This window comes from Muntiacus reevesi, chromosome 6 (genome assembly GCF_963930625.1).
Source record: "Muntiacus reevesi chromosome 6, mMunRee1.1, whole genome shotgun sequence".
In the NCBI taxonomy this organism is placed as follows: Eukaryota; Metazoa; Chordata; class Mammalia; order Artiodactyla; family Cervidae; genus Muntiacus; species Muntiacus reevesi.
In genome coordinates, this window is record NC_089254.1 from 111,545,914 (window position 1) to 111,834,271 (window position 288,358).

The window sequence follows — 288,358 nt, forward strand, 5'->3', positions numbered from 1 at the left end:
AACTTGAAAGTATACAAATAAACATCTATTTATTCAATGACTTACTGACATATGAAAGTAAAAAACAATCAGGGAAGAGTTTAGAAATGTATATATACCAAATAAATAGTAGGTACAAGAGGACTAAGGGAGTAAGTAAAAATATTCAGAGATCATATAAAGTAAAAGGTTAAAAAACTAAAAGAACAGATAATGAGGGAGGGAGAAAGAAAAAATTACCCAATGAAAGGGAATGAAAGAAAGTAATCCAAGAAGAAGACAGTTATGGGGGGAAAAAAACAAAACATCTAGATTCACAATGCTGACTTTTACTTTGACATGTAAATAGCTTGCAGACATCACTCCCATACTCACAAGGAAAGAACTGAAAAAAATCAACAACGTTTCTCAGGATGACCAGAAGATTAAGATCAGAGAGCAAACCATCACTCAAAAACCAGAGCAGGCTTGCTAATCACTGGAGTGTGGACTGGCTTAAGAGGTAAAAACCACTGGGGGGCCAGGTCTTGAGTTTTACCTCCAGGAGTTTCACCAGGTTCTCATGGTGAATCTTGCAGGAAGACTCTCCTCCCCTGGTGTCCATGGCAGTGGGAGGGAACACGCAAGGGAGGAGGCATTTTGAAATACACACGGAGCTCTCTCTTCTTTGCTCAGAGACCTGCCCTCATGGGAAACTTTCCTGTTGGAGCCAGTGACCTGGGGCGAGGACAGGTGGGTGAATCGAGCCCCTGCTATTCTTCCTGTCTCATACAAGGGAGGGGAAGAAGGCTGATGGACTCTTGTAAAGCTCACAGCCCGTGGACACTGGCCCACTAAAAAGTGAAGATTTATCCTAAGATTATAGAATGCTTCTCCTCCCCAAAACCCCGCCACCACATCAGCAGAGCTCCAGGATAATCAGGGTGGATTATGACTAAGCGAGATGAGACGGAGCATCTATCTAAGAGTTCCAAGGGGAATCCAACGGCAGTAGAGGAAAGAAGAACAAAGACCACAGCGGCAATGGAAGTGTTGATACCTCCAGCTACAGCAAGGATTAAACACAGCACAGCTCCTCACCAGATAAACAGAAAACATCACACCAAGGGTCTATTTACCTCACTTCCTATCACCCAAAACACATGCCTGGCTCCCACCAAAAATAGTAAGACGTACAAAAGGCATTTCAAAAACTGCTGTCTGGAACATCCCTGGTGGTGCAGTAGATGGGAATCTGCCCGCCAAGGCAGGGGACACAGGTTCGATCCCTGGTCCGGGAAGATCCCACATAGCACAGACACCACAGCTACTGAAGCCCACACAGCCTAGAGCCTGTGCTCCACAAGAGGAGCCACTGCAAGAAGAAGGCCATGCACCAAAACCAAGAGTAGCCCCTGCTTGCCACAACCAGAAAAAGCCCCCACACAGCAACCAGGACCCAGGAAGCCAAAAACTAAAGAAATGTACTGTTTTTAAAAAAACCTGATGTCTGAAAAGACAAAGCAAGCATGTGAACCGGACTCCAATATGGCAGAGATTTTGAAATTATCAAATGGGTCTTTTTTAAAACACTGATAAATATGATGACGGCTCTAGTGGAAAAAAATGAACAACATGCAAGAACAGGTCATTTAAGCAGAGATGGAAATTCTAAGAGTCAAAAAGAAACCCTAAAAATCAAAACTACTATAAAGAACTGAGTGCCTTTGATGGTTCATCAAAGTACAAAGAGAACAAAGAATGAAAAAGAAAGAGAATATCCAATAACTGTGGGACAATTCCCAAAGATTTAACATTTGTATATTAGGCTATTGGAAGGAGAAGGAAAGGGGTGGGGGGAATATTTGAAATAATAATAGATAAGAATTTCCAAAATTAATGGTAGACACCAAACCACAGATCCAGGAAGTTCAGCAACATCAAGCAAGATAAATACCAAAAATTGTATACCTGGCATATCACATACAAATTACAGAAAACCAAAGAAAAAGAGGAAATCTTGAAAGTCAGAGGGAAAAACTCACCTTACCTATAGAGGAATAAGGATATTTACATCAGAAATCATGCAAGCAAGAAAAAAGTGGAGTAAAATATTTAAAGCATCAGAAAAAAATAAAAACAAACCCACTAACCTAGAATTCTGTACCTAGTGAAATTATCCTTCCAAAGTGAAGGAGACACTAACACTGAACAATCTGAAAAGGAAATAAAACAATTCAATTTTCAACTGCATCAAAAAGAATAACATATTTAGGAATAAATTTATGTAAGGAGGTGTAAGGCTTTTACACTGCAAACTACAAAATCTTGCTGCAAGAAATTAAAGAAGACCTTCATAGGTGGGAAGACATCTTGTTTTCTTGGATGGGAAGGCTTAACACTGTTAAAATGGCAGTACTACCAAATGTGGTACAGAGACTAATTGCAGTGAATCCCCTATCAAAATCCCAATGGTGCTTTTGCAGAAATGGAAAAATAAGTTCTAAAATTTATATGGAAGTTCAAGGGACCCAAAATAGCTAAAACAATTCTTGAAACAGAAGAGTAAAATTGTAGTCTCCTATGGCTCAATTTCAAAACTTACTGCAGAATACAACTGGCACCAGCATAAGCACAGACACAGACCAATGGAAGAGAATTGAGATTCCAGGTATAAACATGTAGGTTAATTGGTTTTTAACAAAGATGCCAAGACCATTCAATGGGGAAAGGGTGGTGTCTTCCCAAAAAATGGCGCTGAGAAAAACAGATATCCACATGCAAAAGAATGAATTGCACCTTTGCCTTACACCATATACAAACATTAACTCAAACTAGATTAAAGAACTAAGTGTAAAAGCTAAAACTACAAAACTCTCTGAAGAAAACACGAGGGAAAATCTTCATGACAGTGGATTTAGTGACAATTTCTTGGATATGACACCAAGAGCGCAATCACCAAAAGAAAACACAGACAAATGGGACTATTAAACTATCAAACGTCTGCGTATAAAAGGAGATGTACGAAGGAAGTGAAAAGACATACCACAAAATGGGAGAAAGTATTTGCAAATCACATATATGATAAAAGTTTCATTTCCAGAATATATAAAGATCTCCTAAAATTCAAAAACAAGCATACAGGCCAATTTGAAAATGAGCAAGTGACTTGAATAAACATTTCTTCAAAGACAATATATAAATGGTCACCAAGAACATGAAAAGCTGCTCAGTGTCATCAATTATTAGGGAAATGCAAATTAAAATCACAGTGAGATACCACCTCACAACTATTAGGATGGCTATAAGATTTTTAAGTTCAAAATAGCAAGTGTTGAAGATAATGCGGAGAAATTGAACTTGTACATTACTGATAATGTAAAATGGTGCAGCTGCTATGTAAAGCAGTGTGGTGGTCACATACCACATGACTCAGCAATTTCACTCCTGGTATGTACACGAAAGAATTGAAAATAGATATTGAACAAATGCAAGTACATGTGTGTTCACAGTAGTGCTACTGACATTAGCCAAAACATGGGAACAGCCCAAGCGTCTAAGAACGATGAATGGATACACAAATTGTGTCATATACATACAGTAGACTATTACTCAGCCATAAAAAAATGAAGCACAGACACATACTACAACATGTATGAACCTCAAAAACATTATAACTTAAAAGGATCAGACACAAAAAGTCATATAGTGTGTGATTTTATGTATATGAAATATCCAGAATAGATAAATCCATAGAGTTAGAATGCAGACTGGTGGTTGTCAGGGGCTGGGGAGGAGAGAATGGTATGGGATTTTATTTCCACCATGGAGTTATCAGAATGTTTTGGAACGAAATGGAGGTGGCAGTTGTACATTTTGAAGATGTTAAATGCCACTGAATTGTTCACTGTAAAATGGTTAACTCTATGCTATGTGAATTTCACCTAAATAAATTGCTTTTAAAATAATGAAGAAATATAGCCCTTTTCAGACAAAAAACAAAAAAAAACTGAAGGAATTTGCTCCCAGGAGAATTGTCTTGCAAGAAATGCATAAAGTTCTTCAGAAGGAAGGAAAATTACATGGGTCAGAAATTCAAATATACTTTTAAAAATGTATATTTAAATAACAAAGATGGTTAGAGAAGGAACAGATGAAGGTAAAACAAATTTTTTTCATTTTTTCATGCTCTTCATTGATCTAATAGATCTATTGTTTGTTCAATATAATCAACAAAGAGCAATATATTGGATGATTTATAGCCTACAGATAATTGAAGTAGATGACAGCAATGTTACAAGGGATGGGAGAGAGTGGAGGGCCTACTCCTATCCATGAAGCAACATAATGTTATTTGAAATCAGATTTAGATTAGTTGCAAATGTATACAGTAAACTTAGAGCAACCACTAAAATAATTTTTAAAGGAGTATAATTGATACACTAAGAAAGGAGGGAAAATGAAACAATATAAAATGTTCAAGTAAAACCACAAAGGCAGAAAAAGAAGGAAAGATCAAAAAGAAACAAAGAACAAATGCAGAAAAAATAGAAAACATATATAGCAATAAATATTAATCCAACTATATAAGGATCACTTTATAAGTGAATGGTCTAAATACATTAAAACACAGAGACTGACAAAGTGGATTAAAATACAACAGTTAACTACATGTTATTTAAAAGAAACCCACTTTATATAAAGACAATGCTAGATTAACAGTAAAGGGATAGAGAGAGATATACCATGCTAGCACTAATCTAAAGAAAGCTGGAGAAGTTGTACTGATTTCAAACAAAGTCAACCTAAGGAGAGGATAATTGTCAAAGATAACGACAGGCATTTCATAATGATAAATGGGTCAATTCTACATGAAGACAAAACTATTTTTAATGCATATGTACCTAACAACAGGTCAAAATATGTGAAGCACAAACTTACAGATCTGAAAGAAGAAATAGATAAATCCACTATTGTAAGTGGAAACTTCAACAGCCTCCCATCAGTAACTGACACATCCAGCCTGTAGAAAATCATTAAGGACATAGTTGAGTTGACCAGCACTATCAATCAACCAAATTTAAATGACATTTAAAGAAGAGTTCATTCAACAACAGCACAGTGTACATTCTTCCCAAGTTCATATGGAATATTCATCAAGATAAACCACATTCTGAAACTAAACTGCTGCTGCTGCTAAGTCGCTTCAGTTGTGTCTGACCCTGTGCGAACCCATAGACGGCAGCCCACCAGGCTCCCCCATCCCTGGGATTCTCCAGGCAAGAACACTGGAGTGGGTTGCCATTTCCTTATCCAATGCATGAAAGTGAAAAGTGAAAGTGAAGTCACTCAGTTGTGTCCGACTCTTCGTGACCCCATGGACTGCAGCCTGCCATGCTCCATCACCCATGGGATTTTCCAGGCAAGAGAACTGGGGTGAGTTGCCATTGCCTTCTCTGGAAACTAAACTACTAATTATCAATAACTGAAACAGTTTGAAAATGCTGAAATATTTGGGGAATCAATTATACATCTCTACATAAGGCATGAATCAAAGAAAAAAGTCTTGAGATTCTTTAAAATACTTTAAATAAATATGAAAATGTAATTTATTGAAGTTTGTAGGATGCAGAAAAAGCAGTGCTTAAAGAAAAAGTTATAGTATTGAATGAATGTTAGAAAATAAGAAAACTCTAAAATCAAGAATCTTGGCTTCTGCATTAGGAATCTAGAGCAAGAAGAGCAATATAAACCAAAAGCAAACAGAAGTAAGTACATATTAAAAATTAGTGCAGGAACCAATGAAATTGAAAACAGGAAAACAACAGAGAAAAATCAACAAAATCAAAGCTGGTACTCTAGAAAGATCAATAAAATGCATAAACCTCTAATCAAGAAAAAAAGAGAAGACAGAAATTGCTAGTCAGAAATTCAAATGGGATTATCAATGGATTACTACTGACCTATTGGACATATAAAAACAGTAAAGGGATATTCTGAACAATTTTCACGCTCACAAATTTGATAACTTAAATTACATAGACCAATTTCTTAAAAGATACAATCTAACAGAACTTTTAAAAAGAAAAAGAGATAATCAGAACAGCCTATATTTAATAATAATATAGGTGCTAAAAAAACTAAGCAGCAGGTCAAGAGTGTTTCACTACTAGACTTTTAAGAAAGAAATCACACAAATTTTCTACAATCTCACCCAGAAAAACAGAAGCAGTACCCTGATATCTGCACCAAATAAAGGTATTATAAGAAAGAAAGACTACAAACCAATATCCCTGATGAAAATAGATACCAGTTTCTCAACAAATTATTAGCAAATAGAACCCAACAATGCATGAAAAGAACTACATACCATGACCAAGTGAAATTTAATCCAGTAATGCAAAGCTGGTTCAACATTCAAAAATCAATTAGTCCATCACATCAACAGGCTAAAGAAGAAAAATCATATAATCCTATCAATAGATGCAGATAAAGCACATGACAAAATTCAACACCCATTCATGACAAAAAATTCTTAGTGAACTAGGGATAGAGGGGAACTTCCTTAACTTGATAAAGAACATCTGTGAAAAACCTAACAACTAACATCAGACTTTACTGTGAGAAGATAAGTGCTTTATCCCTCTCATGGGGAAAAAAAGCAAGAATGTTTCTTCATTCCATACCTATTCAACATCATACTGAAAGTCCTAGATAATGCAATAAGACAAGAAAAGTAAACAGTAAGAATATACATATTGGGAATCTTTGTTCTCAGAAGATATGATTCTCTACAAAGAAAATCCCAAAGAACTAGCAAAAAAGACAAAAAAAAAAAAAAAAGTCCTGGAACTAATAAGCAATTATAACAAGCCTGCAGGATATAAGGTTAATACAAAAAAGTCAATCACTTTTCTGTATACCAGGAATGAACAAGTGGAATTTGAAATTAAAAACAGAGCACCATTTACATTAACTCCAATAAAATGAAATACTTAGGTCACGACTGAGCAACTTCACTTAGGTATAGATCTAATAAAATATGTGTAAGATCTACATATGGAAAATTACAAAACTCTGAAAGAAAGCAAAGATCTAAATAAATGGAGAGCTATTCCATGTCCAGGGAAAGGAAGACAATGTATTTAAAATATCAGTTCTTCCCCAATTTCATCTATGGCTACAACACAACCAAAATCCCAGTGAATTATTTTGTGGAAATCAACAAACTGATTCTACAGTTCATTTGAAAAGGCACAAGACGCAAAATGTTGTTGTTGTCCAGTGCTAAGTCATGTCTGACTCTTTGAGACCTCATGAACTGCAGCATGCCAGGCTTCCCTGTCCTTCACTATCTCCCGGAATTTGCTCAAAGTCATGTCCATCAAAGTCAATGATGCCATCCAACCATCTCATCCTCTGTTGCCCCGCCCCCTCTCCTCCTGCCAGCAAACTATTCCAGAATCAGGGTCGTTTTCAATGAATCAGCTCTTTATATCAGGTGGCCAAAATATTAGAGCTTCAGTTTCAGTGTCAGTTCTTCCAATGAATATTCAGGGCTGATTCCCACGATTGACTGGTTTGATCTCTTTGCTATCCAAGGTATTTCAAGAGTATTTCAGCGCCACAGTTCAAAAGTATCAATTCTTTAGCTCTCAGCCTTCATTATGGTCCAACTCTCACATCCATACATGACTACTAGAAAAACCATAGCTTTGACTAGACAGACCTTTGTCGACAATGTCACGTCTTGGCTTTTTATTAAGCTGTCTAGGTTTGTCACAGCTTTTCTTCCAAGAAGTAAGCATCTTTTAATTTCAAAGCTGCGGTCATTTGAAAAGCCACAAAACCCAGAATAGCCAACACAATACTAAAGAAGAACAAAGTTCAAGCACTAACCCTCCCAACTTAAAGTCTACATTATAAAGCTATAGTAATCAAGGCAATGTGGCATTGGTGAAAGAGTGGACAGATAAATGGAAGAGAATAAAGAGCCCAGGGGAAAAAGAGTGATCTAGACACAGACCTTGTATCTTTCACAAAAACTAACTCCAAATAGATAATACACCTAAATGTAAAATGTAAAACTATAAAATTTATAGAAGATAAACTGTGAGAACATCTAGATTACCTTGGCTTTGGAAATGACTTTCTACTACAATACCAAAAGCACAACCCATGAAAGAAAACAAATTTTAAAGATAGACCTCATTAAAATTTCAAATTCTGTTTTGCTAAAAACATTGTTGTTGTTCAGTTGCTCAGTTGTGTCCAACTCTTTGCAACCCCATGGAATGCAGCACGCCAGGCTTCCCTGTCCTTCACTATCTCCTGGAGTTTGCTCAAACTCATGTCCATTGAGTCGATGACGCCATCCAACCACCTCATCCTCTGTTACTCCCTTCTCCTCCTGCCTTCCATCTTTCCCAGCATCAGGGTCTTTTCCAGATGAAAAGATAAGACAGACTGAGAGGAAATCTTTGCAAAATTCATATCCAATCATGGACTTATATTCAAAATATACAAAGAAATTTGACCACTCAACATAAGAAGGTATCTTAATTTTTTTAAGTGGGCAAAAAATCTGAATGGACACCTCACCAAAGTAAATACATAGACAGCAAATCAAGATATTAAAGATGTTCAATATCATGTCATAAGGAAAGTACAAATATAAAACAAAAAATGAGATGCTATCACACACTTATTAAAATCACTAAAACTCAAATAACTTACCATTTCAAGTACTGATAAGGATGTGGAGCTAGTAAGGATTCAAAAAGTACACTTTGGAAGATTGGCAATTTCTTACACAGCTAAACATGGTCTTCATATAATCCAGCAACCCAAATGAGTTGAAAACTTATGTCTACACAAAAACTTGCACTCAAATGTTTACAACAACTTTATTCATAATCACTGAAACTACCACAGAGTCCTTCAGTAGATGAGTAAACAAACTGTGGTCCACCAGACAATGGCATATTACTCAGCTATAAAAAGAAATGAGGTGTCAAACATAAAAAGACATGAAGGAAACTTAAATGCATGTTGCTAAGTTAAAGAAGCCAATCTGAAAAGGCTACACACTGTATGAGTCCAACTCTATTCTTGAAAAGGCAAAATGACAGATAGTACAAAGAAGGGAGGGAGAGATTTTTACAGTAATGAAATTCTCTGAGTGATACTGTAGTCGTGGACACATGATGTGATGCAGTTGTCAAAACCTTTACAATTATACAAAAAGAGATGTGAATTCTTAAAACTATCAACTTTAGCTAATCAGAATGTATCAACACTGGTTGGTCTTTTGGGACAAATGCAGCATACAAATGCAAGATATTAAGAATGGGAAACTGTAAAGAAATGCTTTGTATTATATGCTTAATTTGTCTATAAATTTCATTAAATAAATAAAATGTTATTAATTTTTTTAAAATCTGGATTTGATCAGGATTGAGTCCGCACTGAATATATAAAAGCGTCAGCTGATCCAACTTTCAGAGGAACTGTACTGTCGATGCAGTCGTTAGAAACCAGCGTGCGTTTCCCGTCCAGGCTACTGTGGAGTTTACACAAGAAACCTGGAGCTTGTAACGCTTTTAATGGGCTTCCCTGGGGGCTCAGCTGGTAAAGAATCCATCTGCAATGCGGGTGACCTGGGTTCGATTCCTGAGTTGGGAAGATCCCCTGGAGAAGGGAAAGGCTACCCACTCCAGTATTCTGGCCTGGAGAATTCCATGGACTGTATGGTCCATGGGGTTCACAAAGAGTTGGACACAACTGAGCGACTATCACTTCACTTAATTAGGGCAGAAAAATCACAAAGAGCTGAGCAGAGCCAGTACTTGCAAACTCCAGTGAGTACGCATAATTGTCCTTGGAAAGGTTTTTAAAGTGTCTGGTGCAGGAGAATCACAGAGCAGTGGGCATGAATATCTTTATCATGTCAGTCATTCCATCGTAACAGGACACTCCTCTTCTCCAAAGTGATAAATCGATTCTAAATATATAGGATTCACCAACAAAGAATGAACTTGCTCCATTTTCTGTTCAGAAAACAAGTTTTTAAAGGAGCTCTTTGGCTATGCCCGTGACTTTAAATTACAGGCAAGGCACTGAAACACCGCGATCCCTCTCCCACCCCCACCCTGCCCCGGTGTAGGAGATGTTGTCATTAGTGTCTCTCTATCGATATTTTAACATTAACAGGAATGATGCAGTCATTGTACTCTTGTCGCAGATATAAAAATACAGATATGCCTTTGGCCAGAAGGGATGAAATAACTCCATCTAAGCTCTTTTTCATTTCTTTATTACAAACAAAACAAAACCCCTATATAATCTCTAGGAAAAAGAATATTTTAGAAAGTCCCCCCACTGGTGTAACAGCCTTTACAAGATGGCTGCCGCAGGACTCAGAGAGATAGTAAATTTCCCAACAATTGCTGGACCTCACATATTGCAAAATACAGGAACAGACTAGTTATTTGGAAAAAGGACTTGGGTGGAAGTAAGATAAGAATTACTGATGAATCTAGAAATATTAGTAGAAAGTCAAAGGCGATTCTAAAGATTCAGTGAAATATATTAAAGGAAAGGCATTTTCGGTGACGGGTAAAATTGAAAGCTATCCATAAATTAAAGGTGGATTCTGCGCCACTGTTCTTCATGCGGCAGGTTTATTTTCAGCATTAAGGACAGTGCTAAGAGAGGCTAGAGTGGAATATGCATTGAGTGGGACTAAGAATATTCTGCAGGCAACAAAGGAGAAACGTGAGAGCACTAACATTTAATACGTGAGGGTGAGGAGGAGGTTAAACTAGGAAGAACCACTCTAATCCTGCCTAGTGTCCATCAGCACAGAGTCCACAGTCTTGGCAGATGGGCAAACTTCATCTGTGTGGACCAAACGTATTGAGAACCCAGACTCTCCCACCACTAGAGTGCAAGAGCTGGTCTCTGCAGTAACAGTGAGAAACCTCATTCTCAGCCAGGAGACAAAGTCCAAATGCCACCTGTCATAGCTGGATATTTTCCTGTGCGGTAGAGAAGAACACGCCGGACTCCACACCGACTCTCACCTCTGTGCTCTGTGCTTAATCATGCTGGCTGCGCACGTCTGTAAAAGGACATTGACTCTAGCCTGAAACATACACAGCAGCCCTTTCTCAATGCTCTGCCTCCCAGGAGATAAAAATGTGCAGAACAGAAAATACCAATTATCTTGCTGGAGAGTCAAAGGAACACTGCGAACAAAGGATTCTGACACCAAGAAGTATGCAACAAGTCCCTCCTCTTTGGGTTAAAAAAAGAAGCCTCAGTGCTGATTTGGGTAAAATGGTTTTCTGGGACACTAGTCCGCCATCTTCTCTGTCTGTTGGCTTCCCAAATAAAGTCACTACCCCCTTGACCCAACAACTGCTCTGTGGATTTATTTGACTGTCAGGCTGCGAGCAGCACACGCTTGGACTCAGGAATACCTGCACTGCTCCTACACAGACAAAAGAGTATATGATTCCCCCATCATAGAAATGCTTCCCATCAAAGAGCCAGCCCTTCCGCCCTTGGCTGCCCCTCCTTCAAGGTGTGTGGGCACCATCACCCTTCTCTTCAGTGTTTGTGCCCGGGTCTCTGCACTACAGCCCCACACAGGAGGCGTCCTTCTTCAGTGCGTGGGGAAGAGCGCACCGCGCACTCGCTGCAGGCACAGCCGTGTCTCCTCTCCGCATCTAAGAGGAGCAGCCAGCCTCGGCCCGTCCTCTCCACCCACATCGCATCTCCTCCCCAGTGTTTTCTCCTCAGGCCATTCCCAGGACATCCAGTTCATGCTTCTGAGATTCTCAGATATTAATAACGCAAGTGTAAGCAGAGAGGTTAGGGGGTCCTCAGAGAAAGGGAACCAGACACGGCTTTCTAGACATAAGAGAAGCCATTTTCGGTCTCGGCCATTGTGAGATCTAAGCCTGGCCACAGTGCTGGCCCTTGACCAGGTCTCAGTCATTAATGATATTAAAGGAAATGCAGAACCAAAGACGACGCAATCAAGAAACAACAATTCACCGACAGAACAGAGTCCAAGCTCCCCCTAAAGGGTGCAGGTGACAGTCTGATACGACCAGTCGTCGTTCAGGCGCTCAGTCACGTCTCACTCTGCAGCCCCACGGACTGCAGCCCCCTGGCTCCTCTGTCCATGGGATTCTCCAGGCAAGAATACTGGAGTCAGTTGCCATTTACAACCACTGAGTTCTGCAGGAATTAAGGATCCCCCCCCACCACAAGGAACAGGATAGAATGATGATGTTGACCCTTAAAGACCAAGGCTTTGATAAACTAAAACTTGGACTCTGTTGACCTTCACCCCAATGCAATGCTGAATTCTCCTCTGCTCAGGCCCCTTCACGAATGTGCATGTGAAGTGAAAGTTGCTCAGTCGTGTCCGATTCCTTGCAAGCCTGTGGACTACACAGTCCATGGAATTCTCCAGGCCAGAATACTGGAGTGGGTACCCTTTCCCTTCTCCAGGGGATCTTCCCAACCCAGTGATTGAACCCAGGTTTCCCACATTGCAGGAGGATTCTTTACCAGCTGAGCCACCAGGGAAGCCGAATTCATGAATGTGCATGTACCTTAGCTTAAAACTTCCCCAACTTGACTGTTCTGGGAGGCACTGCCTTGGGAAAGATTCCCAGGGTTCTCCTCACTTGCTCCAAGTAACCATTCCTTCCTTCTCCCTCTCTTTGGCTTGGTTGTGTCTTTTGGCTCAACATCCACCAAAAAGGGAACCTGGTTTTCAGGTGACATGAGTGCTTATATAAAGGGCATTGGGCAATACTGCAGAGAACGTATTCAGGGGGGTTTCAGAGGATGCAAACACAGTCTACATAAGGCATTTTTAAGCCCATCTTTAAACAAACAAACAAAGACACTAGAAGCATAACAAACTATAAACCACTGATAAAAGGTTTCTTGGAGTGAGGTAGGTGGGTCATACATGTTATTGAACCTTTCTCATCCACGAATGTCACATTTTGAAGATGAATATAAGACTCCATCTGAAGGACAGGTGAGCTATGTGGTCCTCATAATGTCTTCAAATATCAACCACATCAGCTATGCTTTCTGTCAAGAATTACAAAGTAACAATTGCAAGACTAAATTTTTAAGCAAATGCCTGCAGAAAAGTATTCTATGTCACTAAGAAGAAAGACCCATTTCCTTAGGATAGAAAACATGCAGACAGTAAAACAGTCTTGAAAGTTGAAACACTTGGATGGAGGGAAGGAATTTTTTTTAATGGGAATTTTTCTTAGATGTTGAAAGTTTAAAAAGAACAAATACCTTAAAGTTGATATAAAGATTAGCAGGCACTGTACTAAGCAGTTCACATACATATGCTGTTTTAGCCTTATCCATACAAGCATGGGATGCTCCAGGCAAGAATACTGGAGTGGGTTGTCACGCCCTCCTCCAGAGGATCTTCATGACCCAGGGATCGAACCCACATCTCCTGCATTGGAAGGCAGGTTCTTCACCACTCATGCCACCTGGGAAGCCCTGTTTTAACCTCACCAGAGCCCTAAAGTGGTAATAGTATACCTATTTATCATCTGAATTCTTCCTGTTACAAGTAACAGAAAATCAGACCTCTCAACTGCCTGAAGCTTAAAGGGAAGTTATTCACTCAGGTTAACTGGAAAGACGCAGAGTTGGGTTAAAGCCCCTTCAGGACTTAAACTACCTCACCAGGGGTAAGCCCCTTCAGGACTTAAACTACCTCACCAGGGCTTGGACTCTGTCCAAATCTCTGCCACTTCCTGTTGAATCCCCTTCTGAGCTTCAGGACAGCCCCCAGCAGCTTCCTGCTCTCACCCTGTGAGGAGCACAGCTGCAGCTTCACGTCTTCCCTTGTTCCTGCACTCAGCAGGAAGAATAAAGGAATGTTCCCGTAGCTCCCACAAGTAGACAGAGTCCATCCGATCAGACTCGCTCAGGCCCACGTGCTTGCCAGTTGTAAGTCACTGTGGCCAGGACACCGAGACTTTCTGCTGCGCTGAGGCTGGTCGTGTGCTCCATCCCAGGACGCCTGATGGCGCAGGGCTCACGGACGCTGACGGGAGGAATGAGAAATGCCCCCTTTATGTATGTATATGCCCCCAAAAGTAAGACCTATCTGACTGATCCCAAAGCTCTGGCTCTCTGCTCTGTGCTGGAGGGACACTCCCAGCCACAGAACAAAAGGTTCTCTGACCAGTGACCCCACCTTGTCTCCTAGCCCCATCACCATCAGAACATCAATCAAGGCTACAGTGTTTGTTGGAAAAGCTTCCAAGAGTATGTGAAGATTAATAACTTAAAATTCACTTCATTATGAATTTAATTTGGCTTTACCAAAAAATCTTAGCTTAATTTTAGTCAGTTTCTACCAACTTTCAAACAAGAGTGGCCACCTTAGAAAATCTAATTCCACTAGGAAAAAAACCTTCAGTGAAGCTTCTAATTGTCTTGTTTCATCAATATAATACCATTCATTCCCATGTTACATCACTAATGTGGCCTTGAACAATCAACGATCTATTTCCAACCAACTTGGTAAGTTCTTTAGACCTCTCTTTCAGAGGAGTGGAGAAAAAGGAACTATTTGCATTTTGTATTTTGTGTCTGTACTTTCAGCTGAACTTCATTTCAATAAAAGTTGAAATACACACTGAGTCAGTGTCTCAACAAGCTTCTGTTGGTCTCCGGGTTGGGCCAGAGTGAGGCGTTAAGTACAGCATCCAAGCTTACCTCTAACAACTAAAAAGCCAAAGAAATGTGCGAAACAGTGGATTTCGGACGCTGGACAACGGATAGTGCGTGATGTGATGGTTAGAGAAGGAAAACCAAGTGGGCCCAGGCGAGTCCAAGCCATAACCGAGGCAGGGCGGCGGCCCGGCGGCCCGGGGCAGGCGAGTTCAGGAACCGCGCGGGGAGCGTGGGGAGAGAGCCGCGGGTAGAGCGCCCCGGCCGGGCCGCACGGCAGCCTGCTCTGCCCGCCTGCGCGCGCAGCGCGCCCCCGAACGAGGGCCGGGCGAGCGGGCACGCGCGGCGCGGCCGTGTGCGGCGCGCGGCCGACGAGCGTGCGCGGTAAGAAAGCCCCGCCCAGGCCTACCGGGCGCGCGGCAGGGCCGGCGAGCATGCGTGATGAGGCTGCAAGCGGGTCGGGACCGGCGAGCATGCGCAGTGTGGCAGAGCCGCGGCGGACCTCCGGAATGCGGTTCCCGGCCGGGGGCGACTCGGGGCTGATGAGCATGCGCGCTGGTGCTAGCCTGGCGCGGCGACGGTTGCTAGGCAACGACGAGCCGCGCCGGCGGAGGGCTCCGGCCGCGGTGGGCGTGCGGCGGGCGGGGTCGATTGCGCGGCAGGTGTGGTCTCCGGTGGGGTGCGCGGGAGGGGAGGTGGAGGGGGCGCCCTGCAGGCGAAAGGGGTGGGCGCTGTCCTGCCCACCTGCCCCGCGGGCATCCCTTGGAGGGCCTGAAGGGTCACCGCTTGAGAACCGTAACCTGTCCGTTACTGAAACGCTTCACGTGTACAGTTGACCCTTGAACTCAGTGTGAACCGCTGAGTCCTCCCGTGTGCTGTGCGCGGATGCTCTTCAATAAATACCGTGCCACAGCGCCTCACCCGCCCCGGCGCAGGACAGGAGGGCGCCTGGGGCTCGAGCGTCCTGGGGTCTTGGTCAAACCACTGGTACCCAGGGACCGGAGGATTTCAATTACATCTGTCTCTGTGCTTCGGGCCAACCTAGGTGCAGTCTCATCAAAAAACGTAGAAGGAGGGATTCCTGAGTTATAAACCGTAATAAGACAGTGTCCAATTGTCTCTTAAAAATTGCGTTTCTCTTGTATGCCTGTATGTTTAACTAGGGTGTTTATGAATTAGCTTAAAGTCACTTAGACAAATTGGCAACTAATTACTTTGGCACCACAGTAGTGTTTTTATGTTACCAAGTCCTACATCTTTTAACTAATTGTTAACAATGGAATTTACAAAGAAAGAATATTCCTATTAATTTTAGCTCTAAATACTGGCTAAGGATTAACTTTCTAACCCTACCATTGCCACAGACTAATTATATAATTTTGGAGGAGTCAGTAATCTCTGGATGTTTTCTCATTTTAAAATGAAGTTAGCATGTGTGTGTGCGCGCGCGCACGTGCGAGCTCAGTTGTGTCCACCTGTTTGCGACCAAAAGTGAAGTTGGACTATACCTCAAAAAAATGAAGTTGAACTAAATACTTGAAAATAGTTTCTAATGCTGAAATTTAATGACACTATAGTACTTACGAGGAGCACCGTTTTTAAAAGCTCTTATCCTGATGTTAATCACAATGGCTTCCACGAGATAAAACTGTCAACTGCAGATGGTTAGCTGTGATTATTAAACAATTTTTAGGATGATGTAAACTATAATCTGCCAGGTTGTGGGCGTTTTTAAAGTAGAAGATTCTGGTAGTGATCTTTCAGCATTTTAAATGTCTTCTGCCATTTCTTCAGCCTAGACTGTTGTGATGAAACATTGGATGGAAACTTCCTTCATGCCTCTCTTGATGCCAGAATTGAAGGGGAATGAGGTTGCCGTGGAAACGGTCACCTCACTTCTAGAGGATCTTGGCAGCAGCTAAGCCCTGACTTTTCTCATTCTACATTTCTCATTCGACACTTTCTCCTTAGGAAGTTCATTCTGTGGGACTAACTGGATGTAGGTGTCCATCCTGAAACTCACATTAGGGATTACTTCCTTTCTTGTCTTACAATCAGGCCCTCAGTACTGCTCCCTAGATGACTTCAACAGGGTACTGTCTCTCCCCACCCCAATGTATTTTGGTCTCTTGTCTTCTCAGATGGTAAAGAATCATAAGATATACCCTTGTCTAAAAACTGACGGGTCAATTCCAAATTCTTCCTCCAGCTTTGAAGGGAATTGGGCTGTGTCATTTAATCCTGACAGTAGTCCTGCATGGGGAGTGCTGTGTGTGTGTGTGTGTGTGTGTGTCTTAAGCTGGGAAAGCAGACTCAGATGTGCTACATATTTTGCAAACAGAGCAAGCCCGGAACCTGGCTCATGGTCTGTAGTCTGTGCTCTTGGCAGGGGGAAGTCACAGGTGTTCCTCCTCCGTCCCAGGGCATCCACTGTTCCCTTCTCCTCTGAAACGTAAACCTCTGCTGACTTCTGGAGTGCCTTTGCTTTTCTCATACTGTGGGGCAGCATGTTCATCATCCGCTCTCTGTCCTTCAATTTCCAGGTTTAGTATTATCTCTTTAAGAGGCTTCCCCGATGGCTCAGATGGTAAAGATTCTGCCTGCAATGCAGGAGACCCAGGTTCGATCCCTGGATCAGGAATATCCCCTGGAGAAGGAAATGGCAACCCACTTGAGTATTCTAGCCTGGGAAATCCCATGATCAGAGGAGCCTGACAGGCTGCAGTCCATGAGGTTGCAAAAAGTCGCAGGAACTAACACTTTGACTTTTCAAGTATTTCACGTACATTCTCTGATCTTTTAGTCTGAAATTTTGTTGTATTCACACAAGATATCATTACATTTAGCAATGGATTGTTCTCGTTCACATTAATACATTTCCCCCAACTCACTGGAGAACTGCTTGAGGACAGGGCTTGATCAAGATGCAACTGGCTTGAATTCCTCCAAGACTAGATCACGGAGCATGGGCGTGGTGGTAGGCAGTCCTGTCACTTCACCATCAGTTAGACCCTCAATTTTATCTCTTCCCCATAAACTTCATCAGACGTTTTATGCACACTCTAACTTAGACTTTCTGTTGACTTTTTTACAGGAGAAGAATTAAAGGACTGGGATATGACATGATGATATAATTTGATATAGCCAAGCAACAGCTTCTCCCGAATCAGCATGCTAAGAAATAAGGTACACAATCCTGTTTAAAACACAGACGTTGTTTTACTCATGCATATGTTTAAACTCAGCTATACGATGGTATAAAAAGAGCTTGCAAACTTTGCATCAGTGAGGCACTGTCAATGTAGTGCTTGGTGCAAGCATTTCTTAGCTGCAGAGCAGTTTTATTTTGTATAAGTTTTCACCAAAGAAACATGCATTTAAATGCAAGGTTCTCTGTAGTATAACAGAAACAAGCTTTGCCTAATTATAGTGAAACAATGTGCTCGGGCACGCACAGCTTTTATAGGTCAGAATGTATTTATTCTTATTATAATTAAGGCCTTAGTAATTAAGTGAAAAGATGTTACTGTGTCATTAACATAAATGAGACTGGGCTTTGGTCCTGAGACTGGGCTTTGGTCCCCGGACTTGGGTAGCCGATAGATGCAGCGTTCTTTACTACTGGATCTGGTCTGGTATGTCATCAAGGTTGAGTATTAAAGTGTAAGCTTTCTTGTAAATGAGTCATTAGATAATGTAACTATAAGGCTTTTCCCCCTACTTTTTAGGGTCATTCCTCCAAACAGGATAACTTAACAGTCACTGCAGTGGCTTTACAAGATCACATTGTACATGATCTTCAACTTCAAAATCTTTCAATAGCAGACTCTTCTAAGACAAAGGTACAAAAGACAGAGAACAGATCCAAATCTCTAAAAAGAAATACAAAGGCCCTAATAGATACTGGACTTAAGAAAACCACACAAGGAGGCCCTAAAGTGGAAGATCCAGAAAATGAATATGTTCTTGATCCAAAACCACCACCATTAACTTTAGGTAAGCTGATCTCATCACTCTTATTTTGACTTACTAGAGCTAAAGAATCTAGTTGAGATGAATAGTACCATTTTCTCTGGTACAGAAGTTATTTTAATTTACAATCTTACAGAAAGATATGTGTGTACTAAAGTTTAAAAACAGTGGTGGGGACAGTTTGAGCAAAAATTAAAGACAGTAATGATAAATGAAAGTTGCTTAGTTGTGTCCGACTCTTTTGCAACCCCATGGACTGAACAGTCCATGGAATTCTCCTGGCCAGAATACTGGAGTGGGTAGCCTTTCCCTTCTCCAGGGGATCTTCCCAACCCAGGGATTGAACCCAGATCTCCCGCATTGCGAGCGGATTCTTTACTGGCTGAGCCACAAGGGAATCCCAGTAATGATAAGTAGAGCAAGAATAAGAGGAGAATAAAGTAAATATCTGTTAATCTACAATGATAGAAATAAATCATTTAATAAATAATAGGAAAAGCTCTTTCTTACAGTCGATTAACAGCTATTAAATATAGTAGATAGGGGCTAGAAATAGGAAATCAGCATCTGGCCAAGACCATAGTGATAAAAAGCAGCCATATCACTTTGCTGACAAAGGTCTGTATAGTCAAAGCTATGGTTTTTCCAGCAGTCATGTATAGATGTGAGAGTTGGACCATAATGAAGGCGGCAGCCAAAGAATCGGTGCTTTCAAACTGTTTTTCTGGAGAAGACTCCTGAGAGTCCTTTGGACTTCAAGGAGATCAAACCAGTCAGTCCTAAGGGAAATCAACCCTGAATACTCATTGGAAGGACTAACATGAAGCTCCAATACTTTGGCCACCTGATGCAAAGAGTCAACTCATTAGAAAAGACCCCGATGCTGGGAAAGATGGAGGACAAGAAGAGAAGGTGATGACAGAGGACGAGTTGGTTGGATGGCATCACTGACTCGATGGACATGGGTTTGAGCGAACTCTGGGAGAAAGTGAAGGACGGGGAATCCTGGCGTGCTGCAGTCCATGGGGTCACAAAGAGTTGGACATGACTTAGTGACCGAACAACAACCACAGTGATGACAGTGGTACCCGGATGCTGGAAGTAGCGGGGAGTGGCGCTGAGACTCGGATCTGGGCGCAGCCTCAGAGCGTCGCCCCAGGGACGTACTCACTGCACAGAGAAAGTGGTGGCACCTTGACCAGGTGAAGAAGTCGGGCCAGGCTCTCAGAAGGGCGCAGGCCCCTCCTAGACATTCCCACCAGAGAAGCATCTCTCAGTCTGCTCGGAGGACACATCAGCTGACCCAGAGGGAGGTTCCTGGCCAGGGCTCCGCAGAAGCATCAAGAGAAGCAAATAAAGACCAAGGTGCCAGGCCAGGTCCTGAGAGGCCAAGGGGGCAGGCTAGCTGAGCACATGTGGAATCGGGGTCAGAGCAGAAGGGCATCAGTGAGACTAGAAGGACGCCCAGCGGGGTGGACAGATGAATCGAGAGCACTGGATCAACAGGCCGAGCTGAATGGGACCATGGCACTCAGGTCCCGAGACATGTTAGCATCTTGAGAGGCTGAGTGCAAGGCACGTGAGGCTCCTTTACACGGTTTTACAGCGTTTACAAGTCCAAATTATTGTAAGCTGCAAGCTTGGGAATAGAAAAGGTTTATTTCTTATTTTTATTTGTTGCGAGGGAGGTCAGATCCAGCCATGCACCCAGGAGGCTGGCGAACATCAGCTAGCTTCTGCCATAGATTCACGGGGTTAAGCGGTTTTGTCCCTGCAAAGAACAGAGGAAGAATGTTCTTGACGGAGACAAAGGCACGTGCAGGGCTCTAAAGCAAGACAGCTTGGGTGTCTGAGCTGCTGAAATGAGAATGAGCTGGGGCCTGGTGAGCGAGGGTAGGGCAGATGGAGAGACTGGGGCGAAACCGGCAGGGGCCGATTAGGAGAGGGGCTTGTGGTGTAACACTGTTGTTGTGATGAAATTCACATAACATATCAAGTTTACCACCTCAGCATTTTTAAGTGTGTAGCTCAGTGGCTGTGAGTGCACTCCCACTGCCCAGCAATCATCGCCGCTGTCCGTCCCCAGAACGTCTTCATCCTCCCAGACTCTGCTCACTTAAACACGCCCAGCCCCTCTCCCCACCTCGGCAACCGCGGGTTTCGTCTCTGTCTCTGAGAATCTGAGCACTTTGGATCAGTCATTTGGTATCTGTCCTTTTGTGTCTGGCTTGTTGCTCTCGGCGTAACGTCTTCAGGGCTCGAGCTGCCAGTCGCAGCACTGTCAGAACCTCGTCGTTTAGGCCGGAACACCGTCTGCTTGCCGGCATACAGCAGGTCTGCCCATTCCGTCGGGGGATGCTTGCGTTGTCTCCTCTTTCAGTTACCGTGATTGCTGCTGCCAGGAAGCTGTTTGTACAAATACCTGTTTGAGTCTCCGCCTTCCATTCTCTGGGGCATGTGCCGAGAATTGCTGGACCGTGTGGTAATTCTATATTTAATTTTTTGAGGAACCGCCATAAAATTTTTTAAATGATGCTGGGCCTAGAGAGAGGTTTGCTGGGGCCCTGGTGGAGAAGGAGCCGGAGGCCTGCGGGCGGGAGCAGACCTGTGAAGGGGAGCCCGGGGCGCCCACAGTGCCAGACGGAAGCTCCGGCCTTCCCCCCGGAACTGCTCACGGCGCTAGTCCCGTCCCAGACGCGGTGTCAGACAGGAAGTGCGCGGCTTGGAGCGCGAGGCAGTGCTTAGTGACGGCCTTCCGTCTGCACGAACAGTTTACAGAAACCGTCAGGAGCCTCGGCACCGTCGCCTGAGGCTGTAAATTACACCAGCGTCCCGATTTGGCGTAAGGGAGTCATTCTTTCAGCACCTCTGAATGAAAAACACATCTTAGCATTATGTATGTTAGCTACTAGTGAGGTGGGCCTATTAGGGGAAGCACGCTGACTGAAACCGCCCACCCTGCCCAGGCACCACGGTAACCACTTGCATGAGTTGTTTTATGACAGGAGGTCCTGGAACGGAACACGGAACTAATAAGCCACCCCCCACCGGAAGAGCGCGGGAAAGGTCAAAAGGAGACACCACGTGGCCGACACCTCCCAGAATCCTCCTCTGTGGCCTCCATCTTGGCTGACAGGGCTGCACCACCAGGAAGGACTCTGAGTCAGAAGGATTGGCTAAGACACCCCGGAAACTACCCATCACCATAAACCCAAGACGGCAAGCCAAGTGGCAGAGCAGTTCTCCCGGGTTCCCTGACCCTCCCGCTCTCCGCCCAGGCGCCCCTTCCCAATAAAATCTCTGGCTTTGTCAGACATGTGTCTCCTCGGGCAATTCATTTCCAAGTGTTAGACAAGAGACCAGTTTCAGACTCTGGAAGGGGTACCACACACTCTTAACTGTTGCCCAAACCTAATACCGCTCTTGGGTTCCCATCTTTTCTTGCTGACATGCTGGAGTTCTCAACATCCTCGTTGTCTGAACCCCATGTTGACTTCGCCACAGAGACTATCCTCTCCAGGTCTGTGTCTGATCGTATATTTGAACACTCTTCACTCCAACTACTGTTTTGTCTACCAGTTTTTCCTCTTTATTCTTTATGATTCGGGGGATTTCCATCCTTACCCATCCTTGAAATCACAAAGATGTCCCCGTCTTTTCTTCACTACCTTTGAAGTTTTGCATTTCACTTAGATCTCAGCCCAGTTTATTTTGCAAATGATTTGCTGAACATTATTTCATATAATGATTAAAGTTAGAGTCTTCCCTCAAATCATGAGCCATGCTTTCTTAGCTGGCTTGTGGCACCACGTTGTGCAGGCAGTGAGTTTTCTGTGTTTATTGGAGAGACGGAGAGGGAGAGTGTGCATGATTTGGGGCTTCTGTTTCTATGTCACTATCTCACTGTTTTCATTCATAAAATTTTGTAATGTGCTGTAATAACTCATAGGAAAAGTGCCAAAATCTGTCCCCCAGAATGTCTTCCAAAAATATACTCTCTCAGTACATTAAAATACAGTAGGTGACCTTTCATTTTATCTTCATGGAGACATTCCTTCTAGAACCTTCCACCATTCCTCTCACATCTGGACAGTTGCTCTGCGGGCCTGGTGCGGGGCTGTGGGCCCTGGGCCTCTGCTCAGCACCCTCCTGTGGACTGTGGCCCTAAGGCTCTCCTGCCTCTTTCTGCACCCTGCAGTGCCGTTGTAGCAGGAACTTCTGGGGAAAAGTGCGTGAGAGGCCACATCCAAGCGTGCAGACAGGAGACACCTGTGTTCTGCTCCGACGTGGACTGTCGCTGATAAGAGATTCTCACATGGAAAGCTTTGTCTCACAATTCTGGAAGGGCTGCTTCCCGCCGTCTGTGTTGCTGTGGATGCATCTGATGTGCCTCTGGCTCCTGGTCCTTGGGGATCTTTTTCTGCCTCTGCAGCTTCGCAGCGACCGAACTTGTGTGAGTCTTTCGTTCGGTCCTTGCTGGGTCCTCTCTGACTAAAAACAGATGTCCTCTTCTGGGAGACGTTTGGGCTATTTTAAGTTGTTTACTCTCCGGTTTCTTTTTGTTCTGGAACACCTGTCTTTCAGATGTCAGACTTATCCTTGAGTTTCCTTATTTTCTGTCTCCTCCTTTACCATATTTTTCTACTTTGCGATATCTTAACTTCCTCCTCCAGTCTTTTGGTTGACTCTCATATTTCTATTGGACCCTAAAACATTTCCATCTTTGAGAGCTCTTTCTTGTACTCTGAGTGGGCCTGTCGAGGCCTCCCATTCTTGTTCCGTAGACCTGGCACTTCACTCTCTGTCCCTGAAGGCGGCCCTGTGGGCCTCAGTTGCCTGGGGGCGGGGTGGGGAGAGCCGAAGCCGTGCTCACGCCCCCACCCCGGCTCTCCCGAGCTCCTCGAAGTTCCTTCTCCAGAGTGCTTCCGCTGGAACAGATGCTCTGGGCCTGCTCTAGGGTAGACATGCAGCAGATCCTCAAACGTGACTGAGGCAAGGACTGATCCTAACAGTAACTGTACCTCATAAGTTTTTAGCAAGGGAAGAACTGGGTTGATACTCATGTTACAAAGGTCACTGGCAGCAGAAACAAGCAAAATTGGAGGAAGGCAATGCTGAAGGCTGAGAGAGAAGTTAGCTGAGAAATGAGGAGACCTTTGGCCAACACCTGTGAAAAATTTGTAAAATAGGATATCAGCCCGGCCTGCTTTATAGAATCATTGTGAAAATGAAATAGATGTGTGGAATTCTTTGTAAATAAAAACAACATAAATGTAAGATATCATTCACCTTGAGAGTCCTTGGACAGCAAGGAGATCAAACCAGTCAATCCTAAAGGAAATCAACCCTGAATATTCACTGGAAGGATTGATGCCGAAGCTGAAGTTCCAATACTTTGACCACTTGATGCAAAGGACTGACTCATTGGAAAAGTCCCTGATGCTGGGAAGGATTGAGGGCAGGAGGAGAAGGGGACAACAGAGGATGAAATGGTTGGATGGCATCACGGACTCAATGGACATGAGTTTGAGCAAGCTCCAGGAGTTGGTGATGGACAGGGAGGCCTGGCATTCTGCAGTCCGTGGGGCTGCAAAGAGTCGGACATGACTGAGCGACTGAAGAACACCAGATTATTCTCCTTGACTTCTGTGCACCTGTATAGAAGCAGCATTCTAAGTACGGTGGAATGAAGTAAGTACAGTGAGCGTTTTGCCTTAATACTTGCAAAATAATGTCATTAAAATGATGCATGAGTTACCACCCTGTAAAACGCACTGGACTCACATTCCCTGTTGTTTGAACTTCAGCACAGAAGTTGGGCCTCTTTGACCCTCCCCCGTTGCCACTGTCGGCGGATGAATGGGACAGAGTGAAGCAGAGGTCCGTGGAGCAGGGGGACTCCATGCAGCCGTGCCCGATATGCAAAGAGGAGTTTGGACTTCACCCGCAGGTGTTTAATGTGAGCCTTAGATAAGCAAGCCTACGGGGCGTTCTCCAGTGACTGGACTCTGAACTGGGGATTAAGAGGGTCCGCACTTCTTTCTTCCAGTCTCTTCCTCCTATTTGACCCTCAAAGACTCAACATTTTCTTTTCCATTAGTTAAGTTTGTATATGAGAAAGAGCTAAACACCCTCACTGAACACTCTTATTTACTGAGTACAGAGTGTGTACAGGACTGTTCCCACTCCACTGGCCATGCGCAGCAGGGGTGGGGGAACCCAGCTGGTAAGTTACACAGAGCAGAAGAGTGAGGATCGTTCAAGTTGTTTCAAGAATTGAAATCCTAAAGGGAAAACCGAGCTTGAATATCTCCAAAGAATCTGTGGGAGGATCTTTAAGTAAAATCTTATAACAATCTTTATTATGAAAGTTTACCATAGTAAGACTGATGATAATATAGATAATATACTATCAGTCTATGTCATAGTTTGGTTTTTTTTTTCCTGCACATACTTTGTCTAACTAAACTTCAATCTCCTGGAAGTTAAGGGGCTCTGCTATTTCTAGAATCTTTTGGTTTTTTTTTTTTTTTAGCTAATGACCACCCTGAGTAATTTCTCTCATAGGTAGCATTATGCTTTCTACACAGAGGCACTTGGAACTTTGCTTTAAAAAAAAGAAAATACAGCAAATATATTTAAAAGCAGGCTTAGAATTCACAGCCTAGGAATCCCAGGCTTCATCTACCAACCTGGCACATAAACTCTCAAACTTCATTTGTTTCAATGAGTTTTTATGGTTAATGAGTTAGTTCACAATCATAAACTTTTGTTCTTTACTAATTTGAACTCACACATTATTTTAAACATACTTATTATGTTCTAGTTCTCTATCAAGACCTAATATCTTATGTACATGGAAGTTGGGTATTTCAGAAAGATTGTGGTCCTTAAAGCTTGGAAATAGCTCTGGGACGATTTACCATTTAGTTAATGAGCTAATAAAGCCAGGAGGAGTCTTTCTGGCCCCAACAACCTCTTCATTAATTGTGCTACAGACACTTGGTCCAATGGTGATGTGAAGAAGGAAATCTTGAAGCTGAGTATCTGAAGTGGGACTGGAATGTCACACACCCAGCATTTCTCCCATTCTGCTGTTTATAAATGTCTCATTGTAATATTTTTGGTTACAGATATAGACACGGGTGTCTTTTGCATTTCAAGTTTTAGTTGTTAGGTTTAGCTTTTTCCTTTGTTGTTGTTCAGTTGCTAAATCATGTCTGACTCTTTGCAACCCCACAGACTATAGCCCATCAGGCACCTCTGTCCATGGGATTCTCTAGGCAAGAATACTGGCGTGGGTTGCCATTTCCTTCTCCAGGGGATCTTCCTCACCCAGGGATTGTATCCCAGTCTCTTGCATTGGCAGGCACATTCTTTACCACTGAGTCAACTGGGAAGCCCTGTTTTTCCTTAGTCAGCATTTTCCCGAAATTTGATCAGTTCAGCTCACGTATCTCTGAGGTGGGCGTTATATCCCTTACAGATGAGGAAATAACAATTCCCATGATTCATGGCAGGTTGCTCAGGACATGTACTGAGCAGGACTCGGGTCCAACCCTGACTTCTAGGACACTTTCAGTGTGTTTACCACCACTGAGTCATTCAGTTTTCTTCTCAGAGAATGTTTGCCAACAACAACTATTTATGAACATTTAATAGTATATTTTAAATATACAGAGTTCAGTTCAGTTGCTCAGTTGTGTCTGACTCTTTGTGACCCCATGGACTACAGCAAGCCAGGCCTCCCTGTCCTTCACCAACTCCCAGAGTCCACCCAAACTCATGTCCATCGAGTCAATGATGCCATCCAACGATCTCATCCTCTGTCGTCCCCTTCTCCTCCTCCTGCCTTCAATCTTTTCCCAGCATCAGGGTCTTTTCAAATGAGTCAGTTCTTCCCATCAGGTGGCCAAAGTACTGGAGTTTCAGCTTCAGCATCAGTTCTTCAAATGAATATTCAGGGTTGACTTCTTTTAGGATTGACTGGTTGGATCTCCTTGCAGTCCAAGGGACTCTCAAGAGTCTTCTCCAACATCACAGCTCAAAAGCATCAACTCTTCGACGCTCAGCTTTCTTTATAGTCCAGCTCTCACCTCCATACATGACTACTGGAAAAACCATAGCTTTTACTAGATGGACCTTTGTTGGCAAAGTAATGTCTCTGCTTTTTAATATGCTGTGTAAGTTAGTCATAGTTTTTCTTTTAATCTTTAATTAGCTTTTTAATCTTTAAGGAACAAGCATCTTTTAATTTCATGGCTTCACTCACCGTCTGCAGTGATTTTGGAGCCCTCCAAAATTAAATCTCTCACTGTTTCCATTGTTTCCCCACCTATTTGCCATGAAGTGGTGGGACCAGATGCCATAATCTTAGTTTTGTGAATGTTGAGTTTTAAGCCAACTTTTTCACTCTCCTCTTTCACTGTCATCAAGAGGCTTTTTAGTTCTTCTTCACTTTCTGCCATAAGGGTGGTGTCATCTACATATCTGAGGTTATTGATATTTCTCCCGGCAATCTTAATTCCAGCTTGTGCTTCATCCAGCCTGGCATTTCTCATGATGTACTCTGCATATAAGTTAAATAATATGTCGCAGGGCGACAATATACAGCCTTGATGTACTGCTTTCACAATTTGGAACCAGTCTGTTGTTCCATGTCTGGTTCTAACTTGCTTCTTGACCTGAATACAGATTTCTCAGGAGGCAGGTCAGGTGGTCTGGTATTCTCATCTCTTTAAGAATTTTCCACAGTTTGTTGTGATCCACACAGTCAAATGTTTTGGCATAGTCAGTAAAGCAGAAGTGGATGTTTTTTCTGGAACTCTCTTGTTTTTTGTGTGATCCAACGGATATTGGCAATTTGATCTCTGGTTCCTCTGCCTTTTCTAAATCCAGCTTGAACATCTGGAAGTTCTCGGTTTACATACTCTTGAAGCCTCATTTGGAGAATTTAGAGCTAGACTAGACGGACCTTTGTTGGCAAAATAATGTCTCTGCTTTTTAATATGCTATCTGGGTTTGTCATAGCTTTTCTTCCAAGAAGCAAGCTTAAATGGTAATAATTTAAAAGGACCCACATTAATGAGTTTTTGCAATTTAGGCTTCTTGGTGGCAGTAAGTTTCAAGAATTGGTTTTAGAACTTTCTGAGTTGTGTTTATTCTGGTATTTCTTCCATTCTTCCCATTAACAAGGAAAGTATAGACTGAATAAAGGCATGATGGTGGGGCGAGGGGATGATTACTTTAAAACTGGGAGGTTTCCCCCAGACCAAGTGGCCCAGGGAAGGCATGGGCCTTCCATGCCTTGGAACATTCACTCCTGGGGAAGTTTATCTGCTGCGACCCCCTCCAGCCCAGCGCCGTCAGAGAGAATTCAGAAACGTGGAGCAGGGGAGTGGACTGCATGCTGGCTGGCCTGGTCTCACCCTTCCCTGCTCCTTCCTTCCAGAAGAACCAACCTCCTTTCTCTTCATTCAGTCTAAGCTCCGTTGTCCCAGCCCAGAGTATCTTTAGGCAGTCTGGATATAACATCTCAACCCAGAATATCATAGCATCACCGACTCAATGGACATGAGTCTGAGCAAACTCCAGGAGACAGTGAGGGACAGGGGAGCCTGGCGTGCTGCAGTTCTTAGGGTCACAAAGAGTTGGGCACGACTGAGGACTGAACAACAATGGAATACCATTATTCAGTGGGAATTTGGGCCACAGAAAGGTGGAATTTTCTGGCAACCACCCTTGCCCTGCATTTAAAGGAGAAAAGGTAATTCATGTGTCTCTGGGATTTGCTGCTCATTAGAGAGTGCAGTTGAGTTGAACAGAGTCCTAAGAAAAGGTGTTTGCTTTCTGTCCTCTGCACCCCACCCCCAGCCTGGGTCCCTGCCAGCTGTGCTCAGAATAGGATCTGCCCAGAAATATTTCTCTTTTATAATCGTCTCATTTTTAAATATACACTTGTTCTGTAGCAAACTTCACGTGTTTGTTTGATGTTTCAGATTGTTGTTAAGTTTCTCTGGTTGAGATTATATACCCGTGCCATGCTAAACTTTAACTCCAAATATTGTAAATATCAAGGTTGTTAAATCTGCTTCTTAACGTTTTCAAAGAAGCAACACAGCTTACTTTTAAAGAGTCAGAACTTTTCTTTTAATTAATGTATTTATGCTGCTTCTCCTTTAAGCTAATTTAAACTTCAAACCTTTGTCTTCTCTGAACAGGTGCTGCTCTCCTGCTCCCATGTGTTCCACAGGGTGAGGCGACCCCGCCCGGCGCCCCCAGGGGCACACGGCACCCCTCCAACTCAGGGTTGGGGCCGGCTCGCACTTTGCTGCTTAGTCCCTCAGTCGTGTACAACTCTTTTCGACCCCGTGGACTGTGGCCCACCAGACTCCTCTGTCCATGGGATCTTCCAGACACGGATACTGGAGTGGGTTGCCATTTCCTCCTCCAGGGGATCTTCCCCACCTAGGGATCGAACCTGCGTTGGCAGGCAGATTCTTTACCACTGAGCCACCAGGGAAGCCCTCTCTCACTTTCCGGCTCCCGAAAAGAGCCATTTATTTTATCCCTAGTCACCACTGACGGCTAGAAATATGATGTTAGACTAGAGTAGGACTCATCCTGTTTTGAGAATTGTGAATTCTCCATCGCGTTAGAGCCGCAAATGTCCCTACAGAGAGTGTGGTTAGTGAGGACCGCCGGCGTGGGCGAGCACCCGCTCCCGCCGAGTTCACTGCCCGGTCGCCTGAACGCAGGGACCATCCACCTTCACACAGGGGTGCTCAGAAATGTTTGATGTGCCTGCATGTCCATTCTTGTAAAATATCATTTTTCATGAGGAAGGTGTTAACATCTGATGAAACTTCTTCCCCTCATAAACTAAATTGGACTAAGTCTCATAATTATGTGAGAAAAAGAACACTGTAATTACATGAGAAGTAAAACGTGTTGTTTCTACGTAATTACTCGTGAAATTTCAAGTGAAATGTTTTCCTTCAGGCTTGCCTTCAGGCTTTTGAAAAGTTCACAAATAAAAAAACGTGTCCTCTCTGTAGAAAGAACCAGTACCAAACCCGGGTGATCCGTGATGGGGCCCGACTCTTCAAAATCAAGTGTGCGACCAGGTGAGCGGCCGAGCCCGGGACGCGTCCGCGGGCGCGGTGGGGTCTTCCTGTGGCCCGGGGCTGACGGCGCCCTGTGCCCCAGGATCCAGGCGTCCTGGCGCGGACACGTGGTCAGGAGGTGGTACCGGGACCTGAGGAGGACGGTGCCGCCCACAGATGCCAAGCTGAGGAGGAAGTTCTTTGAAGCCAAGGTGGGTGTGACCCCGACGCCCCGGCGGCTCCCCTGCCCGCGGCTCGCGGCGCCTGCGGGGCCCGTGACACCGCGAGCCGGGCTTCAGCTTCGGGCTCTTTTGACGGTGGGATGCCGGCCCCGTAAACTGGCTCGCTGACCCGGATGGTAAATGCTTTCAGATTTCCTTTTCTAGTCGCCACATAAAAGAAAGAGAAGTCGCTCAGTCGCGTCCGACTCTGCGACCCCAGGGACTGCAGCCCACCAGGCTCCTCCGTCCACGGGATTCTCCAGGCAAGGGTGCTGGAGTGGGGTGCCATTTCCTTCTCCATCATAAAACTTGTAAAATTGGATAAGGTGAAATTCGGAGCAAGCTTTTGTGTGTCCACCTTATGCCAACGATTTAGATAAACTCATCTCCTCAGAGAAAAGAAAGGAAACGGGCTCAAGGTTTCACACCTCCTCCTGGCGTCACCAAAATGCGAGAGAGAGTCTTAGAAATAAATAGCTGCGGTTTCTGCCTGTTCCTTTAACCAGATTTTACCTGTTTGGGGTTTTTTTTTTTTTTTTTTTTTTTGGTCTGTTTAACAGCTTTCCGTAGGCGCCGCATACAGAAAGGCCAGGCGCAGAGGAGGGGCCAGCCCCGACCCGCCTCCCAGCCCTGCGGCCTGGGGCCCGTCCGTGCAGGAAGGAGGGCGGAGCACACAGCGCCCCGGACCGCGTTTGCTGTAAACATTGCTGTATCGCTCGGGTCTGTCTGTGTGCGGCCTTAGATTAGTGCGATTCCGTAATCTGTAGACGCGCCCTGTGTGAGAGGGTGGCGTTGTGACGGTGTCGCCCGGAATCGCTGGGGCAAACCCGCAGTTATCTGTTATCCGTGGAAGCTCCTCTCCCGTTTATTTCCATCCTTTCTAAAGGCATCTGTCTTCTAGCCTGCACTCCCACGTGGGCTGATGAGTGATAGGAAGTTACCCTTCGCCATGCAAGGGTGCCCTCTCTCCTGCCGTGTGATTCCTTGTGTCGAGAGCCTAAGGACTGAGCCCCGTCCGCTGGGGAGGGGGTCGCCGTGGGCCATCGTCCAACCTCCTGCCCGACCTCAGGCTGCGGGGCTGGTGTCCGTTCGTCTCAGGACCCCACCATCCTTCTGCATGCCTGGATTTGGGGGGGGGGGGGGGGGGTGTCTTCTTCAGTGTCCCTGAAAGTAGATGGACTTAGCTTGACCACAAAGCAGCGATCATAACAGATTTTTCTAATGCCCTTCCTGGTTGCCAGGTAATGGTTCCAAGCAAGGTAGCTGTCAGTATGTGCAAAAGAAAATCAGAATCATGGCTCATGTGAAGTCACACGCCTCAGACTTAATCGAGAAAGCGCACTTGATTTGCGCGCAGCAGTAGGACACCAGTAAAGGCAGTGTGTGAACAAGCGACCTTAAAATACTCAGTCTCTTGATGACTCCGAGGTTGACACAGGTGGAGTGACTCCCTTCTGTTGTCCAGCACAGCCGGCTGGAGCTGCCCCGGAGCCGCCCCCTTTCCCGGCTGGCGGGATGGCCGCTGCAGGGGGGCAGAAACAGGGAGGAGGAGGCCGTGGATGGGGAATCTGGGGTCCCCCCCCCACCTCGGGACAGGCGCGGAGGACGTCTGGGGCAGGGGCAGGGCCTGGGCGGCTGCAGGTGCCCCCGTGAAAACCCCCGAGTTCCGTGCCGCCTGGGCCTTTCTCAAACGTCCCCATTTTACAGAAGAAACAGCAGATTAGCTAAAACTTCGGATAACGGACGCGATAGAAAGAACACGTGCCACCGTCACTGTTTCCTGGACAGTGAGCCTCTCCCCCGAACGGCTCGGGGAGCACCATGCTCACCTCCTTAGTAGGTCTCAGCTCCACCGAGCCTACCGTCCTCTCTAGAGGGCCTTGTCCCTTCCCCTCACGGAGTCCCTGGGCTCACCACCCCCACCCGCCACCCCGAGCCTGGATGGGGCCGCCACCACTTCCTCCACGGCCTCTGTCTCACCTCCCGCCTGTTGTGGTTCGCTCTGAGCCAGTAAGCGACTGTCTCCCATGCTGGTTTTTCTTCTTCCTCTTATATTCCTTCCATGCTTTTCTGTATTCTTAGCCTGACAGTAATGCTTATTCTCTGTGTTCCTCTTAATAATTTATAATATATAATAATAATTATTATTATATATAACTATTATATATATGTGTGGGCTCTCAAATCAGAAATTATCATTTCCACTTGGAAAAATTTAATTACAGACTCAATAATTGTTTTACCTTCTGTGTATATTTTATTTTCATGCATCAGTTTAAGATAACTTTTGAACGCATAGACTACCCTTTGTGTTCACATGGAGCAGAGTCAAGCAGCTCAGCCGGCTGTACGCACACATGCCACATACTTCAGATCACTCTTCCCCAGAAGCATTTTAACTTAGTGAAGTTATACTCCTACTTTCTTGCACAAATAGGCATTTTATCATTGCCTCTTTCAATTTATGAAATCTAGAATCCCCGGCTCTCTCTGCTAGTTTCCTAAATCTTCTCCACAATTTTTTCACAGCTCACCCCAGCCCACTTATCCCATTTGGCCATGAACAATCAACATCTGTAAACCCAAACCTCATTTTCAATAAATGAAGACTGCATTTACGTCAGGTAGTAGATTGGCAGAAGTATACACTCCTGTCCCTGCTCCTGGTGGCTGATAATGGTAGAGGCCTTGTATACTTAAATGCCTACCTAGGAAGAGCCCAGAGACTATCGTTTATTATATAGACCACTTCTTATCATTTATTGAATGACTCTTGTGATTTGATGACTTTTCCTTCCTCTTCCAACATGATGGACTCACTTGCTGAGCTATAAGTATGATCTTGTTGTTCAGTCGCTCAGTCATGTGCAACTCTTTGTGACCCCATGGACTGCAGCACGCCAGGCCTCCCTGTCCATCACCATCTCCCAGAGCTTGCTCAAATTCATGTCCATTGAGTCGGTGATGCCATCCAACCATCGCATCCTCTGTTGTCCCCTTCTCCTCCCATCTTCAATCTTTCCCAGCATTAGGGACTTTCCTAATGAAGAGTCAGCTCTTCCTAGGGATGATCTAGGAAATGTTAATCTACAACTTTAAATGCCAGCGTGCTTGTGTGGAATCTGAGAGGTGATTAAACTAGGTCTCTGAGTTTCACATCACCCAGGAGTCTATAGATACACCCAGAGATGTACACAGATGACAGTTTGAGAACCATATCAGTAAGTTACTGTGAGCTACTGGGTGAAAGATTGTCGGGGAACTGCATTTTTCACACAGTCTCAAAGAATCACCCCACAGATGAGTCAGAATCTATCAACAGGAGAAGTGCATACACCGGAAAAGTCCAGTAATGCTCTTCTCAGCCCAGGGGCCACAAAGCCGGCCACTGGGCAGAGTGACCCCTGAGCCTGTGCACACGGAACACTGGGGCAGAGCTGCACCTTTGCACTTTGACACCAAAGATGCTTCACCTGGACCCAGCCACGAGGACACCTGTGAGCAGGTGGGTCCAAAATGAGAAATATTCTGTAAAACAGCTGACATCAACAGAACAGTGTCATAAAGAAAAAAAGAGGAATGTTCTGGAACAAAGTTACTTGAGAGATATAGCATTTAAATGTAATGAAAAATCTCTGGCCGGATCCTAGGTCAACACTAAACATGAAAGGAACATGAAAACCAAGCAATTGTGACAGTGCCAAAGGAGCACATTAATCTTCCCAATAACTGACTCCAAAGACATGGAGATCTGTGATTTACATGGGAAAGAACTCAAATGTCTTGAGGAAGCTCAGTGAGCTACCATAAAACACAGAAAAACCATTCAACAATCTGAGGAAGACAACATAGAAACAAAATGAGAAATTTAACAGAGTGATAGAAAAATTAAAAAGAACCAAGCAAATTCTGGAGCTGAAGTATACAATGAATGAAATGAAAGGAAAAAAAAAAAACCTTTAATAGAAGGCATAAACATTTAGAATGGTTCAAACAGAAGAGTGTGAGTTAGAAGACAAAACTTCTGAAATTATTCAGTAAGAGGAGAACAAAGAAAAAAAAGTGACGAAGGTATGTGTGATCCTTGGAATACATTAGAAGAAACAATTTGTAAATTATTAGAGTCCCAGAAGAAGAGAGGAAGAAGGAGGCAGATAGTATATAAAGAAACAATGGCTGAGAACTTCCCAGATGGGGCAGAGATTTAGACATGCAAGTTGGTAAACCTCATAGGTCACCAAACAAACTCAATTTAAAGAGATGTTCTCTAAGACACATTATAATAACTGTCAAAAATCAAAGACAGCATCTTAAAAGCAGCAAGAGAAAATAAGCTTATAACTATCTTAACAAGAAAATGCCCACAGGCTATCAGTGGGTCTCAGCAGACTCACAGGCCAGAAGGCGATATATTCAAGGTGCTAAAACAAAAAAAACTGCCGAGCAAGAATACTTTACTAGCAAAGATATCCTTCAGAAATGAAGGAGAGATAACAAAGCCTGCCCCAAACAAATGAAAGCTGAGGGACTTCATCTCTAGACCTGCCTCCCAAGAAATGTTGAGTTTTTCAGGGTGAATGCTAATTTCAGGAAGGATGCTAATTAGTAACACATGCATGAGTGTGCTCAATCATGTCTGACTCTGTGGCCTGGGGACTATAGCCACCAGGCTCCTCTGTCCATGTCCATGGGCTTGCCCAGGCCAGAATACTGCAGCAGGCTGCCCTTTCCTCCTCCAGGCAATCTTCCTGACTCAGAGAGCGAACCCTTGCCTCTTGTGTCTCCTGCATTGGCAGGTGTATTCTTTACTACTGCACCACCTGGGAAGTCCAGTTAGTAACATGGGAACGCAGAAAAGAAAGCACATTGTCAAATTCAGAATACTCCTAATACTGTAATACTGTGCTATGTTACTCCCTTATAAAGGTTAAAGAACAAAGTATTAAAAATAACTGTAGCTACAGTAATTGGTCGGTGACTATATTTGTCAGTACTATACAAAGATGAACATTATATAGTATTTGTCAATACTATAAAAAGATGTCAATTGTGACATCAAAAATGTAAAAGGGGGAAGTAAAAGGGTGGAGTGTATGCAGTCAAAGTTATCAGTGTAAAACAGACTTGTATCTGTACAGTGTTTTATGTAAGCCTCATGGTAACCACACAACAAAACCCTACCGTAGATACACTGAGTTAAGGAGAAGGGAAGATAGCCTTCCACTCTGCAAGACCGTCAGTCCACAAAGGACCAGCAAGGGAGGAAGAGAGGAAGACAGGAGCGAGGGACAGACTGGCAGCAGTAGGGGGCGTCCGGAAGTCCTTACCTAGCAGTGATGACACTCAATATGAGTGAATTAATTTGTCCAATCGATAGGCATAGAATGAGCAGATGGATTAAAAAGCAAAACTGCCTACAGAGAGACTTGCTGCACCATTAAGGGCACAAATAGGCTCAAACTGAAGGGACAGAGAAAGCTGTTCCACGCAGGTAGAAACCGAGAGAGAGCAGAGGTGGCTGTGCTCGTGTCAGATAGAAGAGATGTCAAAGCTGTGGCAGACAGCGAGGAGCACTGGATAGAGACGGGGCAGCGAATCCGTCCAGAGGATGCGGCCAGAACTCACCCAAAACGGATTAAAGACTAAAGCCTGAAACCACAAAACTCCTAAAAAAAAGCACAGGGGGAATCTTGGCACTGATCTTGGCAATGATGTTTTTGGATACAACACCAAAAGCACAGGCAACAAAAGCAGAAATAAATGGTCCACCTGAAACTATCACAACACTGTTATATCGGCTATACTCCAACACAAAATAAAAAGTTTAATTAAAAACATAATCAGCTAGAGGGGAAAGGAGGGAAGAGAGAAGAGAAGCTAGGAATGGAAGCCAGATTTCTCCGAGAGTGTTCAGTTGGTGTTTTTATTTATTAAATGTTCTTAATAACTAAAAATTAATAAATAAACTACATCAAAATAAATAGCTTCTGCACATCACTGGAAACAGTCTATAAAATGAAAAGAGACAGCCTAAAGAATGGGAGAAAATATTTGCAAATCATAAATCTCATAAGGGGGTTGTATTCAAAATATATAAAGAACTCATACAACTCAACAGCCAAAAAACCCAGCCATCTGATTTTTTTTTAATGAGCAGAGGCGTTGACTAGACACTCCTCTGAAGAAGACATAGACACAGCCAACAGGTGCATGAAAAAGGTGTTCAGCCTCAATAATCATCAGGGAAATGCAAGTCAGCACCACGGTGATACCACCTCCCGTCTGTTAGAATGACTGTAATGAAAAGGCGAGAAAGAAAGAGTGTTGGTGAGGATGTGGAGGAAAGGGAAGTTCTGGGCGCTGTTGGTGGGAATATAAATAGGTACAGCCTCGATGGAGATACTAAAGCTTGAGCAAAAGTGGGACTACCAAAGACTGCCATACCACCCAGCCGTTCCATTCCTGGGCCTCCGACCGTCTAAAGGCGAAATCAAGAGCTCAGAGAAACTTCTGCACACCCACGTTCATGGCAGCATTGTGCACGATGGCCTCGACCCAGAAGCAGCCTGAGTGTCGGTCAACAGATGAATGGACGAGGAAGACGTAGCCCACACACAGCGGAATTCAGCCATGAGAAAGCAAGCAAGCCTACCATTTGCACCAACACACGTGAACCTTGAGCACGGTATGCTAAGGGACATAAACCAGACAGAGATAGGATGTGATTCCACTTGTGTGTGAGACCCGCGGAAGTGGAACTGACAGAAACAGAGTAGAATGGCGGCGGCCAGGGCCACGGGCAGAGGGGCGGGCAAGGGGAGACGCCAGGCCGAGGGCAGCGTGCGGTGCTCAGCCTGGCGATGGCAGTCAGCAACACTGTACCAGATGCTTGAACGCTGCTTGAACGGAACGTAGATTGGGCATGTCCTCACCACAGACAGGAAACGGTGTTAACTCACCCTTCTGTTCCTAAGAGACTCAGGTTCGAGCCCTGGGGTGAGACGATCCCCCGGAGGAGGGCCTGGCAGCACGGTCTGTGGGCTGTGGTCCACGGGGTCCCGGAGAGTCGGCTTAGCACGCACGCAGCCTCCTGTGGTGATCGCTTCCCGATATGTAAGTGCATCGAGTCATCACATTGTAACCTGGAAACTTACACCACATTATACATCCGTTCTGTCCCAATATACATAAAACTTGGGGGACTGAGATTCTTGTGAAACGACAGATGGACGGGTGATAAACCAGTAGAAAGTCACCCACCTCAGTGTCCAGAGATTCTAAGTCTACAATAAGGACTTCGACTTCTTCACAGCAGATCAATGAAGAAAAAGACTTATTGAAAAGAACAGTTAATGTCGGCATTTACATGAAGGAGAAAAACAGACATTACTTCATACCTTATCCTCAGAAGAGTTCCATGTTAATTACGTAAATACTTGCCAAGCAAATATATAAAATTACTAGAATGCATCAGATGACGCACCGGGCCCTGAGCTCTGCCCCACCCGGGGCCCAGGACAGTGTGGTGACCGTGTGCGCTGGGAGCTTAGGAAGGCCTCCTGACGTTGCCGCTGGAGCCGGGGGTCAGCGGCCCCCACCGTGCCAAGCTGCTCAGCAGAAGAGCGCCAAGGACCCACTGACGGTCAACAAGGCGAAATGATCGTCTTTACTTGAGTTTCTAGTAACAACGGAGCATTGACTTATATTAGTACAGAGACTGAAATACACATGGTATTCAGGGGTTTTGGCTATTTTCATGTGCTTTTTAAAAGATGTGATCCTGTGAATAGAATAAGTATTTCTCAGTACAATACAGTAACAGCCTAATAAGAGAGATATTGGACATGAAACAACTGTGAACTCTCGGTTAGTAAAGAAAGAGGTCATTGTCCAGAGGTGCCTTTACAAAAGACTTTCATCTCAGTTCAAAAGGGTACCCTATTTTATTAAAGATAATTCAGTGGCAATTTTCTAATGGTAGAGACTCTTCAGAGTCCCTTGGACTGCAAGGAGAGCCAACCAGTCAATCCTCAAGGATTTCAACCCTGAATATTCATTGGAAGGACTGATGCTGAAGCTGAAGCTCCAATACTTTGGCCACCTGATGCGAAGAGCCGACTCACTGGAAAAGACCCTGATGCTGGGAAAGACTGAAGGCAAGAGGAGAAGGGGGCAACAGAGGGTGAGATGGTTAGATGGCATCACTGACTCAATGGACATGCGTTTGAGCAAACTCCAGGAGATGGTGAAGGACAGGGAAGCCTGGCGTGCTGCAGTCCGTGGGGTCACAAAGAGTTGGACACGACTGAGCGGCTTAACAGCAATGATGGAAACAGAATTTTATTATTTTCATCAAGAAACAAACGTGCATTTCAGTTTTTTTAAGAAGTTTGAACTGTTCTCCTTTAAATGCCTATAAAAATACTTTAACTTGAGCTTGTCAGTATAATGAGCCTTTCAAATCTAGAAATCACAGATTAAGAGATTTAAAATAAAAGTGTAACTCTTGGTCCTAGATTCTCACTGTCTTCATCTTGACAGTTTTTCAGACCCAGGCGTGTGTCCCAAAGCCCAGCTTTGGAGGCATTGGGGTCTGCAGGTTCCCTAGTGATAGATCCACTAAAAGATAAAGCCCAAAGCCTCGGCAAGCAAGGGGTTCATCAAGGCCCCAGTGGGCGGGAGACCAGCCCTGTGACAGGGACATTCCAGGAGCGCCAGGCTCCTGCACGGGCCTGCCTTTGGCTCTGCCTTCTGACACCCACGTGTTCACCCCGTCACCCTCCTCACACAGAACTGTAGATCAGTGAGCCGTGAGGGACCCGGTGTCTGAATTTCAGAAATCGGACAGTTTACAGAGCAAAATGTGCAGTAGCTACAGTATCGAACATGGTACGTTTATCATTCTCTGTGGAACCAGGGGTCCTTTAAACTGGGGGTGACTTGTGCAACCAGAAGCCGCATTTCTATCTCCATACTGACCATGGGTGAGAGTCAGTGTAAAGTCATCTTATGTTTAGTCTAAAAAACTGAAATTGCAAATGACTAGGAGGAAATTGCATGACCCACTTCACCGCCCAAGGCTGATGGACGGGTGCGTGTCGGCCCCGCCGCCTCTGTGGGCCCATGAAGTTGGGGCACTGCAGCGGGGTCCCCTCTCCTCGCAGCCCCTGCAGCTCCGTACCCCAGGGGTCTCCTGCCATCCAGAGTCTGCTGGTGATCAAAGAGAAACCCGGCCTCCGGCAGACTCATTACCAACTTTGAAAAACTGTCCATTTGGCCAAGTAAGAGCTAAACCCAAGCATCACATGGAGGCCCTCAGAATCATCTCCTAAGATTGAAGGGCTGTTTCAACAGCAGGAAAGCTGGCAGTATCTGACCACACACTACAGGATATTCCTGGACACTGAAATGTCCAGCTCTAGAAGTTTCACTCCACTGAATTCCCTTTTTTTCTTTTTTTCCTTGTCTGGCAGATAGGTGAAAACTTCTTGCCACAGCTGGGGACCACTGGCCTGGTTCCCTTTGGGGAAAAGAAGGCTAATCCACAGAAAAGAAAGGCAGAGCAGGGGTGAGACTGTGATATTTTTAGGCACCACACATGAGGAAGTGCTTGGCTCCTTTAAAGTTTCAAGACCTCACCAAGATGGATATGTCTTTAATACTGGAGATTAGATTAGCTCCGGCCGTTCTATTTTTATAAATCAATCCGTCTTTCTCGTAAAAGAACCGTGGCCTTGCGAGTGCGCGCCCTCTGTCTCAGGGCGATTAGCAAGGCGGATGAATGAGGTCTTCTCCCGCCGCCGTTGTCCTGCGTCTGCGGGTGTCAGCAGCCTAGCAGAACGCAGGGGTCATCTCTCCGCAGACAGTCGCGCTCCCCAGGCCCAGGCTTCGTCTCGGCAGCGCCGCCTTGCCTGGAACACCCCGGCACATTCCTGACAAGACCGAACAGGGCAGAGTGAGGCCGCGTCTCACCCGTGGCTCTCGGACTCCAGGCGGGCCGCGCTAAGGGCGGGCGGGGTCCCCTGCTGGCCCGGGCCCCGGGGCAGCGTGCGGAGTGGCCCCGCAGGCCGGCCGCGCTCCCGCGCCGGCGCTGAACCCAGATCAAAGCCGCCGGGAGGTCACGAGAGCCGCCGCGCTCACGCCTGTCACAGTGTGTACAGAACGCCCGAGTGTCGCCCAGAATGCAGCGCTCGGTCCTTGAGTGCCTTTGATCCTTATCTGGGAGTTCTGCTAGCATATGTCATATAATTGAGGTATGGCCTTTTATTGCGGCAATTAAAACTTTTCAAATGCATTATATTATCTCCACCCGAGCCAAAAGTCCGGGCCATTGTTTAGAAAGCGAGGTGAGGGGTCTGTCAGATGCTGCGGTTGACTTTGGGGACAGCCGCTCCCAGCCCCGCCCCCGGGAGGGTGCTCTGACTTTTTTTTTTTTCATTCCATCTCACCAAACAGCATAATGGTCTTCACGTTTGCTCAGCCCTTTTGACTTCCTTTATCACATAGAGATGGCAAACATTCTGTTGCTAACTTGAAGTGGCTCCAAGCAGCAAGACGGGAGGACATTAAACCAGTAAAAGCTTATCAACGGATTCATTGATACGCTGTAAATTCCAGGCGTTTCACTTTGCTTTTGAGGGCGGCCTGTAAGTCAAACACATTAGTAAGCAATTGCTGACATCAAGATGGATGCTCAGAGGGGCCCCTGGGCAGGCCGAGTTCACCTGGGCACTTCTGTGAGCCCGTCTTCTTTACTCTTTAGCCGGGATGTACTTGTAAATGACCAGTGATTGCTCTCCGTATCAGTTACCTGAATCCGTAACTGTTTAATTTATCAAATATATGAAATGTGAGGCTTAGAAAGAGAAATAGAAGGAGATACTCATTTTTAATGGAAAATTTTATGTATTTTGTATGCTTCTGTAGAATTAATATTAACCACTAGTTTGAAAACTAGAAGCCGATGGTCATGTGTGTGTGTTCTTGCCTTTCCAACCACTAAAGGCCTCTGACCCACGTGACAGTGAGGGACTTAAGAGGAGCAGAAGGCTGCTGCTCAGGCAGGAATCTGACATGAAAGAAATACTTAATAATAGCTACACTTCGGATATGGCCCTGACCCGGCCCCAGGATAGTCAGTACCCATTTGCTAATTTAACTTTTTTTAGGATATTATTCTTGCTAACTTTTCAATACTCGAAGCACAAGAATGAAGCCAGTCACGCCAGCTCACTTTTAGAACTGTGCCATAAGTGCATACTGAAGGATTTTTGGTATGTGTATCAACAAGCTAAAGCCAAATACTGAGGCTTTATTGAATCTCGGCACTGGAAGTTTCTTCAGAATCCTCGCTGGGACAGCGTCCTCTTTTCAACCCCCACGAGGAGACCGCCCTGCACTCCGGCAGAAGGTGTACCCTGGGGGCGTGTGGGCCTTCATTCCTCACTTGTTGCAGATTTCAAGGCGACAGTTTTGTTGAATGCCAAGGGCCTCACCAAGATGAAGCGGAGCAGCCGAGAGATAAGAAATACACACAGGAAGAAGGAAGGAGCCCTGGCCGGTGACAAGTGTCATCGGAAGGAGCCAAGAGAGCCCTCTGGGCGGCCAGGCCGAGCGCTAGCGCGCGGCGGGCAGCGAGCGGAGGGAGCGGGGCTGGCCGGGGCAGGGGCCGAGCAGGAAGGCAGGTGGCGAGGAGACGCTGCCAAGAGGCCGGAGGAGGAGAGCCAGGGTCAGAGGCGGAGTGCGCGGCGGGCCGCCCCTCCCGCCGTCCTGCTGAGCCCGGCGCCCAGCTGGTCAAGGATCAGTGTGGCCCCTCTGCCCGCTGGGCCAGGACCGGCTCCTCCGGGGCCCTCTGGGCTTTCCCCTTCAGCTGCAGAAGCTATCCGGCAGGGCGAGGGCACAGTGCTTTAGCCTAGATTAAATAACCTGCATTTTTTCAATTTTTAAAGTATTTATTTTTTATTGAAGGATAATTGCCTCACAGAATTTTGCTGTTTTCTGTCACACCTCAACGTGAATCAGCGATAGGTATACATATATCCCCTCCCTTTTGAACCTCCCTCCCACCTCCCTCCCCATCCCACCCCTCTAGGTTGATACCTAGCCCCTGTTTGAGTTTCCTGGGCCATAGAGCATATCCCCGTTGGCTATCTATTTTACATATGGTAATATATGTTTCCATGTTATTCTCTTCATACCTCTCACCCTCTCCTCCCCTCTCCCCATGTCCATAAGTCTATTCTCTATGTCTGTTTCTCCATTGTTGCCCTGGAAATAAATTCTTCAGTACCATTTTTCTAGATTCCATATATATGCATTAGAATATAGGATTTATCTTTCTCTTTCTGACTCACTTCACTCTGCAGAATAGGTTCTAGGTCATCCACCTCATTAGAACTGACTCAAATGCGTTCCTTTTTATGACTGAGTAATATTCCATTGTATACATGTACCACTACTTTATCCATTCATCTGTTGATGGGCATCTAGGTTACTTCCATGTTCTAGCTATTGTAAATAGTGCTGCAGTGAACAATGGGATCCATGTGTCTCTTTCAATTTTGGTTTCCTCAGGGTATATGCCTAGGAGTGGGATTGCTGAGTCATATGGTGGTTTTATTTCTACTTTTTTAAGGAATCTCCATACCGTCTTCCATAGTGGCTGTATCAGTTTACATTCCCACTAACAGTGCAAGAGTGTTCCCTTTTCTCCACACCCTCTCCAGAATTTATTGTTTGTAGACTTTTTGATGATGGCCATTCTGACCGGTGTGAGGTGATATCTTACTATCTTACTAGTTTTGATTTGCATTTCTCTAATGAGTAATGTTGAGCATCTTTTCATGTGTTTGTTAGCCATCTGCATGTCTTCTTTGGAGAAATGTCTGTTTAGGTCTTTTTCCCACTTTTTGATTGGGTTGTTTTTCTGGTATTAAGTTGTATGAGCTGTTTGTATATTTTGGAAATTAATCCTTTGTCAGTTGTTTCATTTGCTGTTATTTTCTCCCATGCTGAGTGTTGTCTTTTCACCTTGCTTATAGTTTCCTTTCCTATGCAAAACTTTTAAGTTTAATCAGGTCCCACTTGTCTACTTTTGTTTTTATTTCCATTACTCTAGGAGGTGGGTCATAGAGGATCTTGCTTTTATTTATGTCATCAAGTGTTCTGCCTCTGTTTTCCTCTCAGAGTTTTATAGTTTCTGGTCTGAAAGAGATGGGAATACCAGACCACCTGACCTGCCTCTTGAGAAACCTATATACAGGTCAGGAAGCAACAGTTAGAACTGGACATGGAACAACAGACTGGTTCCAAATAGGAAAAAGAGTACGTTAAGGCTGTATATTGTCACCCTGCTTATTTAACTTATATGCAAAGTACATCATGAGAAACGCTGGGCTGGAGGAAGCACAAGCTGGAATCAAGATTGCCAGAAGAAATATCAATAACCTCAGATATGCAGATGACACCATCCTTATGGCATAAAGTGAAGAAGAACTAAAGAGCCTCTTGATGAAGGTGAAAGAGGAGAGTGAAAAAGTTGGCTTAAAGCTCAACATTCATAAAACTAAGATCATGGCAATTGGTCCCATCACTTCATGGCAAATAGATGGGGAAACAGTGGAAACAGTGGCTGACTTTATTTTTCTGGGCTCCAGAATCACTGCAGATGGTGATTGCAGTCATGAAATTAAAAGACACTTACTCCTTGGAAGGAAAGTTATGACCAACCTAGACAGTATATTGAAAAGCAAAGACATTACTTTGTCAAAAAAGTCCGTCTAGTCAAGGCTATGGTTTTTCTAGTGGTCATGTATGGATGTGAGAGTTGGACTATAAAGAAAACTGAGGGCCAGAGAATTGATGCTTTTGAACTGTGGTGTTGGAGAAGACTCTTGAGAGTCCCTTGTACTGCAAGGAGATCCAACCAGTCCATCCTAAAGGAGATAAGTCCTGGGTGTTCATTGGAAGGACTGATGCTGAAGCTGAAACTCCAACACTTTGGCCACCTGATGTGAAGAGGTGACTCATTGGAAGAGACCCTGATGCTGGGAAAGATTGAGGGCAGAAGGAGAAGTGGGCAACAGAGGATGAGATGGTTGGATGGCATCACCGACTCAATGGACATGAGTTTGAGTAAACTCCAGGAGTTTGTGATGGACAGAGAGGCCTGGCGTCCTGCGGTTCATGGGGTCGCAAAGAGTCAGACACGACTGAGTGACTGAACTGGAACTGGTCTTGCATTTAGGTCTTTAATCCATTTTGAGTTTATCTTTGTGTATGGTGTTAAGAGGTGTTCTAATTTCATTCTTTTACATGTAGCTGTCCAGTTTTCCCAGCACCATTTATTGAAGAGACTGTCTTTGCCCCACTGTATATTCTTGCTTCCTTTGTCAAAAATAAGGTGCCCATAGGTGCATGGATTTATCTCTGGGCTTTCTATCTTGTTCCATTGCTCTATATTTCTGTCTTTGTGCCAGGACCACACTGTCTTGATGACTGCAGCTTTGCAGTATAATCTGAAGTCAGGAAGGTTGATTCCTCCAGCTCCATTCTTCTTTCTCAAGACTGCTTTGGCTATTCGGGGTCTTTTGTGTTTCCATATGAATTGTGAAACTTTTTGTTCTAGTTCTGTGAAAAATGCCACTGGTAATTTGATAGGGATCACAACGAATCTGTGGATCGAGCTTGGTAGTATAGTCATTTTCACAATATTGATTCTTCCTACCCAGGAACATGGAATATCTCTCCATCTGTTTATGTTTCTTTGATTTCTTTCATTAGTGTCTTACAATTTTCTGTGTATAGTTCTTTTGTCTCCTTAGGTAAGTTTATTCCTAGATATTTAATTCTTTTTGTTTCAGTGGTGAATGGGATTGATTTCTTAATTTCTCTTTCTGATTTTTCATTGTTAGTATATAGAAATGCAAGGGATTTTTGTGTATTGATTTTGTATCCTGCACCTTTGCTAAATTCACTGATTAGTTCTAGTCAAATTTATTTTTTAACTAGAGGAAAACTGCTTTACAATGTGGTGTTGGTTTCTGCCATCCAATGACGCCAACCAGCCGCAATTACACAGAGACACTGTCCCTCATGAGCCCCTCTCCCCTCCGGGTGTCACAGAGCCAGGCGGGGCTCCCTGTGCTAGATGGCAGCCTCTCACCAGGTCTCTGTGTTCATTTGCATTTTAAGTCTCCGCCGACCCCTGCAGATAAAGGGATGGCTATTTTTCTCATTTGTGAAATGCTTCCTGTTCAGGCTGAAGAAGGAATTGTGCCCATTAACAAGTGTGAGAGCGATGTCAAGTGAGCCATGCACCCACGTCCACACTGACCCTGCCCTCCGCGCCCAGAACTGGGTTCCAGCTGGGGGGCTGTGCCACAGACCCTGCGTCACCGGAAGCGCCCCCTGGCCAGGTGCCTCCCCCCAGGCCCATGGCTACCTCTGGACGCGTCCCGCCTTCCTGGAGGGGAGACGCAATACTTCATATTTTGTTGGAAACATCACCAATTTCCACCAGTTGTGTCCTGGAGAAAAGCCTGGAGAGGTGAAGGGGTGGGAGTGACTTTGGCCATCCCAGAGCTCCTGGCTGCATCCGCAAAGCCGCCACGGCCATTTCTTCAGCAAGTGCTTCTCCGGCTCCTCGGGGCCAGCGTGCAGAGCGGCTCGCAGACAGACACACAGACGGGGGCACACGGGGGGACAGCCCCGAGCCGGCAAAGAGGATGAAGGCGGCGCCACCGCAGTGCTGGAGGCAGGCGGGGGGCACTGAGGACGTCCTCACAGGCCCCTGGGACCAGCATGCACAGCTGTTCCGGACACACCGGCTCTGTTTGCATCTCAAGCCATGAGAGCTCACACAACACGAGGACAGGTGTGGGTTCTTGCCGTCCCCCGGACATGTGTGTAGGAAGCGTGACACAGATGTCTTGGCACACAGGCGTGATAATATACACACACATGTAAGAAAATAGAAATGCCCGTGGCCTCCACACTCTGCCACTCCCTGAAGTGACCCTTGAGAGCTCAGGAAGGCACTGCACACTTGAAGCTGGGTGGTCACGTCTCAGGGAAGGGAAGGGAAGTCAAAGTCGCTCAGTCGTGTCCGACTCTTTGCGACCCCGTGGACTATACTGTCCATGGAATTCTCCAAGCCAGAATACTGGAGTGCATAGCCATTCCCTTCCCCAGGGGATCTTCCCAACCCAGGGATCAAACCCAGGTCTCCAGCATTGCAGGTGGATTCTTTACCAGCTGAGCCACAAGGGAAGCCCAAGAATATTGGAGTGGGTAGCCTACCCCTTCTCCAGGAGATCTTCTTGACCCAGGAATTGAACTGGGGTCTCCTGCATTGCAGGTGGATTCTTTACCAGCTGAGCTACGAGGGAAGCCCCACTCCTCAGGGAGTGATGAGTAAATCGGTGTTAAACAACTTTGAATCCTAAATCTTAATCGGACAGCTTCTACGAGAGCAGTTTCCATCTCCAGTGAGCCTCAGTCCCCTTGCCCCGGGGGCTGTTAGAATGCAGACGGCTGCCTCCAGCGGCAGTGCTGACCCCGGAGGGCTGGGGCGGCGGGAGTCGGCGCTGCTAGCAGCTCTCTGGCAAGGTGGATGCCGCTGGTGGCACGGCCTCCCCTGGAAGAAGGCTGCGGTGCCCCCGCCCCAGCGGTGGGACACGCGGCACTGCTGTCCCTGCAGGCTGCACTTCTGAGAACTAATGTGAGAGCGAACCTCGGGATCCCAGAGACTGTGTGAGGTCTGCACTGGCGGGGCCTAATTCTGGGGGAAGACGTGATCTCACCTTTCAGGTCTATTCGGGGAATCTCTCACACTGCACGAAAAGGCAACTTAGAGAAAACCTGACCTATAAAACATTCACTGGAAGGCAGCAGTATATGTATTTCCAAGGAATCCTTCCTTTTATAAAGTATAGGGACCTCTTCTACTTTTAGTAATAGAGATTATCAGGCATTTGAAAGGCTCAGGAACAGAGAAAATGAAGCCTTGCCAGTTAGAGCCCATGAGCTTGGATCCAGCTGCCAGCTGGATAATTAGTCGGCAAGAAATGGAACTGGACTCCAAAATGGAAAAGCATCTTTGTCCAGGCCTTGGAGGCGGCTGAGAAACCAGTGCCTACTAGACCCCAAGACACAGGCGCCTGGATTCAAACCCCGCGGGCCACCGGCCACTTCACAGGCGGCCTTACCTGGAGATCCGGGGCCCGCCCTGTAAGCCCCGGTGACCAAGGCCTGGGAGGGCACTCCCCACGGCCCTGCCCCCATCCTGCCCTGGCTCGAGGCTTCTTGCAGAATGGACGGGAGGTGGAAGGGGCCCCCGGGCCCACGAAGGCACCTTCTGATGGAGGTGACGGACACAGACACTGCGTAAAAACGCACGCACGGACACGCTGCACGCACGCGGTGTCCCGTAGACCGGAATACTTGATGCTGGGTCGTCCTCTGGGCCCGAGGAGAATGCGTTCCGCACGTCACACACCTAAAGACCACGGGCCGAACTGAGTCTCAAGGACGGAGGACACAGCTCGTGCTGCTCTGCAGTCAGCCAGCGTTAGCCCTCAGTGCCGCCAAAAGGGGCAGACAAGGGGACTGCATGCCTGAGTCCACGCGCCTCCCACGTAACCTCGGCCCGTAGCATTTTACAAACCGCTTATACCAAATGCGCCCTGCAATTGCGCACGCTCAGAGCTGTCGCCCTCAGCAGACGACAGCATTCCAGGTCGCAGCCCACCACGATTCCCATTACCTCCTTTGCCCTGAGAGCAGAGCGCTTTTCTAGATCTCTTTTCTAGATCTCTTTGTACCAAATGCAGACCTTCATAAAGAGGACCGAGCCTGGGAGAATGTTCAGTCAGTTCAGTGCAGTTCAGTCGCTCAGTCGTGTCTGACTCTTTGTGACCCCATGAATCGCAGCACGCCAGGCCTCCCTGTCCATCACCAACTCCCAGAGCTTGCTCAGACTCATGCCCATCGAGTCGGTGATGCCATCCAACCATCTTATCCTCTGTCGTCCCCTTCTCCTCCTGCCCCGAATCCCTCCCAGCATCAGGGTCTTTTCCAATGAGTCAACTCTTCACATGAGGTGGCCAAAGTACTGGAGTTTCAGCTTCAGCATCAGTCTCTCCAATGAACACCCAGGACTGATCTCCTTTAGGATGGACTGGTTGGATCTCCTTGCAGTCCAAGGGACTCTCAAGAGTCTTCTCTAATACCACAGTTCAAAAGCATTAATTTTTCAGTGCTCAGCTTTCTTCACAGTCCAACTCTCACATCCATACATGACCGCTGGAAAAACCATAGCCTTGACCAGACGGACCTTTGTTGGCAAAGTAATGTCTCTGCTTTTTAATATGCTGTCTAGATTGGTCATAACTTTCCTTCCAAGGAGTAAGCGTCTTTTAATTTCATGGCTGCAGTCACCATCTGCAGTGATTTTGGAGTCCAGAAAAATAAAGTCAGCCACTGCTTCCACTGTTTCCCCATCTATTTCCCTTGAAGTGATGGAATGTTAGAGACTGTATCTGAGGACAGTGCCTTCAAAGCAAAACAAAAGTTTGTGATAAACTGTGATAAGCCGCCTCCATATTTAGGCTAGCGGTGAAACTGGGATTGTTAGGTAAGTCCTAAAAATGCGTTCTGCAGCATGGAGACACGCGATCGCCCATAAAGTGATTGCCTCAGCTTATTTTTTTTTTAGCTCTTTAGGCAGCAGGGGTGGGTTCAAAATGAGGATTTTAGAGCTCAGTGAGAAAGGTAGGATGAGTAACCAACTCAAAAGGGAGGAGAGGGTCTTTCTCTTAGATTCCCTTTATGGAAATTTTCAGGCTGAAAGGTTCCTGACCTGCAGCCGCAGGGGATGCTGCTGCGGAGCCTGGGGATGTGCTGTGCTGGGCGTCCCTCGTGATGGCCTGGCATGGGCCGGGGGGCGGCACTGCCCAGGGCCGGGCCTGTGAGGCTCTGGGGGCGCTGCCAGCGCAGGATGACCGTCTGACCCACTGTACCCGGCTCTGGTCCCTCCTCCTCTCAACTCCTCACCAGCGCGCTCCCTGCCACCAAGCAAGGCTTGCCAGCAGGTGCCCCCTCCTGAAATCTCCGCCTAGGCCCTCTGGGCTGGCGAGTGTACGGGCAGCTGGGGGAGGCGGTGGGGACCCAGGGGCGCTGCCCAGCGCGGCTCACAGCGGGCGCGGGTGCTCAGTTCACAGAGATCAGCCAGCGCCTGCTCTGCTCCTACCACACCGACATCGACGCGCTCTTCTGCGAGGTGGACCACTGCCTGGCCATCAACCGCAGCATCCTGCAGCAGCTGGAGGAGCGGTGTGGCCGTGAGCTCTCAGAAGAGGAGTGGGGCGAGATCCAGACTCAGGTAGGCGCGGCCAGCCTGCCAGGGCGGAGGGCCGGGCACCGTGGAGAGGCCGGGACCCCCAGGGGGCCCCGGGGCCCTCCTCACCCACTCTGGGGTGAGGCCAAGGGCCCTGGGTGTGAAATTCTGCTTTGATGACGGCGTCTAGGGATCAGTGAAAGCGCCGAGGGCCGAGGCCTCCCCACGTGCCCCCCTCCCGCCCCCACCTGCGCTTCCTGCTGTTCTCAGCCTGCCTGCCCCTTCCATCTGAGGACAGAGACTCCAAACCCAACAGAGGAAACACTTACTTAGAAATTACAAAAATGGTAAAACGCATAAAGAAGTTTAGCGGCTACATAGTGTCAGAAACTGCTTAGTTAAAAGAAAGTCTGTCACTAAGATTCAGCCTTTTATAAACTGCTTGTGTTTCGAAGTGGGTTATCCCATGTGGGTTGCAGTCCCTTCCATTTCTCGCAGGAACAGCAGAGTACATACATAATTAGCATTGTTTTAACCCAGGATGAAGCGTCTCCATGTTTAGAAGACCCACGTCTGTGGGTGCCCGGTTCTCACTTGAACTGGGGACAGCGCCGGCCGCGGCGTGACCAGCACGTGTGACAGCCTGCCCCGCTGTGTTGCAGGCCCTGCACCGGGAGGCCCCCGACTGCCCCATCTGCCTCACCGCGCTGGCCGCCGGCGGCCCCACGCCCACGCTGCGGGAGACGGTCCTGTTGTCTTGCTCACACATGTTCCACCACGCATGTCTGCGCGCCCTGGAGGAGTTCTCCCTGGGGGAGAGCACGCCTTTCCACGCGTGTCCTCTCTGCCGCTCCTGCTATCAGAAGAGAGTTCTTCAATGTTGAGTTCACAGGAAAAAAATTGTATAATTCGGGGGGGTGAAAGTGTTAACCTTATTGTTGGTAGCTGTACGTTAGGAAAGCTGACAATATTTTGAAAGCTGACAAACTCATCCAATTCTAGTCTTTATAAAGAGAAAACTTCAAATTCATGAGCTGAGTCAGCTGAAGTGAGAAACGGATTAAAAACTTCTATCTCAGAGGCTCTACAAGTTCACTGATTAGCTCGGCCCCTGGTTGGTTGGCTGGGCTGTCCTGAGAGTGGAGAGACCCTCCCCACCATCCCCGGCGGCGCTGACGGCCCCTGAGAGTAGAGAGACCCTCCCCACCATCCCCGGCGGCGCTGACGGCCCCTGAGAGTAGAGAGACCCTCCCCACCATCCCCGGCGGTGCTGACGGCCCCTGAGAGTAGAGGGACCCTCCCCACCACCCCCGGCGGCGCTGACGGCCCCTGAGAGTGGAGAGACCCTCCCCACCATCCCCGGCGGCGCTGACGGCCCCTGAGAGTAGAGAGACCCTCCCCACCATCCCCGGCGGTGCTGACGGCCCCTGAGAGTAGAGGGACCCCCTCCCTACCACTCCCCCGGCGGTGCTGACGGCCCCTGAGAGTAGAGTGACCCCCTCCCTACCACTCCCCCGGCGGTGCTGACGGCACCGGCGGGCCTGCCGGGGACGGACAGCACACCGTCTCCCCAGGCCTGCCCTACAGCTGCAGCTCGTGGCCGACCGCAGACGGAACCCAAACCTCTTAGAGCGTCCAAAGGGCCTCTGCCGCTCTAATGCTTGCTTTGTACTCGTTGCTTTATCTCTATAAGTTACTGTTGACTCCAGCACTTTGAATACATAAACCCAACATATAAAAATAAGATATTCAGTGGTTTCAACATCAGTTCAATCATTCAGTCGTGTCTGACTCTTTGCGACCCCCTGGACTGCACCACACCAGGCTTCCCTATCCTTCACCTTCTCCCGGAGCTTGCTCAAACTCATGTCCTTTGAGTAGGTGATGCCATCCAACCATCTCATCCTCTGTCGTCCCCTTCTCCTCCTGTCTTCAATCTTTCCCAGCATCAGGGTCTTTTCCAGTGAGTCTGTTCTTCTCATCAGATGGCCAAAGTATTGGAAGCTTCAGCTGCAGCTCAGTCCTTCCAATGAACATTCAGGACTGATTTCCTTTAGGATTGACTGGTATGATCTCCTTGCTCTTCAAGGGACTCTCAAGAGTCTTCTCCAACACCACAGTTCAAAAGCATCAATTCTTTGTTGCTCAGCTTTCTTCACAGTCCAACTCTCCCATCCATACATGACTACTGGAAAAACCATAGCCTTGACTAGATGGACCTTTGTTGGCAAAGAAATGTCTCTGCTTTTTAATATGCTGTCTAGGTTGCTCAGGGCTTTTCTGATGTTTCAACATCAGAAAACAGCACATCAACTGTTAATAACTCAGAGCTACATGTTCATGGCTCACACATAAAGAAATTCACGGAATCTTCCTGGGAGCCTGGTCATTCACAAGCACTGACCACGGGGTCCTGGCGAGGTGCCCCAGCTGCTGCGACAGAAGAGGCCTCAGATGTTAGGAGCGGACAAAGCGGCCTGTTCCTCAGAACTTGCCCGCCCATCAGCAGTGGGTGAGGGGCTGAGGAGCTGCCCTCAGTGGCTCCCGGATCTCAGCCCCTCTGCCTGGAGTCTCCAGTGAACCCTCCTCACCTGTGCTAAGGAAGGGCAGGTAGACTTTTAATTTAAAAAAATTTCTTTACTTCTTTATTTGGGTCTTAGTTGTGGCTTGCAGGATCTTCATTGTGGTGCCAGGGCCCCACTGCGTGTGGGATCTTGGTTCCCAGACCAGGGGTCGAACCTGCATCCCCTGCATTGGAAGGCGGGTTCCTACCCCCTGGGCCATAGGGACGTCCTGCAGGCAGGCTTTGCGGCCACCCTGGGGCCCCTGGCAGGTCAGTGCGGCCACAACTAACAGCAGGCAAGGGGCCAGCGAGCCAGGCCAGGAGGCGGGGACAGACAGGCGGCCGAGGCCAGCTGCACGCCTGTCAAGGTGCACAACAGTCCCAGTTTCACCTGGGAAGGAACCCCACCATGCCTGTTCCTGTTCATTTCTCATCCCGTCTGGGGTGTTTTCTTAACATTAAGCCCATGCACATACGTCCCTTAATGAGCACATCCACATATCCTGGGGTACGTTCACTTTGCAGCAGTGGAGAGTCCCACGAAAGAATCTGGAGCCTGACTTGGAGATGATTTAAATGGTGAGCAGACATTCATTGGACCATTAAGAAGGCTGCGCACCAAAGAATTGATGCTTTTGAACTGTGGTGTTAGAGAAGACTCTCGAGAGTCCTTTGGACAGCAAGGAGATCCAACCAGTCCATCCTAAAGGAGATCAGTCCTGAATATTCATTGGAAGGACTGATGCTGAAGCTGAAGCTCCATTACTTTGGCCACCTGATGTGAAGAGCTGACTCATTGGAAAAGACCCTGATGCTGGGAAAGACTGAAGGCGGGAGGAGAAGCGGACGACAGAGGATGAGATGGTTGGATGTCATCACTAACTCAATAGACATGGGTTTGCGCAAGCTCTGGGACACGGTGAAGGACAGGAAAGCCTGGAGTGCTGCGGTCCATGGGGTCGCAAAGAGTCAGCCACGGCTGAGCGACTGACAGCAACAACAAACATGGTCATGAGACAGCTGAGGAAGGCTGGCTCCCAGACACAGCCCACCCCCAACCACTTTCTGCCAGTGGCCCCTCCAGCAGAGCTCAGCCTGCTGAGGAGGAAGGCCTGGCCCGTCTGATGCCCAGACCCACGCCCAGAGCCTGCAGGGGGCACTCGGCGAGCACGGGAGGCCACTCGGGGCCGGCGTGACCACATCCTGGGCATGATGGCGGAGCGCTGCTGCCCACACCCGGCGACCCTGCCCGCTTCCGGAGCCCGCCTCTCACACTGGCCCTCTGACTCCGTGAGTTGTGCAGATCCTTCCAGGAAGCTCTTCCTGCCTATCGCTCTCTGTAGCCCCGCGATCTGCTGACACAGACAGCAGATCCGCAGGACGGTCAGCGGCGCCAGAAGCCTGGGCTGGGCCGCCCTTGGAGGTAGCACAGTGAAAACCCCATGAGAGCCTCGGGGCGTGTCTCACTCGGCCGCGACAGTTGACGGCAGATCAGGAGACTTTTTTACTGAAAAGCCCCAGGAACATCATGCCCAGCAAAGGCTCCGGAGGCCACGCTTACAGGACAGGAAGACGTGTATCACAGTGGGGTGGCCGCTTCTCTGGGAAGACAACACATTCTCAGGTCAAGCCACAGACACCACGCAGACGTTTATATGATGGTGTTGCAGTCTCTCTGGGTCTCCTTTGAAAACTGCTCACTGATCAATAAAGAGCGGTGGCCCAAAGAAGCGTGAGTTTGGTCAAGGACTCACTTGTGATGCTGCCTAAATCCATAGATAACCCCTAAGTTTTGTTTTACCTGTCCAGGGTGCTGGGTATTTGGTTTCTTCTCATTTTAGTAGTAAATTCCAGTTTTCTTTCATTTGATATATATATATATATATATATATATATATATATATATATGTCATTTTGAAATAATCTAGACTTACAAAGAGTTGTAACAGTTCCCATGGAGCCTTTGCCCAGCTTCCCCTCATGTTAACACGCCTTAGTAAAATTGTCAAAACCAGAAAACTAGCATTGAAACAATAGTGTTAACTGACCTAAAGATTTGATCCAGCATCTCTGGGATGTCTTGTGAACAAGAATATTCTTTGCCAACAAGAATGCTAATGTCTAAAACAATGCATCCTCCACGCTCTAAGCCAGGCATATGTAGTGACATCACCATGCCATGGTGACGAGAATTCAGAGGAGAATGAGTCACTGACCAGGGCCTGAGAAGTGAGGAGGACGTCTGAGTATCCATAACTCAAAACACAAGGTTGGTGTTCAGTCCATGAAAAGAGGTGCGTATCCTTCAAAACGGTGTGAGAAATACTAATTAGAGCTTTAGGTTACAGAGTTCAGACCTCAGCCCGATTCTTAAGGACACCGGCTTATGGAGAAGGCTCTGAGATCACAGACTGTTCCCCGTACGATTTGCCATAGCCCACGCAGTCTCATGGGGAAACAAAGCTGATGGGCAGGAGCCGCATTCAGGGCTCAGAGCAGGCTGACAGGGGTGGCCCGAGTACCCGAGGGGCGGCCCTCTCCTCGGGAGCCCCCGGAGGGTGGGCAGGCAGGTGTGCCCCCAACAGGCGCCCAGGTCCTGCAACTGTCCCTCTTGAGGGTAAGTTCACTCTTGGAAGTGGCTTGGAGTCCCAGGGGTAACTCCCTATCACGTCCACGGTGCTTCTCCTGGTGGACCCGCTTCTTTGCAGTCATCTTCTCAGGGCCCCCCACACCACGCGGTTTTTTGTTTGCCCCTGAACTGCACGGGGCCAGGGACATGGCCGCCTTGTGGGAAGCCACACTCGTGTTGCTCGGCACGTAGGAGAGCGGGTGTGTGGCAAGTGACAGCCTCGGTATAACCACGATCACATTCCTTTCCTCAAAAGAAATGCGGGAAAAGGATGACTGATTCCCACAAACGAAGCCTTCAAAGTGGTTATGTTTGGGCTTCCCTGGTTGTGCAGTCGCTAAGAATCCACCTGCCAACGCAGGGGACACAGGTTCGGTCCCTGGGCCAGGAAGATCCCACATGCGTTGGGGCAGCTAAGCCCGTGCTCATCAGTGACTGAGCCTGGGCCCTAGAGTCCGGGAGCAGCAACCTCTGAAGCCCGTGCTCCACAACGAGAGACGCCTGCACACGGCAGAGAAGAGTAGTCCCCGCCCGCCGCAGCCAGAGAAAAGCCCGTGCAGGCAAAAATCAACAAAATTTTCAAAAACGTAGGTCGGTTTGAGGAAATAAGTGTTCTGGGATTGATTTACATGGTGGTGTGTGTAGAACCCTGAGAATATACTCAACATTAAAGAGAAAAACCACAGGCCCTAAGCGGTCACTAGTATCACTGGTCCTAAAGCCCATGCTCCCTGGCCTACCTGCAGTCTGGGCCACCACCAGAAATGTAACCTCGACCCACTGGTCTGGAGTCTCCCAGTCCTCACCAGGTGGTCTGCCGTGTGGGCCCCCGCTACCCACCAGAGAGGAAGAGGCAGTCTACACAATGGCATCCTTGCCGTTGCCTTCCCAATAGATGCCTTGGCTTAACAATGCTCCTTCCTCTTCTTTGGCTAAATCCCCCTTGTCCTGCCCCCTCCCTATAAACGAACACCTTCCACCTTGTACAACCCCTGCATGCTCCCTCTAGCCGCAGGACGAGATGCTGCCCGAATCATAAACCACCTAATCAAGCCTTCAGATCCCTGGATTTACTTGAATTTTGGTTTTGAACACTAACCACCAATGGACTGCACACCATGAGAGTGAGTTTTATGGTGTGTGGTCAGGCCCCACCCCCCAAGATGGCCATTCTCTTGCTCTCGGTCCATCCCCTGCTGGACCGGTCCTTGCCTCGCCTGCAGTCTACTCACCTACACCCCTTCCCTCTTCCTCACAGAGGCTGACCAGTAACTGCCCGCACGCCTGCCCGCCAGCCACAGCTACTGAGCATCCTAAGCTTCTGATCAGAGGGGCTCCTTCGTGTTCCTGTTTTCCTGATCCCAGCCAACCTGATGTCCCCCGTAACTGACGTCCACCCCCCGTCACTGATACTGCCCCCTGCCCCGGGGCCAAGCTGTAACTGACCCACATCCCCTGTAACTGACACACACCCCCACCCTCCACCCCGCGGCCTGAAGAGTCACTCCAGGACCTTGCTTCAGAGGTAAGATCTCTGGTCCAAAAAACCACTGAGGTCTCTGTTGCCACCGCCAGCCTCTTTCTTTAGTCCTGTGATGGGGCAGTTTACAGGGCTTGCAGGACTGTGGGGTGCAGCCTGACATGTGGTATGCAAGGTACATCTCAATGAAAGGAGTTGGGGCAAAATTCAGTAAATATTTTAAAAACTCTTAAGAGTAGGGAAGTCCTAAGTATGATAGCAAAAAATTTATGGGAAATTGTAAAGTTTAACTACTTCAAAATTTTAGATTTCCATATAGCAGAAAACAATGTGAACAAGATAAAAAAAAAACAGGAAAAATATTTATGACAACAAAAAGATTTACTACTGTAATAGATTTTATAAAAGAATAAGGATAAGAGATAGTAAAAGTGGGCTAAGTATTTTTAATAACCCATATAAGCAGAAATATAAATAGTGGACTGGTGTTGAAGCCAAACCTCCAATACTCTGGCCAACTGATGTGAAGAACTGACTCATTGGAAAACACCCTGATGCTGGCAGGAGAAGGGGACGACAGAGGGTGAGATGGTTGGAAGGCATCACTGGCCTGATGGACGTGAGTTTGAGCCAGCTCCGGGAGTTGGTGATGGACAGGGAGGCCTGGCGTGCTGCAGTCCATGGGGTCGCAGAGTCGGACACGACTGAACAACTCAACTGAACTGAAAAATTATTTTTAAAGTTCCCCCATTGGTTACTAAAAATGCAAGAAAAAACACACTTTGCCCATCAGGTTGTCACTGACTTAAAGGAAGACTGGCAAAATCCAGGGTTAGCTAAATGCACACGTCCCAGACATGCTGCTGATACGGTCTTTCTGGAAGTAGTTTGCCGTGTGCATCGTCTTTGAACCACTTTCATTTTAGGAATATGTGACATTGTGTCTTACAATAAGAATACACATATGGTCTTCCTCCATTTCTGGCACAGAGCTCTAAAGACCCTTGGGATTTCCTAAGTGATAAGAGGATAAGAGTGTCTTTTGATATTCATAACAAGTCCCTTTCAACCACACCTGGGCTTATGTGAATGAAGTGACTTTTTTATTTAATTCAAGTAAAGCTGATTCACAAAATTGTGTTTGTTACACGTGTGTAGCACAGTGATTTTGTTATTCATACGTGTGTGTGTGTGTGTGTGTGTATGCATCTACATTGTTTTCTTCCAGTTCTTTCCCATTGTATCAGTAGCTTGTCAAAAGATATTGCATATACTTCCCTGTGATATATGGTAAATCCTTGCTGTTTATCTATTCTACATACAGTAGAATGCATCTGTTAATCCCACACTCCTAATTTATCCCCACCCTTCCCTTTTGGTGACCGCCAGTCTCTTGTCTATGTCTGAACTTGCTTGTTTCATAAATAAGTTAATGTGTCCTACTCTTTGGCATCCACGTGTAAGTAGTGTCATATTTGTCTCTCTGACTGACCTCACTCAGCATGGTAGTCTCTAGGTCCATCCATGCTGCTGCAAACGGCATTATTTCATTCTTTAGGGGCTTCCCTGGTGGCTCAGATGATAAAGAATCTGCCTGCCGTGCAGGAGATCCGGGTTTGGTCCCTGGGTTGGGAAGATCCCCTGGAGGAGGGCATGGTAACCCACCCCGGTGTTCTTGCCTGGAGAACCGCAGGACAGAGGAGCCTGGGGGGCTACAGTCCGTGGGGTCGCAGAGTTGGCGATGACTGACAGTCACTTCAGCACCCCACTGTGTGTAGCACCACATCTTCTTTATCACTCCTCTGCTGATGCACACATAGGCTATCTCCATGATTGGCTATTGTAAATAGCACTGCCATGAATACTGTGATGCATGTAACTTTTCCCACTAGTTTTCTCCAACCAGCCCAGGAGTGGGATTGTTGGGCCCTACGGCAGCTCCAGCTTTTATGTCTGTTCATGGTGGCTGCCAATTCACATTCCCACCGACAGTGCAGGAGGGCTGGGGTGACTTTTGCAGACTCCCCAAGGATCGCCAGGGGAACCAACCTTGGGATTACAGCCCCACCCTCGTGACCTCTGGGGAGGGGACAGGGGCTGGAGCTGAGCTCATCACCAGCAGTCTTAATCCATCAGGCCTGTAGGGCGGAGCCCCCTCCACAGAAACCGCCGCCTGAAGGCATCCTGAGAGCTTCTGTGACCACCGGAGGCTCTGGGAGGGTCCTTTCCTTTATGGGAGGCAGGTCATCCAGTGAATGAACTGCTGCCCAGCGTCCTGCAAGCAGCTCTGGAAGGGGCTGGACTGGAGGAGGGGTCTTGGGCTCTGTTGTGGAGCGGGCTGGGCAGAACGAGACGGCTTCCGGGCTCAGGATGTGCATCTGAAGTGGGGGTGGGCAGGCAGGCAGTGAGACAGCCCCTCGCGTGTGGGGCTGCACTGAACTGTAGGACAGCCAAGCAGTTATCCAACAGAGAGAGAGCTGAAGAAATGCTGGTGAGCAAAAAACCCACACCGGCGGCCAGAAGTGAGATAGAGGGCAGAGGAAGAGATTTTCATTACCGCCTCCTAAAGGGAGCAGAGCAGTGCACTAAGGCATGTGTAGGAAGCTATTCATTAGATTTTATGGCAGTTAGAAACTGGAAATACGCTGGACACGCATCCATATGGAGCTGATTAAGATATGGTCCCCACACATCAAGAGGACTATATAGATATCCCAGGGAATGATGTAAACCTACGTGTTGGTAGGAAAAGAAGTTCATGAGCAAAGGATGTTCCATATACACATGACAGTCCGTGGTGGCACCTGGCGTGGAATCACTGCGGCAGGCACACTTACTGCAAGGTAAGCGCGCGATCAGGCAAATCAGCGGGAACATGTCAACGATCCGACGTCAGCGCCATCTTTTTGCCAGCTGAGCTGCGTGCCTTGCCGCATCGCAGTTCCCCACCCGGGGACTGAACCCAGGCAGAGAAAGTGCCACGTCCTAACCACTGGACGCCAGGGAACTCTGCACTGCCTTTTGTAGACAAAGATCTCACGTCTGTTTCAAGGACAAAGCCTCGTAAGAAAACTGTAATTAATTTAACACATCTCGACTTTTAACTTTAACCAGAAGAACATAACGAGGATTTACAGACTCAAAAATGTTTTCTTGATTAAAGTTTTTAACATAGCCTACATTGTTCCAAAGTCCTCATCACAATTTTAAGACACTACGCCTTTAAGCAACCCCAGTAGCTAAGACACTTCCGTAAGGATCAGCGAGGATGCATTTAGAAAAGCCCAGGTGGACCAGATAAACGCTGAGTGGCTTTCATGGGGGTGGTCTCAGCTGTTCCGACACAGTGACCACAGCTAACAATTTAAGGTTCACCTTAGTTCCTTATAGGCTCTGCTACAACTAACTGTGACATCATCCTACAAATGTCAAGCCATCATGAGAGAACATTTAGTAAATTATTAAAAATAACAGTTAGTACTTAAGAGCACCTAATGTCTTGGGCCCTGCGCTTCGGCAGTGGCCTGCTCAGAGGCCCGTGCACAAGGGACATGCATGCAGGAGAGAAGCCGCCCGGGTTCCGCTACACCGCGTATGCGTTCCGCGTACCGGGTTCCGCGTAGGTGGGGTGCCCACTTTCTGACTGGTGTAGCAGGTAACCATGGCTGCCGCTGCCTAACCATTTTCACAACCACGGGTCCTGCCAGTCTCACGCGTGGGGAAGCAATGCAGAATCGTGAGGAAACCGCAGCTCTGCTCAGCTCACAGTGGGGGCTCCGAGCCCAGGTCCGGGCCTGTGCTTGCCCAGAACCAGTGGCTCTGCCAAAACCCCCACAAAGGTGGAGCTCGCTGGGCCGCGGGAAACCCGCAGGGCTGAGAGCTGCGATGGGCACAGCAGAACCAACATTTTTAAGAAATTTTCCCAAACTGTTCTCTTCCTTCCAAGGTGATCAAGTCACATTCTTAAAGCCCTGACGTCTCACTCATGGTTCCTATCTGGTTCACTGTCCTCACTAAGCGCCATACAAACAGGTAACAATTTTAAACAAGTCCCTCTGTCTCAGAGGCTCTGATCTTACAAGGCTCTGTCACCTAGGACAGGGGCCCCCCTGTGGAAACAGGGGCCTTCCATCCATCGGCTGTAATCGGTCAGTAAAGGCTATCTGTGAAGCAATGTTTACAAACTGGGGAAGCGTAAGGACTCAGGAGCTCACTGGCCCAGGGTTCAAATCCTGTCTTCTGTGGGTCCTCGGGTGGGTTACTTAACGTCTCTGTGCTTTAGCTTCCTCATCAGCAAAGTGGGAATACTAACAGTACCTCGTTCCCAGGACTGTCATAAGGATTAAATGAGCTGCTGTTGTGACTCCATGGACGGCAGGCTTCCCTGTCCCTCACTGACTCCAGGAGCTTGCTCAAGCTCATGCCCACTGAGCCAGTGACGCCATCCAACCACCTCTTCCCCTGCCGCCCCTTCTCCTCCTGCCCTCAATCTTTCCTGACATCAGGGTCTTTTGCAATGAGTAGGCTGTTTGTATTAGGTGGTCAAATGTTTAAATAAACACATATAAAATGCTTAGAACAATACCTGCCGCAGGGAAGCACTACTCAAGTGCCTACTGCTATTACTGCTGCTGTTATTACGGATTTAAAGCAGTAAGTCTCTGCAAGCTATATACAATAAAATTGGTCTCATCTTAAAATCACATCTTAGATACCTACTTTCACTATCTGCATAACCTAGACAGAACTAAGTTGGCTTGAGTGTCTAAGGCCATGCCGCACTTCCGCACCTGAGACAAGAAGGCAGACAGTGTTCAAACGCTGGACTCAACACACCGGTGTTGGAAAATTCTGAACCACCCGACTGGAGTCACTAGGAGATCAACAGCCTTGGAGCAGGCAGAGGAGAGGCAGCAGCGGTACGGACCTGCGCTCACAGCCAGGGCTACACCTCGCGGGCTGTGTCCCCGGCACACGCACTCACCCTCCCGTGCCTGGGCCCGCGCTCTGAGGCGGAGGTGAGCACCTCCCCACCGCCCAGGTCTCGGGCTGCTGACAGCAAGGACGTTACGCCGACCTCCTGACGTCACCTCCCTTACTTGGAGGCCTCATGAGATGCCACGGTGAGGACTAGAAAGAGCAAAGAAGTGGATGGCTGCTGAGATGCGGTAAAGGCAGGAGGGGAGAGTGCAGGTGAGGCCAGGGAGGGACAGGCCCGGCGCTGGTGGTTAACCCCTGTCACCTCACCCTCACGCCCACTGCTGAGCCGACACAGGAGAAGTGCAGGTGTCAGGAGGCGTGAGTCAGCACGCTGGCTCCAGGGGCCCCCCAGTCCTGACAGTCCCAGTCTGTAGGCAGGCCGTTCTTTTAGAAACTGATACAGCTTTCTCCCTCAGATTCACAACCGACGAGTGGACGTCAGCCTCCCCGCATTCAGAATCCGTGGCCCTTTGGTGTCTCTGGTCCTCAGAGAAGACGCACAGCGACTGTCTCTGCCCAGCTCCCAAGACCCTGCTCGTGAGAACCAGGCTTCTTTACGCACCGGGAACAGCACACACCAAAGTCACACCCACAGTGACTGGGTCGTCTGAAGTGCCTACCTGATGACACTTGAACTTGAAAAAAACTTTCCTAATTGAGTTACACAGAACTGGAAGTTAAGTAAATTCTCTCGAAAATGAGCTCCCAGCACTACTCCTTCAACACATAAGGATCACTTCGTTTTGAAATTTATAATTCACGTTTTAGAGCCAGCAATTTCTACTGACTTTAATTACATTCATTGCAGTGCAACAAGTAATTTTCATACTCAATCTTTTTGCTTCAGTGGTATCTGAGATAATGGATTTTACCTGAACAATATTCAAAAGCCAAAACAATTCTTTGTATTCATCATTCTTTCAGCCAGGAAACGACTTAGTGGTTTGCATCTAATTAAACAAAAAACAAAAAAACCCCCAAAACAAAACGGGACAGAAAATGACAGCATGCATCACACACAGTAAAAGCAGGTACTGTTTTCTTAGATTTTTGTTTGTATGTATAGAAGTGTGTGTGCGTGTGTGTGTGTGTTACACTGTAAACTGGATTTCTTACTGTGGTCAGAAGTCTGAAAGTCACTGCTGGAGAGGCTTCTGTCAGTGAGTGAACCAGATGCGAAGGGCATTTGCCTTCCAAAGACTTTGGATTAAGCTGCCCAGACCACAGTCAGGAATGTGGCTCGGTCCTTCAGTGGAAGAAATTAGAGAAATCGTATCTAAGTAAGTCAAATAAATAACATAACGTACATGATTTCAATCATTTTAAGTTGCAAGAAACTGACCTACCAAAAACTCCCCAACAAGAAGGACAGGAAACACCCACTTCCTCCTCAGCTCACCATTCCATCAGAACAATCACTGCCCTTTGTAAGGCTGGAGTGAACGTAACCTGTACGCTTAAGTTTCAGCCATGAGGGTGTTTAAGATTAAAAAAACAAAAACACATTTGAGTACTTGTAAACCAAAATATAAAATCACTTTTTGTAAAACTTTAATTTCTGAGACATTTAGAGTCACACTAAAAGTAATCTCATAGAAACAAACAAGACTGACAATTTGTAAACAAAACACTCTGTAAACAAAAATCATTTGCCAGTGCATCCAAACACTATTTTCAAAGTAACATCATACCAGTTTTTAAAAGTGTAAATAGTACTGCATGTACCCTCATCACGAGCACTGCCTTTATACGCTAAGTACTGAACTGTGCCGACAACACAGAGAGCCACCACGGAGCACGACGTAAGCCCGTGCCGTCGGCAGACACGGCGACGCTGGGGCCACAGGGGGTCACCTGTGCCCCAGCAAAGCCGGGCAGGAGCCACCGCCCCAGGTCAGGGGTGTCTGCATCTCGGACGCACACAAGTGACAACCACCAGTGAGGTCTCGTTCTCCTCTGCGGCCCACCCCTCTGCGTGGCAGAGAAGGTGCTAAAGTGTGTGCGCACAGTCTTCACATCAAGTCTCACATTTAAAGCAGTTTCATTTTCATAGAGAATGTACACAAAGCTAAATAAATCTTAAATCTAAGAAATACCTTGGAAAATCAGTAAAGATCATTACAAATGTTGCACGTGTAAAATGTGTAACCAACATATTCAAACACCACAGAACCAATGAACGAAAGAACAGCAGTGCCCACTGCCCCTTTACATTGGTTCCCAGAAGTGAGAAAACATGAGAGGAGCGTTGAGTGAGCTAGTCAGCGACGTACCCCGCCCGCTCAGGAGCAGGGCAGTCCGGGTGTCTGACTGCGGCGCGGGGCCCTCCGGCCTGAGGCCTCGTGGGCACCCCTCCCACGGCGCTCCTGGCTGTGGGCCCGGGATCCACGTGCTGCCCCCCACCCAACCCCACCACAGGGCCACACACCAGCCTCCAGCGTGTGTCTGACAGAAGCACCTGCGATTAGAGTGAGCGCCTCACTCAGGATCGAGGTTGTCGATGTGACCGGGAATACACGGGGTATCTGTAGTCTCAACTGGTTGTCATTACGTGCAGACCAAGGATGTAACAACCTGTATTTGCTCACACAGAACACGTCTGAGACCCAAGGTTTAAAACCATCCATCTATTCCACACAGCAATGACGAAGCATCCAATGAGAGCTTAAAAAATCCATTATACATTTCACTCCTTACTGATCCAAACCTGGCCTAAGTCCTCTGATGGAAAGAAATTTTCAGATGAGCAAAGGGTTGATACAGACGTTGAAAAGTTTAATACTTTACTCAAAAATTTTCAGACATCTTACAAATACCCAGAAGCTCTTCTGGATGTGTGCCCTGAAACTGGTGTAAGTTAAAAGTGATATTCTTTTATTTAAAGGAACTTTTTTCTCTTCTCCCCTTGACCTGGTCTGCTCAAAGCAAGCAAGTTTCAGTAAAAATCAAAACCTCCAACTAATGCTTAAATAGGTATAATTACCAGTAAAATTGAAGAGCAGCCATTTTTAATAAATTTTCTCAGTATGTGGATCTTATGCTGAGAAATTCACCCATACTAGACTGCTTATATTTACTGAGGGTCATTTAGAATCACAAAATGTTCTTTTGTTTTAAACCTAAGCTGCATTTGAACAAGAGAAACTCAGAAGGAAATGCAGAGGTATAAATAAAGAAGTATACACATAGAGCTGAGATTACTTTTTCTTATAATTTTGGTTCTTAATGGAAATGTTTTATGTCAAATATATACAGCCTATTTTTCATAAATTTCTGTCCCCGAAACCTTTAAATTCAACAGTTTGAGGAAACTATTCTTTTACTTTTGTCTGAACACAGACACTACTGCCATACACACAGTGCATGTGGATACACGTATTTAGAGGCCTCACAATATGAACTGTGTGTGATGGACCCACCTCCTACTTCTGCATGCACAATTTCTGATGCTCTAACCTAGCAGAGGGTGACACAGAGTATCATGGTATAGTTTTTACTCAGAGGACTTGAAGTCAAGAACCTGTCCCCATAGTTATTTACAATTTAATAACTGAGTGAGCGTGAGGTCATGATACACTGCAAAACTGTCCCGACACCATGAATGCTGGCTGACACTGTGTGTTCTGGTGTTAAATGATCACTTTTGTAAGTCTGAGGTTTAACTTGGCATGTGCAGAAGTGACCGAAGGTGAAAGAAGGGGTTTCTACCACAGAGGATTTACGGTTCCATGATGGACACAGAAGCACAGGGAATTACGGGATTTCTGAAAAAATGTGTTAAAAAACCAAGCGCACATACAGCCTGTAAGGCAGAGGCTAAGTTACAAGTGTGTTCAACACTGGCAACCATGTTGTGAGAGGTAATGTTGAGTTATTTACACATAAACTGTCAGAAAATATGATGACGTGACACATCCCACCATAGCTTATCACACTGGACAGTAGACAGATTCCTGTGGCATTCTACCAAGGCTCAGGTTTAGAAGAGTGTTCTATTTTTCCCTTAACTCAAATTCCAGTCAATATTCGGTAACATAAGTCAGAACTATGCTTTTGTTTTTTCTTGAAGGAAGTAGAAAATGTCATTTGCAACCATCACAGTTTCAATGCAGGCACTGAAGTAACACCTATACACTTCTATTTTTTTGCAGAAACTGCCCATCTGAGGACCAAGGAAGGATGCCTTTCATGTAGGTGTCTACACTTTGAATGGACTGTATACTGAGATTTAAATGAATCCTTAGAAGCCCCGAAGTGGCCTTTTCTCACGTCCTCACAGCTGCACAGCTAACGCAAGCCAGCATGGCCCCCAGAAGATGCACCGCCCAGAGGGGCCTGCGCTTGGCTGGGAACGACAAGGTCCACACAAAGGCAAACAGAAAGGAGACGACCTGCGCCAGCCAAGCCCTCAAACTATGAAGACGGGGACACACACAGGCCCAGGCCTGACACATGGACCACGGTCAGCGGGACAGCCCCGACTGGCGGGAATGTCACGAGTGTGGGGTGCTCGGCTCTTGACTGCAGCGTGGTGCTGGGGTCTCACAGTGCTTTCTGATGCCCATTTGCAGAAGGCTTTGCTGTGTCTGAATCCCTTGGCGTATCTGATAAGTGCAGTTTATGAAGCCCTGCAGAAAGATGAAGAAAACGTGAGAACTAAGGCACTGCTGAGAGGCTGGGCACCACGCGCAGTGCTCCTGAGGAGACTGCCGCGTAGCACCCTCCCTGCAGCACGAAAGGGCTCCGTGCCCCGCCGGCAGCGCCCAGGGCCTCCGCTGAAGACAGCTGCCCAGCGGAAGCCAGGCCTCCCCTCATGCAGGAGCCGCCCCTCACCCAGCCTCCCGCAGGGCCAGCTCAGCTTCCTCCGCTGAGGGCAGAGCCCCTGCCGTCCACACAGCTCCCGCCCCGCCCCACCCTGCCCTCCACCCCGGCCCCAGCAGCAACTTCTAATGAACCTGCTCCTGCAAGCTTATCCCCATCCTCAAGTGCCCTTCTTGGGGAATAACCTGAAACAAGCATGATCCCATTTTTGTTTTAAAATACACTCATACATATACACTCAGGAAAATGCAGGGAAAAACACACTAAGACATTAAGCATGCAAGTAAAGCAACGGAAAATATTACCAAGCAGAAGGAAAGGACAAAAGAACAAATGGAACACAAACAGCACTTCACTGCAGAGTAAGAGACGACCGCTGCCTTCTAAGTCGTGCTCCTCTCCGTCTGTATCACACGGGGATTATTCACCAGTGTACCTGGTACACTGGGCACTACTGCGCCTTCACGGGCAGAAGAGTTACTAGAAATGTTTAAGGGTTTAGCTGGTATTAAAGCTCTGAGCACTTTAACAAAACGAAGCACAAAGATATTCAAGAACACATAAGCAGCACATCCATGGAAAAGATTTTCAGAGAATAACTTTTATGAGGCTCAGATATTTGTAAAAATATGCTTGGATAAGATGATTTTTCGCCCTAAAATTTCAGGTAGTTTTCTAGCTAACTTGATATGCAATTTTATACCCCTCACAAACCAACACAACATTCCAAATTTTAAAATTCCTATCACATGCATATCTTAATGGAAAAAAAGTGAAATTGAGCCTGTCTATGATGGATGAATGGGAAGGAAAAAGTAAGTCAATCAAAAACGCACACACACACACAGAGTTCTGGTTTCAGGAGTGGCCGAGCCACTCTGTGACAAAAGGCACCTACAGCTCCGGCTGGAGACAGACATGAGGAAGCGCGCTGACACAGGCCGGCTGCAGGAGGAAGTGGGCACAGCGCCCAGCCAGCAGGTGATCAACACCCTTGTGGAAACTAAGCCCCTTCCGGGTCCATTATTCTGATGAGTTACTTCTAAACCCTGGTGGAGCACAGGTTATCTATTCAGAAAAACTACAGTGTCTCTCTTCTGTAGAAATAATCACCGCCTCCAGCATCACGGCAGCTGAATTCCCAGTGGCTGCCATGTGCCAGATGCTCTATGAGAAAGACTGTGATTCTCAACCCACAGCAGCAGAGGGAGAAAGCCCTCCTGCGCCACCCGCAACACACAAAAGAAGAAAAAGAAAGGAGAGGGTTAAATTTTATGTTTTCTGATCACATTATAATTCTCAGTGAAATCACATTCACACATTACATACACTTAGTGAGGCTCTTCTTCTAGGCATCAAGCGTTGCCTCCTTAGAGCACTCCAAAGAGTAGCAGAGAACATCAGGAAAACTGCTTATTAGATGTTCTACACAAGTAACTCTTGATAACACCACTGCCTCTTATGGTCAAAGAGCCAATACAATATACACAAGCTTTACCTTAGGTTAAATTATATCTTACTACTTCAATAAAGACTTCTTTAGCAAGATGATATCCAAAACACCCAACTCAAATGCTAAATTTACTACTATTTATTCACCACCATCTCATTTTAGTGAATGATAAGTAGGAATTTATCTCAGATTATGGGTAACTAACATTGCTGATGCTACAACAGGCTAAAATATGAAATTATAACTCTAAACATCTGGCTAAGAGGACTGTTTGATTCCCACTTCATCTTTAGATTTTAATCTGACCAGCATTACAGAACCTGGGCATTAAAATCCCCAAAGTGTCTGGGGCTTCAGCTGAAATGAGACGTAACTCTCCCCTTTCTGCCCAGTATTTCAGCTGTCTGTGAAGATAAATTCACAGTAAAACAGACATGAGTAGATAATCTGAAGTCCTTTTTCCTTCCCAATGGTCATCCTTTCAACCGTCAGGACTGGACAGCGTGGTGGTGTGTAAAGCTTTACTGTGGTCTGCTAGCAGATACCGCTGTACATGCGAGCAGGACCCTGAGGACCCACCGTTACGCTGCATTCTGCAATAGCTAAGCGCCATAAAGGGACACGGAGCATGAACATCCACATGGCGTCAATTCAGGTAAATGAGCTAATGTCAGGACTTTCTAACAATAAATCACTGCCTTTTCCCTCTTTTATAAAATTGCACACCCTAAACCCAAGAAGGTTTCAAAGTAAGACAGTTTATATTGTCCTGGTATTCCCAAAATACAAAGCCTGAAATATGGTTATTACTAATGTTGAAGCAAGTGTGAAAAATATGATCATAGGTGACATCTGTACCTTTTATAGCTTAGCCAAATCTATGAGTTTTTAATACCATCTCAATGCATATGTCTCAATGCATATGACTCATGGAATACATAATAAATGCCCTCTCTCTTATTAATGCCAAACACTTAATATTTTTATTCCAAACTATTATCTGACTTATGAAGAGAACTGTAATTGTGGGTCAGCCTGAAACTTACAAAATCCAATTCTCAAAAAAAATCGTAAACTAAACAGTAGTAGGAGGCATCATGACTAGAATATAAGCCATGCACCCCAACCTCCGTCCACCGCAACCGCCCTGGTCATCACGATAGACGAGCTGCTGCTCGCTGAGCTCCCACAGTGCGTGAGGACTGCCCTGAGACCCTGACGGGGACCATGTTAGTTAGTGTTCACAACAGTTCTGAAGATGGTATTGTCACTGTTCTACAGACGAGAAAGGTGAGGCTTAATGAAGTCATCTTATACAAGAACATAACCAATAAGCAGTGGGTCAGGAATGTGACCTCGAAGGATTCACACATTTGGAAAATGAATAGGTAAAGATTTAAAATTAGCTGAAAAGTTAAAATTATTAAAAAGTAGAAGGAGAGAAAAAGCACCCATAAACCTCAGGATTACCTAGGGCCTTGAAGAGTTCTTCTCGCACAGCAGAGGTGAATTTTCTGACCAGACACAATGTGGTCACAATAGCAAAAAGCAAATTGTAGGATAACACAATATAGAAATTTCCCAGCCAATTAAACCTTCCAAAGTCTCCAAGTAGATCAAATCTAGTGATTCCTGTTAAAATAAATAAAAAAGCCCTTAATAAATCAGGTACAATATATTTATACAAATATATATTTACAAGATAAAGTATAAATCAGATCAAATTCCATGGCCTTCCTCATTTCTGTTAGTGGGAATCCTAGGTTAACACACAGTCATGATCCTGCGGCCAACCCCAGTCAGCCTAAGCAACTGTCCATGTGTCAGTCTCTGGCAGTGGTGAGCAACGAAGCTGAAACGGGTCATTCACTCAGCATTTCCCTGCATCCACAAGAAACCTGCTGTGCTGCTCCTGTGTGGAAGCTGGGTGCGGCACGCTCCCCGAAATACGAAATGAGGGTGGTGATGGAAGAGACACCTGACAAACTCTCTCCAGCCCCAACCCTGGCCCCATCTCCCTGCAGGGCCCTGCTCACACGTCACCTCCTCCAAGTGGCCACCTGTCTCCCCTACCCTGAACAGCTGACCTGACAAGGTCCTCCACCCTGTTTCTTTAAGGCACACAAGACCTGAAATGTTTCTCTTTCTTTGTGGTTCATCTAGTGCCTACTCTCCCCAGAATATAAGAACAGGGACTCTGTGGTTTTTAGCCCTATGATCCCAGAACCCAGAGCAATGCCTTGCACATACTTAAAACTTACTATATAAGAAACAAACAGAGTGGTTCCTTTCCAAGGGGAAGAAAACACACATTACATATGTGAATTGGATGCTACAGTCTTGCGGAGTAAACGGTCAAGGCTGGAATGCAGTGTAACTGCATTGTAGATGTTGGAAATGCAGTGCAGTTGCATTATATATACATCACCACTTAAATTCACCTGTCACAGGTAAAATAACAAGTCTTATTAAAAAAAAAAAAGTCTGAATAGTCATTCTGTTCAACGAGTACGTGCCCTAGGCTCAATACTTCTTGGATCAGAGTATGCATGTGGAAGGATTTTTCTGACTATTGACAAGTAAATAAATAAGTAAAACAGCATTCAAATAGTCAGTCAAGTGAGAGATGACGGGACTACTGATATTCTTTAAGGAAGAAACTAGAGAGCTATCATGGCCATATACAATTTTAACCACTAAGGACTTGTATACCCAAAATCACGCACCTTTCATTTTAAGGGTGGCCTAAGAATTTCAAGAACAACTTTTACTAAGCTCTAAGTCACCTCATCAGCTAACTTTCAAACTTAACTCTCATCCCCACTCAATACAATGCCATCACCTCCTATCTGGACAGACTCTATGAAAGCAGCTCGTGGAGACGACAGAAAAATAGCAGGTGCCAAAAAGCAGGTCTTGTGTAACCACATGTATCCAGGGCCAAAGTATCTGAATTTGAGAGACAATAATCTACAAAAGTAGTTTAAGGAAATACAAGATTAACGGAAATGTACAATAACATGCTTTTTCAATGACGGTAGAAGGGACCCAGACCCTAGCAGTATGTACAGCAGAGGTCACACCACAAGGTCATGGCAGCAACCCAGCAGCACACTTACTGAGACTCTGTCAGAAGGAACACGTGTCTAACTACAAACACTATTTTTCAAGTGAAGTGCTACTTAATTTAACCTAGGAAGTTATCGGTAAACAAGATGCAGTCCTCCCAAACACACTTCAGTGATTTCATGGCCCGGGGAACCCAGATAAGCATCTTTGATCTTTAAAGCCCAGGACTCCTGAGCACTGGGTGAGGGACACACACGTGCACATGCACGCACACACACAACTGTGCGTATCATGAAGCTCATTTATAGAGGAAGTGACAGATCACAGGATAAAAACCCTTGCCCAGATGCTCTATAGAAGTCTGATCTGGTCTCACAAATTTTTGATCATACACTACCATTAGCAAAAATAAAATTAGAGTACATATAGCCATTACATGTATATTTTATTTGTAAACTATATATGTACTACTCACTGACCTATATATTATTTTATACACAAAAGAAAGACTTTAAAAATTATAGCAATAAAAATAAATACAAGTTCTGATAGCTTCTCCACACAGGAATGACTTACTTTGTGAATTTATGCAGAAACCAACTCCACTTTGGAAACCTCTGCTACATGCTAACTAGTAATCCGGCATCACCCAGAACTTGGTATGTGTCATGCACCCCAAGAGAGGGAAGCCAGGGGCAGGAGTAGAATTCACACCATGAGACTGGAAGGTACGTTATGAACAATGGAAAGGAGCTTTCACTAGAACTTCTCAGTGGGCTCACCCTGGTATCTGGAGAGTCGGGGTCAAGACCCAGTGGGTAACACCAGGCGAAGAGCAACCCCTCTTATTAGAGGCTCTGGCCACAGACACCTCAGGTTGGCCTCAGACAGAAACCCAGAAGCCTGGTGCTGCTATGGATGCACTGAGGCTTCAGACAAAACATCAGAGATTATAGGAGCGAGTTCTAAAAGACCTTGTTGTTCAGAATTTAATGTTTTAGAAATCTAATATCAGCTAAGTACCACAAAGCTCTTCAATTCTGAAAATCTTCTAATAGACAAAAAGAAGTCTTAAATAAACACTTTTCTAAAATGAGAGGATTTTGTCACAGTAATAATTGTAAGATGTACTTTTAATTTCTTTTCCAGTTTTATTGAAATATAATTTACATATCATTGCATGTACAGCATGTTTTAACTCACATACACCATGAAATGATTATTAAGATAAGATCAGAGAACATTCATCACCTCAAACAGATACAAACTTTTAAAAGTTTCAAATTTTTTTTCCATGTAATGAAAACTCTTAGGATTTACTCCCTTAACTTTCCTATATAACACACAGCAAATAAATTTGTCATGTTGCACATTACGTCCCTAGGATTCATCTCATAACTGGACATTTGTACCTGTTGATGACCTTCATCCAATTCCCCCTCCTCTACCTCCTGCCTCTGGTAACCACAAATCTGATCTTTTTTCCTAAGAGTTTGTTTTTGAAGTATAATCAACCTAAAACACTATGTAAGTTCCTATGATGTGACACTGTGATTTGCTACTTACTTCTATACATTTCAAAATGATCACCATTTAGTTCCTGATTATATTCTCCACACTGTACATTTGAGATTCTGTGAATTTTGCAAATCTCATCTCCTGCACCTATTTCTTTCTTCCACTCTCCACCTAGCCCCGGAAACCACCTGTCTGCTCTCTGTATCTGTAACTCTAATTCTGTTTTGCTGTTTGTTCATTTGTTTTCTAGAGTTCACATGTAAGTGAAATCACACAGTATTTGTTATTCTCTGTCTGACTTATTCTATCAAGCATAACACCCTCTAGGTCTACCCATGTTGTCACAAATGGCAATATGTTAATCTTTTATGCCTGAGTAATATTCCTGTGTGTGTGTGTGCATGTGTGTATACACACGAACCACATCTCTATCCATTCATCTATTCATGGGCACTTAGGCTGCTTCCGTATCTTGGCTACTGTAAATAATGCAATCAACATAGGGGTACATAGTTATTTTCTAATTAGGGATTTCATTTTCTTCAGAAAACTACTCAGGAGTAAGACTGTTGGATCATATGGTAGATCTATTCTTAGTTTTTTAGGGAACTTCCATACTGTTCTCCACAATGGCTGCACCAATCAACATTCCCATCAACAGAGCAGGAGGGTTCCTTTCTCTCCACACTCTCCCCAGCATTTATATTTAGACTGTTTGATGATGGCCATTCTGGCCAGTATGAGGTGATGCCTCAATGCAATTCTGATGTGCATTTCTCTAATAATTAATGATGCTGAGCATCTTTTTATGTGTCTTTTGGCCATCTGTGTGTCTTCTTTGGAGAAATGTCTATTTAAATCTGCCCATTTTTGGACTGGGATGTTTGGTTTCTTGGCATTGACCCTTTGTATATTTTGAATATTAACTGCTTATCGGTTATATCATTTGCAAACATCTTTCCCATTCAGTAGGCAGCCTTTTCATCTTGTTGAGCTTCCTTCATTGTGCAAAAGCTTATTAGTTTGATGTAGTCCCATGTGCTTATTTTTGCCTCTGTTCCCCTTGCCTGAGGAAACATATCTCCCATAAATACTGCTAAGACAAATGTTAGAGAGCATACTGCCCATGTTTTCCTCTAGAAGTTTTATGACTTCAGGTCTAACATTACATCTTTAGACTGTGTTGCGTTTACTTCTGTGCATGATGTGAGAACGTGGTTCAGTCTCTTCTGCATGTAGCTGTCTAGTTTTTTACAACACCATTTTTCCTCATTGTATATTCTTGCCTCCTCTGTCATAGATTAATTGACCATAGGTGGATGAATTCATTTCTGGGCTTTCTATTCTGTTCCATTGATATATATGTCTGTTTTTGTGCCAGTACCATGCTGCTTCAATGGATGTAGTATTGTGATATAGTTTAAAATCAGGGCACACTGACCTCCAGTTTTAATCTTCTTTCTCAAAACTGTTTTGTACTTCAGTATCTTTTGTATAGTTCCACATGAAGTTTAGAATTATTTGTTCTAGTTCTGTGAAAAATGTCATTGGTATTTTGATTGTACTGAATCTGTAGATTGTCTTAGGTGGTATGGTCATTTTAACAGTGTTAATTCTTCCAATCCATGAACACTGTATTTCCCTTCATCTGTTTCTGTTGCTTTCAATTTCTTTCATCAACGTCATAGTTTTCTGAGCATGGATCTTTAATCTCCTTATTTAGATATACTCTTAGGTATTTTGCTCTTTTTGATACAATGGTAAATGGGATTATTTTTTTAATTAATTTTTCTGATAGTTTGTTTTTAGTGTAGAGATATGCAACAGATTTCTGTCTACTGATTTCTATATATTAATATTACATCCTGGAACTTTATGGAGTTCATTGATAAGCTCTAGTGGTTTTTTGGCAGTGTCTGTAGGATTCTATTAGTATATGTCACCTGAAAACAGTGCTGGTTTTACTTTTTCTCTAATTTAGGTTCCTTTTAGTTATTTTTTCTTGTCTCACTGCTGTGGCTAGGTTTTCACATAGCATGCTGAATAAAAGTGGCAGGAGTGGGCATCCTTATCTTGTTTCTAATCTTTAATGAAATGCTTTCAACTTTTCAACACTGAATATGATGTCAGTTGTGGGTTTATCATATATTGCCTTTATTATGTTGAGGTATGTTCCCTCTACCCAATTTGTGCAGACTTTTTTATCATAAATGGATGCTGAATTTTGTCAAAAGATTTTTCTGTATCTACTGAGATAATCATATGATTTGCATACTTCAAGTTGCTTAATTTGATATATCACATTGATTTGCAGATATTTAACCATCCTTGCTTGCATCCCTGGAATAAATCCCACTTGATCATAGTGTGTGATCCTTTTAATGTACTGTTGAATGTACTTTGCTAAGATTTTGTTGAGGATTTTTGAACATGCTGATTCAAGTGATATTGGACAATAATTTTTGTGTGTGATATCTTTGTCTGATTTTAATACCAGGGATACCAGGGTGGTAGTGTGCCTTCCTAAGCAATTGTTTGGAATGTTTGAAAAGGACAGGTGTTAACTCTTCTTCAAATGTTTGTTAGAATTCACCTGTGAAGCCGTCTGCTCCCGGACTTGTGTTTGTTGGGAGTTTTCATTTCTGATTCTATTTCATTACTAGTAACTACATGTTCATATTTTCTATTTCTTCCTGGTTCAGTCTTGGGAGATTACACTCCTAGGAATTTGTCCGCTTCTTCTAGGTTGTCCATCTTATTGGGGCGTACAGTTCTTCTTAGTAATCTCTTATGATCCTTTATAGTTCTGTGGTGTGGGCTGTCATGTCTTCTTTATAATTTCTGATATTTGGGCCCTCATATTTTTTCCTTAATCAGTCTGAGTAAAGGTTTATCAGTTTTGTTTATCTTTTCAAAACACCAGCTCTCAATTTCATTGATTTCTATTTTCTTTTAAGTTTCGTTTTATTCATGTTTGTTCTCATTTTTCATGACTCTTTCCTTCTACTAATTTTGTGTTCTGTTTACTCTCCTTTCTCTATAAGAGTCTTTATTTGAAAATTTTCTTGTTTCCTGAGGTAGGCCTGTATCACTATAGATGTCCCTCTTAGAACTGCTTTTCCTGAATGCCATCAATTTTGGCTCACTTTTCATTTGTCTATAGGTATTTTAAAAATTCTCCTTTGATTTCATCAGTGACCCATTGGTTGCTTAGGAACATGTGGTTTAGCCTCCATATGTTTGTGCTCTGGGAAGTTTTTTGTTTTTTTTAATACATTTTTATTTTCTCTGCAAAGGTGATTCAGAGACTTTATCTTTTGGCTACACCACACAGCGTGTGGGATCTCAAGCAGGGATCAAAACTATGCCCCCTGCAGTGGAAGCATGGATTCTTAGCCATTGGACAAACCAGGGAAGTCCCGGAGTTTTTTAAAAATTGTAGTTGCTTTCTAGTTTCAAAGCATTGCTGTTAGAAAAGATGCTTAACATGATTTCAATTTTCATAAACTTACCAAGACTTGTTTTGAGGCTTAGCATGTGATCTATTCTGGAGATTGTTCCTTGGGCCTTGAAAAGAATGTGTATTCTGCTTTTGGATGGAATAGCCTATATAAGTATATATAAATACATACACACACACACACACACAAATATATATACAGGAGGGAGGCCTGGCATGCTACAGTTCATGGGGTCACAAAGAGATGGACACAACTGGGTGACTGAATTATAAAGTCCATTTGGACTAGTGTACCTTTTTATTGATAATACCAACACTTAAGAAAAAACAGCAACACTTAAAAGTTTTAACTTAACAACTTATTGACCAGAGATGTATTAATATGTCTTTTGTTACCCAAACATTGATCAAAGTATTTCACTATTCATTTACATAACAAATAGTCAGCCACAGGCACAAATTTCTGCAAAAATAACATGTGAATAAGATGAATAACATGTTAATAAGATTTGTACAAATGTAAAACACTTCAAAATTTCTATTTCTGAGTAAAGACATAAAAGGGTACTAAGGCAGCAAATTTTAAAATACTGCTAACCATAAGATAATTTTAATTATTTAATGTTATTTAACTGTCCTTGACATGGAACAACAGACTGGTTCAAAATTGGGAAAGGAGTATGTCAAGGATATATATTGTTGCCTTGCTTATTTAACTTGTATGCAGAGTACATCATGTGAAATGCCAGGCTGGATGAAGCACAAGCTGGAATCAAGACTGCCAGGAGAAATATCAATAGCCAGATATGCAGATGACACCACCCTTATGGCAGAAAGCAAAGAGGAACTAAAGAGCCTCTTGATGAAAGTGAAAGAGGAGAGTGAAAAAGTTGGCTTAAAACTCAACATTCAAAAAATGAAGATCATGGCATCTGGTCCCATCACTTCATGGCAAGTAGATGGGGAAACAATGGAAACAGTGACAGACTTTGTTTTCGTGGGCTCTAAAATCACTGCAGATGGTGACTGCAGCCATAAAATTAAAAGATGCTTCCTCCTTGGAAGCATATTAGAGCAGAGACATTACTTTGCCAACAAAGATCTGTCTATTCAAAGCTATGGTTTTTCCAGTAGTCATGTACGGATATGAGAGTAGGACTATAAAGAAGGCTGAGCACCAAAGAATTGATGGTTTTGAATTGTGGTGCTGGAGAAGACTCTTGAGAGTCCCCTGGACTACAAGGAGTCAATCCTAAAGGAAATCAACGCTGAATATTCATCAGAAGGACTGTTGCTGAAGCTGAAACTCCAATACTTCGGCTACCTGATGCGAAGAGTTGACTCATTGGAAAAGACCCTGTTGCTGGGAAAACTGAGGGCAGGAGAAGAAGGGGACGACAGAGGATCAGATGGTGGGATAGCATCACCAACTCAATGGACATGAGTTTGAGCAAGCTACGGTAGATGGTGAATGACAGGGATGCCTGGCGTGCTGAAGTCCAAGGGGTTGCAGAGTCAGACACAACTGAGCAACTGAACAACTACAACTCTCCTAGTCAAATACTGAAAAGTTTATTTCCATTCAGAAGTTCATTTCTTTAAAAGATATACCAGGTAAGAAGCTCAGTTAGGTAAGCAGCAGCTAAGCATACAGTCACATTATCTGAATTATCTGTCAATAAAATACTCTTCACAATAAACCACGAAATCAGCTCCCTGCACTAGGATTAAACTGAAAATGTCTTATGCATAGTTCCTTGAAAAAAGATCTTTTTTTTTATCCATACCTATAAAAGAACTAAGGTACAAATCCTCACTTCAAGAAAGAGCTGATTACTCCACCTGCAATATGAGTCAAGAGAATTTACGTTTGTTAGCCCACCTGAGTCAACTTTGACTTTTAGCAAGCATATTCATGTTCCTTAACTAGCAAGAAGTTGTGAGAGAATATATAAAGCTTGACACACCAAAAGGACCATTAAAGTACCTTTCTCAATAAATCATGTTTGCTGGCATATCATACAAATGGCTGCCATGGATATCCATGGCTTTAATGAAAGACTGCCAAAAAGAGCACATACACTTTGCTATAGAAAGCAAATTTATAAATTCAATGTTCTCTGACAAAATATTGGGATTAACACATTTTCCCCTCTCTGGATTCCCATAATAGTTAGTATAAATTATTATCCTGACTAGATTTTTAAATCCCCTTCTCTAAAACCAGGCTTTTGATAAAAAATTTACCTATACAGTGTCAAAAATTAAATGTGACTTAAAGAACATAAAATAATAAAATCCATAATTAATCATGAACATCATTAATTTCAGGACTAATGTAAATAAGCTCACTATAAATTGTTTTATTTATTCACACACACAAAAAATTCTAAAACTAACAAGAGATCCCACTTTTTAGGAGTAATGGAAGACAATGTTGTTAAAGGAAAGACTTTAAATCTGACCAGTCTTACTCTGCAAACAAGTTTTCATTATAGTACATCAATTAGAAATATGTTCATGGACTTCAGAGTCCAGCCAAAGCTAAATAAAGGAGACAGTCTCTCACACTTTCATTAATCAAAAAACTGGACAAAATATATAAAATTGTGGTATTCAAGACCCTGGACATCTAGCAATGAAGGTAAATGATGCTAAAAGATGAGAAACAAGCAAAGTGGTCCTCTGTCTGCCGTAGCTCCTACCTAAGGAGGGCCTCCTGAATGCAGAGTGGAGAGGAACAGGGACAGAACCTAGCCACCTCACTGAGTTAGAGGTGCAGCAGGAGCGTGGGACAGCACGGTGGGTAGGCAGTCGCACAGAGTGGGAACCTGGGAGGCAGACAGAGGACCTCTGGAGTATTCAGCTGGGAACAGATGAACACACTGGCTTATGGAAAAACAACCAACCCAGAAATAACACAGGTGACAAAATGACTAACAAGGACATTAAAACAATTCTGTTTCTTACATTTCAGAAGTTAGAAGGTTGAGCCTGTTAAATAGAGACATAAAAGATATAAAACAGACCCAAATTAACCTTCCGCAGAGAAAAATTACAATGTTAAGGTATGACTAATACACTAGATGGAATTAATGACAGATTAGACACCGCAAAAGAAAAGATTAGTAGACTTCAAGACATTATTAACAGACACTATTCAAAATGAAACAGAAAGGAAAACAAAATGAAACAAATATATGAACATGGCACCAATGACTAAAAAAGAAAATGATTATTTCAATAGAGGAAGAAAAAGCATTTAACAAAATCCAACATCCAATCCTGATAAAAACTCCAGCTAAGCAGGACAAGAAGGGAACTTCCTCAACCTGTAAAAGGCATCTTCCAAAAAACAAAGTAACAAAAACTACAGCTAATAACAGTTAGTGGTAAAAACCAAAATGCTTTCCCACTACAGTGAGGAACAAGTCAAAAATATCTGCCCTCACCACTTCTATTCAACACTGTACTGGAGGCTCTACACAATGCAATAAACAAGAAAAGCAAGTAAAAGCATCTATATTGGAAAGGAAGAAGTAAAACGGTCTTTATTCACAGAATCATAAACATCAAAGTAAAAAATTCAATGAAACCTATAAAACAGATTTAATAGAACTAATAAGTGAACTGACCAATGCTGAAAAAGATCAATATAAAGAAATCAATTGCATTTCTATGTACTACAAATAAACTATTGGAAACTAAATTTTAAAAAAACACCATTCACAAAAACATCAAATGTGCAAAGATATAAACAAAAAGCTACAAAGGCTGGTGAGACAAATGAAGGAACTAAATAAGTACAGAGTGTTCAGGGACTGAAAGACTCAATATTGTAGAGATGTTAATCCTCTCCAACTTGTTCTATAGACTAAATACAATCCAAATCAAAATCCTAACATATTTATTTGAAAAATGACAGGCTATTTTTAAAAGTCATATAGGAATGCAAAAGGCCTTTGAATAACTAAAACCACTCTGAAAAAAAGAACAAAGCTGAAGGTCTCACAGTACCTGGTTTCAAGTCTCATCATCATTTCCACTTCAGTCACTCAGTTGTGTCCGACTCTTTGTGACCCCATAGACTGCAGAATGTAAGTGGTAAGTGGTCTGGTATTCCCATCTCTTTTAAGAATTTTCCACAGTGTTGTGATCCACACAGTCAAAGGCTTTGGAGTAGTCAATAAAGCAGAAGTAAATGTTTTTCTAGAACTCTCTTGCTTTTTCAATGATCCAGTGGATGTTGGCAATCTGATCTCTGGTTCCTCTGCCTTTTCTAAATCCAGCTTGAACATCTGGAAGTTCACAGTTCACGTACTGTTGAAGCCTGGCTTGGAGAATTTTGAGTATTACTTTACTAGTGTGTGACATAAGTACAACTGTCCGGTAGTTTGAGCATTCTTTGGCATTCCCTTTCTTTGGGATTGGAATGAAAACTGACCTTTTCCAGTCCTGTGGCCACTGCTGAGTTTTCCAAATTTGCTGGCATATTGAGTGCAGCACTTGAACAGCATCATCTTTTAGGATTTGAAATGGCTCAACTGGAATTCCATCACCTCCACTAGCTTTGTTCGCAGTGATGCTTCCTAAGACCCTCTTGACTTTGGACTCCAGGATGTCTGGTTCTAGGTGAGTGATCACACCATCACAGTTATCTGGGTCATGAAGATCTTTTTTGTACAGTTCTTCTGTGTATTTTTGCCACCTCTTCTTAATATCTTCTGTTTCTGTTAGGTCCATACCATTTCTGTCCTTTATGCAGCTCATCTTTGCATGAAATGTTCCCTTGGCATGTCTAATTTTCTTAAAGAGATCTCTAGTCTTTCCCATTCAATTGTTTTCCTCTAGTTCTTTGCACTGATCACTGAGGAAGGCTTTCTTGTCTCTCCTTGCTATTCTTTGGAACTCTGTATTCAAATGGATTTTCTCCTTTGCCTTTCGCTTTTCTTCTTTTCTCAGCTATTTGTAAGGTTTCCTCAGACAACCATTTTGCCTTTTGCATTTCTTTTTCTTGGGGATGGTCTTGATCACTGCCTCCTGTACGATGTCATGAACCTCCGTCCACAGTTCTTCAGGCACTCTATCAGATCTAATCCCTTCAATCTATTTCTCACTTCCACTGTATAATCATAAGGGATGTGATTTAGGTCATACCTGAGTGGGCTAGTGGTTTTCCCCACTTTCTTCAATTTAAATCTGAATTTTGCAACAAGGAGTTCATGATCTGAGCCACAGTCAGCTCCCGGTCTTGTTCTTGCTGACTGTATAGAGCTCCTCCATCTTCGGCTGCAAAGAATATAATCAGTCCGGTTTCAGTGTTGGCCGTCTGGTGCTGCCCATGTGCAGAGCCCTCTCTTGTGCTGCTGGGAGAGGGTGTTTACTAGACCAGTGCACTCTCTTGGCAAAACCCTGTTAGCCTTTGCCCTGCTTCATTCCGTACTCCAAGGCCAAATCTGCCTGTTACTCCAGCTATCTCTTGACTTGCTACTTTTGCATTCCAGTCCCCTGTAATGAAAAGGACATCTTTTTTTGGTGTTAGTTCTAGAAGGTCTTGTAGGTCTTCATAGAAACATTCAACTTCAGCTTCTTCACATTACTGGTTGGGGCATAGGCTTAGATTACTGTGATATTGAATGGTTTGCCTTGGAAATGAACAGAGATCATTCTGTCATTTTTGAGACTGCACCCAAGAACTGTATTTCGGACTCTTGTTGACTATGAGGGCTATTCCATTTCTTCTAAGGGATTCTTGCCCATAGTAGTAGATATAATGGTCATCTGAGTTATATTCGCCCATTCCAGTCCATTTTAGTTCACTGATTCCTAAAATAACGATGTTCACTGTTGCCATCTCCTGTTTGACCACTTCCAATTTACCTTGATTCGTGGACCTAATATTCCAGGTTCCTAAGCAATACTGTTCTTTACAGCAATGGATTTTACTTCCATCACCAATCCCATGCACAACTGGGCGTTGTTTTTGCTTTGTCTCTGCCTCTTCATTCTTTCTGGAGTTATTTCTCCACTCTTCTCCAATAGCGTACTGGGGACCTACTGACGCGGGCAGTTCATCTTTCAGTGTCATATCTTTTTGTCTCATCATCAACCACATTAACCTAGATGGTGTAGTATTGGTATAAAGACAAGGACATCAATAGAACACAACCGAGTTAAGAAACAGACCCACACTCACACATAGATGGACAACTGGTTTCCAACAAAGTTTCAAAAGCAATTGAGTGGAAGAGAATTCTCAAGCAGTGGTGTTGCAATAACTGGTTACTAAATGCCAAGAAATAAACTTTAATTCATACCTCATACTATATATAGAAATTAATTCAAAACAGGTCATAGACCTAAGTATAAAGCTTCTAGAAGAAAACACAAAAGATCATCTTTGTGACCCTGGTAAGAGGAAGACTTAGTATATATGACACCAAAAGCACAATCCATAAAAGAAAATTTGGTAAATCTGATTTCATCAAATTAAGAAAGTCTATACTTTCTAAAATATTGGTAAAAGAATAAAAAGACAAGCCACTGAATGGGGGAAATATTTTCAAATCACATATCTTGATAAAGAACCTTTATCCAGAATATGTAAATAGCATGAAAAACTCAACAATACAAAAATCACTCTAATTTTTAAGATGAGCTAAAGATTTGAATAAATATTTCATCAAAGAAAGTATACAGATGACAAATGAGCACATTAGTCATCTGGGAAATTCAAGTTAAGTTCACTATACACCTATTAGAAAGGCTGACTGTAAACTGACTGACTATACCCAGTACTGGTAAAGAAGGAGAGGAGCCAGATTTTTCACACACTCGTGATGGAGACATAAAAAGGCATGAGCACTTTGAACAGTTAGCCATTCCTTTAAAACTGAAGTATACACCCAGGCATTCCATTTCTATTAATAGTTACTACCCAAGAGAAATGAATACAGAGACTTAGATGTGAATGTGCACGGCAGCTTCCTTTATAATAGTAGCTAGAAGCTGTAAACAACTCAAATGTCCTTCAGTGGGTGAATAGAAAAACAAACTGTGATATATACAAACAATGCAATAATAGAAAATAAACTATTGACACATACAACACGGACTAATCTTAAATACAATGAGTTAAAGAAACAAAAATATTTCATAGTAAGTGATTTTACTTACAAAAAATTCTAGGAAATGTCAACTACTTTTATCGTTACAGAAAGGTCAGTGGCTGCCTGGGGATATTGGGGGAGGGGGAGGGGGGAAGGTATGAGGGAGGAAATACACAGGGCCAGAAGGAAACATCTGAGGGTGACAGACTTGCTCACTGACTTGATTGCAGTAACAGATTCACAGTTATACACGTTAAGTCAAAACTTACCAAATTACACACTTTAAATGAGTACAGTTTACGATATATCATTTTCATTTATTTCAATAAAGCTGTTAAAATGTATTTAACAGGCTTCACACTATATACTCCATACCATGCGTGGATACATTAGTGCATGCTATGCCAAATAGATTTAATTAGAAATTCTTTATTTCTGTACTTGCTGCTGTGGTGTGAGTTATATTTTACAGTATTTTTGAGTTCCTATCATATTCCTAACCCTACACAGTACTGTAAGAGTTACAAGTATATATGTATGACATTTATTCCCTTCATGGATGAAATACTTTCAGCAGAACTAAAAGTCTCTATACAGTTAAGTAAAATGGAAAATTGAAAAGCATATGAGTTCCTCATTGCACACACATGTCCTAAATGCTGCATGCAGACACTGGATACACTTGACCACTACTTTCTTTAAAGAGACCACAGTTTTGTGGAGCAAAAAGAGAGCACTTAGAATACAATGGATAAGTGACATGGCAGATATACAGAGGACTAAGAAAAATATTATGGGAGCATGCAGGAGGGAGCTCAAAGGGGGAGAAATTCAAGGAAAACTTTATCTGTGGAGTTAATGGCTGAGATGACTCTCGAATGACATGTTAGATTATGCCAGGGAATAGGTGGTGATGAAATTATTCACCACAGACAAAGTAACATGTTCAAAGACATAATGGACAGAGCTGTATTTGATTCCTATCCCAACACATCTGAAGAGCACCCCTGAACCAGGGGTGCAAGCGATGAAGTGGGACATACAGGTGGAGCTAGGTATAAACGTCGTTCTATGCCACCTTACCGAGACTGGAGATTAATCTAATGGCAGAAGTCTTTGAAGCACTGGGAGTAGGAACACATTTTCATTGCAGGATAAAGAGGGGTGCTGAACTACCCATTAGAGCATGAGTAAACTCTGGTGGGGGAAGAGGGGTGGAGGATGTGCTCCCAAATAAGAGGACACCAAAGAGACCCAAACCAAGTCACATTATTATTAAAATATCAAACATTAAAGAAAGACTCTTAAAAGCAGCAAGAGAAAGACAACGAATTACATTCAAGGGAACCGCCACAGTTCAGTTGGGCTTTTCAGTACGACCTTACAGGCCAGAAGAGACTGGTATAATATATTTAAAGTACTGAAGGGAAAAGACTTAAAATCAGAAATACTCTAACCAGCAAGATTATTAGAATTGAAGGAGAAATAATTTCCCAGATAAGCAAAAGCTAAGAAAGTTAGTTCATCACCACTAAACTGGCTTAACAAGGGACTTCATTAAAGGGAAAAGAAAAAGCCATAACTAGAAACAAGAAAATTATGAAAGAAAAAAAATCTCACTGGTAAAGGCAAACATAAAGGTAGAAGCTCAGGGCCCTATAAAGCCAGTCGGTGTATACTCAGTCATCTCTGACTCTTTGTGACCCCACGGACTGCAGCCCACCAGACTCCTCTATGTACGGAATCTTCCAGGCAAGGATACTAGAGTGTGTCACCACTTCCTCCTCCAGGAGATCTTCCCAGACCAGGGATCGAACCCACATTTCCTGCATTTCCTGCATTGGCAAGCAGATTCGTTACCACTGAGCCACCTGGGAAGCCCCAATAAAGCTAGTATAAAGGTTAAAAGAGTAGTAAAAATCATCTGTCTCTAAAACAAATAGTCAAGTGATACACAAAATAAAAAGATGTAAAATGTGATGTCAAAACATAAAGTGTGAGGAAGAGGAGGGTGAGATGTAGTACTTTTACAAACTGCTCAAATTGATGCAACCATCAACTTAAAATGGACTGCTCTACACAGAGAAGATTGTTATGCATGAATATCATAGTACCCTCAAGCATAAAAACAGTAAAAAATACACAAAAGCTAAACAAAAGGAAATACAAACATAACATTAAATAAAGTCATCAAATCACAAGGGAGGAGAAGAAAAGAAACAAAGAACTACCCAAAAACCTGAAAAACAATTAACAAACTGGTAATAAATAAGTACCCATAAATATTTTAAAACATATAAATGAACTAAATGCTCTACTCAAAAGACATATGGTGGCTAAAAGAAGAAAAAATACAAGACCCATATATATGCTACTTACAAGAGACTTACTTCAGATCTAAAGGCACACACAGACTGAAAGAAAAGAGATGGAAAACAATATTTCATGGAAACAGAAATGAAAGGAAGGATAGAGTAGCAAAATACTAATGCAAAATATATATGCACCTTGATGTTCACTGCAGCATTATTTGCAACACCCAAGGCACAGAAGTAAACTAAGTGTCCACTGACAAGATGAATGGATAAACAACATGTACTACATACAATATATATATATATATATATATATAGTTATATGCCTACAATGCAATAGTAGTCAGCCATAAAAAACCCTGAAACCTTGCCATTTGCAACACATGGATGGATCGAGAGGTATCATGAAACAAGCCAGACAGAGAAACACAAACACCATATGATCTTACTTATATGTGAAAATTTTAAAAAAATCAAAATGAAAACAGACTCATAGATACAGAGGACAAACAGGTTGAGGGGAGGCAAGTGGGAGGGTGGGTGAAAAAGGTAAAGGGGATTAAGAGGTACAAACCTCCAGTTATTAAATAAATAAGCCACAGGGACTTAATATACAGCATAGAGAATACGGTGAGTAACACTGTAATAACTTTGTATGATAGATGCTCACACTAAGCTTATCGTGAGGATCAATGCATAATATACATAAGCATCAAATCACTGTGCTGCACATCTGAAACTAATATTGTATGTCAACTATGCTAAAAAAAATCAACAAATAAAAATTTAAGAAAAAAATTTACCCTTGGGATTAGATTACAAGTCAAGCCAGTGGTAAAGAGAACAGTATTAGCCACCATCTCGATCTAACTGCAAAACATTTCTATCACTACCCCAGCCCTCCCCACTGCCCCCGTCACCTCTGGCCACCACTAATCCACTTTCCGTCTCTATGGGTTTTCCTATTCTGGATACTCCATGTAAGTAGAGTCACAGACTTACGTGGCCTTTTGTGCCTGGCTTATTTCACTCTGCACAATGTTTTCAAGGTTCAAACACAGTAGAGCATGTGTCCAATGCTTCATTCCTTTTTCTCTTTTTAATTTTGGTAAAACAAGTGTAACACAAGGCTGAAACAAGAATCCAATACACCTTTCACATGTGACAGAGGATCTGGCCTGTCTTTACAGAATGAGAAAGCTTGGAGAGGTAGAGCAAAGCTGGAGAGAGGGTAGTGGGAACAGTGTGAGCCAGTGTGGGCTTGGAGATGGGAAAGTGTGTTTGCAAGTATCAAATCAATTTTAGTCATGACTGTTTATATGCTACAAATACATTTTGTCCTAATGTGAAGGCAATTTAACTTAGTAGTCCAAATGAACTAATGGATGCAAATTTTAATACAAACTAAAGTTAAATGAAAGGGAACTATAATCACAGTGCAAGAACAAACCTGAAGTGCTACTTTTAAAACAAGTGAAAGTTTAAGATCTCCAGGAGATGGTAACTGTCCACTCTCTTCCTAGAGAAAACCTCCCGGGACGGGGCCTCCAGAGCAGCTCTCAATGCCACGCCCTCATCTGAAAAGTTAAACACTTCCCTGGTGCTTTCAGGGCTTCCCAGGTGGCTCAGTTGTAAGGAATCTGCTTGCAATGCAGGAGATATGGGTTTAATCCCTGGGCTGGAGAAGGAAATAGCAACCCACTGCAGTATTCTTGCCTGGAGAACCCATGGGCAGAGGAGCCCAATCAGCTACAGTCCATGGGGGTCACAAAGAGTCGGACACAATTGAGTGACTGACACTGAGGCTTTTGCTTTCGTTTCACTTCTTACTCCACCCTCCTCAAAAAAAAGAACACGTGTTTAGAACCCAGCTCGTGAACAATCCTTCACAATGAAATACTAAAATAAAATCATACACTCAACTCTTGCTTTGATTACTTGATAAACAAGTCTGATTCTTTTTACTTTTCTTTTAATAAAGGCAGTGGAAAGGCAGAGTGAATGTGAGAAAGTTTTTTTTCTGGTTGTGCTGTGTGACACGTGGGCTCTTAGTTCCCTGACCAGGGATCAAACCCATGCCCCCTGAATGGAAGGGCAGAGTCTTAACCACTGGACCACCAGGGAAGCCCCGATGTGAGGGATTAGCAAGATGAAAGCAGGTAGTGCCGCAGGTGTTGGTACAAGACGGCAGAGTGTCTAACGTAACTCCCAACTCCCTGGCTTGGTGTACTGTACAGAGAGTGCCTGAGGACCGACAGGGAAGGACAAGGGAGGGGAGAGAGAGCAGGAGGGAGTGCGGGCAGGAGGGCGGGGGGGCGGGGGAGGTCAGACACACACATGCACGCATGGGTCTTGCTGTGGGGACACCCGTGGAGGGCAGAGCTGGGGTCACCTGCCCCTAGCTCAGGGATGGGCGGTGGGTTAGAGGAGTGGATCTGAGGACAAGTGTGTGGGTGAAGCTGACGAGCAATAAGAGACACAGTCAAAGAATGGCCGAAGAAGGAGAAGGAGAAAAGGAGAGTGGTGCCCCGAGGTGGAGAAAGAGAGATCTGAGAAGAGGGGTTACAAACAGCAAGTGCCACAGAACAATTAAGACAACAGCAAAACCCACACAACTGGGCAACTCGGAGGTCACAGGTGATCTGAGCAGGAAGAGGTAAGGATTCTGGTTTGAAATTCATCTTCAGCTGTCTGAATTCTGGTGGAAGAAACGAGTTTGAAACCTTTTCCTCCTCTAACTCCTACTGGGTGAACACTGAAGTTAGGAGTCACACAAAGCAACACCCAGGTGAGAGTTTTAAATTTTCTACAGAGTGCTGTGCCTGCGTGTGTGTACCCAGAAAAAGATTTTAAATAACTATATACATTAAACTGGTTCTTGGAAACTCTGAAGAGGGGACTGGGATTAAAAGTGGTGGTCACAAGGAATTCAAGCCTGAGCTCTAATTTTTAATATCCTTTATAAGTGGAATTTAGTCATGTACATACTTATTTAAAAAATTAAAATAGAACTTCCTATAAAAAAGGAGATAATCTGTTCCCTGGTCTCAGAGTTGGCCATGTACAGGTGTGGTCTTACGTATTCTCAGCCAGGTTGGGAGGGTCTTGGTTCTTAGTGCAAATTATAACCTTACTGTGGTTTACATTTAAAAAATTACATCTTACATCTTCCAACTGAACAATCCTAACTGAAATTATCTTCATATGAAAAATATTTTATATCAAATTAAAATATAAGGGATTTGAATGTATGTCAACAGCTGGCTAGATTCTTTATAATATGTGGTCAATACAACCTTCTCTCAGGCAGGAGGAACTCTGAAATAAGAACAGCATCAGAAGGACGCAACAAGTGGACAATGGGAACGAGAATGCTGAGGGAGTGAGCAGTAGTGACTCTCTGAATTCTTTCAGACATCTGGCATAGAAAGCTTTCTCTTTACTATTAAAAATCCTAACTAGATATACAAATTTATTGTTCAGTTATAAGACCATTAGTAATCAATCAAAAGTTAGTCATACCACTCATTTATTACTCTCTTCAATATAACAGAATGTAATTAAGTCATATACAATTTTTTGCTAAGAAATTTTCAATACAGAGCTTAGAGTTATTTTTACATGAAAGTCATAATTAGGAATATATACTATGATTTATACTTTTGAGTTCTCATTTGTCATGTCTAAGGAGCCTTTCTTTCTGATTCATACTGGAGAGGGAAAGCTTGGGGTAAAGATTAGAGTATATTCACAAAACCCAAATGAAGACCTCTCCCGTGAAGGACCAGAGTCTAAACATGCTCCATCCATCAAGGAACAAAAGAGAATAATCCACTTCATCTCCTGCGAGATGATGGGCTAGAGGGGACCCAGATGAGAAAGACATGGAAATACCAAAATCAGATTCCAGCTGACTTGGAAGAATAAGTCGGGTTTTTTAGTTTTAATAGAGTAAGCATCCATATAAATTTAAAATATATATATATACACATATCTGTGCTTGGGCCTTGAATAACTTACAATTTACAGAAAGAATTTTGAGATGAAACCATAACTATAAAAATAATTTCATAATAGAAATTAGTAACAGTATTTCAAAGTCTATTGATTGTATCTGAGAAAACTTTTCCTGTTAAGAGATTTCAAATAAAGAATAAGGTAAAAACTGTCAATCCCTCAGTTGCTTCTTGATTAAGAATAACAAAGAACATGTCCACAATCTCACAAAATTTATTCTCAAATTCACTGCTGCCTTTAAAATATTTTATTATAGAAAAGTCTGGCCATCTATAGGTAATTTATTAGATTGACCCTCTTCTATTTTCCCTTGTTAGTCAACCATCTCCTCTAATCATCTTGAGAGTTTATTATATCAAAGAGTAAACCGATTACTAAAAATATATGGACATCACAGCCTCAAAAACGTTGGATTCTTCAAAAACTGTGCACTATATATAGGCAGCAAAACAACACTTTAGAAATCATATCCCCTGGCATGGCATTACTTTTAAAAGGTTATAAAGAGTTCGAATAAAAAATCTCAAGCACAGATTCTTCATGTTTCCCATGGACAAAATACGACTCTAATAATTTCATTTGGCTAAGAATACATGGCCAAAATGCTCCTCACAACCCAATGCTTTGTGGTTAAGTGATATGCTTCTAAAATCTACTCAGTGGCAATTTTTAAAATTAGTACAAAATCTTCTCTATTTAAACATAAGAAGCTATTTCAGAAGAATTCTGTAATAAGTCTGTCATATCACACCAGGCATTCAACTCTAAAGCTATTATTTTACACTTATGATGCAGCAATAGCAATTGGCAAATTATACTTTTTAAAAAATATTTTCATTTTTGAAGCAAAAATATCATCAAATGATTAATATAGGATTCAAAATATTTCTAATTTACAATTAAAGTTATCATGACTAAAACTGATTAAAAAAGAAAAAAACTGCACATATACAGGTAAGTGATAATTGCCCTTGTTCCTTGGTTTCTTACTTAACTGAGAATGCTGGTTGAATTCACAGAAGCAGATGAGAGCACCCTAAGGTCAGGACTCCCTTGTGAGAGGCAATGAGAAAGAGCGAAAACTTTCACAGCTTGGAATTCGGTTGTTAAATACATCCTCTATTCTAGTCTTATAAGCTTTTCAGCTAGTAAATCAAAATCCCGTTATACACTAGGATAATATTCATGACAATTCTCTATATTTTATCTTCTTAAAATCAAAGACTCAATTCTAAAGAGTTAATAGAGGAATGACAAAGTAACTCTCTAGTTTGCATTTCCCATAATACTAAAATAAAGCTTTTTCTTTTAGTCTAGAAATGTGCTTTTTTAATACTGTGAAAAGCCTCTATGAATCTGTTTAACGTATTTATTTCTTTTCATCTATTCAGTGCCACTGGGCATAACATGTAATGCAGTGTGTGTTGATATTTTGCAAAGCACCACATGACTCACTGTACCCTAATACACTCCATTAATCCTGTTTGGACAGCTGGGGCCAGGCGTTTGTTAGCTGCATTTTAATTGTCCCATCTTTCTTTTTCTTCTTTTTATTTATCTCTATGGCAAACTACTCAGGAATTTAATGTGTTGATCTTCAAAAAGCACATTTTGCCATTAATTTGTTTTCTTTGTATTAAAATGGTACTCAGCACGTAATTTTCTTCCCTAAAATCAGTATATGTTACTATCAGCAATTACTCTTAAATAACAGTGCACAGTGAATTTCATACATGATAAAATGGTAGGTTGGCTATATCACAGAAATTGTTGGACTGCCATAACACAAATGACAACAGCTACAAATCAAGTTATAAAAATGTATTTGTTGGCAGTTTCAAGATTAGCACACCATAAGCAGAAGTCAAAACAATAACAAGTCCTATAACGCAAACAGAAAGAAAATAAGACCTCTTAAGTAAATGAGCTCTGTGTTAGTCTGTGGAAAGGCGGTCCCTTTTACATTTACACTTAGATTTCACTTTTTACTAAAATATGGAATTCTCTGTAAGAATTATGAAGATCAGTATGAAGCTTACACTTTCCTGGCACAGCCTGCATCCCTGAGAGCTATGAGTCTTGAATAAATAATGGAGGCAACACAAGAGCTAAAACAAAAGCAATTCAAAGTTACTTGCAATTTTTGTCATAAGCTAGTTGTTAAGGTTGAATAATGGGATTTTTAAAAATAATTTGTGAACACTCAAGTCAAAATCTAAGACTAGAAAATGGAACAGAACTGCCTAGTGGAAACTTTTGTCTGAAATAATATTTAGCCAATAACTGAGAATACAGTCTACTACAGTGTTTCACAAAAGATAAGAACGTCAAATGAAGATTTATTCAACAGTTTCAACGACAAAGTGGAAATGTTTTACTTTTGAAAGATGACCAAAATATTCTTGTACATCGAAAAATTAAGAAAACTATATGAATGCCAGGCAAGTAAAAAACTAAGGAGCTAAAGTACACCCTTTAAGTCAGTGTGGGTATGTGAATGCTCTCAAAGATCTCACTGCTTTCAAGTCTATGCCCTGGACATAAAAGCAGCTTAAGGTACATTTTACAGATTATCAATTTTTTAAACCACATACTAAATTATACGTTTTTAAAAATATTTCATGTAGGAAAATATTAGTTTAATATTTTCTAGACATTAAACATTGTTTTATTTAAAAAAAAAAAAAAAAAAAAACAGTTTCCTCAATATAAGACTCAAAAGCTTAACCAGTCAGTGAAAAAAAATAAAGACTACTGTTTGGAAAGGAATATTTCTAAGCATTTGAAAAAATCAATGGTGTTTATTTGATGAAAGTGCTTGTTTTGGTACAGCCCTATATACAAATAAATTACAGAAGTAAATGCATAAAATAATGTCGGAGGAAATAATATATTTCATAGAGAGATCTTTTGGAAAAAGTTTAGAAGTTTAGGAAGTTTAGAAAAGACACTTTAAGAGGTACAGACTTTACGTGAAAAGTTCTCATTTAAACTTACCCAGTGTTCTTGACATCACAGGCAGCGCGGAGCTCAAAACCAAGATTGACACACAATTCCCAATGATCTGTTACGAGAAATCGGGAAGAATATTGGGCAGCTACACAGCATACACATAAGTAAAATCCACTCACATACTGGCAAGTTACTGTACATCCTAGTTACCTATGGTACTTTGCTAACTTCTTAATGATACTATTCAATACAGAAAATAAACAGAACCAGAAAGTTTTTCTACAAACATTTAAAGTTCTATTGGTAAGTTCTAGAAGGTATTTACAGTACCTGACACAAAGAGAAAATTGCATTTTACATTACTGACAGAGGTTGCTAATTTCAAAAAGATTCGCCTAACAGGTAAAAAAGAATTAAGACTTTAATACTTATGATTCTGTTTTTTAAAACCAAGACTACTGCTCAAGATATATAATATCTACTTCTAATGTAAAGTAAGCTTTAAAGCCAAAAAACTAGAAATCTAAAACACCTAAATTCTAGCAATTCTATTTCAATATATCCTATGCTTATTCTTTCATATAAATAAAAGAGGCCAAAAGCACAGATTAGTACTTATGTTTACTTATGCTAAATATCTCAAGAAGCTGTAACATTTAAATAGACAGATAAAGATATGTAAAAGTAATATCTCCCCTTTAGAATATGCTGAAAATATGGAAAATCTGATAAAAAGAAAAGAAGCCAGCCGCTCCTGTGATTCTTCATTGTCAGCCTGTGGGAATATTTTACAAATGCAGTCTCTATATAAGATAACAGCCTTTGTTACTCAGAAGCCAATGACATATTGTAGAAAGTCAAATTAGCCTCAGACTACAAAATGCTTCTGAATAGAACTCTTCCGTCTTGCTTTAATTATTCAAATTTGAAATACTTTGTCTCTACTACTTGTAGCAACTAAGTTCTTCAGATTTCAAACAAGCTCCCTGAAGTACAGTCAGCACAATCAAAGTTACTCATTAGCAATACGTTTTCTTTGCAGGAAAAAAGGGTCCTTTCAGGAGCCTTCTATAGCTGGTTAACAAGCTCTGCGGTTCTCCGCATTTACAAGTGAATGGACACCATCCAAATTAAACAGAGCACATCCTTTTCCCACTCATTCAGCATTTTGAAAATCTTCCAGTGTGTGTTTACGCAACTTACAAACAAATACCTAGAACCACAAATGAACCATTCGGGGAGATCACTAAATAAAACAGTCCGTTTGTCTTGGAAGGCAAAAGAGGGGCACAGTCACCTAAGACTTAAAAGTACCTTACCTTTGTCATAGTTGTGTCATCCTTCTTGGGAATAAAATTTCCAAAAAATCGGAGGCTGTAGAAACCGACGACAGAGGACACCATAAGATAGCTGTGAGAATCAAGGAAAAAACTCTCCAAAGAATGTTTCCTTGAGTTCTCAATAGGCCCAAAGGAAAACAAAACAAAATGCCACTTGGAGTGCTTGAGGAAGACTGACTTGTTTTTTCTTCCAGGAAAGTGTCTTAGTAAATTACCACTACCCCAGAAAACTAGACAGAAAACTTGTTAGCAGACAGAACTTCAGTTAAAGAAAGGATACAAAATCAAAATGATTTCAAGTGCAGCTCCCACAAAACCAAAAGCAGAAAGAGAAGCATTTCCTATTCCAGGCCCCTGGGGAGGAAAAAAAAACACTTTTCAGAATTCAGTGACACTATTATATTTGGTTTCCCTAAAATCGCTGTTTCATAAATATAGGACAGTTGAAATCAGAAATGTTTAATACCCTGGAATAACGTCTAGACTTTCAAAGGAAAATAAAACATGGCATGAGACTGAATTCACCAACTAAACCAACCACATGTTAACACTTTTTAACAAAGCTCAACATCTCTGTTTCATCTCAAATATAATTTAAGTCACTTATGAAAATGACGATTATGTGTGTGTGCGCGTGTGCATGTGTGTGTGCGCGTGTGCATGTGTGTGTGCACGCACATTTAGTTGGGTCCAACTCGTTGTGACCCCATGGAATTTCCTAGATGAGAATACTGAAGTGGACTGCCATTTCCTCCTCCAGGGGATCCTGCTGAACCAGGGATTCAACCCACGTCTCCTGAGTCTCCTGCATTGGCAGGTAGATTCTTTATCTGGGTTTATTGTTAAATCCTAAATGCTCTCGGGAAAATAATCTTTAAATATAATAGTACAGTAAGAATAGAACCTGTAACTGTCTGAACCCTGAGGCAACATATAAAAAGTATACAATTAAAGTATGTCAGAAGTAAGCTAAACAAAGGAAGATGGTGAATGTACGTATCCTGTTACTGCTCTTGAAAGTTTCATTTCCCTAAGGAATTCAGGGATTTAATTAACACAGATTTTTCAAATGCAATGCTGCACATTTTTTCCTAAACATTATATCTATTCTCAAAACCTCCCTTTATCTAGAACTTAACAGAACAAGCAAGAAAAGCAGTATTTATTAATCAGGCCAGAAAGGCAAAAAATCATTTCTTACTGAAGTAGGAACAATTTTTTCGAAGCTTACTAATTAAAGCAACTCTGAATATGAACTACTATTCTGGTATCAGCTTCAATGACATGTAACAGATATACCAGGATAATTAGGAATATAGTCAGCCTAATGAAAAAAACAAAAAATAAATAACATAATACATATTATTTATACTATCTAATTTAGGCATACAGAAGTTAGAATACACATTGAAATTTCATATTTAAATAAGGTAAGGAACGAAGAACTTGTCAACTTTTGTCAATCTTTTGAAGAAAAATAAATAACGCTAATAGAAATCTTATTAACTCGGATGGAAAACACCTTGGAAACACTCTGTGTCTCAAGAGAAGGCCTAGAGGCAGGATTAAGAAGCTCTGACTTTATTACACAATCATAAACAGAGCCTGCCACGTGTACGTGTCCCTGTCTACCATGCACGAAGGGGATGGCACAAAAGTGTATCGTGGAGTTTGGGCCTTACCCAGCATGCACTACATGAAACTGGGTTAAAAAGCGGACAGAGGTCACCACGGTAGGGGACTCCCTGCTAGATCAGCGGACCTGTGTCTAAACAGCGACGAGGACAAGGCTGCCGGTGGAAGAGGGCTGCTCCCTGTTGCTGCTGGTTAGCAGGCTGAGGAACCTGGAGCAAGCCGCGAGGCTCCAGCAGTGAGAGGTGACCAGGCGCTGAAGGGGCTGGGGGCAGGGGGTTAAACTGAAAACACTGCCCGAAGAATTCGCTTCTCAAAGAACAGGGTTCTTTATCTTGGACCGAAGGAAAGGAATTAAGATAAATACCGGCTTTCTTCTATGAGACAAAAAGTGGATCATGTGGTGCAGAGAGAAGTGGCGTGTAGGGAAGCAAAGTCTGCTACCCCAAAAGACATCTCTCTGGCATGAGGGTCATTTCAGGCTGACTGTTTTTAAGAAACAGAAGACAGTCAGCCTTCCATTTTAGCCCGCGTCCACTTCACCCCTTAACTGCCTGAAAGAATGTGGACAGAGGCCCTGGCCCACGAGAAGCACCGTCACCAGACCCTCCAGGGCCAGGGCTGAGCGTGGCCCAGGAACCTGGCAGGACCTGGAGACCAAAGTCTGTTCTGGGTCCCAACTGTTTACCAAACAGCTGCTTTTCCATCTCCAGGAGAACTGCCTTCATTCCCCTCAAAGTCCCAAGCCCCTACCCTCTTCTTCTCTAAGATGGAATATAAGCCTCAGTTGCCCAACTTGTCCTGGGGTCTCATTATTCTTACAGTGCTCCCTTATACACATAATTTAATAGTTTTCTTCTGTTAATCTATCTCATTTCAATTCAGTTCTTAGACCAGACAGAAGATCCTAGAAAGGGTGAAGGAAATTTTTTTTCCCCCCAAAGAATGAAAATTCTGGAAAAGTTTTGAAGCCATTTTTATGGGGAAATGGCAAAGGTGCTAACTTCAAAAAGGGTAATAAAAGGTCAAAACTTAAAGGCTACTTTAAGTATCTAAAGGTTTATAAAGACACCTAGAAAAAGAAAGGCTTACATGAGTATTTAGTGGAAACTATCTTCCATATGGAAAATATATATAAATACACTAACTGCTGGAATTTAATAAAATCATTAATTTTTTTTAAAAGAGAAAAAATTAAGTTAATTTGTGAAAAGATGTACATCTGACTCCCTCCAGCAATTGAACATTTTGAATCAAGTTCACACAATGTCTAACTCTGCTGAAGCATGAGTCCTTACAACCATATTTGGATCTTTTGCAAACTCAATGAATTCACCTAATAAACTCTTACAGTTCAGTTCAGTCGCTCAGTCGTGTCCAACTCTTTGCAACCCCATGGACTATAGCACACCAGGCTTCCCTGTCTATCACCAACTCCTGGAGCTTACTAAACTCTTGTCCATAAAGTTGGTGATGCCATCCAATCATCTCAATATAAACTCTTTATATTTCACTATTTCACAGAATATACATTTTCTTAAAGGATCACAAATATGAATTTCAATAAAACAAAGATAAACTCTAATACAAAGTATAAAAGGAAACTCTGATACTTGATACAAGGCCCAGACAATCTAAAATAAGAAATCAGAAACAAAAAACATAGTTTATAAACACTGTTTATGAAAGCTCTTGCATAAAGAAGTTCATACAGCTTGAAGTATATATATACATAAAGGTGAATGCTTTCATCTACTTATTTGAAACACTCAGGGTAGACATAGAATACTTTTGCAAAAGAAAGACATTAAGTGTTTTACTTTACCCTTGTTCCCTTTGGCATTGCTGTTTCATCAACCAACAGGCAAAGAATATTACAAGCCACCAAGAGGACAGAAATGGACTACAACAAAAAAAGTAAGCCATCAGTTCTGAATTTCAAAGATATTTTGCCAATATACATATGTTAAAACCTCAGTAACCAACCAAATGTATGCTTCAGAATAGAGGAAAAGCAGTAAAGACCAAAATTTTACATATAAACCTGAAATAATGAGACTATAAAAATTTCAGAATAAATTCTCAAAAATTCTGCAAAGTATTGTAATCTCAAAGCTTAAGACAAAAGCTAGTAACAAAGGTCCATTTATTAACCAATTTCACCAACTAGAAACCCAACTGCACATATTTGACAAATGGTTAAAATGTTACCAGAACTAATGTAATAATTTTCATACCCTATCACAGAGTTTGAGCAGGGTATCAGCAACACCATGTCTCTTCTTAATTTTCAATTGAAACAAAAGAATGAATTTCCCACTTTTATGAGGAAACAGATAATCTTGAGAACTTTTTAAAAATTCCCCTTAATTTTAATTCTTGCTCTATTGAGTTTTTACCAAAAAAAAAAAAAAAAAAACACATGGATTTTAAGCCTGTTGACAAAAAACCAGTTTACCTGAAAGCATTTAGCTGAGGGAATTGTCATACATAAATGCTAAAGTAAACAGAAAATAATATGCTTTATTTAACAGCAAATAAATCCTTACTGTCTCAATGAGGAGAAGAACCATAACAGCAGGATACACCAAGTTTCTTTCCCATGCTGAAGCCTTTTTGCGCCTCTCTATTAGAAGGAAAAACAAAATATAATGCAAGTTTCAGCAATTTCTAAAAGTTCTCTCCAGATTCACATTTTCATTCCATACTACTACAACCAGTATGTACTATTTTTACATAAATATTTTCCTAAAGCCATAAATTGTTTTTAATTTTCCTCCACAAACTAATTTTAAAATCAGTTTGCTACATTAAACAGCTCAATCCTATGATGCTCAAATCTTAACACTGCCAAGTGAAGTGAAAGTTGCTCAGTAATGTCTGACTCTTTACAACCCCATGGACTGTAGCCCACCAGGCTCCTCTGTCCATGGAATTCTCCAGGCCAGAATAATGGAGTGGGTTACCACTCCCTTCTCTAGAGGAATCTTTGCAACTCGGGGATCGAACCCAGGTCTCCCGCACAGCAGGCAGATTCTTTACCATCTGAGCCACCAGGGAATGCTGCAAACACGTTTCAATTGTTAATGAAGTATGTTGTGGATATACAGCTTACTCCCGAAGATAGAGTTATCTCTGTCTTTTTTCAAATTTACATGTTTACATACTGAGAGTCTGACACACTGGCAGAGACCTGGAGTACCAGGTAACATGGGTAAGAATCCCCTCTGATCCCACACCTAAAGATAAACACTCCCCGTTTTCTAAAGGCTGGAAGCAAAATTCTACTTCTAGTGACAAAGTCTACCTAGTATCACCCCAATCCTTATGCCACAACTGGAAAAGATGGATCACATTTAATTTTTTAAAAAGCAATGTGTGTGAAGATATCAGAGAGTCACCATGATGATGGAAACTGAGGGCCATTCTGTCAGATGAACTGACGGGAGCCTCAATATGCACCATGCTGCCTTGCACAGTACTCTCCAAACAGACCCACAAGGCTGGGAAATAACACAGAAGTTGGGGGTAAAAGAAAACGATGCTGAAGCAAAGCTTTCAGCACACTCAACAGAGCCAGAGACACAAGTAGGGCTTGGAGCTACCAAGGCAGCCAGAATTTGAGAGGCTGTGGTCACAGGGAAAGGAAAGAGCAAAAACACTCAGCTACTTTCCCCTTCAAGGCATCAGTGGCTCAAAGGCTGAGAAGAGGAACCAAAAGGGGCAGAAGGAGGCAGAGAAGCTGAGCAAAGCTTCTGTCAGGCTTACACCGCATGAAGAAGATAGGGTCAGAGTCGACAACAAAACAAGCAGGCTTTTAGCTAGGACCAAGGAAAAGCTGCACCTAAGGAGGAAGGCCAAACCGGAAACAGACAAGCCCTCACAAAGAGCAAAACCCAGTTTCAAACGACTTTAAGCCCAGAGAGACGGCTAGACTGACCTGTCCCTGTGCTAACTCTAACCAGAAGTGAGAGTAAATCCTCTCAGTGAGAACGAAGCATCATGTAGAGTCTCTACGGTTTTGTATGAGGAATGCTACCAGGAGGAAGGACAGAGAAAAAGACGACAACAGAAGCGGACTTTCAGCAGATCCTGATACTGGACATGAAAGAAAACAACGCTAAAGCAACTATTAATAACTGATATGTTCAATATAAGCAACAAAATGGAAAATGTCACAATTTGAATCAAGAAAAATAACCAAATGGAAATTCTAGAACTGAAAACACTGTAACTGAACTTCAGAGTCCAACAGAGAGTTCTGACAACAGTTGGAACATGGCTGAAAAGAGTGAAACGGAAGACAGATCAGTAGAAAATATCAGACCAAAGCACATCAATTAAAAATGAGAGAAAACAAAAAGTTTAAGAGGGAAAAGGTCCTGCATATTGTAACTGAAGTCTGAGGATATGCAAGAAAAGGAACGGCCGCAGTATCTGATGAGACAACGACCAACAAGTAGGTGCCCAAGTAGATGAGAGACACTAAGCCACGTACTCGTGATGTGCCACAGACCTAAGGAAGGATAAATACAAAGAAAAAAAGGCACTGAAAGGTAAGAATAACAGAGGATCACTTATCAGAAATAATACAAGTGAAAAAGATAGTGGAGTGATATATTTGAGCATCATCATCTATGAAAACTCATTTTGTACACATACAAAACAGCAACTAAAAAAAGTGAATAAATCCATGTTCATCCTCCCTCCAAACTAAAAGACACTCTTTATTAATGGTTTTGGGCAGACTGAAAGCTTGTAACACAGAGAGTTCATAATTCTTAAAAGTATTACAGACTACAGTAGTCTTTAATAAGAAACAAAGTCCAATATATAAGTTGAGGGAAAAAGGGAAAAAAATGTACAATACCTAATTTTTTCTTCAGAATCTTTACATTTTCAAGTTCTTGTTCCAACTCTGTTATGTTATATTCCACTGATGAAGACAGTCCTAGTGAAAGCAAGCATGTTTTAGAAGTGAAACAGCAGAGCTCAGAACAGGCAGCCCTCATAGTTAATGAAAACACAAAAAACACATCGCCAATCCTGATTACTGATAATGAAAACAAAGGCTGCTGTGATTCACAGAGACGTGCATCCACTTCCGTACCCGGAACAGCTTCCAAGTTCTTGCTGATTAAACACTGCATGATTCCTAGAAAAAGTCTTTCTCTGGTAAAATTCTTATTTGATCTATTATTAATTTTTAATTAATTACAGAAGTATCACATGCTTATAATAAAAAGTGAAAGAAGATCAAAATCGCCTCATCATCCCACCTCCCGAATGGGACAATTTGACAGCAGCTTGGGTGATGCTTTCTTCCTCTGCAAGTACATACGCACTGATACGTATTTCATCATATTCACAGTCTTCACTATATATTTTATAAGAATAGGGAAAATCAGACATTATTTCACCACCTGCTTTCCTAGTTAATGATATGTCCATGCTGACAAACAGCCCCAACTTAACAGCCGAATAAATATCTGAGTATGGACATACGTCAATTTTATCCAGAATTATTCTGCTTATGAATATTCAGGTACTCTTCCATTTTTTTGCCACTATGAACATTCTTCTAGACACATACAGCACCTTCTGGTTTTATACTGCAAAGTCAGACAGTGTGAGCATTAATGTTTTTAAAGGTATTTAAAGGTTACTTCCCCTCAAATGCTGTGACTATAATAAACTATTGCAGTGACTTACACCTCCAGCAGCACTTCGCTGTAACGTGTGTCTGGCATCAGACGGCTGGCCCAGCCCCAGGCTAATGTCAGCGCTACAGTCTCAGTGCTCCGAGCACCCACTTTAGGCAGACCAGGTTAAACTGTGCTTGGCAGGCTAGGTGTTCTCAAGTCGCAACGGTTTATCAGGAGGCAACCCATCATAAGCCAAGATCTGTGTTTTCCAGTCTTCCCAGCAGTGGATGTTGTAACTCCTGAAGTTGTGCCAATATGAAGGGCAAATGATGTTTTCCCGTTGTTACTTTAACATGCAGGCCCTATTCATATTTTCTGCTGTTTCTCCAATGCTTTGTATAGTTCCATGCGTGTGTGCTCAGTCGCTTAGGCGTGTCCAACTCTTTGCAACCTTATGGACTGCAGTCCTCCAGGCTTCTCTGTCCATGGGATTATCCCTGTAAGAATACTGGAGTGGGTTGCCATTTCCTTCTCCAGGGGATCTTCCCGACCCAGGTATTACACCCACATCTCCTGCATTGACAGGCAGATTCTTTATCAGAAACACTCAGGAAGCTCACTTCTATTTTATTTACTAAATTCTGAAATGAGCAAACTAACAACCCCCCACTACAACTGTACTTTGATAGATTAGCTTTTTCTCAATTTTTAAGATTTTTTCTTCATTATGTGTTTGTATTTGCTAATAAGATTTGGGGGCTCCTATAAAACTGTAGCATGTCCCTCACAAATCCCACCTTTTATCATTACATCATGACCCCCACTGTCTTTAATGCCTTTCTTTATATTCATCTCCGCCTTTCAGACATATTGATAATTTTGATTAGACCAATATTCAATCTCTACATTATTATAATACAAATTGTATCCATTGCTTACCTATGTAATATACTACCATTAGCTTTCCTTTCTTCCATTTTTCCTTTTTACTCCCAGAATTAATCTTTTTTTCCATTTGCTTAGCTTTTTATGCACTTACCACTAATTAAAAGCTAAACTTTCCTCACAAATGTCTTTATTTCCTCCAGTAGCAAGCAAAGAAAAGATGAATGGGAGGTAATTTTTTTGAAACTATCCAAGTTTATTTTTCTGGGCTCCAAAATCACTGCAGATAGTGATTGTAGCCATGAAATCAAAAGACGCTTATTCCTTGGAAGGAAAGTTATGACCAACCTAGTGAAGTGAAGGGAAGTGAAGTCGCTCAGTTGTGTCCGACTCTTTGCGACCCCATGGAATGTAGTCTAACAGGATCCTCCGTCCATGGGATTCACCAGGCAAGAGTACTGGAGTGGGTTGCCATTTCCTTCTCCAGGGGATCTTCCCAACCCAGGGATTGAACTGGGGTCTCCTGCATTGTAGGCAGACACTTTACCATCTGAGCTACCAGGGAAGTCCTTGGAGTCAAGGACCAACCTAGACAGCACATTAAAAAGCAGAGACGTTACTTTGCCAACAAAGGTCTGTCTAGTCAAGGCTGTGGTTTTTCCAGTGGTTATGTATGGATGTGAGAGTTGGACTGTGAAGAAAGCTGAGCACTGAAGAATTGATGCTTTTGAACTGTGGTGTTGGAGAAGACTCTTGAGAGTCCCTTGGACTGCAAGGAGATCCAACCAGTCCATCCTAAAGGAGATCAGTCCTGGGTGTTGATTGGAGGGACTGATGTGGAAGCAGAAACTACAATACTTTGGCCACCTGAGTGGCCAAATGAGCTGACTCATTTGAAAAAACCCTGATGCTGGGAAAGACTGAGGGCCAGAGAAGGGGATGACAGAGGATGAGATGGTTGGATGGCATCACCAACACAATGGACAGGGGTTTGGGTGAACTCCGGGAGTTGGTGACAGACAGGGAGGCCTGGCGTGCTGTGGTTCATGGGGTCGCAAAGAGGCGAACACAACTGAGCGACTGAACTGAAGTCAATATTAAAATTTGGTTAAACATAAATTACTTCTTTATTTAAAAAATATGAGGAATGACAAGGCATGTGACTTACAGAGACTTAAATTCTCATCTTCTGTAGTCGTCAAGTAATAGTTAATGCAGGAAAATCAAGAAATCACAAGGGAACCTTTCCCTTTAGTGTTTACAGATTTATTACTATTTATTAGTCAGGATAAAACTACTTATCTGTCAGAACTGTGATGCCATTGCTCCGTCTGCCAGCTCCCAGTGCTGGCTCTGAGTGGTGTGAAGCTCTTCCTGCTAGGCCTGAGTGCAAACTGCTTCTCATTACCCCTAAAGAACAGGTAGGCCCTTGTCCAGGTGTCGGGAGTCACTCCTGTGCTCCAGGGTGGGCCCTGGGTGAGCACTTTCAATCCCTGAGTTCCTGTCCTTTAGGACTGGGACATCTGCTTGATTTTGTCATCTCCTCCATCTCATTTTCTCTGCTCTCCCCACTTGGAATTCCTATTAGTTGGATGTTAAGATATCCTGAACTGATTCTCTAATATTGTAACTCCACCTGATTTTTGCCCATTTTGACCTACCTACTTTATCTTCCAATCCTTTAGACATATTAGCATTTCTAAATTTCATGGTGCCCTTTCTTTCACCAGTTATTCCATCCTTACGGAATCCTGGCCTTTCTCATGGATGCAGTCCCAGTTTCTCACAGAATACCAACGATAGATTTACTTGCATGCGTTCTTATCCTGTGCTTGCTCTGTCTCCCCCAGCATCCTTTACTGTGTGTTTGTTTTGGTTCCTACTTTCCTGGGAGAAGTCTTCCTCTTAAGTCTGGTGAGTCTGAGTTGTTGGTTCACACTTAAGAAGGAAGCACTAAAATGACAATTTGATTTGAAACTCTACAACTGCAATAAGACTTCCTGTTGGGTGCCCCAGCGGGTTCTTCACAGGCACCCAACTGCTAGGAGCCTGGGAGGCCCTCCTGGACAGACGGAATCCCCAGAGAAGACTCCTCTGATCTCCTTCTTGGGGTTTTAGAGCTCTGCTGTCCCAGCGAAGAGAGCGGGGGGCCCAGGCATTTGGTCTGTAAGCACTCATCCATCTGCCACTCCCTCAACCCATGCCCAGGCCACAGCTTTCCTTTCTCTGGAAAGTAACCCTGGATGGGGGGAGAGATGGGAGTCAAACTCTTTGACGAGCAGGCTGCTCAGTCAGCCCCCTTGCCTTAATCCATCCCATTCAGCCCCACTTTGGCAGGGGTCCGCTGCTGCCGCTTCGGGGACTTTCAGGGGCTCGGGTATGAATCAAGGACAGACGGTGCAGGATTCAACTTCCGTGGGTCTGCTGAATTAGTCGCTTCTAAAATTCTCTCAGGTCTGATAAATTTCAAAACATCTGTGTGGCCTTCTCCACTCAAGTTCTCCTCCTTTTAGGTCTGTGCTTGTGTGAAAACTCACCTCAAAAATAAGAAGACAGTTTCATGTAACCAGAAGTTTTCACACAGAGCGGGCTGCGAGGCGGGTGTTCCAGCGGCGCATCAGTGATACCCAGGCCCTGAGCCCCGCTGCCCACAAGCTGGCTTGTGGCCGAGACTGATGCCCTCCCTCCTTTCCCGTGATTTTGCGACTCCTGTTTACTTTAGTTTGTTTACCATTTCTTCTTTTCCCAGCAAGTGCAGTTTCTGTTTATTCTTTTCCCTCATGTAAAGTCGACACTTCAGTGGTTACTTTCTCATCCTGAGCACACTGACTTAAGACTTGCATTTGTTTCCACATAAAACCCCGCAGGGAAACCTTACTAGGCAACTGATCCCCCACCAAGGCGAAATTTCATAATGCTTTTCAGAAACCATTCTCTCACTGCTTTCCACCCACTCCTCCTAAACCATGGTTTGTGCTGAGGTGGTTTTAAAAATACTTAGTTTGAGATTATTACTACATTCTTCCATTGGTATGGAGCTACCATGTCCTTAATGACTACAACAGCACCTAGTCACTAAACATACTACTCTAAAATGAATAAATAAATGAATGCCTTTTTCTGTCTTAATAGGTACATGACATTTTTAGAAATGCATGAATTTTTAACTGCCATCTTCCCTGCACCCTTGAGACTCCAGATACTCAATAATCCTTAACAGGTGATAAATGGGAAGTTTAATTCTTCTCTCTCTCCTTTGTAAGTGACTCTTCTATGTGAAAGCCAGTAAACCTGTTTTTATCATTATCATTATTCTTAGAATTCACGAATCCAATAGAATAACTGGATCTTTTCAATTTCTTGCTAATAATCTTACCTAGGACTCTGTTACCTTTTTAATGTACATGCAACTCTTTCCTCAGTTCACTGACTGTTTCTTCTATTATTTATTTACTTTTTTCCTAGTTGTTCTTTTTTCTCCCTCTAGATATTACTTAGACGAGGTATATGAACTCTGTAGTCCAGGTCTATTATTTCATTTCTGATTTCCTTCTCTCTCTACTTTCGTTTCTCTCACTTGATTCTACCAGATGACTGATGCAGTTTTCAGAAGAACTGTATCATTTTTCCACTGCTGCTGTAACAAACTACCATAAATTCAGTGACTTAAAGCAGCGCGGACGTCTTGCCTTCTGTTCTGGAGGTCAGGAGTCTAACCCAAAGGCGGGGCAGGACTGCGCCCTCCGCAGACCCCAGGGAGAACCGGCTTCTGGAGACGGCCAGCCCTCCTGGGCTCAGAGGCCTTTCCTCGGGTCACTCCACCCTCCGCTTCTGCGCCACGTCCCCCTCTGTGACCGCCTGCCTCATTGCCCACTCCTCGCGCTGCTGTGGTGACAGGCGCCCGCCCACCAGAGCACCCAGGATAATGCCAAGCCCCTCACTGAAGCACAGTGCACAGCCCCCGTCCCCATGCCAGGGGACACATGTGCAGGCTCTGGAGGTGAGGACTCGGACGCTTCCGCGAGACCCTATTCTGTCTATCACAACGACCACCTCATCTCTTAACTACTAAATTTTAAAACTTATCCCCACATCCTAGGCAGTCTTTTTTCTGCTCCAGTGACATCTCTTTGATAACCTGTACTACTTTGGGGGCTGAGTACGAATCCTCCTTTGTCTTTCCCAACAGCTGACTTCAACCGGAAGCACAGTCTCTAGATGCTCACCTCGGCCCTCACCTCAGCCCTGAGCAAACACCACGTCCAGATCTGCTGCTCTTGCTCCCTCATCCCTCTCCAGGCAGACCAGCCCTCAAACAGTGACAGACATCTGCAGGGCCAGTAACTGGTGTTCTTGGGGACTAGGGATGAACCGGCCAGAAATACCGCCTCGGGAGGAAGAAGACTCAGTGCTCTGGCGTCTCTCAGGGTGCAAACAGCACTCCTTTCTTAAAGGGAGAGAGCCTGCAGAGAGGGCTCAGCCAACAGCCAAGGCAGCTCGGAGCACTAAGCCCTCCTGCGCAATCAGAAAGCTCCAGTCTTACCTAGGTCTCTAGGGAAGGGAAGGACTGCGCCCTCTGCACTCCCATCCTCACTACCCGCCGTCACCAAAGAGGCAGAAACCCAATACTCTCCCCTCCTCCCCTCTGGAGAACCTGAGGTCTCGAAAGCACTGCAACGTTACACACTATTTCCAAAACTCCTGAGTTTTTTTGCTTCCCAATATACAGTTGATTACAGAACGGAGGTAAAGAGAGTTTAGAAGTATTCACACAGTGTGCCCCAAAACTACTACACTTCTACTACAAATTCAGAGTTTCTGGCAGCCAAAGCAAGACACTTAAATTACAGAATTAATGGACACTTCTGTATCACAAAGAGATTTACAGTAAGATGGCAAAGCATTATAAGATTCTCAAGTATCTTTGAATTTAATAGTCTTAGAGGTAAGAATATTTTACTTTTCAATTCCATTTCTTTATAAATTATATGTATGTATATGTAGCTAATGCTCATTTAACTTCTACACCTAATAAATTACAAATACAATCCCAAACTATGTTTCATCCCCTATGCTTGTAAAGAAAAGCATAATTCCAGTAACCAGTTCACTGCTAGAAATAATAATCTGATGACTATTCAGAATTTTGAAGGGGAATCAGAGTAGATAAAGTATTCCTGCTGTTAACGTAAAATTAAAAGACATAAATGCCTACTTTGTGGGTGTGATATCTAAAAAGCTCAGTATGGATATCCAGGCCAATCAAAGTTTTCAAAGTAAAAGAACTAAAGTGATGTTTCTGTAACACTGTTTTTATTTTTTTTTGATGACACAATGCTAGGCACACAATAGGTAGTTAATAAACAGAGTGACCTGCACACTAAAATCAAGAATACATTCTTATTGTCCTTAAAAGAAATTATGGTTTTTACTAAATGACTAGATTTTCATCTGGAATAACACAATTTTCAAAGACATCACCACCTTTTACTGTATATCTCATTATCTACATGAGAAAAGTAAGCTTGTTTGGGCAGAATATTCCAGTATAAAAGGAAATGATGGCTCTTGTAAGGAATCATGACACACCTCAAACAAATATTGGAATGTTATACAAATTTAAGTTATAACAACAAAATCATCAAAATATCCTAAAGAACTGTATTATCATTACCTTATTTCAAAATGAATCTAAAATGTTCAATGTCAGCATTGTCTAGTCAATAAGTCAAATTGGTAGACAAAACCTGTTTGGACTAGTCATGAAAAATAAAAAGGGATTCTCCAAGAAAACCACAAAGCAGCTCATTTAAGGTCAATTTAACGGTATTATTCTGTTTTCCTTCCAGCCTCAACATAAGATTTCACTACCTCAAAGGAAATTGTAAGAGTATCTATTTGCATTCCCCCTAGGTGATTGGCAGTTCACCACCAATTAGTTCAAAATTACACTGTTACTAGCATGCAATAAAAACAACACCTTTCATCTTTCTTACACAGGTAAGACCTTCAGAGCCAATAACTTTGATCAAATGAGTATTTTTGATCCTGCCCCACCCGTCTCTTTGGATTCAGGAAAACTAATAGCTGACGGCAACTTTTCCCAGCTTTATTCTTAAGCTGAAAAACTAGTGTGGCATTGAAAATATTTTGTTCCCAAGATAACAGAATTTCCCAAAGTCTAGCACTTCAGCAATTAAGCTGTCCTCACACCTTTTCTTAATATGTAAGAGAGCCTTAACTGACATGTATTCATATATTAAAGGACAGATGCTATTTACTGTACAATATATAATGCTGCATTTCTAAAAACCAATATAAATCTCCAAATGATTATGTAAATAATTCAAAGAATATGAAGCAATAAAACAATCTCCCTAAACAAATCAACACCCTAAACAATCCAGGGTCCTAAACTTTGTCTCTAATGATTACTACTTGAAAATAGATCCCGCTGGTATATACATTATTGTTTCATTTAACTTTTAAATTTAGTGTATAGACAAAAGAAAGCTAGTTATAAAATCTATTACCTAAGCAATTCTTTAAAATTTTGATTATATTTAGTACTTTGAACTGACCAAAGTTATCTCTGTCACCAAGAATGTGAGGTCACTCAAATACTTTTCATTATTCCTAGTCACTTAGACAAACGAGTTTGTTGTTAAAACCCAAGACTCCTAATAATTCATAGAATGAACACTCTCCATCCCCTACGCAAACACCAATTACTATACACCATAAAGCCACTGGTGATTAGACAGACCCCACAAAGCTTTTGAAAACTGAAGCCTGGACATGCAATCTCTAAAACATCTACCTGGGCATGAACAAACACTACTACCATCTACAGAGGAGACAGCCAAGTCATACACTCAAAAACTCTACTTCCATTTCTATTCCCTTTGCAATGCTAACATTTGTTAAAATAGTTTCTGTTTACTTCTGACATATGCACAAAAATATGGCTAGTTACTGAACCAAGTAATATGAGATTTTTTTATATCCAACACAATTTTGAAAATGCAAAATACTTTCATTATAAAATGATCACAGGCAATATGCAGAATATTAAACAACTTTAGGAACATTACATGAAACTGTGTACAGTGAAAGGTCTGGCCCTTTTTTTTCCTACTTCAGCTACAAGGCAGTGGTGTACCTTAAGCCAGATAAGGTGTTAAGATTACTTTACACATTACTCTTGGGAACACCATCATCATCTGGGTGTGGTTACACAAGCAGTTCATGTGCATTAAACTCCTCTTCTGCTAACAAATCTGGATCGCCTACACAGAGCAATCTCTCTCAGTTTCAAAGAATACATGATACTTGACTCTCAAATTATTCCAAAGTATTCTTCATCTACAGGTACTGTATCTCTTCAGTCACCTCATTTCATCCCTTCTTCATCTCACTATTTGGGTCATATTTTATTGTCATGGAGTGATTATATAGCCCCAAAAAATGAATACATTGTAACAAGATGTCTCCTACAGTTTCAGACCCTTGGACCGAAATGTTGGGGTCTTACTAAAAAGAAACCATTTAATTAGTATTACCAGTGGAATTAATATTCTTTTTGTTAGTTCATAAAGTCAAGATATTACTAAATCTTTTCTTCTATCACAGTATTGCCCCCAAAGGGGTCATTCAGTGTCAACAATCTTTGCTATGTATGTTCCTGATGAAAGTCAGTATCTGGTCAACTTCAGACTATCTACTATTCCCAGGGTCTGGTAAATCTGAGAAACTCTTACATCAGTGGTATAACCATTGCAAGACTATAAAAGAACGCCGAGGGGAAGTTAAGATGAGAGTAATGCAGAGGACATGAGATGAAATCCAGTGCGCCCTTACACTATTGAGGGTGGTATGTGAAAGACATCAGACAGCCAACCACCATTCCAGTGACGATGGGAAAGCCTCTGGCAGGACGCCGCCACTCTGAGCAAGCCCAGACTGCCTGGTAAACTCGGCTGAGGGTAAACAACAAGATTCTAGGACTACAGCTTACTGAGTTCCACAAAAAATGAGGATGTGTGGGGGCTTTTTTCAATCTTTTACTTTTCATAATACTAAGATACAACAAAAATGAAATCAGTACATCTTCTGTGCTCTTAAGAATAAAGAATTAGTACAAACCTCAATGGAAAAAGGTTTTAAAAAGATTAGAATGAAGCAGGAAAGTAATTGCCACCAAAGGTGATATACTAACTTTTTATCATGAAGATGAAACTAGTACATAAAAAATGGAATTGAATCATTAAGTTCAAAGGCTATAATATTTTTAAATAAATCACATTAAAAGAACTGTGAAGGTTTTGAACTTAAACAACAAAAAATAATTCCTGTTCATTAGGTACTTCTAAAGTTACCCAGTACACCCATAGGCTATACACACAAAAGCTAATTATTTCAATTAATGCTGCCGCATGACTTAAACATTTAAACAAGCTAATGTATATATATCTTAATCCTGAGAAGGAATTACAAAAGATTTTCTACCAAGATTAATGTAATGGGACTTTCTGTTGGGCTACTCTTCAGGGGTCCTAGAGTAGAAATGGGTTGTGACTGCTCCAATTTCATGGCTTAACAATAGAGGGAAAATCGCTTTATTTCTTTTCCTTCACTAACACCAAACACACGGTCTCCAGCTCCTCGTCTTGGCTTGTCTCCAGAGGTCTCTACAATGGGCTTTTCTAAACACTGTTCCATGCAGTGGTTTTTTATCCTATCACCAAATTTCACTTCTTCATTCTTCACATCTATGGTAAAATGACGAAATCACTGTGTGTGCTTTTCATCCGTCCACTTACTCCCAACCCGCCACGTGCCTGGTGGCATCAGAGGATCAGGAAGAAAACCAGCACACACCCTCGCCTGCCGAGTCCCTGCTCCAGGCACGGAGAAGGGCAGGATGAGAGAGGGGCAGGACATCAGTGACCGGAAGGCGCCGTGGAAACAAGGAAGGGGAAGGGGAGAGAAGTGCCGGGGGAGGCAGGCCTGGCAGCACGGGCCGCGGGGCTTACCGTGGGAAGGCCCATGGGGCAGGGGCCCGGCGGGACAGGCCCTGTGCGGCAGGGGCAGCAAGGCGCCCACAGGAGCTGGGGGCAGCCGGGAGCCCACGAGTGAGGGAGGGCTGGCCCTCAGCGCTCTCCCGCCTCGCAGGCCGAGGATGGGCGCGGGGAGCCGACGGGGATCTGCACCGGCTCAGCCAGCAGGGACTGGCCGTCGCTCAGACCAGGGAGGCAGCGGGGCGAGGGGTAAAGCATGGTCAGATGCTGGAGAGGCTTTGAAGCCAGCGAAGGAATCCACACGGGAATGAAGAGCCGCCAAGGAATTCACCTGGGCACCTGGAAGAACGGGTCTGCCACCTGCAGGGGCGGGCCCATGTGAACAGAGGCCTGTGGAGCTGACTCTGGACAAGAGGTGCTCAAGGCGCCCACTGGACAGCCCAGTGGGGTGAGCACTGGACACCCGGCTTGCAGAGCTGGGGTCAGCAGCCTCGGGGCCGGGGCGGGCAGGCAAACAAAGCGGAGCACCAGGACCGAGGCAGGGAGGGGCGGGGAAACCCAGCAACGCAGGCTGAAGAGCAGCCGCCCGTCACCTGGGAGGACGAGGAACGTGCAGGGGACAGAAAGCCGAGTGGAGTAACAGCGTTTCCAGGAGAAAGGAGAGCTAAGATGAGGACTACGAGTCACAGCCAACATGGCACCAGCACTCTGGTAGTCGCGGAGGCGGGAGTGAGCTCAAAGCCTCACCTTTGAGCAAGGCTGTATAGATAAACTGGTCATAACATGTCATTAACGTACCGCCCTGGATCAAAAACTCACACAACTGTGCTTTGACCTCTAACGGGAGGGAAGGAGCTTTCTGAGAGAGTTCCCAAGTTATAATCCTCAATCAGGCTCGATGAAAATTTTCCACTTCTTTCTTGGATCAACTGATTGGTTTTTTGTGGACACTTCCTTTCCTTACTCTTTTACTTGTTCTTTCATTCAGTTGAGAAAAATCAGAGTACTTTCCTATGCTGATGGCAGTGAGCCAGCTGATTCTGTGAGAGAGGTGGCAACCCAGCCGGAGCTCTGTCCTGCAGCCAGGGAGAAGGGATGCGGGCCGCTGCACCGGCGAGGTCCAACCGTAGCCTCGGTCCAGCAGCGGGACGGCCAGGCACAGCGTACACAGCAGAAGAGGCAGCGCAACGCAGCCAAACCCAGGCGAGGGGCCAGAGTTCTGACACAAGAGCTTCTGTTTTCTTGACAAAACAGGAAGCAAAGTATCAGCTGAGAGTGACCGTGAAGAAGGTCTGAGAGAAGAGAAGACATAGCAGTCGTCTGGAGACTGTCTGGTCAGACAGGAAGAGAGAGGTCAGGCGGCCACAGTCAGCGGGGAACGGCCATGAGGGCAGAGAACATGCAGAGTAGGCTGGACCGAGGCGCGGAGAGTGTGAAGGGGCCTGGGCGCGCACAGGGGCACCGGCTCTGATGACAGCCTGGCACTAGCACGACTATGATGAGGCCTGGGGACGACTGGAACGCGGGGGCAAGCGGCGGTGCTGAGAAGTCACGAGGGTAAACACACGGCACGTGTGAAAAGTGTCAATGCTGGGTAACTGTGGGGAGTGAGCCGGAGAAGCCAGCAGGGCTCACGACGAGGCCTGGGCACCAAGCCGCTGAGCGGACGGTTAGGAGCCAGCGCTCAGGGGCTTCCCAGAGGCGGGGCTCCGAAACCACCGAGGACCACAGGCGCGTGGAGAGGAGACTCGTCAAAGAGCAGACGGCGCCGTGTACCCCCGCAGGGAGCAGGCCTCGCCTGGGAGGGGAGGGTGACTGGGGAGAGAGAAGCGGCCAGTCAGGTCAGGGCCTACAGACGGACTCAGCGCCTGACACAGAGCAAGGGCAGCCCAGGCAGGCTCCAGGAGCAGTGCCGGCAGGTGAGCGGCAAGCAGGACCCCACTGGGAGCTGCTGGGGAGCCGAGAGTCCTCAGGACAGAGAGAAGGCCGAGCGCTGCGGTCCCGCTGCCGGGTCCACGCTCCACCCCAGTGCTGGCGCAGGGTGTCCTGGCGGAGGGGACAGTGGGAACCGGGGGCAGAAACGGGCCCAAGCAGACAAGCGGACCAGAGTCTGCGATCACAGGACAGCCCCTGCTCCTCGGCCGGACCAGAAAGAGGCCAAGGGCAAAAGGCACGCTCGCTCCTGCCCTCTCCAGTGCCAGGACTGCATGGGCTCCCCCCGCCTTCCTCCACTTCCTGTCAGGTCCTTCAGCACTGGACGCAGCCTTCAGGCAGTCTCACCATGTCTCTCCCTCTCCTCAGTTAACCAGCCCACAGTCTCAAGACTCGGGTTCTAAATTCACGGGCACGCTGTCTGGGGCTTAGAGAAAGCAGCATGGTGAAGGGAGGAGAGAATGGGGCAGGCTGGTAGCAGGACGGCTTCTCTGTAATAGTGCACAGTTAGCTTTACTTTGTTACTGTCTGTTAAGAAATAACAACACTATTAACAAGCACAAAACCTCTGGCACCGAGTATCAACGTGGAGCAGTGGAGAAGTCACGGCAGGCAGTGCATCACAGAGCTGTGCTGATAACCCAAACACCAGCATGGAGGCCGAGCTCAGGCATGTAGTGACTACCACAAGTCATCTTATCTTCCAGAACAAAACAGTGTTATTCCCACACTTAAGTCCCTTTTGATATCAAGTATCATGTTTTACCAGGCAGCCGTAAAGCTGGGATCAGAGCAAACCACGCAGATGTCCCCAAGCTACACGCGATGCCCGTCACAGCCCACAAGCACCGAGAAAGTACAGCTAGCAAGCGCTCAGAAAACACCACCACAAGTGCTGGGGTGGGTCACTGCCGTAAGCTGTAGTTTTTAAAATCTTCTACTCTATCCTGAAATTCTTTTTAATAGCCCAGAGTAAAAACTTAAACTTCACTTTGTAAAAATAACTTAAAATACATGATAATTCTTACAACAAAATATATGTGACAGAGTAGTACATTAAATATATTCCATGGGGTGACTGCCGTTACTAACCTCCTAGTAGTACACGTGTGCTCAGTCACATCTGACTCTGCAACCCTTTGGACTGTCACCCACAGGCTCCTCTGTCCACGGGATTCTCCAGGCAAGAACACTGTAATGGGTTGCCATTTCCTCCTCCAGGGGATCTTCCCAACCCAAGGATCAAACCCACACCTCCTGTGTCTCCTACATTGCAGGCAGGTTCTTTACCCACTGAGCCACTGGGAAATCCCTACTAACCTCCTATGATTTACATTTTCTTAAATAGCAAATTACAAAATAGGGTTTTCTTCCATCTTGGCTTTTCCTCCTTCTGCACAACTGACAAATATACTTACTGAAGTTCATAACTCTTAATCTGTATTAATCAAAATGTCCATTTTGCTTCAGAACCCTCTACAGTCCACCTTCAGCAGTCCACAGTGCTAACCAGCAACAAAGAGCAAAGCCACAGCTTTATCCCAACGTATCCCAACGCACAGGCTCCCTGGAAAGATTCTTAATGACCACCGACACTCAGAAGTAGTGCATGGCCTCCCGAAATGGCAGAAAATAAAAGTACACTTAGCATTGGCAATCCTATCATCTTTTTTTAAGTCTTTACTGAATTTGTTACAATATTGCTTGTTTTACCTTTTGGGTTTCTGCCTGCAAGGCATAGGGGATCTTAGTTCCCCGACCAGGGATCAAACTGCGTCCCCTGCACTGGAAGGCAAAGGACTGCCAGGAAGTCGCAGATCATATCACTCTCAATCCCCTGCAAGCTACACCATTACTGAGTTAGCCGGATGTCCTGTTTACTTTGGCTTTGCCTCACTGTATACTACCTTAAACTCCTGGCAAGTGTTTCCTCTTCCATTTCCTTAGCTGTAATGGAGCCACTTTTTATTTGAGGAGCTAAGGATCTAGAGACGTTCTGGAGAGACTTTTTCCCCTCCACTGTTGAAGGACAAAGTGAGAAAAGCCTACATTTTGGGGTTTCTTTTGATTAGCCTTAATTCAAATTCTTTAATTCACAGAGCAATGTATTTTACCCTTCCTAGATCTGAGCCTCCTGATCTGTAAGACAGAAATGATATTGTATATAAGCTGAGACATAACCCCACACTGCAGGGGGCAGGTAGACATGGATTCTGAATGATCCAGGCAGATTTAGTATACAATGGTGATTATCTAAATAAGACAAGTTCATTACAATATTAACTACTTTAATGAAATATTATAAAGCTGACAGTATTGATTAAAGTTATAATTCTTAAGTTAAATAGGTTTAAATGTTAAAACAGCTTTAATAAAGTTAGAAGAACAAAAGATACATGTAGTTTCAGTCTAAAAGCTATCAGTATCAAAGTATATAATTATTACTGAGAAGAATTCTCTAGAATAGATACAATCCAAAATTTTTGATCTGAGAATAATGTCTAATATCAACATGTTGGGGTTGATGATTTAAATTCACTATCTGTAACTGAAGAAAGTAGGTATCTTTCTTCCCATTTCTCGATACTGTGCAGTTAAAGTAACCTTCCATTTTATACCTTTTCCTGAATTATGATTGTAAAATATAGTTAGCTATTAATAATCTGATCTTGGTAGGAGGTTTTCAACATTTAAAAGAAAACTCCGTAGGAGAAAAGAGTGCAGGGTGAAAATCATTTGAGTAAAATAAAACATTTTACTATGTCATTTCTCTGTTAAACTGTCATTACTCTTTTCTTTACTGGTTCATCATTTGAAGCCAAAAATGATCTGTAATGAAAATTTAAATTTTAAAGTCTTTGACAGGCTTATGTGGTTATCAGTTGGTAATGAACAGTATCCCAGAATGAAGACAGAGTTCCTCAGTACAGCAATATAATCTGGCCCCTTCTCACAGAAGAAACACCGCTTTCTACCAACAGGAGAGACAAGAAAGGGACGTTACAACCACTCAGACAGCCCTGCAGCACGCCAGTAACTCGGAGTCCTGGCACCCGTCATGCGTGAGGATCTGGTGGAGGACAGACAGCCTCAGTGTCTGGGCGCTGAACTGACCCTGCCAGATCACAGCAACTTTCACTGAGGGGGGACCTGAGCCAGCTCCTCAGCTGCTCCTCAGCTGCTCCTCAGCTGCTCCTCAGCTGCTCCTCGGCTGCTCCTCGGCTGCTCCTCGGCACACCTGCCCTCACCTGGGAAGTTCATGTGCTCCTCTTACGTCTCAGCCTCGGGCAACAGCACAAGGCACTGAGGGGCTTGTCTTTCTCCCCTCAATTATCCATCTTTTTAGAATTAACTTATGTTTTATTCTGGTCTAAATATGTAATAAATATAACAAATACATACCACTGAGTCGCCTCTGGAGTGCTTCTTCCTCAAGGGTAATGATATAAATCTGCTCATCCAGGTCTTCAAGAATCTAAATGTAAAGACCACACTATTGAATAATACATTACAAAAGCAGTGTTTATGAGAATATTTAGGCTACTTGGCCTATAATTTAGACAACCATTCAAAATTAATAGGAATCTAAAATAAAAATGCTCAAACTATTCTATTTTCAAATTAAGTAAAAAGTCTTAGTACAGAACTAAGCAAATTGAAAGCTGATTCTCATAAAATCTACATACATCTAAATTGGGGTTGTTTCAGTTTAAAGAATGAAAGAACTCTGCAACTCTCTCAAAGGCACACAAATGCAAGCATTCTAAACATCCAAAAAACTGAAAGAAGTAATCTCTTCGTGCCCAAGTCAATTCTCTGGAGCTGGAAGGAGCAAATCACCCAGTCCAATAATGGTTTCTCATCTATTAATACATTAACCTGCACAATGTGTAGAACAAGAAATCCATAAATGAAATCGCTACCGTTCATACTTTCCATTTACATCATCTTCATATACTAAAAGATGTCCACAAATATTAAACACTGGGATTATGAACATCACCCCGCAGACTGACCCCTGGAGACCGAGTGCTGAGCACACACACTCACCACCAGAGCATACAGCACTGGTAAAACCCACTCACCAACGGCCAGTTTATGTGAGATCTTCTCTGCACTGCCTTCACTGCTGATAAAGCCTAAAAGCTTTATTATCACAGGTGGGAAATTTATTATCAGTTTAGTCACCTGATGAAAAAAACTGACTCCTTAGAAAAGACCCTGATGCTGGGAAAGATTGGAGGCGGGAGGAGAAGGGGACGACAGAGGATGAGATGCTTGGACGGCATCACCGAATCACTGGACATGAGTTTGCGTAGACTCCGGGAGTTGGTGATGGACAGGGAGGCCTGGCATGCTGCAGTCCATGGGGTCGCATGGAGTCGGACACAACTGAGCAACTGAACTGAACTCATCACAGCTGGCCTCCCTGAGCCAATCCTAAGTATCTTCCTAGCTCTGGAAAAACTCTGAAAGAAACCCAGAGCTGTTATTAATGTTGTGTCCTTCAACCCCAAACTGCTTATTTCTCAGCAAAACAATAAACTGTGAGTTGATGGACAAAACAAAAGGATGGAAATCCTATATATTAACACATATATCCTTTCAGAACCCTGATGAGGCATTTTCAGAAAAAGGAGTTTCAATCATGCAATCCCTATCAAGTATCAAGCAATCCAATAATTCCCAGTATTTGAACAAATATTGATGGCCAAGAGCTGAAAACAAAATAAAATAATAAAATAAGAATATATAGTAAGAAACAAGTAATTGTAAGAGATGGCCATCTTGTGAACCCGGGAGGAACGGGAAGAAGTGGGGGTCCTCCTGCAGCAGTCGAGGCCCCGACACTCCTGTCTCTGGAGGAAGAACGGGTCCATGGAAGCCCCAGAGGGAGGCCGTGAACGGGGCCAGTGAGGGTTTTGCTGAGGACACGACACACTCGTGTGTCCATGCGAAGACCCAGGTGGGGGCCGTGAAAGGGGCTGAGTCATCCAAGGCAGACTTCGCGTGTGGGGAGAGCATGGGCCACACGTCTGTGGGCCACGATACGAAGTTCCTTTTCCACCAACGTTCTCACCACTTTCTACTGTTTGGACCACAATAGACACTTTTTACTGTTCTCAAGGTATAAAACATACAAAGGGGCCTTCCCTGGTGGCTCAGCCAAAAAGAATCTGCTTGCCAAACAGAAGACCTGGGTTAAAGCCCTGGGTTGGGAAGATCCCTTGGAGAAGGAAACGGCAACCCACTCCAGTAATCTTACCAGGAAAATCCTATGGACAGAGGAGCCTGGTGGGCTACAGTCCGTGGGATCACAAATGAGTTAGAAATGATTGAGCAACTAAAGAACAACACCACACACGAAGGATTTCTTCCTGCTGCGCAGTTGCCCACTGACGGCTCACCACCACAGGGACGTGTTGGTGTGAGTGAGTGACAATGAGAAGCACAGGTGTCTCCATGAGGGCTGGCGTGCTTCATCCCATCATTCCACAGCAACCCTGTGAAAAACAGGCTGCTCTCACCCCACCCTGTAACATGCCACCAAACAAGGGTCCAGCAAAGGAAAGTTATCTGCCTTCAAACCCTGTGCTCTTAGCTAGTCTGGGCTGATGGGGACCTAAACATGGATCGGACTTAAGTCCTTGACTTCAAACAGCTTATATTCTATGTTCAGGAAAGACATGAAAAAAAAATTATAGAACTGAAATCAAAGTCATAAATGAAGCTAAAATAAAATGTTACAGAAGTTCAGAGGAAGAAAGATTCCCAGCTTCTGTTTGGGAAGAAAAAAGTCTTCACAAATGTTTTTGATGGTAGTAGCATAGTACCTGGTAGCTTCATTTACCAAAAGGAGAAAAGGCATTCGGATCAGAGCAAACGACAAGCAGAACACCTGGGCAGGGAGGTACAAGGTTCCTTCAGCAACACAAGGGCGCGAACTCTTGTTCTTATTGTAGAACAAGCAGTGGCCCAGAGTCCCGGCTCCGAGAAGAGCCTCTGGGTTCAAGCCCTGCCCCATCCTCTCAGATCTGTGATCTTGTGCAAGCTAACTGATCTCCCTGAACTGCAGATAATTCAAGCATAAAATAAGAACACCATCATCCAACTTATGGGCTTATCATCAGGATTAAATGAAATTTTGAAAAATGAAATTAAATGAAGAACTCAGTGCACACACACAGCAAATACTTAATTACTAAATACATAACCATTATTATGAGATGTTACGAATAAGAAAAGTCTGAAGATGTTATTAACAACAGACAAGTTTGGGAGAAAATAGTTTTGGGGAGGGGAGATAAATAAGTAGTTTGATTCTTTATCTGTTGTGTTTTCAACTCCATGGGTTATTCAATTATAGCATTCAAAATATACTGTAGTTTGTATTCATTATCTTTTTCTCACTAGAATTAGACATTTAGAAGTGAGGTGGAAGTGGCAGAATGCTCGGGAAAACAGAGCAGAGCTCATTAGCCCAAGGATAGAACTTGAAACATTTGCCTAGTTTAGGGGGCAGAAAGTAGAAACGGAGAGAGAGATAAAAAAAAAAAACACAAAATATCCAGAGAATTAGTAAGAAACTAAATGAATGCCATGTCACAAAACCTCTTTAAGAGGGAAGCATATTTCAAGATTTAATAGCATGTGTATTATATATGAGTGTGTGCACATTTACATAGCAGGCAAAAAAACCTGTTTTTATTTTTTAAAAATATGAAGATTGCCATTAAAAAAAAACGTTCGAAATTAAGCAAATATTTCCTAAAAGAATGTCTACTATGATATTCTCTGCTTCTTTCCCTTGATGAATCACCCTGACAGGAAAGAAAACATGTAACCATGATAATTTAATAAGTACAACTAGTGAAACACAGACAAAGGGGAATATGGAAATGCAAAGCGAGAAGCTTCACTATTGTAGCTGAGAGAAGTGAGGCAGGGCTCAAGGCTGGTGTCAGAGCCAGGGCTTCAGATGCTGCCAGGTGGCCGAGGCAGGCAGGAGGCGGTGGCGAGAGCACGGCCCTCGCCAGGCCTAGGAAAGGGGGAGAATCCAGCATACTCGGGCACAGCACGTCAGCTGGGAGACTGACCGGAATCACAGACACCAGGGAGGCCACGGCAGGAGGGGTGGCTACGGGTAAACTCAGGGTGGACAGGGGCGAAAGGCCTTCTTACATGTGCATAGTTTACACTGGAGTATGTAGGCAATGATGATCTAGGAAAATAATGGACGTGACAAACTCTCTAGATACAGGTAAGAATTATTTTCATGTTGTTAAATACTTGACAAAATAGCTAGAAGTCAAAGTGTGTGTGTGTGTACAGTCGCTTCAGTCATACCCAACTCTTTGTGACCCCAGGGACTGTAGCTCACCAGGCTCCTCTGTCCATGGGATTTTACTGACAAAAATACTGGAGTGGGTTGCCATTCCCTTCTCCAGGGGACCTTCCCAACCCAGGGATCGAACTTGCATCTCCTGTGTCTCCTGCAATGTAGGCAGATTCTTCATCACTGAGCCACTGAGGAAGCCCAGAAGCCAAAGCAACTTAGGAAAAAAATCATCAAAACTACTATCAACTGAAAATTATTTTAAAATGAATATACAGTATTTCTGATATTAAAGGGAAAGGTATAATTCAATTAATCAAGATATAATATGCAGACAAATTTTCAGGAAATAACTGCTTTATAATTCAAAGAATATATAGTAAAGTTTGAAACATCAAAGAGTCACTATTTGATGTAAGATCAGTTCAGTTCAGTTGCTCAGTCATGTCCAACTCTTTGCGACCCCATGAAATATAAGATAATGGACACTTAAAATACCTCTAAATATCTGTACATTTTGTCTTCAAATCTGTTAGAAGCATTTTTACCTGTATGCCTATACTTTGCATTTGAAGAGCAAAAACAAATTTGGTTGTCAAAGATGAGAAAGATGAAAACAATACAATAGCAATTTGGGGCATCAACATATAAAAATATTCTGTCTCTGAATGCTAGTCTAGAACCTGAGAGATGTTCAAATGTGAAAGTGTGTATTTAACAGACAAGGCGCTTTGCGACGACATACTCACTGTTGGCTTCACCAGCAGCTGCCCCATGACAGTGAACATGCGGGAGAGGCCGACTGGAGTGCACACTGCAGGAGAGAGAGACTCCTTCAGAGTTAGGAGAGAAACCGCGGGTCCAAAGCTGGCCAAACTCAAAGCCTCCTGCCCTGAGAAAATGCCTGTTTGAAGCCTGTCACAGGGCTCCTCAGTGTCACCACTAAAGAAGCTCTAGGGGCTGGCACATGGAGGGTGGGCATTCTTGCACTTAAGGGAGACTTGTGAAGACCAAGGAGGGGCGGGAGATGCCAGACTCCAGCAGCTGAATAATAACAAGGGCTCTCACTTCAAAGAAATCAAAGAAAACCAACCAGAAAACAGGCTGCATTTCAAGTGTCAATACTAACTGAACTGGGTACCAGACAAGACTACCTGAAAGTGATGACGATAAACTGACATCGTTTTACCTACATCATCTGCTTATAGTATTTCCGAGATGTGATGTGATGCTTTAAGTAAAACAAAACATATTGTGAAGAAAAAAAAAAAGACCACAAATTCATCAAACAGGATTTGACAATTACCATTTAAAGGCAGAAGGTAGTGCTGTGGCCAGGGCGGGGGTAGGGGCAGCAGGGAGAGTTGGGGAGCATGTCTGACTCTGTCTCTCCCTCCCTTTCTCTCTCCAACTCCATGAAAGAGGCTTTCTTTAGTTTCAAGGCTTCAGTTTATCAAAATTTATCTTGAACATACAAAAAAAGTTAAGGGCCAACTTCTTAAAAAATCTCCAAGTTGTTAAAAGAATCTCATCAGGAAACTTGCCCATAATTTTCTAGAACACAGAACAACTCTGCTTTACCATCAATATTATGTCAGAAAAATACTTACAGAGAAGTAACAAGCATCCCATCAATGATATACAGGAATATAAATAAGGTAGGTAGAACTCCCAGAGATCTGTTTAAAAATGTAAATATTTTAGTACATCCAAAATACTGTGCATTAAGACATAGACTGACTATAGATTAATGTATAGTAAACATCATAATTGCCTATTTCGTCTACTAAACCATGTAATTTCTAAATTGTACAATAAAAAGATCTAAAACAGAAGAACAGGAAATAACTCTTTTGCAAAACCTGTTTAGAGGGAGAAAATAAGCCTCCATGGAATTTTAAGAACAGAAACCAATTAACCAAAGGGGGGAAAAAAAAGTCTGAAAAGCTGCTTGCTCATTCTACATACAAGAAACACATAAACATTCATTTCTTTCCTTAAACATGTCAAAAGACTTTTTAATTCCATAAATTAACAATATGGATTAACTATACAAGGATTATTGCATAACAATATAAAAAGAATTATTAAAATGTTTTAAAAAGTGAACGTGTAATTATATTCCAAACTGTAGTCTTCCTTAGAGAAACTGGTTTAAACAAGTCACTCCGCACCATATAAAGACTCCATGCTGGCGGCGTCATTGTCGATGAGTGCTGAGGCTACCCACACGATCCCAAGAATTAGCAAGGCCAGAAGGATGAGCATGACCAGAGTTTCTAAAATCCGGGCTCGGATTCCCTGAAAAATACAACAAAGATTTAACTTTTCTATTTTATCACATGAACAATTAGTCTTCTGTCAATGTGAAAACAAAAATTCTTTGAAGGGGGAGGAAATTTATATTTCTCAGCAAGACAAAAAACACTAACTGCTTATTGTTTGTAATATTCAGACTGACTTTTCTTTTGAAAATTATGTAAAACACCATTAAGCTTTGAAGAAAGTACCCAAAAAATTCTTTAAAAAAACATTTTGCAGCGCCATTTTAAACAATTACTTTCCTAACACTTTCCACCACGAGAGTAGATTAACGAATTTTTATTTGTGATTCTAATCAAGGGATTATAAGGCTAATTAAGGCATGCTGCCAAGCAGTTCTGTGAACACCCAACTTGGTGAGAGCACAGAGCCCCATCTACTGGAGAAGGCGGGAATCCTGCGGGCTCCCCACAGCCTCCAGCGCCCTCTAGTGGCCGGATGAAGGCCTCTTCACGGTGACCCAGCCTCAGAAACCATGCGGACAGACAGTATTTGTATCAGTTAAACATCATTCCTTTGTCCACATTAGATTGAATTTTTCACTAAATCCACTAGGATGGAACATAATAAATAATTATTGTCTACAATTTTAAATGTATAAAACAAATTCTGACCTCAGGGCCAAACAAGAGGCCAACTTAAATTTGAAACCTAGGGGACTAGGCAAAAAAAAAAAAGAAAAACTTCCTCATATTCTTAGAAAGTCATCAAATGACTGAATCTGTACTTAAATGTAAATATTCATATTGTTGTTTTATACTGTACTACACTATTTTACATCTAACATAACATTTAGTATATCCATGTTTCTCAAATCACATAATATTTCCTTCCATATTAAAAACAGTCTAAAGATATGAGCTATATATAAAATCTAAAATATAGACTTATTTCAATTTTGCTCTAAATGTTACTTTCTAATTTCTGATTTACAGAAACAGGTTGCAGTTAAATCACAGCTCCTCAAATTCAAAAGAAAGGAAACATCATAAAGCCACGGCCAAGCAATCCCAGCCTAAAGTGATGACTCAGACTTAACCTTACCACAGGGTGGCCCCTCACAGGTTAAAACGTATCTGGTAAAGAATCCGCCTGCAATGTGGGAGACCTGGGTTCAATCTCTGGGTTGGGAAGATTCCCTGAAGAAGGGAAAGGCTACCCACTCCAGTATTCTGGCCTGGAGAATTCCATGGACTGTATAGTCCATGGGGTTGCAAAGAGTCAGACAAGACTGAGCGACTTTCACTTCACTTCTTCAGAGTTAAGAGTCAGTGCCCCTTATGTGCTCAGAGCAAGGGAGGCTGGTGAACCAGAGTGATGGCAACCTGCATCTGACTTTACACATTAGCTCTCACAGTAACTATGACTCAAGTGAGAGGAAACAAGAACAGTAACAAAACAAACTATTAAAAAATACACTTCTACTTTTCGTAAGAACTCTCTGAGCCTACACTTCATAACTTTCAAACCACTTAGGATACCAAAACATGACCACTACCTTTTAGCACTGATTTCTTTTCCCCCTCTTCCTCTTTCTAAGCAAGAATCTTTTAATTACACCTTAAATATGATCTGGAAAGTCTATAAATAAAACAGATAAAACGAGTAGGCTCTGGAGTGAATTACAATCTCAGCTTCATCTCTTCCTGTCTCTGACTGCAGCCCAAATCCTGCTAGCCTCCAACTAGCCCACAGGAACATCTGAGCTCACAAAACACATAACACGTGTCAGAAGTGTCAAGACACATGAGCTAAACAATAGTGTTACTCAGAACTATGAGATTTGATGTCCAAAAACAGGGCATTTTACTACAATAATATGCTACAATTATAGCCAGCAATTATAATAACGTAACAATAAGTTACAGTAAGTGCTGTAATGATAATAAATTTGGGGAATCAGTCACCAGTAAAACTTACATACTTCCTCTGACATTTTGGTAAGAACTGGTGGTGATTTAGTCGCTAAGTCGTGTCTAACTCTTGTGACCCCATGGACTGTAGCCCACTAGGTTCCTCTGTCCATGGGATTTCCCAGCCAAGAATACTGGAGTGGGTTGCCATTTCCTTTTCTAGGAGATCTTCCCGACTCAGGGATCAAACCAGAGTCTCTTGAATCTCCTGCATCTGGCAGATGGATTCTTTTACCAACTGAGCCACCAGGGAAGCCCCTGGTAAGAACTGTTTCTTAGCAATTCAATTTGTTTTTCATCAAATCTGTTTCTCTGTGTTGGAAGGCAATGCTCCACGGTTCTCTCCCACGTCTGAGCATCTATCTCACCAGCAGAGGTGGGCAGTTCTCATTCTAGACTGCCTTTTCAAGGATATCTACACAGCGAATGGCCTGGGAAGACAGAGACGGTGTCTCTGAAGCTGAAGCAGGTCTGCCTCCTTTATAGCATGAAAGAGGAGATCCCCCTACAGAGCAGAAGCCAGGCAGGATTGCTGCATGGTCCCCTTGGTGCAGGGCTCCGCAGCTGTGACAAAAGCCTACTTGCAGGGACAGCTTCCACTGGGCCATGTCGCCCCCATGGGGCCCAGGGCCTGGGGAGCTGGCAGGAGCAGCGGGCCGCTGCACTTGCAGGCTGAGGAGTGAAGTCCCCTGTGTCGGGCCAGGAGTCTGCGTCTACAGCCAGTGTCTGTGAAGCTGGCCAACTAACCTGTCATCTTGCAAGTACCGTAATGTCAGATCCCAGACATCTGAAATGTCTCAGTTTCAGACAGCTTTGGGCAGCTTTCTGGGAAGAACAGACAAGGGCCCACACGGTTGGGTTCAGGGCCAGGATCAAGCCGTGAACCCTCTCACCCAGGCCTCAGACAGGCAGAAGTAAGCCCCCCGCACCCCCGCCCCAACAGCTAGCGCACGAGGGGCTGACCCCTGGCCTGGTGCAGCTCCCTCTCCCCTGAGTGGAGCAGGAAGGGGCCTTCTCGTGACCATGTAAGAGCAAGCCCTGCAAGGCCAGCTGACAGGAACCGTCCTACACATACCATGGCGACAGGGAACTATTCTTATACGCTTGGTGCCCTGTCATATTTTCCAAAATTTTTAGAGTAGATGTGTATGACTTAAGATACAGGCGAACAGACTAATGTTGTCTTTAATTTTCAATATTTTCTTAAAATAATAAATGTCCAAGAGTCTGGAACCCAAAAGAATAACTTTTTTAAAAAAATATCCAAGTTTGGTTTATGAGACAGACAGTAGAACAGGCTTATTAAGAGCCCCAACTAGAGTAGAAGACCACGGGAACAAATCCTGTCTCCATCCCTGACCCACTGTGTGACCTTGGCCAAGCGCCTAAACCCCACTGTGCCTCAGTTTCCTCCCTTGTAGAATGAGTTTATTAAAGACACCCCTACCTCATGGGTGGTTATCAGGACTATATGAGTGAACGTGTGTGACATGCTGAGTCCTAAGTCTGGTGTCATGACTCAAACTGTTGCCTCTGTGTTTGGAATCTCCAAGACTTGGGAACTCACCTATCACTCATGTTTCTCAATTAAATGGAGACCACCTTTCACTGCCAGCATGTTCCTCTTTTCCCATCTACCATGTAGAACCTAGAAGAAACAAGCCTGACTTCCTTGCTATGTGAGCACCCAGTTCACCAGAGCTTCTTACTACATCCCCGGCCACCGGAGGACCCGAGAAGCTCACACCAAACCCTGTCTCCCCTCTGCAGCTGCCCACGCATCTAACTGAACCCCTCATCTCTCGGGCCCACTTCTGAGACCTCACCCGGGGTAGTGGCCCCCTCAAGTCCAGGACCTCCTCGTCTCCTGCAATCTCTCCACCCTCTAACCTAGCTCTGGGTCCTCCTGCTCATCCTCTCCCCTCTTCTGAGCCTCCCAAGCCTTCCAACCAGTCTTGCGTTCACTGGTCTAAACCGCATAATGAACTAGCACATTTTAGTGATAATTCAGTATCAATAATGTTCTAGTATTCCTGGCCCCTTTAACTTCCACTAGATCAGTTTAATTCCACCTGGAAGCTACAGCATTGATCAAGAAATTTATAGAATCAAGAGAAATTTTTGATACTACCCTTCAAAGTGGGACCTCAATGTCATCCGGCAATCCCCATGCTGATCTGTGGCTAATAATTCCCTCAGAGACATGTAAATGTCCTCCTTGGCCTTGGTCCTAACCTCACACCCTGTGTCCTTCCGTGACAGCTGGCCTTACCTCTCCCTTAGTGAGACACAGCTGGCGACTGGCACAGCCCCTCAGCTCCCTTCCCCTCGTCCTTCGTTTCTGTCCCCATTCCTATGTCTTTCATTCTGCAAAGGAAAGTATCTCAGATTCCTTTTCTCTGATGGCACAATCTTCAGTGTTCAGCCTTTCACAAGCTGTATCAGGGCTTCTCAAATACTAACATGCGCAGATTTATTGAGGGGTTTGTCAATCCCTGCGTACCAGCCCCTGTGGCTCCTCGGTGCATTCTTGTGAAGGTGGTCCCCCAGACAGAATGCTCCCTTCTCTCCTGGATGATCTTGCCTCTTCACGTGGCCAACAACCCTCAAGTTTATACCTTTAGTCCAAATCACACCACAGAGGCCAAGGTCCATAATCTTAATCATCACCTCACCTTAGATACCTCACAGCAACTTTCAACTGAACCCTAAACTCAAACTCATCATTTTATCCCCTAAACCTGCTCCTACTCAATGTCACATACCTCAATAAATGGCACCATTATCCACTTTGTTGTTTTTGCCAGACACTATGGAAACATCCGTGTCACCTCCTTCCTGCTGCTCCCCACCCCATCCCTCCCCAACACACACACACACACAAACACCTAGACCCAGGTGCAGTCCAGCACAAAGTCCTTTCGATTCTCCCATGTCACCTCCTTCCTTCCACACCCTACCCCACCCCAACACATACACACACACATAGCACACACGTGCGCGCATGCGCACACATACATTCGATTCTCCCGTGTCACTTCCTTCCTCCTGCACCTCACCCCCTGCAACACACACACACACACACACACACACACATCTTGACCCCGGTCCAGTCCAGCACCAAGTCCTTTTGATTCTTCTGTGTAGTTACGACTCAAATTCATCCACCTCTTTCCACTGCCACAGCATCTGTCTGGATGACACCCCAGCCTCCGAGCTACACCCTGGTCCAGCATCTACACTCCTGTCTCTCCCTGACCTGCCGCCTATCTCGCATGGGAGTGCGTATCATCTCAAAATGCAAATCTGATCACTCCACACGTACTCACCACTTGCTAACCCGGGAAGCAGATGCACTAATGTGACAACAAACACTAAAGATCCAGTCTCATCAGTGCCGCTCCCCCCTGAGGTCCTGCACAGGTGTATCCCTAAAGCTGGGCCTTGCTCTTCCTCCTGCTGCTTAAATAGCATGCAAAATAATGAGCGATACAAACAAACTATTTACGGTTAAATAGCATAGAACAGCACTGTCCAGCAGCTGTTTCTGCGATCATGGAGACGCACTATTCCATGCTGTCCAATAGCACAGCTGGTAACTGTATGTTACACTGAGCACCAGAGTAACAGAACGCAGCTCTTGTGATGGAAGAACTGATTTTTAATTTCACTGAGTTTCAGTTATCTTAGACTCATATGGCCGCACATGGCTACTGGTTCGCACACAGGTCAGAGCGACTGCTAATAATCTGCTTCTGACAAAATCTCATGCTCAGTACTCTCTGTACTCTCAACTACTTTCTGGCCATTTTCCTAAATTTAACCTTGATATAAAATTCTCTGAACAAATCTCTCTGTGATTAACAATTATATGTGAAAGTTTTTCTTAAAAGAAACAAGCTGTATCATTCCAAGAGGATGCTGTTTCTATTACACATATATGAATAAAATCAAGAAGAAACATCTGAAATGTACACTCACACGCTTAAGCAGCCAAATAAGAAGCATTTAACCAGATAAACCTCTGCAGTCAAAGCACATGCACTCTTCAAAAACTGATTTCAAATTGATCACCATTTCTTTTCAAAGTAACAACTCATTAAAAGAAATTTTCTCATTTTCAGTTAATCTAAATTTTTTAAAAAGAGTAACTCAGGAATTACAGAAAAGGCTGCCACAGAGCAAGTCACTGAAATTACAGAGTATGATTATACTTGTTTATGAAATATTGAAGATGATTGATGTCATCAGAAAAAAACTGTCATACTGACTTGATCCACTATGAGGCTAGGATAACTGTTTTCCTTTTGTTAATTTTATTCCCTTTTTATGATTAAATGGGATAAAATCAGCCAATCTGAAATCAATTAAGTTTCACACTTATGAACTTTAGCAAAACCAACAGAAAAACATAACAAATCTATTCATTAAATGCAATTTGGCACATTCTCCACCATCAACAAAATCAGAATAGAAAGAGAAAGGGTGAAGGGGCTATAAATAATCAGACTTCATTTGTTCATTTAGCATCGACTGGCTCATGTCTCAAAAATACACAAACTGTTATCATTACCTTTCTTTAGAACACTAAAGTAGTGCAAAGCCTAAAGAGTACAGGCTTTGTGGCATGTAGTGTGGAGTTTTTTAAACTTTTGTGTGTGGTTCTGTTTGCAAAGAAATGAAAAGCATTGTGAGAGCTTTTATCACTACCATTAATCACCAGCAGGACAGCATATAAGCAAAAAACTATGCCTACTGCTCATTTTTCCATTAGGAGTCAGAATCAGGGGCTAGGACGCCCCCAGGGGAAGGTCCCTATCAACTTCATTCTTGCATACGCTGAGCTAAAAGATGTGCCAGATGTCAGCAAAACGGACTGAAACATCCTGCAATCAACAAAGCGGCAAACATTGTCAGAGTGGAAGCAGGTTCCCACTGTTCATCTTATAAAGTAAGAAATGTCTCCAGAATATGAGATCACCAAACTACACATCATCAACAGTAACACTTGCTCACAGAATTCTGAATGTTGTACTATGCCATACAGTACTAGGATTTCATGAACTTCGTAATATTTTTATAAATACTTGTCTAACCCATGCCCCCAAAAAACATAAATCTCAGTTACCTTAATGAAACACCATCCCTTTTATTGAAATCATAGTATAATAAGCACTCAGTGTATTAGTAAAAAAATAAAATAAAACTTCAAAACAAACTACTTTCTTTCCGCCAAGGAAACATTGTTTTTAAGAAAAGTAAGCTATATACTTAATTACTTTAGTTTCATACCAGTATTACTCTGGAAATTACAACTATCTCAACATTTAACTGTTTAAATTAGATTAAATAGGCTAGTAAAGGCTAAACACCAAATTTTGGTGCTGGTCAATTAGACATTAAATGCTCTGTACTGAACATCAATGAAGTGAAAATCACAATATATTTACAAAAGCTCTAATAGTAAACTGATATGTTTCTATGGTGATGAACATTTAAACAAGGTTTTGCATGGACATCTTGACCTCTTGGAAGGTATGTAAACACCACTTTACATACTATGTCTCCCCCCATCAGGAAAGCCTGGGAAAATTTTCTACATTCACAGAACATTTAAAATAAATATCAAGCCATTGTTTCCATTTAACAAAAAGGGTCTCTTAGTAACATTAAGATAAGGTTTGCTCAGCATGACATCAAGACAGCACCAAGCATACAGGCAGTAGTCTGGGTAAGATCGATAGAAGTACTAATAAAGAACAGAAAATAAAGGCAGGTATTAATTATTTTCAACCATGAAAAAACTACAAACAAGCATCCCTAGAGAGTCAAACATTTCCCTCTTTGCTCCCAAAGTAATCATTAAAAGGAGAGACAAAAAGAGTTTTGGTCCCAAGTCAAAGAAAATAGCTTTATGGAAAGCATTGTTAAAACTCTAGAATGAAATGCTTTTTAATGTTAATATTTTCTGCAGTTTATTATATATATACATATTTATTTAATATAGTCATAGAGTAGGAAAATTGAAAATGCTAAAACTCAAGGTATTGAGACCTGACTAAAAGGAAGCATTTTAGGGTAAGTTAAAATAATAACACCAACATTGCTAGTTCATTGAACTAAGATGTTCACTAGATTTAAATTAATGGGCAGAAATTCTCAGAATTTTAAACAAACAAAATCCTCCAGATTGCAAGTAAAATAAACAAATAGATACAGTGAATTTCCAACATGTAAATGAAAGAACTGAACTGTAAAAAGACTGCAGGGACTTTCCATCAAAACGTTTAAATATAACTCTAAATTGGGGAAAAAAACATTTCTCCGTACACTTTATCATATCAAAATAAACTAATGGTTGGCCAGAAAGGACCTTTTCTAATTCTAACTCTGTTCCAATATTTCTTTAGTAAAACCTGACGGAAAGGAGAGAAGGGGACTATCTGCAAAGCTCCTACTATGTAGTTGGGTTTACATGTAATCACTGAATATCCAAAATAAAGGCAAATTTATTATAAACGAGAAAGGTCACACCCAAAAAACGAAATAATCAGCCTACGGTCACTCTGCTCAAGGCCTGTCAGGACTCTTTAATTCAGGTCTGTCAGCTTTTGAAGCCTGTGCTTTCTACCTTAACACAAGACAGAAATAAGACCTAAAAGACAAACTGATGGAAAGATAAGGTAGGGGGAGAAGGCTTAAAACACACTAACAGTTTTAGGCAACCTATAATTTTAGTAAAGAAACTAAAGCAAAATACACAAAAGCTTCTTTTACCAGAACACCAATTTTTCAATTCCATTTCATGCTGAGCAAATGCTCAGTCCTTTAATACAGCATTGTAGCCATTACCTCACTAGTCCTTTCATAAAACACCCAGGCACAAGTTCCATACAAACAAACTGAAAGGAGGATTATTAGGTTTATTATTATATTACACTAGTGCAGTAAAATGTATAAGACACTACAGGACACACTGTAACATAAAGCAATCCCACACGATAATTTAGGTAGTAGTGTCATACTGCTTTTGTGGCGAAAAGCATGCTTACACAAAAAGCACTAGAATCCCAGATACCACAGAAGAGCCACCCTTGTGACGCTGAGCTAGCACTCACAAACCAGAGAGCTTCAAGGCACAGGCCGACTCTCTTCATAGCGGCTAATGCCAGTGATGACCAAGTTGAAGGCAGTGCTCATTGACCATCTGAAAATCCTAGGGCCCTTAAGAATGACGCTAAATCTGCTCTGCCTGTGCTCTGTAAATGGAACAAAGCCTGGATGACAGCACATCTGTTGACAACATGCTTTACCAAACATTTTAAGCCCATTGTTGAGACCTACTGCTCAGATTACAGTGAAAGTGAAAGTGAAGTCACTCAGTCATGTCCAACTCTTTGCAACCACCAGGCTCCTCCGTCCATGGGATTCTCCAGGCAAGAATACTAGAGTGGGTTGCCATTTCCTTCTCCAGGGGATCTTCCCGACTCAGGGATCGAACCTGGGTCTCCCGCATTGCAGGCAGACGCTTTACCCTCTGAGCCACCAGGGAGGATTCCTTTAAAAAATTACTGCTCATTGACAATGTGCTTGGTCACCTAAGAGCTCCAATCGACATGTACAAAGAGATTTAAGTTGTCTTCATACCTGCGAACACAACATCCATTCTGTAGCCCATTGATCAAGGAGTAATTTTTACTTTCAAGCCTTGTTATTTAAGAAATACACTTTGTAAAGCTTCGGCTGCCACAGATAATGATTCCTCTGATGATCTGGGCAAAGTTATTTGAAAACCCTCTGGAAAGGACTCACCATTCTCAATGCCGTTAAGAACATTCATGATATGGGAAGAGGTCAAAACACCAATATTAACAGGAGACTGGGAGAGGTCGGTTTTGACCTTCACAGATGACTCTGAGGGGTTCAAGACTTTAGTGAGGAAGTAACAGCAGATGTGGTGGAGAGAGCAGAAGAGCTAGAATTAAAAGTGGGGCCTCAGTATGTGACTGAATTAGTGCAGCCTCATGATTAATTTTCACAGAAAAGCACTGCCTCTTAGGTATGAGCAGATAAAATGGTTTCTTGAGATGGAATCTATTCCTGGTGAAGATGCTGTGAGGACTGCTGAAATGACAACAAATGATTCAGAACATTACATAAACTTAGTTAAGGAGGCAGCAGCAAGGTATAAGAGGACTGAGTTCAATTTTGAAATAAGTTCTACTATGAGTCAAATGGTATCAAACAGCACTGCATGCTGCAGAGAAAGAAGAGTCAATTAAGGTGGCAGCCATGGCCCTCTTATTTTAAGAAACTGCCACAGCCACCCTCCTTCAGCAACCTCCCCCCTGATCAGCAGCCAACATCAAGGCAAGACCCTCCAGCAGCAAAAAGATACTGACTCACTAAAGACTCAGACGATGATTAGCATCTTTTTAACAAAGAGGTGTTTTTAAATTACATACAGTTTTTCAGACACAATGCTATTGCACATTTAATAGACTACAGTATAATATAACCATAACTTTCATATGTCCTGGGAAGCCAAAAACTCACGTGACTCGCTTTACTGCAATATTTACTCTATTGTGGTGGTCTGGAAACAAAGCCACAGTGTCTCCGAGGCTGTCAGTCTGTACACGGTGTAGTTGTGTCTATTAAATGCCTTCAGATGTCCACCCAACTTACAGGAACATCACCACAACCACTGTGCACCCACGTAGCCCTCTGAACCTTGCACACCTGCAGCACCAACCTGCACCAACTTGACTGCTATGCTCATCATTCACTTTTTTTGAAAAGGCAGAGAAACCAGAGATCACAGTGCCAACATCCACTGGATCACAGGAAAAGCAAGAGAATTCCAGAAAAGTATTACTTCTGCTTCACAGACTACACCAAAGCCTTTGACTGGGTGGATCACAACAAACTGTGGAAAATTCTTAAAGAGATGTGAATACCAGACCACTGTACCTGCCTCCTGAGAAATCTGTATGCAGGTCAAGAAGCAACAGTTAGAACCAGACATGGAACAATGGACTTGTTCAAAATTGGAAAAGGAGTACGTCAAGGCTGCTTATTTATATAACTGATATGAATAGCACATCATGCGAAATGCCAGGCTGGATAAAGCACAAGCTGGAATCAAGAATGCCAGGAGAAATATCAAGAACCTCAGATATGCAGATGACACCACCCTTACGGCAGAAAGCGAAGAGGAACTAAGGAGCCTCTTGATGAAAGTGAAAGAGGAGAGTCAAAAAGTTGGCTTAAAGCTCAACATTCAAAAAATAAAGATCATGGCTTCCGGTTCCATCACTTCATAGCAAATGGATGGGGAAACAATGGAAACAGTGGCAGACTTTATTTTCTTGGGCTCCAAAATCACTGCAGATGGTTGACTACAGCCATGAAACTGAAAGACGCTTGCTCCTTGGAAGAGAAGCTATGACCAACCTAGACGGCATACTAAAAAGCAGAGGCATTACACTGCCGACGAAGTCCTTCTAGCCAAAGCTGTGGTTTTTCCAGTAGTCATGTATGGATGTGAGAGTTGGACTATAAAGAAAGCTGAGCACTGAAGAACTGATGCTTTTGAACTGTGGTGTTGGAGAAGACTCTTGAGAGTCCCTTGGACTGCAAGGAGATCCAGCCAGTCAATCCTAAAGGAAATCAGTCCTGAATATTCATTGGAGAGACTGATGCTGAGGCTGAAGCTCCAATATCTTGGCCACCTGATGCGAGGAACTGACTCACTTGAAAAGATCCTGATACTAGGTAGATTGAGGGCAGAAGGAGAAGGGGACGACAGAGGATGAGATGGTTGGATGGCATCACAGACTCAATGGACACGAGTGTGAGTAAGCTCTGGGAGATGGTGAAGGACAGGGAAGCCTGGCGTGCTGCAGTCCATGGGGCTGCAAAGAGTTGGACACAACTGAGCAACTGAACAACAATGTGTAACATAAAATTTTAACCATTTTTCAGTGTATAGTTCTGTGACATTAAGCACATTCAGAGTCATGCAACCATCACCACCATCCATCTCCAGAGCTTCTTGTATGCTCCAACGCTCCACTCATTAAACACTCACTCTCCATCTGACCCCAGCCCCAGCCCACCCACCATCTACTTTATGTCTCTATGAATCTGACTACACTAGGATGCTCATATAAGTGAAATCATTAACAGTATTTGTCTTGTTGTGTCTGACTTTATTTCACTCAGCATAACGCTCTCAAGGTTTATCTGTGTTGTAGCATGTCAGAATCTCCTTCCTTGTTAAAGCTAATGATATTCCACTGCATGAACAAGCCACAATTTATCTATTAATCCACTGATGGATATTGGGGCTGTTTCCAACTTTGGTTATCTATTATAAATAATCCTTCCATGAAAATGGGTGTATATATATATCTATGGAGTCCTTGCTTTCAATTCTTTTGTGTACATACCCAGAACTGGAATATCTGGATCATATGATAATCATACTTTTAATTTTTTAAACAACCACCATACTATTTTCCACAGTGACTGTATCATTTTAGTCTGACTGACAGTGTACAAGAGTTTCAGTTCCTCAATATCCTCACCAATACTTGTTATGTCCTGCTTTTTTTCCCTAGTAGCCAAATGGGTGTGGAGAAGTATCTTGTGGTTTTGATTTGCATTTCCCTAACACCCAGGGATATCAGGGTCTTCTCATGTGTTTACTGGCCACTTGCACAGCTTCTTCAAAGCAGTGTCTATTTAAGTCTATTGTTCCTTTTTAAGGATTTGATAGAGTAAGTTCCATCACCACGTTCTTCAAAATTGTTTTGGCTATTCTTGGTTCTCTGCTTTCCATAGAATTGTACTATCTCCTTGTCACGTGCTATAAGATAACCTTAAAATTTTTATTAGAGTTGTATTGACTCTAAAAAAAAAAACCTGGAAACTGGTATTGTTATCATATAAAGAAATTCATAAACATAAAAAAACTACCCATTTAACCAGGTCTCTTTAACATCTTTCAATATGATTTTTTCTTTCCATATATTATTTCAGTAAGTTTTTAAAAATCATTTGTTGGGTTTATTTCAACATACCTTAGTCGTTCTTGCTATATAAAAGATATCTGTAATCAGATTTTCTGTTTGTTGCTTTTATTGATTTTTCTGTATTAATCCTATATCCAGCTTGCTAAGTTTTCTTATTTGAATTATAATTTATCTTTAGATTCTACAGGATTTTTCAAAAGACAACGTCATCTGTTAATCAAGACTATTCTGTTCGTTCCTTTCAATTCTTCTTTTTCTGGCCTAACTGTGGCTGGTAAAGAACTCTACTACAGTGCTGTTACCAGAGATAAAAGTACTCAAGACGGTTCTAACTATAAAGTAAATGCTTTTAACACTTTACTACTAAGAAGTGCCAGTTGCAGGATTAGGGTAGACACCCACTATCAGGTTAGTGATACTGTTCCCTCAGCTCTTGGTCTGCTTTTTAACCGCGATGGTCATCCATTTCATGGATGTGTTCTGTGTCTCTTCTGAGGTGCTCACTTGATTCTTTGTCTCATTTACTCTCCTAATAGGAATTACAGTCACAAACTTTCCAGTGTTAAACCTACCTTGACAGCTGAAATAATTTTTTTGAATGATGACCTTTTGTGTACATAGTTGGATTCAGCTTAATATCTCCTAATTCATAAGAATTCATGAATAAGAATGGCTATAATGTTCCTTTCTCATACTAACCGTGTCTGCTTTCAGCATCAAGATTATACTAGTTCCATAAAATACAACTGTGCATGTTCCATCTTCAGATCCCCGGACAAATTTGATGCAATAGTAGTTATCCATTTTTTAAAGTCTGCAGAAACATCCTGGAAACTGTCTCGACTTTTTTTTTTTATCAGAATGACTTAACAGATCTTTAATTTCTGGCAATACTGAGAACAAGGTATCCTTAATTCCCTCTGCCAAGACAAGCCTAAACTGCTACATCAAATATTTTCAAATCTCTCTGAAATCTTCTTTTTGTCTATTAACTCTGAGCAGTACATCAAATTTGGTACCTCTCACAATGCTGACTTTTCCCAGTTATCTGGTCACCTTCTGCGTCCCTGCTCATCTTGAATATACAACTTTTTGTCCTGCTGCTCCTTCCTTTACCACCTCCTGCCTCTGGAGACGCTGGGTCTGACAGTGACCGGGTGAGGCCCCTCGGGAGCCTGTGCCCTGGTGGGCCTGTAAGCGTTTATCGGATGCTCAGCCCCCAGGACCACAGGCTTTGTGTACATGTTCCTGGAGCTCGCTGGCGGCAGCTCCTCTCTGAGCACCCAGTCCTTCCTGTTCTTCACATCCTTTAGCACATGGTTTTAATTTCTGTTAAAACCAGGTTCAAGAAGAATTTGAGGATCACACATACTTGGATATCCAGAAATATTAAAATCAACCTGCTAACAGATACAAAACTGGATAACATCCTGTGGGACAATAAAATGGAACGCTGGGTGCTATCTTTTGCACAGGGAAGACACCACTTACAGTCTCCATCAGACAAATTAATTTGCATCGGGCCCAGTTTCCTCCAGCTTCACTCTAACCCTAAGGAGAGGAAACACAGCCAGGTCAACAGAACACCAGCCAGGGGCACACGCCTGCAGGATCACACAGTACCCAGCACCCACCGGCAACACCCAGGGTCTCCTCCGTCCATTCCCAAGTCCTGGACAATTTCCCCTGGCACTAGAAAATTTACGTACACAAAATAATTTATTAAAATAAGGACATAAGCCTGGGTAGCTCAGCTGGTAGAGCATCAGACTTTTAATCTGAGGGTCCAGGGTTCAAGTCCCTGTCCAGGCACCAAAAAATAAATAAATAAAATAAGGACATAAAATATATGTACACACTAATTATGATTACACAATAATCCAAGTACAAATGTTGAAAGATAATTTGGAATGATATAAAATACAACATGGGGTTAATTGGCTTTTTCTAAACTTGTTTAAATTATAATTAAAATATTAATGAAAAACCGATAGAAGTCAAGATATACAGGAGAATCAGCCAAATTCATCAACCTTGTGAATATGCTTCATGCAACCAAATAAGAACCAGGAAAACGAAACGTTAAAGATCCTAGACTATAGACATATTTAGGAAAGCTTTATATACATTTGCAGAAATCATCCTGGAATCCTGAGAAGGAATTTCTAAACACTAGATTGGAAAAGATCTTCTTTAAGCAACTTTAAGGTCACGAGGTCCTAAAGGTCCTAAAGGAAATCAACCTTGAATATTCACTGGAAGGACTGATGCTGAAGCTGAAGCTTCAATACTTTGGCCACCTGATGCGAAGAGCTGACTCATTGGAAAAGACCCTGATGCTGGGAAAGATTGAAGGCAGGAGGAGAAGGAGACGACAGAGGGTGAGATGGCTGGATGGCATCACCAACTCAACGGACATGAGTTTGAGCAAGCTCTGGGAGTTGGTGATGGACAGGCAAGCCTGGTGGGCTGCATTCCATGGGGTAGCAAAGACTCGGACACAACTGAGCGACTAAACAACAAGGTCATGAGAGGCCAAAACAGCTATAAAGCTAAAGAGGAGAGGCCAAAAGAAAAGACTGTGCCACACACTTGCTGATGGAATCAGAGCCAATCCAAGCAGAGACCACAGAGCCTCCGAGGTCTGGAAAAATGAACAAAGAATGCCCCAAAATTAACAAATAGTAACTGAGTTTTAGATGAAGGGTCTGTAAAGCTAATAGGTAGAGAGAAGAATCAGGGACATCAATTCAAGATGACAGTTAACAAACACATACATTTTTTACCACAGAAAACAGGAAAAACATGTAATAAATAAATAATAAATCAGTTGTACTGTCCCCAGCAGCAGCAATAGTACCTAGCATACAAAAAGTGGTCAATGGGAATTAACTAAATGAACTAATAATGCTAGAAGACAAGAGTGCCATCAGCAGAGTAGCAACGTTGAGAAAACCCTAAATGATAGAAAGCAAATGGGATCAAATCCATAGAGAAATGTCCAGAGGAAATTATTAAAAACTAGAATGAAAATAAGAAGAGAATAGTGATTCTGGGTAATGTAAGCTGCAAAAAAGTCCAAAAATATGTGTAATTATAAATAAGATTTAAATATTAATATTAAAAAATAATAGGTAATAGTAGTATTACTGTGTACATTTCTTTAGAATAACTGAGTAACAGAAAATTTATTTAGATTCACTCTTTTTAATCACCTCACAAAATTAACTACAGATAGATTTAAATATTAGATCTCTGTAAAAACTCACAGAAAAAATAGCTAAAACAGAATAGACTATATTACTCATCCCTGGCATTGAAGGAATAACAACACTTTAATAACTTAAACCAAAATCAAATTACTAAGAAAGTATAAGTTTAAAATGGAAAAAAGTGAGGATAAAATGAAATCAGGTTTTGTTGACCTAGTTCTATGTTTGTTGTCAAGTAGTAAAGAATCTGCCTGACAAAGAAGGAGAGGCAGGAGATGTGGGTTCAATCCCTGAGTCAGGAAGACCCCCTGGAGGAGGGCAGGGCAGCCCACTCCAGTACTCTTGCCTGGAGAACCCCATGGACGGAGGAGACTGGCGGGCTACTGCCCATGGGGTCAAGAACAGTCAGACACGACTGAGCACACGTGCACACACTACCTGAGTTTTCTCATACAATTAACTGAAAGGCAATACCCCTTGTTACTAATAGAACCAGCTCAAAATTTTGTATGTTTTACGAATCTTAAAGTACATTAAATAAACTTTCTAATGCTTTAGAAACCAACATTATATATTTGTAAACACTTAAAATTAAATTTTAATTATACATTATGCTAAAATGATATTATACATCAGGCTGGGTGATAAAATGATACACCAGTTCAGTTCAGTTGCTCAGTCACGTACAACTCTGCAACCACATGGACTGCAGCACGCCAGGCTCCCCTGTCCATCACCAACTCCCAGAGCTTGCTCAAACTGATGTCCATCAAGTCGGAGATACCATCCAATCATCTCATCCTCTGTCATCCCCTTTTCCTCCTGCCTTCAATCTTTCCCAGCATCAGGGTCTTTTCCAATGAGCCAGTTCATTTAATCAGGTGGCCAAAGTATTGGAGCTTCAGCATCAATCCTTTCAATGAATATTCAGGACTGATTTTCTTTAGGATTGACTAGTTTGTTCTCCGTGCAGCCCAAGGGACTCTCAAGAGTCTTCTCCAACACCGCAGTTCAAAACAATCAATTCTTTGGCATTCAGCTTTCTTTAAGGTTCAACTCTCACAGCCAAACATGACAACTAGAAAAACCATAGTTTTGACCAGACGGACCTTTTTAGGTTAATGTCATGTCTCTGCTTTTTAATATGCTATCTAGGTTTGTCACAGTTTTTCTTCAAAGGAGCAAACATCTTTTAATTTCATGGCTGCAGTCACCATCTGCAGTGATTCTGAAGGCCAAGAAAATAAAGTCTGTCACTGCTTCCACTGTTTCCCCATCTATTTGCCATGAAGTGATGGGATCAGATGCCATGATCTTAGTTTTTTGATAGTTGATAATTGATAAAATGTTTAAAATGATACATAATATTCTGAAAAAACTGTTAGGCTAATTTCTTGGCTTGGCATCCCTCAACAATACAGGTAGTAATTTAAACCGCAACTCCTGTGAGGTAGAGGCCTGTGAACTCTCAGGGAAGACTTCTGCTCAGAGCTAAGGCTGACAGACATTCCCTTTGAAAGAGAGAGAGAGAATGTGCGTGTGTGTGTGTGTGCGCGTGTGTGTCTGTGTGTAACAAGTCTGCCCGTCTGCCCTTTTGCTGAGAGCTTTCAGTGGAGCTTTTTCAGCTCCCTGTGTGTCTGTGTGTGTCTGTGTGTCTGTCTGTGTGTGTCTGTGTGTCTGTCTGCGTGTGTGTCTGTGCGTGTCTGTGTGTGCGTGTGCGCGCGCACACGTGTGTGTCTGTGTGTGTCTTTGTCTGTGTGTGTGCACGCACATATGTGTGTCTGTGTATGTGCGTGTGCATGTGTGTGTGTCTGTGTGTGTGTGTGCGTGCACACATGTGTGTGTGTCTGTGTATCTGTGTGTGTGCGCGCATGTTTGTGTGTGTGTGTGTGTGTGTGAGAGGGCTTTCAGTGGAGCTTGTTTCAGCTCCCTGTGTGTGTGTGTGTCAGTGTGTCTTTGTGTGTGTGTCTGTGTCTGTGTGTGTGTGTCTGTGTGTGTGTGAGGGCTTTCAGTGGAGCTTGTTTCAGCTCCCAGCCTGAATGCCGTGTACCACCTGTAACTACCTCCCTCCCCTGGTAGGATATCACTTTTTCAGTTACCATTTAAGTTTTCTTGTGCCTGTTTGATTTTGGTCCTTGGAGATTTTATGGAGGTGAGTTACAGACACAGTATTATTTAAAAAACAATGCTAGAAGGCAGTGTGGAAGTTACTTTGTGGGAGACTGAAACTGGAAGCAGAAAACACAGATGGACAGTGGCTTAAATAATCCAACTAAAAAATGATGAAGGCCGAACTAAGGTAATAACAGAAAGAGATAAGAATCTTATTCAGGATACTGAAAGTATATTTTAAAGTTATATAATGCAGCAAGTTTTTATCACAACATAAGGTACTTCATTAAATCTCTTCTAAAAAATCAGAAATATCATTTAATTCTAGGCCTTTAAGAAAGAAGCAAAAATCATTAAGAGATAAGATTTTCTGATACTTCAAAAAGAACTTTTTTAAAAATTTAAGTCTTCCACAAGTCTGTTTAAAACCAGACTGCTTAAAATTTAATGATTGTTAATTAACAAGAGGAACATTAATATCAAGTTAATCCCAGTAAAATATCAAAGTATAAAAGCATTTAAATCCAACATTAGAAAATAACTTAAAATTTCTTCTTTGTGTTTCAAGAAAGATAATAAGAAATGTTTCCTTTAAATTGACCATTTCAGTGCATTTAATTCTTTTTCTGCTGTTGATATATACCTATTTTTTTTTTGTTTTTGCCTACTCATCTTATTTTTAATGACTAAAAGAACACACATTTTATGTATTTTTTAACAGTTCAACTGCTTTCAAAGTCAATCAGTCTGTAATAATTGTTATGAGCTTGTCTTTCTAGATGAGAATTTCCTTTCCTTACCAGAAAGTGTGCAAACCAATAAATTTTCTAGTATAACTATTAATGACTTAAGTTTTAAAGAAAAGTAGATATACTACAACCTAAAATATTACTTCATGTCAAAATTATCAAACAATCCTATTGCTTTGGACGTGTCTGAACAAACAACTCTAATTCTGGTACAAATGGGCCAAATAAACGGGCTGTAAAGCGATGGTCTCGAGTCCCACTGTGCATGGTGCACATTTCATAGGGATCACAAGATCTCACTGTGGCAGGCTAAATAAATGACTTTACAGACAAGTAAACCGTTGCTCAGTCGTGTCCGACTCTTTGCAACCCCATGGACTGCAGCCCGCCAGGCTCCTCTATGGAATTCTCCAGGCAAGAATACTGGAGTGGGCTGCCATGCCCTCCCCTCCAGGGGATCTTCCTGACCTAGGGATCGAACCCAGGTCTCCTGCACTGCAGGCAGATTTTTTATCACCTGAGCCACCAGGGAAGCCCAAATAAATATGAGTTTAAGTGCCAAAAAAGAATAGAATATTTTAACAATCCTAATTCTAGCTGCTTGGGTGAGCTCTCGTCCTACAGACCTAATTATGTAAGGCGCTCTCTAGTCAGCATTAAATCTGACATTCAATTTTACTTTCAAATAAAATTCACTATAACCAAGGGTAGGCAGTTTTCAACTTCCCCAAAAAAAGTTTTAGAAAAGAGACTCTAATTGATGATAATGATTATTCCTATAAAACTGTTTTATGTATATCAGAAGTACTAGGGCCAGTTTGATTAAAAGTATAATTAGTTTAAAATCTGAACCTGGTGATTTTTTATTTCCTCCGTACCAAAACTTCTCAATTAACAGATTATGAGACATTAGTTGGTAATTTAATTATCATATAAAATAAAGTTTAAAATTCAGTTACCTATTAAATATGATACCTTTTTTTATGACCTACACTGTTACAAGATAAAACCATTTCTATTTCAAAAAGTAAATAAAGCTGTGTTGATGCCACTCTAACTTCTTATATCACTTGCTATCATGTGTGAAGTAATCCTACACAAAACTTCCTGATGCTTCATCATTAACTTGCTCACAGTTGGTACCTTTAAGCCTCTAATAATAAATGCCACTTCTATCTGCATCTCAGCGCTTTACACACGGATTAGGTGAGGTACCTGGAGGACGAGGTCAGTCTGCACTCCATTGTACAGGTGGAGACACTAAGAAATGAGCCTGGACTTTCAGGTCAGTAAAGAAGACTCAGAAGTTAAGTACGGGTCTTCTGAATGCCAGAGCTTATAGTGTTGCCACTGTACTACTAGGCAAATAAAGAGAAAATCTGGCCATACAGTGGAAATCTCTCCTCTTCTGTTAACTGGAAAGTATCCCATTATTACAAAGTGTGCAAGAACTGAGCAATGTGCGCTAAACGCGCAGCTGCTCTGTAACAAGAACTAACACTGCTACTGACATCATGATTTAGTTGCCTCCATCATGCAACTGTACTGAGTGATGAAATTAACGTCATCCCATTAACTAAATGATTTTTAATTCAAAACAGTTTTAAACTCAAATAAGTTTATACAAACTTTTCTTCAAAATACTTTTATACGTCTTTCTCTGAGATCCTGTATGTCAAGCTCCAATGTCTGAAATGCTCAGTTTATATTATTATAACCACATCTTTTACAGTAGAGTCACAATGCCAAAAGGAGCCATGTACATAACAACACTAGCAGAACAAATGTTTTGAGAATACTCATTCTTATCCATATTGTTTCCACAGAAAAAATCAGCCCCTCAACTGAAGGAAGGTAGAGGAATTCTTTTAATAAATTACTGATTTTTTTTTCTTGAAGGTGTTGGGAAAATCAAATTAACACAAAACAATAGCTACTGAGATATGACTCCATTTTCTGTAATAAACACCAAGATCAAAACGAGACGCAAGGTAAGTTTCCTGAAAGGCCCCCAGCAGGAGTTTCCCTTTCCGCATGTGATTTCCTCTCGCCCACAAAAAGCAGGCCAAATATGCGCATGTGCCTCTGACACTAAGCAGCACTTTCTTAGTCGCTCATTTCCAACAATTTATGGATGATCAGTGGCAAACGCGAGCGAAAATAATGAAAGAATGCAGCGGACTTCCTACTCATTTCTGTGTCTTTTTAAGATGGAGGCCTGATACAAATTAGCCACTGGGGGGAAAGAGTCATCTGGTCATAAAATACAGTACAAGGTCACTTTTATGTAAGTTTGCCAAAAGGGACATAAACCAGGACAATTTCAAACTGTGACACAGGATAGAAGCATATTAAAGCGATGTCTGTTCCTCCTCTATTGTGCTGTCACGGTGCTCAGCTTTATAGACCTTGCAAGCATGGCACCCAGCTCTTCGCTTCCACCTGGCCAGTCTAATTAATTAAGAAAGGAAGTTACCTCAGATTTCGTCCTTTCTGCTTTTATTATCAAGCACTTTGTTTGAAGTTCGAGGAGTTAACCTCTTAATCCCACAGACCGTGTGCTATGTTCTGGACATTTGGGGATGTCTGGATGGCTTTGGTAATTGGTCAGGATGTTGCTGTCACTTATGTTAAATTTTATGCCACGACTTCAAATCAAAGATAGGCATTAATGTGAGGCACAGTATAAAGTTACTCCCAGAAACATCTTTGGTTCATGAAATAATCTGTCATCGAAGAGATTTTTTTTTTTTACTTTCATTAAGTTGTTAAATTTTTTTCCTCATGACACTTTATTTTCCTTATGACATTTTAATTCAAAGTAAGATGTTAACATACAATAAGAAAAACAAACATATTCCTAATTCCCATTTAAACCCTGGCTAGAGATTAGACCGGTTGATTATGCAATCAAAAAACATCTTCTGACACCATCTGAAATACTCCAGAGTTCCCTCAGAGGCAGCGTGGGGAGAGAGAGTTACACAGGTGACCTGAGTAGGATAGGAACAGGAGTGCAGTCAGCCCCGAGACCCTCACACTCTGGTGTATGACTGAGCCGCCAAGGCAAAAGCTGGGAAAACATCTCTACCATAAAACAAAATCACAGCCCACCAGACACAACCTCTTCATCAGAGCTGAAACATAAGATGCAAGCACAGGGCAGGTTCAAATACACATGAACACAGGTAATGCTCACTACATTTCAGATAGGTGACTGCAAAATAATCTAAATACACATGAACACAGGTAATGCTCGCTACAGTTCAGATAGGTGACTGCAAAATAATCTAAAGACACATGAACACAGGTAATGCTCACTACAATACAGATAGGTGACTGCAAAATAATCTCAATTAGATTAATATTTAACTACTAACAGAATTCCAAGGTAAAAGTTACCTTCTCACAAAAACAAAACAAAAAAACCTGCTTTATCAAAACCACTTATATTCTCCTACCCTTGAGAATTATAAAGAAGGGAAATAGCTAGGAGATGGGCCCAATAAAAAAGAAACATAGGCCAAGGCCAGGAGAGAGAAGAAAGGCGATTTAAGGCCCTTAAAAGGACATGGTCAACCCCCCAGGCCTAAAATGTCCTGTTTGAATTAACATAGTGGTTTAATTAAAAACTAAGTAGAGAATTCTGCTTAATTTGATTCTCAATTCGAGCTCTGCATCCGCCGTGGCCAGTGGCCAATTTCCGCATCTCGGCACGATATGCAAGGGGCTGCTTTAAAATCGACTGCCCAGGGGAATCAATGGGAGTTTGGTGGGGCCATGTGCCATTCAGGGGCTCCACCAGACTTCGACGCAGTAAAACAGCACCAGGAGGGAGGCTGAAGGGAAAAAAAAGTAAATTTCACTTAACCATATTACAAGTTTGTCATTACTCAAATTATTGTGCTGAATCTACCAATTACGGAGCTTTCTAAAGCTCTCCTCAAGGTTGCCCTGGAAGTAGATGTGTCAAATGTAACCAATGAACAAAGCGCTTTAAAGGAATCCATGTCAAATGTCAGCAACCCACCCCGTCCATCAGAGCAGTGGAGCTCCTCACTGTGGTAATACCACCTGTGGACAGCGCTGGAGACCTCACCAAACACTGTTCAGAATCTGTGCAGTAAACACAAACGGTCGTATACAACAGGATGGCACAGTAGTGCAGGCACAAACATGCCTAACACATTTAGACCGGAACGGACAACAGACCCTGAAACTCCCACGTAACTGGAAAAGGCAAATACTGTGAATGACATCCCATGGTCACTCAGACGTTAAAGCTCCCTAAACATTTCTAATAAGGTCTAGACGCACACCGCTTTTAAATTTTACTGACATGTATTTGATGTACACTGTTGTATTAGCTTCTGCTGTAGAGCAAAGTGGCTCAGTTATACATATATATATTCTTTTTCAAATTCCTCTCCTTAGGTTTATCACAGAATATTGAATATAGTTCCTTGTAGATGTACCTTCTCTTAGGCAGTTTTGATTCTGCTTCAGTACATGCCATTTCAAAATGGCAAAAATAATGTGGAATCATAAAATTGCCTAATAATATGTGAATAATTAAGAGCTGACTGCTGTATTTCATTGCTTCCCAATGATCTATGCATGTAACACTGACGTTTTCTAGAATACTTAACAGTTAAATGCACGAAGCTCTAAGATAGTGACAATAGTCCCTAATATTTACTGAGCTCAATCCTGGGTTATGTGTTTCACGTGGACAATCACTTCTCATTCAGTCTTCCAAATGGAACAGTGAGGTAACTACCATTACTAGACCCACTCTACAGAAAGCAAACCTGAGGTGTGGATGACGTGACCAGCCCAGGCAGCCTGACACTAAGGACAGATTCTCCCACCACAGTCCTGCAATCTCTCTCCCACACCCCCACCGCCAGCACACTACGAGGGGAATTATTCTACCACTTCCCCTCCAAGCCAGAACCCCACCTTCCTCCTTCCTTCAGCAGCATTTATTAAAGACCACACACTTTAATTTGGTTTCTACAACTCCCATTCATCCCCCAGCTACCAGAGTCTCATAAATGGGAACCATCCTGAGCTCTGTTCCCCCCGCCCCTTTTAATCCTTGGCTGTGTCTGGGAATTAACTGGTTGGGTCATGCCCACTGCATCCTACAATCACTGAGCACATTAGTCCCCTCGGAGACCATGAAATGTAGCTGGTGGCTAGAGGGACTCTGAGGAGACATACTCAGAAATGCACTCAAAAAAGGCATTCTTTTAATCATGAACAAAGAGACTAGAAGTAAAAAAAAAACTGGAAGGAAGAACTGCTGTGTAAATTGTAGATGCAAAATATCTTTACTTACCTTCTTATACCTCTCCTCAAGCTGTCTCCCCTCTGACCTCGGTGGACAAGGGGGAACAGGAGAATAGTAACTTCTCACTGGGTTTTTGCATCAACTGTTTTTAATTCTAGAGATGGTGCTAACTCTGCACCGACAGATTTAGCCAAGTCCCTTTTCCAGTTGGTTAGTTCACAAGAAGGGAGGAAAATGATCTGGATGCAAGAGGTTTGTCCATATTGCACACTGTTTTTAAAATAATCTATTTAAACTGGAGCCCATTATACAGAGTGAGGTGAGCCAGAAAGATAAAGAACATTACAGTATACTAACACATATATACGGAATTTAGAAAGATGGTAACGATGGCCCTATATGCAGGGCAGAAGAAGAGACGCAGAAGTACAGAACAGACTTTTGAACTCTGTGGGAGAAGGGGAGGGTGGGATGTTTCGAAAGAACAGTATGTATATTATCTGTGGTGAAACAGACCACCAGCCCAGGTGGGAGGCATGAGTCAAGTGCTCAGGCCTGGTGGGCTGGGAAGATCCGGGGGAATCGGGTGGAGAGGGAGGTGGGATGGGAGACCGGGATGGGGAATTCGTGTAACTCTATGGCTGATTCATATCAATGTATGACAAAATCCACTGAAAAATAAAAAAAAAAATAAATAAATAAAATAAAATAATCTATTTAACTAATAACCAGATTTTTACATAAAGCATAACCTAGGGAGCATACCTTTAATCTCCAAATATGAAAATACATTTATAACACTGAGCTTTACGTAGTTTCTGCTCTTGATAAGATTATTCATGAGACAGACAGGGAGCAGGGGTGGGGAACTCTGCGTGTTTGAAGCAAGCACTGACAAGGCCATCTAGTGACTCTGTTTGAGAGTCAGGGGCGGGCCTGATTCGGGGCGGTGACGTCCCCACCAGAGCACTCTGCATGTGCAGTGCATGTACTCCTTCCCCAGGGATGTATGCTGACATTCTGACACAGGCATTTATCTCTAAACATGCTTAAACAGAACAGCAGATGCAGAAGTCTCGTCAGCAATCCTGTGCCAACTCCCTGGTGTCTACAGAATAAAACCCAGACTATGTGGCAGAGGACTCGGGCCTCAGGGTCTGATCCTGACCAGTGCTCTGTCTCCGTTCTCCACTCTGAGCTAATCATCGGCCACTCCTTCAGTTCAGACAGTGTCTCCACCTTTGCTCAAGCCTGGATGCTCACCTGCAATTCTCAGCTCATGGGCAGGACAACTCCTCCCTGAAGTCTTCCCGATTCTCTAGGCAAACCAAGACACCCCTCCAAGAGCAGCTTGCTGTATAAAAGTTCCTCCAACATCTCTGACTTCTCCCTGTGTGAACCCCTTGAAGGCAAGAACACTGTCTTTTCGTTTCTGTACCCAGCAAGCTCCTCTAACAGCACAGGAATTACTGCTCAGTAACGGCCTAGTAAAACTCTGCCAAGTGAACGACTACCCATCAAAAGGCCCCCACATTCTGCACAGCTTGCTTCCTCAGGTGTCTCCGATGACCTCTTTCCTCTCCGTGACCACGTTCTGTCCTTTCGTTCCCTCTGTGACGTTCTGTTCTACGTTCCAGTCTCTGAGAGCTCTGTCTTTCAGTCTCCAGACCACACCCGCTCTGTTCACTTCTACCTGCCAGGCCCTGCAGAACACCCCTGCCCCCTTGCAGCACGCCTCTGCCCCCCTGCCCCTGGGCCCCTGGCCGGCCACCGCCCAGCAGGCACCCTGCTGGCTGTTCCTGTGCGCCCCACAGTGCTGACCTGGGAAGAACTGCACGCTCTGGGAAGGTAAGAAGCCAGCCCTGGGTCTTAGTGTGAGTTCTGCAGTGGTAGATATGAGGTTCTTAGACAATTTCGTAACATTAATACCCTTTGATATAAAAAGAGAGTTTGAACTAAATCCCTTTCAACAACAAAACTTTCTATAATTCTTCAAGAAACTTATGTTTTTTTATTTTTTAATTGTTATGTTTTTTTATTTGTTTAAACTGAAACTATACAAGCTGTTCCCATTACATGGATGACTTAAATAATTTACATATATCATTATAAAAAACAAATCATATAAAAGCCAGTGTTCTCAATGCAGGTTTGACCACCATACACAACCACCCCACTCTGATCTCAGTAGATTCACCAAATACGAAACCAACCATATACCACAGTATGAATACGAATAACTCTAACTAAAAGTTAAAAAGCTGTAATGTCTGTAAACTGTAACACTAGAACTCATTTCATAAAGTTTTAAAAGTCACTCAAAAAGTATTAACTACCGAAACCCTTCCATTATATTCCAAGCTTTTATAGCAAAGAACTCCACAAGCTATAAATGGAGATGTTGTTCCCTTCACTTTAAAACGTCCTACTATTCAAGGACAGAGGGAGTGACTCCTCTTACAAGGTCTGGATTAACTGTCTAAGATGCTCTGGCAGTCTGCTCTCTGCCCACTTCTCAGCCTCCCACACTCATCTCGCAGTAAGTCACGGATCCTGGGAACCTGACAATCCAGGGCAGCCTGGTAACATGCTGCCCTCCTGCAAACCCTGGGTGTGAAACCACTTCTACATCAAGATACAGCTTAAGATTTTTAGAATTTCATGTCATGCTTTACACTAAATGACAGTATCTAGGAAAAGAATAATAGCTGTTGTATCAGGCTTATTCATTCTACAAAAGAACACTCCACCAACTCTGCACATACTATAAAAAGCATTCAAAGGTCAAACGATGACTTCCTTCCTGACACTTTTATTGACTCAATGTGTAATATTATTAACATTATTGTAAAAGCATTATTAATATTAACAAGGCATTGCTATTATTAAATGTTTTACATATCAGTAAAAGTTGCTTAAGTCTACTATTTCTAGTTCAACAATGAATGACATTTACTTCTTCATTTAAGAAATTTAATTCTAAAACATCACTTACTTACCTTTTTCAGACCAGCAAAACCTTCTGATTCCAAAAAGAAAAAGGCAAAGGGCATCAACACAAATAGACAAAGATTGGAAAAGAGAGAAGCGAGGTTCCACAAACCTATGAGGATAACAACAAAGGAAAGATGAGTCAGACACTGACGACCTCGTCAAAGAAAACTGCTCTGCTAAGCTGTGCTATCAGTCAAAGCTCTGTACTTTTTAACAGCAAAAGCTAAACATAAACCTAACAGAGAGGCCTAACAAAGGACCTAAACTTAGAAATCAGAATAATAATTACACATTTCTGTAAAACTTTTACAACTCTGCAACCTGTACTATTGGGAAAAGTCAATATAGAAACTACTGATTTTTCCTCATGCTCTAAATTCACTAAACATATGACATACGCAGCAATCCAAAGACACAGCCTCTTCAGACATATTTGCACCTGAATATTTAAATTAGAGCCAGCAGCATTTATTGAGCACTTAATAAATGCCAGATACTCTACTAACCATTTTACATGTATTATCTTGTTTAATTTAAGCCTCATAAAACCCTAAAAGTAATAATTAGCATTTACTGAGCCCTCATGTGCCAAGCACTGTTCTAAATGATTTACAGATATTATACAAACTCATTTAGTCTTCACAGCAATCCCCCAACATGACAGAGGCTGGTCATATAAAACCCGCCAAGCCTGCAGAGCCTGCAAGGAGCTACACTAATTCCTAGGATTTTTAAAAACGACCGCATCACAGAAGTTTAGTAAGCAACTCCAACTGGGAAAGAAAACTTGAGAGGCAAGCGAGTTCACATCACCTTTTCCCTTTCTGGCACATTCTACACTCATAAAATCACAATAAAAAGCAACTGAGATGATAGTAAGACTTGATTTTTAAAAATACAGAATTGTAGGTATCTCGTTGGGATATTTGGACCAGCAGCTCACTTTTTATAGTAACACACTCAACTTTAAAACTGATGGCTATAATCTTCATTAAAATTTATACAAAGATAAAAATTATGCTAAGCATAAATTCAACACATTACATACATTTAAAATCCAAAGCTTTTGAAAACGGGCAGCTGGTGCTCTTTCGAGACCCTTACTTATCACTGGAGATGTGGCAGTGAAGGATACGCACACCTCTGCCCTCGGGGACCTTCCGTCTCAGACACATGGAGGTTACGCACTGGGCTCTCAGGGAACCAGAGCAGCCAGCTCCCAACTGCCCTGGTGGCAGACTCACACACACATTTCAGAACAGCCCTAAATCCTCTCTGGAACAGCGTGGGATAGAAACAAAAAGAACGACCGCAGCACTTGTACAGGTTACCTAGAGAGATGTCCTTCCTTTAGTAAACACGGTGATACAATTAAAAATCAATTTGCAGTTTCTTATTAAAAAATCTAGATATGCTAAATGATTCTACAGTATATATTTATTTTAGCAGGAAACAGAATGTTTTACAAAGTGTCTTCAAAAACAATGTTTCATATCTTTCAGAGGGAAAAACTTTACTCTGTACTTTTAAAAATAAAAATTGTTCTAAAATACTTAACCACTTTTCAGTCTTAAAAAAAAAATAAAGATGCTAAAAACCTTAATCTTCTTCGATCAGAGGGGTTATAGTTACAGCCAACTGTATTGTGTTAATAACCAGGAAAGACACACGGGCTGGTGACCAAATGGACACACAAGGCTTCCAGACAGACCTGGGCTCGAGCCCCTGCACGTCCACGTGGCAACCCTTCTAAGTCACAGGTTCGTCATCTACACGAGGCTGAGGATCATATCTGTAGGTGATGCTGAGAATTCAAGGAAATGATGCATGGACAACGAGCACGTCTGTCACAAAATAAGCACTTAATGACTTTTTGCTTTTAATAACCATCACATCCCCAGAGGCTACTAACACACGGTGCTAATTAGCTCCCTTACCAGGCTACCAGACTCTCTGAGCACCCGTGTTCACTTGGTAAAAAAGCAGACATATATAAAAAGCAAAAATGTTAATCTGTAGCAAATTTGCTGAGTTATTATTGACATAGTATGTACAATTTATTGACAATTTATGACTTTATTGACATAAAGTGTACAATGTCATAAAATTTGACAGTTATGTCACGGTAACCAAGATAACAAATGGCAACCGTCACTCCCAAGTTTCCTTACCATTTTATAATCACTGCCTCCTGCACTCTCTACCCTACTCCATACTCCAAGAGTCAGATTCTACACTTTATAAAAAACTATATTTTTTATAAAAAATTTAAATTTTCTATACATGGTAAATGTAGTATATGCTCTTGTTTTTGCCTGGCTTTTGTCAGCTGGCACAATTCTGTTGAGATTTTTTTCAACGCTGTGGCTCATCGGTAGCCTGCCCCTTTGTATCAGATTGGATTCAGTTAACCACACTTCATTCATGTCCCTGCAAACTATCTGAGCTGTGGTTCTCACAACTAAAGTTGTGTTTTATACAACTAAAGTTGTGTTTAGTTGTGTCTCACAACTAAAGTTGTAGTTTATACAACACAGCTTTATACATAAAAGAGTTTTATACACTCAAGTACAAGTCTTCATATGGACACAAGCTTTCATATCTTTTGGGTAAATACGTAAGCATGCAATGTCTGGGTCATAAAGTAGGTGTGTTTCTTAACTTTTAAAGAAACTGCCAAAATGTTTTCCAAAGTGAGTATACAATTTCACATATCCACCAGCAGAGTTGACATCTCATCCACATTTTGACAAAAAAAATGGTCTTTTCAGTTTCAGTCGTTCTCATATCTCATCACTGCTTTAGTTTGCATTGCCCCATGGATAATAACGTCAGATCTTTTCATGAACTTATCTGCCATCTTTTCATGAACTTATCTGCCATCCATTTACAACTTCTTTGCTATATGTCTCTTCAAATTTGTTGCCCATTGTTTCATTGGGTTGTACTTAGTGAGTTTGGCAGTTCTTTATATACTCTGATTACAAGTCTTTATCAGGCATAGATTTCCAGATACTTTCTCCCGCTCTGTGAATTATCTTTTCACCTTCTTAACACTGTCTTTCAAAGAACAAGATTTCCTAAGTTGACAAAGTGCAATTTATCAATGTTTTCTTTACGGATCATGCTTTAGCTACCTTGCCCAAGAAATTATAGTCTAGCCCAATGGCAAAGACTTGCTCCTATGCGTCCTTCTCCAAGCGTTAGTCTCTGGTTCTTTTGAATCACTCTCTACACGTGGTGCCAGACATGGACTGAAGCTCATTTTAAGCCCATGACTGCCCAACTGCTCCAGCGCCATATACTGAAAACAGCCTCTCCTACCAAACCTCCTTTGCATCTTTGTTGCAAACAAATGTACGATTTGTTTGGGTGGATCCCTGGACTCTGTACTGCATTTAGTGAGCCTATCTGTCCATCTCTATGTTGATGCAAACAGCAGTGTCGTTACTATGGCCTTAAAATAAACTTTGAGTCCCGCAGTCAGTCCTCCAATTTTGTTCTCTTTCAAAGGTGTTTTGGCTAGTCTAAGTCCTTTAATTTCCCATCTAAGTCTTACGTCAGTTTTTCAATTTCTACCCCCACCCCCCAAAAAAAAACATGCTGGTATTTTGATTAAGATGGTGTTGAATCTATGGATCAATTTGGGGAGAACTGGCATACTAATGGGCTTCCTTAACATGACTGTCTTCTGATCTATGAACACAACAGCACACCTCTCCATGTATTTCAGCACACTTTAATTCTCCTCAGCAGTGATGACTGGTTTACAGTATTCAGGTCTCACACATCCCTAATCACTTCACATTTTTTATTCTACTGTATATAAATGGCATTGGCTTTTAAATTGATTTCCAATTATTCCTTGCTAGTGAAATGCAATGGTGTTTGATACACTGATTCTATATCCCTGCAACCTTGCAAAATTCACTGATTAGTTCTAATAGCTTTCTTAGAATAATTTCCATCAGAATTTCAATACATGCAAAGTAATTAGCCTCCAACTAATAAAAATAAATGGAAAAAAAAAAGAAAAAAAAAGAATTTCAATACAGTCATGTCATTTGTTATTAGAGACAGTTTTACTCTTTCCTTTATTTATTTATTCTTTATTTATAAAGAATAAATCTCATTTATTCTTTAAAAACCACCAGAACAGAGGTGGTGAGAGGGGAAGCTCAGGTAAAAAACATTTACTATTAAGTATGATGTTACCTGTAGGGTTTTCAGAGGCTCTTTATTAAGGTGAGGGAATTCCCTTTCATGCCTAATTTGCTGAGAGATTTTATCAGGAATGGACATGAACTTTGTCATATGCTCTTTCTGCATATATTGTGGTGACTATATGAATTTCCTGGTTTAGTATGTGCATATGGTAAACTAAATCCACTGCTTTTGTCAAAAGTCATGATATATTATCCTTTTTATATATTGTTATATTTGATTTGCTAAAATTATGTTTAAAATTTATACATCTATGTTCACAAACAATATTCACCTACAGTTTTCACATATGTCTATCTGGTTTTGGTTTGGTATCAGGGTAATGCTGGCCTCAGAGTTGGGAAATATTATCTCATTTTCAATTTTCTTAAAAAGTCTGTGTAGAATTGGCATTATTTCTTCCTTAAATACTTGGGAGGACTACCAATGAAGTCTTCTTAGCCTAGAGTTTTGCTTGTGAGAATGTTTGAAACATTACCATAATGCCTGAGAATGTTTCAGTAGTTTTTGCCTTTCAAGGAATTTTTCCATTTCTCTAAGTTGTTGAATTTGTTGACATAAAGGTGTTTATAATACACACTAATTATGTTTTTAACACCTGTAGAATCTGTAATGATATCCTGATACTGATAACTGGTATCTGTTTTTCTGATCAATCTGGCTAAGTCTTTACCAATATTATTGACCTTCTCATTGATTTTCTCTATGCTTTCTGTTCTCTATTTTGTTCATTTCTCCTCTCATCTTTTTTATTTCCCATCCCCTTACTTTGGGATTCATTTGCTCTCCTTTCCTAGTTTCTTACGGTGGACACTGTACGAGACCTTTATTTCCTTTTCTAAAATAGGTATCTTTGTATCATAAATTTTGGAATGCTTTAGTTTCATTTTCATTGAGGTCAAAGTACTTTCAAATTTCCCTTTTGATTTATTCTTTGAGTTACTGTGAATTATGTTATTTAGTTACCAAATGTTGCTGTCACTGATTTCCCATTTAATTTTATTGTCATTACAGAGCATCTTTTATGACTTCAAGTATTGAGATTTGTTTAATGGCACAGAATATGGCTTTCTTGGTTCACATTCCCAGAGTACTTGAAAAGAATGTGTATTCCACAACTGTTGGGCAGTGTTCCATAAATAAAACTTAGGCCAATATATTTAATTTTATTCAGGTCTTCTATATCCTTAATTTTTCCTGGCTACTTGTCCCATCAACTATTGAAAAAGGGATAGTTACATATATGAACATAATTGTAACTTTGACCATTAATCCTTTCTTAAGTTTTTGCTTCATTTGTTTAATAGTGAAAGTCGCTCAGTCGTGTCTGACTCTTTGCAACCCCATGCACTGTAGCCCACTGTAGGCTCCTCTGTCCATGGAATTCTCCAGGCCAGAATACCGGAGTGGGTAGCCATTCCCTCCTCCAGGGGATCCTCCCAATCCAGGAATCGAACCCAGGTCTCCCACACTGCAGGCAGATTCTTTACCATCTGAGCCAACAGGAAAGCTCATGCATTTAATAGCTATGTATAGTAAATAGGCATTTTTTCAGTAGGTAAGTTTATTACTATGTTCTTTTAATAAATGAACCCCTTCATCATTATGAAATGATCTTTATGCCTGTTAACATTCTTTACCTTTCTCTGATAATAATACACTAATTATTTCATCTTCCTTTTCCTTAGTATAGTAAATCTTTTTTCTCCTATTGCTGTTAACCAGTGTGTGTGTGTACATTTTAAGCAGATTCTTACAGGCAGCATATATTTGTGCTTTCTTTTTCATTCAGCATAATGATCTCTGCCTTTGAATAGGAATGCTCAGAGCACTGATGGTCGCTGACATGACCAGGTTTAAGTCCATCAGCTTGCTCTCAGTTTACTACTTGCCCCACCGTTTGGTCCTCCCGTGCCTGCTTTTTCTGTGATCCTTTGGATTAACCATTGTTATGATACCATTCTATTTCTTCTGCTTGCTATTGACTATATCTCTTCTTTGAGATTCTTTAGGGCTGCTTGAGGTTTACCATATACACCTTTAAATCATCACAATCTGCCTGCAAGAGGTACAACACTTCCATACCGCATTTATGACCCTTACAGGCTACTTCCGCTGCTTTTCTCCTGCTCTTGCGCTACTGGTGGCATGTGCTTTTACTTGCACACTATAAAATATATTGCTACTATTTTTTATTAAACAGCCAATTCTCTTTTCATAAGACATACGATAAATACTCTTTTATATTTACCCACAAATTAGCTACGTCTAGAGCTCTTCATTCTGTTTTATAAGGTCTAGATTTCTGTCTTCTACCACTCTGCCTCTGCTTGGAGGGTGTCTCTTATTGGTGGTAGTATAGGTCTGCAGTGATGAACTTTCACCTTTTGTATATCTGAGACTGTCTTTATTTTGACTCTGTTTTGGAAAAATATCTTCACTGGATACAAAACTAAGTTGGCAGGGCTTTTTTCTTTCAGTACTTTCAAATATTTTTCTTAACCCTCTCTCCTTCAGAAACATCAGTTATATCATTGATGCCCTGGTTTTTCAGTCATTTTTGTTTGTTTGTTTGTTTCTTTTTTAGACAGTTTTCTATTGCTAGGTCTTAGAATCCACTGAACTCTTCTGTAATATCAAATCTGCTTTTATCCCATCCAATACATTTCATGTAAGATATTACAGGTTTCATCTCTAGAAGTTTATTTGGTTATTTTTTACATCTTTCATGTCTCAATATGTTCAGTCTTTCCTCCAGTTCCTAGAACAAATGAAACAATTACAAGAAATGTTTCAGTGTTCTTATTTACTAATTTTGAATCTGTGTCAATTCCAAGCTCTGACTGACTTTTCTCTTCATTATGGGTTGTATTTTCCTGCTTTGTACTCAGCTGTAGGCTCATGGGAAGCAGAGCAAATCCCCAAAGATATTCATGCCTTAATCCCTGGAGTTGTTATCCAGTACTATTAGTGAACATGCTACATGGTATATTTGCTTTTAGGGCTTCTGTAACAAAGTCCCACAAACTGGACAGCTTCAGACAAAGAGAACTTATTCTCCCACCGGTGTGGAGGCTAAAAGTCCAAAATCAAGGTGTCAGAAGGACCACACCCCTTGCAGAGGCTCTAGGAAGACTCCTTCCTTGGAGGTGGCACACTCGGGCCTCGTAGGCGCATCGCTCCAGCCTCTGCCTTTGTCTTCACATTCTTCCCACTGTGTAAGTCTCTGCTTTATCTTCTTGTAAGGACACTAGCTATTGGACTAGGGCCCACCCTAATTCATCCTGGCCTTAAGTTACTAATTACATCAGCAAGGATAGTATTTCCAAATAAGGTTATGTTCTGAGGTTCTAAGCAGATGTGAACTTGGGGGAAACACTTTCAGCCCAATATACATGGAGACAAGAATGTTGCAGATACAATTAAGGCTGTGGACTTTAATAAAGAGAGACAGGGAAACCATCTTGGATAGGCCAGGTGGGTACAACCTAACCAAAGGAGCATTTAAAAGCAGAGAACTTTCTCTCAGAGGAGTCAGAAATGCAGCAGAAGGGTAAGTCAGGGAAGGACTTGACACAACTTTGCTGGGGATGGGGGGTGGGGGGCCTGTCACATGAAAAACCTGAGAAAAGAGGCCGGAAACCTACAGGGCAGATTGGCACCTGGCAAACAGCTAGCAGGGAAACGGGGGCCTCAGGCCCACAACAACAAAGAACCAAACTGAGCAACAACTTGAATGAACCTGGAAGCAAACTCTTTCCCAGAGCCTCCAATAAATATACTATCTTGGAAAATCTTCACTTCAGTTCATGAGATCCTAAGGGCTCATGAGAGCATGAGGGCCCTTTTTTGGTCTGCCAAAAAGAGAACATCTGTTTCACAAGATTTTCCTAAGGGCCATGTTTAAGCTGAGAATATGATAGCCCATTGATTCTATCCATCTCAGTAAAACAAAATGCTTAGCTGAGCTTCTGACCAGTTTGGAAAACACTAAAACAGAACACTTTTGTACATCCAAGCCTAAAGATACCAATATGTCTTTCAAATGCAGAAAGTTTTTAACAAACCTTACTTCAACAAAATGCTGAATGGGCTCTGTGTACTTAGTGCACAAGAGATCCACACTGTTCACGATTTAAGACGTTCCCAGGCCTGGTAGCAGATGTCCAAGTGAGGGGCACTTTATGTCTGACCAGCCTGGGTTTGCACCCACAGCTATACAAAACCTAGAAAAGGGACTTGAATTCTGCCGTCTTGCTGCTGCTGCTAAGTCACTTCAGTCGTGTCCGACTCTGTGTGACCCCATGGACTGCAGCCTACCAGGTTCTTCCGTCCACGGGATTTTCCAGGCAAGCATACTGGAGTGTGTTGCCACTGCCTTCTCTGCTGCCGTCTTAGTTCATGTATAAAATGGGCTAAAACTTAACTCACAGAGCACTCATGAACAACAGAAGAGAAATAACATACCAAAATGTTAAATTATCATCAGTGCCTCTCCCCGCCCTGTCTCAACATAATGCAAATCGTCCAAAATCCTGAAAATTCCAAAGCACATCAGCAATTAGGCCAAATAGGTAGCACCTGTGGTAAAAAAAAAAAAAAACAAAACTGCCAATGCAGGAGACATAAGAGATGCAAGTTCAATCCCTGGGTGGGGAAGATCTCCTGGAGGAAGGCAGGTATCCCACTCCAGTATTCTTGCCTAGAGAATCCCATGGACAGGTGAGTCTGGTGGGCCACAGTCCATGGGGTAGCAGCTCTCGACCCTTTCCTTAAAAGAACAATTCTCATTAATTACACCAAAAAAAGCTTACACAACAATACTCTGTATTCTAATATGGCATTAAAAATACATGAAAACAACAATGACAAAAAAACAGGCTCAGAAAATAAACTGCAAAGAAATATACCAAATTATTCAAATTATTAACAATGTGACCATAGTAGAATTATGGATGATTTTTTTCTTCCCACTGGCCTGCCTACACGTTCTAAGCCTTCTATAAGGGGCATATCAAGAACCTTAAAAATCATATTTAAACTCCTTTGTGAAACTCAAAATCCTCCACACCACTGTATCATATAACTTCCCCACAAAATGCCTAAGAAGGGCAGAGAGCAGCAAAGCTTCTTGTGATGCAGATGCTACCTGGGCCCCCAGTCAGTCACAGATCTCAGTTTGCTTACTTTCTAGCCTCGCTAAGCACAATCCACATTCTACCCTCTGCAAAATCACAAATTATGGAGTGGCAGCAGCTTCAGAGGGTGCACTCAAATAGTTTCAACCCTGAGTATAAACCTTGAATGCTTCACTAAACTTTTATAAAATCAGGGGGAAATTTTTATTTAGGCTTTGTAATTTGAAACAATTACCATCCATGTTATAAAGCAGACATCATTATTATTGATTTCTAAATATAAAAAGTATATATACTTCTAGAATTTGTCCTTCTGATCATTATGTGTCCCTTACATATAGTGAAAAAAAACAAATTCAAATTCTTCTCCAGAAATCAAAAGTTGAAAAACGAAAGTCTGCCTTAGGCAAAAGATCACAAATTAGGAAAAATATCTAGTCTAACTAACCAACACACTTAAAATGAAGATAGTCATGAAAATCTAAATAAAGAAATCTTTATCAATAAGTGAAGAAAACAGTCAGGATGATCACAAAGATTCTGAATAACAATTCAATTAAGTTTGTAATGAAATTGGGGTCTTCTTTTATGTACTGAACTTTATATATTAATAACACTTATAATTTTTTTTAATTTTCCCCCACTTCCCTCTTTCCAGGAAAGTCAACATTACTGCTGATGGTTCTACCAACCACAACTGCAAACAGAGATATAATCTCCACCACATTTATTTTTGCAAGAAAAATTCACTTGACACAAAGAATTTGAGAGTTGATGGTAACATACTAGGTAACAGCATAGTCACCTATGTAAATAACCAGCTTTTAAAAAAACCTAAATAATTAAATGCAAAAAATTAAATTTATTAACCAGAATAAGTGTGAAAGCTTCAGACTTAGCTCATGCTAATTTAATTATCAAATTTGCAACATATAAGAAAGTTAAAGTTACAATGAGAACATTTAATTAGAAAAATAATAAAGCTACTATACACTCCTAAGTTGTCATTTTATTTTTGAAAACTGTAAAACTTAACAAGTTTTCAGCATTCTGCAAACATATATCAGACATACACACATAAATATCTCTTAAGAATATGGTATAATTTTGATAAAACATTCTTAAATTAAAAATTAGGGCTAAAGCACATAGCATACTACTACCACCACCTTTACTGTATTATATATTATTATTTATCAATTTGTAAAAGAAAAAATGTTAGCTAAATTTCTCTACTTCAGAAAACTAAAATCATATGCTCCAACACAGTAGAACCCTAAAAATTCAGAAAACTTGCAGTTTATCTAAAGCAGTTGCAATGACAACTATTTCAAAAGGTATTCAATGTCTATCCTCAAAAGAGGTATCTAAACAAACAAAAGCTATGTAACAATTCCAGAATACTTAGTTCAAAACTCAACCCAACCAAACTGAACTGCCCGATCACCAATGGAAACATTACCTTCTAGCTCCATCTGCTGGAGTCACAAAATATTTCAATACAAAATATAACACTATGAAGCAAAAAAAAAAATCTATCACTTTTTAATCACACGACAAAAAACTTCATTCATTTAAATTAGAAAATTAATCCAAGTTCAGCCATATTCAATAAATTCCAAAGCGATAAAACTAAGTTAAAACCATATTTCCCTGGAATTGAAGATCTAATCCAATTGCCAAAAAGTGACATATAATAAAAAAATTCTAAGAAAGCATAAGCTTTAAAGGAAAGACTACAAGTTTGCTCTTGAATAGTGAGTGTTGTGAGAACCTCACAAGTGTAGCTTTTGCTTCTGTACTTGGAAGGAAAATAAAACAAAAAGAACAATTATAGCAACAAGCTGTGAAACATTTTAACTTTGTTTTTAAAATAAAAAAAGCAATACAAATCTACTGTAGAAATATTATAAATGCAAACACCAAAACAAAATTTTTTATAAAATGTAAATTTTCTATATTATATAATCCTACCACTCAAAGAAAAACTTTTTTTTCAACATCTTTCTATATAAACAAATATTCATCTATATCATCATCTATAATGGTAAAAAAGCAGTCGTTTGGATCTACCAAAATTTAAGCAAATTTCCTACTTAGATTGTTTTTTATTTTCACCATTATAAATAATAAATATCAAGTAACTATACAACTAGAATAATGCACACTATAATAAATGACTGAATTATTGAGACCAATTAACTAGAAATTGTTAGTAACATTTATTTAACTAAAAAATGATACCTTAAAATTTAGTAAGAACTGACTTGATTTAATGTTTACACATAAGTAAACATGATACCTATTTTTCCTTTTAAAGTTTAATTGCTCATAATCTAAAAGTTTGAATTTTTTGACCTTCTGTGGGTCTTGAAAATGTATAAAACAAAGATGGATTTGGGGTGTTCTTGCATCATGTCCAAAATATCATACTGGCTCTTCTTGCTGACAATCAAAATAAGGCACATATACCTTGCAAAGTCAAGCCAGATTCACTGTGGTTATCTTTCAACAGGCTGAATCTTAAAATGGTCAATCATATTATACATGTGTATCTCTATCTGGTCATAAGTGAGTATAGATAGCTTAGCTGAGAGAAAATACCTCAAAAACTGAAGAATTATTTCCTTATCTAAGGTAATCACTTGACTATATCCAAAGGTACATGACAGTTTCACTTTTACGTTCATTTCAAACTCACATACATGCGAGTGTCATCTGAGGTGGGCCACTCAGGGCATTTAGTGTGCGTGCAACACTGCGACCACTGCCTTCATCCAGCCCCAAAGCACTCTCGCCACTCGAGGAGGGAAAGTCTCTAAGCGGCTGCGTGGCGGTCCATCTGGAGAACTCCGTGCTTCTCTACTTACTTTCAATAGTAAAGATACAGCAAGTGAACACAACAGACACTGTCTTCTATTTTACTTCTTTCCCCTATTATAATTGTAATAATAAATTAGGATTAAAAACAATACAAACTTTAGCTATGACTTTCATTTGTCCTCTCAGTCCCTTTTGTAGCATCCTATAATAAACTATAATCACTGGCATGCCATGGCCCACACCAAGGGAACAATGAACCCCATCTCTCTTAGCACCCAGCTGACAGTGACAAATGGCCCCAGCTAAAACCATCAGTGAGCAGAAGACTATCAACCTGACCCACTCCAGCTCCAATATCATTTCTATGCTTTTGAAGAAAATGTTTTAATAATTTTCTCATTGTAGACAGAGCTACATCTTACTGCAAGATAGTGATTTAAAACTAAGTTGAATATTCTATTTATTAATGTCACTAAATTCTGGCCCAGAATCCTATAATTCCAAGGTAATACAGTTAACATGAAACATTTCAAACACATGTCCAAGATCCAAACACTGTCTTCAAGCTAAACTGAATACATTTATAGATATCAAAGCACCATCAACACATATTTTAGCTTCTAATCCTCATGTGATTTACACAGTAAAGGCACAATCGTTCCATACTGATAATTTTCCAGAATAAGCCGTTAAAATTTGTTTTCAAACTAAGTCCACTCTAGCAAAGTATTCCTAATAATATAATTAATAACTGTTACTCATCCAATCAATGAATCTTTACTTGTCCCTGTAAAAGAACTGGGACAGGTGCCTCATGGGAGATTAAGAGAATTTAAGATATGCTCCCAGGCCTCAAAGAATTTAGCATAAATTTATAAAACACTTAACAAAAAAGACAAAAAATAATTCAAGAAAATCCCGTAAATGTCACAAGATGGCAAATGATTAACACATGAATACGGATACCATCACTGCTCTGGGGTAAGAGAAATCAGACATTCGGGGACTGCTAACTCTGACTCCGAAATGACACTACTTCCAGGGGACCCAAAACATCACCCTGGTCAGAGCAGGGGCTTGTGGAGGTCAGGGGATCAAGGGAGTTTAGCTCAGGCTGCACACGTCTCACAGTGGGTCCCTGAACCTGTGCTGCAGTTCTTTCCCCAGGTCTGGAATGCCTAGCTAGAACGGACATGCTCAAATGCCGGCAGAATCCCCACACAGTTCCCCAACCTGCAGAATAAGAGCTACCACAGTGAGAAAGGCAAAGCAGAAGCCACTTGAACCACCTCTAACCTGGAAACCATAACCCACCAGAAATCTCATGTTCCTAAAGGTAAGGCGGGGATTAGCACAGCCATCGAGGACTCGAAAGATGAGAGGGGGCTGACTCTCACATCCCCAAGAGGGATCTTGGAGCATGACTGTGGGTTCTCAGCAGCTTAACCAGTGAGCAACTCTCAACCAGGGGGTGCTACAGTGAAGCTGCTGCAGCAGACATGGCTTCACTGTGAGGGCAAATGAATATATGTCTTGGTATCTGGTATGCCTACCGATGTGACAAAAGCTTTTTTCTCCATCCCTGGCCATGAGGCCTGCATTGGCAGGCGGGTTCTTCACCACTGGGGCCACCTGGGAAAGCCCACCCACGAGGCCCACCAGAAGCAGTCTGCTTTCAGCTGGCAAGGCAAACAACTCATCTTCACTGTCCTGATTTCAGGGCCCAGCTCCTCCTGGCCCTATGTCACAACTGAGTTTGGGGGGTCTCCATCACCATTCCCTTCCAGGGGACTGCACACTGCTCCACTGCACAGATGACAGTACGCTAGTCAGACCCAGTGAGCAAGCAGCAGCAACGACTCTAGACTTGTCGGAAGACACTCCAGGGCCCAGCGGTCTGGGTCCCAGCCCTTCTAGGCTGTGGCACCTGGCCTCTCCTACGCCAAGGAGAGGCGCACTGCTCGGGGCCTTCTTGGGATTTGGAAAGGAACATACTCCTTGCATGGGTGCGTTGCTCTGGCCCACTGCTAAGTGATACAGAAAGCTGCTGGTTTTGAGCAGGGCTCAAAACAAGAGAAGGCTCTGCAGCAGGTCCAGGCACCTCTGCAGACGGCTTTGCCCTTGGCCTTATGACCCAGCAGATCTAATGGTGCTGGAAGTGTCAGCAGCAGAGAGGATGCTGTTCAGAGCCCATAACAGACCCTGGATGGGAATCACAGCAAAGGCCCTTGGGATTTCGGAACAAAGTCCTGCCATCCCCATGCAGGTAACTACTACCTTCCCTCTGAGAAAGTTACTGGCTTGCTGTCAGGCTTAGTAGAGACTGAACACTTAACTGTGGGTCACCAAGTCACCATGCAACCTGAGTGGGCCATCATGAACTGGTGGGCGTGCCAAGCCATAGAGTGGATGAGCGCAGCAACACCCCAACATCAGATGCAGTGGTGACCGTGCCTGAGCAGGCCCTGAAGGCATGAGAAAGTCACATGAAAGTGGCCCAGATGCCCACGGTCCCCACGTCTCTCCCCGAGCTGGACTGCACCTGTGGCCTGGTGGGCATTCCTTCTGATCAGCTGGCAGAGGAAGAGAAGAGGGGGCCTGGCTCGCAGACAGGTCTGCCAAACATGCAGACACCGCCCCTAGGGGGACAGCCCTCCCTGGGACATCTACAAAGGCCAGCAGTGACAAAGAATCTTCCCATTGGACAGGACTTTGGGCAGTGCACCTGACCACTCACTTTGCTCAGGAACGGCCAGACACATGATTATACATTCATACTGGCCTGTGGCTCAGCTGGAAGGTCAGGGACTTGGAAGGAGCATGACTGGAAAACCAGTAACAAGAAGATTTGGAAAAAAGGTGTGCAGACAGCCCACTCTGAATGGGAAAAAAATGTGAAATGATTTGCATCCCATCAAAAGGAGACCTCAGCAGAGGAGTCTCATAGTAAAGTGGACAGATGACCTTGTCCTAGTCTCACAGGTCCCATCAGCCTCCACTTCGAGCCACCTGCCATCACCCAGGGAGTGCGTGAAAGAGTGGCCACGGTGCCCAGGACGGAGGTTACGTGCAGCCACAGCAACGCAGACATACACTCTCCACAGCCGACCCGGCTCCTGTCACCACTGCCTTCAGCCTCACACTGAACTACACCCTGGATGCTCCGCTGTGACCGTCTGGCCCCATTAATGCTTGTAATTTAAAAAAAACAAAGAAGCAAGTATATCTAAGGTTGACGAATCTTCAACCCCAAGACAATCTAAAGAAACAAATACTCCTTGGATGTCATCCACAAGATTAAACACAACTATGAATTCAGAAGAGAAAGATAAATATGAAGCTTTATGAAATTCACTACAAGCAGATCTACCAAAAAACCAGAGGCAGAAACAGAGTGAGGCTCATGAAACCCTCGAGAACAACGTCCAGCACTGGCGGCTAGGACTTCCTAAGACCTACCATGAGAATGTATCTAGAAGCAACATCGTAACTTAGGGGCTCCTCCTCTGGCTCCCCAACTTTCAGCCAACGTGGTCACTGGCGCTTAAAGCTACTGTTTACAGCTTACCCACTCATTCAACACACGTTTACTGGGCTACCACTATGTGGGAAGCACTTTTCTAAGTCCTAATTCATAAACAAAATACAATGCCTGAGCTTACACCTCTTACATTATAACCAGAAAGGCAACCAATACAAATAAATACATTTACTTCCATCGTTAAGACTCCAGCATAAATACATAGCACATAGTGTACTGACAGTTCTTACTTTCAGTCCATAAAAAGAATAAATAAATGGCTATGATTAGATTATCTAAAGGTCATTAAGTATATCATGCATTTTCTGTTTGGTAAAACTGGAAACAAAAGCCAGTTCCCTCATAATTCTGGTTAGTCTGGACCGAGACCTGCACTTCTGGGAAAATACCTGGAGCCCAATCCTCAAAATGCATCCACCACAGAACCGACAGCCTTATGGAAAGCAAGGGCCAAAGGGAAGAGTCTTCAGCAAGCATTTCAGACAACATATGCCAAAAGCATTTGCAAATCACATATTATCTAACTACTGGTTAGTAACAAACTGTTATCTGAAAGTAATTCACCAGAAAAATCACTGATAAATACATTTTTGAACCTGCCATTGATAAATACAACTCACCTTACTTTCCAGGTTGTTTCCTACCTTTCATAGTGACTTTCCAGTAGATGGCTTACTATTTTGTATCAATTTCAGTAAAGACCTTAATTTGCCTGAGTTCAATTGCTAAGCAACAAAAGTGGAGTAATTTCTCTTTACTCACTTGACAACTAGTCCCAACCTTACTGACTTCATCTGGTCTTCAGGCATCAGTGACTCCATTTGCTTCCAGTACCCAGGGTGACAGAAAGCACAAGCCCAGGGTGAGACACCCGACAGACTAAGGTGTCAAAATTCTTCTTGTCCACAAACAGGATAAGCGGTACTAACGGACAACTGGGAAGGGAACACTTGCAATTAACCTGACAGTTAATACCTAAAAACTTGCAAAAATGGACACAAGAAATACAGGGGGGCAATTTACTGAAGAACAAATACAAATGACCAATAAATGTGCTTTGTAAATGCCTACCCCCACTGGTAATTAAAGAAATGTAAATTTAAAAGGGGAAATTTCTCATCTATTGAATTCCATTAGGGTTCCATTTCATTATTTATTCAGTTATGTGTTCACATGCACACACACAATATCCAAGGGTTTAGGTAACAGTATTCACAGTAATTCTCTGGATTGTGAGATTGTAATACTAATTTTCCTCACTACAAATTTTGCTTCCCAAATTTTCTACAGCAAATATGTATATCTTTAAACACAAACACAAAGGGGTAAGAAAAGAGGTAGTTATCTGTATAAACTCCAAATGGATTAAACAGCTACATGCAAACAAAATCATTTTTTAAACAATAAGAAAAAAAGGAGTATTTGTCACATCTCATGAAGGGAGATCATCTTCTAAACACAAAAACAAATTACAGAAACCAAAGGAAGAAAAAGACTGGACACATAAAAAGCAAAAAGCCTGCAACCAAAAACACAAAATTAAAAAGTAAAATAACCAGAAAAACATACTTACAAAAATCTGATAAACAGCTGATGCGTTTCACACATAAAGAGATAACATAATTCAATATGGAAAAAAGTGGGCAAAAGACAACGAAACACATAAAAAAGATACATGTATTAGATCTTTGTATATATTTTACAAATTAAAATGTTCTACCTCATTAAACATTTCCAGAAAATCATAGAGCCAAGATTGAAATTTAGATCTATTTTGCTTCAAAGCACTATACCACATTACCAAAATAAGCCACTATTGTTTTAACCACATTAAATTTTAAATCAGTTTTCGCTCTAATCCCAAAGAAGGGCAATGCCAAAAAATGCTGAGAGCTACCATACAACTGTGTTCATTTCACATGCTAGCAAGGTAATGTTCAAAATCCTTCAAGCTAGGCTTTAACAGTACATGACAAGAGAACTTTCTGATATATAAGCTGGATTTTGAAAAGGCAGAGGAACCAGAGATGTAATTGCCAACATTCACTGGATCATAGAGAAAGCAAGGAAATTCCAGGAAAACATCTACTTCTGCTTCGTTGACTATGCTAAAGCTTTTGACTGTGTGGATCACAACAAAATGGGAAAATCCTAAAAGAGATGGGAGTACCAGACCACCTTACTTACCTCCTGAGAAACCTATATGCAGGTTAAGAGGCAAGAGTTAGAGCCAGATATGAAACAACGGACTGGTTCAAAATTGGGAAAGGAGTACATCAAGGCTATATGTTGTCACCGTGCTTATTTTACTTATATGCAGAGTACATCATGCAAAGTGCTGGTCTGGATGAAGCACAAGCTGAAATCAAGATTGCCAGGAGAAATAACAATAACCTCAGATATGCAGATGGTATCACTCTTATGGAAGAAAGCCAAGAGGAACAAAGAGCCTTCTGATGAAGGTAAAAGAGGAGAGTGAAAAAGCTGGCTTAAAATTCAACATTCAGAAAACAAAGATCATGGCATCTGGTCCCATCACTTTGTGGCAAACAGAAGGGGGAAAAGTGAACACAGTGACATATTTTATCTTCTTGGGCTCCAGAATCACGGTGGACAATGATTGCAGCTTCTTGGCAGGAAAGCCATGACCAACCTAGACAGCATATTAAAGAGCAGAGACATCACTTTGCTGACAAAGGTCCACATAGTCAAAGCTATGGTTTTTCCAGTAGTCATGTATGGATGTTAAGAGTTGGACCATAAAGAAGGCTGAGTGCCAAAAAACTGATGCTTCTGAATTGTGGTGCTGGAGAAGACTCTTGAGAGTCGCTTGGACAGCAAGGAGAGCAAACCAGTTAATACTAAAGGAAATCAACCCTGAATATTAATTGAGAGGACTGATGCTAAAGCTGAAACTCCAATACTTCAGTCACCTGATGAGAAGAGCTGACTCACTGGAAAAGACCCTGACGCTGGGAAAGACTGAAGGCAGGAGAAGGGGGCGACAAAGGATGAAATGGTTGGATGGCATCATAGACTCAACCGATGTGAGTATGAGCAAACTCCAGGAGATAGTGGAAGACAGAGGAGACTGATGTGCTGCAGGCCATGGGGTCACAGAGAGTTAGACAAGACTTGCCAAGTGAACAACAACAGCAACAAATGTTAAAGTCTGTCCTTGACAGAACAGTTCTTCCCCTTCTATCACACATTCTGAAATAACTGAAGAAATTAACAGCAAATAAATAAAATGGAAACTATGGTAAGCTTTTGTTTTTTAAGGTCTGAAATGGAGGTTGAGTTCTGACATATCCAGATAAATCAAAATTCTCTTGATAAATAATTAAATGAAAATGTTTCTATCAAAATCACAGTATAAACGCTGCTTCTTGTAGAAAAGCTTTTCACAACTAAGAATCAGACTAGTAAGTAAAATCTGACTTTCTGATTTTATGAAGGACTCAAATAGTTAACTGAAGGAAGACCCATATTTTTATGGAAAATAAGAAAAGGAAAAAATTTAAATATAGTACAGTATAAAATGAAAACACTAATTGTGATTATATTAAGACATATATACTAACCATGAATCAGGGAGCCATTCAGCCACTGAATATAGTAGTTTTGAGGAAAAGCAAGCAGGATTTCATTGCTGATTATCGAGAAAGGTAGAAGCAAGACTGCTCCAGCCGACACTGCCAGAGTGAAGGTGCTCAGAAACAACCTGGAAAAGGAGAGTCAACGTCACCAGTGACCGGAAAAAGCAGACTACAGAAGCCATTCAGAAAGAACAGAACAGAACTCTTCCAGTTTTTAAATCCAAAAAGAATTAATGTGCATTTCATTGAGTATATGCAGTTGGAAGACAAATGATATACATATGCTCCCAGAAGTTAAACTAGACCAACTCTAAGCCTTACTCTGTGAAAAGACCGTTAAGTCTACCAAGTTGGCCTAAAGCGGACATAGACTGGAGACAGAGTACTTCACACATTTTGTGAGAATAAATTGTAGTCTCATTCTTCTTTTAAATTTAAGTATTTATTTCACAATTGCATTTAATTAACAATGCTGGCAATATATGCTAAGAGCAATGCAACAACTGTTTCAGGTGAAAAAAATACTTGTGAAAACAGTATGAAAAACGACTTAAGGGTTATTTCTGGAAAAAAAACTTAAAAAGCCATTGGTCTACTATCTCTTAAAATAGGTAAAGGTTAAATAAACTTATAATAAATTGCAGGAAACTATTAAACAATATTTAAAAGATGATTTTGTCATTTTTAAAAATAAGATAGCTCAAAATGTGCAATACGGAAAATGTCTAAAATTAAGTTAAAAAGAAAAAGCACAGACAATAAATATAAACCATGCTCTCTCCCATCCCCCTCCCCCAACATGTATATTTTCACACAGGAAAAGAGGTACATTAAAAAAATCTAGCATAATATATAACAACTCCTAGGAGAGGGCCCATAAGGGGCTTTCACTTTCTCAGTTATTCACGTCCAAAATGCTTAAAATTTTATATCTAATTTTTAAAGTTTTTTGAAGACTAAAATGGCAAAGGAAAATGGAACCTCCCTCACTAAAATTAGAGATGAAATTTTAATTTAATATCCCTTCCATTAAATTTAATGTAGAAAGAATGTGAAAATACATGTAAGAAAATATAAGAAAAAAAATCATACCAAACGCTCAAAACACATCTAATAGAGTAACTTTGAGGCCAGTGCCATCTTGTGGCAACCAAGAGAAGTGTTTTCCTACTTAAAAGTCAAAGATAACCTCCCCTGTTTAGCGAATCACTGATAAATTTCTTACTGTAGGCCATATGATACTTGTCAAAAATACAATTCAACTCAGACACCGGAGAAGGCTTACGAAGTGGTTCTGCTGGACAGGCAGCCTGTTTCCTGGGAAAAGTAGGGACACATCATCCCAGGTGCACTGCCAACTCGGGCACCTACCCCAAGTGAGCTCCTGTGACCTGCATCTCTGCCCTCCAACTGTGATGGCCACACTGCTCGTCCTTGACACCCACAGACCCCGCTCCCAGGTCCTGCACGAGACTCCCAGCCCACCCCCCCAAGCTCCCCTGGCCACGACAGGGCCCACGCACTGTCAGGCTCACCCACCTCTCCACAGGGAGCGGGTTCTCAGGTTCCGGGTGTCTGGGCAGTCAGCCCCCTCCCTCGGGGCCCCTCTGTGTCCTCTGCCCCATGAAGCCTTCCTAGCCCCTCTCCCCCTCGGCCCTCAGCACACTGGCCAGCAGCCCAGCTGTAAAGGCCCACCGTGGCTTCCCAGTCTAAAGCTGGGAGGTGTATGTGACCAAGGAGTAAGTGTATGAGGACACGCAAGTGTTTTTTAAATCAAAAGTTACCCAGAAATCCTGAATATATAGTCACCATAAATATAACAGTGGCCCTTACATCAAAAACCTTCTAGAAGGTATTGTGACTGGCCTTAGAGATACAAAACAGGGTCATACCATCTGCTGCCCTTGAGTGGCTATGAGAACTATCCATAAAAGGCTGATGTGGCAGAGCTAAATCCCAACAAAGGGTCCTCAAAGTAGGGACCTGAGTCAAGCCAGAAAATGCAGACATGGTGACTGCTTATACAATGGCAGAAAAGTGTTCCTCAGAACTGAAGGCAGTTCTAGAAACGTCGCCTTCTGAAATGCAGCACACTCTGACGACAGAGCCGACGGGACTTCATGGTGTGGGCTGAGAGAGGGTGAGAGATGACCAAGACCTTCCGTTGGCTCCTTAAGCAAGCAAATTTCAACAGATAATCAGTCCACAATTATCCATGTGTTTGCTTACATGTACTTTCTTGAAAAAACTTTAAAGTTGCTGTAATACTTTAGGTGAATATTTTCCATATTATTGCCCAAAGGGCAGAATTAAGTTTTGAAAATTCATGACTCCAGAATTAGAAACACGAGAACTGAACATTAAAATACATACGAAATCCTGTTGACTATGGCATCTTCATCTTCTTGTTCATCTGTAAAAATGTTCAAGGCATTAATATTTTTATCTTCCAACAAAATGCTTCATTAATTTAATAAAACATAAAATATAAATCTGAAGAAGCAATTTTCCAACTCTAAATCTCACTAAATCAGATAGGATAGAACATGGTTAAAGAACAACAAGAGTCTTTTGACTGATCAAAAAATCCTGATTAACAAAACTCCCATATGTAATTTAAAATCTTCCAAATGTTTAGTGCTCAGGGAAATAAAACTCAGTAGAACCTTGGAACCGCATTCAGGTTGACTGGTAATACGAAGTCAGTGAAACTGCTAATGAATGAAATTTTCTGGTTGATAATGTGTGTTAGTAGTTCAGTTGTGTCTGATTCTTTGTGACCCCGTGGACGGTGGCCCACCAGGCTCCTCTGTCCATGGGATTCTCCAAATAAGAACACTGGAAAGGGTTGTCATTCCCTGCTCCAGGGGATCTCCTGACCCAGGGATCAAACCCAGGTCTCCTGCATTGCAGGCAAATTCTTCACCATCTAAGGCACCAAGGAAGCCCCTGGTTGATAATAGCCAAAAAAAATTTACTATAAAATTAAAATTCAGAATCTCAGAACTCACACACTTTTCTGTAATCTGAGCCTATTGTTAGTAATGGTTAAGAATGAGGATTTTACCCTAAACCACCCTGTACACCACCGCCTTGACACGGCATCATTTTGTTCCAGTTACAGACAGAAATACACCACACTCTGTGTCTTTTTCAAGAAGCAGATGGCCCTTGCTCTGGTGCTTCCTCACCCTACCCTCTCCCTCTCTTATGGCAGTTGGCCATCTTTTTAGTCCTCCCACATAATCTTACCAGCTAAGGAAACTATGATCCAATTACAAAAATATTACACAACACCCCAGCCCTTCTTTCTCCTCAATACCTCACTGGGGTTGTCCTCAAAGGCTCTCTGTGTGGGTCTCTGGAATTCTGAGTGCCCACCTGCTTCAGTGACAACGGCATATTTGGGCCATTCTCTTAGTCCAAACTCTATTCTTAATTACTGGCTGCCCAAAATACTTCTACAACCAGAGAGACCACAAAGTACCATTGTCACAATTAATTTTTATATTGTTGTACCTACATCTAATCAACCACAAAATCTTGAAGAGTGTTTTAATAGCTTCATGTCCATTTCAGTTCTATTGCCAATACTCTACCAATTGGTCCAGGGTCTTCATTACTCTTCTGTGATTGCTCTAAAAAACATCTAATAAATCTCCTGTTTTCCCACTCATCATCCCCTCATTTCCTCTAAAACAATGCACTGTTCATTCATTCTCTATCTCTCTCTCGTTCAATGCACATAGTCTATGAAGCTTGATGCCAAGATATCTTTTAAAGCAGCTAAGATACTGTCTTGGATCCCAGGTCAAAATTTTGAGAGATTAAGGAATCCAACGAGTATTTCAGTGCAGTCACAAAGCCAAGCAGTGCACTACAGCAAGCACTATTTCCCGATTTCTTTAAAAATTCTTAAAGTTTAATATGATAACATAAGGAATCTTCAATATACGAAATCCTTAAATATTCACACGGCACCCACTATTAGCCTAGCATCACAAGTGAAAATCTTGTGATTTCAAAGAAGTAGCTCAAATTTAACAGAAGTCAGTAAAGTAACTACTTTAGTTATTTTATAAAAGAAAACAATGGTTAGTTACTTACAAACTCTGGCATACAAATCTGTGAATAAGTCAACACAAAATTCAATTTAAAAAAAGATATAGTGGTCCCCCTGGTGAGATAAGGATACATATGAAAAAATAAAAGAATAACATAATACATAATTGAATATTAAACGGTATTATGCATGCGTGCTCAGTCGCGTCAGTCACACTGGACTCTTTGCAACCCTGTGGACTGTAGCCCACCAGAATCCCCTTGGCTCCTCTGTCCGAAGGTATTCTCCAGACAAGAATACCGGAGTGCCATGCCCTCCTCCAGGGGATCTTCCTGACCCAGGGATCGAATCTTATCTCTTTACATCTCTGCACTGGCAGGCGGGTTCTTTACCACTAGCACCATCAGGGTATTACGGAGACTCTAAATTCTATACCACTCTAGAAAGCAACAGAATTCTGGTAGTGAGAGAAAGAACGGGGTGGAGGTGATGGGGGTGAGTATGTTCAAATTCAGAGCCAAGGAATCAAACATCCTCATAAAGTCTGGAATTTCCCACACACTGAAGAGCCCTGGACTATTCTTAGTTTAATATAAGAATGAGGATAAACAAGGGCTCAGGGCTAAGAAGTAGACCTGGGTCTGACTACTGACCCTGCAAGTAGTCAGATTCCCTGGAGGTTATTTTTAGTGCTCTTAGTATCAGGCAACTGCTTGCTTCAATCCCAGGCACAATGAACACACTAACCGTGCTTATGCGTACCGTGCGGCCACGGAACATGTCTAGGCCACATGGCATTAGATGCAAAGCGTTCATCACAGTGTGTCTGCTCACCTGATTTTCTCTTGTATCTTGTGATGATGAAATAGGAGACAACGTAGAGAATGGCAAAAAGAAGGAAACAGATCTGAAACAAAACAAATTTAACACATTTACATTTTTTGCATACCTTTTTAGGTAAAACAAAATACATCTTTGGCATTTATAAGGAAAAATAATTTAATCTGTTACATAGTAAAAATTTTAGCTAATAAAAAGTATTATGAAGTATTAACTTATACAAGCTAGTCAGCTCAGTTTAAAACCATTCCAAAAAAAAGCCCAATGGATATTTTTCTTTTCATAACTTGACCAAGTTGTTTTAAAATCATGGAACTATTAAGAACGAAACCATCACTGACAATTTTGAAAAGCAAACTCATGAGATGCTACTATCCCACCAAATATTAAAATACACTCTAAAGTTTCAATAACATTTAAAGAGTATGCTGGCACCGAGATCTAACAGATCAAAGATTTAAAATCAATTTTAGAAAAATGTGGACTCCCCGGTGTTACAGTGGATAAGAATCTGCCTGCCAACGCGACAGGGTTCAATACTTGGTCCAGAAGACACAGGTGCCATGGAACCACTAAGCCCAACACCCTCGCGCTGAGCCCAGGAGCTGCAAGCACTGAGCCTGAGCGCTAGAGTCCGCGAGGCTCAGCCGCTGAGCCCATGGGCTGCAATCGCTGAAGCCCGAGCGCCTGGAGCCCACGCCCCACGAGAGAACCCACCACAGTGAAAAGCCCATCTGCCACAACGAAGAGCAGCCCCTGCTCACCGCAACTAGAGAAAGCCCACACAGAGCAACAAAGACCCCACGCACAACCAAAATCCAAAAAGAATTTTTTTTTAATTTTTTAAAATTTATGTACCATGGTTATACAAACAAGAGGCCTCACAAACCATTGTGAGGGTAAGGATTATTCAATAACTATACCACATATCAAAACAAACAGCAGGTGCACAAAAAAGCTTTTCAATATTAAAGTCCTTTAATTTTTATCTTATCTCTGGTATGGCAGGCAAAAAAGATGGGTGAAGGAATGGGAGACCCCATGACAGTTAACGACTAAGTATGCTTGAAATAAAGGCTTAACGCAACTGTGGACCATACCAGAAATATTTTGAAGACTCTCAAATGAAACCACTCCAGGGGATGATAAAGCCAAGATATCTCCCTTGTGCATGGATTTCTGAAGGAGGGCGGGTGGCCGTAAGACGGAGAACGACCTTGGACTAGGCAGCAAATAGCCACTGAGCAGGGTAGTGACGTGACCTAACACACTGCAAAGGGTTCAGTCCAGTCACAGTGTGGGAACTAAACTAGGAGGGGAGCGACAGGAGCAGGGAGAACCACCAGTCACAGTGTGGAAACTAAACTAGGAGGGGAGTGACAGGAGCAGGGAGAACAACCAGTCACAGTGTGGAAGATAAACTAGGAGGGGAGCGACAGGAGCAGGGAAGAACAACCAGGCACAGTGTGGGAACTAAACTAGGAGGGGAGCGACAGGAGCAGGGAGAACAACCAGTCAGTGTGGAAGATAAACTAGGAGGGGAGCGACAGGAGCAGGGAGAACAACCAGGCACAGTGTGGGAACTAAACTAGGAGGGGAGCGACAGGAGCAGAGAGAACAACCAGTCACAGTGTGGGAACTAAACTAGGAGGGGAGCGACAGGAGCAGGGAGAACAACCAGTCACAGTGTGGAAGATAAACTAGGAGGAGAGCGACAGGAGCAGGGAGAACAACCAGTCACAGTGTGGGAACTAAACTAGGAGGGGAGCGACAGGAGCAGGGAGAACAACCAGTCACAGTGTGGGAACTAAACTAGGAGGGGAGTGACAGGAGCAGGGAGAACAACCAGTCACAGTGTGGGAACTAAACTAGGAGGGGAGATGACAGGAGCAGGGAGAACAACTAGTCACAGTGTGGGAACTAAATTAGGAGGGGAGCGACAGGAGCAGGGAGAACAACCAGGCACAGTGTGGGAACTAAACTAGGAGGGGAGCGACAGGAGCAGAGAGAACAACCAGTCACAGTGTGGGAACTAAACTAGGAGGGGAGCGACAGGAGCAGGGAGAACAACCAGTCACAGTGTGGAAGATAAACTAGGAGGAGAGCGACAGGAGCAGGGAGAACAACCAGTCACAGTGTGGGAACTAAACTAGGAGGGGAGCGACAGGAGCAGGGAGAACAACCAGTCACAGTGTGGGAACTAAACTAGGAGGGGAGTGACAGGAGCAGGGAGAACAACCAGTCACAGTGTGGGAACTAAACTAGGAGGGGAGATGACAGGAGCAGGGAGAACAACTAGTCACAGTGTGGGAACTAAATTAGGAGGGGAGCGACAGGAGCAGGGAGAACAACCAGTCACAGTGTGGAAGATAAACTAGGAGGGGAGCAACAGGAGCAGGGAGAACCACCAGTCACAGTGTGGAAGATAAACTAGGAGGCGAGCGACAGGAGCAGGGAGAACAACCAGTCACAGTGTGGAAGATAAACTAGGAGGCGAGCGACAGGAGCAGGGAGAACAACCAGTCACAGTGTGGGAACTAAACTAGGAGGGGAGCGACAGGAGCAGGGAGAACCACCAGTCACAGTGTGGAAGATAAACTAGGAGGGGAGCGACAGGAGCAGGGAGAACAACCAGTCACAGTGTGGGAACTAAACTAGGAGGGGAGCGATAGGAGCAGGGAGAACAACCAGTCACAGTGTGGGAACTAAACTAGGAGGGGAGCGACAGGAGCAGGGAGAACAACCAGTCACAGTGTGGGAACTAAACTAGGAGGGGAGCGACAGGAGCAGGGAGAACAACCAGTCACAGTGTGGGAACTAAACTAGGAGGGGAGCGACAGGAGCAGGGAGAACAACCAGGAGTCAGTCAGTAATCCAGAGGCAAGGTCACCTAAACTCTGCAGTGCAGGTGATGAGGAGCGAGGTTTCGAAAGCAAACTTGACAGGACTCGCAGGGATAAACACCGAGCTCTTGGCCTGAGAAACTAGAGAGACAGAGTTGCCATTTCCTGAGTCAGGGAAGATTACAAGAGGTGTAGTTCTGGGGTAGAAATAAGAAGTAGAGTTTACACTGTCTAATTTTAAACATATATTATTCACCCAGGAGAGAAGTTGAATGGGCAGTTGGATATAAAAATCTGTGCAGTCCAGGGGGAGAGGCCAGGCTCAGGGTAAGAAAAGACTCAGCAGCAGGAGACAGTATCTAAAGCCGTCAGACTAGGTGAGCTTTCCACTGTAGTGGGGAGCGTAGGAGAGAAGAGAAGTCTGAGAACAGAGCCCTGGGCTCTCCAGTATTTAGAAGCCAGCTTGACAGAAGGAAACAGCAAAAGCTGATGGAGAAGCAGCGGTAAAGAAGAGACCGATGTACTGAAAGCCAAGTGAAGAGAGTTTATCTAGTAAAACAGAATTATCGACCGTGTCAAATGTTGCTGACAGGTCAAGTAAGATGAGGACTCAGAATTGACAACTGGATTTAGCAACATGGAGGTCATGGGCGACCTTGACAAGAGCTGTTTTTCTGAAAGGGTGGAGGCAAAACTCTGACTGAAATGAAATGAATCAAGAAGGGAGAAAAACTGGAACAAAATGAAAGTGGCTCTTTTCAGGAGTTTTATAATAAAGGGCAGCAAACAAAGGAAATGTGAAACAGACTGTTGAGAGGAATTTTTTTAACATGAGAGAAGTTACACAATTGTTGGAGTGATCTACTGCTTACTCACTAATGCAACAAAGGCAGAATCTCTGAAGAAAGGTACTCAAGTTGAGGGGCCACAGACACAAATTTATGCACAGTAAAAAGGAAGAGGAGGAAAGGCAGGAGCCGAGAACATCTGAGTCCCATTGCAGGCCGGAAGTAGATGGTGGTAGCAGCGTGAAATGGTTTCTATTTCCTCAGTGAAAGAGAAGCAAGCACATCAAATGAATCACCCATGAGGGTGGGGCAAGACATATGCACATCACACAGGATAATCGGAGGTAAATGTAGTGGAGAAACACCACAGAAGTGGTGTTTAAAGTTTAAACAAATGTTTAAAGAAATGGTCCTTAACGTTCCAGGCAAGCCCAAGCCAAAACTCGAAGCAATACAGGAAGCCTGACGATGCTACACAATGTGAGACGAGAGCTTGATCCTTAGATGCTGAGGCAGGTGTAGGCTGAGCTCCCATGACCCATCACAGGCGTGATGACTGGAAAAGGTACCTGTCTCACTGTATTCTCACTGTTCATTGAACCCATGGTAGGCCAGGCGCAAGCGGGGAAGCGGGAGGACAACTCAAGGAGTCGCAGGAACCGCAGGCACATTTGTGATCTCCTGACTGGCAGGGCAGCCGCTGCAGCGGACGTGCGGTCCCCTCCTCTCGTGGTTGGCCCAGCGGACATGCCGAAACACAGCCAGGACATACGGTAAGGGCTCGTTCAGGAGGAGCTCATATACGCTTTCAGAACAACAGTGGCCGGTGGCCAGGCGGGCCCATCGTGGTGTGCACGTGCAGTGCTGTCCGTGAGCTCAGCTGTTACACAAGCACGTATTTACAACACGTGGGACCAGGGAGCCTGACCACTGCCACCTGGCCAGCTGCTCTCTCCCTGCACTCCACCCCCGCAGGGCCTCTCACTGCACAATCTACATGCAGCCGATGCTCCGCAGTGTTCCCCTGGCGAGTAGCCTGGACCTCACAGACAGGCCTCCACAGCACACGGCGCTAGGTCTGGGACAGGCCTCCACAGTACACTGTTCCAGCTCTGGGACAGGCCTTCACAGTATACCTCTGCACCAGTCAGCCCACATTTGTATCCATGTACATGGGCTTCCCTTGTAGCTCAGCTGGTAAAGAATCTGCCTCCAGTTCAGGAGACCCAGGTTTGATTCCTGGATTGGGAAGATCCCCTGGAGAAAGAAATGGCAACCCACTCCAGTATCTTTGCCTGGAAAATCTCATGGACAGAGGAGCCTGACGGGCTGCAGCCCATGGCATCGCAAAGAGTTGGGCACGACTGAGTGACTAACACTTATCCCAGAGGGGGCCCCTCCCAGCTCAGGCCCCCTTCGGGTTCTTCACACTTTCAAAATGGGGTCTCCCATGCTATCCTGCCACTTCTCTCAGTAAGGACCCACAAAACCCTCCACGGGCACCGTGCCCACCCCTTCACCTTCAGAGAGGGGACTTCTGTGGCGTTCGCAGCTCACATCACGAGTCTGTGTCTCCGGGGTCACGGCCCACATGGCGAGCCTGCATGCCCGCCCAACCTCTTGCTGTGGGCACGGACACTGCCGGCCCACTCCCAGCTGCACAATGGGCCTCACTAACAGGCAAGGATCTGCAGTCTCGCGAAGTTCTACACGCTCGGTCTCAGTGAGGGGTGAATGGTGATAGACGCCAACCAGTCTATTTCGTCCCCAGAACAAATGATACCGTTCACCCCTGATTCCAGATTCACAAAAGCCATGCTGCCAAGGGTTCCCCTTGGCTTTGCCGAAACCACTTACCCAAGTTGACCAACTCCACCTGAGCATATGGTTGATACATCGTGAACTCAGTCACACTGGGGGCCACTTGAGGATGCCCCCTCGAGGATGTCCCTTGGGCCACAGGCTTCTCATGCTTCCCTTTCTGCTGCACCACAGGCCTCATTGCCAACCAGGGACGCGCGGGTCTCACAATGCTCGTGGTCACGGTCACTCATGACTTCCCTGCCAGAGGAGCTGGGTCTTCAGGGCATGCATCTCATGCTCCAGCGCACGCAGACGCTGCTCCAGCGAGTCTCTGCAACTCGTGCAGCCGTGCAGCATCACAGCGGGCACCGTCCACACCCGCCTTCAGGGCGGTCGGGAGCACCCACCACAGAGTGCCAGTGAGAGAGCTCCCTTCAGGCAGGCTGGTAAGGAGTCCAAGCAGAAGGCCCCTTTAAGGAGGAGGCAGACATTCTTTCTTTTCCACATTTTTTTTGTCTTAGACACATACAGTATCTCTTGTTCAAGGACAGGCTTTTTTGGAACTCAGAAAGTACGTTAACGGAGAAAGTCTGGGTAAAACTTCCACAGCCTTGAGCTCTGGGTTAACCGGTTCCTTCTGGCTAATCTTGTGCTGATGTCATCCCAGGATGTATGTTACAGGAAAGGGTCTGGGCAAAATTTTTACAGCCTTCAGGTATTTTTTTCTATTCTCAGCAGCTAGCAGAAAAGTATACAATGCTCTGCTTAAACTAGCAAAGAAGGTAATCTTTCTACCCCCTTCTTATGTCTATGTCAGAAGCTTTTTCTGTCACAATCACTCTAATAAAATTTCTACTACACAAAGCTCTGAGTGACTGAGACTGTCTTTGGTCCCAGAGTTAAATCTTCTTCGGAGACCACAAATCTGGTGGAAAACCGTTCACTGCACGTGTAAGCTATCACTACCATCCTGGGGGCTCATCTGGAATCCCAAGACAAGGTACAGCTACCATCCTGGGGGCTAAGCTATAAGCTACCACCAGCAGCAGGCCATGCCACCTCGTTGAGCAAACGGGAACTCCCCGCCTGTAACACCTTCTAAATGGTAACCAGTGAACCGTCCACTGCTTCCCAGTCTCCCACCAGGGGCCACGCCGAGAGGACCTCGGCCACCTGGTACCACATGCTCTGTGGTGGCCACTGGCTTCCTCCATCCACTGGAGCCTCAGGCTCCTCTACCTGCTGGGTATCCTGCTGACTACGCCAACTGTCCCGCTGTTCACACTGTTTGCTGAACCCAGGGTAGGCAAGGTGCGAGCGGGGAAGCTGGAAGGAAGCTCGAGGGGCTGTAGGAACTGCAGACATGTTTATTCTCTAATGGCAGGCCCAGCAACCATAAGGCAGTCATAATGCACACACAAGGGCTCTTCAGGTAGAGCTTACATATGTTTACAGGACAAAAGGGGCCCACGACCAAGCGGGTACCTCGAGCCGCGCCTGTGCATTGCTGTAAGTGCTCTGGGCTGTTACATAACCATGTACTGACAAAACGGGGGCAAGAACGAGAGGCTCTAGGGCAAGAGAGCCTGACCATCACAACCTGGCCAATTACTCTTTCCCTACCATACCCTGTGCTCTCTCCTCCCCTTTATGGCCTCTACTTGTGGACTTGCATTTTTCACCACCACTCACTCACTCTTCCAACCACTTAGCTCACTTCACACCCACCGAACAACTCAAAGCACTTCTGGCAGCAGTCAGTGATGAACCAGCAGCCAAACCACACTTCATGATTTCACCTGCCCTTGAAGCAGCACCTCGACAGCAGCGATCTTCCTCCTTCTCTGACTCTGCTCCCAGACTCCATCACTAACTGGCTTCCCCTTTCCTGCCGGCCTTCAAACATTCTTCTTGTCTGTGATTTCTGAGTAGAGCCAGAATCTTCTCCCAGGGTTTTAACCACCATGCCTCAGAAACCCCTAGACCACTGTTTGAGAACCACTGGTTTAGGGTATCACCAAGAGTGAGTGAAATAATGGGCCATAAAACCTCAGTAGATTGGGAGAAAAGTGAACCCAAGTGATGGACAGGAGTGGACATGCCAATCCAGAGTTCCCAGGAAAGAAGCAGCTGCAGAAAAAAGACTTGCCCAAGGAAGTTGGAAGAATAGAAAGCTGTGATTAAAGCATGCTTCAGGATTTTTTTTTTAATTAGTAAGTAAAGCTGGTAGTAGAAGAGTAGTCTCAGGAGTCCCAAGATGTTTTTGCAGCGAAGTGGTAGATGAGAAGTCATGAACATTAATGAACAAACAGAAATCGAGGAGCCAAAATGCATGGCATGAGATGGAAAAGACTAATGAAAAGCAACCCATCTGAGAGTAGAGTAAGGTTAACAATTATAAAAACAAATGTACATTTTACTACTTTGGAAATAAAAGTTTCTATGAATATAAACTGTATCAGACTGGAACAAAACAATCACAGAACTGGTTAGACTATTTCTCTAGCTCCAAAGATGGGACCAGGAGCAGGTGTTCCTTCTCAAATGAGCACATCTTTAGCACAGACAGACCCACAGGGGCGCATAAAATGAGAACAAGGCACAGCGGTGCCTCCTATTCTCCTCCCTCCAGAGGGACAAAAGGAAATGCCTAACCAAAAAAGGAGTCACCACAGCTCCTCAGCTCTAAAGGTGAGGCGTGCTGGTGAAAAGGGAGAGGACGGCCCCGAGGGCCCCCTGAGAAGATGAGCTCCTCTCCCCCAGACAGGAGGGGAGCACAGGGCTAACCGAACCTGCGACAGCAACACGTGCACCTCAGCTCTCTGCCAGTTGCCCCAAAGCAGCCCTCACTGGGGCCACACGGCCTCAGTCCTGATGCTGAACAAGAATGGCTAGGCATCTGGGAGCTGAGTTCCCAGTCACGGTAATCTAATAGAGGTATTCCTAAAGTTTGCCTTATATCACTTCAGCTTTTGGAAAGAAAAAAAAGTAAAAAGTGAAAATCTCCTTCAGCTTAGCATGTCTTACTAAGCATTACAGAGGTGGTTTCCACCCCAACTGTGAGCAGCCCCACCCAGCTCCTTCCTCCCCGGGGACCACACTCAGCTTCTCAGCATTGAGTCGTCACAGCTGTGAACGGTGTCTGTGAGCATCTGGGCTTCATCGATTTATTTTGTGTGTCTGTGAGCAAGTGACTGCTTCTCTGCTCTGTGCCATTTCAGCTTAGGAAGGCTTTCCTAGGACACTTTTTCTTTCACAAGTTGGGAAAAATCTATAATATTAAATTGTTACAAGCAAATATACTTAAATTCCAGGTGAAGGATTTGAACCTAAATTCAAACTAGTGCATTAGAATCAAACTGTACTACGAGTTTTTCATTTAAGACTGATGGGCTTCTGCTAATTTAAGATGACTATAGGAACAAATATCGTAAGAGTAATGGGTACAAATGGGCTCAAGGAGAGCTACCACTGAAGGGTTTCTAACAAAATCCTGGGAGAGGAAACAAGTAAACTGTAACTAAGCCAATAATCTCATCCTATAGCAGAGCAACAGACCTGGCTTTATCTTAAAGTTGCAAAGTCAGAAATCAGAGATGCTCAGTATCCTTTAAGTGAACCAAAAGGTAACGAAAATTAAAATTATAATTCTTTCAAATTACCTTAAGAGCCAGACTATGTAGTAAAACACAAGAAAACACAAACAGTTACAAAAATAATAACATAATAAAGATGAAACATACTAAAATCATAATTGTAAATAAAACAAACTACTAAAAGGAAACTCTCAGATTAAGACATAGCTAAAATAAAGTGACTCAGAGGCTTGAAAAGAGAACAATAAACAAAAACACACCAAGTGGATGCTAACAACAAAGAAAGTTACAATGTCACTTTCTTTCCCCCTCAGACAAGGCTGCCTTAAGACAAAGTCTTAAGACAAACTGGGGCACTCTGTCGACAATGGGATAACCCATAATGAGGAAATAATCTTCATGCACCAAAAGGCCCAGCACCAAAATACATTTTTAAAAACCAAATATGCAACAAATAATAAAGCACTACCTTGCGAGCATGCTAAATCACTTCAGTTAGTCATATCCAACTCTTTGCGACCCCATGGACTGTAGCCCACCAGGCTTCTCTGTCCATGGGATTCTCCAAGCAGGAATACTGGAGTGGGTTGCCATGCCCTCCCTCCAGGGGATCTTCACAACCCAGGGACTGAACCCAGGTCAATCCGCATTGCAGGCGGATTCTTTACTGACTGAGTCACCAGAGAAGCCCCAAGTGCCCCATATTCTAGCACTCCACTTCCCAAGCCCCTCACAACTGTGAGAAAATTCTGGCTCTGTGGATTTGCCTATTTTGGATATTTAATATAGAAGAATCATACAATATCTGACTTTTTGTGTCTGACTCCTTTCACTAAGCATGTTTTCAAAGTTAAACCATGTTGCAACATGTATAAATACATCATTCCTTCAGACTTTTTATAGAAAACTAAACCCCTATTTGATGAAAAACACATTGTGTTCTTGCTGCTAGCAGCTACAAGCATTCTGTTCAGATATACTTTCATATGTACACAAGGATATATGTACAAAGATGTTTACTGCTTCACTGTAATTGCAACAAACCACCTTTTAAAACAAAGAAGACAAATGACCAGTGCTCTATTTCCACAATTAATTTGAATACAAAACACATGCTAATATCTACTCTTCTAACAGTTACTAACTAGCCCTATCACAATAAATTGCCCAATGTCTTTCCATTTGTGCTTCAACAAAGAAAAAACAGTATTTCCTCACAAAAAAAATAACATTGAGACATTTAACAAGGAGTAAATATTCCAGCTCTTAAGATGAACACAGCAAATTTCTAGTTCATTAATGTCATCTACAATATTACACTTTATTACTTGTTCTTCAGATTTTTCAGATTCTATACATTGTTACAATGCAAGTCAAGAGCAAAAAGTTCTTTAAATCCATCCTGAAACCCGTTTGAGAAAACACAAAGGAAGGACAGCATTACTTGTCCTCCTGGCTCTTCCTCCCACTCATAGCCATTCTAACCACACAGCCTCCCTGCTCCTGAATCCCCACAAATCCCTCGTTCACAAGTTGTAGCACGGCAATGATTTCTACTAAATGCTTCACGGAAATAAAACTTGTCTCCTAAATCTCCTAAACTATGTCTAATATAATATTTAATATATTTTAGGTATATTGGAGGTACCAACACAAATAGGAACGATCTTGACAATCTCCTGAATCCTGCTGACTGCCTTGATAAATAATTCTAAAATAAACTGAGTAAATCACACTCCCTTCCCACTGCTAATTCCTCAGCCTCAATCAGGTATGATCAGGGAAAAGGGAACACACTCTGAATTGGATGAAAGTTGAGAGTTTAGATGAGACTGAACTCAACTGTTGAATATGTGAAAGTGACTATAAAGCTGTGTGATGAGCCCCAAGTTGTCAAAGATCCAACAGAGCACCGTTGCAAGTAGCAGGAGGAGAATATTCAGCTTCTTTATAACTGTTTCCAGGACAGCATGTTACAAAACAGAGACATCACTTGGCCGACAAAGGTCCATATAGTCAAAGCCATGGTTTTTCCAGCAGTCATATATGGATGTGAGAGTTGGACCATAAGGAAGGCTGACCACCAAAGAATTGATGCTTTTGAACCGTGGTACTGTAAAGAGATCAAACCAGTCAACAATCCTAAAGGAAATCAACCCTTAATATTGGAAGGACTGATGCTGAAGTTGATGCCCCAATGCTTTGGCAACCTGATGCAAAGAGTCGACTCACTGGAAAAGACCCTGAAGCTGGGAAAGACTGAGGGCAAGAGGAGATGACAGAGGGCGAGATGGTTGGATGGCATCACTGACTCGATGGACATGAATTTGAGCAAACTCTGGGAGATGGTGAAGGACAGGGAAGCCTGGCGTGCTGCAGTCCATGGGGTCGCTAAGAATCAGATACAACTGAGCAAGTAACACTTTTCATAGGTATTTCGTGGATGTCCTTTACCAAGTTGAGGAAGTTTCCCTCTACTTCCAGTTTACTGAGAGTTTTTATTGTGAATGGATGCTGAATTTTGTCAAATGCTTTTTCTGGATCTACTGATACCATCTTACAAGGTTTCTTCTTTAGTCTGTTGATGTGATGGACTACATTAAGTGGTTTTTGTAGTATAATTCCAACAGTGTGTAGTTCTTTTATACACTGCTGGAATCCATTTACTAGTATTTTCTTGTAGAACTGTGCATTTATGCTCATGAGAGGTATCAGTCTGTAGTTTTCCTTTATTGCACTGTCTTTGTCCGGTATTAGGGTAATGCTGGCCTCAGAGAATGAGTTGGGGAGTTTTCCCTCTGCTTCTATTTTCTCTAAGAGATTGCAGAGAATTTATATCACTTCTTCCTTAAATATTTGGGAGAATTCACCAGCCAAACAATCTGGCATTGGTTTTGGAAGGTTAACAGCTGATTCAAGTTCTTTAGTAGATACAGACCTACTCTATCTGCTTTTCCTTGTGTGAGCTCTGGGAAACTGCATCTTTGAAGGAATTTGTTCATTTCATCTAAGTTTTCAAATCTGTGGGCACAGAAATGTTCATAATATCCTGCAGTATCATTTCAATGCTAATGGAATCATCTGCAATAGCTGCTCTTTCATTTCTGATTCTAGTAATTTGTGTTTTTCCTGTTTATCTTAGTTAGCCTCAGTTCAGTTCAGTTTAGTCGCTCAGTCACGTCCGACTCTTTGGGACCCCATGGACTGCAGCATGCCAGGCTTCCCTGTCCATCACCAACTCCCAGAGCCTGCTCAAACTCATGTCCATGGAGTCAGTGACGCCATCCAACTATCTCATCCTCTGTCGTCTCCTTCTCCTCCTGCCTTCAATCTTTCCCAGTCTCAGGGTCTTTTTCAATGAGTTCTTCGCATCAGGTGGCCAAAGTATTGCAGTTTCAGCTTCAGCATCAGTGCTTCCTATGAATATTCAGGACTGGTTTCCTTTAGGGTTTCTTTTCCTTTCCAAGTACTTCAGGGCTTCCCAATTATATTTGCATTACTAATCTGTAGTTTAACCGGACTGTGGTGTGAGAGCAGACGTTGTGTGGTTTCCATACTTTTAAGGTGTGTTATAAAGTGTGGTTCATCTTGGTGAATGTTCCATGCAAGCTTGAGAAGAATGTACATTGTGCTATTGTTAGATGAAGGAGTCTATAAATGTCAATTAGATCCAGCTGACTGGTGGTATTATTTAGTTTAACTATATATGTATATACTTAACTAATTTTCTGCCTACTGCATCTGCCAGTTACCACTACAGGGGGTGTTGCGGTCTGCAGCTATGTTAGTGGATTTGTCCATTCCCTTAGGCAGGTCACTCAGTCTCTGCCTTGTGTATCTTGACGCTCTGCTGTTACACGCACACACTGAGGACTGTTAGGTCCCTTAGGAAAGCTGACCCTTCATCATCATGCATTGCCCCTTTTATTCCTGACAACCTTCGGTGCTCTGAAGCCCACCATGTCTGAAACTAATGCAGCTGCTCCAGCTCTCTTGATTGGTTCACACGGTGTATCTTTCTGTATCCTTTTACTTGTAATGTGTGTGTGTGTGTGCGTGTGCGCACGTGCGTGTGCACACGCGTGCACACAGACACAGTCATATCCAATTCTTTGCGACCCCATGGACTGTAGCCCACCAGGCTTCTCCGTCCATGGGATTCTCCAGGCAAGAATACTGGGGTGGGTTGCCATTTCCTACTCCAAGGGATCTTTCCCACCCAGGGATTGAACCCAAGTCTTTCACATCTCCTGCATTGGCAAATTGATTCCCTACCACCAGCACCACCCAGGATAATACACTTTTAATATATCTGTACCTTTATATTTAGTGGATTTCTTATAAACAATGTACAGCTGCGGTTTTTAATTCACTCTGACAATCTTTCTTTTAGCTGACTTATTTACATCATTAAAGTAACCACTGATATTGTTGTTTTAATATTTACCATAGTTTTAACAATTTTCTATTCATTGACCATGCTGTTTAGATTTTTGTCTTTAGTCTTTTTCTGCCATCTCTGGTTTTAACTGAGGATTTTATGTGATTCTATTTTCTCTCTTCTGTCAGTCTAACAGTTATACTTCTTTTAAAATATTTTTGTTGGCTGCCCTAGAATTTACAATTAAATACACTATATTGCTTCATAGGTAGTGGAGCTACCTTACAGTGTTTTCCCAATTCCTTTACCCTATAACATTACTGTCATTCATTTCACTTATCCACAAGCTAATCACTGGATACACTGGTGCTATCACTTTCAATAAATTGTTATATGTTGGATCAAAAATAAGAAGTTTATTTAACCTTAATTTATTCTGAATACTCTTTCTTTCTTTATGTAAATCTGAGTTTCTTACCTAAATAATTTTCCTTCTCCCTGAAGAACTACGTTTACAATTTCTTGTCAAGCAGGTCTATTAGCAACAACATACCTCATTTTTGTTTGTAATATATAGCACAGGGAACTATCGTAAATATCTTATAATAACCCATAATAGGGCTTCCCTGGAGGCTCAGGGTTAAGGAATCCCCTGGAGAAATGACAACCCACTCCAGTGTTCTTGCCTGGGAAATCCCATGGACAGAGGAGACTTGCGGGCTACAATCTGTGGGGTTGCAAAAGAGTCGGACGTGACTTAGTGACTAAACAACAACAATAACCTATAATGGAAAAGAATCAGAAAAAGAAAAGATATAACTGAATTACTTAGCAGTACTAACTGATTGAAACTAATACAAGATTACTGTAACCTTAATAGCATTTTCCCCTGCTTTTTGACTATGAAAATTGTATTTTCATTTTGCACTGGGCCGCAAAACTTAGGTAGCCAGCCCTGGAAAAATCTGAAAACATGGAACTTCCTGGAGAGCAACTACAGAATATGAAGGAAAAAGTTCCCATCACCTCGTTCTTTTAAGATCTAGACATTAAGTTAACTAACAAAGCTACATCAAATTCTGTTAGTAACTAGTAGAACTCTGAAACTGGCTAGCAACTCACAGCCAGGTACTCCCAGCTAGGACTTGATGATTCTCCCATGGAAAATAAACAACTTCAAAGAACATTAGCATCAGAGAAGGCCACGCTATGACCGTAATGGATAAAGAATAAATAAGACCACTCTGTAGTTATGTCTGAAAGAAGACAAAAAGTGTGAACTCTGTCCAAATCATAAAAATGACAAACACTCCTCACCCTGGCTAACACGAATGACTCGCATCTTTACCAACTGCGCATGAGCCTCACTCAAAGCTTTTTTCACTCTGTGTGCTCAGTTGCTCAGTCGTGTCCAACTCTTTGCTACTCCATGGATTGTAGCCTGCCAGGCTCATCTATTCATGGAATTTTCCAGGGAAGAATATTGGAGTGGTTTGCCATTTCCTATTCCAGGGGCTTTTCCTTCTAGATATGATCTATTAAGAGGTACAGTCATAGGGTTTTCCTGGTGGCTCAGTAATAAAGAATACACCTGCCAAAGCGGGAGACAGAGGTTTGATTCCTGATCCAGGAGGATCCCACATGCCTCAGGGCAACTAAGCCCGTGTGTGCCACAACTATTGAGCCTGTGCTCTAGACCCAAGGAACTGCAACTACTGAGCCCCCAGCGGCAACTACTGAAGCCTGAGCACCCTAGAGCCTGTGATCTGCAGCAAGAGAACCACTGCAATGAGAAGACTGTGCACCGCAACTAGAGTAGCCCCCACGCTCCCCAACTAGAGAAACGGCTTTGCAGCAAAACACACGCAACACAGCCAAAAATAAACAAACACATGTTTTAAAAGATTAATCTAATTCTGTGCACCTGAGGTCCAAAAGAAAAAGGAAATAAAAAGACAGCAAAGAGAAGAAAGGAAATGGATCATTACCACCTCATAGTAGCAGCTAAATGTGACCATTTTAGTAACTGACAAGAGAACTCTGAGATATTCATAGTATTACAAATTCTTAATACGAAAGTAAGATTATTACATGAGCTTTTAAAAATTAAATACTATACCACATACAAAAAACTAACTCAAAGTGGATCAAAGAGCTCAAAAATGTCAGTTAAAACTATACAACTCTTAGAAGAAAACATAAGGGAAAATCTTCATAGCACTGGATTTGGCAATAATTTCTTGGATAGAACACCAAAACTACAGGCAACAATGACAAATAAATAAATAAATAAACAGGGCTTCAACAAAATTTAAAACGTTAGTCCACCAAAGAACACTATAAATAGAGTAAAAAGGCAACCCACGGAATGGAAGAAAACATTTTCAAATCACAAAGGAATTAATATCCAAAAAATATAAAGAACTCCTAAAACTCAACAACAAAATAACCCAATTCAAAAATGGGCAAAGGACTTTAGATAGACATCTCTTCAAAGAAAATATACAAATGTCCAAAAGCACATGAAACAATGCTCAACATCACTAACCATCAGGGAAACAAATCAAAACCATAATGAAATAGCACTGCATACCTAGTAGGATAACTATTACTTTAAAAAAAAACAGAAAACAACATGTGTTGGTGAAGATACAGAGAAACTGAAACACTGGCATATTACTGCTAGGAATGTAAAATGGTTCAACCGCTGTGGAAAACATTATGGCACTCCTCAAAAAATTAAACATAGGATTACCATGAGATCCAGAAATTCAAATTCTGGGTAAATACCTAAAAGAATTGAAAGCAAGGCCTGGAACAAATATTCATACACCCATGTTCACAGCAGCATTATTCACGGTAGCCAGAAAACAACCCAAATGTCCCTTGATGGATGAACGGATAATCAAAACAAGGTTTGTACAAACAATGGAATTTTATCCAGCCTTAGAAAGGAAGGAAATTCTGACACATCCCTCAACATGGATGAAACCTGAAAACATCATGCTAAGTGAAATAAGCCAGACACAAAAGGACAAATATTGTATGACTCCACTTACATGAGTTACCTGGAATAGTAAAATTCAGAAAAACAGAAAGTAGAATGGTGGTTACCAGGCGCTGGAAGGAGAGAGGAACCAGGAGTTTCTGATCAAAGGGGATAGTTTCAGTTTGGAATGACGATAAAGTTCTGGAGAGGGATGGTGATGATTCCAACAATGCAAATGTATTTAGTGTCACTGAACAGCACACTTTAAAATGGTGAACTGTAAGTTATGTGTATTTTATCTTTTTGGCAAAACAAAAAAAAATTGAATAATTTAAAGAACTGGCACCATGGTAGTCAGAGAAGAAAACTAACAGGAATCCAAAGTGGAAAAGAAGTAAAACTGTCACTATTTGCAGATGACATGATATTATACATAGAAAATCATAAAGATGCTGCCAGAAAACTACTAAAGTTCATCAATGAATTAGTGAAGTTGCAGGATACAAAATTAACCCATTACTGGCCAGGGGATTTTTGCAGAAACTAATGCCTGTGGCTGGCAATTTTCTTTTGGCCAGTCAAAAATTGTGTTATTTCACTAACACTTTGCAGGTTATTACAATCAATAGTTACACCTGACACACCTGTAAACATTTCACCTTTCATGAAATGTTGTCTTTAATTCACAATTCTATAGAAGCAAAGGCTCATTCTCTCCATCATCATGAGTCTCATTTTCACTTTCCATATCAGAATCAATCACTAAGGTTTTCTGTCTTTTTGTTCATCCAACATTCACATCATCTGAATCAGAACTAAACTCTGAAGAATGATCATCTTCTGAAGCACTAGTATATATATTGCTTGAACAATCAGAGAAAATATCTGCATAAAATTCACTGAAAAATTCTTCACTCAAAATTTTGCAGTGCGTCATTTTTGAAAATTTTACGTTAAACACACGGTTGGAACAAAAACCTAACAAAGCCAAATGTGAATGATAATGACAATCATTAAGTTGTATAATGAACTCTTGATTAATTTTAAGCTCCAACAACTTTGCACAGTGATGTTAATTGTGTGTGTGTGTGTGTGTGTGTGTGTGTGTGTGTGTGTGTGTGTGAAAGTCAACCATTCGTGTCCAACTCTTTACAACCCCATGGACTATACAGTCCATGGAATTCTTCAGGCCAGAATACTGGAGTGGGTAGCCTATTCCTTCTCTGATGTTATTTATATCACTCTCTAAAAACCTATCAATACATCTCCAGTCAATAATGTTCAGGTAACAAAAGATATATTACTATATTTCCAGTTAATACACAGAAATCTCTTGCATTCCTATACATTAACAACAAAAGATAGAAACGAGAATTAAACACTTGGAAATAAACCTACCTAAGGAGGCAAAACACCTGTACTCTGAAAACTATAAGACACTGATGAAAGACGTCAAAGATGACACAGATGGAAAGATATATCAAGTTCTTAAATTGGAAGAATCAATACTATCAAAATGACTATTCTACCCAAGGCAATCTACAGATTCAATGCAATCCCTATCAAATTACCAATTTTGTTTTTCAAAGAACTAGAACAAAAAATTTTTTAATTTGTATGCTAACACAAGACCCCCAGTAGCCAAAGCATTCCTAAGAAAAGAAAATGGAGTTGGAGCAATCAGACTCCTTGACTTCAAATTATACTACAAAGCTATAGGAATCAAAACAATATGGTACTGGCACAAAAAACAGAACTATAGACCAATGGAACATAATAGAAGGCCCAGAAATAAATTTATGCATCTATGGTCAGTTAATCTATGACAGAAGAGACAAGAATCTAAAATAAAAAGGAATGAAATTAGAATATTCTCTAACACCATACAGAAAATAAACTCAAATGGATTAAAGGGCTATACATAATAAGGCTGATACTATAAAACTATTAAAAGAAAACATAGACAGAACACTCTCTGACATAAATCGCAGCAATATCTTTTTGTATCCACCTCCTAGAGTAATAAAAACAAACAAATGAGGCTTAAACTTAAAAGCTTTTACACAGCAAAGGAAACCATAAACAAAATGAAAAGACAACCCACAGAATGGGAGAAAATGTCTGCAAATGAAGCAATGGACAAGGGATTAATCTCCAAAATGTACAAAGAACTCATGGAGCTCTATATCAAAAGAGCAAACAACCCAATCTAAAAATGGGTGTGCTCAGTTGCTCAGTCATGTCTGACTCTTTGCAACCCTATGGACTGTAGCCTGTCAGGCTAATCTGTACGTGGGATTCTCCAGGCAAGAATACTAAAGTGGGTTGCCATTTCCTCCTCCAAAAGATGGGCAGAAGATCTAAATAGACATTTCTCCCAAGAAGACATACAGATGGCCAAAAAGCACATTATAAGATGCTCAATATCACTGATTATTAGAGAAATGTACATCAAAACTACATTTAGGCACCACCTCACACTGGTCAGAATGACCCTCATCAGAAAATCTGCAAACAGTAAATGCTGGAGAAGGTGCGGAGAAAACGGCACCCTCCTACACTGCTGGTGGGTATGTAAACTGGTGTGACCACTATGAAAAGCAGTATGGAGGTTCCTTAAAAACTAAACGTAACAGTACCATATGATCCAGCAATTCCATTGCTAGGCATATATCCAAAGAAAATCAGTTTGAAAAGACACATGAACCCCAATGTTCACTGCAGCACTATCTGCAATAACAAAGACATGGAAGCAACCTAGATATCCATCAACAGGGGAATGAATAAAGAAAATGTGGTATATACATATACAGTGGAATACTGCTGCTGCTGCTAAGTCGCTTCAGTCATGTCTGACTCTGTGCGACCCCACAGACGGCAATCCACCAGGCTCCCCTGTCCCTGGGATTCTCCAGGCAAGAATACTGGAGTGGGTTGCCATTGCCTCCTCCACAGTGGAATACTACTCAGCCATAAAAAAGAATGAAATAATGCCATATGCAGCAACATAGATGGACCTAGAGATTATCATACTAATTGAAGTCAGAAGGAGAAAGAAAAATATCATATTTCACTTATATGCGGAATCTTAAAAAAAAAAGATACAAATGAACTTATTTACAAAACAGAAACAAACTCACAGACTTCAAAAACAAATCTACTTTTAAAAATAAATGAAAAAAAAATTGGTGACAAGTCCTGGGGAAAATCAAGCATTTATACTCACTCTAAATATGAATACTTCAAGAAAGGAAAGCCAAAGACTGGAAATTCACTAAGCTTGGTCACTGTCTGCACTGGTTCTGCAGCAACAGAGTATATCTACCATCCAAGGGTCCTGGGCCAGGAGAGGTAGGGGTGAGGAGGAGCAGAACTAAGGAATTCTAAAATCAGTGTCAAAACTGACTTTTTTCTAGGATAGTGGACAAAAAAAAATAAAGCTCCTGGGTACTAAAATATGGGTACTTTTCCCAATCCAAATAAAAGAATATCTGATTAATCTAAAATACAGCCAAAACAGACCAATGGAACTGCATGGAGTTTGAATTAAATCCCACAAATATACAGTTACTTAATTTGTGATCGGGCTTCCCAGGTGATTCAGATGATAAAGAATCTGCCTGCAATGCAGGAGACCTAGGTTCAGTCCCTGAGTTGGGAAGATCCCCTAGAGAAGAGAATGGCAACCCACTGCAGTATTCCTGCCTGGAGAACTCTATGGACAAAAGGAGCCTGGCAGGCTACAGTCCATGGGGTCAAAAAGAGTTGGACACGACTGAGTGACTTCCAATTTGTGACTAAGGTCATAAATACTGCTGAAGCAATTGGACATCTAAGTAAGAAAAAAAAATACAACTCCTACTTTATAACATACACAAAAAATAAATCCCAGATGAACTGTAGGTTTAAATAGGAGGTAGTTGTTGTTCAGTCGCTGAGTCGTGTTCTACTATTCGCAACCCCATGATGGGAGTGCAGCATGCCAGACTCCCCTGTCCTTCACTATCTCCCGGAGTTTACTCAAACTCATGTCCCTTGAGTCAGTGATGTCATCCAACCAACTCATCCTCTGCCGCCCCCTTCTTCTTTTGCTTTATATTTTTCCTGGTATCAGGGTCCCCTCCAATGAGTCAGCTCTTCGCATCAGGTGGCCAGATGATAGGAGTATATCAATACAGCATTTAGAGAAAAGCACAAGAGAACATCTTCATAACCTTGGAGTAACCAAAGATTTTTTCAAACAGGACATAAAAAAATCACTAGTCATAAAAGAAAAAATTCTGATAAAGTGAACTATATTAAAAATTAAGAATGTCTGCTCATAAGATATCATTAAGTGAAAAGGAATCCACTGAAAGAAAAAAAGACTTACTATATAACCTATACATATATATAACTAAAGGATCATATCCAGAAAGCACAAAGAACTCTTGCAAGTCACGATTAAAAACATAAACATGTTTAAAAATGGGGAAAAAACCTGAAGACTCTTCACAAAAGATTTCCAAATGGCCAAAAAAAATATGAAAAGATGCTCAAATTCTTATCATCAGAGAAATGAAAATAAAATCTTTTGTGCAATAAATACCATGACACTTATCAGAATGGTTAAATTTTTTTTTAATGCTAAGTATTTGTACAGATGAGAAGCAAATCACACCTCTCCTACAGTGCCAGTGGAAGTGTAAATTGGTACAACCCACTTTGGCAAACTACTTAAAAGTATCTACTAACGATGAACAAACCCACAACCTATAATCTGAAAGTTCCATTCTTAAGTACAGACCTAACAAATGCATACACACATTCACCAAAAGCCATGTACAAGAATACTGGTAAACAGAACCTGAAAATAACTGAAGCGCCCACCAACAGTAAAATAAAAATAAACTGTGCTAGACTCACACAACTACAGCATTATGGATGAATTACAACCACATACAAGACAGAGGAATTTCACAAATGCTGATGAGTGAAAGAAATCAGATACAGAACAGTGCATACCATAAGGTTCCATGTATGTTAAGTTCAAAACTAAGCTCATCTGTTAAAGCCAGGACAGTGGTTCCTCTTGGTGGAACAGAGGAACCAGAGAAACCGGATGGGCCTCTGGGATGCTAGCCATATTGTTTCTCAGTCTGTGTTCAGGACTACAACAGTGTGTTTAAAGTGCTTCAGGTTGGGCATGGATGATTATGTACTTCTGTTTATTTCAGCTTCAAGTCACAAACTAAATATGCTGTATCAGAGTCCACCAGTTCAGACGTTTTATTTCTTTATTCCAAGGTATGACTTGGCAGAGTGTTCTCAATTTTCTAGATCAGTAACTACACAAACTAGGCAATTCTCAACCAGCATTTTCCACCTAAAACCAAGAGACTGACTGAGTTTGAGAGAAAGTAGTTAGAAGAAAGAAGAGGTAAACACAAATACCCCCAAATTTACATATTTTACATTGTTATGAAAACACAAATACACACAACCATAACGTGCTCCAGTGCAAACAGGAAAAGGTGAAAACATCAAAGTAGGTTGCTAAGGCCAAGCCTGTTTCCCGACCCCTGGTAGCAGCACAGAAGGACAGGGGACCAACAACGGATGACTCCCTTCAGATGCTGCTTCCAGGGCACAAAGGACTTCTGCTCGGGGCCCTCAATCCCATCGACCTTGGGTCTTCACACCCAAACGTCAGGTTTCGGAAAGGTGTGTGCTAACCAGGAAGAGGGAACCCGGCCGGGCTGCGGAGGTTCGCTCCTGGGCAGGTCTAGGAGACCAAGCTCGGCCCTTGCCCGGCGCCTGCGAGGGCCACCCAGGTCCTGCCGGGTACCAGACCGCACACTTGCCTACCTGCCGGGCCACGGGAGAGCCGGGCTATAGGGGAGCCGGGCCACGGGGGAGCCGGGCCACGGGGGTGCGGGCCACGGCTGCGGGGTGGGCTGCGGGGCCGTGGTCCACCGCCGGGAGGGTGACCGACCCAAGACGAGCCCGGGGCGAGCAGGACGCAGGTGGCACCGAAGCACTCCCGGGGGCGGACAGGTGACTAGACGGAACCGCGCCAGGATAGGGAGCGGGTAGGCGCGGGGGGGACGGAGCCCGGGGAAGAGGCGCGCCGCGGGGACCCTGAGGGAGGAGGGGAGGGCAAGGGAGGAAAGGTGGGCGGAGGCGGGGAGAGGCCGACGAGGCGGGCGGAGGGCGCTCACCGTGGACTCCCGCACTTGGCTGTGGAAGTGCTGCTCCCGCGCCGACACCTCGTCCTGCCCTTCCATCCTCCTTCATGCCCGCCGCCTCGCCGCCCGCGCGCTCCGCCGCACCATCGCCTACCGGCTCGACGGGCTGGACGGCCGCCCCGCCGGCCGGGACGGGAGTGGGCGGGCAGTCGACCGCTACACTGACGGTGACCACAACCCCGGCTGCTGCCACAGCCGCCGTCTCAACCACCGCCTGAGGAAAATCCGCTCGGTCTGCCGAGGGCTGGCGCCTCGCGGGCCGGGGCGGGGCGGGGGGCGGGGCTTGACGTCAGAGGAAGGCGCCGCGCGTCAGAGGAGAGAGCCGAGGGCCCCTGAGTGGGGCGTGAGGCCGGGGGCGGGGCCTGGAGGGTGGGACTTGGGGCCACGCCCCTCGCGGGAGCCCGCAAATTCCCGCCTAGAGCCCCGCGAGGAGCTCGCTGTTGGGGTCGGGTCTCGCGTGAGCGCGAGTTAACGCGGGCGGGGGCGGCGCGCCGGGGACGACTCTGTGAGGCAGCTGCAGTCCGCTCCCCTCACCAGCACCGGCCCCGCCAGTTCCCTGGGCGGTGTCCGCTGGGAGGTCTCCGGCGCGAACCGTCACTCCGCCCAAGTAAGTAAAAGGGTCGGAAAGCCCGGAAACCTGGCTTCACTGGATCTGACCAGCGGTCGGGCTGCCACTGGCCTGGACCTCACCACCGGGAAGATGTAGATAGCCCTGCATGTGCGGCCCTTGCCGGATCGGAGGGCGGGGTGTTCTCGGGCCCCCCAGAGCCCCTCCACCCAGAAGTTAGTGTGAGGACCCTCCAGGGTTCCAAACAGAGGTAAAGTTAAAAAGTTAATCGCTCAGTCGTGTCCGACTCTGTGACCCCACGGACTGTAGCCCACCAGGCTCCTCTGTCCATGGGATTCTCCAGGTAACAATACTGGAGTGGGTTGCCATGCCCTTCTCCAGGGGATCTTCCCGACCGAGGGATCGAACCCAGGTCTCCTGCATGGCAGACGGATTCTTTACCATTTGAGCCGCCAGGGAAGCCAATCATCCATGGTCCTGTATGGCAGCTGCAGTCCGCTCCCCTCACCAGCACCAGCCCCGCCAGTTCCCTGGGCGGTGTCAGTCCCCTACAAAGGTTCTCTTCCCAGTACGCAGTCCCTAAGTCCAGCAGAGTTACTCTAGGTGTCCGGCTAACACAACCGGCTGTATACCGCTGCTTTGGGGGCTGCCCTGGGGGCTCGGTCAGTAAGGAATCAGCCTGCAAGGCAGGAGACGCAGGTTCGATCCCCGGATTGGGAGGATCCCCTGGAGAAGGCAATGTTTACCCACTCCAGTATTCTGGCCTGGAGAATCCCATGGACAGAGGAACCTGGCGAACTATGTAGCTGTCCATGGGGTCACAAACAGACACGACTAAGCCACTAACACACAACAACCACTGCTTTTACACTTGCTTCCGAAGGTCCTGGGCTTAAAACAAATTCTCTGCCACTGTACTCTGCACAGTTCTGTGTGGTAAAGTACACAAAACACAGCTACTTGTACAGGATGCACACAAGGGACAGTGTACACCAGACATATGAACTAACTTACATGATTGGACATGTGAACACAGGTTCGCATTTTGAAAGTTCAGATGTAGGGGCCTTACTGTAGTTTACCCCCATTCTGCATTAAATACCTTTTTGTTGTTGTTTTACAATATAGATGACTTCAAAGGAATATTTCATTTTACTTTTAGATTTTGGGAGTATAAGAAAGCCACTTAAATTACTATTGCTTGGGAGCTTTTGGCATCTCTAAGAATTCTTAGGAAATGAGACAATCTACAGATTGCTTGCAGATTATTTTTATGATGTACTTGTTTTGAAATATCTTTTTGAGATTTTGACTTAAAGTTTTTTTCATGACTCCAACTCTTTTTTATGGCCCCTGAAAAGCTTCTAAGGCCTCCAAATACTGTGCATGGAATGCCTCATGCCAGAAAATGGTGGTGAGAACTTGGAGAGCATGAAACTTGTCCTAAGTCAGTACTGCTACTGCCACAGGCTTATAAAAAACCAGAAACTACTTCCAACAAGTTAAATCCTGTGCACATCTTTATTTTGTATGTTTCAGTGCCCTAAAGAACCAGGGAAAGACAAAGAAGTATCTATTTTTCTGAACACACAGCTTCTGAGAGTTGAGTTAAATACCTGCCTGAAATGACCTGGATAATTTCTGGAGTAACCTCTCCAAAGCAGAGATTAATGAGATCCAATTTAAGATGTGTGAAATTTAGACACATATTCCAGAAAGTCAATACATGTGGCATTTCTGATCTTTCAACACTCCAACCATCTAGACCTTTTAATTTCCTTTTATGCAGCTGTCTGCAGAGGTTCACTTATATTTGATCTGAGTTGTTTCCCTGTCTTTGGTACTTATCACACTAAGCCCAGGAAAGTAGACCTCAAAAACGGCCCCAAGCTCTTCCCTCTACTCTCACCCTTTTGCCTGGTGGCTTTCCCCTCCTCCTAGCAAGAAGCAGAGCCTGTTTTCCACCCCTTAAATCTGGATGTGAACATGTGACTTGCCTTGGCCAAAGGGACATCAGAAAATAGGGTGCTCTTGAGAAGCGCTTGTGTGTTTGGGCTTGCCCCTCTGACGGCCCCTGGGCACCCTCCGACTGCAGCTGTGCATTATCGTCCCGCCTGGCTGGAGGGGGTGGCCCAGGTATCTCTGTCACCCCAGCTGACACTCGCTTTTCTGCATCTCCCTAAAATAGGAAGACCCCAAACACAGTTTTTTGCCTCTGCTGGAAGCACTGCAAGTGTTCTCATTTACTGTAGAACAAAAATCAAACTCCTTCACCAGCACTCAAGACCTTGACTTTGGGGGCCCATCCTGTCCTTCCAAGTTCTCCCCACTTCTCTGCCTAAACAGCCCTTTCCTACAGCCTGGCTTCCTCCTCTCACCAACCCCCTGGGTCTTCCCATTGCCAGCGCCTAGAACATTCACCACTTCCATGCCCTCTTTCCTCCTCTTCAGATTCAGAGCTACCACTCTTTACTCTCCACACTAATACCTTCCTTCCCCACAAAGTCTTTCCTGGGCAATTCCAGTCTCTTTACTCATTCATTCAAACACACGAACACACAATGGAAAGAATATGGCTGCAGTCCCTGCTCTGGGGGAGCTTAGAGTCCAAGAGAACCGAGGGCACACAGCAGTCATCTGACACTTGGCACACACGTCCTTGTATTTCATCTCGGCGTTTCACATATCTGTGTCCACTCACAGTCAGAGTACAAGCTCTGTGAGGTCTGGAGTATCTCTTGCTGCACTCTGTAAACTTCTGTGTACTTCCTACAAAACTCTTAGAAAAGAAGAAGTGAAAGTGAAAGTCATCTCCAACTCCTTGCAATCCCATGGGCTATACAGTTCATGGAATTCTGTAGGCCAGAATAATACTGGAGTGGGTAGCTGTTCCCTTCTCCAGGGGATCTTCCCAACCCAGGGATTGAACCCAGGTCTCCCACATTGCAGGAGGATTCTTTACCAGCTGAGCCACCAGGGAAGCCCAATATCTATTAGAATGCTTTGCCAAACATAAACGCTTCACAAGTGTTTATTAGCTGATATTTTGGTTACCCTGAGAAATTTCCCAAAGGCTTCTTCAAACTTCAGTAAGTCTTCAGATATCTGTACCGATGTAGATAATTGTGTGGCCGTTGCCAGTGTGTTCGCCATGATGACTTATGTGTCCACAGATGAGAATACTGCTCGTTGCTGTGTGCTCTGGTTTCACTATCATGTCGTGTCTTTGAACCTGCCAAGATTTGGGATGGTTTCCTTCATTCCACTAGACCTTGCTTTGATTCTAACTTGATCACAATGAGATCAAATTTCTAAGACATAAGGACATAGAGACCAATTTTTTTTGTCTTTATGCCCCATACAAAACCCAGCCAAGCAACGTTCACATGTAACCCGAGTTCCTTCCCGCCTCTGTTGAAGGGCTTCTTTCTTTCCCTTATCCAAGCACTCACAATGGAGAGATAAACAAGCAAAAATCTACTAGCAAGCCAGCTGTCTATCCCCAGTGAAAAACACAAACTGTGATACGTTCACGAAATGGAATTTTACCCTGGCATGAAAAATCCTCAAACCACAGCTGCAAGCAACGATACAGGTAAGTCTCTACATCAGCACCGAACAGAAACATCTCCCCCCCCCGCCGCTTCCCAGCTCACTTAGAGTCAAACACTGATTCCTCACTGAGACCACCAGGGGCCCCGGGCCCCTCCAGTGCCCAGCTCTGCGACCCCCTACCACGCCGCCATTGCCTTCGTCCAGAACATACCTCCCATGGATCGCAACTGTGCCCTCCTCACTTAACATCGCAGCGTGAATGTTATCAACACAAACCAACCCAGATGCTTGCTCACCTCACCTTGTTCTCTTTTCCTCTAAACATGACTATTGTTTGTGTATGGGCTCGTTTTCTGTCCAGTCTAATTTGTCTGGTTCACTATTTTCCAACACCAAGCACAGTGCCTAGCAAATATCAGGAGCTCAGTAAATCTTTCTTAGGTCAAGAATTAAACGTGTGCATGAGAGAGAAACAGAGAGGTGACAGGGGAGAGGGGTGGAAAAAGAGAGAGAGAGAGATGGGGTGGGAAGTAGCTTTTGTAGAATAACCACTCCACTCCTGGCGTCTTGCGTGCATTGTGTAATTTAACCATCACAGCAAGCCTGTGAAGTAGGCTCTGTTGACTCTGCTTTACCACTGAAGACCCTGAGAAGAGGGTAAGTGACCTGACCTGTTCACACCATCCACATTCAAACCCAGGGCCATCTGATCACTAAGTCCTATCCTTCCCACAGCATAATTGCCCCTTGTGCTGCTGGACTATTCCTTGGACTATACAGTCTATGGGGTCGCAAAGAGTCAGACACGACTGAGTGATTTTCACTTTCACAATTGCCCCTTGCCATGTAATAAAACCACAGCCTGAGTTCATCGTGGGTGACATGGAGGAGAACTTCTAGAACTCCCCTCTTGGAAATTCTGCCTTAGCCACTCACCTCCCCTTCCCCTGAAATTTTTCCACCCTTGCGTGTCCCTGAGTACGTGCTGAAGCCTACCAGTCAGTCCAGGCTCCCTCTGCCCAGAGCTGCAGTGGCGGTGTAGTGCTCAGGCCTCTCCAGAGGTAAAGAGCAAAGAGGAGATGCAGAGAGACAGACACGATAGACAGATAGACAGGACAGATGGATGGATGAATAGGTAGACATATATAGATAGATAGAAGGGTAGGCAGATGGCAAACACAATAGATAGACTGATAGACACGATGGACAGATAGACAGACATGGTGGATAGATGGACAGACAGATAGGCCAAATGGGTGGATACATAGATAGATAGACAGATGGCCACAATATGGTCCCTACTTCCGTTCTCTTATAAAAAGCCAAAGTTCCTTGGGGAAGTGGTTGATTCTAGGGCTGAGGCAAGAAATATACAAGCTAAGCCAGGAGCATCTTGTAGTGCCAGAAAAGAAGAAAGTAGTCAGGGAGTTCCCTGACAGTCCAATGGCTAAGACGCTACGCTCTCACGGGGTCCTGGGTTCTGTCCCTGGTCGGGGAACTGAGATCCCACAAGCTGCGGGACACAGCCAAAAACAAAAACAAACGGTGATCAAAACCCAAAACAATAAAGGTATGGGGCTGTGACAGAGGGACACAGGCACCAACCTGAGAGTTAAAGCAAAACTAATTTGAACATAAAAATAAATAGCAAAGTATTGGGTTAGAATCAAAGTATAAAATAAATATTCATGAGTTAAAACTGACACAAACAAATGTTAACTTTATTAAATTCTTCCCCTCGGAGAAGTGGAGCTTACCTCCCCACCCCTAAGTGTCACTAAATTTATTGACCTGCTTCCAAAAAAAAAAAAAAAAAAGAAGGAAAAGTCAAGTAACTGCAGAGGAGAAACCTGGGGGTCAGTGTGAGTACCAGCAGGGGTAAGTCACGGTGGCAGCCTGCCCCCTTGATGTGGGTAACGAGAATGGCCCTTCACCCACGAGGCTTTCCTCCCCAACGCACACCCTCACTCCAACCACAAGAAAAATGTCAAACCAACCCAAATTGACCTGTGTTCTAAAAAATCCAGACCAATACACCCCAAAGTCGTCAAGCTCATCAAAAACAAGGGCAGTCTGGGAAACTGTCTCAGTCCAAGGCAGGCTCAGGTTGAATCAACACTGGTTCATTGGTGGTGATAAACGTCCTGTAGTGAGAGGAAGACAGCAAGGGAACTTGGATGTGGGGGACATGGGAACTCACTTATCTTTGCAACTTTTCTGTAAATTGAAAATTTGTTTTATTTTTTAATAAGGAAGAGAAAGAATGCCAGGTAGCTTTCAGAATCTCCAGGAGGATCCGAGACCAGACTTGGAGGAATGATGCCCCCGTCAAGAGCTGGTCCCCTGAAGATACCAGTGCCATTTCTGAGTATAAACATAGCATGCCCACAACTTACTTAATGGTAGTCACTTTCTTTTTTTTTTAATTTGACCAAGTCATGCAGCATGTGGGATCTTAATTCTGCCAACAGGAACCAAACCCATGCCCCCTGCATTGGAAGCAGAGAATCTTAACCACTGGACTGCCAGAGAAGCCCTCTGACACTCTTACAAGTGCAAACTCACTCTGCTCCCTGCACAACAAAACCCTAGGACTCTTAAGAGACAAGGTGACTGAGAAAACCACTAGTCTGTGACATTAGACATTAGTCTATGTCTCAAAATAGCCGTCTTATGGGGGTCTGGATGCCAGGTTCTTTTCTAGATCAGAGGTGAGGGAGGTGAGGAAACAAAGTAAAAATATCATTGTTGTCAGTCACTCGGTTGTACCCAACTCTTTGCGACCCTATGGACGTAGCCCACCGGCTCCTCTCTCCATGGGATTCTCCAGGCAAGAATACTGGAGTGGGTAGCCATTTCCTTCTCCTGGGGATTTTACCCACCCAGGGATTGAATCCAGGTCTCCTGCACTGGAGATGGATCCCTAACTGTCTGATCACCAGGGAAGCCCAAAAAAGGCCATTAATCTTGCAAATATCTCCTAGAATGTCAAGCCTCGGGCAGGAGCTGTGTTAATTTCTCTCTTCCTGCCATCCACAGGTGGACAAGGTTCTGAACAAAGGCACTTTAGTTTAACAGTTAGGCGGAGGGACAGGATTCTCTGAGGCGGGCCATTATGTATGATTATAATAGCAACAGCAAAGAAAAGCAAGTCAGAGCAACAGTTCCAACAAGCAGGCCATTGTTATTGCTCAGTTGTATCTGTATTGACTCCGTGGACTATAGCTCACCAGTTTCCTCTGTCCAAGTAATTCTCCAGCTAAGAATACCGGAGTAGGTTGCCATTCCTTTCTCCAGGGAGTCTTCCTGACCCAGGATCAAACCCGTGTCTCCTGCACTGCAGGTAGATTCCTTACTATCTGAGCCACCAGGGAAACCCAACATGGAGGCAGAACTGGCTTTTCCCTGCCTTCTAACTTCTCATAAGTCACGTCTAAGACCTTTCCTCTCAGGACCCTGGCTAATCGGCAGAACCTGGGTCATGAGCACACATCTGAGCGGCAAAGGAAGAGAGAGATGTTTTCCCCTTCTCTCATGGGAGGGGTCCCTGCTTCATAGGGAGGGGACATCCCCTGACATAGGAAGGGGCTTTGAATATTGTTCAGCCAAAAGGAATTATATGGTCCAAATACAGAGTTCTCTAATGGCCCAGTGTGATCCAAGTATAAAATCTAGATTGTAAAGAAATGAATGGACTTCTGAGTTTTGGTAGGTGATGACCATCCAGTGATTTGCTGTAGACCCCCAGCACTGGTTTGTGAAAGCCAATTGTTTATTTTTAGGAATTTCGCAGTTATTAAACACAGCATTATTTAAAACTAAATTATATAAACTTTGTTGTTGTTGTCGTTTAGTCGGTAAGTCATGTCTGACTCTTGTGACCCTGTGAACTGTAGCCCACCAGGCTCCTCTGTCCATGGGATTCTCCTAGCAAGAATCCTGCAGTGGGTTGCCATGTCCTCCTTCAGGGGATCTTCCAGACCAAGGGATCAAACCTGGGTCTCCTGCTTGGCAGGCAAATTCTTTGCTGCTGAGCCACCATCGGGGGACCTATATAAACTTACACTTAATTAAATTATCTTTCAAAAGGTAAAAGCTACTGAAAACCCATCATGTCCTAGTTACTTCATTATGCTCTCCTTGAGTCTACTTACATCTTTACAATGACGTGCCGCTCCTTATGCAGTGAGACACTGGTAGCTGGGATCGGCCGTGCCAGGAGCCAGTGGAAACCAGGAAACTTAACACATGGAAACCAGGAAATGCTGCAAATCAGAGCCTTTCCTGCCCCCTTGTCAAACTGGTTATTAGTTACAACACACCAGTGAAGCCAGCAAAGATTTTAGAAAGAGCCTAAAATGAAGATTTTCCATATTGTGGTCTGAGGTCAAACAGTAGATGGTCAGAGTGGTCATCCTTTCATAGAAACTGAGTGAGACTTGCTGATGAGGGTCATCTCAGGGGTCTGGAGCACTGGACCGAGGGGTCTCCTGAGAGGGAAACAGTAAAACAATCCTGAATCTGTGGAAGTACATAAACGTTGAGAAACACCTATTACTGTAGGCCAGTGAAACGCTCGCAGTTTGTTTACTTATTGGTGTTTTAAGGGGCAAAATGAAGTCATTCTTCCCTAATGCAGGAGGGCAGTGTGCAAGTTCAGGTGAAACCATTCACCTCGGATTGGGACTTGAACCCATGTGGCTGGGACTTAAACCCAGCCAAAACCCTGCTTGGGACCTGAGCCCACGTGGCTGGGACTCAAACCCAGCAAAAAACCATGGTACCTGGTTTCAGGACCTAATGAAGCTCAGGTTCTTAATGTCTCATCACAGAAAGAATTCAGTGAGAGACAGGTCAGAAGTGGACTTACTCAGACTCAGAGGAAGCACACCTCACAGACAGTGTGGGCCTTCGCAGAGGGCGACTGTGGCCCTGAGATGTGGTGGGGTTAGCTTTTATAGGCTGAGTAATTTCATATGCTCACGAGTGAAGGGATTATTCCAACCATTTTTGGGAAGGAGTGGTTTCTGGAATTTGGGCCACTGCCCACTCCTTAGTCTTTTAACAGTGCCTTGGAACTGACATCTAACAGATGACCATCATATCTACTACTAGGGGCAAGAATCCCTTAGAAGAAATGGAGTAGCCATCATAGTCGACAAAAGAGTCCAAAATGCAGAACTTAGATGCTATCTCAAAAACGACAGAATGATCTCTGTTCGTTTCCAAAGCAAACCATTCAATATCACAGTAATCCAAGTCTATGCCCCAACCAGTAATGCTGAAGAAGCTGAAGTTGAACGGTTCTATGAAGACCTACAAGACCTTCAAGAACTAACACCCAGAAAAGATGTCCTTTTCATTATAGGGGACTGGAAAGCAAAAGTAGGAAGTCAAGAGATACCTGGAGTAACAGGCAAAGTTGGCCTTGGAGTACAAAACGAAGCAGGGCAAAGGCTAACAGAGTTTTGCCAACAGAACACACTGGTCATAGCAGTGTGTTTTTCCAAAACACAAACCCCCTTCCAAACCACAAGACTCTACACATGGACTTCACCAATGGTCAATACCAAAATCAGATGGAGTATATTCTTTACAGCAAACATGGAGAAGCTCTATACAGTCAGCAAAAACAAGACCAGGAGCTGCCTGTGGCTCAGATCATGAACTCCTTATTACCAAATTCAGACTTAAATTGAAGAAAGTAGGGAAAACCACTAGACCATTCAGGTATGACCTAAATCAAATCACTTAACGATTATACAGTGTAAGTGACAAATAGATTCAAGGGACTAGATCTGATAGACAGAGTACCTGAAGAACTATGGACGGAGGTCCATGACATTGCACAGAAGGCAGTGATCAAGACCATTCCCAAGAAAAAGAAATGCAAAAAGGCAAAATGGTTGTCTGAGGAGGCCTTACAAATAGCTGAGAAAAGAAGAGAAACTAAAGGCAAAGGAGGAAAGGAAAGATATACCCATTTGAATGCAGAGTTCCAAAGAATAGCAAGGAGAGATAAGAAAGCCCTTCTCAGTGATCAGTGCAAAGAAATAGAGGAGAACAATAGAATGGGAAAGACTAGAGATCTCTTTAAGAAGTTAGAGATACCAAGGGAACATTTCACGCAAAGATGGGTACAATAAAAGACAGAAATGGTATGGACCTAACAGAAGCAGAAGATATTAAGAAGAGGTGGCAAGAATACACAGAAGAACTATACAAAAAAGATCTCCACGGCCCAGATAACTGCAATGGTGTGATCACTCACCTAGAGCCAGACATCCTGGAATGAGAAGTCAAGTGAGTCTTAGGAAGCATTACTACGAACAAAGCTAGTGGAGGTGATAGAATTCCATTTGAACTATTTCAAATCCTAAAAGATGATGCTGTTCAAGGGCTGCACTCAATATGCCAGCAAATTTGGAAAACTCATTAGTGACCATAGGACTGGAAAAGGTCAGTTTCCATTCCAATCCCAAAGAAAGACAATGCCAAAGAATGTTTAAACTACCACACAATTGCACTCATGTCACATGCTAGCAAAGTAAGGCTCAAAATTCTCCAAGCCGGGCTTTAATAGTATGTGAACCTTCCAGATGTTCGAGCTGGATTTAAAAAAGACAGAGGAACCTGAGATCAAATTGCCAACATCAGTTGGATCATTGAAAAAGCAAGAGAGTTCCAGAAAAACATCTACTTCTGCTTTATTGACTACACCAAAGCCTTTGACTATGTGGATCACAACAAACTGGAAAACTCTGAAAGAGATGGGAATAACAGACCACCTGACCTGCCTCCTGAGAAATATGTATGCAGGTCAAGAAGCAACAGTTAGAACTAGACATGAAACAACAGACTGGTTCCAAATTGAGAAAGCAGTACATCAAGGCTGTATATTGTCGCCCTGCTTATTTAACTCACCCTGCAGAGTACATCATGCAAAACGCCGGGCTGGATAAAGCACAAGCTGGAATCAAGATTGCCAGGAGAAATATCAAGAACCTCAGATATGCAGATGACACCACCGTTATGGCAGAAAGTGAAAAAGAACTAAAGAGCCTCTTGATGAAAGTGAAAGAGGAGAGTGAAAAAGCCAGCATAAAGCTCAACATTCAGAAAACTAAGATCATGGCATCTGGTCCCATCACTTCATGGCAAATAGATGGAGAAACAATGGAAACGGTGACAGACTTTATTTTTTTGGGCTCCAAAATCACTGTAGATGGTGACTGCAGCCATGAAATTAAAAGATGCTTGCTTCTTGGAAGAAAAACTATGACCAACCTAGACAGAATATTAAAAAGTAGAGACATTACTTTGCCAACAAAGGTCCATTGAGTCAAAGCTATGGTTTTTCCAGTAGTCATGTATGGATGTGAGAGTTGGTCTATAAAGAAAACTGAGTGCTGAAGAATTGATGCTTTTGAACTGTGGTGTTGGAGAAGACTCTTGAGAGTCCCTTGTACTGCAAGGAGATCCAACAAGTCAATCCTAAAGGAAAGAAATCAGTCCTAAATATTCACTGGAAGGACTGATGCTAAAGCTGAAACTCCAATACTTTGGCCACCTGATGCGAAGAATGGACTCCTTGGAAAATACCCTGATGCTGGGAAAGATTGAAGGCAGGAGAAGGGGACGACAGAGGATGAGATGGTTGGATGGCATCACCAACTCGACGGACTTGAGTTTGAGCAAGCTCTGGGAGTTGGTGATGGACAGGGAAGCCTGGTGTGCTGCAGTCCATGGGGTCGCAAAGAATTGGACATGACTGAGCGACTGAACTGAACTGGAATTGTCATGGCACCACTGGGTGTGTCATTTCACTTGCTGATTGAGGATCAAGGTCCAGTGTTGTCTGCCATCTTGGTCCCGTTTGATTCTAATTGGTTTATGTTGTGTCCTCGGGCTATGTCATTCTTTCAAAAGCCGTGCCCTGCCCCTTTCCCTCCTGTTATACAAGTGCAGAGAGGGACAGAGGTGCTGGCCTGTGTCTGTTCATTTCCCTGGGCCACCATAACCAAGTACCCAGGCTGGGCAGCTTAGACAATAGGAATTTATCTTCTCACAATTCGGAGGCTGGAAGTCTGAGATGAAAGTGTGGACAGAGTCATTGCTCCCATGGCCTGTCTCCTCCTCATGTCGTCACATGGCTATCCCTCTGTGTCCATCCTGTCGACATCATGAGATGTCAAATGGGATAGGAATGTGGTCTCAGATCTCACAGTCCTGGGTTTGAGTATCAGCTTTACCACATCTCAGTTTCAGGACCTTGGACAGTTTACTTACCAGCTCTGCCTTTTCTCTTATCTATAAATGGAAATGGGCTTCCCAAATGACCAAGATGCTTTCCTGATGTGGTTATTCTAACTACATGACACATCCATAAAGTGCAAGGGCACTGTAAATGTCCACTATCGTCATCCTCACCCTCATCTGAAAAGCCAGGATCTAAGTGTGGATTGCGCTGATATCTACACGATGGGTTATGTATTTATGAAACAGTCACAAATTTCTAAGAAAGTCATGGCAAACTTGTAACTCTTGTGTAAGAGACTAAGGACTAAAGAATGCTTTTTTAAAATTTTAATAATTTTCAGCCGTGCCACGAGGCATGCAGGATCCTAATTCCTTGACCAGGGATTGAAGCCACACCCCCGGCACTGGAAGCACAGAGTCCAAACTACTGGACGGCCAGGGAAGTCCCTGAAAGGATGCTTTAAATGGTTGAAAGTAGCTTTAACTTGCCAAGAAATCGTCTGACTGTAGTTCCGTAAGAGCTGAGACTGACAAGGACTAATCAGAGGAAACTAAGGGACGGGATGTGGATGGGAATTAGCCGGGGGAAAACTGCAGGGAATCATGGGAATTAAAATCCGCAGCTAAAAATAGCACTCTCCACTTCCTCCTCAGCTTTTGGTGTCAGGTTCTGATTTTAACAAGATTCTGTGTTAGATAAATCATGCGGACTTCACCCATCCCTCTCTAACTCTCACTGAAGCATAAATAAAGAGATGATCAAGAGGCTGCTAGCAGAAGAAAGGAGAGAAGAGGCCTGAATAATTCCTGTGTGCCCAGAATTTCTCCTTTATTCCCCCTCCCTTCGCCACATGCTGTTGGCTTTCCTTAGCGTGTACCCGCAGGCCCCAGCCTCTACACAGTAACCATCCGGCAGCCACGGGAACACAGGACCCCAGGAACTCCAAGACAAGAAGAGACTTGCACAGACGTCTTTAAAGTTTGTCCCCAGGCAGTGTACACACAAAAGCACTGTATCTCTGCTCGGGAGGAGGGGAGCTTTCCCACCCAGGGGCATGCTGAAAGGCAGGAAGGGAGCAGCAGGGGAAGAAGATGTGGTGCCCCAGGCCAGGAGGGGGACAGGGTGCACAGAGGCAGAGCACGTGTCCTGGGCCCACCCCACAGGAGAGCAGCTCCGGCCCCGGGAAACGTTCGCCAGCCAAGAGCAGAGAGCAGGCCCCCACGCCCCCGAAGTCCTGTCTGTGCGGGTCTTTTCCGGCCTTGGCAAAGGTGACAGCAAGGAAGCGGCCTGGTTGAGAAAATGTTCTTGTTGCAAAACCAGCTCATAAACTGCTCTAGGAAAGGGCAGTCAGAGCTTTGGAAAATGGATGCTGAACTTTCAACACTTGTTACACTAACTTTTAAATTGCTTTCTAAAGAATTGCTTAAATTGCTTTCTAAAGAAGAAAGGGATATAGGAAGCCGTGACCAAAACCATCCCCAAGCAAAAGAAATGCAAGAAGGCAAAGTGGTTGTCAGAGGAGACCTTACAAGTAGCCGAGAAAAGAAGAGACATGAAAGGCAAAAAAAAGAAAAGGAAAGATATACCCATCTGAATGCAGAGTTCCAGAGAATACCAAGGAGAGATAAGAAAGCCTTCCTAAGTGACCAATGCAAAGAGACAGAGGGAAACAATGAAATGGGAAAGACTAGAGATCTCGTCAAGAAAATTAGAGATACCAAGGGAACATTTCATGCAAAGATGGGCACAATAAAGGGAAGAAATGGTATGAACCTAACAGAAGATATTAAGAAGAGGTGGCAAATATACACAGAAGAACTATACAGGAAAGATCTTCATGACCCAGATAACCATGATGGTGTGGTCACTCACCTAGACCCAGACATCTTTAAGTGTGAAGTCAAGTGGGCCTTAGGAAGCATTACTACAAGCAAATCAGGTGGAGGTGATGTAATTCCAGATGATCTATTTAAAATCGTAAAAGATGATGCCATTAAAGCGCTGCACTCAATATGCCAGCAAATTTGGAAAAGTCAGCAGTGGCCACTGGACTGGAAAAGGTCAGTTTTCATTCCAGTCCCAAGGAAATGCAATGCCAAAGAATGTTCAAACTACCATACGATTGTCCTCATTTCGCATGCTAGCAAGGTAGTGCTCAAAATCCTTCAAGTTAGGCTTTAGCAGTATGGGAACAGAGAGAGAACCTCTTGATTTACAAGTGGATTTAGAAAAGACTGAGGAAGCAGAGATCAAATTGCCAACATCCATTGGATCATAGGGTTTCCCGTGTGGCTCAGCTGGTAAAAGATCCGGCCACAATGCAGGAGACCTGAGTTTGATCCCTGTGTTGGGAAGATCCCTTGGAGAAGGGAACGGCCACTCACTGAAGTATTCTGGCCTGGAGAATTCCATGGACTAATTCATGGGGTCACAAAGGGTCAGACACAACTAAGCAACTTTCACTTTCACTTTCATTGGATTGTAGGAAAAGCAAGGGAATTCCAAAAAAAAAAAACTTCTGCTTCACTGACTATGCTAAAGCCCTTGGCTGTGTGGACCACAGTAAACGATGGAAAATTCTTAATTAGATGGGAATACCAGACCACCTGTCTCCTGAGAAACTTGTGTGTAGGTCAAGAAGCAATAGTTAAAACCAGACATGGAACAATGGACTAATTCAAAATTGAGAAAGGAGTACGTCAAGGTTGTATGTTGTCACCCTGCTTATTTAACTTCTGTGCAGAGTACATTATGCAAAATGCCAAGCTGGATGAAGCACAAGCTGGAATCAAGATTGCCCAGAGAAATATCAACAACCTCAGATATGCAGATGAAACCACACTAATGGCAGAAAGCAAAGAAGAACCAAGAGCCTCTTGATGAAAATGAAAGAGGAGATTGAAAAAGCTGGCTTAAAATTCAGTATTCAAAAAACTAAGATAATGGCATCTGGTCCCATCACTTCATGGCAAATAGAAGGGGAAAAAGTGGAAATGTTGGCCGATTTTTTTCTTGGGTTCCCAAATCACTGCGGTTGGTGACTGCAGCCATGAAATTAAAAGATGCTTGCTCCTTAGAAGAAAAGTTATGACAAACCTAGATGGCATATTAAAAAGCAGAGACATCACTTGCCGACAAAGGTCCATATAGTCAAAGCTATGGTTTTCCCATGTACAGATGTGAGAGTTAGACCATAAAGAAAGTTGAATGCTGAAGAATTTATGCTTTCAAATTGTGGAAAAGACTCTTGAGAGTCCCTTGGACTGCCAGGAGATCAAACGAGTCAATCCTAAAGGAAGTCAACCCTGAGTATTCACTGGAAGGACTGATGCTGAAGCTGAAGCTCCAATAATTTGGTCACCTGATATGAAGAGCCAATTCATTGGAAAAGACCCTGATGCTGGGAAAGTCTGAGGGCAGGAGGAGAAGGGGACGACAGAGGATGAGATAGTTGGATGGCGTCACTGACTCAATGAACATGAATCTGAGCAAACTCCAGGAGATAGTGGACAGGGAAGCTTGATGCGCTGCAGTCCATGGGGTCACAAAGAGTCAGACACGGCTTCGTGACTGAACAACAATAAAGAGGAAGAAGAGGGAAGGCATGTTTAAGGAGTCAGGCCTTCTCCGTTTCCTTTTTTTCCTCTGGGTGCACCCAGGGGAGTAAAGTTATCTCGGCTGTCTTACAGGTACAGTACTCCATCCTTCTCACCACTTGGTGAGTCCCACTGACTATCCTTAATGCATGTATTTAACTAGTCATATGTGGATAGACATTCAGGTTGTTTAGACTTTTGTATTCTTGTGCAAATGATGTTGTGCAAAGATCCTTGTATATATTTATTTGCACACTTGTACAAAGCTTGGAGGCGGTCCCCCACATCCCCCATGGGAGTTTCTTCTCCTTTGCTCCCTCCTGGGAGTTTCCAGATGAAGTCAAAGCAGCCTAGGTGCTTTCGGCAAAGGCTACATCATCCCAAGGACCCTCCCAGCAAAACGTTCTGTGGGGGACCTGGTGGAGGCAGAGCCAGAGTTGCCTGGCAAGGGGGTGGGTCACATCTGAGTCTCCACTCGTCACCAGGCCTGGCAGAGGAGACAGTGCCCGTAGGCAAGTCAGGGAATCCACCAGGAGGATGCAGACCTCACCCGGGCGTCCCCAGGGGCTGCAGGCCCAGCCACAGGCCCCCTGAGGACACCTGCCCGCCTGGACCCGCAGCCTGCATGAGGCTCCTCCCCTGCCGCTGAGGTGCAGCGCTGAGAGCCAGGCCCAGGAGGAAGCACGTGCAGATGGGGAGCAGGCTGGGCTTGGGGTGGCTCCACTGAGAGCGTCTTGTCCCCGTGCTTTGCTTGCCGCCTTCCTTTCAAACCTTTAACTTTCCAGATCAGCTTTGCTGTAGTTTGTTGTTATCCCTGGACCCCTCCAAATCCTCTCAGTCTTAGGTTGGATTTGAGTTATGGAGAATTGCCTTTTTTTTTTTAAACAACATTCGCGTCTTCCTGTTTAAAGCAGGGAATGGTTTCATGAGCATCTAAGAGAACTGACATCTTTCTGTTGGCTCTTGGCTCTGGGATTGCAAGCCATGCCCAGCGGCCAGAACCCTGAGAAGCTTCTCCAAGACTCCTGCTCTCTGCAGTCTGGTCTGCCCAGGACTCCTCACACCCCAGGGGGCAGCCTTTCCACACAGCGAGCCCAGGTCACTCACAGCAGAAGACACCTCACCGGGGCCCCTCTGCCAAGCATTACTAAAGGAGCTGGAAGGGCTCATCTGTGCAGCTTGTAAAGCTGGTCAGAAATATCTTGGTCACCTTTATGGGCTCCTGGGCAGTGCCATTCCTAAACATCCTGCTACTAATGTTCTTCTTTTACAGCATTTTTAAGCCAGGTTTCAAGTGAGTGTCATAAAAATCACTGATCCAGGAAGTCAGCGCCATAATCCCCAGACATAAACTGTGAGGGCAAGACAGAGCACCGCCGGGCCGCCTGGCGTGCCTGCAGCCTGAGTACAGGTGCCAGTCGTCAGCAGGCCGTCAGGACGCAAAGATGCGCTCCAGGAGCGGGGTGAGGAGGGCCCAGGGTCGCAGGTGGGGCCTGGAGGGCAGTGTGACCTGGGAGGACAGGAAAGCCTCCATTATCAGCAGCGCTTGCCGCTTTCCAGAGTTGACCTTCTGGAGAGGTTTCTGTGACCGTGAGACAGCGAGACAGCGGACTTACCTGGTGGTCCAGTGGCTAGGACTGTGCACTCCCAGTGCAGGGGGCCTGGGCTCCATCCCCAGTCAGGGAACTGGATCCCACACACAGCTAAAGGTCTAGCGCACCGAGTGCTGCAACTAAGATCCCGTGTGAGCAAACAAATTAGTTAAATAAATAATACACATTTTTTAAAAAATCGAGCCAAACACGCACAGACAGCCTGAGGCTTGCGTTGCGCTGTGGCTCGCTGTGGCTCACTGTGCCCTGCGCACAGACGTTCTGGACGTGGTGGTGGTTTCTGTGTGCTCGGGTCTCTAGGCATCAGTTCTCTAACTTCCCTCTCCAGCATTTCCTTCTCCCGGAGCTTCTCCGCCAAGACCTGCTGTCAACCGCAGCGCGGAGGTCACAGCAGGAATAGAGCCGTAGAGGTGGCTGTGGTTGTTCAGTCGCTCAGTCGTGTCCGACTCTCTGCGACCCCGTGGATTGCAGCACGCCTAGCCTCCCTGTCCATCACCGACTCCCGGTGTTTACTCAAACTCATGTTCCTCGCGTTGGTGATGCCATCCAACCATCTCATCCTCCGTCGTCCCCTTCTCCTCCTGCCTTCGATCTTCACCAGCATCAGGGTCTTTTCAGAGGTAGCTGAAAAAGAGGTTAAAAAAAAAAAAAAAAAAACAGAGGTAGCTGTTTGTCTCCAAATCAAGAAATCTTCAGGCACTGGCAGTCCAGTAATTAGGACACCCCGCTTCCTGCAGGGGGCGTGAGTTCAATCTCTGGTCGTGGAACTAAGATCCCACATGCCCAGCGGCCGGGTCAAAAAATTACAGGAAAAAAAAAAAATCTTCAAATGAAGCTCAATGCAAGAACCAAACACAAGCGTTGCTTTGGAAAACGCTTCAGTAACCTGATGTTTGTCTGATGGGAACGGTGTGTGTCTGGGCTTGAGTGTCAAAAACGTTAGCAGAGGTTGGGGCGCCACTCCCCGACAAAGGCCGGGGCCGCCCTTCGCTCCCCAGCGGTCCGCAGTCGTTCTGAGGAGGCGCCCCGGCATCGCTAGGGGGCAGGCGCGCCAAGCGGAACACGCTCTCCGGGCTGGGCCGGGTCCGCGCCGGGCGCCTGCAATTGGCCCTCCCTGCTCCTGGGGCCTCAGAGTCATCAATCGCTCTCCTCGCCTGGGTACCGGGTTTTGAGCACCGGAGCCCGCCACAAATCACAGGAATGGCGTATTTGGCACCAAAAGTGATGCTCTGTATCCTACCTATCTTTACACTGCGTTTTTCCTGAATCAGGGGCGTGCCCTGGGTCTTAAGGCGATTTCTTTTAGTGAAATCAACCGACAATGTGGGACCGGCTGGGAGCGGAGAGAGTTCTGCGGTCCAGCCCCTGGTTCCTTCTTTACAACCCACAGATTCTCCCAAAGTGAAAAAAGCCTCATAAGCTACAGTCGTTCACTGGAGAAGGAGCCTTAAAGTGAGAACCTATCCTAATTTATTATCACTTCCCAAAGTGGACTTATTTTATCACTAATAATGTTTTAACTTTTATGTGGCATTTTGTAGCTCACAAACCACATGCTATCCATTATTTACAATAACCCAACAAGATAAACTAGGATAAGCATCCCTTTTTAACAGATGAGGAAACTGAAATATGATGGGGTAAAATAACTATCCAGTTAGTAATTACAGTAGTTAGCAAGTTAAAATAACTTGCACAGTGAGTAAACCACAGAGGCAATACCAGCCTTCAGATCTCAGTTCCAAGTCCAGAACGTGCTCTCCCATTCTCCGAAGCCACCCCAGGAGAAAGAATGAGTCACAGACGCAGACAGAGATGGAGTTATGGTGCAGACAGAGGCAGATGTAGAACTATCATAGCTAGGGGTGTGAGTGGAGATGTTAGAGATGTAGTTATGGTTTTGCTATGGATGTCAATATAGATCGGGTGATGGTTACGGATGTAGAGGTAGATACCCAGTTATAGAGACATGGAGGTAGAGATGGTGAAGGAAATGCGGATGGAGATGGAGGTATGAAATGCCTCGAGCTGGCCAATCCTAAAGGAGATAAGTCCTGGGTGTTCACTGGAAGGACTGATGCTGAAGCTGAAGCTCCAATACTTTGGCCACCTGATGTGAAGAACTGACTCACTGGAAAAGACCCTGATGCTGGGAAAGATTGAGGGCAGGAGGAGGAGGGGACGACAGAGGATGAGATGGTTGGGTGGCATCACTGGTTCAATGGACATGGGTTTGAGTAAACTCCAGGAGTTGGTGGTGGACAGGAAGGCCTGGCTTGCTGCATGGGGTCACAGAGTCGGACACAACTGAGTGACTGAACGGAACTGAGCTGGCCACATTAAAAATTCTAACATGCAGCTAGAAAACCCTGGACCTAGATTCTCTGGCTCCAGGTCATCCCCTTCTGTCCACAGAAGGCCTGGTTTTAGGGAGACAATGCCATGGAAATGATGTCTGCCAGGCTGGAGATTTCTGCGGCCACTGGTTTTATGTACTGAAAGGGATGATAAGAAATTCCCTTTCTCTTGTTCAGCAAAATCAGCCTTTAATATATTTAGAAATTTTGGAGCTTCCTGGGACAGTCTAGGATATTAGTTTATACATAATCCTACTTTTTCCTTATATATTTGAGAATAAAAGATGAAACTCAAAGAAAAAAATGAAGTTAAAAATATGTTATATTTTTTACTAGTATGAAATTAAATTATGTTTTAAGAGTTCCAATACATTTCTAACTGTGGTAGATTTTAAGGTAATTATGTGTCTCTTCGGTAATATATTTGCTATCAACTTATTGCATAAAAGGATTGCTTGTGAACGTAAGATTATTTTTAGATTTATAGCCCTTTCAAGTGAAAAAGAGGTTTTTCAGGAGTACTTCCGATTTCCAGTGTCTGGTGAATTTTCCATTTGCCATCAATAACACCGCCTACAGAAATCCCCCTTCATATAAATCCAGCCTGACATTCCTATAATGCACAGTGCAAAAGAGTGCTCTTAGGGCAAGAAATAATCTGTGTGAATTATATCAGGCCAGCGTGCTGAAAACATTCATCCCGCAATTTATGAATTCAGATGCTCCCAGAACATGTTTTGGTATTCTAACGAGATGTAGGTGTTTTTATATTCATTAGCTATCTTGATAAATGTTTATTGTGGGCACAGTGAAAACTGCTGATTTGAAAAAATATTTCTGTAATCATTTTTTTGGCCTACCTCTAACATTTATTAATCACATGATCAAAACTGTATGGCACTATTACCCAGTCTAGGGCTTCCCAGGTAGCCCAGTGGTAGAAAATCCCTCTGCCAGTGCAGAAGATGCCGGAGACACAGGTTCGATCCCTAGGTGGGGATGATCCCCTGGAGGAGGAAGTGGTGACCCACTGCAGTATTACTGCCTGGAAAATTCTGTGAACCGAGGAACTGGCAGGCTGCAATCCATGGGGTCGCAGAGTCAGACACAAGTGAACGACTAAGCACACACGTTACCCAGTCTAAGGTTGTTTTTGTTGCTTTGATTTTTCCGATGTAAAGACACTGTTAAAGGCATTGGTTGAAGCTCTGCAGTTTGGCTGTCTCTGCGGGTGTGTTGGAGGCCTCAGTGTCCATGGACCACTCCACTGCCGCCTGGGTTCAGTCTGTCCAGCACGGATTTGGGAGGCACCTGGGCAAGCTGCAGAGGTCCAGGTAGAGCTGCCATTGTGCATGTCATGTTGTGCTATGTTACACGGCTTTATGTTACTCCGTGTTACTTTGTAGCTATATCCTGTTGTGCCTTATGTGTTGTTGCATTATGTTGCTCAAGCTGTGTGTCATATCATATTACTACATTATATTGTTTTAGGCTATAGAGCTATGGTTGCAATAGAGAAAAATTATAATTTTGTCTGAATTGAGGATGGAGTAAGTGTTTGGGCTGAATGATACTCTGTCCACACTGTCTGCATTCCCTGGATAGTTTGTACTCTCTTCATCTTCTGGGTTTTGATTTGTTCAATTGACTGTTTTGAAAATTAAAGGCTGAGAACTCAATGCTTACCCAGCTTCCTGCCTTTATGTAAGTGTGTGTGTATATGTGTGTGTGTGTGAGAGAAAGAGAGAGAGAGTGTGTTCTTGAAGATCTCAGAGGGCTGGGATTCTACTGGGTTGGCTCAAAAGTTCATTTGGGTTTTTTTGTCAACCCAATGTAATTGTTCTTAGTGACCAGCCCTCCTGACTGAGCCCCTGAGTCATCATCCTTCATTCACACAAATGTAGAAGCTGGCAGACACTCTGACTTCCCCTCTAAGGCTCTGCACTCAGTGCTTCTCACGATGATGTCTGTCTCGCTTAGCTCCTGGCTTGTGTCTTGGGAGTGGAATTTAGTCTATTATCTGAATTACAATTACAAGGAAAAAACATGCAAATAGATGTGTAACATAAACTGAGGGTTTATTTTTGAAAGTCACTCAGCCAGCTTCTACAGTCAGTTCATTGATGAGAAACCATACACTTCTTTGTGAAAGATTGTTCCAGAAGCATTGGAAATCCAAGTAGGAATAAATCAGACTAATTTTCAAAATTCACAGGGATAAACTTTTTATTATGAAATCATGAAGGTTCCATTCTATTTAAATTCAAATGTGGTTAACTCCTTTTAGATATGTTACAATAATAAATAGTGGACTGAGGGGGTGGTAGTGAATATCCTTGATCCCTGTAAATAATTAGCTTGGTTGGCTTAGAGAGCATAATGTCTAACATTGTAAAAAATCCCAGCCTTCTAATTCTGTCTCGTTAGCAAAAGTAAATAAGTTTGTGTTAGGCTCACAGACTACCACAGGGACCCGGTATTGTTCCAGGACCGACCAAACAAGGGGAGCGTGCTTGCTGGCAATAGTTATCAGCTGGGTTTTCCTCTTCCCACAAGGAGCAGGACTTGAGTAGGTTAGCTGCTCTCGCAGTTATTCTGGTGGTCCATAACAGCCAACAGCCGAGGGGCAGACAAAGGAACTGGTTCTCCGGGGCACCCCAGAGGGGTGGCAGAGAGCTTCTCTGTTTCCCCGAGATGGGCCATGGGGCTTCAGTGAGATGATGCCAGTGGTCAGTGTGAACGTGGTAACGGCCCAGCCAAGTGCAATCTGCCCAAGCTCCTCACTTTAGTGCTCTCTTAGATGTACCCACACGCTCGCTCTTGCCTCAGGCTGTTTCCAGAGCCACACTGTCATCATCTATCGGTTGATACTTGCAGAGGAGGAGAATCACGCTTCCTCTGTGCATAGCGTCTGCACATGCCTGATCCATCCTAGGACATGGTTGTCCTTCCTTCGTGTTCCAAGCAGAATGACCTGATGTCTTGCTTGGGGTGGAGAAGATGTCCACAGTCACCCTCTTCTTTTTCTTTTTAGTTTCATCCATTCAGCTCACTAGTATTGACTTTCTCTGTACTCTGCACTATTCTGAGGGAAAAAGAAATAGTGACAGTCATTCAGTTGTGTCCAACTCAGTGCAACCCAATGAACTGTAGCCCACAAGGCTCCTCTGTCCATAGGATTCTCCAGGCAAGAAAACTGGAGTGGGTTACCATTCCCTTCTTCAGGAGATCGGCCTGATCCAGGGATTGAACTCCGGCCTCCTGCATTGCAGGCAGATTCTTTACTGTCTGAACCACGTTAGGCACTTAGAATATTTGCATAAATAAAGTTGGTAAATAGATACTTACATAAATACACAACAGTGCTTACAGCTCAGCTACCCTATGCTTGAAGTGAAAGTGAAAATTGCTCAGTTGTGTCCAACTCTGGATTCTTTACCAGCTGAGCCACCAGGAAGTCCAAGAATACTGGAATGGGTAATCTATCCCTTCTCCAGCAGGTCTTCCCGACCCAGGAATCAAATCGGGGTCTCCTGCATTGTAGGCAGATTCTTTACCACCTGAGCCACCCAGGAAGCCCAAAAAAGTAAAAGTGTCAGTCACTCAGTCATGTCTGACTCTTTGCAACCCCATGGACTACAGCCCACCAGGCTCCTCTGTCCATGGAATTCTTCAGGCAGAAATACTGGATAGGTGACTGTTCCCTTCTCCAAGGGACCTTCCCAATCCAGGGATCAAATGTGGGTCTCCTGCACTGTAGGCAAATTCTTTATCATCTGAGCCACCAGGGAAAGTCCCATACTTATACTTTAGGAAAAGGACAAATGTAATTGGTAATTATAATTTATCAATTAAGTATCAGGTTATGATTGATAAATGCTGTACAGAGAATTAAAATAGGATCTTGTGATAAAGAGCAGGTTAGGTCTAGGAAGACCCAAAGGAGAACTCTGAAAGATGGGCAGAGGGAAGCAGGCGGGTCAGGGGCGCAGGCTGGAGGGACACCAGGCCGGGGGGCGTCTCACAAGCCCCGACCAGCAGCACAGGGGCCAGGCTGGGCGTCTCCTGACCCGCAGCCCTGAACAGGAGGTGATCCGGGTAGGCTGGCCCCCTGCCATGGCAAACAGGAGTTCTGCCCCCTGCCAAGACCAGGTCGCCCAGAGCATCGGCAGGGGACTGGCCGGAAGTGGCCAGAGGACACACTCTGCACACACCTAGAGACACTGGACGCCCAGGGGCCCGGCGGCAGGGGCCGGGGAGGACCCACCCTCTGGGCCAGGAGACACTCTCAGCCCTGGGGCTGGGGACTCTTCCCCTTGAGGCATCGGGTGGCCTGGCCTGGGGAAGACTCCCTCGCCCCCTCAGATGGCCCCAGCAGGGACCAGGGGAGCCCCACCAGCACCAGGCAACACGCAGACTCCGCAGGCCAAGCATCAAACTGCCACTGGAACCACCGCCCAAGGAAGGAAGCCACGAGCTGCGTGCTGAGCCTAAACGAGGTGACCGCCTGCTGAAATAAAGACCCAAATGGCACCAGCCTCCTAACATAGTAACTTCAGTGTCCGGGGGAAAATTGACGACCGCACGTCGTTCCAGGAACTAGGAACATCACCACCGGAGTGGGAAAAGACGATCAGACAGTGTCCGCACCAAGACCAGGTCAGATGCTGAACTCATTCGGCAGGGCTTTAAAGCAGCCATGAACAAAAATGCACCAGCGAGGAGCTCCAGGTTCTCTGAAAACACATGAGAGAGTAGAAACCTTGGCAGAGAAATAGAATTATGTTTTAAAAGAACCAAAGAAAATCACAGAACTGAAAACTACAATAACTAAAGTAGAAAACTCAGTGGACACCCTCAGTCGTGGAGCAGGGACGACAGAGGCCAGGATCACTGACCTTGAGGACAGATCAGCAGAGTCTGCACGATCTCAGGAACAGAGAAAATTGACTGAGAGGCGTGCAGAGTCAGGGCCTGCTGGACAGAACCCAGAGGCCCGCAGGCACCACATCAGCGCCCAGAGGAGAGCAGGGCGGTGGGGCTGAAAGAAGGCTCCCCTGGGGACGCAGAACCTGCCTGCCAATGCCGGAGGTACGACAGATGCTGGTTCGATCCCTGGGTTGGGAAGGCCCCCTGAGAAGGAAATGGAAACCCACTTCAGTAGTCATGCCTGGAAAATTCAATGGACAGAGGAGACTGGTGGGCTAACGTCCATGGGGCTGCAGAGTCAGACAAAACTGAATATGCGCAGACACCAAAAGAGGAGTCCACAGAACAGTGGCTGAAAAATTGGGAAATGTGGTAAAAGACATACACCTACAGATTCAAGAAATTGAGCCTTGAGCCAGGATAAACCCAAAGAAATCCATCCAAGACCTGTCGTAATTAAATTCAGGAAACTCAAGACAAAGAATCATGAAAGCAGCCAGAGAAAAAGCACAAATTACCGACAGATGAACATCAATTCAATTAGAGCAGCTTTGTCATCTGAAACCCCAGAGACCAGAGGAAAAGGCATGACACTTGTCCAGGGCCAAAAAAATGACCTGTGAGCCACAAATTCTGTAGCCTCAGTAAAACTGTCCTTCAGGACTAAAGGGAAAGAAGACATTCTCAGAAGAAAACACTAAAAGAATTTGTCGCTAACAGCCCTTTGTGCGTGTCCTGTGTCATGTCTGATTCTTTGCCACCCCATGGTCTGTATCCCACTAGCCTCCTGTGTACGTGGGATTCTCCAGGCAAGAATACTGGAGTGGGTTGCCATTTTTACTCCAGGGGATCTTCCTGACCCTCTGATTGAACCCGGGTTTCCTGCATTGGCAGGCGGATTCTTTACTACTGAGCCACTGAGGAAGCCCCAACAACCCATCAAGTGTGGCCAAAGGAAGTTCTTCACATGTTACAGAAATGACAAAAGAAGGAATCTTGGAGCGTCAGGAAGGAAAAAGGAATGACAGAAAGAGCAGAAATAGGGGCCAATGCCACAGGCTTCCTTTTCCTCATGAGTTTTCTAAGTCATGTTTGATGATTGCAATAAAAGTTGTGATACTGTTCGATACCCAGGACCAGGATGTGTAGAAGTGGAGCCTAAAGGAAAGCAAGGTTCCCACACTTCACCTCCACGGCATCACAGACCCTCCCTGGGTGCTCATGGGAGGAAGCTGACCCAGAGCTATCACGCGGTGAGGTGATACCAAATTTGGGGAAAACACATTGACATGTGCGTGATTTGCACTATGTAACTAAGATCCAATGCTCCGTCGAACCATAATTAAAATGTGAGTCCTCCCAACGTGTGCACAGAAAAATCCTTCATGCTTATCCTTCCTCCGACTCAGCATCAGTCAAACGTGCTAATTCACAAACAGCCTCTTCTGACTACAGAGTCGGTGCCTTAGATCACAGCGGCTTCCCGGGTTCGCAGTCGTGAATTTCAGACGATCAGGTAAAAAGCCATCCTTCTCCAGCACACACACCCAAAAGGTCTGACTCCACCTTGAAAGTGGTTGGTGATCTTCTGTCTTACCTGAAGCATTGCCTCCATTATTCATTGTATTCCAGGAATAGTAGCGCTGCTGCCATCTGTGAAACTGGCCACCAAGAAATGGAGACTGGCAACAAATGAGAGAATGGGAAAGGAGACCGGGGATACTACGAGAAGACAGGGACCGGGGGCAGCCGTGACGATGGGGTCCAGGCTGCCCAAGACGCTGGAGTGCAGTCGGCGAGGGAGGTGACAAGCCCCTGCCCCTCCCCGGGACCTGGGGACCTAGGTACAGTCTCTGCACGTGACCTCCCTGCGCACCCCCTCCCATGACGGGGTGGCCACTTAGGGGGGCTCTCCCTTGAAGAGGCAGCCTAGGAAGGGATGCTGGGGAGGCTGGTGTAGTCTCAACCCGCTCGTTTCCCGTCACCCCACTCCTGCAGAGGTCTGGGCTTGTGTGTATCCCCTCACGTGACAGTTCAGTGGGTCCCTGCTGCATGAGCTGTTTGTCCCCAGGAGGACCCACCTGGCCCGACCCCCCGTGCCTTTACCTGGGTTTATCTGGGCCACCTGTGTCCACTGTCTGCCTCTCCCTCAGTGATCCCGACCCCAAGAGTCAGCGCAGCCCACCGTGGAAGAGAGATGCTGGACCCAGAGAAGGAGGATGCCTCGTGTGTGTGTGTGTGTGTGTGTGTGTGTGTGTGTGTGTGTGTGTGTGTGTGTGTGTGCGCGCGCACGCGCACTCAGTCATGCCCGACTCTTGGGGACCTCATGGACTGTATCCCGTCAGGGTCCTTTGAAGAGAGATGCTGGACCCAGAGAAGGAGGATGCCTCGTGTGTGTGTGTGTGTGTGTGTGTGTGTGTGTGTGTGTGTGTGTGCGCGCGCGCGCACTCAGTCATGCCCGACTCTTGGGGACCTCATGGACTGTATCCCGTCAGGGTCCTCTGTCCACGGGGTTTTCCAGGCAAGAATACTGGAGCGGGGTGCCATTCCCTTCTCCAGGGGATCTTCCCGACTCAGGGATTGAACTCACGTCTCTTGCGTCTCCTGCAGTGGCAGGCAGGGTCTTTACGAGCTGAGCCGTTGGACAGACCCTTGGGTGGTTCCCTGAGGCGGCAGCGTCCTGGGCGGCCGTGGAGATTGACTCTCCTGCCCTCTCTCCTCCGTGCTCCGGCCACCACAGGCAGAAGGAGGGACGCCTGCCCCCCTTGCCTCCTGAACCAAGGAAGCTGGCCCTGCCCCTGCCTGGGGTCGGGCAGCACTCCCAACGCCCCACAGCTCCGGGTCCCTCCCACCCGCGCGCCCTTGGACTTCTGCTGCCGTTGAGTTCCTAAGCCGTGAGAGATTTCCCCCGTCAATGAAGGTGCCCTGGGAGGCCTTGCCCAGGAAAGATGCTCTTGCCCGAGCCTGAGGGTCCAGCAGGACCAGCCCCTCCTTCGGGGGGAGGCTGCCAGGAAATGAGTCTAAGGAACTGGAGGAAGACTTGCGGGTTTTCATGTGCCTCCCTGGATGGTCCTGGAGACACTGAGGACCTGCGCGGGTCTCGGGGAGCCCGGGCCCCCCGGCTGCTCTCCCTGGGTGTCCTGGGTGAAACCTGCAGGCAACAGACAAGTCCTGAGGGCCCAGGTGTGCCCCACGCCCACCCACATCTGTTTTCTTCCCGGTTAAAGCACATCGTCACACCCTATGTCACACTCTGTCTCTCCTTGCACAGAGCAGTCATGCCTCAAACAAAACACTGAAACAGGAGCGTTTTGGAGAAAAACATAGAATCCAGAATATTCTGAGCCACTTAAATTCCTCCGGAAAAGCGGAGGGAACAGTTGTGGAAGTGTCAGTAGTTCTGCTGTATTTAGACTTTACGTATCAAGTTTGTGTGTGATCGTGAAATATGTATAAATGGAGGCATTATCATAATTCTATCATAATTTACTACTTGACCAAAATAAACTAATAAGATAAATAAATAGAGCCGCTCATGCCCAACTGACTAATATGACCCCGCATAGAAATAAAATATTGGATGAGCTGGAGATGCCAAGTTTAAACCAGATTAGGGACAGAGTCTCAGTGGGCTGTTTCGATATAATTAACGTGATGATTTAATATGTTTTTAGCTCAGAACCATCGTGAGAGGGTTTTTCTTTTTTTTTTTGCAATAACGTAGAAATGAAGACACAGTCATCTGAGCTGCAGAGGAATAAAAGGTTGTAATATTTTTGAGTTCTCTTGGCAGAGTGATCCATTCTCATCAATCTCAGGCTCTGCAGGAGAACATAAGGATGTTTTTCTTCCAGTCACTCATAGCCGTTATTTAATGTGGGGTAACCACCACAGTCCTCATTAATATATTAACCTATGGCTCAAAAAGGCCTCGCAGTAAACCAGCTGAAGCCTCCTCCTGGCAGGTTTATGTCACAGGGCTAGCAGACATTAACCACTGGGAACGCTGACCTCAGGGATGAGCCCAAAGTTAATAAGAAGTCGGAGCCGGCAAGCAGAAAGAGGGAGCCCGGAAGCCCACCTCGTGGACACGCACACAAGCTGTCCGGAGAGAAGAGCAAGCCCACGTGTGACGCACCCTGGTCACGGAGGCTTCTGCGGCTTCCAGAGGGATGATCTGGGCCTACGTGTTGCGAAGTGGAACTAAGTGCTAAATATATGGTTACATGGAAAAAAAAAAAAAAGTGCAAGGGATGACCCCTTCCCTGCTCAGCGTTCTAGCCCTGAGGGGTCCCCGAAAGAGCAACCAATCCCTGGCCTGATTGCCCTGCGATCTCCCTGGGGACACATAGCACGCTTTCTGAGTTGCCCCAGACGGGTTCAGTTGGGGAAAACCACAGACTCTTGTCAATATGTAAGGAGACGGTAAAGCGCGTGTCTGGACTCTGCTCCCCCTTTTCCAGATGACTCCTGGGGCAAGTCCCGTCCCATCGTAGCTCCAGGGCTCCCACCCTGCTCCCCGACAGTGAACCGGGCTGGGGTGAGCCCCGCAGGACATGAGACCCAGGGCCTCATTTGTAGCCTGAAGGTCAAGCAAGACGGACCAGACCTAAGTGGGAAGCCAGCAACAGGAAGGAGACGAGTGAGGGAAATAGGAAAAGGGAGCCAAGAAGCCATGAGCACCTATGATCCCGTACTGACTTAAGATATACACAGCGTGTCAGAGGAAGACAAATACCACATGATATCACTTGTGTGCGTAATCTAAAAAAAAAAAACAAACCATACAAATGAACTTATTTACAAAGCAGAAACAGACTCACAGACATAGAAAACAAACTAATGTGTACAAAGGGGATGGGGGGAAGGGATAAATCAAGAGTTTGGGATTAACAGATGCACACTACTAGATGTCAAACAGAAACAACGAGGGCCTGCTGTGTAGCGCGGGGAGCTGCATCCAGTGTCTGCAATAACCTATAATGGAAAAGAACCTGAAACAGAACAGACACATGGAGAGAATCCCCTGCTGGGCCAACGGTTAGGACTCACGGCTTCCCCTGCAGTGTCCTGGGGTCAGTACCTGGTCAGGGAGCTGGGGTCCTGCAGATCCTGCAGCACAGCCAAAAAATATATACATATATTCAGTTATTTATATAACACTGGAGAAAAGAATGGCAACCCACTTCAGTGTTCTGGCCTGGACAATCCCATGGACGGAGGAGCCTGGCGGGCTACAGGGTCACCAAAGAGTCGGACACAACTGAGGGACTAAATAAATACATATAAAACACAAGTTGTTGTTTAGTCACTCAGTCGTGTCCGACTCTTTGTGACCCCATGCACTGTAGCCCGTCAGGCTCCTCTGTCCATGGGATTCTCCAGGCTAGAGTACTGGAGTGGGCTGCCATGCTCTTCTCCGGGGGATCGTCCCAATCCAGGGGTCGAACCTGTGCCTCCTGCATTGCAGGTGGATTCTTTACCATCTGAGCCATGTAACCAAATCACTTTGCATACACCACACAGTAACACAAGGTTGTAAGCCAACTATACTTGAATTAAAAATATACGAGGTAGCCACAACAGTCAAATTCTTAGAGTCATAAACTATATTGGTATTAATAGATGCCAGGGGCCAGGGCCAGATTGGAGGGGGCAGCAGATGGGGACTTAGTGTTTACCGGGTGATTTTGATGCGTCAGTGTGGGTTCATCTCCAGTAAAAAGCGAGCCATCTGGTGACCAACCTCAGTCGAGGGGGGCTCTCTGCATGTGGGAACAGCTTACTCCAGGCCTCAGGACTCTGCACTCCCCAGTTCATCGCCACATCAGTTCCAACAGCCAGGATGTGGAAACAATCTATGTGTCCACTGACAAGTGGATAAAGAAAATGTATACATACACTCAAACATAATTCAATCTTGAAAAAGAACACACATTATCTTCTCTTCTGTACCAAACCCTGGATGAACCAGGAGAACATGATGGTAGTGAAGGAGTCTTTTGGGCCTAGAAAAGAGAACTACAGTCTCAAAGGCCTCTTGCTGAATCACCTAACTTCGGAGAAAACAAAGTATAACTTTAGTTCCATCCTGATGCTCCAGGCCAGTTGCATCTATCTGGGACTTATCACCCCCTGTCCAGAAACCTTCCACCCCCTACACCCGCCCAGAAGACTTCTCACCCCCTGCCCAACTACAAGTGTCATCTCAACAAAAGAATACTCAAAATATCCCACTTGACTGACGTTTCCCTTATCACTTCCACAAACCTCCCTATAAGTATGAAGCCTCCCTGATCCCTTTCGGCGCTCAGCCTGGTCGTTTGGCTGACTGTCGCCCCTCCTTGCCTGAATAAAGGTAACCTATTTCTGTTGAGGTTGTCTTTCCTTTTCTGCCTCGCCGAAAATGTACCTTACAGGTAGGAGAAATAAGCCAGTCACAGAAGGACAAATCCCTCATGATTCCAGTCATCCAAGGAACCTAAAATAACCAGACTCGTAGGACCAGAGGGTGGAACGGTTGGACGGGGGCTGGGGGAGGGGAGACCTATGAGCAAATCGGCATGAAGTTCCAGGTGTGCAAGAGAAACGGTTTCCAGAGATCTGTGGTGTGGCATGGTGCCTCCAGGGCACAATACTTTATCGCATCCTTGAAAATTAGCTGAGAGTGTAGGTCTCATGGTCAGTGTTCTTACCACAAAAAAAGAGAGGGGTGTGAGGAGTTGGGAGGTGAGGGGTAAGTTTACTGACTGTGGGAATGGGATAATCTCCAGACTCACCAAATTCAACACATCACAGAGGTGTGTTTTTATATGCTCATCTTTGGTACCTCCATAAAGCCTCCCCTGGTGGCTCTGATGGTAAAGCGTCCACCCGTAACGCAGGAGACCCAGGTTTGATCCCTGGGTGGGGAAGATCCCCTGCAGAAGGGCATGACAACCCGCTCCAGCATTCTTGCCTGGAGAATTCCAGGGACAGAGGAGCCTGCCGGGCCACAGTCCCTGGGGTCACAGAGTCAGACATGACTGAGCAGCTAAGCGCCCACACACACACAGGGCGACAAGAGCGCCTGTTTGGGTGTTGGCGTGATGCTATTGTATGCAGTGCTTCTCTTGACAGCAGCGGAAGCGCAGGTTAGCTGTGTCCTGGGGCCCTGGAACACAGCAGCGGTTCTGCACTGTTGGCAGGAAGGAGGGTCTCCAGTTTAGTTAATTTCAGAGGCCACATGACCAGATCAGCTAAGAACTATTCTCAACTCTTCTGATGTGAAGGCCATGTAAAACAGAGCCATCTTACCATAATTAAACATGGAATTTGATGTCAGGGGGCCATTCCTACCCACTCTGATTTCCTCAGTGACATTATGACAAAGGCAGAAGGTGCATTAAAAGCTTTGGATCTATATTGAGGTCGTAAAATCTGGCCCATAGACAGTTCCTGTCTGGGGATTCATATGCCAGAAATAGATCAATAAATGCTGTGAAAAGTTCTACCAAACGTTTTATAAACTCTGAGTGAATGCTCCCTAGCTGAACACTACAGAGTTCCCATAATTCCGGTACTAAACGTACCACTTACTCAAATGAAATAATTTGTTCTTTATTTATTTTCTTTGGGGAAATCAACTGAGAAACAAAAGGTTCGACTTGCCTCGTTTTCCAAGTAAAATCCTGAAACTAGCCCCTGGTTAACACCAAACCCAGATAGGCGCCCTTCCCCACCCCCTCAGTGGATGCTGGAGGCTTTTAGTATTGAACGCTCAGGTTCCAACTTGAAAGCTCTAGTGGTGATGCGGTTTGTGGTCAGAGAAATGCCTGTCTCGTGGCACAAGCCAGCTCGTAGCAACTGACCAGAAGGAAGACAGAGAAGCAAATGCATGTTGGTATAAATGTCCACTCTTTGAAAACCTGTAGAAATTGCTTTCTGAATGACAGAACACGTGCACGTTTCCGTGGTCCTCAGACAGGTGGCGAGGGCCAGCGGGCACTGCCCAGGCGAGGGGACCTTCGTGTGCACGCTCCAGCTCTCCACAGGGGGCGCTTTCCAGGCACCCAAGAGATGAGTCACGCTTTTCACAAAGGACACACGCGGTTGGGTCACACGAGACCTTGACTGAAGCTGCTCTCCTGATTTACGGGTGTGTCGTTTACAACCACGCTGTTTAAAACACGCCGCATTGAAAAAGCTTGTGTTTAGGCAGCATTGGACTATTGCTAAAGATTCGTTCTATACTAAGAAGAAAATTATGCTGTCTACACACAGTCCCGGATCTCCCAAGCCACGGGTCCAACCTCCAATAAATTGCTTGCCAGGTGACAGATAGTGGTTTTCTTCTCGGTAGTTATTATTTCTTTGTCTTTCTATTTTTTTTTAATGCAGTATAAATGTTACAGAAGCAACATAAGAAAGATGCTTTGTAGCAGCAGCATTGCTGGGTGAATGAAAAGACTTAATCTTAAGTACTTAATAAGTATTCACACTGGTGAGCAAGTGTTTTTAGAGGGGCCCAGTTTTTGCCAGCATAACACCATTCAAGCCTCGCTTTATCCTTCAGGGAACATGTGGAAAGTCCTCTCCGAAGTCCCAGGGTGGCCCAGCTCCGTCTGCGCTGACTTGCCCAACTGCCACCCTCCCCCAGCAAGCTGAGGGGTGCCCCCAATTCTGTGTCTGTTGCACCTCCTGGGATCTTGGGGACACAAAGTGAACTGACGTGTTTTTAAAAGCTTAGACTAGAAGGTGAGGGTGGGATGTTCTGAGAGAACAGCATCGAAACATATGTATTATCAAGGGTGAAACAGATCACCAGCCCAGGCTGGATGCATGAGACAAGTGCTAGGGGCTGGTGCACTGGGAAGACCCAGAGGGATGGGATGGAGCGGGAGGAGGGAGGGGGGATCGGGATGGGGAACACGTGTAACTCCATGGCTGATTCATGTCAATGTATGACAAAAACCACTACAATATTGTAAAGTAATTAGCCTCCAACTAATAAAAATAAGTGGAAAAAAATAAAAATAAAAGCTTAGACTAGTGCCCAGCTCGTGGTAAACCTGCCATGACTGTGAGCCGTTACCTTATTGCGACTGACGTGGAACAATTAAAGTCTAAGCTCATTATGTGCTAAATAGCATTAGCACAAGAGTTTAATACAAGACCGCTGAATAACTTTTTTTTAAGGACCTGTTAAAAATTCTCCCAAAGCACAAAAAACGCTGTAGTCTGGATAATTAAAATAATCGCCATGAGCCCACAATTTTCCATGGGACCCTCGAGATCCAAGCGACTCCACCAGGGATTCCCAACCCTGCCTCTGTGGACACTGACAGCCTCCCCGCTTCGGTCTGTCCAGGGACGCGTGTTTTCTGGAGACCTCTAAGGGATCAGACATACGTCTCCCAGGGCCCATCCTTGGGGGAGACAGGCCAGGGCCGACACGCGGGCGCCGGGGAATTCTGACCCGGGGAGACGTCTGGGGACGCGGGAAAGAGACTCGAGGTCAGCTTCAAAGCAGAGGCCATGTCTGGCTGGGCCGGGTGGGTTGAGGCAGTGTCGCTGTGAGCACCGGGCAGGGCGGCCCCCTGGGCAGAGGGAAGGACCAGCAGCAAGCTGGGACTAGGTGTGCTGGCTCCGGGCTCGGAGGGAGAAGGAGCCGCCTGAGATGCCCAGGGGTGTGTCTGTCTGCCAGCCCTGCCCCCGCCCTGGGGGGGTCAGTCCCTCCTCTGCTGGACCCCATCCTCACAGCTGGTCTGTTCCCCAGGCACACGAGGGCTTTGGGGACAGAAAGGACGGAACAGGACCCCATCCTCCTTCTCCCCACTGTGTGTGTGTGTGCAAGAAAGAAAGAATCTGGGGCTGAGAGAGGAGGAAACCAAATTTGAATTTAGAAAAATCAGGAAGAATAAGTTGCCCTTGTTTATTTCTGGATCGCTGTTCACGCTTAGCAGTGGGTTTTGTTTCTTTTCACTGCTCTGTTGAGCTGGATTCTTCCAGAAGCAGACCTTGAGACAGGGGCCTCAGCGGGTCAGGTCAGATGGAGCACTGAAGTGCGGTGGGGGTCCGGCCGGGACGGCGAGCACCCCAGTGAGGGTGTGGGCAGCTGGACGTGCCAGTGACCCTCCAACCCGCCCGGCTGGGGAAGGAGCCGAGCTGTGCCCAGGGCTGCCCCCGAGGGCACCAACCCTCCAGGCTCCCGCCCACCTCCACGCCGGGGTGCGGAGGGGGGCCCCAGGAGAAAGCCCCTTGCAGCCGGACGCCCAGGCACGAGCCACATGGGGGACACAAGCCGTCACTGTCGGCAGCGGCTTCTCCCGCCTTCTTGTCAAACTTTGTGATGGTATCTGAGAACTTTACTCTGAACTTCTCATAGTCAAAAGAAAACTTTCCACTTAGAAAAAATAAAATATGCCTGGTTATTACCATAGTCCCGGGGTTTCTGAGTGGAGAAGATGGTATCTGCATTTAGGCTGGGATCTGAGTAACCTGGAAGGCTGGTCGTGTAGCCAGCGATGACATTGATCAGCATCACGCAATGTGGAAGGGCAGCCTGCCAGGGTGTGTGTGTGTGTGTGTGTGTGTGTGTGTGCCTATTTGTGCGTGGGTTTTTTTACATCCAAGTTTTACTAGTTTGCTCTAATATAAGCAAAATACAACGTAACCAAGATAAGTCTGATAGCTGTCTAGAAAAAGAGTGTTAGAAATAGAGCTAAAGGCAGCAGGCACCCTTGTTCCAACACTGAGTTAGGATGGATGGTCCCGTGCAAGAATGTTCATGGGAAACAGGATACAGAACCGCCTGACCACAAAGCCTGCTGTGGAGTCAACAACAGAGACGCTACTAAAAAGTGATGAGAGACCTGGGGGCTTCTCTGGGGGTCCTAAGACTCTGCACCCCCACTGCAGGGGCCGGGGTTCCATCCCTGGCCTGGGAACTAAGATCCCAAAGTCAAAAAAAATAGAAATCTTACATAACTAACAAAATAGGCTTCACTTTTGCCAAGAAGATACAGTGAGCCCGTGTCAGAAATGTGTTGTCGTTGTTTAGCTGACAAGTCGTGTCCGACTCTTTGCGACCCCGTGGACTGCAGCACGCCAGGACGGCCTTCCTGTCCCTCACCACCTCCCAGGGGTTTCTCAAGTTCATATCCCTCGAGTTGGTGATGCCTTCCAACCATCTCGTCCTCTCTCGTCCCCTTCTCCTCCTGCCCTCAATCCTTCCCAGCATCACGGTCTTTTTCAGTGAGTCAGCTGTTCGCATCAGGTGGCCAAAGTCCTGGAGTCAGAAATGTAACCTCCCTCAGTTCAAGAGCATTTAAGTCATGTGCGCTCCACAAGGGAGAAGCATCTCCAGATAATAGAAAAATACACTGAAAATGGGGAGAAGTATATAGAAAGGAGAGGAAGAGCTAATGAAAATTAACGACACAGCTGAACTCCAGCCAGAAGTGGATGTAACTTTATGTTACTCAAACGCATAAGCGCTGACCGAGGCAGCCTACGCCAGGGAACAAAGGTTTTGTAAGGACTTTGGTAATCCGGAATGAAATTGATAACCACAGTGAAAGCCGCGACATTAATAAAAAGGGATCAATGACACAGACAAATATATTTACAGATCATCGCCTCAACTTGAGGCCTGCAAAGCCCCAGATGTATCACTGCTTTCAATTTTATTTATAGATCAATGTCTTAATGTGATGAATAGTTGGCTTGTAAACTAAAAATACTGAAAATCACAAAGTACAACCACAACTTTTTTCCCTTTGCTTCACTCGGCAGAAATGTCAGCCCAGGTCTCCGACCTGGGGGCAGCTCCTTCCTTAGTCTTCTGAGAGTGGTCGCCTGCCTCTTGGGCATGCCAACTGGAAAACCAGAACCCCTCCACCACCATGGAAGAGCCCCAGGGCTCCTAGTAGACTCTCCGTAAAGAATACCCTAATTATCTGTGTAACCAAATAGAATCATGCATTCTATTATGCTTATTGCGGTATGACCACAGGCCTATTGATAATTGTCCACTGTTAATTCCCTAGGCTTAAGGCACACAAATCAGGTTAACTTTGATTGTATCTTTCTTTTCCTTTGTTCAGACTAGTTTCAGAGAATTTGGGGAGGTGGGTTTGGGCGTGTACACTTAGGGTATATATGGTTTTCACAAAAACTGGTCAGGGTCCTTGGCTAAGAGGACGCTCTGCCTTGGGCCCGCCGGTGTAATAAACTGCACTCCACTATCTGCATTGTCCTTCTGAGTGAGTTTGTTTCTTGGAACGCGTGGCTACAACACTCACACTCTCTACTTGGAGGAGTTGGCCCAGGTTTCTGGTTGGAAATTGACATTATCTGTTCATTCAAAAAATATTTTTATACAATTTCCCGAAGCAGGGCTTCCCAGGTGGCACTAGTGGTGAAGAATCTGTCTGCTCATGCGGGAGATGCAAGAGATGCGGGTTTGGTTCCTGGGTCGGGAAGATCCCTTGGAGAGGGAAAAGGCAACCCACCCAGATGTTCTTGCCTGGAGAGTCCCATGGACAGAGAAGCCTGGAGGCCACAGCCTATGGGGTTGCAAAGAGTCGTACACGGCTGAAGCGACTTAGCACACACTCACACCTAAAAAATGTGTAGAATGATAACTTTGTAAAACACTTAAACGGTCCCCCCTACACACACACACCCACGCAGAGGAATATCTGTTGTGGCACTGTTGAATAGTGCAGTATGTATGTTTTTAAAAGGAAACAAGTATTCACCATCAGCAGATTGGCTCCATAAAGTACGCCCTAAAGCCACTGAGCAGTGAGGGACCCAGGGCCAGCAGGTCTCCCACGCTCACTGCAGGGGAGGCAGCGGGACCCTGGGAAGCTGGTAGATGCAGATTGTGGCCCCAGGGGTCTGGGAGGGCCCACAACACGAGTTTCCAACAGGACCCCAGGCAGGCCGCTGTGGAGAGAGGTGACTGAGGTGGGAAAAGCCGAGCCGAACCGTCAGGAGCAGACGGGCATCTGCACGGCTCTGTGCCCCACTCTGGTGAGGCGCGATCGGAACGCCAGCTAACACGTGCATTGACTCCGGAAGGAAACGTGTTTCTGGGAAGAAGAGCTTGAGGCAGATCCCCTTTCTCTAATATTTATTTATGAGGCTGTGCGGGGTCTTCATCGTCTGCACCAACTCTTAGTTGCAGTCTGTGGGTTCTAGTTCCCTGACCAGAGGTTTAGCCCAAGCCCCTGGCACTGGGAGCTCGGAGTCTCAATTGCTGGACCTCCAGGCAAGTCCCCGGACTCCCCTTTCTTCACCACACATCTAACCATGATATTTCAGGGTTTTATGGCAAGCATGAATTATTTTTGTACCAGAAAAAACCAATATTTTAAAATAAGCAACCAGTAAATTGAAACAAAAAAAAAGTTTGGGAAGTTGAGTGTTCTGGACTGAATGTGTTCCCCCAAGTGCGTGTGTGTTAGGGGGAAGGTGTTAGGAGGTGGGGTCTTTGGGGCTGATTAGGTTGTGGGGGTGGGGTTAGGGTCCTTATACCCGGGTCCCCAGATGGGCCTGTAGCCTCCCCCGAGGTATAGACAGGGCCTGAGGATGGCCACCAGTGAATCGGGAAGTGAGTCCCCACCAGATACCAGGTCAGGGCGCCCGGATCTCTGACTGCCAGCTCCAGAGGCGTGGGGAGCGGACGTCTGAAGTTTCAGCCGCAGTGCATGGTGTTCTGTTGTAGGAGCCCGCATGGACTAAGACACAGAGTGGAAGGTTAGACTCCAGCTGTGTATCATCTTACTCTTAATAGATCATCCGTGCTATTATTTTAAAGAGCTGTCAGTAGCCAGCAGTTTGTTCCAGGCTGGGGAGCAAGCGTCTGATGCAACAGCCTCCGTCCACCCATCAATTCTGAGTTGCCAAAGGCAGCCCTACCAGCTGCCTGGCCGTCGCTTCAAAACACAGCCCCGTTCTGCTCACGCAGCCTCTGCCCACGTCTTCACCGGCTCCCCACTACACCCAGCATCCAGCCCAGGCCACCCCCAGGCCTCGCCCACTTCTCCAGCCCCACCTCTGGCCCGCATCTGCACACACACACACACACACACGCACACGCACACGCCAGCACTCAGCCCCACCACTCACCGTGGCCTGTGTCGCCCACGCATCAGTCCCGGTCATCCGTGGGCTCGTTCACGTTTGCAGCCAGATGCCCAAGCCCCCTCGTCCCCTCCGGCCAGCCCCTCTCACCAGTACCAGGGGAAAAGGCACGAGCCGTCCTGCGCCCCCAGGCCTGCAGCCCCATCGAGGCTCCGAGAGGTGCAGCTCCCTCAGGTGTGGGGCAGACAGAGTCGCTACAAAGGCCGCCTTCCCCTAGGATCCTGGGGCTGAAAAACACCCCCAAGACTGCCCATATCAAGGCCCCACACCGTCTTCGAAGTCGTAGCTTCAGAGCAAGAAAACTCCTGAGCGAAAGCCGGGCCCCGGTCGGAGCAGAGGTGGAGGACCTGGGAGCCACTGACCCCGAGCCTGGCTGGGTACCAGCCCCTCCCAGAGCACCCAGCAGCAGTGAGTGATGAGGTTCAGTTCAGTTCAGTCGCTCAGTCGTGTCCGACTCTTTGCGACCCCATGAACCGCAGCACACCAGGCCTCCCTGTCCATCACCAGCTCCCGGAGTTTACTCAAAGTCATGTCCATCACACTGGTGATGCCATCCAGCCATCTCATCCTCTGTCGTCCCCTTCTCCTCCCACCTTCAGTCTTTCCCAGCATCAGGGTCTTTTTGGTTCCTGTTAAAATGGGTGGGCAGAAGGGTGGCTGGCTCCCTCCCCCAGTCAGCACCAGAGAAATTACTGGAGGACAGGAGAGCCTGCGGGGGGCTGCCCCTCACCCCCAGACGCCCGTCCTCCCCCTCACTTCCCTCCAGGAATTGAGGACAGTGGTCTGGACGGTCTCAATGCAGAGCGAATTAGACACCGCTCCCGGCTCAGCCTTTGACGCCGGGTGAATCCTCGGGAAACAAGCCCTCCCTGGGGAGACCTCCGCACCCACACGCAGGTGACCAAGAGGGACAGGCCAGGAAGGAGAGCCCCGCAGGCTGCTGGGGGAAGACGGGGAGGACGGGGAGGACGGGGAGGACGGGGAAGACGGGGAGGATGGGGAAGACGGGGAGGACGGGGAGGACGGGGAGGACGGGGAGGACGGACGGGGAGGACGGGGAGGACGGACGGGGAGGACGGACGGGGAGGACGGAGAGGACGGGGAGGACGGGGAGGACGGGGAGGACGGACGGGGAGGACGGAGAGGACGGGGAGGACGGGGAGGACGGGGAAGACGGGGAGGACGGACGGGGAGGACGCGGAGGACGAGGAGGACGGGGAGGACGGACGGGGAGGACGAGGAGGACGGGGAGGATGGGGAGGACGGGGAGGATGGACGGGGAGGACGAGGAGGACGGGGAGGACGGACGGGGAGGACGGGGAGGACGGGGAGGACGGGGAGGACGAGGAGGACAGGGAGGACGGGGAGGACGGACGGGGAGGACGGGGAGGACGGGGAGGACGGACGGGGAGGACGGGGAGGACGGGGAGGACGGGGTCAGTTTCAATGCGGAACCAGTTACTTCAAAACTCACTGATGTTAGACAGCCCTGTGGGATGGGGCGCGGATCACCCCACATTGCAGGTCTCGCAGCAGCGAGGTCAGGATCGGAACCCCAGCTCTGGCTGGCACCTCCATGCGGGCGTCCTCCCATCACCATTCAGCCCTGAGTACTGTGGGCCCCAGCTCCCGCCTCCCCCGCTCCGTGCTCCTTTCCTGGTACAAACCACCCGACTTAAAGCAGACATCTACAAGCTCGGTGCTGAGGCCGGAAGCTGGGAATCCAGGTGTGGGCGGGGTGGGCTTCCCCGGACAGCAGGACAGGCCTCTGCTGTGGCCCGTCCTGGGAGTCCCGGCCCCCTGAGTCCTCACCCTGCCTCCAACGTCCCCGTGGGCCTCCCCAGCGGGAGCTGGGACTCCAGTCGCCGACTGTTCGGAACCCTTGTCCTTGGACGCAGGGCCTGCCCAGGCCAGCAGGGCCTCCTCCCACCCTTGTATCTGCAAAGGCCCTATTTCCACAGCAGGTCAGGTCCCTGGATGCCAGCAGACTTGAACTCTGGGGGCACCAGTCACGCCGGCAGGCACCCGTCCATGGCGCAATAACGAGGAACGTCACCCCGGCAATCCCAGCAATACCAGTGAAGCACAGGGGCGTCTTCACCCGGAGCCTGGAGGGCCGGAGGCCTGAGGCCGGAGCAGTGAGCACGGGACGGCGCTCCCGCGATCAGCGCGCGGTTCCCACGGTGCCACCCGCCCAGGTGCCCGTTCACGCACCTCCCCAAGAATCCACCCCCTCAGAAAGCGCCGAGCCTTCTTCACCATCATCCCTAAGGTTTTCGTTTTTAAGTAATACTGTGTGCTCACGAGCCCCTCTTGTGGGCTTGTGGGAGAGCCTGGAGGGACCCACCGTTCAAAACAGGCGGGGTTATTAGCTGCTTTGTTTTTGGTTTGACCACATACGTTTGCATCCAAGACCAAATATTTCTGTCTCTTTTTGAATTTTAATTAGTAGAATTATTTTATGCCTGTTTTTTGTTTTCAATCAACGTTTTCTTTTTTACCATGCATCTCGATTATTCTTTGCAGCGGCAGTCCTCTCGGTTTTTATGTTTGCATAGTGGTCTGATACGTGAAGATACCGTGGTTTGCTTACCTGGTTTACTATTGACAGACATCGGGGCTGTTTTCTGATTGTGAACCGCGCGGCTGCCTGCGCTGCCAGCCTCCCGCCAGCAGGGGGAGGCGCCTCGGCCCGCTCTGTGCCGCGCGCCCCGCGCCGCTCCCCGCCCGGAAGTTCCGTCCCGGCCGGAAATCCCGCGTTGGTGCGTCCCCAAAGATGGCGGCGTCCACCGGCGCTAAGGTGCCGGCGCGGGGCGGCTTCCGGGGGCGCATGGGTCGCGGGAAGCGCGCAGGCGGGCGCGGGCCGCGCCGCGGGCTGGGGGGCCGTGGGGAAGGGGCCCTGAGGCGGCTGAAGCTAACCGTGGAGGAATTCGTGCAGGGGACCGCGGAGGGCGGAACCCCCGGCGGCCGCGAGGGGTCCCGCGCTCCGGGCCGCGCGCGCCCGGGCGGGAGGAAAAGCCGCCGGGAGCTGAGGAGGGAGAAGCGGCACCTGAGGAAGGCGCGCCGGCTCCAGAGGGCGGCAGGCCCCGCGCAGGACCCCCGCCCGGGCAGCGGCGGCGGAGTCGGGGGAGCGAGCGGCCCCCGGCCGGAGGCGGCGCGGGAGAAGGCCGATCGGCCGTCCGAAGGGCTGTGGCCCCCCTCGGCTCCGCCCAAGGCCGCCCCGGCCCGGACCCAGGCCCAGGGCACGCCCGGCAGGACCAAGACCCCCGCCGCTGCCGCCGCCGCCGCCTCCCGGAAACGGGCGCTCCTGGCGGCCAACGAGGAGGAGGACCGCGAGATCCGAAAGCTGGAGCGGCGCCTCGGCTTGAACAAGCGCAGGAAGAAGGGCGACGGCAGCAGCTCCGTGCCGCTCAGCTTTGCCCGCGACGGGCTCGACTATGTCCTGGAGGCCCTGGGCTCTGGGGAAAGTAGTGGCTTGTGTGAAAGCGGCAGCGAGGCAGAGGAGGGCGCGGGCCCGACACTCTCTGGGAGTGAGCTGGACACTGACGCCGAGGACGGATGGGAGGAGCAGGACCTGGAGGGGGGCAGCGGGCAGCCGGCAGAGGATGCGTGGAGCGAGGAGGAGGAGGACGAGGACCAGGATGATGCCGAAGAGGAAGCGCGTGGAGCCCAGGGCGCAGCCAAGGAGGAAGGGGGCAGAAAGAGGGTCCGTTTTGCAGAAGATGAAAAGAGGAGTGAAAACTCCTCGGAGGGTGTGCGCACAGACGATCAGGTATCGTGTGCACGATCTCAGTCCTCTGGGATCTCCTTCAGACGAACGAGGGTTGCGCTTGGGTGTGGGTCTGTCAGGTCAGTACTCTTGCCTGGGGAATCACATGGACACAGGAGCCTGGCGGGCCACCGTCCTTGGGGTCACAGAGTCGGATACGACTGGGCACACAGCAGGCAATAGAGAAGGGAGAAGACATCTCCAGAGACCTTTCTCTCCCAGGGACTTGGGGGCGTCCCCACCGCTGTCTTCAGGCTCCAAACCTGACTGCCCTCCCCCTTGCTTTGTTCCACCTCTGGTGTATCCCGGGGGCAGCTGCAGCACCTCTGCCTGCCCTCACCTAGTCCTTCTCCTGTCCAGCTGCTCCCGGAGTGAGTCCTGCTAAAGCACAAGTTCAGTTCAGTTCAGTCGCTCAGTGACCCTTTGCGACCCCATGAATCGCAGCATGCCAGGCCTCCCTGTCCATCACGAACTCCCAGAGTTTACTCAAACTCATATCCATCGAGTCAGTGATGCCATCCAGCCATCTCATCCTCTGTTGTCCCCTTTTCCTGCCCTCAATCTTTCCCAGCATCAAGGTCTTTTCAAATGAGTCAGCCCTTCACATCAGGTGGCCAAAGTGTTGGAATTTCAGCTTCAGTTCAGTCCTTCCAATGAACACCCAGGACTAATCTCTAACACTGGCTTGTTGGAGGTCTCACATTGAGGACCAAGTTCACAACCCATGGCAGGGCAGACGGGCTGGAGGGATGGCCCCTTGCCTGTTAAAACACCCTCACCTCAGCGCGTACCTTTTAGAATTACTTCCTTCTCCACCTCTCACTGGTTCAGTGTTCTGTCTCTGTACTCACTATAACTTTCATGCAGGAGGCCTTTCCTCATTTTCTGATGCGTTTATCTGTTAATGTCAAACATCTCTGGGAACCTTCCCCTTCTTAAGGGTATGATCTGTCTCATTTCTGTCCCTGGTGCCTTAGAGCCTGGTACTCTGAGCAAGTTCCCACGTGCTGTCAGCTCCTCTCTGAGCACTGTTTTTTTGACTGTTCCCAAGTCTCTTACACAGCTTATGGAAGTGTAATTGACATACTAGTGGGTGTGTTACGATTAAGTTTCTGTGTGCATAAATGGGCTTTCTCAGTCCAAGCAAGGATCACGCCTTACAAAAATGTTTCCTGAAGGCTTTGTCACTCAGGTGTCAGGGAGGGTTGGTGATAATGATGAATAATCCCGTAAGTTGAAAATCTAGGAAACTGAGCAGTAGGTTGATTTTAATTTTATCATGTAAACTTAGATACTAGTTTTGAACAAGTTTGAAGTTTTTCCAAACTTTTTCTCCAACGTTGGTGGTGCGTGTAATCTCGGTGTTTGTGCGTGGCCGTGCCCACTGTCGACTGAGGCTGGCAGATGTAGGGCCCTTGGAGGCACAAACCGGAGGTGCGCAGCGAGATCAGCAGAGCTCCAGAGGGAAGAGGGAGGTGATAAAATGGAGTGTTGACAGTTACCTAAGTGATGGCGTGCTTGTCCAGGGCTGGAGTGGGCACTCAGGAGACACCTGGTGTTCACTAAGCAGCAGTGGGCAGTGGTGAGCGGCTGCCCCATTGCCTAGGAATCCAGTATCTAAGAATAATTTCTTTCTGTCCTTTCAAGCAGAGTCTTGGTGAAAATGGTGGAAAGTACATCCCACCTCACGTGAGGCAAGTGGAGGAGACAGAGGATGCCCAGAAAAAGGAAGAGCTGGAAAGGCTCAAGAAGCAGGTCAAAGGTCTGATCAACAGGTAACCTCGAGACAGTGCATGCTGTCCCTTCAGGAGACCGGCTCCTTCTGACAGCGGAGGCGCGTTTCTGGGAGTTAACCAAAGCCTGGGGTGCTTATGTTAGCGGAGGCACTTCTCTCACAGAAGCAGTGCGTGTACACCCTCCCATCCCCACCCAGTACGGCCGTTTTTCCACATCAGGAAGTACAGACGTTTATGCCAGCTGACAATGGGAAAGTTGGAATTCTCCCAGCAGTACATGTGGATGTGCTCAGGGTGGTCCCTGCATCTGCCTGGGGACAGCGAGTCAGGATGGCAGCAGGCGTCCTTGTCACGGTCTCTGGTCTTGACGGGATCCTCTGTGTGCTTCACTGGGGCCGCATCTCAGCTGGAAGGAGAGCAGTTAGGTTATTTGCAGATCCCAGAGGATTGTGTGTTCCGTACATATGTGCTGGGTTTGGGGCTTGCCTACACAGAATGGGACCTGCTGGTATATTAGTAACTTTTCCCTTTTCTTAAACTGACCCCCAAAAACGGCAGCCCTGTCGCTCTGTCTTTCCACTTGTGTGCAGGCTGAGCGAGCCGAACCTGGCCTCCATCAGCAGCCAGCTGGAGGAGCTGTACATGGGCCACAGCCGGAAGGACATGAACGCCACGCTGACCGCCGTCGTGCTGAGCGCCTGCGCCCCGGACACAGCGATGCCCGCCCGCCTGCTCATGGAGCACGTCCTCCTGGTCAGCGTCCTGCACCGCACCGTCGGCCTCGAGGTAGGGCTGCCGCTGGCCGTCCAGGCGCCTCTCGTCTCAGTGGCCGGGCCGCAGCGGCCCCTGTGCGGTCTCTGTCCAGGCCGCGCTCCGTACCCACATGATGTTGACCGGCTTCCGGTGCGGACTGGTCCTTGTTGGCTATTAGTCTCTCCCCCTCTGGACCGCAGTGTCCAGCTTGCCTTCGTCTTCTCTGGGTCCCCGCTGTGACGGTGACTGTTTCCGGTGTCTGAGCACAGGCCTTTGGACGGGGGGCCACCGGAGTGTGAGGGGAAACGGCATCAAGTGAGACAGAGGGCAGCGCCTGGGCTTGGCGCGTCGGTGTCCCCGGGCGGGCCGGGGGCCGCCGTGTCTGTGCCGTGGCCGTGTGTCAGGATTCGGCGGGCAGTGCGTCTGAAGCGCCCGCTGCTCGGAGCCTGGCCTCCTCCCTCCCGCCCCTGGGTTTTCGGTCCCTGCTCTGACTCCTGCATCGGGTCAGGGTCCACACGCTGCGGGGCCTCTTCCTCATCCTTACATTGACCTTGGCATCCACTCGCCCAGGGTGGCGGCTTCCGGGGCTGTTAGGGAGCTCTGATGACAGGACTTTATACTGAGGTGGGGGAGGACGTGAACGACGCCTCCTTTCCCAGGCGGCATCTGCATCAGAAGAGCTTGTCGATCCTTAGGACCTTACGCGGTACAGGTCTCTCAGCAGCAGCGCGCCCCTGTGGGTCTGACCCCTGTGCGCGTCCTCGGGGCTCCAGGCGGGATGGGCAGGGGTTCATTCAGCCCCGCTTTGCAGGTGCAGACTTTTTCTTGATGTCTGCGGAATTCTGGTCTCTTCTTTTTTAAGGTCTGTTTGAATGTAGCAGAGTGGTGGTTCCCGGAAGAGTGTTCCTCAGGGGCGTCTTCAGTGAGGAGGCCTGAGTTGGGTGTTTACAGTTAGGCCCTGTTCCCGGCTCCTTAGAAACCAGAGGACGCGTCCAGCCTGTCAGAGCTGCCCCTGCAGAGCGCTTGTGCCCTCCTTCCCATCAGCTGCCTCCCTGAGGTCCCCCAGCACTGCCTTACTTTGCGGACGACCCCTGCTTCCCGCTACAGTCCATCCTCACTGGGGATTTAACGCAGCCCCTGCTTCTCCAGCCGCCCACCTGGGCGTCCGGGGGTCGGGCTTACTCAGTCTTAAAGTGCCAGTCCCTGCCTATCCTTCCCGCTCTCCTTGTGGGTTAATGCCCCCACTGGAAGCTCCGTCAAGCCCCCGTGACCTAGATGGTTGATCCTTTCCTTCCATGACTGGCCACCTGCTCTGGTTCTGCCCCTGGGTCACTCACGTGCGCTTTGCCTGCCTGGGTCCAGCCCAGCTGCAGTGGTCTGGGTCCCTGAGTCTCAGCTGGAGCATTGCCAACACGCTCCCCCCGCCCAGGCCCCTGCCCTCCAGGCCCAGACTGAGCCGGAGAAGTGAGCGTGTTAGATAGCATGTTTTTAGAGATGTGGGTGTGTTCTTAGCAGTTTTCACAACTGTGTTTTTCCGAGGAACCGGAGTGGCTGCTGGCCACAAAAGGCACCTCCTTTGGAGGGATGTCTGAGCACCTTGCTTTTGTTCAGGCTCTCCTCTGGGAAGCTCTGTGCACTCAGACTCGAGTTCTTAAACTTTCTGCCCTGTGAGATCTCGTATCCTACCACCTGTGTATCTTATGTTAATTTTTAAAGCGCTAAGTCTTTTAATACACGTAGGCTGAAAGAAGGGCCCCTGAGAATATCCCGCCAACTCGATTCTTGTTTGCAGTCACATGTTTTCTGCTCTTCGTCCAGGTGGGCGCCCACTTCCTGGAGGCGGTGGTGAGGAGGTTTGATGACGTGTATAAAAGCGGGCGAGATGGGAAGGAGTGTGACAACCTGTTCACCATTATCGCCCATCTGTACAACTTCCACGTGGTGCAGTCTCTCCTCATCTTTGACGTTTTGAAGAAACTTGTTGAAACTTTCACGGAAAAAGATATTGAGCTGATCCTGTTAATGCTGAAGACCGTGGGCTTTTCACTGAGGAAGGACGATGCTTTGTCCCTTAAGGAGCTGATCACTGAGACTCAGGCCAAAGCCAGCGGAGCAGGTGGCAAGTTCCGGGACCAGACCAGGGTACGCGCCCCTCCCGACCTGCTTCCTGACTGCCTGAACGCAGCCTCGGCACGCATGCCCCTTCCTTCCCGATGAGCGCTGTGTCTCCTGCCTGATCTGGTGTTGCGGCTTTCTCTTCAGTGTGTGAATGAACCTCCTCCTCTACTGTCAGGGGTTTAAGAACATTCAGCTGTTCAGAAGAGGCTTACTGGGAAGGCCTGTGGTGAGGGGCTCAGGTCAGTGCGCTTGACCACTGCGGGACCGAGTGCTCTGGGCCTCAGTTTCCCCGACTGGAAGGTGGGACTGATCGGGACTCCTGCCTCTGCTGGTCTGCAGACTGAGAGGCGTGGAGGAGCCGTGGGGGGCTGGGGGGAGGCAGGGGCCTCGTTAGAGGAGCAGGGATGGCCTCCCTCCGGGGAGCAGGCAGCGGCTGGCCTCGGGGCCTTGTGAACCTCCCAGGGAATCAGAACCTTATACAGAGGCCTGAGGCATGTGATGAGTTCTGAGTAGGTAAACACACGTTTTCATGCTCAGGTCACTTTGGCTACAAAAAAGGAGAGAAAAGCCACCTTGGGGCGATGATTAGCAGAATTACAGCGGGTGTGAGTCTAGGACTTAGAAGTCCTCAGACTTGAGGGGGTGGGAGACAGGGATCAGAGGTCACGCCAGGTACCCCGCTTGGGTCTCCAGGTGGGCAGTAGGTTGTTGAGAGACGCAGACCGGAAAGGAAGACTGGCCCAGTTCTGAAATCCTGGGACGAGGGCCAGGTTCCCTCTGAGGAGGTAGGCGGGGCTGAGCCTTCTGAGGGTCCTGGGGACCGCGGAGCGGGGTGAGGCGCCATGTCTGGCACGGAGGGTCATGGGAGCCGAGCGGGGGTTCCAGACCAATACCCTGCTTTTGTGTTGGATGCTCAGGAAAAAGGCAGGGGAAAAGGTCAGTTCTTCACATCAGGTGGCCAAAGGATTGGAGCTTCTACTTCAGCAGCAGTCCTTCCAATGAACACCTAGGACCGATCTCCTTCAGGATGGACTGGTTGAATCTCCTTGCAGTCCAAGAGACTCTCAAGAGTCTTCTCCAACCCCACAGTTCAAAAGCATCGGTTCTTCGGTGCTCAGCCTTCTTTATGGTCCAATTCACACACCCATATATATGATTACTGAGAAAACCATACATTGCTTTGACTAGACAGATCTCTAGCTTTGACTATAGGGAGGTCAGCAGACATATGTGTTTAGCTCGGTGGTGGCCGGAAGCTGGAGGAGGTTGGCGGGGGCGGGGTCTTGCTAAGGGCTGGGGGAGTGTGCTGAGCCCAGCGGCAGCCCCGAGTGTTCCCTGCACGCGGTGTGGGGTTTGTCTGAGCGCTCATGTTTGGGGGACTCTGCTCTGGGCCTGTGGAAATTCTCACTGCTGTGCTTGCAGCTCTTCTCTAAGTAGTGTTATTTCCAGTTTGAAAGTTAAAGGAGGAGAAAGGCCAGGAGTGAGAAGGGGGCACCTGAGGCCGGTGGGGCAGCGGGGAGCCCCGGGTGGGCGGCCACGTTGCTGTCGATGCTGCAAGACGACGGTCCCTCCCTTCCCGAGTTAAGGGCCACCGGTTCCCCCGTTTGAAAGGGCGGCTCCTCCTGCCTGTCTCAGGTCCGCTTCATGCTGGAAACGCTGCTGGCCCTGAAGAACAACGACGTGCGCAAGATCCCGGGCTACGACCCCGAGCCCGTGGAGAGGCTGCGGAAGCTGCAGAGAGGCCTGGTGAGTGGCTGCCGCCTCCCTGGGGAGCCCGCCCCTCCTCCCTGGGGAGCACACCTCCCTTCCTGGGGGCCGCCTCCTCTCTGAGGAGCTCCTCCTCCTCCCTGGGGGGCCGTCTCCTCTCTGGGGAGCCCTCCCTGTGCCTAAGCTCCCCGGGCTGCGCGATCCTGTGAGAGTCCTCCAGCAGATGGGAGCCACAGGTCAGGTGCCCGTCCAGTCGCGGGGGTCCCCAGGTGGGGGGAAGCTGCAGGTTTCTGTGGTGAGACCTCCGCTTGTGAGCCGTGGGCGCCTCTGCGCTGAGCCCTCAGGCGCGTCCTCTGGCTGCGGTCCCACCCAGACCAGCGAGGTCAGCCTGGGGGTGAGGGCTCGTCTGTTGAAATTCCCTGGGACTTCTCGCGGTGGGCCCCTTGGGCGACTCCCTCAGCCCCGGACTCGGTCAGGTCCTGTCACCGCGTCCCACAGATCACAGGCCCCTTGGCGGCGTCCTCGCTGCCGGCCGTGGGCTCTCCCCGGGGCGCCTGTAGGACCGCTGTCCTCCCACAGCTGTCTGGGGGTGGGCCCAGGGAGCTCACGCACGGACAGGTCACCTCTGACGCTGGCGAACCTCCGGGGGCTAAGTGTCCCGGTTGTCGGGGACTCGGCACAGCGGACCCGCACCGGAGCGCCGGAACCGGAGCGGGCGCGTGCGGGCGGTGCCCGCGTGCTGAGCCGCTGCGCCTGCGCGGGCTGCTCTCTTACAGGTGCGCGGCGCCGGCGCGGGGACGGATCCCGAGCTCCGAGTGTCCTGGGACAGCGTCCTGAACGCCGAGCGCGCCGGGCGCTGGTGGATCGTGGGGTCCGCCTGGAGCGGCACCCCGATGGTGGACGGTGGTCCGCAGAAGGTTCTGCAGAGTCCGCGCGCGGGGACGGTGCGTGGGGGACCGAGTCCGCGCGCGGCTGTCCCTGGGGTTATTTGACGATATTACAGAAGTTGCGGTGGTTTTGCGATCTCATGTAATTCCATTTCTGTTACTTCCTTTGAAAGTATCAGAACGTTAACTGAGAGACTTGGAAGCAGAGAGGAGCGAGGGGATGCTAGGCCGTCAGACCCTGGCTGCCCTGCCCTCGCTCACACCGGCGGACCCTCCAGACCTGGCGGGTTCCTCTGGGGGGTCTGTTCTATCTCTTGCTGTTGGAGTAGGGGTGCTGAGAAATAAAGATTCCGCACTGACTCGTGTGGATTTACATGTAACTTACAATTGTCCCCGAGGTCAAACCACAGGATTACACACATAAGTTTCTTTAGAAACTTGGTGACTGTACTGAACCAAAGGGGAAATTTCAGTGACTCGTCTGTACGATCTACACCCTGTCGTCCTTCTTTCCAGGTTAGCTCGAAGATCCTGGAGCTCGCCCGCAAGCAGAGAATGAACACCGACGTCAGGAGAAACATATTCTGCACGGTGATGACGAGTGAAGACTTCCTGGATGCGTTCGAGAAGCTCCTGAAGTAAGCCCCGTGTGCGCTTCCTACTTGGCCTGTGAGTCAGGGGCTGGGGCGCCCCCTCCCCAGCGTCCCTCCGGCTGACAGCGCTGGTCGCTCTGGGTGCGGACGCTTATGATCTGATTGGAAGCGCTGGGCGACCACCTGATGGCTCTGGGTGGCTGTCGTGAGTCGCTTGACTCTGCCTGTTGTCTTTCTGACTGTGTCTAAATTAGACCTCCCTTGTGGCTTCCATACTCAGTTGTAACGAGATTTAAAAGCATCTGTGTTCTTTGACAAAGTACATCTAAAAAGCCTAGTATTAATTAATTTTCCTTTATTTGCTTCAAATTCAGAAAGAAATACAGGGGAGGTATTGCAGGACTGTGCAGAGCCCACACAGCACTAAAGGGGTGGGTCTTCCTGTGTCCAGACCCGCCCCCACGGGGACAGCAGGCGGGGCGGCAGGGACCGCACTGCCGGCCCGCAGCTGAGGCTGCCCCTGGGGGTCACTTGGCCCGGGGCCCCTGTTCCAAGCGTCCAGTCCTGCCCCCACCTTCTCCGCTCGGCTCACCTCACCAGACGGCTGGACAGGGCGTGCTGGGAGCGCTATCTGCCTCGGGCTGCCGACATCAGGCAGGTTGAAGGTTCAGAACTCCCGGCTTCTGTCCTCCAGGCTGGGGCTTAAGGATCAGCAGGAGAGAGAGATCGTGCACGTCCTGGTGGACTGCTGCCTGCAGGAGAAGACCTACAACCCTTTCTACGCCTTTCTGGCTGGCAAGTTCTGCACCTACGAGCGGAGGTTCCAGGTGACGGGGCCGGGAGGCCACCTGCCGTCCACTGTCTGACTGCGGGCCCCGAGCCGAGTGCGGCGGGTGGGCTCCCTGGATCCGCGGCCCCAGGTCCCCTTGCCCTGTCACAGATGAGGGTGCCGTGACCTAGTGCACCGGCAGGGCCTGTGTGGTCCCGTGTTTCTCTGATTTGAGGGACAGCATCTCAAAAGAAAGATAACTGTGAAGTGGTTTCAAACTATTGTGTACACAAAGCCAGTGTAGTAGTTTGTAAGAAGTCTTCAGCTTACGGATGTTACATCTAAGTGATTAAGTACTATACTTTGGATTATGTTTGTAGTGATTATTCTAATAATTTGTGGAATTTTAACTTTTTCCGCCTTCTTGTTCTACTAGATGACATTCCAGTTCAGCATATGGGACAAATTTCGGGACCTAGAAAATTTGCCAGCCACTAATTTTGCTAATTTGGTTCATCTGGTGGCCCACTTGTTGAAGACGAAGTCACTGCCACTTTCCCTCTTAAAGGTGTGTGTCACATATGGACTGATTCAGGGCACTGACGCCGAATGTATACAACTGAGTGTTGAGCCACATGGGGTCAGGGGCACAGACCCCGTGGGAAGTCAAAAAACCCTCTGACTTTACAGTCGCCTCCGAATTCTGGTTCCACGTGTCAGGAGTCACCCCACTTGGGAGTGTGTGGTCCTGCCGTGCATTTTAGGGGGAGACGTCCTCGTATAAGTGGGCGTGCACTCCAGAAGTGCGCTCAGGGCCCGGGGCCAGTGTGTTCGGTGCCTTGGGAACACACGTATCCTTGGATCCTGACTCGCCTGGGAAACATCCTCATCATCCGGGCAGACGAGCAGGCAGCGTCAAGTCGCCCGTAGCTCAGGGCGCCGTGACAGCTGCTGGCTGCTCTCCGTGGGGCCGGGGGTGCGAGTTCAGGGCCTGCTCGCACACCGGCCGCGTTGACCTCCTGTGCCTGTGGGGTGGGGGTTGGGTGTCAGAGGCCGCGCTGAGCATGTGGGCCCACAGCCTCGCCCCGCAGCCCGGCACGGGGCTCACCCACGGCACAGACCACTGTGGCTTTCTCGTCGCTGGGGGATCGCGCCTTCTGCTTGCTCGAGTTTCAGCCCAGAAGGGACGGCGCACGGGTGTCCCTCAGCTGCAGTAGGTCCCGGAGATGCCCCTGGGGCAGGCCGGCCCGTCCTCCCTCCACAGGCGTCTGACCGGGCCTCTGTCTACACGTCCACCCCGCCCAGTCGGTACAGGGTCTCTGGGCTGCGGCTGTGCTTTCCTGTAATTCAGCATAAGCCTGAAATGTGGCCACGTTGATCTCTGCACCTCTCAGATTTTATGACTCTTGTATAGCGTGCCACTATACACTATAGTGTATACACTATAAAAATCACGTGCTGTGATTTTTATGTACACAGGTTTATCCTTCCTGGACCTAGATTTTGTGTGTGTGTGTGTGTGTGTGTGTGTGTGTGGTTTCAGTCGGGGTAGTCTCGCTGAGGCGTGGAGACGGTCGCGCCGTCTCAGTTCTCAGGAGCTCTGCTTCGCTCGGCACCCCTGGACTTGACTGAGCTCTGCTGAGTCCCCTTGCCAGTGGGCGCACAGTCTGCACCAGTGATGAGAGGGCCCAGGGCCTCAGCTGGTCGTTTTATAAAACTGGAAATAACCTTAGTTAAGGGGGCGGGGGAGGGGGTAGTTATCCCTCAGACTGTTTAGAAATCATTGAAAAGTTGGCTAAACCAATGTAACTTTATTATTTTTTATCCTGACTCTATTAGGTTGTGGAATTCAGCGAACTGGACAAACCCAGAGCCCACTTCTTACGAAAAGTGTTACAGATACTGCTAATGGAAACAGAACTTGAAGATCTTGGTTTGATTTTCGCAAGGTTTGTTCCCAGCTTTTTTGAGAAAACATATGGAAAAGAAAAGAGAAAAGCATTTTCACTTAGGTTGTCTTAGAAAAGCAAACTTGTCGTGTTTTATGTGTATTTAGGTGCAGCTTTTCGGTTTTAATTTTAATAACATCTTGTACATTAATCTGGGGGACAGGAGACTTGCCTAATGGTGAACTGAAGATGATTTGTGACCGATAGAACATGTTCTGCACTGAGCCCTCTGCTTCAGTGGGAATTGGGCATGTCTCCGTCTCTGGGGTCCCCCCGACGGAGCGAGAGGGCGGCTGGTCACTGACGTGTGTCCCTTCCTCCCCAGGGTGTCGGACAAGCCGGCGCTGGGCCTGCTGCGTGAGGGCCTGAAGCTCTTCATCAGCCACTTCCTGCTGCGGGGCGCCCCGGAGGCCGGGGCCCTGCGGGAGCGGGCAGAGCTGTGTACCCAGGCCCTGCAGGGGCGGGGGGCCCTCAGGATGTAACGGGCGGCGGGCGGGGGGGCCCCTGTGTGCGCGGTGTCTCCTTGTACGGCTCGCGTGAAAGGTGGGTGCAGCTGTAGCGCCGACTGTGATGTGTAAAGTAGTGTATTTCACTCCAGGGTTATATTGCACTTGTATTTTAAAGCATCTTCAAATAACTGTATCTTCGGGAGGGCGGGCAGACAGGGCAGGCGCTAGGCAGTGAGGAGACGGGGGAGCGGGTGTGCAGTGTCTTATTTTTTTCAGAGACAGGATGAGCTCGAGGCTGCAGTCTGAGAGACTGGTGGTGGTTCTAACTTTTTATATATCGGGTAAAAATTCAGAAGTCGTCCGTGAATCGTGCCTGATGTGTTGATATGTGAAGTGTCTGGGAGGCTGGTGTCCTGGGAAGGCGGCAGCTGACCCGGGCCTCGCGGGGTGGACGGTGCTCCTGGCTCCTCACCTCGGGTTCCCACGGGGGAAGGGACGGCTCCCCTGAGTGTCACTGACTGCCCGCAAGGCTCAAGTCCCCGCGTGAGCAGGCGGAGCCTGTGCCCCCGGGCGCGCCTGCTGAGCGGGTCCTCGGGCAGGAACTCAGGACAGACCGCGCGGCGGGCGTGCTCGGGCTGCGTCTGACGCGCAGGGCCCCCTCCCCTCGCTGCACCCAGGCAGAGCGCAGACGCGGTAAATGTCCGCGTTGCTGAGTCCGGGTGAGGTTTATACAGATGAAATGTACTTTTGTAACTTTTTCTCAAGTTTTAAGTTATTTCAAAATAAAGAATTTTTATAAAACATGCATGCTGCAGAACTCATTTTTTCAAGGTCTGAAACACTCTGATGTCTTTTCACAAATTAAGCTAATTTGGATCACTGTTGCCTCCTTTCTTTCACCTTTAGTCTCGGCCGCGCTGGGTCCTCGTAGCTGCGGGGCGTCTCTCCGGCTGCGGCATGTCTCCGGCTGCGGCGTCTCTCCGGCTGCGGAGCCGGCGCTCGTTCGGGTGCTGTGTCCCGTCACTGCACGCAAGCTCCAGGGCGCCTGGGCCTCCGCAGGTGCAGCTCCAGGGCCCCGTTGCTCCGAGGCATGTGAGATCTTCCGGGTCAGGACTCGAACCCGGGTCTCCTGCCCGGGCAGGTGGATTCTTTGCCACAGGACCACCGAGGAAGCCCTGAGCTTTTTAAGAAAACTGCTCGGTCCTTACTGTAGAGCGGCGGCCGCGTGCCTGGTGGCTGACTTCCCTGTGATGTGCCCCTGGGTTGGCCGGAGGAGCCAGAGGGAAGGGCCCGCACCTGGACCTGGGCCTGGACCTGGGTGGCCAGGGCGTCACTCACCAGAGCTGTGGGCTCAAGGTGCCGACTGGGGGCCACAGACCGCACCCCTGCCAGGGTGTCAGGGCAGGACTCAGCACCAGCAGCTGGTGCAGAACCTGAGCCCGTTGGATCGTTTCCACTCCCAGTGGCACATGCGGCTGTGTGTCCTGAAGCTGCAGTGTCTGAACTACATCCACTCGAGGCCTCTTCCTGGGGGCGCTGAGTAGGAGTGGGGCTTGGTCTCACTCAGCATTTGCTGGGGGCTCCTCCCTGCCACACGCGGAGTTGAGCCCCGGGACAGCTTGAAGGATTCAGAGACATCATCGAAGTTCAACAGCCCGCGTCCTGTCATCACGTGCGCCAAGAGCGGCAGGCAGCCAGCCAGCCCCCGCGGGCCAGGCGCGGTGAGCTTGCCGGAGGAGGTGACCCTGGGCCCGGCCCTTCCAGCCAGACTCCGGGGTACCGGGGGACGTGTGGGCACCAGCAGAGGGTCGGGATGCAGGACCGGGCCACGTGGGGTGCTGGGACCCGGACAGACGGTGGGACGGGACCGGCGCCTGCAGCCCGCTTGTGAGGAGCGGGCGTGTGTCTGCTCAATGGGGGAAGCCGTTGAAGGAGCGTCAGCAGGGAGTAAAGCCAGCAAGGCTGCGTTTCTGGGAATACTGCCGGCAAACAGCGGGAGGTGCCGGGTCACCTGGTGGGAAGGCTGACGGCTGAGCCCGGGTAGGTGGCTCTCGTCCCCTTCCTGGCCCAAGACAGCAGTCACGAGAAGGAAGATTCTGGAGGCGTGACTGATGCACACGCAGAAGTGGGCGCCTTTCAGTGAAGAGGTTGAGGGGGCACTTGGGGCCCTCCCAGTGCCTGTCAGCAGCAGGGTCAGGCAGGAGGGCGCAGACACACCGCGCAAGGTGGGGGCCCCAGGGCCGGGCCTCGGAACCCCCACGGAAGCTGAGTTACAGGGAGGCCAGGGACAGGGTGCCGCCCGGCAGCTGCTAGTGCAGAGAGCACAGCCCGGGAGGACCTGGAGATGGCCCGGGAGCTCCACACAGCTCAGGCCCGTCCGGGCCGGCGGCTGTGACCGCAGAGGGGCTTCAGGCAGACCCCAGACGGGAGCAACGACTGTGAGCCTCTGCAGGGCTGCAGGTCTCCCCACAGGTGACACATTTAAGGTGCCAAGTGGGCGTGTAAGGAGCATCACACACATCATCCAGAGCCTTCCGAGAGGCCGGGAACCTCGGATCTTCCAGGAAAGGAGTACTGGCCTGAGAGTCGGGGCTTTTCCTCTTCTCACATTTCATACCTTACTCCACACGGATGACGCCAGCCAGAGAGGGGTCAAGTTCACACGCAGATGACGTTTATCTCGAGTGGAGCTGGGTAAAATGAAAAATGATGTTTGCATGATAAGATGATGAAAGGGAAAGCGGGGACCGAGTTTAAAACGTTCTGAGGCTGCTGTGTGTGTGGAAAACAATGCCGTATGTGTGCACGCCGGCCCGGGGAGCAGAGTGATTTTGACCTTGAGCATGTCCAAAGCGGGACGCTCGGCCAGGGCCTCTGGGGGGTTATCATGTCGGCATGCTTGCGTGCTCAAGTCGCCAGTCTGCAGGGGATGGGCGCCCACCCCGCCCCCAGCCCTGGCATGGCCTGTGTCTTTGCTCCCAGCCCTGGGGAGCCAGCCTGTGGGCCTGGCCTGCCGATTCTGCCCCTCACACACCTGACCGCTCCTGCTGACAGAGGCGTGGGGATTGCCCCGCGAGGGTCCCGTGACGTGCAACCAGTGTGGCATTCATCTGGCTCAGCTCGAGGTCAAAATCAGTAAGAGGACTTAACAATTATTCTCTGGAGAAAATCATTTATGGTGGACTGTATGTGTCATTTTACTTGGTCAAAAGTAATTACTAAGAAGATGGCAAATTCTTTTGCTTTTATTTTTTTGGTTTGTCCATCATTAACATTTTCCCTGTTTGTTTTTTCTCTTTCTTTTGTATGTAATCCACATCCACTTACAAACACACGTTTTGATGGCAGCTCTAGAAAGTAAACACTTCAGGACGCTTAGCTCTTAAGGCCTCAGCCTGCATCTCCTGAGGATGAGGACACTCTCGTACATCTTGAGTACAGGGGTGCCAGGAGCACCCTGAGAACACAGACGTCCGTTCAGGGATGGTCCAGCAGACGAGCCGTTGGCATCCTCTGGTTGTTATGAAGTGAATTTCCTACAGTGTTTTTCCCCCTAGACAGAATACAGTCAAGGCTCAAACGTTACCTTTATTTCTCTTTTAATATAGAACACCCACCCCATCCCATCCCCACTTAAATTTTTCTCTCAAGGCCAAAAAAAGGGGGTGGGGGACTTCCCTGGCGGTCCAGTGGCTAACACTCTGCACTTCCAACGCAGAGGGCACCGGTTCAATCCCTGGTCAGGAACGAAGCCCCCACATGCCCCACAGTGCTGCCAAAAAGCTAAAATAAAATTCCCTGAGAAACCGGCCCTTTGTCATGACGAGTCCTGCGTGCGTCCGGCGGGCTCCGCGTGGACGTGGCCGGGGGAGCACACTCGGGACCGGCGGCCTCCCGGCTTCACCGCGGGACAGCGGTCAGCGCGCGGCTCAGGCCAGCGGTGCTCGGTCACTAGTCACGGCCGAGGCCCGCACAGGCACATTGTCACCTTCGCGATGATTAAGGGACATTAATCACCAGAAGTTAAGGACATCTTCAGTTCAGTTCAGTTCAGTCACTCAGTCGTGTCTGACTCTTTGCGACCCCATGAATCGCAGCACGCCAGGCCTCCCTGTCTGTCACCAACTCCCGGAGCTTCCTCAAACTCATGTCCATCAAGTCAGGGATGCCATCCAGCCATCTCATCCTCTGTCGTCCCCTTCTCCTCCTGCCCCCAATCCCTCCCAGCAGCAGGGTCTTTTCAAATGAGTCAGCTCTTCGCATCAGGTGGCCAAAGTATTGAAGTTTCAGCTTCAGCATCAGTCCCTCCAATGAACACCCAGGACTCATCTCCTTTAGGATGGACTGGCTGGATCTCCTTGGAGTGCAAGGGACTCTCAAGTCTTCTCCAACACCACAGTTCAAAAGCATCAATTTTTCGGTGCTCAGCTTTTTTCACAGTCCAACTCTCACGTCCATACATGACCACTGGAAAAACCATAGCCTTGACCAGACGGACCTTTGTTGACAAAGTCAAGTCTCTGCTTTTTAAAATGCTATCTAGGTTGGTCATAACTTTCCTTCCAAGGAGTAAGCATCTTTTAATTTCATGGCAGAAATCACCATCTGCAGTGATTGTGGAGCCCCCAAAATAAAGTCTGACACTGTTTCCACTGTTTCCCCATCTATTTCCCATGAAGTGATGGGACCAGATGCCATGATCTTAGTTTTCTGAATGTTGAGCTTTAAGCCAACTTTTTCAGTCTCTTCTTTCACTTTCATCAAGAGGCTTTTTAGTTCTTCTTCACTTTCTGCCATAAGGGTGGTGTCATCTGCATATCTTACAATGGGGGAAAAAATGTGGCAAGATGTGAACTTCCTGTTCCCCACCAATATATTTGCCTAGTGGGACAGGCAGGTGCAGGGATGCTTGCCAGACTCAATTATGGCAAAATGGCCGTTTTCTAACTCCATCATCCCTCCTGCATGACTAGCTGGCATTCTTTAAAGATGAGCCTTCTACACTCCTCTGCCTTTTCCCGGGAAAGCTCAGACTCTACCCATCTCGAGCCCATTGACGTGGTGACAAGTGAGTCTCCGAAAGGCAGTCTCGAGACGCTGTCAGAGGCCGCGGCGAGCACAGAAGATGTGTTCCCAGCAGAGCCTGCGGGTTGGGTGGGCGGGGGGGCCTGGTCTCCCGTGCCCTTGGGCTGCTGGTGCGGTCCCCTGCCTGTCGGGGTAGACCCTGCCGGCTGGAGGGAACCCCAGCTCCGTAACCCCGGCCTGGGGTTCAGTCTCCAACCCCTCATCAGCAGGCTTTGCGGCACGGCCCTGAGCACTCCCGTCTCGCCTCAGCGATGGTGACGCTCCTGCCAGCTGCTCAGGCCCGAGGTGCAGAAGGGACGGAGCGCGTCGGGCCTGGCGCGACTCGAGGCCAGCCTCCCCCCGCCCGCCCACAGCGGGCAGCCCCTCTATGATGCCGCTTTGCCATCTGCGTGTCCTCTAGTAGCTCAGGTAGGTCTGTGAGCGCCCGGAATGGCCGCGGTCATTTCTCTGAGCCTCGGGGTGGCTCACCAACCACCAAGTCCGTCTGTGCTCCTCTCGTGTCTCTTCTCATGGACGCCGAATCCTGCCCACTTCAAACGGGCAGCGTGGGCAGCTGTCCTGGCCGGTCACTCCAAGAGCTCAGTGGGGGCTGCTCCTGGACGGGCATTGCTGAGAAATGGGACCCGCTACCGTCCAGCGGCCCCACGGATGGCCCCCGAGGGTCCCCAGCAGGGATGTGGGGGTCTGTCCCCACACTCGGCTTCCCTCTCCCCACCCCCCAAGTCTGCATCAGTAACTTGACCAAAGGAGCTGTGCTTATCAGTTCCGCGGACAGCCTGACCTCTCAGGAGGGCGGGCACGCCTAATTCGCAGCAGAAAGAGGTTTTATGACCCAAGATGAGCCCTGTGTCCTTCAGGGGACCTGGTGCTGCATTTGCGTGTCAGTCAGTCCCCAGGGAGCCCCTCAGCTGGACAAAGGAGGCGCCGGTTAGAAGTCTGAGTGTGGAGGGTCTCTCTGGTTACTTCTCCCCAAAGCGTGCACTGGGGAGGGGGTGTGTCTAAAGGCATTCTGCCTCCTCAGCCCCCAATTTGCCGTGAATAGGATTCTAAAGGTCTGAATCTCCTTTATAATTCTTAAACACCACTGGGTGATCCAGGGCATTATTACCATCTCTGGGAAACTATCCTTAATGAGAGTGAAACAAGACTTGCAGAAAAGCACAAGAGGAAACCACGATGCTGAAGGCTGGCCCGGCTCCCAGAGCCCGGCGGCACAGAGAGCCCAGCACCACACATCCGAAACCTGAGGGCGGGCCTCCCGACTCCTGCTGCGGTCATTACTTAACTGCGCCCTGCGGCCAAAGCTCTGACTTCCGACAGAGAGCCAACTGCAAGCAGGTGTGCCTGAGGGCGTAATTATCAGAAACACCGCTTTACAAACACTGGTCTCCCTAAGTACTTCTCCAGGGCTTACTGTGTGCAGAAAAGCAAGTTCCCATGCCCAGGGCACAGACCCTGCTTATTTAACTCATCAAAAATACAACGTGATTATTTGAGATTTATTTTATCCTTGCCCTCGAACTTTTCACTAGGGGAGGAAGTACTTTTCAGCCTGGTCCTAGGCTAGCAGGTAAGACGCATACTGTGGCCACGAGCACCCATACGGTCTTTGACTTAGATGGACAATGAGTGTTTTTTTTTAACTGTTTTCTTAATCAGATCTGATGAGCCCGCCAGAGTCTGCATACCACTTTAGTGACTGCGGGGCTCACTAAAGCTGCCCAGGCCGAGGCGGCCTGCCCGGCTCTGCCCTGGAACAGGGCTGTGCCAGCCCCACCACGAACACCCCCAGAGCCATGAGACAGGAGCGGGAACACAGGTCAGGCCCGGGGCTGGGCTGGCCGTCTCCTCCCGCGCCCTGTCTGTCCGCACAGCTTGGCCCACGGCCGCGGGAGCGAGGCACCTCCCCCGGGCTCACGAGCCGCGGGCCGTGCGTGCAGGCCCAGGCCGAGGCGCACCGGTGCTCCATGTCCCCATCCAGTCGCCTCGCGTCTGGGCCTTGCCTTCCCACCCGGAGGCCGGGCCACTCGGGCCTGGAGGAAGCCGGGTCTGGGTCTGCCAGCCCGGCACAGGCCTCCACTTTCTCCCCGACGCCAGTGGGCTCCAGCCCCGGGAAGCGAGCAGGCAAAGAAAAAACAGGCATGGGGGTCTGTCGTGAGCTGGTCACACCTCTCACTGAGGTCAGTCCAGCCTGCGGGGGCCTGGGCCGCGGACCTGGCTCCCGACAGCAGCGGCCAACAGCGCCTGTCGAGGTCCCAGAGGGGACCCGCGGGGGCTCTGCTCCCCCCCGCCTCCTGCCAGCCCGATCTCCAGGCTTGGGGGGCCTGGAGGGGCCGCCGGCAGGGAGACCGCTTACACCCCAGGCCATGGACACCGTGTGACCACTGGCCCTCTCCCCACTGGGTGGGATAATAAAGCACTTTGTTACCTGTGAGTGAGAGGCCTGATAAAAGCAACGTATTATCACCCCACCTGTGATTAAGGGGCATCTGGGCACCAGAGACTCGGTCACATACATGAGTAAACATAATTTATTTCTGTTCCCTGATTATGAAGGTCGCGGTGGTTTAACCCCGTTGGGACCGCCCCCGACACACTATCTGCTCAAACAGAACTGGGAAGGAAAACACCGGCACTCATTAAAAGCGAATTACTTTGTTTTACGAAGATAGAAGAGAGAAGGCCTCACACTGCGGGGGCGCTGGGACGGCTCCATGGCCCCCCCGGGGGCAGACCACCCGCAGGGAGCGCGCTGCTGGGAGGAGACCCAGGGGGTCACTCTTCTGGGAAACCTGGGACTTTTTAAGCAGCTCTGAAAAGCTGCCAAGAATGTAGTGTGTGACGATTCAGGTGTTTCCTTTACCTGTGAAAATAGGAACAGGAAATATGTCAAGGTAGTGGGAAGATTTCTGATAGCTATGGAGCCTGCCAGTATTGCTGGTTACATTCAGCAGAGGACTGTCTTAAAAATATCTTTATTGAAGTAGAGTTGATTTGCAGTATCGTGTAAGCTTTGGGTGTATAGCACAGCTTCAGTTATACATGTGTGTGTGTGTATGTGTGTGTATATGTGTGTGTGTATGTGTGTGTATATGTGTGTGTGTATGTGTGTGTATATGTGTGTGTGCATATGTGTGTACGTGTGTGTATATGTGTCTATATATATGTATATTCAAGTTCTAATGAGCATAGGTGAGTGTATATGTGTATATATGTATATTCAGGTTCTACTGAGCATGAGTGAGTGAAGTCGCTAAGTCGTGTCCGACTCTTTGCGACCCTGTGGATTGTAGCCCACAGGCTCCTCTGTCCATGTGATTCTCCAGGCAAGAATACTGGAGGGGGTTGCCATTTCCTTCTCCAGGGATCTACTGAGCATGCATGACTCTGTGTGTGTGTGTGTGTGTGTGTGTGTGTGTATACTCAGGTTCTACTGGGCATAGGTGAGTGTATATGTGTGTGTATGTGTGTATTCAGGTTCTCCTGGGCATACGTGAGTGTATATATGTGTATTCAGGTTCTCCTGGGCATACGTAAGTGTATATGTGTATATATTTGTATACTCAGGTTCTCCTGAGCATATGTGAGTGTATACGTGTTTATATATGTATTCAGGTTCTACTGAGCATACGTGAGTGTATATGTGTGTACATATGTATACTCAGGTTCTCCTGGGCATACGTGAGTGTATATGTGTGTATATGTGTGTATTCAGGTTCTCCTGGGCATACATGAGTGTATACGTGTGTACATGTATATTCAGGTTCTCCTGAGCATACGTGAGTGTATACGTGTGTACATGTATATTCAGGTTCTCCTGAGCATACGTGAGTGTATACGTGTGTACATGTGTATTCAGGTTCTCCTGAGCATACGTGAGTGTATACGTGTGTACATGTGTATTCAGGTTCTCCTGAGCGTACGTGAGTGTATACGTGTGTACATGTGTATTCAGGTTCTCCTGAGCGTACGTGAGTGTATACGTGTGTACATGTGTATTCAGGTTCTCCTGAGCGTACGTGAGTGTATGCGTGTGTACATGTGTATTCAGGTTCTCCTGAGCGTACGTGAGTGTATGCGTGTGTACATGTGTATTCAGGTTCTCCTGAGCGTACGTGAGTGTATGCGTGTGTACATGTGTATTCAGGTTCTCCTGAGCGTACGTGAGTGTATGCGTGTGTACATGTATTCAGGTTCTCCTGAGCATACATGAGTGTATGCGTGTGTACATGTGTATTCAGGTTCTCCTGGGCATACGTGAGTGTATACGTGTGTACATAAGCTTTCAGGTTCTCCTGAGCCCGGCTCCCCATGCCACGCGTGGAGGACTCGCGCCGTGGGGGCCCTGGCTCTGCCTTCATAGTGAGACGTCTGGCCCCTGCCTCCTGACGCTGCTCTGCTGGCTCCCGCCCTCGGGCTCCCGGAGGCGTCCCAGGCAGCACTGTGCACTGGCGCCCGTGAGGGCCGGGCGGTCAGGCCTCAGGAACCCTTGGCGCACAGGAGTCAGCTTGCGGGGCTGACCCGGGCTGCCGAGTGTCGCCCCTGGACTCTTGGGCACAGAGCAGATGGGGCAGCCAGCAGGAGGCCGTGGGACACGGGGGGAGATGGCGGAGGCCACGATGCGGGGGCAGGCCCCGCGTGGTGTCCAAGGGCGACTTCAGCCACAGGGCCTGCGCCGGGAGGACAAGAGGGAGCCCGGATGTGACCCGGAGCCCTTGGTTCAAACGCCCGGGAGGAGATGTGGGAAAACCAGCTTCACTCACTGGAGCCCCTCGATGTGCTCAGACCTACAGGGAACGCTGCGGTAAGTGTCCGAAAGGACTGCAACCTACTCATTCAACAGACCAGGCAGACTCAGCTGGACGGCAGAGCACAGGTTCCCGGGTTGGGGGAGGCCAGTGTTTAAGCAGGACAGAGTGAGGTGTGGTGATGACAAATGGGGAACACGATGTTACGATGCGACTGGACACACACACGCACGCACAACCAAAACATAGGCCTGTGCACAGATGGGAATAAAGGCTTCTCGACCTTTAGGCTCTCGAGAATGAGGACCCCATGGTCACCGACCAGCACGGGCTGTGTGGACACCTCCAGGGAGCTGCCCACTCCTGGGGACCCACCTGGGCTTCCTGCCCACAGCCTGCTCCGCCCTGGGGCCCACGGCAGGGACAGCGCGGCTCTGCGGTTCTCTGTTCTCCGTCCAGACTGGCTCCGAGTCAGCAGATGAGAATCACTCCACGAATCCGACCTCCATCAGGGTCCGGGAGCCATCAGTAGGCCAGAGCTCACCCCGGATTCCATGCGGCCGTGGCTCAGACAGCGTCTCCCGAGTGACAGGCTGCCCCGGACGCAGCGGCCTGCAGCAGCCACCCCCAGCCCGTCTCTCTGGGTCGGAGGTTCGGGTGGGACTCAGGGCTCCCTCCCAGGCCTGCCGTCGCCCTGCGTGTCACCGCGTCCAGCCGGCTGGCTCCTGCCCCTCCAGGACAGTGGGCGGACAAACCCTTTTCAAGGCCCTGGCACATCCCATCTGCACATGCCCACTGGACGAAAGGAGGCTCAGGGCTAGGGCTGCCCAGAGAGGCGGGTTCCCGGGTGGCTGTCAGCTCGCGCGCTCTGTCTGTTCGTCTCTCCGTTCGGCTGGAATCCCCGAGAGAATGATCCCATGGTGTGGACACAGTGGCCCTGGGTCTGCATGACACCTGGCCAACCAGCCCAGCAGGGCAGCGAGTGGTCAGCGGGGATGCCCCAGGCGAGAGGGCGCAGACTTGGGGGGCTGACGTGGGGAGCCTCCTCGGACCCCTCCTCCCGGTGCGTGGCCTTCTCCACAGCTGCCCCAGGAGACGGGCGCTGCCACTCTGCCAAGCGAGGCCTCCGGGTACAGAGAAGTCACGCCCCTGCCCAAGGCCTCCCAGCCGCTAAGTGCCCAGGTGTCGCCCGCATCTCTGCCTCCTGGCTCTCAGCCTGGATTCCCAAGTCCCTGGAATCCCTGCGGAGACTTCCTCCCCAGCCCACACCCCACCCACCACGGCCTTTCCCCGGGCCAGCCTCGAACTGCAACCCCGAGGATCCTCACTGGAGCTCGTGGACTGGTTCTGCGTCCCACCCGGGCCTGTGGCTCTGGAGGCCGAGGGCTGGTTTGTGTAACTGTCCTGTGAGCCTGTGAGTGGAGCCCAGTGCGGGTTTGTCTGTCGAAGCCTCCTCTCTTCCTATGAGACGGGGACGACCTGGTCCTCCTCCTACGGATGGGGGCGCAGGGTCCTCTGGGCACCAAACACCGGGGTAGCGGGGGCGGTGACAGGCACGCATCCAGGCTGGAAGCATGCACAGGCGTTCACGTCCACGGTGAGCGTGGGGGAAGCGAGGACGGCTCCTGGAGGCGGGACGTGCTGGGTGTGAAAGGCCTGCCTCCAGGTTCCTGTCTGTGTAGCCACAGACCTCGTCCTGCTCCCGGGGGTCTGGAAGCTTCTGTGTCTGGGGTCAGACTCCCTAAAACTGGCAGTGAACCTTTTACGTGAAACTGTGGCTTTCTCTTCTATTTTCCAGAGTGGTCTTAAAGGCCTGAATTACTTAAGATTGAGAAATCACTGTACACCTAAAACTAATACTGTGCTTTAGGTCAATTATATCAGTGGAAAACAAAGAAAGGAAGAAAACATACCTGAAACCTATTCCTGTCTCTAAACTCCCACTTCCACCACGCACACGCGCACCTCTGTTTTCTGGACTGACTCCACCATCAGGGCTACCAACACTTTAGATCAGGAAGTGAGTATGTGATGGCTTGGCCCCGGGATAAGTACCCTGTATGGCTCTTAAAGGTCTCTGATTCTTCTCTCACAGGCAGGCCGCCTGTGCTGCAGCGCACCTCCTCGCCTTCCCACAGTGCAGAAGACGAGTCCTGCATCCCAGGTCTTGCCTTTGAACCTTCCTCCACACTCTTTTCCTGACATGGAGGCCTTCCAGGCTCACGCACCTCTTACACCATGTGATGCACGAATTTAGTGGGTGTCAGTCTTGTCTTTCCCTTCCCACTGTCTAACTCCAGGAGAGTGGAGATTTTTGTCTTTCACTCACCCATGCACCCATCCTGGTGCTCAGAACTGTGTCCAGCAGAACAGCTGTTCTAAATCTGCCCAACGACTGGGTGGTTGATGGATTTTCTGGGCTGGCTAATATCTCTTGTAGGTGAAAAGGCTGTGGTGTCACACGGGTGCCTGATCCCAGGGCTTGTGGGAATCTGACAGTTTTCCCCATCCCCAATAAATTCATCACCAGGATAAATGAACCAGGGTGGCGAAAGGTACAAAGCAGGAAAGCAGACCCAGGGTAAAACACACACACACACACAATTTACCTTTCCTTTACAGATTTAGCTATTTAAAAAAATCAACTGCAAGCTTCTGGCACTGGCGTCTCTGTTAAGAACCTTGGGCGTGGGTGTCTCCTTAGGAGGACTGGCCCCAGAAAACCGGTAGCGTTCCCCCAGGACGGACACGGGAAAGCGGGCCGTCTCTCCTCACAGACCGCGAGCCAGGGCGACTCTAACTCTTTCTGTGCATCCTTTTCCAAGGTGCTGTTTCATCACGGAGGAAAACTTGTGCTTGGAACCACGTCTCTGCATCGGAAGGGGATTCCACTCAAAAACCACCAGCATCTTTGCAGACTCGGAGCACTAATCCCGCCCCCAGACGAGCCTGCTTTCCTTCCTGCCCCGGGGTCCCCCGTGGGGCGCCTAGGCGCCCCTTCCCCAGCCGCCGCGGCCTGCAGGGGCTCCGCGCGGGGGCGCGGCCACCCCTCGGGCGCACTCCCCGCGCCCCCGGGCTGACCCCGCGCCCCGCCCGGCCGCGGTGCCCCCCCACCGGCCTGGCGGCGATAAGGCGGCGGCCCTTTGTTCCGCCCCCAGCTGGGTAAACCGCGCCGCCGCCCCTCGCCGCGGCCGCCGGCCGGGGGGCACCTTTGTCCCGCCCAGCGCCGTGGACAATGGCCGGGGAGCCGCACATTGTCCGGCGGCTTGTGTACACTCGGGGCGGCCAGGTGCGCGGCCGCGGAATGCAGGGTCGGCGCGGGGCCGGCGGGCGGGGCGCGCGCGGGGGCCCTCCGCCTCCCGCCCGGCCCCCCACCCCCGCCTGCTCAGGGTCCCCCGCCGCCTCTCGGGGTGCGGGAGGGGAGGGACGGGGCGCGGACCCTCGACGGATGACCTGCCCGCCCGGACCCCGAGGGCTGCGCTGGACGGGGCGGGGGCGGGGGTCCGGGGGTCGCAGGCTGGTTCTCGTTGAGGACACACCTGGCACGTCGTAAAATGATTTACGAAGTGAAAGTGTTAAACGAGGCCACCAGCTGGAGCCCCGACCCGGCTCTATGAGTTTTATTAGGTGCCCTATTATGGAAAATAAACTTTAATCCGACCATAAAAACCAAATCTGAAAAACATATTTGCCTGCAGTCTGGAACACTGCGGCGATCTGGGCTGAGTCACACCTCCGAGAGGATTAGTTTTATTGAGGGAGACAGCAGGCACCGCAGGACTTTGATACGGGTGGGGGGCGCCCGCGTCCCACAGGCAGCGGCCCCCCCCACGCCTCCCACACCCGGCGCTGCACCCCGGGCCCCTCCCCGCGGCGGCCCCCACCCCCGGAGTCTGCGGGGGTTGAGGTGGGGGCACAGGGGAGGCCGCAAACCTGGAGATGCTCGCGGAACCGGCCTGGGGCGCACCGGGCTCCCCTCACCGCGAGGGGGCGGCGGCAGAAGGGCCCGCGCCGCTCCAGTCCTGGGTCCGGGGAGAGGGGGGCTGGGGCTCCCTTCCTCAGCCTTCCCGGGATCCCGGGACCCCAGTGCTCTACAGCAAGTGAGCCCTTTCCGGAGGAGCGCTGGGGGTGTGGGGGAGGGGAAGAAGAGGAGGAGGAGGGAGAGGGAGGGGAGCGGGGGGAGGAGGCCTGTCCTCTGTTTGGTCCTCCTAGCCACGCCAAGTGTCTGGTACAGCAGCATTAACCATACACATACTGTGCAACAGAGCCCTAGAATTTTTTCATCTTGCAAAACTGAACATCCTCCTCTTTCTCCCACCGCCAGCCCCTGACAACCTCCTTTCTATGTTCTGTCTCTTAAGAAGTTGACTATTTGAGAGCCCACATACAAGCAGAATGGACTTCCCAGGTGGCGCAGTGGCCAAGAACCCACCTGACAGTGCAGGAGATGCAGGAGACCTGGGTTCAATCCCTGGGTCAGGTAGATCTCCCGGAGGAGGAAATGGCAACCCACTCCAGTATTCTGGCCAGGAGAATACCATGCCCAAAGGAGCCTGGGGGCTACAGTCCACGGGGTCACAGAGAGTTGGACACGACAGAGCACGCACCCTACTACACACATATAAGTAGAATTATGCACAAATTAGAGTGTGTCTTTTTGTGACGGGCTTGTTTCGCTAACCACTATGTCCTCAATGTTTATCCCTGCTGCAGCAGGTGTCAGAATTTCCTTCTTTTTAAAGGCTGAACACTATTCCACCATTTACATGTGGCTCCCATTTTCTTATCTGTTCATCTGTTGACAGACACTTAGGTGACTTCCACCTCTTGGTTATCGTGGTGACGTTACAATGAGCATGGGTGTGCAAATATCTCTTCCAGATCCTTTTCAATTCTTTTGGATATACACACGGAAGTAGGGTTTCTGGGTCATATGGTAATTCTAGGCTTTTATTGTTCTTGGTTTGGGGTTTTTTTTGTTTTGTTTTGTTTTGAGGCCCCTCCATAGCACTTTTCCACAGTGGCTGCAGTATTTTACATTCCTACCAACAGTGCGTGGGGGGATCCAATTTCACTACACCCTCCCCCGCACTTGTTATCTTCCGTTCTCTTTTCCGTAATAAATCCTAACAGGCAGGCGGTGAGAGCTCCTTGTGGTCTTGAGTTGCATTTCCCTGATGATTGCTGATGTGAATTCCTGCGCTGGTGGACCATCTGTATATTTTCTCCAGAGAAATGCCTTTTCAATTCCTTTGCCTATTTTTAATCGGATTGTTTTTTGTTGTTGAATTGTAGCTCTTTATATATTCTGGATATTAATCCCTTATCAGAGATTTGGCTTGCCGATACATCCTCCCTTGCCAGGTGGCCTCTCGGACCGTCGATCGTTTCCTTTGCAGCACAGGGGTTTTAACTGTCGACATAATCCCATCTGACTATCTTTGCTCTTGCTGTCATACAAAAGTTTTTCCTGCTGATCTTTCCAGGCTGACTCCAGCCTGGGTGCAGGGTGCAGGAAGGCCAACCTGAAAGGAACAACCCCCTTTTGTCGACTTTCTAGCCTTTTCTGCTCTTGAGACTCTGAGCATAAGGCTCCTCGGGGCCCCGGACCCTGGGCGGGAGCTCTGCGACGCCTGGACCTGTGATCGCTGGGTCTCCATCACACAGAGAGCTTTCACCACATTTTCTCACACACGGCGGAGACAGTGACCCACGACGAGGTGCTCTTTCTGAGAACTGACGCCCCCCCCCCCCCCATCACGGCGAAGAGAACCCGCGCCCAGAGTGGCGCTCGGGGTGGACGGGGCCGACTGGGTTCCCAAAGGGCAGGGTTCGCCTGGGGCGGGCCGCGCCGTCGGGAGCAGCAGGGTCCGCAGGCCGACTTGTCTGGAAGCAGTGCTTCGTGCCCCTAGGGGCCCGACTGCGGAGACCTGGCTCGGGGTCTTGGGACCCGGGTCCTGCAGGCGGCTGGGCCTCTCTCCCCCCAGTGCGGGGAGCGGGGCTGGCGGCAGCTCACTCGGCGGAATGAATTGTTCGCTGTGCCCGGAGTGGGTGAGGATGAGCCAGTGATTATATTTAAATTTGCTATAATTGATTTGGGGAAGAGCTACTGTGACAAGAACGAATTGATCATTAAATTTATTAGCGAGATAAATTCCGTCGCGATTAAGCCGCTGGCTGGAGACGCTGGGGCCGCGGGCGGGTCCCGCCTTCCCGGCCGCCAAGTCCCCGCGCCAAGCCGGGCTGGCTCCGCCGGGGGGCGGGGGCGGGAGGTCGTCACCACTCTGCCTTCCCGCCCTGCTCTCTGCCCCCCTGCCGCCGGGGGCGCGAACGGTTCCCGGGCTTCAGGAGGGTCTGGCCTTGGGGTGGGGCAAGGACCCTCTGCGGAGGCCGGATGCCCAACCCCGCTCCAAGCCGCCGCCGGTCGGGGGAGGGGGTGGTGTTGAGACTGGGGAGGGGGGGCGCCGACGCCGGGCCGGCCGGAAGAGGGGGCGCAGGGGCCTGTCCCCCAGATGTGCAGCCTGCCGGGCCGAGATGGCTTCGGGCCGGACTTGAGCAATGTGGTAGAAATTACAGCGAGATGCACACGGAGGGCGGGTTTCCTTTAACCCCCAAGGCGTCTTTCTCGTCTCTCCCCCCCGCCCCCGTTTCCCACCCCTCTCCTGGGGCTCTCGGGCTTTCCCCCCAGTTGCAAACCCAGTCCCGGATCCGCCACCTTTGGACCCCGGGCGGCCAGGCCCGCGCCCCGCCGCCCGCGCCGACAGCTGCGCCGGCCCGGCTCCCAGCAGCGCCGCGCCCCCGGCCGCGGCTGAGCCCGCGTTTTATGGAAGGAGCCGGGGTGATAATGAGCTGCCAGCGAGGATATTAATCTCACCCGGCCCTGAAGTCGAGGAGTGGCCCCGCTCGCCCGCGCGGTAATCACCCAAATGAAACTGCAGGCCCTTCTGAACTCATTTATCTGCCGGGAGTAGGGGGGCCCGCGGTGGGGGGACGGAAGGGGGAGGGGCGCGCCCCGGCCCAGGTGCGGGCGGGGAGGAGTGAGACGCGGCGCGGCGGGGGCGGGGGAGGCGGCTGCGGGGGGCAGCAGGGCCCGGGCTCACCTGTTTCCTCCCGGCCCGGGGCGGCCGGCCGGCCACGCGGGGGAAGGGGCGACGCGGAGGGCGCGCGGGCATGTGTGCCACACATGGCGAGGGCCCGGCTCTGCCCGTGATGGATGGCGCGCGCGGCCGGGCTGATTAACCCAGAGCCGCCGCGGCCCGGCTGGAGCGTTCTCGCCTTCCGCTGCGGTCCTCGCGGGCGGCCGTTTGCACTGATCCGGGAAAACCAGCCCTGGCCGACTCGAGGCGCTTCGGGAAATAGGGCCGGGGTCGGAGAGGAGACGCGCCGCGCTGTCCGAGGCCATCCCGGGCAGGCCGCGCAAGCAGCGCCGCCGGCAAACGGACCCTAGAGACCAGTGTAGTCATTTGAAGCTCCTTTTCTGAAACATTCGAAGAGTGTGTTTCCACTTCTGGGGCGCCAGCAAAGCAAGAAGATCCTCATATAAATAGGAAAACAAACACACGGCGTCCAGAGTTACTCCTTTGAGATGCTCGAATCCTCAACAGATGTGAGCCGGCACGTGGACGCGCGCTGACACCTGGCCTCGGGGACTTTTAGCGACACTTGGTACTTGCGACTCCCCAGCAGCCGGAATCAAGTCCCCCCCCCCCCCCCCCCCGACCCCTGGCCTCAGGGCCTGGAGGAGGTGGCGGTCCTGACACCCATTCGCGATTCTGATTTTCACCTTCTGCTGTCAACTCAGGAATACGGCCCACCCCATCATTTCAGCAACAAAAACAGTAAAACTTGCTTTCACAACTCCCCTCAAAAGACTTGCACTCTCATCCATTAAAAAAAAAAGCAATTTATTTTACATTCCATCGTGGGCGATGGCAGAAGCTAAATGATAATTTAGCATGCGTAAGTAGACGTTTCTTTATATATATATATATTTATAAATACAATATACAAAAATAAAGACAATACAGTTTTGGGATGTCCAGCAGTTTGAACGCTCATGACATAAATTCCGCCCTTCCCAATATACATAAGCACAAAACATTTTTTTCTTTTTCCAACACTCAGAAGAACGGCGTATCCGGAGAAGGTTTCAGTTTTCGGAGGTCGTTTAACACTGCAGGTTTCCGACGTCACCATTCGGGAAAGGGGAGCCGGGAAGCACCCCCCGATGGTCGGTTCTTCTCAGAAACGTCTCCCCCCAACGCAATCCAAATTAAATTAAAAAGGACAAGAGTTCGAGTTTGAACCTGCTGGGCCTCCCTCTCTCCGTCCCTTGAAAACGACCCAAAAGGACCCCGCGCCTCGGCTCGCGGGCCTAGGGACGCGGATGAGGTCCCGGCGTTCTGGGCCGCCGGCGCGGGGCCCCTACTGGGGCGGGGGCTGGTGGCCGGGCCCGCCGGACCGCGGGGGCGGGGAGTCGGCCCCGGAGGAGCAGTCGGAGGAGGCGGCGCGCGCGCCGGCGCCGTTGCTGTAGGGGAAGCGGTCCTCGTCCTCGTCGTCCTCGTCGTCCTCGGGCTCACTGTCCCTCAAGTCCCGCAGGCGGCGTGCGCCGCCCTTGTCCCCGGGCGCCGGCGGCCCCAGCGGCTCCTCGTCCCCCGGGTCCTCGGCGCCGCCGCCTTTACCCGCGCCGCCGCCGCCCTTCTGCTTCTCGGCCTCCTGCGCCGCCTGCTCTTTGGCCTTCTTGCTGCGCTTCCACTTCATCCGCCGGTTCTGGAACCAGATCTTCACCTGCGGGCGCGCGCGGCGTGAGAGGCCGGCCGCCTCCCTCCCTGCCGGTCGGTCTCCTGCGCCCCGGCTCCCGCACCTGCCTGCGCTGGGGCCCTGCGCGCCCGCCATCGCCAGGGCCCGGGTGGGGTTCCCGTTAGAGGGCTCAGGAGCTCCGGAAGATTCTGACACGGGCTGGGGGCTCTGAGGAAGTGCAAACCAAGACCCCCCGCCACCCCCGAGGTCTTCCACCTGCACCCTCGGTCTGCGTGGGAAAGGCCAGGGCAGCTATGCTGCCCACCACTGAATCTCAAGATGCCCCCTCCTCTCTTTCTCTTCCCCGAACGAACAAAATTGCTCCAATATGGCTTGAGGACCACCTGCTTCTGAACAGGTGCGTGAGCATGAGCGTGAGCGTGTGTGTGTGCGTGTGCGTGTGTGTGAAAATTCCTGGGCCCACCAGAACCAGCTGAATCAGACACTGGTATAGGAACCCTGGGGGGAGATGTGGACTCTGGGAGAGATGTGAATCCACACCCTAAAGGTCAACAGGCGCAGCTCCAGGTGCCCAGGGAGGCCCAGGGTCAAGAGAGCAGAGGCGACAGGGTCCCTGGGAGGCCAGGACGTGCAGACAGGATAGGGTCCCTGGGAGGCTGGAACGAGCGGGCAGAGGGGTGCGGGGGGTGCAGCGTACCTGGGTCTCAGTGAGCATCAGTGAGGTGGCCACCTCGAAGCGTTTGGGCCTCGACAGGTACTTGTTGAGCTTGAACTGGTGCTCCAGCTCCAGCAGCTGCTGGCTGGTGAAGGCGGTGCGGGGCCGACGGCACTTGCCCAGCAGGTTGGACTGCGCCTGGGCTGGGGTGGGAGAGGCCATGAGGCTGGCACCCCTCACACCCCACTGCTCGGGCCCTGCAGGGTTGCTCCTCTGTCTTCAGTGTCAGCATCCCCTCCCCAGGGAGGCCCTAGAGCCCCGGACCCCACCGCCAGGTAGACCCAGACCGTCTGGGTTTAATGGGACCAAATCTTTTCATCCCAGGTAGGGCCAGGTATCCTATCGACCAGGCTTGCCTTGCCCCCTCGGGTGGGCGTTGGTGCAAAGCAGGTGGACAGAAAGTCAAGTAGCAGAGGCCCAGAGACCACCTCCTGCCCACTCTGCCCAGCGCCTTCCCCCCAACTCAAGCCCAAACCGACAAAGGCCCTAGGAATCACTTCCTGCTTCTTCTGGGTGCAGAATTCCCACCACCACCTCCTTACGTACAAAACGAGCAGAAGGAGAAAAGGGGGAGAAAGAGGAGGAAGGGAGGAGGGAGGAAAAGGACCAGATCCTGGGCCTGAGCCTGTGTTCCTCCAGTAAAGTGTTTTCTGACAATGCTGCCGGGTCCCCAGGGGCAGAGACTGGGGCAATTGGAAGCCTTTCAGGACAATTCTCATTACGCAAATTAAAGGCCCGGGCACAAGGGGGATCCGGCTTTCTGTGTGTTCAAGGAGCTCTCTCTGCTTTATTTACATAATTTCACACGGTTACATCACAGAGAATTTTATGACCTCAAAACGAGACTTCCCTTGATTTCTCAGGAGCCTGACAAGTGTTAGACAATAAAAGAAAGGAAAGCAGCAGCCAGCCCGGGGCAGGCCAGCCCAGGCTCCCCTGGGACGGGCAATTTGCTTTATGGGAAGGCCCACGCCCCCTGCTTTAGTTAAACAAGGCCCCGAATTCCCAACTTGACAATACATTAGAACTTTAATTAAAACGCTGGCTCTGAAGGGACCATTTGGGAAATGCCATCCGATGGCTGAGACACCAGTTAAAGGAAACCAAACAGGTTTTCCAGCGAGAACCCATTCTGGCATCCTTGCCTGTTCGTATTGCCCTTTAGGATTCGGTGTTCAGATTCTTTCTCTGAACTTAAAGCTGGATGGGTTTTAATTAGCTACCTCCGGGTCAAGATTAGGAGTAAGAATGTGCAAAGTGTGTTGGCAAAGCGATGGGGTTTCAGTCGACTTTCTGGGCAGCCTTGGACTCCACACAAGCCCGAGAAAACAGCCGGGTGGTCAGGGAACCCAGTTCCTGGGGGGCAGCCGGTGTGGATACCCCTACCCCCGGGCCCCCCCATGGCAGGAAACTAAGGCTGCCAGGTGTTGGGAGATGCACGTCAGAGTCGAAGACAGCTGGGTGGCATTTCATCAGAAGGGGTTGCTGGGTCAGAGGCTGGGCCCCCGAGGGCTCCCTGGGTTTGGTGGACCGGGGTCAGCAGTTCAGATGTGCCTGAAGCTATGGATGCCAGCTTGCCCTCTGCCTGGCCTGGGGCAGGGACGGGTGGCCCCATGGAAGGGAAGGGTGGCTATCAGGGCCTTCTGGGAGCTGAGCTGGGCCGGCCTGGGGCGCCAAGGGCAAACAGCGCACACGCTGGGCTTTTCTCACCCCGCTGTGACTTCTCCAGCCTTGTGGGATCCTAGCTTTTCTCTGTTTAGTCACAACCATCACTTCTAGCAGAGGAATCTGATTTCTGGCAAGTGTTTATTTCTGTTTTCTTTTTCGCTCCCCCCACCCCTCCTCGATGCCTGCATCTCCCTAGTCTAAACAAATCCACTCAGACAGAAACAATGGGGTCTCTTTGTTTGGATGTTTGACCGCTTGAAGGGTAAAGCCTCACGCATCTTCCACTGAGCGGAGCCGGGGTGGAGCCAGCCGACCCAAGATCCACATTCTCCGCAGCTCCAGTCCTGGGCCGCGGTGGGCGCACGCCAAGAAAGCCTGAGAGGCCCAGGCCCCAGCGAGGTGTCCCGCATGGGTGACAAGTTCGCTGCCCACAGTCGGGCAGCTCTGGGGTGGGGGGTGGCCAGCCCTCCCCGGCTGCAGTCTTGTGGAGGGGTTTGCGCTGTGCTGGGCGCCCTGAATTCGAGGTGGGCGCCTGCTGCTCAAAGCCTCTTGGGGAGTACCCCAAAGTAGGAGGGTGCATCTCCGGCCCACTGGAGCATGCCATCTCGGTTCAGACCGGGCATCTCCCCACCCCTACCCGGCGCCTTCCAGAGGCGGGCACAGCCCCGCAAGGGCCCCAGCCTTCTGTCTCCAGCCTCTTGAAGCTCATTCCTCCTTTCCTACTCTAGGAGGTCTGCCTCTCCTGGGAGGGACTCGGAGTCTCTCCAGAGCCCAGAATGCGGGACCGAAGTCACGTCCGTTTCTCTGAGCATAAAGCCCTGGTTTCGGTGGCCTCTGATTCCCAGGCACGCCTAACTCGGCTCACCTTCCCCCACCACTTCCTTCTCCTCTAGCCTGCCGGTTAATCATTAGATTTTAGTCTCACACCTCCAGCTGCCCCTTCCCGTTAAGAGAGGAAGAGAACAAGGACCGCGCGTGGCCATTTTAATCGATCGCTGGCGATCCCACGCCGCGCACCCCGCGCGAGCCCTCGCAGGCCCCGAGCGGAGCCGAGGCGGCCTAGGGGCACGTCCACAGCTCGCTTGGGGGCAGAGAGCCGGGGCAGGAGATGCCGGGCGGAGGATGCGTGGGAGACCTTTCTGCCCGTGCTCGCCACCCCCGCTGCCGCCCCTTCTCCTCCTCGCTCCATAGGCTCGGGGTTGAGCGATACTCACAGTTGAAGTCCGGCATCTTGGGCAGGATCATGCCCGCGGTGGACGCACGCAGCCACTGGTCCAGCTGGAAGGTGCCGGCGCCCAGCTTGATGGGGTCGGCGGGGTGCGCGGGGTGCGCGCCCTGCACCTGCGGGTACGAGTAGGAGAGCGCCGGGTGCTGCCCGGCCAGCGCGGCGGCCGCCGCCGCCGCTGAGTAGCCGTAGACCGGGTGACCGTAGAGCGCCGCCTGCGCCGGGAGCCCCGCGCCGCCCTGCGCGCCCCCCGGGTGCAGCCCCAGCGCCAGGCCCCCCGCGGCCGCGGCCGCGGCAGCAGCTGCGGCGGCGGCGGCGGCGCCGGGGTGCGCGTGGTGGTGGGGCCCCCCGGGCCCGCCGCCTGCCCCGCCGCCCGCTGCGCCGCCCGCGCCGCCCGCTCCCAAGAAGCCGGGTTTGGGCAGCAGCGCGCAGTGCGCGGCCAGCAGGCGCGGCGGCGAAGGGCTCTCTGCGCGCAGGCGGTCGGCGGGCGCCGCAGGCGGCTCCGAGGACGCTGGGCTGCAGCTGCCGCTCGCCCCGCCACCGCCGCCGCCGCCGGGTCCAGCTGCGGCGGCCGCGAGCGACGTGACCAGGGCCAGCGGCGCGGTCTGTGCCGAGGCCGCTCGCGGGGGGTCCACGGCCAGCAGCGCGTCGATGCGGAAATTTTTGGATTTTTCCATCGGCTCGTTAGGGGCCGGCGATCGGCGCCGGGCGGTGCGGGACGCGGCCGCGTGCCGGCTCTCGGAGTCCGTGCGCGGCGGCCGCCGGCCCCGGGGCTCGGTATGGTTACGATTATTTGCCAGTAATCAAAGTGGCCGCCGGAAACTCAGCCGAGGGCGACCATGGCCCGAGAGTCTCCTCCGGGCGGGCCCGCCGGGGCCGCGCTCACTCGCGCCCGCACAGAGCCCACGCGAGCGCTCGGCGCGCCGGGGCCCGGTAGCCCGGCTCAGCGCTGCAGCCGCGGGCGAGCGCGCCGCTGGGGCCCCGCGCCCCTCCGCGCACTTGAAGCGCAGCGCGGCCGCCGATTGGCGCACGCGGCGGGCCCGGGGGCGGGGCCCAGGGCCGCCATTGGCCGAGGGCCGCACCTGTCAGCGCCCCGGCCGCCCGCCACCCCGCCTTTGCGTCGCGGGGTCCTAAAGGGCGCGGGCTGCCGGGCCGCGGGGGCGGGGCGGGCGACTCGGGGATGTGGGGGGCGCGCCCCTAGGGTGCCTGTCGCGCTCCTGCGGCTGCGGGGCGGGCTGGCGGGTGCTGGCCGCCCTACCCGAGTCCAGCGTGCGTCCTGTCCCTCCTCCCCGCCAGCACTTGAGGGTGCCCATTTCTGCCGGGAGAGCCCACGCGGCTTCCACATCTGGCGGCTCTGCTTGCAGAGGGTCCCCGGCCGCGGGGTTGGGGGTGGGGGGGAGCGGCTGTGTCCCTGCCGCCAGTCCCGCACCTTCTCTGGAACTTCTGTGCGGCTCAGGTGTTGTGTGTGTGGTGGGGCGGGGGCGCACACACATACCCTCGCCCTCAGCCCTCTCGGGTCCTGGTGAAAATCTGCAAGACCCAGGTGGGCTTGCAGGCATCGCCCACCTGCCCTGGGGCAGGCCCTCGACTACACAGCTCTTCCTCTCGGCCAGGGACACCCGGCCGTGCGAACGCAGCACGAGGCGCCCACCCCGGCCTTGGAGAACCCAGCAGGGCCGCAGGCCTATGAGGCTGGTCACTCTGATCCTGCTGCCCCGAGGCCCTGGGCCGGACGATGCAGGCTTTCTCCTGCCTGCAGCTCTGGGAAATTGGAGGAAAGGGATTCCCTCATCCGGAGAAGGGCACTGGGGAGAGAGTCCAGCCATCACCTCCGTCCCCCATTCGCACTTCACATATTTACAGTAAAAAACACTTCTAAGGACTTTTCGAAGCAGAAAGCGGTCCAGAAGCCCAGCGGCCACCAACGCCAGGCTTTGTCAACAGCTCCACTAGACCTAGTTATCTTCTCCAGACCGATGTGAGAATTCGAGAGGGAGGGAGCTGAGGGTCTGGAAACCTAGCTTCCCCTGCAGGTGAGAGGTGACTAAAGGACAGGAAGGGGCTGTGGGAGGGGCCGAGGACCAAGGGAAAATAAAACACAGGGCCAGGTAAACTTTACAATTAGCAGGTCAGGTTGCTACAGAGAGATTATTAGTGGTAAATGCAGGGACCAAGTCGTTTCCCTTCAAAGGCTTTTTACCCAGGTGAGAGTGGATCACAGTGACTCCTGGCTCCAGGGGTGAGTAGTGTTTCCTTTTCACTGTAACAGGGTAGATCCGAGACCCACAGGACTAGTAGGAAGATTAGGAGGATAGGGGTAGATAAGTGACAGCAACTGGAATAAATGTTACACAGTTTTGCAAGAAACAGTCTTAACTTGTCAGTAGAAGCGGCGGCTTTGACATGGTGTTTATCTTCTCTAGATCATGTCTCTATGGTGGTAAAAGTGCAGTCGTCCTTCCTCTGAGTGGAGAGAGGGGTGGATTCATATCCCTCGAACACCTACTGTGTGCCACAGGCTTTCTAGAATAATCTTACTCCATCCTCACTGTGATGCCTGATGAAGGATTTCTCATCTGTTTCACAGAGGGCAGATTCAAAGAGGTTGAAGCTTTCATCCCAGCAAACTTGTTAAGCCTCGGAGTTTGAAATGAGATGGATCTGACTTCAGGAGCTTCGCCTTCCCCCCTGCTGTCCCCAGCTCTCCCAGCGTCCCCAGCCCTGTTCCCCATCCTGTGTGTTCTGTCTGGGGGAAGGAGGGTTTTACAAGGAGACCTGAGAGTAGCCAGCAGTTCTGGACAAGAGACCTTCACCCTTCGAGGGAGGGTGACTGTCTTTGTTGCCACTCTGCAACACTCTCGATCACTCTTTACAAGGTAGAGTGAGCAAAGAACAAACGAACGTGGCCACCCCTCTGATGGGGGCATTTAGCCCCAGGGCTGGCTGCCTTTCCCCATCTCATCACCTTCCCCTCCTCCACCTGCGCTGCAGGTCGGCTGGTCCTGAGAGCAGCGATTTAGGAGGTTGTGGCAGGGGCATGACTGCAAGGTAAACGTCCCAAAGTAGACCGCCTCTCTGCAACCTGAAATAACCACTGCCAGGGCTATCTTACTTGGTGATGGGGTATGCGGGCTAGACTTCATAAATCACCCCATCTTTAGCAATAAAATCATTCTTTTAAAAAAATATAACTCCTAGAGGACTTCACATTACCATTTTTTTGTTCTACAGTAATTATGCTCCCGAACTCACAGAACCTTCACCTCCACTGGGCTTCTCCTGTGCCTGGACTGGCTGGTAACACTGCCTGAACAGACAGAGTGGACACTGTATGTGGGACCCGGCTTGAACCGGGTCACCTGGTTGCCCTGAGTCCACACCATCTGAACGGCCCAGGTTGCCCTGGGGGCCTCTCTAAATGCAGTGTGATTGCAGATGTAGAAGCTTCTTTATCTTGATGAGTTTTTCTTTGTCTCGAAAAGTCCGGGTTAGACAGAATGGACTCTACATGCTAAAGGACTCTAAAATGGTCACGCACACTGTTTATGTTAAGAATTAGGTAATACAAATGGGAGGTCTCTGTGAAGTCGTATGGGAAGAGAGAGGCAGAGAGATGAAGAGGTCTGGGAGGTTTGGGGTCTTTGTGTGGTTTACGACGTGTGAAGCTGAGCACACGGGTCCTTCCTGTTTCCAGCATCTGTATTGACCCAGCCCAGTCGGCTTTGAAGGTTTGGGGCAGACAGGAGTGGCTCGGTCTGGGGAAGGGCCTCAGCGAGAGATCAAAGGTCTGGTCTGAGCGGTACCCCCGGCCTCAGCCTCTGTCTCCGGTGGGGTGGTGCCGGGGCCACGGGGAGGACCCTCCATTTCCCAGGAGAAGCAGTGTCCGAGGCCTGCCGCACCTCCCATCAGGCCGCCTCCCGACCCTGCCCCTCCTCTCCGGGCGCCCCTTTAACACCGAACAGTGACTGCACCCACCTTCCTCACAAAGAAAGAACTGGAGATGTTTACAAACCATTGCGAAAGAAAGAGCTGTTGTCATCCATGTGTATTCACATGTGGAACGTTATACGTGGAGGTGGGATAAAACCTGTGTATTCACGTGTTCAGATGATGGGAGGCAGGCATCTTTCTTCATCAGTTATATTTTGCCTCCTTCCACGTGAAGGGGGCAGGCACAGCAGAGCAGGAACGTGAGGGCGACTCTATCCCGCTGGCCCTGGGACACAGGCGGGGAAACGACTTTTCCTGGGAACCGCGCTGCCCAGCTCCCCCCACAGCCCCCAGAGCTCGAAGTTTCCAGAGCTGAGACCAGGGCGGGTGCAGGTGATTCAACCTGACCTGCCCAAACCATGCGCTGCCCCCGGGACTAACTCTGCTGAACTCCAGTCGAACCACCACGCCGGGCGTCCTTCAGGAAACAGGCACCACGATGCCGTGTCACCTGCCGGGTCAGGACCTAGGCTTTCAGTGGCAGCGGGACTTGAACGGGGCATTCAGGTTACCCTGCAAAGATGCTGGTGAGGAATCCCTGTAGCTCTGTCAGGGCGGAGGGCAGGAGGGCGAGGCAGGAACCACGTGAGACGCCTGGGGACCGGGCGTGGGAGGGGCTAGGGTCACCAGAGGGCGAGCTGGGGGTGGGGCGGGCCGCGCAGGTGTCCCCCAACCCCCCAGCAGCAGAGCCGGAGAAGGGGGGGCAAAGGTGTCTCATAGTTAGCACGCCCTTTGATTCGCCGACCTCCTCCTAGACCCAGGTTCTCAGCCTGTTAAAGGGACTGGGAAGGGCCCGCAGGACACGCTGGCCATTCCCCACTCCAGGCTGCATGTAGCCCAGTGCCCGGGCTGGAATCCAGCCCACCTCCGGGCATCCCTGGGGTCTCAGTCTGTCCCTTTCCAGCTGACTCAGCCTCAAACCAGGGGCTCATTGCTGAGGGCTTCCTAAGAAGTCCAGAAGATGCTGCAGGGTTTAAATTCCCATCATTGGAACAACCCAGCAAGCTACCAGCCTTCTATTTTTGGAAATTTCCTCCAAACACAAAAACATCTGCCTTACTCTGGGACTCTGGGCAGCCTTCCCGCTTCCCAGGATCCCAGGGAGAAGGGATAGACGCGGGGTATCCTTAGGGTGTTCCCAGCCGTTACAGGTCTCCTCCCACCAGGGAAGGAGAGATATACCCAGGCTTTCTGTTGCACAAATTCGAAGCTCCCAGGTTACAAAGAGAAACAATATTTCCCCCAAAATTCAGGAGCAGGGAGGAAGCTCATTGGAGCCCATTGAAGGGGTAAACAACCCTCAACTGAGATGAGTAGCTTCCCTGAGAAGACCACATTTTGGCCAGAGGATTTAAATTCAATGTAATTTAACTGCAGTTTCACACAGCGGCCTCAACCTCGTGCTGTTGGCAGAAACAAGGTACGTGGCAGGCACACCTGCGAAGCCAGCTTTTTCAGAGCGCAGAGGCCCGCAGAACCCCCCAGACCTGCAGCTCTCGTGAGTGAGTCCTGAAACTGGGTGATTTCTTATTTTAAAACTGAGGACAAGGCTTATCTGCACTGGGAGAGCCCAGCTTTCCGGTCTCCCAGGGGATGTGTCTGGTCCCTGAGGAGCACCTTGCTAAGGTGTTCGGGCCATGCTGACCCACCTCTCCACCCTCAACACCCCACCACCCCCAGGGCGGAGAGGCTACAGAGCCCAGGCCAGCAGGTCTGGCCCTGGGAGGTCAGATGGCACAGGCTGGCCCACCCCAGCCTGGACCCTGACTGCCGAGCCCCAGGCAGGGACCACAACGCAGGGAAGAAGTGCAAACACATGGAAGACGTTGCCTGGGGGCGTTTTAACGCTTCAGTGCATGCACTTTTTAGTGCGGTCTGACTCCAAATTATGGCTAAATAGTAGTGCACTAATGTCCAGATCCACGGTGGGTAATGGCAGGAAGTCGCTGCTAATTGGTCTATTTAGAAGTTGCTGAGGTGGCAGAAGCTGAGGCTGCTGGCCGCTGGGGGTGCGGGGAGGCTGAGAGAGGTGGGTATGGAGGGAAGCTGGACCTCCTGCTGCGCCCGCCCAGAGCTGGGGGATCTTCCCCAGCACGGGCAAAGCTGTCCGGTCAAGTTCATCTCTTTCTGCCCGGCCCCAGCATCTCCTGCCAGGTGCCCACTCAGAGCCCAGGATGGCTCTCAGGCTTGCAGTGGACTTGGGGGGTGTATTTGCAAACAGGAGGCAGCTGGTCTACCAAGGACACCGTCCCTGGGCTTCCCTGCCCCATCACAGCCCCATCCAGGTTTCCTAAACAGGGGTCCGTGGGGTGTGGTCAGCCGGCAACTCCCTGCCTTCCCCCCAGGTGAACAGGGAATGTGTCCCCCGAGAGGAATCTGAGGCCCCGAGGAATCTGAGGCTCCGAGAAGGGCTGGTAGTAAGTGTGGCGGGGGCAGGTTTTCCAGCGCCTCCTCTGCCTGCCAGGATGTCCAAGTGCTCAGTCCTGAGTGCCTCAGGGCACCTTCAAATAGTCATTGTCACTGTGGAAAGTGTACCCATGCCCCCATCTTACAGATGGGCAAACTGAGGCTCTGAGAACACAGGCACTTTGCTCCAGAGCCCACAGCAGAAAGGCTAGGGTCTGCTTCCAGCCCTGCAGTCCCGGGGCCTCACACCGCAGCCTGGTCAGTCGCTCCACGCATCTAATGACCCCTTTTCCCACCGACCTTTGACCCGGCCAGGCTCCTACCTGTGGGACCTGACAATGGCAGGGAGGTGGCATGTTTGCTGCTAAACAACAGAGGACCCGCAGCCCCCCTCTCCCTGACCCGGCTGGCCTGGGGCTTTGCGCGAGCGCTGCACCACGCACACCGCCAAAACCAGGGGCAGGACGGCCGGCGCTCTCGCTGCCTTCCCGCAGTCTCCGGGGCCCTGTGCGGCGGGCAAGATAATTTGGCTAATGAACTCGTTAAACGGCCCCTCGTGACCCGCCTGGCCTCCCCTCGGCCCATCTGGGAAATTCCACTGAAAGGCTGCGGAGGGTCCTGCGCCGCGCCGTCTGTCGCTGTAAGAGGCGCGCACTCGGCGACGCTGCGCCCCTGCATTAAAATAATTACCCGGAGGGACAGGTGGCCCTCTCCCCCGGGCGCATCTGGGCCGCGGGGCCGCTGCCAGGGCTGGGGAGCGGCGGAGGGGGGCCTTCCTGGCCCTCAGCGACGCAGTCGGCCGAGGCCTGAGCCGGGAGGCCGGGGACCGCGCCCCGCCAGGCGCAGGGGAGCGGCCGCCGCGAGAGCGCCTGGCGGGAACGCCGGCCCGGCCGCTAGCCAGAGCGCAGCGGGCGCGGTGAGCACCGCTCCGAAGGCTCGCGGGCGGAGGGGGCGGCTCTCCGTGCGCCTCCGGCCCCGACAGGTCCGGGTTTCCAGGCGGGGTGGCTGGGCAGGAGGCGAGGAGGTGCCCGCTGTGCTGCTAAAAAGAGCGGCGCAGCCCAGGCGCGGGGCCAAGCGTATTGCCAAAAACACATATTACACTGCGACATTCTGTAAATGAGATAATGATACATAAACCCGGATGATAGATGTGACGTGCCTGGGATGTCTTCTCTAAATTAGCTGCTCGCATCGACTGCTAATAATGGTGAGTTTATGAAAGCAATTTCAGTGCAAAATGCGAGAGGGTCTTCTTACTCTAATCAGCCTGCCTTGGTTAATGGATGAGGGGGTCAGGCTGAGAATTATTGACACGCCCGTGCCCTTAACCTGTTTCCCAATAAAGCTGATTAGTTTTTGTCAATTCATCAGCTAACCACTCTTGCCGGAACTGCATCAAAGCCTTATTTGCTCAGGGGAAATCAACAAGTCACAGATCAGCCCCATTCAGGGGGCTGCAGATCCAGGACCGTCCTAGGGCCCAGGTCTACCCCTGAGGACCTTGCACCCACCCCCCGACGTCCAGAGCGGGACTCCCCTAAAGTCTGAGCAGCGGGCCTGGAGGAATACAGCAAAGGCGCCTGGCCTGAAGACGTGCCTCCACTTCCGCTGAGGGCCAGGGAGAGGCCTGCAGCCCAGCGCCTGCCTTCTGTCCACCCTTCTGGGTCCTGGTGCTCCAGGTTTGGAGCAGGTCACGTTGGGGGCGGGAGAGGGATGTCACAGGGGGCGCAGGGCAGAGGGCGTGAGTGAGGGGCTCTCTGCCACACATCCTTCCTGCGTGTGCCCACCAGGGGACCCTGGATGCTGCAGGGTCAGCGCAGGCCCTAGCGTGCCCACTAGAGGCAGAAAGGTGTTCAGGGGCGGGGCTGCCCCTGACCTCAGCCCCGTGGGAGAGGGCACCAGCTGCCTGAGAGTGCACCTGGGGTGGGGCTCAGGCTTGCTGCCTCCGCCTGCGCCCCAGGTGAGCCGGCTGCAGAAGAGGCCCTCCAGGCCTTGGGCTCCCACGGAAAGGAGAGGCAGAGGGGCTTCCTGCTGGACGTGACCTCAGCGCCCTGCTTGCAGGTGGGGGAGGAAAACCTGCGCTGTCGCTTTAAGCCCCCAGGAACCGCAGCCTCCCAGCCCCATCCCCCCTCAATTTAATTTCATTAAAACAGATCATGAATATTTCTATTAAACCTAAAATGAAATATGAAGCCATTTAGACTGCCTGCACCAATCACCCAGATTTATGACTTTTATTCATCACATCAAGAGCTTGGAAAAATGAATTTTCTTCACCCAGGAAGGAAATAAAACCTCAGGCTTGGTCATTTCCAGAAAGCTGTTAATTTGACCATGTGGTAATTACTTTCACAATTAACTGAAATACAAATCAACTTGACAAATCGGGCTAGTTTATATATTAATTAGCCTGCTTAAATTTATTCATTATGAAAAGACAATTTAGGGGGACCTGCGGTGTCTGTTTTATTGCAATAAATTATTGTTAGGAAATGGGTCTAATAAAATATCCTAATATTTAAGGATATTGTATACGCGGGGGTGGGGAGATGCTTTATTGACAATTTCATTTTCCAATTAGTAATTTTGTTGTAATCTATCTGCGAACCGGGGGCTCTCACAGAGGCAGGGCTTTGCTGGCCTGGGCGGACCTAAGCGGCGGTCCGAGCTGCTGCGGGCAGAGACAGGAGCGATTCCGCGGGGAGGGCGGCCGGCGGGTCAGACGGAACGTGCGGGTGTGGGGCACAGACCCCGGCACCAAACCCGGGAGGACGCTGCGCTCGCCGGCCCTCCTCCTCCCAGCGCCGGCGCGGGGGGCTGATTTAATAGAATGTCGATAGAATCATTCGATGCCTTTTAGCTTGTGATCTTTATAAATGTCCCTCTATTAAATTAGAAAATGATTCTCTTCTCGTTTAATTGTATTCTTTCGTTTCTTATTTCCAATTAATTAGTCCTATCGACGTTGCAATATTTTAAGTGACTCGAGTCCGTTTCCAGTTAGAATATATGGGTCAGCACATGCAATTTTATACCCGACAGAACTATATAATGCGGGTTTTAACTACTGGTCCCTCATCTGTCTTGAACATCTGGCCGAAATGGGCCGCCGGGCCTCCCGGCAGCGCCCGGGTCGGTGGGCACCGGGGTCTGCCCGGGCTGGACTCCGCGGCCGGCTCCGCGCCCGGGGCCTTTGCGTGCTCCCGATTTTAACCCTGCCGCCTCGGGCAGCGCTGCAGGGAGGAGCCCGGCGCCCCTCTGGGCGGCTTGGGCCGCGGCCACCCCGCAGGCTCCGGGCGCGCCGGGCGGCTCCCGGGCTCCCCTGTCCACCGCCCTCTCGCTCCTCGCGGCCTTGAAAGGCCTGAACATCGTTTTCAGAAAACGGCGTGGCCGAGTCTGACTGTCCAGTCTCTTGGGCTCTGCGAGGGAGCGATGCCGCCGCCCCGACAGCGGCGTTCCTTCCCCACAACCATCCGACGGCGCAGAAGTTCAGCTTGACGCGGAGGGGGTCCGCCTCTCCTTATTTAACTGATGAATTAACACATTTCTCCCGGGAAGAGGGGGGTGTCCCGCCGGCGCCCCCGCGTCCCCTCCCCCCGCCCCGGGCGGTGGCTAGGGCCCAGCTGGCCTGTTCGAGCCCCCGCCTCGCTCCCACCCCGACCCAGCCCTCACCTCACCTCTGCTCACCCCCACCCATCCCCACCCCTGCTTCCCCCTCCCAGCCTCGAACGCCGGGAACTGGTGCGAGGGGGCCGACCTGCCAGCCGCGGAAGAGGAGGGCGGGGCAGAGCCCACACCGCCGCGCCAGCCCCGGCCCCGTCCGTCCCCACTTGGTGTCCAGGCTCCTGCCCCAGGGTCGGCTTCTCGGCTCCCTGGAGTCCCTGCCGAGCGGGACCTGGCTGGCAGTCACAGCCGCGTCCCAGACCAGGGTTAATGGCAAGCTTCCCCGAACCCCCGCCCCATTCCTGCCTGAGCCTCTCCAGAGACCTCCCTGCCGGCTGGGGCTCCCCAGGCCTCTTCCATTGATAGAAACCTCCCCGGTTTTAAGGCTGGGGTGGGGGTGGGGGTGGTTTCCTCCAGTCAGAGTCCTGGGAGCCCCTCACCCTCTTTGCCCTCCCCTCTCTGGCCACTGCAGATAGAAACCGATTTTGCACATTTCTAGCCAGCTGAGTCTCCCCTCCCACAACTTTCTGGACTGAGATCTCTAGGCACCTCGGGTTTCTTCCCCAGAGGGAGCAGAGATTCCGGTTTCCTCTTCAGGGTCCGTGTCCTAAAGGTGGGATCATGACGCCACTCTGCACAGCAGCCCTGGGGCAGCCTCCTGCCACAGCCTCTGTTGGGGACCGCCTTCTGCAGAAACCTCAAACCCTCTCCTCCAGGCCCAGAGGGGTCCTGCTCTTGGGTCTGCTCGCTGAATGCTGGTGGTGGGGGGGAGCTGGAGAGGGAACTAGAGAATGAACTCTGTAAGTCTGGGCCTCCGAGGCCATGAGAAGCCAGGCCAGAGAAGTTGGGGCCTTGCCAGGGTCCCACCTGCCTCCTGACCCCCAGCTAGCCACCTTTCCGTGAGCCGACCCTCTGGCGAGATCCTGCTCCTAGGGAAAGGCAGGAGCTGGCGCCTGGGGTCTTTCCTGCAGTGGCTTTTTTGAAGGGAGAGGAGGTGCCCATTCCTTCAGCCGCTCTGCCTAAGATGGGAAGGGGGAACCCTTCGGTCTGGATGCTACTGGAAAATCTCCAGTACCAAGCACCACAGTAGACCAGCCTTTCCCAGAGCGTGGACAGGGCAGGCCGTCTCCTTTAATTCACCCTGAATCCTTCTGCTAGGGAAGATCAAACTGTGGTCAGCTCGTCTTTCTGCTTATTAGCCGGATTGTGCACCGACAGGTTGGTGGGAAGAGTCCTTGACGGCAGGAGAACACTAGATGGCAAACGCTGCAGATGTCGGCCTGGCTCCCTGTCCACCCTGGGGTCACAGCCATGCCTGGAGCAAAACAGATGGACTTCATTTTCGTCTCCACTGCTTAGCCTGAACATGGTCAGAGCAGGGCCTGGAGACAGGCCAGCCCGGGGGGCCCGGGAGCACAGGTAACCTCCCCAAGTGGGCTTTCTGCTGGACAAGTGTGTGAGGACACACTCCCTGAAACTGTAGTCTGGAACACCCCTACCGCCCGCAAACATCTCCCGCTGTGGCTGGAGGGGGGCGAGGATCCAGCCTCGTTCCCCTGCCCCAGGTGACACTCACATTTCTGGTGTCTTGGCCCCAAGTCTATTTAACATGATCCAAGTCAGCAAGTCCTCATCAAGCCTCTTGCACAACCAGCTTGATATTGCAGGATAAAGCAGTCGCTTAAAATACCTTTCTGTGCTCAGGAACTTAATTCCTTCTGAGGGGAGGAAAAAGTGTGCACAGGTGAAACAGTCAGAAACACGTCGGAATCCTGCCCCGTGGCGGGGATAGTGCTTGGTGGAGGCGGACCTGCCGCCGGGTCACCTGTGATGGAATGGACCCCAGGTCTGTCTCTCCAGGGTCCTTCTTTTTTTTTTCCCAGGGTCCTTCTAAGGGAAGAACCCCGGCTGCACAGTGAACGGTGCAGGAAGCTTGTTTTCTCTGCGTCTCACAGTGGAAGCATGACTTCTGCTCCAGCTCTGGGCTCTCGTTCTATTACCCATCACCTTGGCATTTTACTTAATTTCATTGGGTCTCAATTTCACCATCCGTGAAAAATGTCTTTTGCCATCCATCCTTAAAGAGTTATTCAAAGTGAATGTATTGAAAGTCAGTCGTGTCTGACTCTTTGTGACCCCGTGGACTGTAGCCCGCCAGACTTGTCTGTCCACAGGATTCTCCAGGCCAGAATACTGGAGTGGGTTGCCGTTTCCTTCTCCAGGGGATCTTCCCGACCCAGGGATCAAACTGGGGTCTCCTGCATTGCAAGCAGATTCTTTACTCTCTGAGTCACCTGGGAAGCCCATAGCCCAAGTTATTAAGAGGCTCATAAAGTCATCAAACAGAAGGGAATGTTTTAGCATTTGTGGTATTTTAGTATGGCGGAAGCCCAGTGGAGAAGTGGTCATTTATGCTGTTGGAGAATCTAGTCCAGCTGCCGTTTGTGGTCTTCAGGTCATTTTACAGGGGAGGAGGTGGAACCTGGGAACTTTGGCTGCTTTGCCCCCAAATCACGCAACCAGCAAGTGGCGGAGGCAGGATCTGAACCGAGGCCTGCATGGACCGAAGCCCCACATCGCCATGCTCAGCCTTGTTCCTGCCACAGCCTGGCGGCCCTCGGCAGAAAGGCCTTCGCATCAGGCGTCTGTCCCCTGTCCTAGCACCTCATGGCGGAGAATGTGCCACCGTGCATAGGGACAGGGTGACCTGTCCGCAGGATGAAGCTTCACGTTTCTGTTGAAAAGCCAAGCGCCACTGCTCTGCCAGCCCCTGGAGTGCTGGAGCCCAGCCGCCAACAGCCTGGGAGCACCGCAGGCACGGAGCGGGGGGGACGGTCAGGACGCACAGAGACGACCACTGCTGCCAACCAGAGAGAAGCCGCGGCCACCAGGGCCAGCCCAGGGGGACGAGCGGGCTCCAGAGCTGTGCCGGGAAGGGAAGGGCGGGCGGCGGAGGAACCTCAGGCCGGTGCCCATTCCACGCATTAGTGCAGCAGAATTAAATCGGGAGGTGGTTCCCAAGACTGGGGGGCAAGGATTAAACAGACAGTTAGAGAGAAAAATGTTGAAGCCCGAAGAAAAGCCCCAGAAATAACGATCAAGAAAATGAAGATCGTAACCAAAAGGGGGAAAAGGGAGAGATGTTCAAGATCTTCGGAATTGGCACATCTTCTGGTGACCCCGGGAAGGGGAGGGGGGCCCATGGGGCCAGCAGGTGGCTTCCTGACGGTCCCCCCCCCCCGACCCCATCTCAGAACAACTCGCCGGGAGACAGGTCCCTCAAGCTGTGGGGAGGTTGTCACCCCTCGAGAGGGCAGGCACCCGGGAACTGACTTAGGCAAGACCTAATAAAACCTGAGGTGGAGGACAGACATTCAGAGCCTGGGGAAGGAGTCAGGGGTGGGCTGCAGGCCAAGGTGACCGAGGCCTGCTGCCAAACGTGAGGTGACGAGCTTTAGTGTTTGTCTGGGGGGCATTAAGATGCCATGAATCATTGACAAGAAACCAAACACCGCTGGATCTATATGACCATTTGGACCTATATTGTTCCAAGTAAAATCAAATTAGAAGCCTTTCCCCAATTAGATTATGCAAACTCTGATTACACGGAACACAAACAGTGATGTTCCCGAACACACGCCGGCAGCCCGCAACTTACACCTCATGCAGCCCAGATGCTCTGGGGCGGCCGGGCTCAACACCGGCTTGTGTCAACACTGTCCCTCTAGATAATAAATATGAGACCCAGCACACACTGCTTTTAATTGCATCGATAAACTGGGATTAACCCCCCAAGGCAGGCTTCACTATTGCAATTAAATGTCCTCAAATAAATTGTTTCCTCAATAAGCAAATGGAAGGGCTGTGTTTGCCTTGAATAATAACAGGTGTAATATTTTACCGGCCCAAGTTAAGTATTAAGTGGAATCGTGCGCAGCCCTGATTTACTCCCTGAGATCGGAAAGTCATTTTTCATACGTCCTGTGCCGCTTCAGTACTGTATAAACAGCTAATAAAGCACTAAATCAACCCAGCCCGACCTTGCATTTCACCTAAAGCCGCCAGGCCTCAGAAACCTGGCACCAAGCATTTTCAGAGCCAGGAGAAGCGCCCCAGGGAAGGAAGCTAGGGGCCACTTTGGGCTTTGCCTTTAGCTTCAGGGTCTCGGAAGTCCAGATTTCTATGAAACCCACTGAGTCATGCGACAGTCCGTGCCACTTTCTGGGGTGCGTGTTCTCCTGGGTTTTCTGGTTGAAGCAGAAGGATCTGGTAAGGGAGCCGAGGTGCCAGGTGTCGTGACCCTGTCCCCTTCACTGGTCACGTGCATAGGGCATTCTTAAAGCCAGGATTCCCCTTGCCCCCAGGAATGCTCACCTCCTGCTTGGTGTTTTAGGGGAGGAGGGATGCACTTTTAAGGCTTTCGATGTCAGGAGGCAGATTTCAGTCGGTGTGTCTTCGAGGGTACTTAGTGTGTTGGGAGTTGGGGGTGCAAGTCACATTAGTTCTCAAATAACAAGGATCCCTTCTTCTAGAATAAAATTGAATAGAGTAATATTCTTCTTCTGTCAAGATGCAGGCCAGCGTTTTCCAAACAGCGAGTGGTGAGTTGTCAGAATGGGGATCCTAGAATGGACTGTTAGTGGTCCATCTAATTTGATCTCTCTGAGTTTGTCTGTGCTTTTCCTCCGAGTCCCAAGATGCCGTTGTTGCCCACTCTTTGCGACCCCACGGACTGCAGCAGGCTTCTGTCCTCCACTGCCTCCCAGAGTTTGCTCACGTTCTGGTGAAATGGTTAGATAGCATCACTGAGTCCCAAAATATACCTAGTAATATCTAGTAATGAGAATTTGTCATCCAAGCATTTTGGTGTTCATTATAGATCTACTTTAATAGGTTTATCTTTATATATAAACTTTCTCTGACTTAGTCTGTTTAAGAAAACTTTGTGGGACTTCCCTGATGGTCCAGTGGCTAAGACTCTGCACTCCCAGAGTTTGACCCCAGATCAGGAAGCTAGATCCCATGTGCTGCAACTAAGACTGATGCATCCAAATAAATAAATGTTAAAAAAAAAAAAATAGAAAACTTTGTAACATGAAAGACCTCTCTCATTCTTCTCTATAGACCTTATTCTTGCATACCAAGCTGAATTTAAAATAATGCATTTCTTTTTAAAAAATCAGTTTAAGACATACTGAGCTTCTGGTGCTCATGAGAGAGAGAACACGCGAGAAGCGCTGAGCTGAGGTAGTTCCACTTCCAACCAGAGACTCTGACAACTTCAGTCAAGGCAGCCTCATGGAGAGAAAAGGCAAGACTTCTATGAAGCTTCCACTACACTGAAGTCATCGAAAGACGTGCCCACCCCACGACTGCCTCCCCTCACGCCTGGAGACCTAGGGATTCTAGGATTCTAGGGATTATTGATTTACTTAAAGAGCAATTTAGGACACATTTTATTAATACTCTCATCATCAACCTCCCCATCACCCTAACCTTTTCAGTCTTCACCATATCGTTCTAAGTGATTACCAAGCCACACTTATTTTTAGTTAGTGAATCTTTCCCACTTATATTACCACAAGGAAAAATGCTTGCTTGGCTCCTACACAGACAAAAAAAAATATGCCTAGGGGTTATTGCATGCCTTAAATATATCAAAATGACCTTCCTTTGAACTGATGCCCTATAACTTAAGAGATGAAGAGAGTTTGGTTTTCCCAATCTATTATAAAGCATTTTTAGGTGATAAAGGATATCAGATGAAGAAGATAAAATGTTTCACATGGAGGACCTCATTCAGAGCATGGATATATCTGCAGATAATTGTAAGCTCCTCAGAATCCTTGATGGGAAATATATTGATAATACAATTTTTCTTTTGAAGGGGATTGTAATGATTGCAAATTTGGTTAAATAATTAAATTAATAAGAACTACTTGATTCAAACATGGGCCTTTTGATGATATACAGAGCTAATAGTATCTGTCTTGCCAGCTAAAGAGGTTTTAAAAGACCATCCTGGCCTCTGCAGGCAGACCACCCTTGGCCCTTTATTAACCCATCAGTGACCTTTCTATTAAAATGCAGTTAAATGCAGTCTCAGGAAATACTAAAGGAAAAAAAAGTAAAATAGTTCACAACAATATTCTTATTTTATTTCTGTGAATGAAAAAATCATTTTTATAATTATAAAAAGTTTCCGTAAAAGATGGCCTTTTAAGTTTTAAGAATCCATTGCAAAATAGAGGTAAAAATCCCAAATCCCTGTTAAAGCATCTCTGAATAGGAGCTCCCAAGACAGCGACATGTAAGGCGAAGCTCAGAACAGCTCAGAACACAAAGACCTGTACTTCGCAGGTGCCAAGTGCTCTT

The 288,358-nt window shown here is 46.4% G+C and overlaps 4 protein-coding genes, 1 long non-coding RNA gene and 1 other non-coding gene across 11 annotated transcripts; 4 read left to right on the forward strand and 2 right to left on the reverse strand.

Moving 5' to 3' along the window:
• The first annotated feature begins 17,240 nt into the window (after positions 1-17,240).
• RNF32 (ring finger protein 32) lies at positions 17,241-50,218 on the forward strand. Its single transcript, XM_065939940.1, has 9 exons — positions 17,241-17,320; positions 17,795-17,886; positions 18,429-18,696; positions 24,480-24,622; positions 28,893-28,925; positions 29,674-29,798; positions 29,881-29,989; positions 49,212-49,379; positions 49,997-50,218. The coding sequence occupies exons 2-9, from the start codon at positions 17,872-17,874 to the stop codon at positions 50,216-50,218; spliced, it is 1,083 nt and encodes a 360-aa protein (XP_065796012.1). The 5' UTR covers positions 17,241-17,320; positions 17,795-17,871.
• Positions 50,219-62,294: 12,076 nt separating this feature from the next.
• On the reverse strand, positions 62,295-196,247 carry LMBR1 (limb development membrane protein 1). 4 transcript variants are annotated; one of them, XM_065939568.1, is made up of 17 exons: positions 195,956-196,247; positions 173,350-173,422; positions 170,826-170,865; positions 168,438-168,577; positions 149,133-149,236; positions 121,665-121,791; positions 121,101-121,169; positions 120,240-120,304; positions 115,557-115,629; positions 99,543-99,623; positions 97,222-97,298; positions 96,498-96,575; positions 93,321-93,394; positions 93,020-93,110; positions 91,746-91,812; positions 68,731-68,892; positions 62,295-65,614 (listed from the first exon to the last, which is right to left on the reverse strand). In XM_065939568.1, the coding sequence occupies exons 1-17, from the start codon at positions 196,019-196,021 to the stop codon at positions 65,529-65,531; spliced, it is 1,473 nt and encodes a 490-aa protein (XP_065795640.1). In that variant the 5' UTR covers positions 196,022-196,247; the 3' UTR covers positions 62,295-65,528. The 4 variants fall into 4 exon arrangements, with proteins under 4 accessions (XP_065795640.1, XP_065795644.1, XP_065795641.1 ...); XM_065939572.1 differs by lacking the exon at positions 173,350-173,422; XM_065939569.1 differs by lacking the exons at positions 168,438-168,577; positions 195,956-196,247 and having other exon boundaries at positions 173,350-173,417.
• TRNAK-UUU (transfer RNA lysine (anticodon UUU)) lies at positions 136,504-136,576 on the forward strand. Its single transcript has one exon. It is a non-coding gene; the product is annotated as a tRNA-Lys (tRNA).
• A 226-nt stretch (positions 196,248-196,473) lies between the features above and the next one.
• On the forward strand, positions 196,474-223,137 carry LOC136171124 (uncharacterized). Of its 2 annotated transcripts, none has more exons than XR_010663760.1 (3): positions 196,474-196,589; positions 199,996-200,145; positions 222,493-223,137. It is a non-coding gene; the product is annotated as an uncharacterized lncRNA (long non-coding RNA). The 2 variants fall into 2 exon arrangements; XR_010663759.1 differs by lacking the exon at positions 222,493-223,137 and adding an exon at positions 217,113-217,595.
• A 14,622-nt stretch (positions 223,138-237,759) lies between these two features.
• NOM1 (nucleolar protein with MIF4G domain 1) lies at positions 237,760-250,524 on the forward strand. Of its 2 annotated transcripts, none has more exons than XM_065939583.1 (11): positions 237,760-238,765; positions 240,410-240,537; positions 241,089-241,284; positions 243,070-243,393; positions 245,005-245,115; positions 245,853-246,020; positions 246,480-246,601; positions 247,251-247,383; positions 247,762-247,893; positions 249,165-249,274; positions 249,600-250,524. In XM_065939583.1, the coding sequence occupies exons 1-11, from the start codon at positions 237,770-237,772 to the stop codon at positions 249,754-249,756; spliced, it is 2,577 nt and encodes an 858-aa protein (XP_065795655.1). In that variant the 5' UTR covers positions 237,760-237,769; the 3' UTR covers positions 249,757-250,524. The 2 variants fall into 2 exon arrangements, with proteins under 2 accessions (XP_065795655.1, XP_065795656.1); XM_065939584.1 differs by having other exon boundaries at positions 240,413-240,537.
• A 17,456-nt stretch (positions 250,525-267,980) lies between these two features.
• On the reverse strand, positions 267,981-272,601 carry MNX1 (motor neuron and pancreas homeobox 1). Its single transcript, XM_065939968.1, has 3 exons — positions 271,914-272,601; positions 269,014-269,174; positions 267,981-268,343 (listed from the first exon to the last, which is right to left on the reverse strand). Exons 1-3 carry the CDS (start codon positions 272,599-272,601, stop codon positions 267,981-267,983), a joined length of 1,212 nt encoding a protein of 403 aa, XP_065796040.1.
• Between the last annotated feature and the right edge of the window lie 15,757 nt (positions 272,602-288,358).

What these genes read in the sequence shown, in the direction of transcription:
- RNF32 (XM_065939940.1), top strand. An exon ending in AGTTTGGACTTCACCCGCAG is followed by an intron (nt 24,623 to 28,892) that starts GTGTTTAATGTG and finishes TTCTCTGAACAG; the next exon opens with GTGCTGCTCTCCTGCTCCCA. An exon ending in GGAAGTTCTTTGAAGCCAAG is followed by an intron (nt 29,990 to 49,211) that starts GTGGGTGTGACC and finishes GCGGGTGCTCAG; the next exon opens with TTCACAGAGATCAGCCAGCG.
- NOM1 (XM_065939583.1), top strand. Translation starts at nt 237,770, where the DNA reads ATGGCGGCGTCCACCGGCGCTAAGGTGCCGGCGCGGGGCGGCTTCCGG. An exon ending in ACCGCACCGTCGGCCTCGAG is followed by an intron (nt 241,285 to 243,069) that starts GTAGGGCTGCCG and finishes CTCTTCGTCCAG; the next exon opens with GTGGGCGCCCACTTCCTGGA. An exon ending in CTTGGTTTGATTTTCGCAAG is followed by an intron (nt 249,275 to 249,599) that starts GTTTGTTCCCAG and finishes CTTCCTCCCCAG; the next exon opens with GGTGTCGGACAAGCCGGCGC.
- LMBR1 (XM_065939568.1), bottom strand. Translation starts at nt 196,021, where the DNA reads ATGGAAGGGCAGGACGAGGTGTCGGCGCGGGAGCAGCACTTCCACAGC. An exon ending in CAGCATGGAGTCTTTATATG is followed by an intron (nt 121,170 to 121,664) that starts GTGCGGAGTGAC and finishes ATTTTTAAACAG; the next exon opens with ATCTCTGGGAGTTCTACCTA. An exon ending in AGCTGCTGGTGAAGCCAACA is followed by an intron (nt 115,630 to 120,239) that starts GTGAGTATGTCG and finishes CTTTACATTTAG; the next exon opens with ATTCTTGAAGACCTGGATGA.
- MNX1 (XM_065939968.1), bottom strand. Translation starts at nt 272,601, where the DNA reads ATGGAAAAATCCAAAAATTTCCGCATCGACGCGCTGCTGGCCGTGGAC. An exon ending in CAAGATGCCGGACTTCAACT is followed by an intron (nt 269,175 to 271,913) that starts GTGAGTATCGCT and finishes CTCCCACCCCAG; the next exon opens with CCCAGGCGCAGTCCAACCTG. An exon ending in TGATGCTCACTGAGACCCAG is followed by an intron (nt 268,344 to 269,013) that starts GTACGCTGCACC and finishes GCGCGCCCGCAG; the next exon opens with GTGAAGATCTGGTTCCAGAA.